Source organism: Mus musculus, chromosome 6, assembly GCF_000001635.26.
Source record: "Mus musculus strain C57BL/6J chromosome 6, GRCm38.p6 C57BL/6J".
NCBI lineage: Eukaryota > Metazoa > Chordata > Mammalia > Rodentia > Muridae > Mus > Mus musculus.
The window spans coordinates 39,559,509-39,847,866 of NC_000072.6; the positions used below are offsets into that span (position 1 = coordinate 39,559,509).

A 288,358-nucleotide genomic window follows, 5' to 3' on the forward strand; every position below is an offset into this window, starting at 1 on the left:
TCTTCATGCCACACCCGTTTCAATGAAGCACTGTAGACTCTCAGAACAGACATTTGCCAAGTGTAAGCTTTTTTTTTTTTAAAGTGTTAGCATTCAAAGTATTGCTTTGTTTGCATCTTTCTAAGTTCTCCCTTTCTAAATAAAGATCAAAGGCTTGGCTTCTTGGGGGTTAATTAGTCCCAGGGCCACAGGGTACCCCACAGCATCAAACTGGCAAAGTTCAATGGGAACTGGGCCAAGAGCCCAGCTGGCTGCCTCCCCCAGCCCAAAGCACATAAGAGCCTAGGAGCCTTTGAGTGTCTGGCTTTCAGATAGCCAGTCGCATCTTAGGTGGACATGACAAAGCACGGGCTGAGGACTCAGTCCTTTGACAATTCCCAGGCCACAGTTTTATCACATGGAATACTGCACTCTAGCTCTCCTTAGGAAACCACATCTCTGCCTGACCTGTGGGTCAGAGTTTGATGAATGTTACTGGGCCCTTTCCATCCCAGTCTCCTCACTTTCATTGCTCTGTCATCCTATGGCTCTGTCACCATGACCCAGAGCCACTCATTGTCCTCTCCCCATATTCTCTGTGTGGCCTGTGCTGGCTTGTGTGCAGTTTTTTTTTTTTCAGCTGTTGGTACTTTTGGTCCCACCCAAACCCTGGTGAGTCTCACCAGACGCTACCATGCCTCCCCCCTGCCCCCACAGGTGCTCTGTGTTGGGGATACTCCAAAGCACACATCCCTTTCTCTCCCTGTCTGTCCTCAAACTTTCTCCAGTTTGGAAAATGAGAGCTAAGGTAGGCATAAAGTCAGCTTTCTGTGTCTACAGGAATGTGGCTTCACCATCTCCCCAGATACCAAATATGTTTGGATGTTCAAGTTCATTGTAAAAAAAAAAAAAGTTCTGCATTTGTATATATCCTACATGAATTCTTCCACACTCTTAAATTCATCTCTAGATTATTATTAATTACTTCTCTCTACTCCAATAATAAATAATTTATAGTTATAAATTTATTTATTTATCTTTTTATAAAGAATTTATTTATTATATGTAAATACATTGTAGCTGTCTTTAGATACCAGAAGAGGGCGTCATATGTTACTACGGATGGTTGTGAGCCACCATGTGGTTGCTGGGATTTGAACTCAGGACCTCCTGAAGAGCAGTTAGTGCTCTTACCTGCTGAGCCATCTCACCAGCCCCATCTATTTATTTTTTTGTAAATTTTTTGAAACTGTGTCTCATATCTTTGGTCCCCAGTTTTCTATGTAGCTAAGAAGGACTTTGAACTCCTGACCCCTCACCTCCCCCTCCCAGGTACTAGAACTGCAGATGTGTGCCACTGTGCCTGACTTTAGACTCTAATGTTTAGGAGATAATAACAAGAGGAAAAAAAAAAAGACTATACATGCCTTACATGGTGGTATCCATCTCTAATCTCAGCACTAGGTAGACTGAGGCAGGAAGATCATGAGTTTAGTGCCAGCCTGAGCTACATAAATCTCCCAGGAACCCCTACCACACATTTTCAGCTGTATGTATATCTCAGGATATTTTCCACCAACCACTGGCTGAGTCCAAGATTTTAGAGCACACAGACACAGAATCCACAGGTGTGAAGTGCTGACTGTATGCTCTGGTTCAAGAAGGGAAAGGTAAGGATGAGACAAGGGGACAGAGATGACTTCTTATAAGCTTTTAATTCTGCTTTCTCTAAACATCACAGCATTGGACCTCTTCAGAGCAGCTGTTGTTTCCTTTCCTCCTCTTCCTTCTGTGTCCTATTGAAGAACATAGACTTTGGGTTAGACAGTCACATCTAGCTCTAGAACAAGTTGCTTGACCTTTGAGACTCATATTTTATATTTTCTTCTTCTTCTTCTTCTTCTTCTTCTTCTTCTTCTTCTTCTTCTTCTTCTTCTTCTTCTTCTTCTTCTTCTTCTTCTTCTTCTCCTTCTTCTTCTCCTGTTTTTGTGTTTTATTTTTTTTCAAGACAGGGTTTCTCTGTGTAGCCCTGGCTGTCCTGAAACTCACTCTGTAGACCAAGCTGAGCTCGAACTCAGAAATCCGCCTGCCTCTGACTCCCAAGTGCTGGGACTAAAGGCATGCGCCACCACTGCCTGGCAGAGAGACTAGTTTTCATGGATAAAATGGAAATGGAAACAGTTGTAACCATCTCGATGTGTTGGTGAAGATGATGTCAGATAATGGAGAAGAGGGTTTGCTGCTAGGCTGGGGCCCAATTGAGAGGAGAACTCAAATTAGATCTCCTGTCTCCTGTTAATATTCTCTCTCTCTCTCTCTCTCTCTCTCTCTCTCTCTCTTTCTCTGTGTGTGTGTGTGTGTGTGTGTGTGTGTGTGCGCGCGCGCGCGTGTAGGAGAGAGAGAAATAGGAGGGAAAGGGGAGGAAGGAGAGGGAAAGGGAGAGGAGGAAGGTGTGGTATGTATGTGGGTATTTGAAAGGCTGAGGAGGGCCAGGCAGTGGTGGCGCACACCTTTAATCCCAGCACTTGGGAGGCAGAGGCAGGCGGATTTCTGAGTTTGAGGCCAGACCAGGATTAAAAAAAAAAAAAAAAAGGCCTAGGAGTGTCTTTGATCACCTTCCACCTTTTTCCTTTGAGACAGGGTCTCTCCTTGGACCTGAAGTTTACATTTTGTCTTTGTTTGTTTGTTTGTTGTTTTGTTTTTGTTTTTTTGTGGGTATTTTTGGCTGGAGCGGCAGCCAATAAGCCCCATTGATCTGCTTGTCTTTGCCTTCCCCACCCAGGGCTGGGGTTAAGGGCTCATGCAAGACCACACCCTGCTTATTTTGTAAGTGCTGGGATCCAAACTCATGGTTGCTCAAGTTCCCTTAACCACCGTGCCATGTCTCTATTTCTTTTAGTTTAGTTTCCCCATTTTCTCTGCTTTCTCTTTTCCCCATGAATTCAGGGCGTGTCGGGCTGAGGATAAATAGGGAGGTTTACGTCTCTCAGCAGAGCCTTCAATCAAAGAGTGATAAGCAGCGCAAAGCTCACTTACCCAGCAGTCAGGGGAGATGGGAGGGCACCCAGGGACCCGAGCAGGTTAGCGCTCCGAGAAACTGGATATCAACTGAAGACTGAACCTTCGGACATCGCCCTCACATTTTCTCGTTTCTAGCAATAATCGTTTCGGATGCGAAATTTTTCCTGAGTAACTTAATTTGTTTCAAGGCCTGTCAGCTGAACCCAAGTTCTTTCACACCAGACTGCCTGAGAGAGCCGTTCTGCCCAGCACCACCTACTTTTCTAGCTCTCTTTATCAGCATCCTATTCATGTCTTTGCTACGGTTCCCCCTTGTGGAAAGTACAGGTAGTGCCATGAATTGGACAAGTCTCAGATCGGGGTTTCCTCCCAGTTTGGTATACTAGGATCTGCTGGCTCCTTTTGGGCGCTTGGCAGGCTCGTTATTTTGACTCATTGACAATTGTCTGCCAGAGCGTAGGTGAAACGTGTACACAGCGTCAATGATGAACAAGACCTTTGGTTAACTATTCTCTTGAACGCTGGTGTGAAAAGAAGGAACACGTATCTATTAGATAAGGTAGAACAAAGGAGGAACCTAACAGGGTGGGGCGTGGGGACAAGGAAAAGTATAGGTCTTACGTCTTACGTTGACAGCGTCTTGATCAAAGCGTTCTCATCTGGAGACCACAGGACTTAGAGCCTGTGGAGCATCCTGGAGAGCCCTTTTTTAGTCTTCCTTAGGAACCTGATCCTTTCCTCCTTAGGAAGCCACCTCCTCAGGCCTGTCCTCGTCCCACGGTCAGGCCCATCCTTGGTTCTGTCTCCCTCATTGGGGTGTTAGCAGAATATCTGGGGGAAAAAAAGTTAGAATGGTGACTCATGCCCTTAAAATATTTGGAGAAAAAAAGTTGGAATGGTGGCTCATGCCCTTAATCCCAGCATTCAAAGGCAGAGGCTGGCAAGTTTCTCTGTAAGTTCCAGGACAGCCCCGTCCTTTGCTTTGCAGCAAGTTCCAAGGCTGTCCTGGAAGACCAAGAGAAACCAGCCAAGAGAAACCCTGTCTTCAAAAAAACCAAAAAGCTAAAAATCAACCAACCAACCAAACAAACAAACAAAAAAATTGGCTATGCAGGCCTGCATTCAGAGAAAAAGAACGTATGATTACATTCATGTCTGTCTGTCTATCTATCTACCTATCTATGAAAAAAATTAATTTACTCAAATTTTTGATCAGAAGTGGGGATTCCTTTTTTGTTTGTGTTTTAAGACATGGTTTCTTTGTGTAACAGCCCTGGTTGTCCTGGAACTTACTTTGTAGCCCAGACTGGCCTCAAACACCTGTCCAGTAGGGCTCTTGGGTTGGCCCCTGTCACTCCTAGTATAATATTTCATGCACAGAGTCCAATTCCTAGGGACTCCTTATCTGGGGACATGTAAGCTCACTCAGGTCCCACCTCAACCACCTAGCTGCCTTCCTCAGAGAAAACTCTGACCCACTGTTTGAGGTATGGCCCATCATGGTGAGGCAGAAATAGAAGCTTGAAGCAGCTGGTCACACCGCACTGGGCAGTCGGGAAGCAGGAAGAGCAAGGTTGGGGCTCAGCTGCTCCTTTGGGTTTGTTTGCTTGTTTGTTTGTTTGTTTTGAGTCCTGGCCCCCAGACCATGGAATTGTGCCAGTCACATGTAGAGTGGGTCTTTTCATTTCAATCCTTTTAATTCTCTCTCTCTCTCTCTCTCTCTTCCTGAGCATGTGTGCGCATGCATACACACACACCTATAATGGTTTTTGTGTTGTTGCTTTTTTTTTTCCATTTTTTATTAGGTATTTAGCTCATTTACATTTCCAATGCTATACCAAAAGTCCCCCATACCCACCCACCCCCACTCCCCTACCCACCCACTCCCCCTTTTTGGCCCTGGCATTCCCCTGTACTGGGGCATATAAAGTTTGCGTGTCCAATGGGCCTCTCTTTCCAGTGATGGCTGACTAGGCCATCTTTTTATACATATGCAGCTAGAGTCAAGAGCTCCGGGGTACTGGTTAGTTCATATTGTTGTTCCACCTATAGGGTTGCAGATCCCTTTAGCTCCTTGGGTACTTTCTCTAGCTCCTCCTGTGTTGTTGCTTTTAAAAAAAAAGATTTATTTATTTTGTGTATGTGAGTACACTATAGCTGTCTTCAGATACACCAGAAGAGGGTATCAGTTGGTTGTGAGTCACCATGTGGTTGCTGGGAATTGAACTCAGGATCTCTGGAAGAGCAGAGCCTCTTAACTGCTGAGCCATTTCTCTAGCCCTGGTTTGTTTTTTGTATTTTTTTTGAGACTGGGTTTCTCTGTGTAGCCCTGGCTGTCCTGGAACTTGCTATGTTGACCAGGCTAGCCTCTAACTCAGAGAGCCTCCCTCCTGCCTCTGCCTACCAAATGCTGGGATTAAAGGCAGGTGTTGGGCTGGAGAGATGGTTTTGCAGTTAAGAGCACTGACTGCTCTTCCAGAAGTCCTGAATTCAATTCCCAGCAACCACATGGTGGCTCACAACCATCTGTAAATAGGATTCGTTACTCTCTTCTGGTGTATCTGAAAACAGTGACAGTGTACTCATATAATATAAAAAATAAATAAGTATCTTTTTTTCAAAGGCAGGTGTCACCACAGCCTGGCTCATGTAATGGTTTAAATTTAGTTTTGGTTCACATTGCTAGCAATCCTTTGGTATATGTAGCTAGATCAGTGCGTGTCTGCATATCAGGCCAGAGCTTGCACACTCTTGTGTGACATCCTTTTCTGATTCTTTTGGAGATTCACTTGAACACTACCAAGATGAACAAGAATGAAGAACAAGAATAAAGGCATAGTGGCACCTTTAATCTCAGCACTCGAGAGGCAGAGACAGGAGGACCTGTGAGTTCAAGACCAACCTGGTCTATATATTGGGTTCTAGAATAACCAGAATTACCTAATAAAGAGACTCTGCCTTGACCTCCCCCCTACATTCACCTCCCACCCAAAGTGGTTTGAACCTTTGAGAAAGTGGACTCATCTATGAGTGAATGAGCATAGCTCTTCATGCCCACCATGAACCCAGGACACACAAGATGTCAGGCTAGCTGGTACTGTGAGTCAACCCTTCTCTCTTCTCAGGTCCCTGGGCAGCTGGGGGTCAATGGGTCCTTGGGAACTCCAGCTCCAGCACTATGGTAGCTGCCGGTCTCACTCCCATTCTGCTTTTCTCTTCAGCAGATGTCAGGTGGTACAAATGCTTGCCTAGAAGGTAGGCCCCGAAACTCACTTCTCATTTAGCTCACCTCTAGCTGGTCTGCTGCCTTACTAAGGACAAATCCATTACAGCTTGAAAGTCATGGCTACTGGTCAGGCTTTTTATTGTTGATGGGTTTTTTGTTTTGTTTTGGATTTATTTATTTATTAATATGTAAGTACACTGTAGCTGACTTCAGACACTCCGGAAAAGGGTGTCAGATCTCGTTACAGATGGTTGTGAGCCACCATATGGTTCCTGGGATTTGAACTCATGACCTTTGGAAGAGCAGTCAGTGCTCTTACCTGCTGAGCCATCTCACCAGCCCTTGTTTTGTTTTAATATTGTTTATTTGTGGGTGTGTGCACAGGCCTGCAGGTACCCATGAAGGTTGAAAGGTGGTGTTGGAGTTACAGGCAATTAGAATCCATCAGACGCAGATACTAGGAACCAGACTCTGGTCCTCTGAAAGAGCACCAAGTGCTCTTAAGTATGGAGCCATTTATCCAGCCTTTGCTTTGTTTTTGAGAGCAGGAATCACTCTGTAGCCCAGGATGGCCTGAAACTCACAGCAATCCTCTTGTTCAGCCTCTTGAGTCCTGGGATGTGGCCATGAGTCACCAAGTTCAGCCTGGTCAGGCTTTCAGAACAGGTAAATCACAGGTCTCCCAGGCAGCGGAACTACTACTGCCTGTAGCGCATTTGAGCTGGAGGGATCTTGGAGATAGGTGCACCCATACTTCCCAGACAGAGGGAAACGGGATTGTCCCTGCAGTGTTAACACAAGTCTAGAATCTGGGGAGGGCTAGCAGAGGGCTTGAACAAAATCAGAAGGTGAAACTGGAGTGGGAGAAACTCTGATGCAAAGAATGACTACAGCTCCAGTGATGAGCAGAGAGAAAGGGTCACCGAGCCAGACCTCCTTGGGGAGGCATATGAAGGCAACACCGAAGGGCAAGGTTGACAATGGCTTTCTCCATCTCTCTTCAGAGTTCTGACATTTTTTTTCACCACTGTGCATATGGGTGTATGGGGATGGCTGGAGATTTTATATATATATATATATATATATATATATATATATATATATATATATAATATTTAAGTATACACATATATTTAAGTGACACTGGAAATTCTGGAAGTTACACCCACACACACCCAAACAAGTGCTCTGCTCACTCACAGCCCATGACCAAGATTTTTACACTACACTCCAACTTTCTTAGCGGCAAATTGCAGGCCATGTGTATCACATAGGACTTGGGGCAGGATCGGGGGCTGACCTCAAACTTTTCTTTGCCAGATAATTACCTTGACCTCGTGAGAAAAGAGGAGGTGGGAAAAGACAGATTTTAGCTTCTCACTGACCATTTTGGACTGTAAGAAATAAGGGTTTGCAGTTTATAGGCTGTGAGTTATGGTACTTTGCTAACGCAGACCAAAGGGACCTGTAGGCTCAGGGTTGTGTCTGACATTGTGCGTGAAGAGGACAGAGATGCAGCTAAATATCTTCCAGTTATAGGACACCCCTCCTGCACCACCCCCTCTGCAAAGCAGAGAATCCTGCTCAGAATGTCAGAAGTATAGAAATTAGGGATGGAGAGCAGTTAAGAGCACTGGCGCTCTTTCAGAGGACCCTGGTTCTATTCACACTACCCACATGATGGCTCACAACCATCTGTAACTACAGTCTCAGGGGTCCCAATGCCCCCTTTTTACTTTCAACAGCCATGCATGCAATAAACAGATATGCATGCAAGCAAAATACCCATATGCATAAAATAAGAAAACAAGCTTCCACTTCCTTCTCCTGAGCACCATATGTGCCCTGCCTCATATATTTCATGTAAACGTGTTATGGAGGAGATACTAAAATGATAGGCTCTTGTGCAAAGAGAAGTCTAGACAGACTTAGCATCTCTTGTTTTTCCTTCCTAGGCAGGTCTGGAACCCTAGGGGAAGCTTGGTTGCACTTCAAAGTGAGTAGTGACTCCTAGTGGAAGTAATGCGAACCACATCAGCAGGGACAATACCGAAAAACAGAGACTATTTGCGGGCTTTTGCTGTTGAGATGAATCTGGACATCAATAGAGGCTACCCAGACAAGGACAAACGGGCTGGTTACTCAGACTTGTCTGTAGAAAGGAAGCTGGCCACCATTGTGGGCAGAAACTTATACTCAAGTTGAGCAAATACCGGTGGGAACAGGTGTTTGGAGGTTGCTGGGGGTGGTGGTGAAGGAAGGGGTGTCGATTAATTTCTGTTGCTGTGATAAGATATCCTGATAAACGATGTAAGAGAGGAATGGGTTATTTTGCTTTATGAATTGGCTTATTTTTAAGTTTTTTCTCACTGTGTAGCTCTGGCTGTCCCAAAACCTTACTTATGTAGACCAGGCTGGCCCTGAACTCACAGAGATCCATTTGCCTCTGCCTCCAAAGTGCTGGGATTAAAGGCGTGCCACCACTACTTTGGTTTACTTCCCAGGTTCTATTCCAACATTGGACAGACGTCAAGACAGGGACATCATTTGAACAGATTCCTGTTTGCTCTCATCTGGCTTTCTCCTGTCTTACATAGTTCAGGATCTCCAGGCCAAGGGAATGGCACTGCCCACAATGGGCTGGGTCCTCTTAAATCAATTAACAGTCAAGACAGTCCACCACAGACATGGCCACAGGCTAGCCTGATGTAGTCAATCCTTCACTCGGGCTTTCTTCCTAGGTGATTCTAGGTTGTTGCTGACATTTAAAAATAACCCTCACAGCTATGCAGAAGAGAGGGGAGACAATGGTTATAGCTAGCAATGGTGGCTGACCCCAAGCAAGCTGAGTCTTCCAGCACAGCAGGAACGAGACACACATGGATACACAGACTGTGGCAGCATACACAAGACCTGCACAGATTCAAAGCACACAAAATCAGCACTAACAAGGGGAAACGGACACAGCGTTCCACCACTAACCAGGAAGCGATTTGCAATTGAAACCTGTTGGAAAGTGAAAATCAGTTTTCTGCAGTGGAACGTCCTCCCCAGTGCTAGGATCGAGGCATGCACCACCTCTTTTTTGGCTCTGTAGCTGGCACTCTTAAAAAAATAAGTTTTCCTTATTGTAAGCCTATAGCTGTTGCAGGGGTCAGAGGTAAACCACAGCTCCATTGTGAGATATAGACTGGCTGTCCTTTCCTCTCCAATGTAGTCCATTTTATGATACCTCGCAACCTTCATTGCTTTAGTGGCCCTTGCTACACTTTGAAACTGCTCTTATATGTTCCCTCATTGGTCTAGAAGTGCATATTCTCTTGCCCTGTTCCTAGGTTTACAGACACAGAGGCTGAGGGTGAGGCTCGCCCTCCAGTGTAGTTATGATCGATAGTATGGTTTGAAGTAGGTACCATAGGTAAACGTCTAGGATGCTACAAAGGCACCTACTCCCATGCTGAGAATTGGCTAAGGTGTTGTTCTCCTTATTTTTGTGGGTGGGATGGCGTGGAGTGGATGTGGGCTTTAACAGAGGCGGACTAGAAAACATGATTGATTTATTTAGCGGTAGGGTTTCCTGTACTTGTGCTAGCTTTGGACTTTGGTTCCTCCTGCTTGGCCTTTCTAAGTGTTGGATTACATTTGTGAGCTACTATATCCACCTGGCAAGACTTAGACAGGGTCTCACTATGTAGCCTGGGCCGGCCTAGAACTCACAGAGATCTCTCTGTCTCTGCCTCCAGAGTGCTGGGACTAAAGGCATTTGATGTGACACCATGACAGGTGAGGACTTTTTATTTTAAATGAGATCTTCTTCTACTGGGCATGGAGACACATCAAACGCCTTTAATCACAGCACTCAGGAGGCAGAGGCAGAAAGACCAGAAATTCAAGATTATCCTCAGGAACATGTCAAAATGGAAGCCAGCCTCAGCTACTTGAAATCATATCTTAAAAAGAGAAATTGCTTGGCATGATACCTCACAACCATAAGCCAAGCACTTGGAGGGCTGAGGCAGAAGGAGGACTTGAAGTCTGAGGCGGCTTGCTCTAAGGTGAGATCCAGCCCAGCCCGGGCTACGGAGTAAAGCTTTGTTACAAAGTAACAGTGATGGTAGTAACACTGCTAAGTAATAAAACAGAGCAGATGAGATCTCCCACAACCCTTCTTCCATGCCTGTTGTGTGATGAAGGAGAAACAGAATTGCTTCTGCTTTTATTTAGATGATAAAAGTGATGAGGTTGGCTAAGTTTCAGAGATCAGCATATCACATACGTCCAGCTTGCTTCTTTTTTCTTTTTCTTTTTGTTTTTTGTTTGTTTGTTTGTTTTTTTGAGACAGGGTTTCTCTGTGTAGCCCTGGCTGTCCTGGAACTCACTTTTGTAGACCAGGCTGGCCTCTAACTCAGAAACCCGCCTGCCTCTATCTCCCAAGTGCTGGGATTAAAGGAATGCGCCACCACCGCCCAGCTCCTCTTTTTTCTTATTTTTATTGATTCTTTGTGAATGTTGTACCCACTGTGCCCCATAATCCTACTTCTCTCTTCATCCCTCCCATATCCAACCCCCTGCCCTTGCAAGCTTCTCGCCAAAAGAAAACAAACAAAAAACAAACATCCTGTCCTGGAAGCTGTGGTGTGTCACACAGAAAACCCTTTTTTTTTAAATTTTATTTTATTTTTATTAGGTATTTTCCTCATTTACATTTTCAATGCTATCCCAAAAGTCTGCCATACCCACCCCCCCACAGAAAACCCTTTTGGCCAAACAACTTTTCTTGCAAACGTTCATTATAGTGAGTCATTGGTCTGGTTCAAGGCCTCCTGCTTCAGCACACCATAAATACTCAGCCCTCACCGAGGCGTCTCTCAGATAACCTGTTGTTGCCTGTGTCCTGGAGATGCTGCAGCCTTGCTTCTGGGGATCCAGTCCTTTTACACACTCCAGCAGTTTATAGGTGGGGTAGATGTTGGGGTGGGCCAACTCAAAGCCTTGGATCTGGGCCTGGGTGGTAGCTGAGTTGGTCAGCCTGGCAGTTCTCCAGCACTGTCCATGTGTCTTTGGGTTTTACTGCTGTGAACAGACACCATGACCAAAGGCAAGTCTTATAAAGGACAACAGTTAATTGGGGCTGGCTTACAGGTTCAGAGGTTCAGTCCAGTATCGTCAAGGCGGGAGCATGGCAGTGTGAGAGTTCTACATCTTCATCTGAAGGCTGCTAGGAGAAGACTGGCTTCCAGGCAGCTAGGATGAGGATTTTAAAGTCCAAGCCCACACCTACTCCAATAGGGACACACCTTCTAATAGTGCCACTCCCTGGACTAGGCATACTCAAAGCACCGTACCATGCCAAGGGTAGTGCCATGGCTGGCAAAGGCTGGGCCAGTTCTCCTGCCCTCCTCCCCCCTTGCCCCTCTGCCCTCCTGCCCTCCCACCCTCCTGTCCAGCTCCTGCCCAGGCGAGGGGTAGAGTCAGCTCTCCCTAATGAGCGTCTTCTTTTTTAAACTATTATTTACCTTCTGTGTATGGGTGTGTTGCCTGCATGTATGTCTGTGCATCAGACATGCACTGAAATCAGAAAAGGGTAATTGGAGCCTGTGGAGCTGGAGTTCCAGTTGTTAGCAGCCATTTGGGTGCTAGGAATGAGTCGTGGGTCCTCTTAACTGCTGAGCTGTCTCTCCAGGAATTCCCAGTCCTTTTTTGAGAGAGGGTCTTACCTTGTATCCCTGACTGACCTGCAGCTCCCAATGTAGGCCAGTCTGGCTTTGAACTCTACCTGCCTCTACCTCCTGAGTGCTGGGGTCCTGTGCACTAGGAAGCCCAGTGCTAGGCAGTATTAGGAAGGTTGAAAAATACTGCTTTGGGGGATCTTGTCTAGTTTTAGTTGGACAACCCTCCTGTGTTCCTTTTGGAGAAATAAAGATCCAGAAAAAGTTGTCTGGGGGTCACAACCTAGAAGCTGCCTGTCTTAGTCAGGGTTTCTATTCCTGCACAAACATCATGACCAAGAAGCAAGTTGGGGAGGAAAGGGTTTATTCGGCTTACACTTCCATACTGCTGTTCATCACCAAGGAAGTCAGGACTGGAACTCAAGCAGGTCAGAAAGCAGGAGCAGATGCAGAGGCCATGGAGGGATGTTCTTTATTGGCTTGCCTCCCCTGGCTTGCTCAGCCTGCTCTCTTATAAAACCCAAGACTACCAGCCCAGAGATGGTCCCACCCACAAGGGGCCTTTCCCCCTTGATCACTAATTGAGAAAATGCCTTACAGTTTGATCTCATGGAGGCATTTCCTCAACTGAAGCTCCTTTCTCTGTGATAACTCCAGCTGTGTCAAGTTGACACAAAACTAGCCAGTACACTGCCATGGCTTAAAATGATGGACTCAGAACAATTCAAGTCTTCTGTGAACAACTTTGGGGCAGAACAGGCAAGTGAGTCAGGAGAAAGGGGATACTTTGTAATTAGTGCCTGCCCACATTTCTTTTTCTTTTCTAAAAATTCTTATTAGGTAGATTTATTTATTTTATATTATGTGTGAGTGTTATACATGTATATGGGTCTGAGCACAGACCCCCCTGGAACTTGTTCATTAGGAATGGCTGTAAACCCCATGCGGGTGCTAAGAATGGAACCCAGAGCCTTTGCAAGAACAACTAGTGCTCTTAACCACTGAGCCATCGCTCTCCAAGCCCTATTTTGCTTTTTTGAAACAGGGTCTCACTATGTAGTCCCTGTTGGCCTGGAGCTTGCTATACAAAGCAGACTGACCTCCAACTCACAGATTTTGCCCACCCCTTCCTTCCCTTCCCTCCTTCCCTCCTTCCTTACCTCCCCCTTCCTTCCTTCCTTCCTTCCTTCCTTCCTTCCTTCCTTCCTTCCTTCCTTCTTTCCTTCCTTCCTTCTTTCCTACTGGAATTGAAAGTGAGGGCACCGTGCCTGACACCTGACCACATTTCAAAGCAGTGTAAGGCATCATGTCTGCCTTGGGAAACCCAAAGGGTGTACCCCATCTTTTAGAGTTAGGAACTGGACTGTTATTGACCATACAGGAAGAGCCATTGGCCACTCCACTATTCCTGACTGTTAGTGGCCCTGATCTTACCTTTGGAGAAATTACTATATCTTCTGAGCCTTCTGGATGGCCAGGGGGTGTGTGTCTTGAGGTTGAATGACATGTCCAGTGATAGGAACCCTGGCCTTGTCCTTGTTTCTCTTTTTCTATAATCCTTTTCACCTGGGATGTCTTTAAATCTACCCTTGGTCAGACTTTTGTGCAAATTTCTTTCCACACAGGGACAAAAGCTGTTGATAGGTAGTAGGGACTGTGGTGCCCCAGGGCAGGCAGCTTTTTAAGTTCCAGAGCGCTGAGAAGAAATTGCAAGCCCTTTCCCTGGCTATGTAGGCTCAGTTCCCATGCTCTATCACCTACACACACACACACACACACACACACACACACACACCCCTCAGAACATCAAAAGTCTTTCCTACTTTGGAACTTTTATTTGGCTCCTCTCCCAACACCCTTTTTTTCTTCTCCAAAGTAGCCCAGCCTATGATTCAACCAGCTCCTCACTGCTTCTGTGGCCCTTGCTACATTTTTATTTCTATGACATTTATTTTGTATGTGGGGGACACGACTTAAAAGGAATTGGTGACATCCTTCCTTCATGTAGGTTCCACGGATCGAACTCATTTATTTCGTTGGGCTTGACATAAAATAATATCGTTACCTATCTAGTTTAGTATATATTCTTGTGACTCAACAAATATTAAATTAAATTCAAGAAAGACCTGATTTGGCTCAATAAGTCTTAGTTAAGTGTATAAGCCATTCCCTAAGGTCTAAACACCGCCGCTAAGTCAGCGTAGCCTGAGACTCAAGAACTCAGCAGCTGAAAAATCTGTCCTTCCTTTGGACCCACTTGTAATATTCAGTGTAGTTTAATATTTCTAGGATTTAAGCTACGAGGCTGTGAAGAGGAAAGGCAGACGCGGAAAAGAGGGCTACAGAGCTCGCGTCTGCGTTTTTTCTCTAAATCATCACAGGAACTCGATGTGCCCAGGCGCTTTTGCCCTAGTTCGCGCCGTGGCCCCTTTAAGGAGCATGTCGTGGGCAGAGAGGGCGGAACCAGGTACCGGAAGCTGGGAGCAGCGCTGGCCCGGACGCTTAGTGCTCTCTCTCTCTGCCTGGTTGTCACTGCCCGCTCTGTGCAGGTCCCGAGCCATCGGCTCGGCATCTCCGCCGCCCCCCGGGAGCCTGGCCCGTGAGCCCGCCGGAGCGCGCCTCTCAGGTCTTCCCGCGGCCCTCTGAGGCTTCGTCGTTCTCTCTAGGCCGCGGGTCCGCATCTCCGTCCCTGGCGCTCGGCGACTCCCTGCACTCTGAGCTCTGGCGCTGGACAGCTTGTCACCCGTGGTCCCCGGCTCAGGTCCCCGTTATCCCTCCCCTCCTGGGCTGCGCTAGGGGGCGCGGTCCGACTCATCCCCGCTTCGGCACGGAGCGTCTCCACAATGGCTTCCCTTTAGGTAGAGAACAAGCAGTCTAGGCCAAGGGGTCTAGAGAGGATGGTGACCCCCTGGCGTTTGTCTGTCAGGGTCTGCTTGTCACACTTAAGATGCTTTGAGTTCAGAAAGGAACTTGGGCATTCCAGACCCCTGGGATGCTCTCGCAATGCCAGACTATGTTGGTTTCTGCTAGGTACTTTGCCCAAATTAATCTCAGCCCATGGCAGTGTTGGAGAGGGGGCGCCTGGCAGCTTGTGCCAGAGAAAGACTCACTGGAGTGACCTGGCGGAAAATGGACTAGTGGAGAAGGTGGCCCAAGAAGGGCCTCTGGCCCGCGTCTTACTGTGTCTCCGCCTAGGGCTCCGCGCTGGTGTGCTCTTGGCGAAATTCTTCCCCCTCCTCTTCTTGTACCCTCTCACCTACTTGGCCCCTGGCCTCTCCACCCTCTGGCTCCATCTGCTTTTCAAAGCTACAGAGACCTCAGGCCCAACATATATCAAATTGGGCCAATGGGCCAGCACCCGGCGCGACCTCTTTTCAGAGGCTTTCTGTACCCAGTTCTCCAAGCTGCATGTCCAGGTGACCCCCCACCCTTGGGCAAGGACGGAATACTTACTCCAGCAGGCATTTGGGGAGGATTGGGGCAGCCTCCTCTTTTTCGAGACCCGGGAACCTGTAGGTTCAGGTTGTGTGGCCCAAGTGTACAAAGCGTTCGCTAGTATTTCCTTGTTGGAGGAAGACAGGATCTGGAGACTTGGGGAGCTCTCTGCCCCAGGAACCAGGGCCGTGGTGATGCAGAGAGAGCCCTTTATGAAAGACCGGAAGCCTTCAGAAAACCTTGCCGACGAAGCATTTCTAGAAAAACTGCTTCTTCCTAAAGCTGACCTTGGTGGGTCAGAAGTGGGTGTGTCTCAGGCTCCCTGGCATCTGCCTAAGTCAGATCACCTCATCCCAGTGGCAGTGAAAGTAAGTGCTCTCAGACCTTGCCTAGCACTTTAATCAAGTACCTACCCACTGAGCTGTCTGCCCCAGATCCGAAAGAGACCCTCGTGAGGGGCACATTGCTTTCTGTTCTAAGACTGAGTATTCCTTCTCCAAAAATGCTTGGGAATGGGAGCGTTTTGGATTTCATACGGTTCTGGATTGTAGAGCATTTGTATATCTTGGATGAGATAGCCTGGGATAGGACCCAAGTCTAAACACGAAACGTGAAATTCATTTATGTCTCACACACACACTCCACAACTTAGACATGTAGACTATAGGTCATTTCATGAAGTACTTTTAGTGCACCTGTGTAATGACCTTGCATCACCTGAGGTCAGGTTTGGAATTTTTCACTTGTCAGTCCTTTACCGGGTCAGATATTGAAGCATTTTGAGTTTGGATTAGGGCTGCTATTGCTATTGTAGCTCAACCAATACCTGTTAAATTCAAGCTATTTCTTTTATTTATTTATTTATTTATTTATTTATTTATTGTAGTGAGGATTGAACCTAAGGGGCAGTCAAACTTAGTTCACACATGCTAGGCAAACCCTCAGCCACTGAGGTTTATTGTGAGGCCTCATTTTGCCTTTAATTGTAGACAAGACCCTGCTATTTTAATTGTCCTCCCAAGTAGCAGGGATTGCCACAACCTCCTGGCTCAAGTTTGTTTGTTTTTTCTTTTTCTTTCCTTTCCCCCTCCTCCTCCTTTTTTTTTTTTTTTTTTTTTTTTTTTGAGGTAGATTTATACTATGTAGCCCCTTGGCTGTTCCAGAGCTTACTCTGTAGACCAGGCTGGCCTCAAAGCTACAGAGATCTGCCTGCCTCTGCCTCCTGAGTGCTGGGATTCAAGGTGTATTCCTCCACAATAGGCTCTGACTTCATTTCTTGACTTCAGAGAACAGTGGTGTGAATAGTGTGAAGGAGGGAGGGGAAAAAAAAAAAAAAAAAAACCTTGGGTTTTGCTACTTCTGGGGAGGAGGGACCACCACAACCCAAGAGCATCATGGGTATTGGGCTACTTCCCTTCGTTTTGACAAGAAGCACTCTGGCTGTTTTGAAGGTGGGAGCATGTGCTGGCTAGGTAAAATGTTTCCCTCTGACCCACTGTCTTGTCTCCTGGTTCTTTCTGGCAGGTATTACACCCAGGCTTGCTCTCTCAGGTGTCCATGGATTTACTGCTGATGAAGATTGGCAGCAAAGCCCTGGGGCTTTTACCTGGAGTCAAATGGCTTAGCTTGCCTGAGATCGTGGAGGAATTCGAGAAGCTCATGGTCCAACAGGTGACTCCTTCTCTCAGCTGTAAATAGCACCTAATATAGTTCTTGCCATAGTTAGCTGTTGGTTATGAACCAGGTGACTGATGAGTGAGTAGGTCATTTCCCAGGATGTCATTAGTCAGGGTGGGTAATGCTAGCGGATGCAACAAGAAATAGTCCAAGTCCACCAGCGTCATGCAGCTAGGCTATTTCTTGCTTATATTCAGGTAACCTGAGGGAAGAGGGGAGCTCTGCTTTGAAGTGGTATTAGGACCCATTTTCGTTGCAAGATTGGCACTGCCATTGCAACTGGGAAAACAGAGCCTGTGCAGCCTGTCACCACAAAGGCCAATGAACAGATACGAAAATTGAACCGTAACGTTTTTGTTGTACATTTTATTTTTGTGTGGGTATGTGGTGATGGGTAGGCATGGCCATGCCGTGGCATGTGTATATAAGTCAGAGGACACCTTTGAGGAGTCAGTGCTCCCCTTCCACAGTGTGGGCCCTTGAGGCTGGGGCTCCCATTGGCTCCAAGTGTTTTTACCCAGTGAGCCATTTTACTGGCCTAGAATTGAATCTTTAAACTGTGCTTTATTTAGAGAGCCTGTGGTTTGAAAAGATAATATATTTAACATTCTTTTAAAAAATATATAAAGACCTGCCTTATCTTTTTTTTTTTTTTCAGTTAGCAGGCTCAGTGGGGTGGGGTGGAGTGGGGAGACAGTCATTTACCTGGAGCTCAGGCTTGCCCCTCTGGTCAGCCTGTTGGCTGTAGTTTTGAGGCTTGTGCCTCTATGGCCTTGCACACTCTTTCCTCATTCTCTGGATATCTGGGCTTGGGCAGTTCTAGAAACACCAAGTCTTCTAGTGTCCAGTTATCAACTTTATACTTTTCCACAGCAACTGCAAAGGTAGAGAGAGCACAGCATCTCTCAATATTGTGCACCTGTTAAGCTATTAATAACAGGAACCTATAGATTCCTTTTTGCAATATAGAATACAGGTCTGATACAGAATAAAACTGCTCTAATCCATCCCCTCTTACCATCTCCAACATAGTCAGTTTGGAGTGGAGATGACATGGAAGATGTAAGAGATTTTATGAGTAGACCAGGAAGTGAGAAACATCTCTTGCTTCCAGTCTACAAGCAGATCTCCCAGAGTCCTTGGGAAACACAGTGTCCCTTTGTGCCTCCAGGCAAAATAAAACTAAATAATCATATTAACTCTGCCATCTTCAGGGCATGACCTCCAAGACTAGAAGACTCATCTATGTTTTCATAGCTAATTGAGTAGATGAGGACCTCTTTCCTGTTGGAGACCTTTGCGGGACATTTGTATAAGTAGCTAGATGTGGTAAACTAAGTTGGAGTTATCTGGGCCTTCAAATGAGGATCTGGCTCCCTGTTGGGTGGCTTAGGTATGGGTAGGGTTTCAAAAGCTATATACTAAGACTTCATTTATAGCCTCTGATTGAAGCTTTTTAGCTTTAATCCTTTTCAGCTCCTAGGCACTTATTTTAAAGTTTAGAAAGTATTTGGGTACCTGGTATGGCTCAGGCCTGTGATCTCAGCACTCAGGTGGCAGAGGCAGGCAGATGTCTGTGAGTGAGTTCAAAGCCAGCCTCATACAACTGAGTTCCAGGTGGTCCTGATTCAAAAACCAGAAATGAACAGTAAAGTATCTGGACAATACAATAAAGGAAATATTTGGGCTGTTGGAATAAGTAGCACAACAGGGAATTTTTGCCTACAGTTCTGAAGACTAAGCCCCGGGCTGGTTCATTGATGTCTTCATGTTTTCACATGAAGAGGCTAGCGTCTCAGGCCTCTTATATAAGGACACTACAGAGCTCAACTCAAGACCTAATCTTTCTGTGCAAAGTCCTAATTGGTTATACCATATCCTTGGAAGCTAGGATTTGAACATAGGGGTTTGTGGGGGAATGGGAGACATGTGGGGGGTGGTGGTATGGTATTCAGACCAGGGTTTCTGTCCTGGAGTGTAGCAAGTTTAATAAAAGATTACAGAGAAAGTAGCTTCAAGTCTAGCCATTATCTCTTGATTTTGACTCTTGGCTTTACCTCTCATCTGAGCTTCAGCTCCCATTGAAAGCCTGAAAGACATCAGGGTCCCACCCACTGAAACTCTCATCTCTATATTTTACCTATTTGCCTTAAACCAGTCTTTCCTGCTAGCTCTGACCTCCAACAGCCCCAGCACATGGCAGGCTAGGTGTGTGTGTGTGTCTGAGTTCTGTCTCTGTTCATTTGTATAGTCATGTGATAGTTATTACAAACCCTCAGGGCCGAGGTGGGTCAGGTCAGGCTGTTCGGGTGTCCAGCACTCTGACTTGAGTGAGGCTGGAGTGTGGGATGGTAGAGCAAGGTGGGTGTCATCAAAGGAGGAGGATCTAGAGAGGAGCAGGACACCCACCTGAATGTCATTCTAAAGAGTGTCCATTCCAGGGCTGGAGAGATGGCTCAGTGCACTCTTGCAGACAGCTAACCACCCACAAGTACACGGTGGCTCACAACATTCTCCAGTTCCAAGGCCTCTTTTGACTTCCATGGGCAGCAGGCATACATGTGGTACACATACATATATGCACGCAAAACACTTATACACATAAAATAAATTTTAAAAATCTTTAAAGGATGTGGATATCATCATTCACATGGCATGGATATAGTCAAACAGATCAGGAGAAAAAGTTGGAAAGTTTAGTAAGATATAAATGGGGTTGAACATTGAGCTGTAGCAGTTGCTCCCGTAGGTGGAGGCCAAGGCCCTCCCACGTGGAAGTGGCTCTAGCACATTGATCATAGTGGAAGGAGAGGGGGACAGGGATAGACTAGCTGGGCACTGGGCCACTAAAGAGGGCAGTGAGGTCAGATCTTGGGAAATGGGGCAGGGCAGCCTTTGGCTGGTGTGAAGGGGACCCAAATCCTAGCAGAGGATCTGCTGTCTGGCTTAGAGGAGTTCGTGTGCACAGTGGACGTTAGCGCCTTTTGTGGTAGCTTTGAGCTGGCTGGTGTGTCTTCTCTGAGGTTCCTGGTATTCTGTAGGGGCCAGGGAAGCTGGTGCAGAAGGAAGCCGACCTGGTCCTCCTGGCGTCTCAGACGTCCTCCTTGTGTTTATACTAACTCTCATCTTTCCTCACCATCTCTGCAGACAGACCTGCGCTATGAAGCTCAGAATCTAGAGCACTTTCAGCACAACTTCCAGGACATGGCATCTGTGAAATTTCCCACCCCACTGCGCCCCCTCATCACTAGGGATATTCTGGTGGAAACGTATGAAGTAAGAACCTGCTTCTGCGGGTTTCTCATAACTGGCCATTCCCACAGAGGCTTCAGGCTGGAGAGAAGATGTGGTTCTTGTGGGTAGAACTGGGAGGAGGTTGGGAGTGGTAGAGGGTTTGTCCTGCAGGTGCAAGGCCCTAAGTCTATTATCAACACTGCAAAAAAAAAAAACAAAAACAAAAACAAAAAAAACCCAATCTACTGTACACCCAGAGCCTGGGAGAAGCAGGAGAGGGAGGGAGTGAGCCGTTCTCAAGAGCTGCAGGTAGCCTCAGACTGAAGCCTCAATTGAAAATCTACTCTGCTGTCTGATTAGCTGGTGACCTCATGGTGCTGTCCTAGGAGTAAGTGACACAGTGAAAACACATTTGACCTAGAGAAAGTGTATTTACCTTAGCTGTCCTCTAGACTGTCTTGTTAGTAAATGGTAATGTGATGTCCAGGGTTGTGTTTCCTAGCTGTGTAACTCTGGGCCTGTTCTTAGACTCTCTGGGCTGTTCTGTTACGCTCCATCTCATGGGTTGTCTTGACAACTGAGCCAACTGTTGATTTGCTGTCGGCCTGGTCTTCTCACTGCCCTCTCCCTTTCCCCGCTTTAGCCCCAGCTCATGGTCTGCTGGATTATTATTTTCTTGTTTTATTTAGTTTTGAGACGACCTCATATATCCCAGGTTGTCCTCACATTTTCTATGTAGCCAACAATGACCTTAAACTCCTGTTCTTCCTGCCTCTGCCTCTGCCTCTGCCTCTGCCTCTGCCTCTGCCTCTGCCTCTGCCTCTGCCTCTGCCTCTGCCTCTGCCTCTGCCTCTGCCTCTGCCTCTGCCTCTGCCTCTGCCTCTGCCTCTGCCTCTGCCTCTGCCTCTGCCTCTGCCTCTGCCTCTGCCCCCACCCCAACTCCCGCCCCCGCCTCTGCCTCCCAGGGGTTGGGGCTGCAGGCTTGCATCACCAGGCCCAGCTCCTGACTGACTGTCAGCACCTGCTCCTGTCTTTTCCCAGGACCTCACACATCTCTTTCCTCTTAGTAGCAGAATTGGTGGCTGCCAACTCTTGGGTATTTCTTTTGAGAAGTATATGAAGGAAATATAAATAGATTAAAACCAATGTGTGAGTAACAATTGGAAGACAGCACAGCTATATGACCTGGCCAGGGGAGGAGGTGGGGCAGCCATCTGGATAAAGATCTCTCTCTGCTGTTTTTAAGGAGAGTGTTCCAGTGTCCAGCTACCAGCAGGCAGGAATTCCCACCGATCTGAAGAGGAAGATTGCACAGCTGGGGATCAACATGCTTTTGAAGATGGTGAGCAGGGGGTCTGCCTGGGTGCCACAGCTCGGTACATGGCCAGATTGCATAAGGGAAAGTATCTAGCTCTATCTGGTTCCTGAGGCTCGGTACACAGGTGGAGTGTTTAAGGGAAAGGGCAAAGGTTTCTGCTGGGCACCAGCTGCATGGGCCAGCCAAGCAGAGAGCTGCAGGCTGAGAACATCAGCTGAGTGGAGCCCCTCCCCAGATGCTTCTGTGATCCAGCTTGTGCTGAGTCCTTGCTCTGTGATGTGCATTCTGTGTGCTGGGGAAGAGCGGCAAGCACACTGTTTAGACCACGGTGCTGCATGTTAGATACTGTTTTAGTCATTTTTCCAGCGCTATGGAGTGCCTGCTGTATGCTAAGTGCTGAATTAAGAGTTAGACAGACCTGACGCCAGGGTTCCCTGGGTAAGCTACTGGGGAAGAAGCACATGGCATGAAGGGCCAGCGCCAGAAGATTAGCTGGGAGGGGCCTTGTTTGGACCCATTGTGAGACACATGGTGGGACTTATCTAGAGACAACAGCCTGTGCCAAGGGTGTGATGCAGTGGGAGATGTGAAGGTGTATTGTGCAGAGTGTTCCAGGACTCAGGACTTTAATCTGTGGGCAAGGGGCTCATTTGAGTTCTCTTCCCATAAAAGGATTTCATTATTACAATATTTGCTAAAATGTATGTGTGTATTCAAACTGAGATTAAATTGAGACAGCTTCATTCTGTATAGCTTAGATTGATTGACTTGAAACTTATTACAGAGCCCAGGGTAACCTCAAACTCACATTAATCCTCCTGCCTCAACTGTTTAAGTACTGGGACCATAGGCCATCATGCCAGGCAAGTACACCATCTTAAGTGTATTTTTATATTTGCACGCTTTTCAATTTATTAAAATGTTTTAAATTTTAAAACTTTATCTGGTACCCAGAAAGCCAGAGAAGGGCATTAGGTAATCTGGAACTGGAGTTACTGATGGCTGTGGCTCCCGAGCCGGTGCTGGGGATCTAACTCAGGTCCTCTGGAAGAGTAGCCTGTGCTCTTCACCACGGAGACATCGTTCCAGCTCCAAACTTTTATTAAAAAAATAAAACCAGTAATTTTTGTGTGCTTGCACATTTGTGAGCCTGCACACGTCACGCGGCATGCATATGGGAGCCAAGAACGACTTGTAGGAGCCAGTCCTCTCTGTCCATCATGTAGATCCCATGGGGATCAGGCTTGGTGGCAAGTACCTTTACTTATGGAGCCAGCTTACTGGCCCCTTAATGAATTTTAAAATGTCACTCTTTAATCCAGGTGCATACAGTGGGGGAGTATGAGGCAGAGAGATAAATTAGTCATGACAATGGTGACCTCAGGGTGGACTTGGGTTGGAGGAGTGATGTGAGGCAGGAGGTGGGTTAAAGTACTTTTGTGGGGGAGTCCAAAGGCAAATGGTGACTCTTTTTTCTTTTTTTTTTTTTTTGGTTTTTTGAGACAGGGTTTCTCTGTATAGCCCTGGCTGTCCTGGAACTCACTCTGTAGACCAGGCTGGCCTCGAACTTAGAAATCCGCCTGCCTCTGCCTCCCAAGTGCTGGGATTAAAGGCGTGCGCCACCACGCCCGGCTATTTTTTTTTTTTTTTTTCTTTTATGAGATAGGGTCTCATGTGGCCAAGCCTGGGCTTGAAGTTGCTCTGTAGCAGAGAGTGACTTTGGAACTCCTAATTCTAGTTTGTCTACCTCTCCAATGCTATGATTACAGGCCAGTGGCATGAGCGCACTGACACGCTGGGCTGATGTTGACTCTGTAATATATTTGGGCCTCCTCATCTTAGAAGCCCTCGGTGAGCTTTTCTCATTCCTGTACGTCAGGACGAGGGGTGATGAGCAGCAGGCATCTAGTCTCCTCACAAGGATTTCTGTCTTCCATAGGCTGCAGCAGGGTAGCTGCTGCACCTTGAGCCACCAGGAAATACCTGCTATATTTGGAGACATACTTAGTGGTCAGAGCTGAGTCTGGGATGTGTCTTGGACCAGGTGTGTAAAAAAAGGCTATGGATGTTCCCAGACACTCACATAGGATAGCACTTGGCACCCAACGATGAACTGAGAAGCCTGCTGAGAAAGGTGGGGAGAGTGAGTGGAGAGGCATTCAGAGCTTTCTTGCATGGTGAGTCAAGAGTTGAGGTTGTCTATCAATGGGATGGGATGAAGAGGAGAAGGGAGGTTTGAAATTGCTGCTTTGGTTCTGAGAAGGAAGTCAGGGGGTTTGGGAGGGCTGCCTGGTATTGTCTAAGTCACATCATCACTTCAGGCACTGGAGGCACATTTGAGCTATCTGGGGTCTACCAGTGGACCTAGTATTCTCTGAATCCAGATGTTAGTTCTGCTACCTACTACCTGGGTCTAGGGAAGGACCACTGGGGCAGGGCTCTGAATCTCTGTCCTTGTAATTCTAGCACTTGAGAGGTAGAGACAGGAGGGTCTATCAGAAGTTGAGGGCCAAGCTAGGTGACACGAGACACTGTCTCATAAAATTAAAGCCCTAGCCAACTGGAATCAAAATTTCCTGCCCAAATTCTTGTTTGAGAGCATTCAGTAGCAAGGGTTTTGTGAAATGCCCACCTCTTTGCCTTGTCACAGGCTGCCCACTGTCCCCTAGAACTTCTGCAGGTGTCCCAATTGATGCTAGGCTGGGAGGGTTGACACAGACCTGAATGGTACAGTCTCTTCCAGATATTTGTGGATAACTTTGTACACGGAGATCTACACCCTGGAAACATCCTGGTCCAGGGTGCTGATGGAGTGTCCCCAAGCCTGGAGATGCAACAGCAGCAGGTGAATGTCTGTGACACACTGGTGGCTACCATAGCGCCTGCCCTGTGCCCACTGCGCCTGGTGTTGTTGGATGCTGGCATTGTGGCAAAACTGCAGGCTTCTGACCTGAGGAATTTCCGGGCAGTTTTCCAGGCTGTAGTGATGGGACAGGTAAGATCCACTGGGGTTGGGCTTTTAGGCTCTTGGGAACTGAATATATTGCTCCTTATCCTGTGTCACTGGTGAAAGCCCACCATTGCCAGAATGCTGTGGTTAGATTCGAGTGGAACAGGTGTGGGCATCATGACAATGTGTCCTCAGGCTTGGCAGCGTAAGGTTGGAACCTTTAGGAAGGCATTTTCTTGTGTATTTTGCATCTGTAGTTTCTTCTCTCACTCTGTCCGCAAATTTGTTGGCATGACAGGAGTCTACCTTTAAAGAAAATTTTTTATTATTTCATATGTGAAGTGTGAGTACTGGTGCACATGAGACCCAGTGTGCATGTGATGGGCAGAGGAAGGCTTTGCGAGTCAGTCCTGTCTTGTGTCCCCACACTTAACACTTCACACACTTCACACTTCTCACACTTCACACACTTCACACTTCACACACTTCAGAGGCTGAGCTCAGGCCATCAGGCTTAGGTGGCGAGCACCTCCATCCACGGAGCCATCTCACTGGCCACTCTGGCTTTTTGATCAAACAATGGCTGTCTCTCATCTGTGATCTTTGTTGTAAAGTAAAGGGTGGGAAGAATCCACATCGTGGAGGAGAACATGTCCTCCATGTGGGGCAAGATGGTTGGTTTCTGTGGTGTGTGTGTGGGGGGGGGGAGTTGTTTCCCCAAAACACTCTGAGAGGCTTTGGAGGTTGCATGTTATTAGAGAACAAAGTTTGACAGAGCGTCTGTGGAGCGCAGATGATGTGTCATAGCAAGGAGGATGGGAAAACATTGACTGCACGGTACAGAATTTTCCTGTGACAAAACTCTGGAAAAAAAAGGGAGAGGGCCTTTTTTTTTTTTTTTTTTTGAGACAGGATCTTTTTTTTTTTTAAGATGTATTTATTTATTATAGGTGAGTACACTGTAGCTGTCTTCAGACACTCCACAAGAGGGCATGGAATTCCATTGTAGATGATTGTGTGAGTTATGATGTGGTTGTTGGGATTTGATCTCAGGACCTCTGGAAGAGCAGTCAGTGCTCTTAACCACTGAGCCATCTCTCCAGCCCAGGATCTTACTTTTAACTCACAGAGATCCATCTGCCTCTGCCTTAGAGCACTGGAATTAAAGATGTGCTCCACTACTCCCGGGTAGAGATCTGTTTTCTTTGAAAAAGAAGCCGTATTTAGGGGCATTCCTGATTGGCTTTTTGAAGGAACCAACTAAAGCTGTAGCCCGAGCCGGTTTGAACGTGCCTCCTGCTTAAACAATGGGATGCAGTCTGTGTGGGGCTCACCAGGGAAGGGCTGTGGAGACGGTGTCCCCGGAGACTGTAGGTACTTTGGTTGGAGGGGATCAGGGATCTGGAGAAAGGTCGGCATCACAGGGACCAGGAAAGCTCAGCCCCTCCAGCCTAGCTTGTAGGGCCTGGTGGCTCCAACTGGACCAGTGGTCATCATGGTCACGGAAGTGCCCCATGTGGCCCAAGAGGGAGATATCTGCATCGCTGTCCTAGCAGAGTCCTTGAAATCTTAAAAGGTCTAGTGGGTGGTAGCAGCTGAGAGGGCACGAGAACTGGGCTGTAGAAAAAGGAGGCAGAAGCAACTGAGAGATAAGAGCACGCAGTATGTGTGCTCTGCTCTACAAAGCCACTTTCCTTTGCACCCTCCAGGGCCATCGAGTGGCTGAGCTCATGCTGCATCATGCCCAGGCCAATGAGTGCAAGGATGTGGAAAGGTTCAAGGCTGAGATGGCTACACTGGTGACCCAGGCCAGGAAGAACATCGTCACACTGGAAAAGGTAGAGAGGCTGTGTGATTGGTCAGAGCCACTCTTGAGCAGGAGTGAGGGAGGGGTGGGGGATGGCCTTTGTGGGGAATTTGCAAGGAAGTATGTTTTTGTTTGTCTGTTTGTTTTGTTTTCCTGAGGCAGGGTTTCTCTGAGTAGTCCTGGCTGACCTGGAACTTGATCTGTTGGACAGGCTGGCCTCAAACTCAAGAGATTCATCCGCCTGCCTCTGCCTACCAAGTGCTGGGATTAAAGGCTTGACCACCATTGCCCAGCCGGAGTTAGGGTTTTTAGTGTAGCTAAAAAACAACCAACTAACAAACAGAACCCCCAACTTTTCTTGTTCCATATCTTCCTTCAAGAAGCCCCACGGGCCAACTGAAATTACAGGCTTCTCGCTGGTAGAGCCCTTGCTTTACTTAGGGAATAGCTGTTGTGGAGACACCTGAACATGCAGGGCAGCAGCACCCCAAAGGTGTGCATAAGCCTGTGTCCCTTGTTTGGTCTCCCTCAGAGTCTGTGGTGTACTCACTTTCAGCTAAGTCGCCTGTCTTTGCTGAGTTGATGGCCTATTTCAGCAGGACTTGCTATGCACAGAGTAGATACTGCTGATGACGATCTGGCTTATTCAGGTGGTTACAAATCACATGCACTTCCACGTGTGCGCTCACGAATGCACGACATGTGCATCCACTAGGCAAGCCTCTGCTTCTGCTACCTCAATACACCCTAGTCTGCTTCCTTAGAGAGTTCTGAGTGTGGCCAGGGATGGGGAGAAGAATGGGGTGGACATGACTCTGAGGTTTCCTCTGCAGGCATTTGTGACTTGAAACTTGAGGTGGGATGGACCTCTATTGGTAAATTCCTTTGTGATGTTTGTTGGGTAGTGTGTGCACATACTTGTGAGCGTAGTGATGTGGAGTGGTAAGTGTCAAAGGACAGGACTCTGGAAGGGGAAGAAATACTTCTGGATTCTACTGGGACCTTTTGTTTTGCAGCTTCATGTTTCCAGCCTCCTATCCAGTGTCTTTAAGCTACTGATGACCCATAAGGTGAGGTGTGGTTAAAGAGAAGTCTTGGGAAAAGGGTGGAGTAGGGCACAGGCAGTAGAATGGGTAAACCTTCTTTTCCTCAGCTTTTTTTGCATAATGACTATTTCTTTATCTTCTGATGTAGGCCCAGTGGGCTTGTGATCCCTTCAGAACAAAGTCTGAGGATATCTCAATCTATGTAGTCAAAGTACAATAATCTTTAGATGTAGAAAATATATTTAAAGACATAGAAAGGGTCCAGCCAGATTATTTTCATTCTTTCCCTTCTTGGCTTTTGTTGATGGTGCTTAGGTGAGGGATGCACCCTTGTCCTGGGTGCCACTAGTAGCCCTAGTATACCCTTCTGCCTGCTGGGAGGGAGGTGGGGAGATGGGAGAATTCCATGGACAGCACAAGCGAGGCTCAGCGATGTGGTTGTCCAGGGTACTCAGCTGCGTCCGAGGTCGGAGAAGAACTGCTGTTTCTCTGTTCCAGGTAAAGCTGGAGAGCAACTTCGCCTCCATTGTGGTTGCCATCATGGTGCTGGAGGGGCTCGGCCGCTCACTGGACCCCACGCTGGACATCCTAGAGGCAGCAAAACCCTTCCTCTTCAAAGGGCCAGCATCATTCCTGTGACAGTGGCAGTGTGCACACAGTGAAGGCAGATCCTCAGGGTCTGCCCTTTGGCAGCTAAGACACCTAAAACTGGATGTGTGGCAGAGTCACCACCGCTTTCCCAGCGAGCCAGCTTCAGGGTCTGCTTAAAAACCGGGTTATTTTAGGGCATAAAGGGAGGGACGCTGGAACTGGTGCCAGGGGCACTATTTCAGGAAAAATGGTCTGTAAAAGACGACAAAATACATTTACTTATTTTGTTTTTCTGTTTTCTTCTTCTTAAAAAAGGTGTGTGTTGCATCTTGTCTGCCTGCCTGCCTGCCTGTATCTATGTGTATGTAGATACCTACTGAAGGCCAGGTGAGACCATTGTGTCCTTTGGAGTTATAGGCAGTTGTGAATGCTGGGAAATGAATTTAGGTCCTCTCAAGAGCAGCAGAGTGCTACTAACCACTGAGCTATCTCTTCAACCCTTCCTTGGTCCCTCCCTCCCTCCGTCCCTTCCTTCCTTTTTAAATTGCATGTACTTGTGTAGGAGGAGGGGCTGTGGCAATCAGAACCACAGGGATTTCTAGGGATTGGACTCAGGACTTAAGCCTGGCATCGAATGCCTTCAGTTCAGCCATCCTGCTGCCTGTTTTTCTTTTTTCTTAACCCTCACACTCTTTGGTCCTCTTTGCTGGTGGTTCTTACCCTTAGACTTAGGTTAGAAAATGCCATAAAATCCTGTAGACCACAATTTCCAATTTTTTTTTTGAAAATTATGTATGCAGTTAGGCAGTGGTGTCACACACCTTTAATCTCAGTGCTTGAGAGGCAAAGGCAGGCAGATCTTTGGGTTTGAGGCCAACTAAGTCTACAGGGTGAGTTCCAGGACAGCCTGGACCACACAGAGAAACCCTGTCTTGAAAAACCAAAAGAAAAAAAAAGTCTAGATTTGACAAAAAGTTGAAAGCCAGTTTAAGTTTTATATGGGCACTGTCAATACTAGAGAAATTTTGAAAGCACAATTGGCAATTTAATGGGTTCAAGTTATCTTGACAATTTTTAATATTTGCTAATTTCTTCCTGAATTTATTTTTCAGTGTTAAAATAATGAGGCTGGTGGTATAGCTCCACAGTGGAGGCTTAGTCCACCAGGTCTGCGGCTCCAGGTTTAATCCTCAGCACCACCTACCCCATCAGTGACTGCTGTAGAGCCAACGACTTCCTCTCTTTGTTGGTGGGGAGGGGATGCAGCAAGTCTTTAGGAAATAAAGTAAACATCATTTCTCTTTTCTCATACATCCCCTTTTGTGACTTATTAAGAAAGATGAGTGAGGGCTGGAGAGACAGTCCAGTGGCTGAATGAGGTCCTGAGTTCAATTCCCAGCACCCACATGGTGGCTCACCACCATCGATAGTAGGATCTGATGTCCTCTTCTGTCATGTATGCATACATGCAGACAGCACTCATATTCATGAGTGAATAAACGTCAGCCTACCTGTAATACTTTAATACCAGAAGAGGAGAGAGTACTAAAGGAATAGGAATTTTCCTGAGAACAAGCTCTGGGCCTTCTAATATCTTAAGTGACTTGTGCAGACGGAGGGCTTTGGTGTTCAGAGGAGAAAGATTACTTGCCCTAAATCACAAGGTTAATTGCCACAGCTGGGGTTTGGACGAGATACCTCCCAATTCCTAAGCTCTTTTTACTGTGTGTGCCTGTGATGTGTACGTGTGGGTATTGAGGTCAGAGGCGTTGGTTCTCTCCTTCCACCATGGATTCTGAGGAGGAACCAAGGCTGTAAAAATAACTTTTTTTCTTTTGTTGTAATTGTCTGGGAAGCTTACAGTCTCTGCTAACTAAGCCTAGTCCTGGAGGCTCCTGGCCTCTGTAAAATCTAATCTGGACCTAGACTGTCCTCAGCCTCTGAGACTGACTGCTGAACCAGCTCACCCTTTCTACCCTTTTCTCAACTCTGGCTGGCTGGATCAACTCAGCTGTCTGGCTCAAACTCCTCTCCAAGCTGATTTACTCAACCTGGCTTTTCTCTCGGCCTCTGAATTGCATTGCTTTGCCTCAAACTAACTCTAGCAATCGTTCCTAATCTTCTGGTTCCTTCTCATTCTCTTGCTCGTTCTGTCTTTACCTGTATTTAGCTTGTTCTCTCTTTAATCTGTCTCTGTAAAAGTCTCCCAGTAAACTGCCTCTTCCCTCTCTGTGCTGCTCTACTCTCTCAACTCTCCTGTATTCCTGCACTGCCTCTCCCTTCAGTAGCTCCCCTTCCCTCTCTCTTGTGAGAGTTGGTCATCCTCTATTCTGTCAAATCTTTCTGTGATTCATCACTTTGTCTGCCACTCAATTAGACATCACTTTTTTTTTCTTTTTTTTTTTTTTTTTTGGTTTTTCAAGACAGGGTTTCTCTGTATAGACCTGGCTGTCCTGGAACTCACTTTGTAGACCAGGCTGGCCTCGAACTCAGAAATCTGCCTGCCTCCCGAGTGCTGGGACTAAAGGCGTGTGCCACCATGCCCGGCTAGACATCACTTTCAAACATGGGTGCTTCCTTCTACAAGCTAACTTTACCTTCATTGTTTGGGATTAAAAGCGAGTACTAAGGGTGTGTCTATATTCCAACCAGAAGGATTAAATGTGTGTCCTAAGGGCTGATCCACACCACAACTAGAAATAGGTTCAAATATCCTGTAACAACCCAGGTTATTAGGTATGCATGGCCAACCTGTTTACACATGGAACATCTCACGGGTCCTTTATGGCCTCTTAGAAATATAAGCTGTGTTTGTTCTGTGGTCTTGCCTGGAGCTAGACAGCTATGTAGTTTGAGACGTGAGCTTTCCATTCACGATCTGTCTCTCTTAGTGGTTTGTACGAGTTGTTAAAAAGAGTGGTGGACAGTAGCTCAGAGAAAACCATGCCATTGACTATAAACTGGAAAGTCAACTTCCATCCATAGAATTCTACAGGTTCAGGTTTAACCCAAGGCTTGTATTTAGCAGACACAGTTTGCCAGTCAAAAGTCAGTATTTGGGAGCCAAAAGTTGGTGGGATGGAGTCAGGTTTAGAAAATGGAGGGGCTATTGTCTTTAAAAGCTTTGAGGAGCTAAAGAAAAAGATTCCTATTTAGTAAAGCCAGTGAAGTAGCTTAGCAGGTTCCAAGAATAGAGGTGTGTTCGGCCACACCTTCTGGTCTGAGTTCATGGGACCTGCATGACAAAGGAGAACCAATTCCTGCAGATTTCCTCTGACTGCGTGGATGCAGTGGCAACACACACACACACACACACACACAAATAAAATAATGGAAGCCTGGATCTCAGATGGCAGAAGAAGAGAATAATCTCTTGATTGACTGTGCTCTGATCACCACATTTATGCCATGGTACATGTGAGCCCACACATAACAACACTCAAGGTCTCCCTTGGGTTTGACTCCTAGGACAGGTTTCCTGTTACATAAAAGGGCAAAGAGGCCCACATATGGGCACAGAAGGCAAATTATCAGTCATATTTGATGCTTCCAAGTCACTAAATTCAAGTCTGGCCTTGATGAGTACTTGACTCTTGAATATGAAACATCATAGCAAATTTCTAATATGTGATGTTGGTACACTAATGTTATAACCTAAAACTGCATGTTCTTCAAATCAACCAACCCAAACCATAATGTACCAGGGAAGACCTTGTTGGAATCAATATTCTTGGTATCACACACACCCCTACCCACTAGATCATAGCGAAAGTAATCCTGCAAAGCAACATATTATTATTATTATTATTAATTTTTCTTTTGGTAAAATGTGCCATAACTTACAGTGGCCTTGCAAGCACACTAGGGCGGGAAGTTCAGTTGTTATTCTAATACAGGTGATGACTGTGTCTCATCCTATTGGTAGAGTGCGACCTCAGACTCTGCCATGGTTGGATAGTTCCTAATAGATGCAAAGGAAGGAGGGAAGGAAGGGGTCCATAGCTCTTGTCGTCAGAATGGAAGGCCTTTGTGTAAACAGGTTTTCCAGATGATTAAAATACTTGAATAATTTTACAAGGTGGAGATTATTAGAGTATTGACTGTTGGTGTGCTAGCTACTGTTTATAGAAAAAAGTCCGTTTCTCACAACCTCTTGGGGTTAGGAGTAGTCTTAGGTTTGGAGTCTATCCAGATTTCAACAGAGGCAATACTGAGAGAAAAAAGCAGGCCGAGGAAGGCGGACTATTTTAATAGCCAGTGGAGCCTTTGTTTCTTGAAGGAAATCTGAAGTGAGTGAAAAAATTAGTTTTTCTGGAAAGATGACAGTAGGCTATCCTATAGACCTAGTAACTCGGAACAGATATGTATGTCTTGTTTTATGAGGATGAGCTTGAAAATTCATATTCCCTCCCCACTAATGGCCGGAGACTGAGCGCATCTGCGCGTCTACGTGCATCTATTTGTGTTACAGCTCCCACTGCGAGTACATTTCTACGGCTGAAGTCAGGTCTCGATTTGTTGCCATCTTGGTGTTGCATCTTAACTGGACTGCCCTCATGTCCTTATTTTTCTGCTTGCTTATTACATTAATAACAAGAGGAAATGCCAAAAAACCTCGAATTGGCTAAGGCTCGAGGCGTTAGGAACTTTCCCCCATGTTCCTGGCCGACTTATTCCGAGTGTGCCGGGTTGGGTTCCTCAGGTGATTCCCGTGCCACCAGTCCAGGTTCTGAAATTTAACACCCTGGCTGATTAGTCATTCAGAACAATGCTGAAACAACGATGCTATAAAATAAACATTGCGATGTTATAAAATAAACATTGCGTGGTTCAGAAAGGGCTTAGGCCTTTAACAAGGGCCCACAGTGGCAAGAACATGCATGAAAGCACCGTCTATATGAGCCAAAGCAGGGAGCAGCAGTAAGGTCAGCCAAGAGCACCTTGCCAGGCTGTGCCACGAGGCAGCCAGGGCTCCTCCTGAAGGACGACCTATCTGCCCGTTAACCTGGAGCCTCTAAGGTCCGCCAATGGCTTGAACTTGTCCCCTGTGGCCTACCATCAGCCCGGGTAGAGACGCAGTGCGACGCAGTGACGTCACGGGCCGGGACTCGGGGAAGTGACGCATCAGGGGTGGGAACTGCAGTCTTGCTAGTATGTCTGCGCTCACCCGTCTGGTACCTTTCGGCCGCGTCGGAGGCCGCCTGCTCCGGGGCTGCCGCGCGCGGGCGGCTGGAGACAGTGGAGTCCGTCAGTGAGTGTCGGGCGGGGGCGAGGGTTCGGCCGGCTTGAACAGGCAGCGCTGCCATCCGGACGCTGTCACCTTGAAGCAGTCGCCCGGGAGGGTGCGTGAAACTCCGCTGCCGCCCGAGGCATGCTGGGTCTTGTAGTTTTGCCTGGACCGAGACTGGCCTTTTAGTCGGCTTGGTGGGCTAGAGGTGAAGGGATGGCGCAGGGTTGCGGGAGAGAGGCGTTAACTAAGACCCGAGTGATAAGAATCCAGTCCCGCACAGTCTCCCGGACTGAGCCTTCCAAGCAGCTGGCTAGTGGAGGTCCCGAGCGCATGGAGACGGGTGGAGATGGGCTCAGAGACAAGACGGGTCCAGGCAGGGCAGACACGGAGACCTTGAGTCAGTAAGGTAGTATAGTCTGTTCTTTTCACCATTAGGTACATTTTTACGATTAAAATTTGGCACTTTTTTTGAGCCTCACTGTGTAGCCTCGACTGACCTGGAACTCATTAGTGATCCTCCTGTCTCTGCTTTCGGAGTGCTGGGATTAAAGGCGTGCGCCCCCAAGTCAGTGTTTAGATTTGGCACTTTAAATCCTAGATTGGATGCTGTGTCTTACTCATTTTGCCTTCTCTCCACCCGAGATTTGTAATACTTATAGCTTTATTTTGTTGTATTGATCTGTCTCTCAGTCTCTGTCTGTCTCTGTCTCTCTGTCTCTGTCTCTCTCTCGCTCGCATATAACCTGGCAGGTTTTGTCCACCGAGATTTCTTTTAAGATCTTCATACCGTTTTGGGGATGCTTCCCGTCCAGTTTCACTACTTAGCTTGGATTTCCCTTACCTCCAACGGGGGAAGAAGGGTTCCACTATTCATCTAAGTTCCCAGCCCTTGGTTTGGGTTTTTGGGCCACAAAAGGTCCAACCCAGCAATAGTTCAGGTGGAAACTTACCTGAAGTTTGGCTTCTGGTAACTAAGTTTCAGTTTCCTTCTCGTTGATTTATTATTACTTTTCGCCCTTTCATTATGGGGCTACAGCTTGATTCAGGAGTCTAATGATAGACCACTTGTCTTGGGTCTCTGAGTCGTCAGAGTGGGATCCCTGTGAATGCCAGCTTCAGTACTGGCTTCCCAGGCATTTGTGCTCAGTTACTGATACTTTTTTTTTTTTTTTTAAGATTTATTTATTTATTATATGAAAGTACATTGTAGCTGTCTTCAGACACTTCAGAAGAGGGAGTCAGATCTCGTGTACGGATGGTTGTGAGCCACCATGTGGTTGCTGGGATTTGAACTCTGGACCTTCGGAAGAGCAGTCGGGTGCTCTTACCCACTGAGCCATCTCACCAGCCCCCCAGTTACTGATACTTGAAAAAGGACCTTTTATTTATTTCATTTTAGCATCATGTTTATTTTAATTGGGAGACCCCTCAGGGTATCTAGATTGCCACAGTGCACTTAGTCTGGCTGAAGCATGACACACAAGTGTTTATTGAGATTTTGCCTTCCTCCTTTCCTCCCCCCACCCCTTTTGGGGACAGGGTTTCTCTGTGTACCCCTGACTACCCTGGAGCTCACTTTGTAGATCAGGCTGTCTTCAAACTCGCAGAGATCTGCCTGCCTCTGCTTCCAGAGTCCTGGGATTAAAGGTGTGTGCCACTATGGTCTGGCTGCACAGGTAGATCTTGGGTAATAACTGTTAAATACAGTTGGCAAACAAGGGAATTACAGAAGCGGCTCTGCTATGTTCTTTAAGTTGTGAAGCAATGACAGCTGACAGAATGGCTAAAAGGAACAGGTGAACATGCTGTGGGGAGGCCTTGTCAGAGGACCAGGAGTTTGAGGCCAGCCTGGCCTACACAGGGAGATCCTGTCTATAAAGGACTAGAGCATGGTGATGGCATTCCTTTAATCTCAGCGTGCAGGAGGCAGAGGCAGAAGGATGATGAGTCCCTGGCCAACTTGGGCTAAATAGTGAATTCAAGGACAGCCTGGGCCACATGGCGAGGTTGCCTCGTTAAAAATCACCTCTCACACCATCGATAACTAAGATCTCATTCAGAGCCTTCCAACTGGACATGCTATCAGCTGGGCAAACACTTACACAAAAATAGATCTTTATCACCAAGACAACTTTAGCTGGTTGGAATTTCAACGGAGGGTTATGGTTTGTGTCTGTGTGTGTATATGTGTGTGTGTCACTTGGGACCAAACCCCTGTTAGGCAAGTACTATATCATCGTGCTATACCCCAAGCACAAGAGTTAGGTCTTTAGTTAATAAAATGGAAAATAAAAACAAAATTATTTAATGTTATTCGCTTGTAGGCAACATTCTTGGGCTTTGTCATCAAAATGCTTATGATCACATTTGTAAAACTGTAAGTCAGCATCTGTCACATAAAGGTGTCTTATAAAGTTCAGACAACAGCCATAAAGTCCAGCGCGGTGCACGTGGTGAATACTGAAGAGCTAGCTAGCGATCTTTCAGAATGGGAGGGAATAATAGAAACAGTCCCAGCTGGTCAACAACCACCAGGGCTGAAGAGCTGGTTCAGTGGGTAAGAACGGGGGTGGGGTGGGGGGGCGGGGCGGGCAGAACTTGAGTTTGGATGCCAGCACCCAGAGGGAGAGCCAGGAGTTGCCATCTGCATATAACCCCAGTGCTGCAGGACACTGTCAAGAAGATCCTATCTCAAGGGGATGTAGTCCAGAGTGACTGAGCGAGACTCACTCTTCTGCTAGGACAAAAAGATAGGCAGAGGTTGGGGAAGAACCATAGGAAAATTGCTACTTAAAAATTCTACAGGAACTTTTAGTGCATTTTTTGCTATGCTGGACTGAAAATATGTAGAACATATTTTATATAGGCACACTCAAGATTTTTATATCTGGTTCATATGCATCAGCATATGGTTTGCTGCTGAATAGGTGATAGAAATACCTACATTAAGTATAAATTACCTCATTTACATTAGAGTCAACTTACACTTACCACAGTCCCAGTTGAAAGTGTAGCCCTTATGGAGTGTATGCCCCAGCTTGCCAACAAATGCCTGCATGACACCTAGCTGATTTTAGTCAGGCTTATTGTTGCAGCTTCTTTGCTTTTTTTTCAGAGGAATAAGAATTTTAAAAAAGATTTTCTCATTAACTTTCCTATATGATAGTCTTTAAAATTTCTTTTTTCTTCCACCTCCTGGGCTAAGGTCGAGCAGCCCAGGCTGACCTTGAACTCTGTGTAGCTGATGCTGAGCTGCCTCCTGCCTTTCCCCTCCAAATGCTGATTGCAGGTCTGTGCTCCAGGGCTTAGCTTCTGTGTGACAGTCTTTGGAGAAAGATTACACTAGGGCACAGGATCTATATTCTCTCAAGTACATAGAGAAAGTACATAGAACAAAAATAACTTTGATTTTCTTTTTCGGGGAGGGTAAGTTAATTACCTACTACTTCAGGCTCACAGTCCCTTATACAAAACTGTTGGGGTGGCACCCCATAACCATCACTAATATTCCTGGTGCAAAATGGTGACTATCTACGAAATGAAACCATACATTGGCCTCTGGTCAATTCAGCTACTTTTCCTGCTCCCCAAGTTTAAAGCAAGCTAAATGACAAGCCATTGTGTAAAGGAAGTGGGAGCCTGCCAATCTGTATTTTATGATGAGATGTGCTAGCTTCAGTTTTAAGGATGCTACAGAAAGCTGAGCTGATTTCTCTGAGTGGAGTAAGAAGCCGTTTCCCGGATTGCTTTGTCTTCCAGCGCTGGCGGTGGTGTACATATTCAGCCCCGGTACAGGGAGTTTCCCCAGCTTACCCGGTCCCAGGTGATCCAGGGTGAGTTCTTAAGCTCACTCATGTGGTTCTGGATTCTTTGGCGATTTTGGCATGACTCGGATGCTGTGCTGGTAAGTACAGGAGAACAGTTCTAGTCCCAATTTGAGAGCAGGAGAGGGGAGATGCATAGATAGCTTAGCTTGTGTTTGGAGATTTTTTTTTTTTTTCTGTCCAGATATATTCCTTTACCACCATATTGTCATATTACCTAGTGAGACTTGTCACTTTTGGACCTGTTTATATGTTGATGTACATTGTGGGGATCCGTGATTTGTGGTGTCCATTAGGTAGCCATGTGAGGAGGGGGGGATTAAAAGTAATTCTAGGATTGGTGTGCTACACTTATCTTCATTTGTGGGTCAAAACTTTTTTGGGGTAATACGTAGCCCAGGTTGTGCTCACTTTCCATATAGGTAGGTAGGACTGTCCCTTAACTCCCTGCCTTCTAAGCACTAGGCAGGCACCACCACAGCCAGCATTAAGTTCTTTTAAAATGCTTAACATCCAGAGGCCCAGAGCAACTAGATTTGGGTGTACTAGATAAAAGATAATCCGTCTTGAGAAAGGGAGTTATTGGTCACTTTCTGTTATTCTATTGCTTGTCACATTTATATAGACTCGTGTTTTCTAGGAAATTACATCCTTAAGACATTGAAATCTTTTGTTTTTTTCTTTGAGACAGGGTTTCTTTGTGTAGCCCTGGCTGTCCTGGAACTCACTTTGTAGACCAGGCTGGCCTCGAACTCAGAAATCTGCCTACCTCTGCCTGCCGACTGCTGGGATTAAAGTCGAGTGCCGCCACTGCCTGGCCAAGACATTGAGGTTGGTTGCTGGGCAATGAGTCTCCTGGGGTCCAATCCCCAGCACTAAAAGAAGCCAAAAAAGATGAAATTTCAAAATTGAAGTTTATGAATCTAGGAAACTTTGAAGTTTAGTAAATTTAGGTTAGTTTTCAGGATAGGTGGGGGGAAAAATCCAATTTAAATAGCTTTTTCAATAACAAAACTGTCTTTAGCTGGTAATATGGCTCAGCAAGTTAAAGGCACTTTGGGCTTGACAACCTGAGTTCCATCCCTGGAACCCATTTAATGGAAAAAGAACAGACTTCCACCAGTCGATGGACTTCTGCCTGCCCAAGGTGTACTATGGCATGTGGGCATGCATGCACGATAAGGAAATGTAAACAGAGGACACTACACAGGTTTTTATAGGTTCACAATGGTAGAGTGCTCTGCTTCTGTCCTCTGAGCACTTCTCTGTGCCCTTGCTTCTTGGAAAGGAGCTTTGGCCGCACATTGCCTGTTGGAGCCATCTGCTGCATTTCCGTTGTATTAGGCTGTAGGCCGTGGATGATATTGCAGCAGACAGGGCTCCAAGTCAGGAGAAGACTGCATCCACTTGAGACTCCCAAATGTCACAGCAGGAGGGGAGGGTGACAGTGAGAAACTGCTGAGATGAGGAGTGTGTATGAAATCTGTGGCCTCCACTTCTTATACTCCATCATAAACACACTCATTGGCTTAGGCTGCTACCTCTAAAAGAGTCCCAGCCCCTGGGTAGTGAGTAGATTGAAGTGGGTTGAGCCAGTGGTTAAGGGCGGATAGTGCTCATGCTATGTGTGGCAGGTGTTAGCTGTAGTGATTACATTGTTTCTCCTCTCAAGCTTTATTTTGAAACTTAACTGGCTGCATTTATGAGTACAGACCTTTGACCTTGTTTTCTTTTGATCCGTTGTCACCAGGGTCACTTTTCATATCCAGATCCTTCACAGTGGACAGATGAAGAACTGGGAATCCCTCCTGATGACGAGGACTGACACTGTAAACTCTCTGGACGAGTAGGTGTGCCCTAAGTTTTTTTTTTTTTTTTTTTAAGGATACACAGAGTGTCATATGCATTGGTGTTTTCCCTGCATGTTTGTCTGTATGAGGGCACCAGATCCTTTGGAACCAGAGTACACACAGTTGAGAGCCGCCGTGTGGTTGCTGGGAATCAGAAGCAGGTTCTCTGGAAGAACAGCAAGCGCTCTTAACTGATGAGCCATTTCTCCAGCCTCTAAAGCTTTTTCAAATTCTGACCTGTTTTGCGCGTTTGATGGCCTTGAACAAGCCTAGCCTGACAGCACGCCGCACCGCCGCTACTTCTGTGTAACCGGTTTCATGTTTGCTAGCCTGTGCCCCTTTATTCCTTCTTCTTATCATATATTAAAAACAAAAAAAGTATTTTTAGGGTTAGGTTATAGTTTCGGAACACTAACCACCAATTGAATAAAGACAGGCCAGTTCTGCACAGGGAGGTCCCTGGGTTCAGTTGCCAGCACAAAGCAAAGTGTAACAAACCAGAGAGGACCAGGCTTGTTGGTTCTTTCTTTTAATACCAGCACTCGGGATGCGGAGACAAGAGGACCAGTACTATAGGGTTGGGCCAGCCTGAGCTAGATAAGACCACGAAGAACAGCTGGGTGGTGGAACAGCCACTGGGAGGCAGAGGCAGAGGCAGAGGCAGAGGCAGAGGCAGAGGCAGAGGCAGAGGCAGAGGCAGAGGCGGGCAGAGACTCTGAGTTTGTGGCTATCCTGTCTCAAAAAACAAAACTACTAAATAACAACAACAACAACAGTTCTAGTCTGGTGACTTACAGTTAGTTTATGATATGAAGCTGCAAAAGCATGCCTGCTCTCACCATTCAGAGGGGAAGACGGAATTAATACTAATGGCTGGAGTGGAAAGGGGGATTTTGCTTTTCTCTTCTGAAAGACTACTCAGAGCTCAAAAAAAAAAAAAAAAGCTTAATTGGATAAACAAGAGTATGCATTTGGATTAGTAAATGTAATAGTTCTTAAAACTTAACTACTTTTCTTTTCCTACAGGAGCAAGGTGAGACATTTCAAGAAATTACAGACTTCATTAAAGGTGTAAATTAAAGTGGCTTGCCAAAAACGAGGAACTGAGTTATGTTTCTGATGACAACTGTCCTTTATTTCCTATCCTCTAACTGCTTGCTGGTCCAGTGGTTTGTGCCCTTTCAGCTGACCCTCTCGGGTCCCCTATGATGTAGGTAGATGTTCTTTGAGGCTATCAAGGACCACGGAGATTGTTTCTTGCTTAGCATCACTCACTTGTTAGGTTACCTATGACTCCAAAGCTTACGTATAACTTAAGTACCATGCCTCTGCCTCGTGTGCTGACAGGTGATGTGACCATATAGATGCTCCAGAGATTGTTGCCCCAGAGGTTAGGGGTCAGAAGAGTCCATTGCTTTCCAAGTGGCCTCTTGTAGGACTCATAAGTCACGTGTGACTTAGAACTTCTTAGGGATGGAGATAAGGTTAAGAGTTTATATTTTTTTTCCAAGATTTTGTTCCAGGGTCTCCCTCCACTTTCTGTGGCACCACAAGAGTTATGAGGAAGTCCTCCATCTACAGAGAAAAGTCTGGTGTGATGTAGCTTGAGTACTTAATTATTCATTGGGGTTTGATCACCTTGGTCTTTGGAGTACAGTGCCAGGATTTGGGGGTGGGGTGGAGTTGCACACCTCTAAGTTTAGCTTTGTGGAGAGTGAGGCCAAGGGATTGCTGGAGACAGCCTGGGGGACAGAATGAGATGTGTCTCAGATTCACCCAGACAAAAGGATTTTGTTTATAGAGGACTTTAAGAAGGAAAGTCAGTAATCAGAACTGGGAAAAAATTCGACTGGCTGATGTGGTAAGGCAGTGTCCTAGGGTTTCCATTCCGTGAAGAGACACTATGACCAAGGCAAGTCTTTTAAAGAAAGACATTTAATTGGGGCTGGGTTACAGTCTCAGAGGTTCAGTCCATTATTATCAAGGTGGGAAGCATGGCAGCATCCAGGCAGACAAAGTGCTGGAGGAGGAGCTAAGAGTTCTTCATCTTGATCCGAAGGCAGCAGGAGACTATGCGACACTGGATGTAGCTTGAGCATTGGAGACCTCAGAGCCTACCCTTGCAGTGACTCACTTCCTCTAACGAGGACACACCTCTTAACAGTGCCATTCTCCATGGGTCATGTGTTCAAACACAAGAGTTTATGGGTGTGTGTGTGTGTGTGTCAAATCTTTTCAAATCACAGATGATGTAGCTGTACTGAGTAAGGAGGGTCTACAGAAGGTTGGTTTAAGATCAAGATGACTTATCAAGGTTGTTTGAGAGACTGCCTGATTTGGCTGTGAACAAGTAAGGAGAGGGTGGAACTAGGTGTTTGTTGTAAGCTTGTGTCTGTCATTAAGTACCCCAAACCAACTTAGAGCAGGCTTCAAGCTGGACTATGCTATGTTTTCCTATAACACAGATATCTACTTCCTTTTCCTCGGTTGCCACAGTAGCAGTAGGAGCTGAAATAAGTGGAGCAGCTGCCTTTCTCACTGGCAGCCAGAGTCAGTCCTACCTGTGGCACTGGGGACACTTGCATGGGGCTGGGTTCACATCTGTGTGAGTGTGAGCAAGCGTAACCAGTCCAGAGGCTTTAAAAATTGAAAGACCAAGAGAGTGGCTCTTTTCTGGTCCTTACCCTCTCCTTGTGGCAGAAGAGCCACTTAGAATAAAGTCTACACAGTGTGTTTAAGTAGGATAATCCCATTAGTTCTTTTCCTTAAAGGCAAAGAAGTTACGTAACGGGTAAACTCCCAACCTGCTCAAAGAAATGGCTTCTACTTGGTTGTATATATAGCACATGAGAAAATACCTTAAAGTGGAAAAGGGTTTGTTTCCCAAAGAAACAGTAAGTACCACATTTATTGATGGTAACATACAATGGAAATTCGCAGCAAATTGTAGCACAGGCTAGACACTGTTATAAGCATGTATTTCATTCAATCTTCACAGTATTATTTCTGTTTTATTAGATTAAAGTGGAGTTATGGGCAGATGGGTTGGAAATTTGCCAAATTCTTCCTGTTAGTAGAAAAAAAGCCAAACCCAAACAATGAAACATGGTCAGTGGCTATATCCCTAGCTGGTTTAACTACCTACTTGTGGGTTTCAGTGTACAATCTGATAGATATAACACTTCAAGCTCTGGAGGTCAGGTAGCCAGGTCTGACCCTAAGTCTATGTCCTCATTTGTAAAACGGCTTAGACTATGCCGAGCAGGAAGGAAATACTCTCTAAACCGTTGGTTCTCAACCTTCCTAATGCTGCGTCCCTTTAATAGAGTTCCTCATGTGGTGATCCCCAGCCACAAAGTGTTTTTTTACCGCTACTTTGTAACTGTAGTTTTGTTACTGTGGATTTGTAATGCAGTTATCTGTATTTTCCAGTGTCTTTGGTGTCCCCCTGAAAGGTCAAGAACCCATAGGTTGAGAACCACTACTCTAAATAAAAGCAACTATTTACTTTTTGTGACTAATATTTTTAGAACATTTCACCTAAGCTAGGTTTCTAACCACCCTGGGATCCTGGTATGATTTCACAGGAGAGCCCCACCAGCCCCAAACCTGATCTCTAGAACAGGATGGCTCTTCTGTTTCCTACTACTATCTGGCCATCTGCAGGAGACAAGTATGTACTGTCACGGAGCCATGAGTACCCAAGGTGCTGTGTGGACCTAAGGAGCCTCCACTTCCTGTCCTTTTCAGGGACTTAAAGACAGCAGGTGCAAGCGCAGCATTGTCTGGCAAGCATCCTCTTCTAGCAGCATTCACTTCTGGGAAGTCAAACCCAGTGTGTATTGATGGGCACGGCCATCAGAGGTTCAGGGATGAGGATTCTCTTACTTAATGGCTCTACCAGTATTGTGAGTTTGGGAGATTATATGTAATCCAGACAGTAAGATAGAATGATCACAGCCCCTTCAGAAGAGCTGGCATGGTAGAGATCTTTGTGAAAGCATTTTGAAAGATAAGTAAAACATTCATAATCCGGAGATAAGTTGTATGGAAAACTATCATGTATGATACCCTGAATAATGACTTGTAATTACACATGGTCATTTAGGAAGCCAGTTTGTAAATACAGGATAATTTTTGTTCAGCTGAGGAAGCTATGGATCAGAGAGTGCTAAGTCCTGGCAGCATGTTTAGGTTGGAGAGGCACATACAACAGAAAGGCCAGAATGGACCCCTCAGGCCCCTGCCCTCCTGCCAGATACCCTTCATATTGTTCTCACGGTTTCCAGGTATGGAGTGTTAAGGCCATCATCTTTTTTTTTTTTTCTCCTGAAAACTGTCTAGTAGTTTGATATATTTTGTCCGAGGTTATTTCAAGTGTTTTTTTTTTTTTTTTCAAAACGGAGATCCTGAAATTAAATGCATAAAGTCGTTGGGTTAACACCAGCTCTGAGTGAACACATACCAGTTCACTTTCAGATGTGTTTGTGGACAAAAGTCTGTTACTATAGAAAGGCTGTGATTGCCAGCTGTGTCACAAGGGAAAAAAACAGTTCTGAGATGACTTCTACACATCCACTTGCTTTAAAATTTTAAATTAGACTTTCAACTGTATGGATACACAGAGAACAGTCACTTTAAACCAAAGATGCAGGTCACAACACTGTTAAATGTTTGAGGATCTTCACCAAAACTGGACAAAGACTCTATCACAAGCTGGCTCGACCATGCAGGGATTCGGCAACTTCATCTCTACCCATCAAGCAGCAAGCAACATTATGGAACTAATTATGCATCTTAGCCTGAAAATGACCGTCAACAGCCAGCGCCTACTGTTGTTGGATGGCAATGCTAGAAAAATAATCTTAAGGTTTCTCCATGCAGTCAATCTTTATTATAGCAGTATTCGCATATTCACATCAATTACATAGCACTTTTTGGGGGGTTGGGCTTTTTTCTTTAAATATAATACAGAGTTTTTAAATAACTTTACACAGAAATAAATTTCTTCAATTTGATTTTCAGCTATCTTTTTTTATTTATTTCTCCATGCTTTCTATCCAAACTGAACAATATTTTCCATTATACAAATTTACATGAGAAAAACTCCAAAGTACAAATGAAGGGACCTGAGCAGGAAGGAACTAAAGAATTAGGGAGTAGGTATAGGGAACAAACAAAATTCAAGCAAACATTGAGGGATAAGGGATAAGAGACATCATCCATTTGATTGAAAATAAATGTCTTTTTCTTATGAATTGAAAAATAAGCTTTAAAAATAGTTACTCCATTATAATTTTTGCAAAGCAGGTATAGAGAGGTCTGTGGATAATGAAAAAGTCCCCATCTTTTCACTGGGCACACCCCAGACTCCATGAGAACCTTTTCAATGCTTGAGTGGAACTGAAGTGACATAAACCCAACCTTTGGCAGTTACAGACAAGAGGAATGTATATGGGTTGCCATAGGTGCGGGTGGTGAAACAGGAGCCATAGGAATTCACTGCATTTCAAACAGGAAGCATTTCCTCCCCTCTCCCTTACTGGAGTGGAGACTTGTCCTCAGACCAAGAAGTACGGGTGACCTTTTAGGGTGAGGCTTGGTAGATGGCTAGAGCTGTCTCCTTTTTCCTGGTCTAAAGCCCAAGAGTGGTCTATTTAATAGAATTGAAGAGACACGATGAATGGTGAAGTCCATCCCCTGATCAGTTAGTTTCTGACTATCTTAGGAGAGACAAGTGCTGTAGAAGCAAAGGGTCGGAAGAGCAGCCAGCAATGGGAATACCATAAATTCTGCTACTGGGACACAGGCCATCAAATAAGGTGACATTGAAAGCCAAACCAAAGTTGTGTTGTGGAATGGCCAAGGAGATGACCCAGTGAAAAGTGTTTTCAAATAAAGGGAAGAAGAGTACAGCACACACACATACCTGGTATGTAAACTAATACAAAATGAAGATAAATAAGACATTAAGGTTAGCCACTTAAACTGGTAGTTAACATGAATAAAAAGGCATATGTTCTCATAGCTGGTTTTAGTCAGCAATGGAACATACATAAATGTATTAGAAAGGAATGATTTAAAAGAAGTTCACAGCTTAGAATAAGCACACTTATTGCACTCTTACATTGTATTCAGGTGATTATAGTTCATCTCCACCCTTAGTTTTCTCCGAAGCCCAAGGTTTATGTGTCACCCTGCCTTATTTTGGTCCATTTTCCTCCATTTACGCCTAGTCTGTGAGCTTTGTCTGCATATGCTAGTTTGCAGTTTCTTCATGTAACTCACAGCCCAGCCAAACACACGGGTTCAACAGTCTTAAAACAACAGTGATTTCCAAGGCAACAAGAGAACTACATAACTCCTACAACTCTGTAAACACACCCCTCATGTGCTTCCCGTCTGTCTCCCCTGTGGACATGGTAGATGGGAACCCGCAATTGTGGGCGCTGGATATGGTACTCAGCCTGCCAGGAAAAGCAAATCATTTGCACAAAATGTTTTTTGATGCTAACAAGAATAAATATATCTCAGTTCTGTTTTCAAAGAGCACTTCAATCTACAGAATTCTTTACAAAAAATGTACCACAAAAAACCAAAAACAAAACAAACACACTGGCTGTTGTCCTCATGCACAACTGGTTATATAGCTGCAACTAGTCAAACCAGGTAAATAAAAGTAAACAGTTTAGCGAGACTGAGTTATTCATACAAGGGGCAGCTGAAATCGTGGAGACTGAGACAAAGGACGCACATCTCTCACTTTACTAAAGTGGTAATAAGGTGTTTGTGTATTTGTGTGTATGTTTTAACTGTTAACATTTTATTTCCTGGGAAATGTGGCTTAGTGGTAGAACCCTTGCCTAGTGCATACAAGACCCTCGCTGCAAACCCACTGAAAAGAAAAAAAATTAGGATGTCAGATTCCACCTCAAAAGTATCTTATAGGAACTGTTAATTTTTCCTTTCAAATGACAAAAGTTAGGACTAAATTTCCATTTAAATGTCTGTCAAAATGGAAGTAAAAATAAATGATCTGAAACTATTAAAGTTATTGTCCAGTCAACTGATACAACCCCCAAAACACACTGGCCATTTTGGCCCCTTCTGGCATCAGTAATTCATCTTGGTGTCTGAGTGAAACAGCTAGAGGACAACTGAGGAAAGCACAATGTCTTGGGGATGGTGAGGACAGAAGATGCAAGTCCCATAGCATGGAGTGTCCAGCTGACACACACTGACCAGGTCTCTCACTATTCTATTGTCCCTTTATAGAAGACACTTCAGAGACAGCCCCCTGCCTTCCATCATGTGCTGGAGCAGTCAGTAGCACTAGCCAACTTCATTTGCAAACAGGACTTGGGAGGCAAGTTTACACTTGAAGCTCTGAGAACTCAGTATCTAAGTTGGCAGCATTTCTCTGAAAACAAATCAGATGCACAATTTGTTGTTGTTTTCTCTCTCTGAGTTAGTACATGATTGCTGCTCAGCACATACTATTTCAAAACTAAACTACAGCAGTATCTTAAAATGTCAAACATTTTGTATAAAATTTCCATGCTTTGAGGAGCCCGTGGGAGTAGAAAAGGTTTCTCTAGAAATGTCACTGGACTGTATCTCAGCCTAGCTGCTCTATGTGGTAAATATTTCTGGCTACACTAGGGATTATGTGCTTTAAAAAAATATTTCACTGAAAATTTACCATTTTCTTATTTTTCAAATGTGAATTGGCTATAAACTCTTTAGTGCATTTATCTTCGCAGTCTAAATTGCACTCTAAAAATATTATCCCAGCTGAGTTAAACCAGACTGGCCACTCTCTTCGTAAATCACTGATTTCTGCTAAAATGTTAGCTTTTTTATTGCATCATGAAGGCACAGTAAGATCATTTGGCAAATTGTCAAGATATTTTTCTAGAGCCTCCCTACACCATTTCACTCCTGTAAGCGTCCTGCTGTTTCTACTCACAGTGACCTCTCCATCTCTGGCTATGGTTTTAAAAATAGCTTATTGGTTGACATCTGCTGGTCAAGGTGCTGATAAACTAGTACTAACAATGCCAACGTGGACAAAGAAGCGAATCGTAGGAAAAAAGGGTATCCTTCCGCCCTCTTAGCTGGGCAGTCTCTTCAGATGAGTATCTGTGCATGTGACAAAGCTGTGGCCAACTCACTTTGAAGGCATACAGTTTTGCCAAACCTACTCCTAAAAAGTAGAATTATATCATGGCTAGCAAAGTGTTACCATAACTACTTAACTTCATGCGACTGACTTAAGCTTAGGATTCTGAAATCTATTAAGCAGACTCTGGCACCAATTCCAACAACAGATACTCTGAGCTACACCTTTAAAGAAAAACATCTTTAAACAGAATCACTGCTTAAATGTATAATGCCCTTTAGGACAAAAACAAGTGCTCAGCTACAATACACACGAAAGGAACCATCTTAAATCACCTTCATGTTCGAGCGCTCCTGACTCTTCATACTTTAAATAAATAACTATTCATTACCTCATTCTGAGGAGGTAGGGTTTTTTTTTTTTTTTAAGAAGTCACCTGAACCCTGAACTGTTTCCAACTAAAGCTAGATGCTGAGGTCTGCAAGAGGCAGGAGGTGGGTGTGCAGTGGGGACAGGTGAGATCTGCAGAGGGACGAACAGCAGCTCTGACAGTGTCTGACAAGCACAAGACAACATCGTGTGATCAAAGGGGCGGGGCTGCACCAAGACAGGAAGTATTTACAAGGTTTCTGGTTGACAGAGCTGAAGTCTTAAATCATGTCTTTACAGAATGCTTTCTCCCCTACCAGCATACATCTAGCATACAGTTTATATCAGATTGTCTTTTAGGATGCCTCATTATGCCCTCCTAACCTCAAATACAGAAATGGGCTGTTCAGGAACCAAATCCAACAAGTCACAGAGAATCTTTGTTGAAGATGCATATAAGTACGAACTGGATATTCTATTTGCAAATTCCTTCTATAAACTACATTTTGAGGTTAATAATATCTTAGTGGTAGAGTTTGGGTCCTGTAGCTTAACAATGAGAAAGTTCATGAGGAATACTACTTATTTAAAAACAGTCCTATATAGTTGCACTCAAACCTTTCAAAGACTTCACTCCAAACAAAACAAAGCAGATCTCACGAGGCACTGCAGCCACTTCATGGGCCGACAGCTGCAGCCCTCTGGGATGAGTGAAGCAGCCACACTGTCTATACAGTTACTCATAAAGCGCTCTGCACAAACACGGACTTCCTTGTATTTTCCGAGGAGCTCAACAAGATTATCTGCAGTCTTAAAAAAAAAAAAAAAAAAAAAAGAAGGAAAGAAAACCCCACAAAAGAAACCTTTTTTTATGTTGTTTGCAAATGATAAAAAAAATCTATTTGATAGAAAATAAGAAGGAAGGTTTAAATATTTATTTCTATCTTTTATATTCTCTATTTAAAAAGAAAATCTCACAATACCCTGAGCCTGGTTTCTGGGCACAGCTTCGTTTAATATCAACTCTACTTTCTCATTTCAAGTGAGACATCACCCTATACTAAAATGAGAAAGAAGTCTGTCCCTTTGCACTCTGTCTAGACCACTTCCATGCTGCGTACACGCCCCACCCTCCAGCACTGAGGGGCTCCTCCACCAAGGCCAGCCTTCAAAGCTCCCATTCTTCAGCAGGCCCGAAATGTGCAACTGTGGCCGAAGCCTACCTAGCTCTTTCTAGCTAATCCTGGGTAAAGGGAACAAAGCCACATTAAGAAGTATTTAAAAGGGTAATGACGCCTTTCAATGTGGCACATCATATGGAGAGGCTATTTTTCATATCAAGCACAATTATCTTCTCAGCTCTGAAACATTTGAAGACTTTGCTCTGTTTATGTAAGACTTAAAAACACATTGTTGCTAACTGGTTAATAACTTCAGAATATTTTTCAATTTACTGGGAATATATAAAACTTCCAGTAGGCCTTCCTTTGATGATACTTTAGTTATTTTTTATTATCAACTAATTAATTTTGTTTTTTTTGAGAGAGGGTTTTTGTGTGTGTAGCCCTGGCTATCCTGGAACTAGCGCTGCAGACTAGGCAGGCCTTGTATTCACAGAGATTTACCTCATTCTGATTGCTGAGTTGCTTGGATTAAAGGTGCACACTACCACCACCACCACCACAGTCTGGCAATGAGTTTAGCAAAATCCATCTAACTTGCTGTGAGTAGGCTTAAATACATAGTGGTATCAATTATAATTTGAACTTTAAAAATAACTCAAAATTCCATTTTATTTTAGATTCGCTAGTATTTTGGAAGTTCTTGGCTTGAAGTTGCTAAGTACATCTCCTTAAATTTGCACGTATAAATCCTGGAGATTCAAGATTCCTGGCTCTGAGAGGTACTGGTCATCAATCCATCCAGTTGTTTTCTTTACTACTATGGTGATTTTTATTTATATTACCTGTAAGTAAAGGCTAAGGAGAACTGTGACGAGGTGATACTTTTGATCTGTGCAAAGATAAGATTTAGGGTTCTAGAAGAACAGCTGGGGACAGGCTTCCTGCTCTCCTGCAACTCCAATGTCCCTAATAGTTGCATTGCCAGCTAGGGAGCTCAGGGACCGATTACCCAACCTTTTGAAGACCAGGCTTGGGGAAAACAGGAAGAGGGAGAATGAATGGAGACGCCACCACGTTTATTTTAGGTTGCATATTATAGATAAAAGACTAGAAAGAGGATGTAGGATGTAGTGTAGGAGTTAAGTTGGAAGAAACAATGGGATTGTTAGCAAAGATGTTAGTGTGGATCCAGCAAGTACCATTTATTTAAAAAGTATAAATAATTGTCATTATGCTAAGATTCCCCATAATTTTTAGGTAGAGAAAAGGATAATAATTATTCTTTAAAAGTTGTTTACAATTAACAAAAATATAATTTTCAGGGTATATAGTCTTGTGGGAAGTACTCATTTATTCCAATTAAAACTGAAAATTATTTTCTTCTTTTAAATAAAAATAGAAGAAACTCAGAAATTAAAACCTGTACCTTACATTTAAATTACACAAGTGTCTCACATTCAAAACTGTCAGTAAGCAGTTTTGTAGGCTTTTAATTAGGTGTTGTCCACGGTGTTTTATGTCCTGGACAAAGGAGCCACGTAAGTATTTGGTGACTGGAAGAGCTGAGAGGAAGATATGGACTGTATTTTCCTGAGAATTTGCTACATTGAGGAGGAAACAATCCCCCAACCCTCTCCTCAATTGCTGGACCCAATGAGAAAAGAAGGCAATGTGTGCCAGCACTGAGCAGCCTGAGTGGTTAGGCGGAGCCCAGTGAGCAAGGCAACCCGAGGTGAGAGAGCTGGAGGTGAGGAAGAAGATGCAGCACCCCCTTTTCTCTGCCCCGAGGCAGGCTCTCCTCAACTCTCCCCCACCACTTAACTGTAAAAAGCTTCGCTGTGACAGCAGCTGCTGAGGACTGAACAGGCGCTACACAAGGGAATGCTGCATTTACTCCATCCCTCAGAAATGAACGGTGCTGGACAGGGAAAGTGCTCCACAACATAATCCCAGAATAGGCAAGAACGATGCTTGGTGATGGAAATCGCCCCATCAGATGACCAGCCACAGGCTGATCTGGTGGTTAGAAGGGCAAAGTCGACTGGCAGACTTTCCATAGCAATTTTCCCAAGCTGCAGCAGCAAATTCTTTCCATCATGCCTGACCACCAAAAGGGCAGAATTCAGGGTCTCTCCTCTTTCTTCTTGGGAATGGGCAGACTTGTATGCACGTGATAGTTATGTTGAAGAAGAAACACGGGCAGCAGAGAATTCTGGTTCCTAAAACATTCTTCCCTCTTTTGTTGAATAGGAAATTCCATTCTGTTCCACATGAACTTATGCATTGAAAATTTTGTATCTTTAAAAAATTTTTTGAGGAACAGAACTGTGTTTTGATGTTAACAAACTGTATGAACACAAGACTTAAGAAATAAAGAGTAGATGCTGCCATGATGGACTGGCTACTTGAAGGCTGCAAATTCTCCTGTAGAGGGAGGACAAGAGCTGATTTTAAAACGTCATCTTGAAAGAACTTCAAGACAGAAAAGCCTTATTTGGGTCTCACTGAAAGGTGATCAGCTAAATATATTACAAACCTTGTAACATAAGTCACTAGTTTAAACCTTGAGTCATTGGAATCCACAAAAAACAATTCAGCCACATCAAGAAAATAACAAGCTACGGAGAATGTCCCAGCTGGGTACCACGCTGCGGGGCAGCCTCAAACTCACAGCCTTGGCAGGCCTCACACAGCCACCTTTCTACTTTCCTTTTGCTTTTTTTTTTAAAAGATTTACGTACTTTTTGTATATGAGTACACTGTGCTATTTTCAGACACACCAGAAAACGGCATCAGGTCCCATTACAGATGGTTGTGAGCCACCTTGTGATTGCTGGGAATTGAAATCAGGACCTCTGGAAGACAATCAGTGCTTTTAACCTCCAGCCCCTGAGCCATCTCTCTAGCCTCATTTTTTTTTTTTTTTTTTTAAAGACGGGGTTTCTCTGTGTGGTCTTGGGTGTCCTGGAACTAGCTCTGTAGTCCAGGCTGGTCTCAATTTACAGAGATCTGCCTGCCTCTGTCTCCAAGTGCCGGGATAAAAGGCATGCCCCATCCACCACCTGAGTCATATTGGTAGCCCCAGCTACTTGACTTTGTAAGTTCTGTCATTGACTTTTTTATTTTAAAGAATATCTTGCTATATAGATGACCTCGAACCCATGACCTTCTGCCTTAGACTCCTGAATATTATTACATCTGATATTTTTCTCTTACTAGGAATAACCTCTCCAGTGTTTAATTTCTGTCAGATTTGGACTGGTTGCTAGGGAATGTTGGTATGTCTCATATGGAGCAGACTGTTAATGACTGGTGGACTGAATCCTAAGATTTATATGCTGAGAAGATCAGCACGATGGTCTTGACCTTGCCACCCTCTTGTCTCCCTGCCATCTTTCTTAGCACTCTAATCACATTTTAATCATTAAAGTTTGCTTTCCTAGCCTGAACACAACTAACTGGGCTACAGACAGTCATATTATCTCTTTCCGTCAAGGATTATTTTTAATGATTATCTAACAAAGGCATTGTTGAGCCAAAAGACCAAAGAAGGAAGCCAGGTATAGTGGTTCCTGCTTATAATCCCAGCACTTGGCAGGTACTGGTAGGGAAATCCCAAGTTCCAGGCCAGCCTGGGATGTACAGGGAATCTGTTTTTCAGATGGGCAAGTTGCTAAGTGGTCTGGAAACTTGCTCCAAATCACACAACTTAAAAAATAAATAAATAAAAAGGCCCAGAACAAAACAGTAGGGTATAATCCTTTATGAGAAGAAACTAGAACTCTTAGCAAAACAATATAAAACCAAAACAGCACCACTAAGAAAAATATACAGAAAGGGAGAGTGATTTAACTCTAGTGCTTCCAAGTTCTCTGTGTCTGTTACCTACAAATTTTATCTGCCACATTTTAACATTCTTCCTTTTGGGCTAATTTCCCAGTGAGCCAAATGGGGAGGGGGAAATCAATTCCTATGCATTCTGTGGGGTACTGCTTGAGTGCTTATGGGACAGCACATGAGTTTCTGAGCAGCTTGAGAGAGCTTAAAAATGCCAATGCTGACAAGCTAATAAAGAAAGGAGAAAAGAGGAGGAAGCCAGGAAGGGAGCGAAGGATGGAGTATGAGCGAGTCACATGAAGACGGTAGGGCATGAGGGGTGGCAGGGGTGAGCAGAAAGACAATGGACAAGGATAGGAACACACTAGTAAGAGGTATGCTGGGAGAGAAAGAGCTCCATTAAAAAATCCTTTCATGTTCTGCGTTTCATATGCTTAAAATGTTTGAGTGTTCTATGGACCAAGTAAATTTTGTAATAACTCCGTTAGCTAAGTACAACACCACCTACCAGTAAACTCATCTTTATGGCACCAAAGATTTAGAAATCCTGAGTTTTGATGGCTTCTAATATATCACACTGTGTTATATCTTTTTTCTCATTTCCTTTTCCCATACTGGTGATCAAACACTATGCAAACACTTGCACGTTCTATAGAGTAATCTACCACTGAGCTATGTCCCCAGTCCTAAGTTTTCTGAGACAGGGTCTTTATGTAAGCCAGTCATGCCCTGAACTTGTGACCCCCAATTCCACTGTGCTGGTGGTTTCTTTTGTTTGTTTGTTTGTTTGTTTTTATATGAGAAAGGTTCTCTTATATTTAGAACCATGAATCAGTATGTAAGATTACAATGGCTTTCTTACTTATCCAAACGAGGGACAAAAGGTAGATCATAATAATTAACAGGCAGTTTCCTTATATGAAATCTAACAGTGTGGGGAAAGCAAATATTTCATAAGTTTATCTGTGGTACTTACAAACTCAATTATCATTAAAGTTTTCCCAATTCTCTGCTTTATTGTTTTCAAAGGAGAATAACATGTATGTAAGAATAATGTCTGTTGAGTAATTTTTGCTTTGGGTTTTATTTAAGCATTATCATAAGTCTAAATTGAGTAACTGAGTATCAATAGGCTTTGGTTTCTAGGTGACTATAAAGTAGAGATTTTTTTTTAAAGACCACATGATTCCACTTTTCTGCTTTTAGATTCTAAGTCACAGGAAAGTTATACTTCATCATGGTTATATCACACTCATTTTTCTATACATAAAAATGTAAACATTAGAGGTACATGCCACTGTGGAATGCAAGAAGAGTATTGGCTGGTCACCATGGCTGGGATCTTTCTGGACAAAGACTATCAACAAGAAAGCTTATGAGACACAGGCTGAGTAACGGCTGTAAGTCCACCAAGAAGGCAGGGATAACCTGATAACCTAACAGACCATCACTTGCTTGTTTGGTAACTAATTATTTAAAGAAGTAAAACAGAAACAAAGAGCAAACACCTTAAAGATCCTCATAATTTTGTAAAGTTTTCTTTTGGGGAAGGAAGTGAGAATAAAGGGCAAGGCATTTGCAAAAGAAATTTGACTTTTACACGTGTCGCCATCTTTAACATATAAATATCATCTAAAAAGAACCTTAACTTATACTTCTCCACTAAAATCCAACATGAAGTCATTTACCTATGTCAAATGTGCCAATGTGATATTTTTGGCACTCACATTCATAATTTATTAAAGGAAATGATCTATTTCTTCAAGGAAATAAAGGACTTCCACACACTCTAAACTATAGTAAGGAGAAATGCCTAGAGGGAAATAGAAAGCATGAGGCTGGGATTATTTGGCTATTATCTGTCAGCTCGCACAGCGGACAGAGGCTAGCCTACTGTGTACCTCCCACCTGTGAACAGGCAGAGGGAAGCCTTCCTCTGGAGTCCCTATGACAAATGACAGTTAATAAAGAGAGTTGCATGAGCAAACTGAGAGAAACCTCGAGCTTAGTAACTGGAACGGCCAAGTGAAGAAAACAAACTCAGAATAGGAGGTAAACACCTCTGGAAGGGGCGCTGAAAATGCTTTGCAGTGTTTGTGCATTTGTATGAATTGATGCTGAAAATTCAATGTTCAGCATAATTCTAAGATTTGGAAAGCAATTTCTAAGTTTTTAAACACAAACATTCTTTGGCTCACCTGTAAATAACAGAGTATCCTACTTAATTTAAATATAAGGGAACCTGTTCATTTGTTTTTGTTGCTACCTTACTTTAATGTCTCACTCAGGGTGTTTCAGTGGACTGGAAACCCACCATATCCCCCTGCTTGGATGGGTGTTTTCGGAGAAGCACAAGCATACAGACTAAAATCTTCTGTTTGGAAACCAGCCCGATTCAAGGAAGGTTCTGATGCACTGCGGTGAATTTTTGGCAATGAGCGGGCCAGCAGCTCAATGGAGGCGAGAATCTGTAAGAAAAAAGGGGGAGGAAGGGGACAAAACAGAAGACAAGAAAAAGCAGAGTGCAGAATAAAAATCTGGGTAGGATAAATTTTTAAGAGCTCATCATACTTAGAATGAGATTCTACTTGAGCATTGTTTTCTGTTTGATTGATGAACAAAGAGAAACTGGGTATTTTCCCACCTGCACAAAAGTAAAAAAAGCTAGCTAGCCCAGTAACAATGGCTTTATATACATACACAGATGAATGAATACGTCACTCAGTTTGTGTTTGCTTGTATTTCAGATCATTTACTAGTCTTGAAATGAATGGTAAGTAAAAATTTAATTACAAACCTAAAACTCTGGCTCTAGGGGACAGAATACCTTCCTTTCTTCTTCCTAGGCACTTCAGCACATGCACACATGCACACCCATACTGCCACACAAATCTTTTTAAAGATGATGTTAGGTGTTGTAGCATACACCTTTAATTCCAGCACCCACTGAGGCAGAGGCAGGTGGATGTCTGTGAATTTCAGGCTAACCCAGGCTACAAACTGAGTCCCAGGTCAGTTGAAGTAAGACCCTTTATATAGTATATAGTTATAGTATGAGTATAATTTAAAAAACAACAAAATTAATGACATAGTATTAATATATAGTAAAATAATATATAGGTATATAATTAAAAATTTAATAAATACATAAAAAAGTTTAAAAATCTAGCATAAAGAAAATGTACAATCTGTTTTTTTTTAACCATCAAGAATGACCCCTGGTCAAAAGTGTAAGGAGAAAAGTAAATGGTCAGAGGCAACATAGTATAAGCTACTAAGGCACAATGAGTACAAAGCAGAGACTCCAAGTGCGTTACTGGTATAAAAATAGGGAAAAACCCGAAATCAAGACCACTCTCGTTCATTTTTTCCATTGTTTATAAACTCATAATGTTATTTTTGTTAACTATTTGAACTTTTGTGAAAGGATTCGAAGATCAAAGGTTTGAGAACTCTGGGTAGCGAGATAGCAGGGTTCCCATGGCTCACAGCTGCTACAGCTCCAGTCCCAGGGGGCCTTTCTCCCAGTCTCCAGGTGCACCAGGCACACAAATGGCACACACATCATACGCAAGCAAAACACTCAGACACAAAGTAAAATAGAATAACTTCTGAAGAGTTTGAGAACTGTAGGACGAATGCAAAGCCCTGATAAAGAGCTTGTACTGGGATCTCAAACTCCTTCAGCCTTCATAAAGTCACTGCCTTGTTTGCTCATCTGGACCTTCAGGGTCCCAACTCAAAACCCAAACTGTATCCCTCCACTTCCCTGCATCACACTAAAAAGCTGCATATGAAGATTATGCAGTGAGTAACTTTGTGGTGTCAGGATGTCTTTCTTACTTGGGGAAAGAGTGGTCTCTCGTCTCTTTTCTTTTTGAGGCACTCTGCCATTAATCTCTTCATGGCTTTTGGACAGTTACTCCGTACCTTACTGAGATCTGGAGATAGGTATCCTCGTCCCACCATAAAAATTATCTGAAGGGAAATAAGCAAATCATACATTCTTATTAATAAATGCAAATTTATATGCAATGAAAATGTAACCAACTCTATATTTATGGCATTTGTACTGTCCTATATGTACATTAAACTCTGATAAGCTAAAATAGAAAACAGTGCTAATGTCTGGCCTCCTAACCCATCACAAGCTGTTGTAGCCCCAGCCCCATGGCAAACCCTGCTAATGAATTAATCCCCGGTCTTGTACCACTCCTCTAGTGGTACCTACGACAGTGTCCAGAGACATGCAGATGAGACGGTACTTCTTACTTCCTTCATAAAAGATTGCTCAGTACCATTTGTTGCTGGGCACCATGGCTGGTAAGTACTTTGTGCATGTGTAGCAGGGAACAAAACAGTTAAGCACTTTATAGCTGTCAGCTGTCAGCTGCAGTCAAGCACTTCTGTCCTAGCAAGCCCCTTGAGCCATTTAGCTACACCATCAGAAGCAGAGCATCCTCTAGAAGGACGGAAGGCAGGCTAGATGAAGGTGAAAAGGCTGATCTTCATTAGAGTTCCTCTCACTTTTTCAACTTTTAAATTTTTGGCTCTTTTGAGGGTGGGCAGAGCTAGGTTAAGAATACTGTGTCTGGCTGGGAGTGGTGGCGCACGCCTTTAATCCCAGCACTTGGGAGGCAGAGGCAGGCGGATTTCTGAGTTTGAGGCCAGCCTGGTCTACAGAGTGAGTTCCAGAACAGCCAGAGCTACACAGAGAAACCCTGTCTCGAAACAAACAAACAAACAAAAACAAAAAAACAAAAAAAAAAATTAAAATAAAAATATATATTGTGTCTGAGGGAAGAGGGGGCCCAAGAGAGAGGATTTTGAGAGGGGCAGATTAGAGGCTAGCATGAAAAGGGTAGAGCTCCATTGTAGACAGGGCTGATGGATTTTAGAAATGGTCATATCTGAAAGGTATTTCCTGTTTGATGCCAGAATTTCATTTATTAACCCGTAGAAAAGCTTTACTTCAAAGTGTCTCTGTGATACAAGTTCAACAAGTCTGGAGCAACAGCAGACATGTAAGGAAGAGAGTAGGAACATGTAAGAACACCGAGAGGACGAAGCCTGCCATCCAGATGCACGGGACAGCCTTCAGATGGCTTCTATTCCTAGAAAAGGTATGAAAGCTATAGCAAAAGAAAAAGGCTGGAAGCCTGAAAGCCTGGGGCCTTTGGACTACATAGATTATCTATTTTGGTATAGAAACAATTCTCTGAGGTCTAGGAATTGACCGTGCAGACAGAAATCCTGCGCTGCCCGAGATGACTTCCTGCTGCTCTCTGCAGCTGATCCAGAACCTGGAGAAAGCAAGGCCTAACTCAACTCTACCCTTCATCATGTATTCCTCTTTCTAGACTGCCGCGTCTTTACACGGGATGATGCTGTTCTCTACCAACAGCTGGAGTGATTATCTACTGCTTTACCTGTCATTAACATTTCTGAACGTGTCGCATCCACATCCTCTAATGACACATGCTGTGCTTGGAAAACAGGCCTGTGTCTATCAGATATGGACTTTTTCCTAATTGTTTTTTTGTTTTCCTTTTGTTTTGTTTTCTTTTCTCTTCTTTTCTTCCTTCCTTCCTTCCTTCCTTCCTTCCTTCCTTCCTTCCTTCCTTCCTTCCTTCCTTTCTTTCTCTATCTTTCTTTCTTTCTTTTTTTTTTAAATCTAGGGGCTAAAGAAATGGCTCATTAGTTAACAGCACTTGTTGCTCTTACAGAGGGTCTAAGTCCGACCCAGTATCCATATCCTGAGGCTCACAAACACCCATGACCCTGGCTCCAGGGAACAGAATGCTGTCTTCTAGCCCCTGTGGGAGTGTGCCTGCAGGTGTATACAGTAATATAATAAATCTTAAAACTAATTTGCCAGAGAACCACTTAGGTGTACGTGCCAAGAATTTTCCCTGTTGCACATAACCTCTATTTTACAAAAGGCCTTTACATTTTATCAATATGGACTCTAGTTCATATCATTCCAGGTTACAAAAATTATAGGACATCAAGAAGACGTTTCCAAAAATGAGTGTCTAAGTAGGTCCTAATGAAGTATAACAAACTCCGTTCAAAGTTTCTTGGTTTCCAATTCTTCAGTTAATTCTTTCAACAGTTAACTGAATTTCCAGTTGACTATTAGACTACCTTAAAAAAAAAGATTTATTTATTAATTTTATGTATGTGAGTTCACTGTAGCTGTACAGATTGTTGTGAGCCTTCATGTGGTTGTTGGGAATTGAATTTTTAGGACCTCTGCTCGCTTCGGTCAACTCCCTTGCTCAGTCCCTGTTTGCTCTGGCCCAAAAATTTATTTATTATTATACATAAGTACATTGTAGATGACTTCAGACACACCACAAGAGGGTGTCAGATCTCATTATGAGTGGTTGTGAGCCACCATGTGATTGCTGGGATTTGAACTCAGGACCTTCAAAAGAGCAGTCAGTGCTCTTACCTGCTGAGCCATCTTGCCAGCCCTAGAAAACTTTTAAATGACAAATTACAATATAATTTTTAGCATACCATAGAAATGAGTTCAAGTAACTGAGAGACATAGTATGTTGTAAAGGATTATTCTTGCACATAGAGAGAGCTGGCCTTTTCCTTTGGCTCCTAAGAGGCCCTCTTCTAAGCCCTCACCCAGGATGTTCTATGTGGTATCTATGAGCTACCATGTGGTTGCTGGAAATTGAACTCAGGACCTCTGGAAGAGCAGTGTTCTTAACCACTGAGCCATCTCTCTGGGCTGAGTATTTTCAAATCTTAACCAAGTTATACTGAAATTGACATTCTTTGCAATTAACATGTAAGAAAGCATTTTAGATCCCAACTTAAGAATGTGCACAGAGCCAGCCCGGCCTACAGAGTGAGTTCCAGGACAGCCAGGGCTACACAGAGAAACCCTGTCTGGAAAAACCAAAAAAAAAAAAAGAAAAAGAAAAAAAAAGTGCACAGAGGTATACATTTTTTCAAAAATTCTTTCAGAAGGGATGCGAGGGGAGAAAAGTGAAGATAATTCACAGTTTTATATGCCCTGCAAAGTTTAGCTGGTGCAAAGCATAAAGCAGGTGTTGGTTTCTCCTTTGTGGGAAGCTCAATGATTTAAAAGCAGCCATAAAGAAAAAAGGAAATTCCTGAATACAATGTGTGGATGGAGTCACAGGGCAAAGCGATGACAAAATCAGTCCCTTAGTTTGGAAATTTGAGACTATTTCTGCACATCCTCAGATCTTCTAGCATCTCCTGCTCTTTGGCTGCCTTAGAACTACCAGAGGATATGCATGCTGCCCATTTTCAGTACCATTCCTGGACTGCCGCTGCTCCCCTTCGGAACCCTTTGGTACTCCACAGTGCTTTGCTGATAGTAGATATCAATAACATTTTTTTTTTTTTGTTAAAATAGCTTGTGTAAAAAAAATGAGTGTGTTGGAGCACACAGGTAATCCCAGCACTCCGGAAGTAGAGGCAGGAGGGCTAGAAAGAAGTTCAAGGCCAGTCTAGGTTTATGTTATATGTGATGCTAATTTTTTTTTTTTTTTTTGGTTTTTCGAGACAGGGTTTCTCTGTGTAGCCCTGGCTGTCCTGGAACTCACTTTGTAGACCAGGCTGTCCTCGAACTCAGAAATCCACCTGCCTCTGCCTCCCGAGTACTGGGATTAAAGGCGGGCGCCACCACGCCCAGTTTTTTTTTTTAAGACTGCTTTAAAAAAAAAAAAGATTTATTTATTTATTATATGTAAGTACACTGTAGCTATCTTCAGATACTCCAGAAGAGGGCATCAGATTTCGTCATGGATGGTTGTGAGCCACCATGTGGTTGCTGGGATTTGAACTCGGGACCTTCGGAAGAGCAGTCGGCGCTCTTAACCACTTGCCAGCCCCCCTTCTTTTTTTTTTTTTTAAAAAAAGCTTACTGGTAAGACATTGATATTTGTTATATTCTGTTTCTTGAGATTTTATTCATAGAACCAGCCATCACATCATTAGAGAGACCCTAAGAAGCCTGAGAAGTCTCACAAAAAGGCCCATGTAGAGAAAAGAACTGAGAGATCTATCCCTTGGCCCTAAGTAAGTCTCTAGTACCAACCTAGTAGATATATGAGTGAGTTCCTTGATAAGCAAACATTTTTAATATTAGTCAAGCTATTCTAGCTGATACAATATGGAATAGATATACATTCCCGAGATCAGCCCAAATTACAGATCTTTATTTTCTTTAATTAAAAGAATTTAATCTTTATTTTTATTTTTTCTGTGTGGGGTTTTCACCTATATGCGTGTGTGCTCTACCCTCAAGAGTCCAGAAAAGGGTCTCCTGGGAGTGCTGTTATAGACAGTTGTTGAGTTGTTATGTGAGTGCTAGGAACTGAACCAGGTTCAGTAGGAAGAACAAGTGCTCTTTCCCACCATGCCATCTCTCCAGCATCTCTTATTTGATTGCTCTTAGACAGGGTCTCAGTGTGTAGCCTTGGCTAACCTAAGACTTATGACACAGAGCAGGCTGCCCCCGAAAACAAAGAGATCCATCTGCTTCTACTTCCCTAGTGCGAGGATTAAAGAAAGAACTTGCCTTATTTTATTTTCTAAAATGTCTGTGTATATGTACGCCACATGAGGCAAGGGCTTCAAATGCCTTGGAACTGAAGTTACAAGCAATTGTGAATGACCTAGTGTGAGGAAAGGGTTTCTCTTTATATCCCTGGCTGTCCTGGAATTCCCTCTGTAGACTAGGCTTGAATGCACAGAGATCCTTCTGCCTCTGCCTCTGGCTCTGCCTCTGCCTCTGCCTCTTGAGTGCTGAGATTAAAGGCGTGTACCACCACTGCCTGGCTTAAAAAAAAACTTTTGAAATAATTTAGTAATTTTTCTCAGATTTCCAGCACTAAGGAAAACAAATGAGAAATACACATCCAGATACTTAGACACACACACACATCTCACACAGATACACAGACACACACACATCACACACATACAGATACACAGACACACACACACAGAGATATGAAGACACAGACACACACCAAAAACCTTAATCCCATACTCTTCCACAAAGTAACACAGAAGTGATTCTCTCTTGGAAAGTCAAGAGAAAGAGACTTGTTTTACTATATAATCTGATTTCTATTTTTTTTTTTTTGAGTCTATGTCTTTAAGTGAGGGGTATGCACATATGCACACTGGTGCATGTTCACGTGGAAGCCAGAGGCTGATACTGGGTATCTCCCTCACTTGATCTTCACCTTAGTTTTTTGAGCTAGGGTTTCTCATTGGACCTGAAACTCATGATTTTGACAGCCTAGCTGGCCAACGATTCCAGGGACCCGCTGTCTCTGTGTCTCTGGCTAGGATTCCAGCCATCTCTCAGCACGCAGAGATCTCTGCAGAAGTGCTGGCACTCTGACCTCAGCTGTTCATGCCTCCTTGGTACATGCTTTACTCACCAAGCCATCTGCCTAGCCCCTGTGACTTCCAGAAACAGAAACAGAAGTTCTTTAATCCAATCTCCTACTTTCATAATTGATTAAAACAAAAGCAAAACCCTGCCACTGTATCAATATTACCCAACCAGAGCCTTGCTTTGAGTTTACATGCAAAACATACACCCCGAACTATGGAAGGATGAGAGTACAGATGGATGGTATCTATCTACACTGCACAGTAAAAAAGCAGTTGTCCTACCTTTCCATGTAAAAGAAGAAAATTAATGGATTCTAAAACAGAAGTCTAATCTGAGAGCATAGTTCCTCTGAAGAACAATTTGAAGAATGTAGAGTACACAGAGCAATCAAGTAGAATGAGTGGAAAAACTAATATTTTTTTCTCTCTTCCTCCTCCTCCTCCACTAAACATGTAACTCGCGTTAGACTAGAAAACTCTAAGAACTTCGACTATAGTAACAAGAAAAATGAAATGATGAAGGTCTCATTCTTCTGCTGATCATTCACTTCTCTCAGAGAGAGCCTTTCTGTTACTTTCATTTATTGTATTTTCAGGGAAGGTAAATGACGTCCAATGCCAATAAGCAGCTGAACTCAGCACCCCGGGAGGCATCAGCACTACACCAGAAGCCTATCCCACAGAGTCACAGTCTGCTCTAGAATCTCCATTTAAAATTTATTTCATTTTTATTTTAAATTAAATTGTGAACGTGCATCTGTGTGGAGATATGAGTATGTGTATGCAGTTACCTATGAAGGCCAGAAAGGGTCTCAGATCCCCTTGAGTGGGTTGTGAGCCACCCATGGTGGGTTCTGGGAACTGAACTCAGGTCTCTTCAAGAGCAGTACACTCAAATGCTTAGCCATGGCTTCAGCCCCTAGCATCTCCATTTCAAAGCAGTCTTTTATGTGATTATGATGCAAACCACAGCATATAGCATAAATACTCTTTAATCACTGTTTACATGGTAACTATCTTTTAATGACGTTTAATTGTTATTACTCTCTTCTTTACATATACACCCACACACTTTTAAAAAAATGTTGAGGCATCATTTGAATTTTAGTAAAGACAATTCATTCACTTTCTGGCATTGGTAAACAGGAATTGATGGCACAAACTACAACTCCCAGGAGTCTAGACACGAAGGGAAGAAGATCCAGATCTAAAGCCCTGCCTAGATCACAGAATACTGGTCTGTTAAAAGGTGAAGAGAGAGTGGGAGAAGGGAAGGAAATAAAGAAAGAGACGTCTAAGAGAATTTAGTGTGAAAACACAGATGAACAAAGCTCTGTGAAGTGTTATTGGTATCTTTTGGAAGGAAGAACAGAGAGTAAGAACCTAAGAAAGGGAGAGGTAAAAATGTACCCTTCTGGTAGAATTTTCACTGTAGACAAGCCACAACATTATATAGCAGCCATTTCATACTTTCTTACCCAGTTTTGTTGTGTGGGCATGCGCACACTCATGTGTGTGCGTGTGTGTATACATGTGAGTGTCCTGGCCTGGACGAATGTGGAAGGCAGAAGTGGGCATCAGGGTGTCTTCTTCAATCACTCCTCTACCTCACTGTTATTTGTAATCTGCCACGTATATCTCCACCAGGCTGCAACTTTGGGCTTCTCCTTGTCTCCCCCCCAGCACTGAGGTTATAAACATGGCCACAGCTGGCTTTCTCTGTGTACTCAGGGTCTTAACCCAGGGCCTCATGCTCATACAGCAAACACTTCCAGTGAACCACCTTCCAGTCCCTCATGCTGTTTTTTTTGTTGTTTTAAACTTCTTAATAGTTCTGGAAGAATGTGACATAAATATGTTCATAGCTGAGTCCTTACTCTGACAATACAACCTGTGATACAATCAAATGACAACTATACCTGTGATCACAGCAAAGTTAATTTTTTTTCTGTTTTTAAAAAGGCAGGTTTAGCCTGGAACTCTACACCAGCCTGACCTCAAACTCAGAGAAATATGTATGCCTCTGCCACCTGAGTGCTGGTATTAAAGCAATACACACCACAGCAGGCACCAGAGTTCATTCTTTTAGTTCTGCTTCAGCCAAGAAACAGGTTATACTCCATTGATATACTTCTGATTTCTAGTTACAAAATTGGGGATGTTATTCCACTATAACATTTATGATCAACATTTCAAACAAAAGCTTACTACTGTCAAAAGAATACAAACACTTTCTAACGCTGGTCTGAGAGCTCAGGAGCTCTATCATGTATAGTCACCTCTATCTCCACCCTCCCTTCCTCTAGAGAACCAGAGCCTTGGGAGAACTACTGAGATAGCTCCCAGAGACGGTGTTTACCTGATCCCTGTTGTTGATGTTTGAATAAGGTAGCTGGCCGGTCATCAGTTCGTACAGAACAATCCCAAACGCATACACGTCTGACTGAAAGCTATACGGGTTTTTATCTTGCATTCTGATTACTTCTGGTGCCTGTAAAAATATAAGAAAAAAATCTAGTTTAATTTCAGCTGAATAAAGACTGAAATAAAAACATTCATTCACAGAGTAACACCTTACTTACAGAAATCATCTACTAATGGTCAAAGATATAAATCCAACTAGGATAAAGGGGAAACCCCGTTTTATATATTCTGAAAGAGTTGAGATTTCATGATGCATTATTAAGGTTTTATAATTTTATCAGTAACCCTCTTTCTGAACAAACATCTACACTGGCATGTGGCCATTTCTCAAGAATGAATCTCTACTTCTTAGTCTTAATTGGCAAAGAAATACTAGACTTGCACTTATAAAAATCTTGGAAGTAGGTACAAGGAATAAGTTTTGTCACTGGTAAAAAAGATTTTCCTCAACTCAGGGAATGTTAATAGTGGTAGAATTTAGAGGCTGAAAAATTCAAGTATCCTTCCAAGTTACACCATAAATGTTTAGTATTAAAAAATGCTTTATTAACAAAGGTAAGATATAACAGGTTGACTCATTAAATTTTTAGTTGCTGCTTCTAGGGCAAACAAAGATCAAATCATATCTACCAAATTTTCACATAATTTAGTCACTCTGCTGTACAACTCGGTTTCTTATTTATATGAAGTACAAAGAATGACTGGTGAAGAACTAGGGTTTATTCCTTTGCTTTGCGTCTCTTACACTGTGTTGTTAGGAAGGAATTGAAGAAGTGGCAAAGGGTATTAGTGAAACTTGGCAAATTTAGCAGGAAGACCACGTTCTTGTTCTTGGCAAGGAAGTATCTCTCCTGAGGAATAACAGGACTCAACTAGATCTGCAAGTCAGAACTGCCTGTGGAGCCGACTCAGTGCTGACTATACTCCAGTCTGATACAGAACATCTGAGTCTACAAGTGGGACCCATATATTCTATGCAGAGCTCTACACATGATTCTGCTGTCTGCCCAAAGTTAAGAAACACTGATGGAAGACCTGTGGGAAATCCGAAGAGATGAAAAGGACAGCAGTGGAGGAGGAAAATGTCTTCTCCACTTGTTTTTCTTATGAATTTTGTTGGCAGGTGTTATTTTAGTGATATGCTATAAAACAAACCACTCACAACCATGATAAGATAAACAAGTAATTTTTTTGGAGGGGATAGAATTTAGATCAGTTGAAGAACTGTCTTTTAAAATTTAGTTTGCTTTCACTGCTGATAGATGGCTAGACAGTTGCATGCCATCTACTTAAATGTGTGCCAGATGATCAATTTGTTAATTTATTAAAATTGTCACATAAATGTATTTCTCTTTTAAGATATAAATGAAAGTAGAAAAGACTACTGTAAATAATTCAGAGAGCCACATAAACTGGTTTATGACCAAATTATCTTTTCAAGTTATGAATATTCCACACTCTCAAAGACTTGACAGGGTTTCACTATGTAGCTCTGGCTGTCTTGGAACTCACAGAGGTCCACCTGCCTCTAGGACTAAAGGCATGTGCTACCCCAACCAGTCTATTTATTTTAATTTTTATGTGTATGATGTTCTGTCTGTGCACTAGGGAGGCCAGAAGAAGGCTTCAGATTCCTTGGAACTGGAGTTTACAGACACTTGGGAGTTGTCACTGGGTGCTGAGAACTAAAAGCAAGTCTTTTGAAACATCAGCCAGAGAATTCTTAACAACAGAGCAATCTCTTACAGCTCCCCATATTGTTTTCTGAAGGCAGTTATCAACCTGAAAGATTTGTTCAACAATTAAGTGCATTATAGGCTGGCTATTTTTGTTCTCTTAAAAAACCTTCAGCATGACTGAATAAAAGATTAACTCATTGACCCAGGGTATCAACAAAACATGATCAGAAGGGAATAATACTCTACTGACTATATAAACTATGACTTTTGAAAAAGAACAAACCTAGAGACTGAACCTAGACCAACTTCTGTACTGTTGTTAAAGCATGTGAATGATCTGCCTTACATTTTTGTCTCTATAATTTCAGAACCAAAAAAGGTCATCTCCCTGGGACACACTACGATCTTTGTTAGAATTATGTGCCTAAAAGGTTCCTGAAAGCCAGATTACAACCAAGTAGTCTCTTCTAACTAATTAAAACAGTTAAATGTATAATGAAAGGATTTAAAAAGGAAACTTAGCTAACTATAATGTAGAATCTAAGAAAGGGTCTCGTCATCCTTTGGTCTGACCTAACATTTCAGATGAAGGGACTCAAGGAAGCCCAGGAAACTTTGAAGTTAATGGCCAGAGGGCAGTTCTCCCTCCCACCTCTGAAAGGCAGCTTCTTCTCTCCTCCCACTTTGCCACTTGCGCCAACTTCATCCCTGATCCCAGAAATCATAATCTATCCTTACTATTTGGAGAATCTGCTTTTTGGAGACTGCTACATATCTTTCTGGGTATTTAGACAAATATGGGCTTGAAAGCCCTTCTAACTTTTCTGTTTCTAGTAGGGTAACCCAACTGTACAAAGATGTTTAAAACACCTGTATTGGGCTGGTGAGATGGCTCAGTGATTAAGAGCACCGAATGCTCTTCCAAAGGTCCTGAGTTCAAATCCCAGCAACCACATGGTGGCTCACAACCATCCGTAACGAAATTTGATGCACTCTTCTGGAGTGTCTGAAGACAGACTACAGTGTACTTAACTTATAATAAATAAATAAAGTTAGATAAATAAATATTAAAAAAAAACCCCACCTGTATTTGGCTCAGAGCTGATATTTCAAAACTCATTGGACTCAGGATTGTTTTTATTCAAATATAATTGAAGATCATACAGTGTTTGTCTATATGGACTACCTCTGTGAATATTTAAGATATCAAAACTCAACTGACTATTATTTACTAATTCATTTAAATATTAAGCAAGCAGAGAATACCTACTCTTAATACAAAGTTCAGTAACAACAGAGCCACAACTCTCTCTCCTCTGTTTTAACTGCAATAGGCTTGGAATCTTGTATTTGTTTTTCCATTCAACCAGCTGCAGTGTGTCGTTCTGACTGAAGGACAGGAAGAAAACTGCTTTCATAAAGGAAAGACCTAGGGACCCTCTGAAAGGTCACATGAAACCACTGTGGGTTCACAGCAGGATTCCTAGAAATAACTCTTCAACAGTCTGCTGCAGAGACTGTGTTCTCATCTTTTCAACTTTCTTCTACAAAGCAGAAAGGAGACAGATCTGTGCAGAGAGCACAGGATGACTAAAAATATCCTCCTTTTCTTTTGTCTTTCCTCTTCCAATTGGCCCATAATTATGAAGTTCTTTCTAGTGTGAGGAAGGTCTATTTCCAATTTTGGCTCAAATAAAAGTGTGAGCGAGTCTTTCTGTTATGAATAGCATATTCTCATTCTCTCTCTCTCTCTGAATAAGTTTGCAAAACTTAAAAAAAAAAAGAGCAAGATACACAGACCATTTGAACATAAATTTTTGGTTTTTTTTTTGTTTTTAGACAGGGTGTCACCTAACTCTGGCTGTTCTTGTCACAGAGTTATACCTGCTTCTACCTTCTTTTTTTTTTTTTCTTTCCATTTTTTATTAGGTATTTAGCTCATTTACATTTCTGCTTCTACCTTCTGAGTGTTGGGACTAAAGGTGTGCACTACTAAGCCCAGCAAAGTATTTTAAAATAATTTTTAATAACACTCAAACAATTTATGATATATATTGTTTAAATATACTGAAACTGGTTTTGCAATAAGTTTTTTTAAAGAGAAGAAAAAAGACCATTTACACAAAAAATAAGAGACAAAGTCTCACTTTGTAGCTCTGGCTGTTCTGGAACTATATAGACAGGCTGGCTTCAAACTAATAGAGGTCTATCCAGTTGTTCAGCTTTCTAAGTGCTGGGATTAAAGGCATGTGCAATTATGCCTGGCTTACAATGTTATTCCTGTGAGTAGTGGGAACTGTGAAAGTACTGTAGTTAAGCCCTTCAGTGTATTTCTCGTAAGCAGTCACTAGTTTAGGACTGAAGAATGTGACCAACTGAGATACCTCCTCAATTCTTACCATCCACAAAATAGATCCAGACAACTGTTCAAACTGATGGGACCCACTCCACCGAGATTTCACTGTGGCTAGACCAAAGTCACCTATTTTTACCGTGAGGTCTTCATGAAGAAATATATCTGAGGTGCAGTAAGTAAAGGAAAAAAAAAAAAACAGATTGCATTTTCCTATTAGAGAAAGCATTTTGAAGATTTCAGGTAAAAGAATTACTTTCCATAACTCTATAGTACTATATTTTCTTTTTAAAATACAGAGATTCGTATGTCCTCTGAAAGTCAACAAATATGTTTTGAGCAAGACCTTTGTTCTATTTAGCTTACACGACCTACTTTTAAGCTGTCCCAGGCCTGAAGTATGTGAGCATAAGGTTAAGATACTTCCAAGCCTATGGGGGACCTGGGGACGTTCTAATTTGATTTGGCCCAGATACACTTTAACTCTGCTGGGAAAGCGGCCCAGGCTCTTTATGAGAATACAGTGATGTCAGAAAGGAGCTCCGTGGACTGAGACACAAAAAGAAAAATCGTTTCTTCATGTCTGTTAAATAATTTTCTTAGGTTTCAAATCTCATCTACTACTAAGCCAGTTAGATGAGCTAAAGCAGTTGCCACAAAAATACTCACTTTATAGGGCACATAGGATCTAAGCAAGCAAGACAGCAAGCCCTACTATGATAAAGACCCGTGACAGGCTTTCCTACAGCGCCCAGCCATGCAGAAACCCCATCAGGCTGAATCCTACTCTATTATACTCTCATGCAAATTGGTTCATTTTCTTTATAGCATATGAAACGTAGCACAAAACTAGTTTTACATAACAGGAAGAGAAAATGTAGAGGAAAGAGTCAGGGTGGTTCAGACTTCGCAGACCAATTTCAGGAAGGATACTATTACTCTTGAGGTCTCTGTGGATGATTGACTTGGCGTGTAAGTAACTGAAAAACAAAACATCATTTAACCTGAGTAGGACTGAGTAGGACTCCGGCCTCAAAATCTACAGAACATAATTAGTAGTGTACAGACATATTTAGAATAATGAAACAACTGAAATTGATATGTTGTGATAAACCATTCACATATTAATTGACAGTAATTTTAGGATTATATAAACATATCACTATTATATACAGCCCAAATTCTGTTGTATAGAACTCTGCTTTATCTTTTACTAGTTACAAATACAAACCTTTCACTCAGTCAAGTCTGTTTATTCATGTTCTTGAAATACACCTTGATATTTGATCCTACCTCTTTCAAGATTCCTCTCCCAGCCGCCCGTCCCCAAATCAGCGTCCCTTCTATTTTCCACCTATTCATACTCTAAAACGAACAAACATTCTTTTCTCACAAGGAACCTAATACAAAGTAATCATTCCCTATTCAATTCTGGAGTAATCAATGCAACAGTTGGATCCTTGTCTGCTTTGTTTTTCATGTGCCATGCTTGCTTTCCATTTAGAATACAAACTCCCTTAGACTATGAAAGTCAAAGCATGATATATTCTTAAAACTTAGTACTAGTAAGGAAGAATTTTTCTTATAACAACATATTACTATTAAGATGACGATGATGGCTTTTTTGAGATATGGTCTCACTAGGTAGCACTGGATGTCCTGGAACTCACTGCATAGACCAGGCTGGCAGTGAACTCACAGAGATCTGCCTGCCTCTGTCTCCTAAGTGTGGGACTAACTGGATGTACCAGCATGATCTGCCAACATTATATTATTGTCAACGACAAGTCAGTTATCCTAAATTATCCTAAAAACTACTTTAGTTTTAGACTTAATTTCTACTTATTTCCAATGCATGGAACACTGCCTAGCAGGTGTGAAGTATTCAATACATAGCTGCCAAGTCAACTACAATAGGTGCAAGGACTTCGGAAATCTAACAGTGACCACCTTGAATTCTGACTTAAAATCAGAATATAAAAGCAAAGTCATATCATGAGCACTATTAAAGCTGAGAATTATAAATAGTTCAGACTGTTCACACCTTCCTATCTTTATAAAACATCCTCATTCTTCCAGCCAGACAGCAAGATCTGCAACTATTTTGAACAAAAATGTCATTTTAAATTACTGTATCCACAGTAAACCCCTTTCATCCCTTATTGTCACTTCCTGCTATTTCCTTCACAGCACTGATTATGATCTAAAGATCTTGTCATCACTCTGAGCGCTGTGCTTCCACTCCATCATTAACGGCAAGAGAAAATCAGAGGTCACTTATAGGTCTCATCTACTTTAAACCTTTTAAAGAATTATTTCTTACTTGTGTGTATGGATATGTTTCTGTCTACCAGCCACACACGCGCAGATGCCTGTGAAGGCCAAAGGAGGGTGCTGGAGGAAACTGATTCCCCGGAACTACAGTTATAGGTAGTTATGAGCTGCCTGCCCAATGTGGGTTCTGGGAACTGAACCCGGGTCCTCGGGAGGAGCAGCGAAGCAGAAATCTGATTGAAAGAAACGCAGCGAGAACAAAGTAGGTAAAATCTAACTGAAGGGTCAAAGAGAGAAAATTTAGGGTCAGGAACTTGGTAGATATTGATCAAGACACATCTAATTCCTAACTAGTGACATACTGGTTAGTAAAAGCTAGGGCAAACCTAGCAGAACTCAAAGTTACAACAGCTGCTTCGAGTTGATTGTGCATGGTGAAAGGAGAGAGCCATCTACCCACAGTTCTCCTGGGACTGCAACACAGCCATCGAGTATACACACCTACCAAAAATGAACACATGTGCTAAAAATTTAAAAGGTGTTCCTTCATTCTTGCAATAAAATAAACCTTTAGACTTAGGTAACTGCTGAGAATGTAAAGAGATGCTTATTTGTGCTCTGCCCCCTGATTATGAGACCACATGATAGCTGCATGTGTAGTATGAATATCCACTTAGTGGTTGGAATATGGGTGGTCTTAGGTTTTAGTAGTTACGTGTAAGCCTTTCTTGTTGATTCCTGCTGTTATTTCTTTTGGATATTTAGGCAGAGTTAGATGTGCTAACATGCTAAGTTTAACATTAGAATAAATTATCAGTTTCCCCAAATCTTACCAGTCAGGTAAAAGAGTCCTGACTGATCGTTATCCTTGCTGAGACTTGTGCATGGCAGGTTAAAAAATGGGCATTCTGATGGGGATGTGTTGCTAGCTCCCATCATAGTTTGAATGTGCCATTTCCTGATGTGTAGCTGCGACATGTCTGCATGTGCTTACTGGCCTTGCATATGACACCTTTGAGAACGTGTTTTGAACCCATACTTTTTTTTATCCTTTTTTCTGTGATGAGATCTTACTATAATGCAGACATGGCACTAGAACTCTTGATCCACTTTCTCTGGTCTCTGGAGGGCAGGAATTACAAGTGCTACAACATCTAATTTCTGTGACTTATTGAGTGGTATGTTATTATTATTGTTATTTGTATATAGGTGTTTTGCCTGCATGCATGCCTGCACATCACATGTATGCCTGGTGTCTGAGGAGTCCAGATGAGGGTTTCAGATACACTGGACTAGAGTTCAGATGGTTGTGGGTGTTTGGAATTAAACTTGGGTCCTCTGGAAGAGCATCTGGTGTTCTTAAATTTTGTATCATCTCCCTAGACCCTATGTTTTATTATTGACTCTTACAGTCTTACCTTGAAGACTTTGTCAGCTATGTTTTCAAACGTCTTCTCCAAGACTGTACTTTGTCCTTTCATTTTCTTTTGTGCATCTATCTGTGCTTGTGATCCTGGGGTCTGAACCCAGTACTCACACAGGCTAGGTAGTACACATCCCCAGACATATTTTTATTTTCTTAATAGTGTCTTTGGAGGAAAACTAATGTTGAATTTTGATGTATTTCAAAATTTCTTTTCTTTCTTTCCCTTACCTTTTGTGTTCTAATAAATCAACGCCTATCTTTATACTACAAGGATTTTTTTCTTTGCTATTTAAAATAATAGATTTTTGTTTTTAATCCACTTCAAATGTTTGTTTTGTGCTATCTAACAGTTAATGACTTAGTTTTTCTATATGAATATCAAGCTATTATAGCAACATTTGTTGAAGAACTGTCTTCATGAATTACATTAGCACCTTGCTTAAAGAAAATCAAATGAAGAAATTATGTAACTTAGAGCTATATCTAAGCTGCATCTTTTCTTCCACAATGATTTATATGTGTATAGTTATACAAGTACCACACTCTCTTGATTATTACGGTCTTATAGTAAAATTTGAAATCTCCAACTTTGTTATTTTTTTCTTCAAAATTGTCTATTTTCTTTTCCCCACCTTTTAAAATTCCTTCCTGAGACAGGGAATCTGGTAGCCCAGGCTGGCCTTGAACTCTTGATCCTCCTAACTTTACATCTGAAGGAATGTGATTCTAGGTATGTATGTACTACCACAACTGGCTTCAAGTGTCAGGGACTATAAATAGCCACTGTACTTCCATATAAATAATCAGATTAATATGCCAATTTCTAACCTTATATCTGTTCACACTGTGACGGGCATTATGCTGCAGGTGGAGAGCAACTTGGGAAGAGTAGAGAACTTAGTGATACTGAGTCTTCTAATACACCACTATGATAATTTTGTATCCCTTCCATTCCCTAGAGAGGGTAGTGAATGCCCCTTTAGAAAATACTCAAGTCACTTCTAAAAAATAGAAAGCTGGTCTCAACAAAATAAATGGATATGTATATATAGAATTTTATAATATTGGTGGGAAAGCAAAAAGTGTACTATTCTTTCATTTTTGTAATCCGTATCAAACACCCACAAACTGAAACATAACCAGAGACATACTACTTATAGAAAAAAAGGTAAAATGGAGGAAAAGATGGTCTTTTTCAACAAATGCTGCTAGAACAGCTGGATATCCACATAGGGAAAAAGAAAAGAGCCTCAACCGCGACCTCAGACACAAGTCATCAAAAGACCTAAATAAATGTAAAAGCAAAAATGGTCCATTGTTATAAGGAAACGGAGAATTACCATTACCTTTGTACATGTGAGATACTTTGATATTTTCAGACTAATTTTATATAATCTGGTTGCATAATCTGGTGTGTTTCTTGGTGAGGCAGGTGAAGAGCAATAGTCCTATGCACGCAGAGAGGAAAACTGAAGAGTGCACGTGATGAGCAGATGCGTAGGAAGAAGCATGGTTGTGAGCACACAGACCTGGGTTACACTCCATCTGTGGTACTCACCTTAGGGACATTTGCCATCTAACTTGCCACTACTCATCTGTAGCACGGAGATGATGTGTATTTTGATGTATTCTTAAAAATTACTTTATATGTTTAATGAAAAAACAGTATGTGCTAACCAAAATGTTCTGGTTTTAGTCTTGGAGATAAAGCAAGATACTTAGCACTGTAGTGAAGAAGACAGAAAACAGACAAATCAGTAAGAAATACAGTGTAGTGCATACTGTTACCTGTGCCAGGTGTGTGGGAGCCTGGGTAGAGGACAGGGAAGGATGGGCTGTGATTTTAGGCTAACGAGGCCTTTTCATAGGCTATTTTGAGTAAAGACTGTGAGGTGGTAGACAGTGTATACTGTTAAGGGGCGAGACTATGAAGAAAGGGTAGAGCCCTGTGGCAGATGTATGACTCCCAAATACACAGATCAGCAAGTTGATATAGAGTCGACTGGAGGGCAAGCACAGACAATCTGAGCAGGAACAAGCGTTGGGGGAGGGGAACAGAGAGTAGGTGTGGTGAGGGAGGGTGAGATCCCATTAGGCAATCAGTGGACATGTTGAGCAGTTTGATAGGAGTCCTAAGTACAAATAAAATGAAGTAGCTGGAGGTTGGTACAGAACTGATTTTAAAGTGATTTTTCCCACACCATGAAACTGACTGAGGTCACACAGGAATGACAGCCAGCTGAGACACAGATACTAATAAGACAATCAGAAGAATATGCTTTGATGCACATTTCTTTAGCCTTTATACATTGGTGAATAATTTGTAGATCATGTTAAAATGTAGATTAAATTCAGAAGATCTAAGGTAGTGTCTGAAATTCAGTATTTCTGAGGGTTCCCAGCTAGATGCTATTCAGACCTGAGTTTGACTAACAAGAGATTAAGAACACGATTAAGCAGAGGACAGAGGGCATCCCCACAAGGAGCTGGACTATCTGCCCCCCATGCTTCTGATGGATCAATAAACTGAGGACCGAGAACTTAACCACTGGATTTGGCAGCATGGAAGTCTAAGAAACTCTCTCTTTTTCTTTTTAAAAAAAGAAGAGGTTTGGGGGTCTCAGGACAGGTATAGCAGTGTCTAGGAGAGAATGAAGTAAATGAAGTGTGAACTACAGGCATGAGATGCATCAAGGGCAGGGGTTGCTGAAAGCATTGCATTATCTGGAGAAGTAAAACAGTCCAAGGCAGCCAGGCGTGGTGGCACACACCTTTAATCCCAGCACTTGGGAGGCAGAGGCAGGCGGATTTCTGAGGCCAGCCTGGTCTACAGTGTGAGTTCCAGGACAGCCAGAGCTACACAGAGAAACCCTGTCTCAGAAAAAAAAAGAAAAGAAAAACAAAACAAAACAAAACCAAAAAAAAAAAAAAAAACAGTCCAAGGCTCAAAGGGGCATATTATATGACCTTGTATATACATTGACTTTCTGAATATTGAGAATAATTGAGGAAGCACATATAAAATATAAAGAAAAATGATACATTGCAAGTGCATATATATAGCAATATATGTAATTGCTAATAAATAAATACCATATTGAAATACCACAAAAATATTTGGTATTTTAAAAAAAAATAAGGAGGCACTGAGTAAACGGTGTGCAGCAGAGCTGTGATCAGAATATAATACTAACTAACCAGTGATGGTGTGCAAAGAGTAAAAGGAAGGCAAAGCCTGACTCTATAGTTACAAATAGAAACAAACCCATTATGTACAGCATTAACATACACAATTATGAAGGATACAAAACACACCTTAAGTCATCAAATACAGTTATCTGGATGGTAAGTTACTGGCATGTATTTGTGTTTACATTTTTTCAAATGATTTTCTATTACTTTGTAGTAAGTGATAATTAAGACACAGCATCCCAAAAGATAGAGTACAATTACTCCTATTCCTACCCTAACAAATGCCGTTAAGAGTTTTACACGTTAGCTTTCGCAGTTTTTAAAGTTTATACTAAGTCTCTATTTTCCTTGCTGGAGACAACCACTAGTAAACCCGGTGATTCCCGTTCCCATATTCACATATACAACACTTTTATAAAACAAATACGGGTCAGGGGTGTTGTATTGCATGCCTTTAAGCCCAGCACTAATAGGGCAGAGACAGGCTTAATTAATATTAAACCAAATAGCATGCTGTTGTTTTGAGGCAAGTGACCATAAATTCCAAGCTGGTTTGGACTCAGTTTCCCGTCTCCAGCTCCCAAGTGATAGGGGTTATAGACTATATGTGCAACCAGCAAAACAGAATTTTGTATAATAGTTTTTTGCAAAAGACAACTCAAATGAATTCTAACAAACTATATGATTCTTTGTGAATTTTAAATCAACATTTTAAGTTTAAAATAATTGAAAAGGACATACTTTCCAATATGCTACAAGTATCAACATTTAAACAAGGTTTTGATATTCAATGGTAGTAACTTTTAGATAGAACACTGCTTTGGCTGGCCTGGAACATGCTGTGTAGACTAGATGATCCTCTTACCTGTCTCCTAAGTATCGAGGTCATAGGCATGTGCTATCATGCTTACGAACACATTTTTTAGAAACCACTTTGTTTAATGAAAAAGTCTTTGCTCTTGGTGAGAGTGGCAACCTCTTCTTTCACTCGATCAGTTCCTCCCAGTGCCCCCCACCTTGGTGTGTTTTGACCTTTCATTTCTATCGGACTTCTCTAATGTTTGATGTCCAGCTTACTGTTTCTGAACTATACAGTGACACAGACAGGAATATGAGTAATTTGTACTCTATCCCTGCACTCTTTTCCTCCTGGTCTGGTAAGATTCTCTAGTGAAGACTCCTAAGACTGTCTTGTAGGAAGAGTCAGGCTTGGCTGCTAGCCTCTGACCATGGAAAGGCGACTAGGGTAGGATGTATTTCAGTGGCACATATTTGCTATAGGGTCAGCCCTAGATCTAATCCCTCACACGGCCCTCGCACCCCAGGAAGCTGGGAGATGGGCAGCACAGCTGAACATTATCTGAGAAGTAGAGTTGCCGAATCTCACTGGTTTAGAAAGATGTCCCAATTCTAGACAGCAGAGTTCCCCAGCCAGAGATACTCATTTCCCACTCTCCAGAGAACTTCCAGTTTTTCTGCCAGTTGCTCAGAGACACTTGCTAGGAAAGATTAACAGAATAGCTTCCCCCATCATAGGAACTGCCAATTTCTGAAGCTAATCTCTGCACAGACTCTTGAAAGTTGTGCTGTAAACATGATGATTTTAATTTTTCCATTGGCAACTAATAATTTAGTTTTTTGGTTTTCACTACACTCTATCGCCAGCTTTCCACCTGCTTTCCAACTTTCAAAATGTTGCTACTATCTTCTTTTTTTTCATCCTGATTCGTTTGGTCTTTATAAAAATATTCCTTTATTGTAGTTTTAATGGGGTTGAAAGACAGAGGGAAAAAAATTTGTCACTTTAATCCCAAACCTACTTGGTCGTTTCAATACAGAGTTTTCAACTGTCAAAGACTTTAGAAATTAGAATATATTGGTATAAAACAGATGCAAATTACCATCTCAACTGGAAGAAACAACAACAAAATAATGGGAAAAGCATTATGCTATCCTTCATGAGTTTCAAATGGATAATAAAAAGTAAACTCTCTTAGAGGGCTTAAAATGTAATAGTGCTTTCTCAGCTACGGCAGATAAGAGTGTTTTGGAGTTGGCTATAAAAGTACATTGGCGGGCTGGTGAGATGGCTCAGTGGGTTAGAGCACCCGACTGCTCTTCTGAAGGTCCAGAGTTCAAATCCCAGCAACCACATGGTGGCTCACAACCATCCGTAACGAGATCTGACTCCCTCTTCTGGAGTGTCTGAAGACAGCTACAATGTACTTACATATAATAAATAGATAAATCTTAAAAAAAAAAAAGTACATTGGCAATCTCAAACTATCAAGTGATAGGAAAGTATCACCCATTTCTTGATAACTCTGGAGTTACTCATTTTCATAGGTCCTTCCCTATGGTCACACCCTGTTTAAACTAACCCTGTCACTCCACTACCTTGTCTTCTCAAAATCATTATAAATACTAGTTTTAATTGCTTGTTCATATCAAAAGCTCTTTTCTGTCATTCCCTCTCTTTAAAAATTTTTTAAAAACATTTCTGAATTTTGATACAAGCAGAGTTTGAATTTTTCTTTCTGGACAGTAAACAATACACAGTTTTGTATAGTCATACATGTATGTCTTGTCTTGCCTGTCTGTCTTGTCTGCTTGCCTTCCCTGCTTTACTTTATTTTACTGATGGATATTGAATATCCATCATAGCCCAGGGCCTAGTCTAGGCAATAGCCACAATTCAATGAACAAAACAAAGCCCCTGCTCTTACCCAGTCTGTATCTAGCAGGGGCAACAGAAAAATTTAAAAGCCTGTTAGAATTAGCATAAAGAAAGGGATAAAGTGAGCTGGGGACATGATAGTTACATACAGTGATCAGAGAGACAATCTTAAATAAAAGTTTTTGTGGTACGAGTATTCCAAAGAAAAGAGGGCAGATATAGAGGTGCTGAGGGGAGAGTGGCCAGCCTTTTGCAGAAGTGCTACAGGTCAGTGGGGAAAAAAAACGAATAAGCTTTGATTCTTTTTGTTGACAGTTTCTGCCAGAGATTTTTCATCTCAAGATTTTAATACACTCTTTTAGATTTGAGTACATTAAAATTCTAGCTTTGTTGAAAGGCTGAGACTGTTCTGTTCGTAGATAAGTTAAGGATGTTACTAAGTAAGATACTTCGCCGTGTGTGTGTGTGTGTGTGTGTGTGTGTGTGTGTGTGTGTGTGTGTGTGTGTGTGGTGGTGGTGTTGGTTTGAATAAGAATGTCCCCAGAGGCTCATATACTCAGAATGCTAATAGGGAGTGGCACTATTTAAAAGGATTAGAAGAATTAGGAGGTGTGGCCTTTTAGAAGTGTATCACCTGGGGTGAACTTTGAGGTGTCAAAAGCGCATACCAGGCCCAGGCTGTTTTTCTGCCTACAGATCAGGGTGTAGTAAATAGCTATTTCTCCAGTGCTAAGCCTGCTGCCAGTGCCCTGCCATGCTAATGCACTAAGCCTCTGGAACCGGAGGCGAGCCCCCAATGAAAGCTTTCTTTGACAAGAGTTGCTGGTTATGACATCTCTTCACAGCAACTGACCAGTGACTACAGTGATAAATCATTTGGTTTAACAAAGGCTTGGGAGTTATTGCCTAGTTTTGAAGGAAGGAAGGTGATACGTTTATTTACTTCCTGTAACTCATCTTGCGGCAAGAGTTGTGAGGGCATGTATTCACTTTTATCTTTTTGTTCCAGTTTGATAATGCAAAGGTAGCATAAGAGGATTTATGACAAAAAAAAGTTTTTAAGACAACTTTGTTAAAAGTGTGACCTAAAATTTACACTAAAATGTTATTTACACTGCTGCTTTACCAGTAAAAGGGAAGTCAAAATATCTACTTTATAACTTTTTATTCATTTATTTATTATTTTATTTTGTTTTTTGAGACAGGGTTTCTCTGTGTAGCCCTAGCTGTCCTGTAACTTACTTTGTAGACCAGGCTGGCCTTGAACTCAAAAATCTGCCTGCCTCTGTTTCCCGAGTGCTGGGATTACAGGCGTGTGCCACCACTGCCCAGCTTACTTTATAACATTTTAAAGATTAAATAACATAATAATTCATTAATAAAGAAGAATTAAGACATTCTTTTATACTATTCATAGAACTTTCAAATTTATATTTTATTGTGCTTATCTTTATTTATTTATGAAACAGTCTATTTATTTAGTTCTAAAACTCACAGAGATCCTTCTGCCTCTGCCTCTTGCATACTGAGATTAAAGGCATGCATCACTAAGCCTGGTTTCAGCTAAGTACTTTAAAATGTGCATCTTCCTTTAGCTTTGTGCTGGGGACTGACCGTGGGTTTGTGAGTGGTGTTTAAGTGATTTGCTACTAAATACCACATGCAGCCCTAAATGTTACCTTTTAACTGCTCAATTACACTTAAAGGGTTTTATGCAAGTTTTTTCTAAGCCAATTCTTTTTTTTTGTCTTTGTTTTTGCATTTTTGAGACAAGGTCTATTTATGTAGTCCTGGCTGATCTAGAACTCAGAGATCGGCCTGCCTCCTGAGTGCTGGGATTAAAGGTGTACACCACCACACCTACCCCTGGTTCATTTTAATCAGTATAAATCATAAAATAACGTATCTTTTGAATTACAAAGTAAAATTCAGTAGATATACCTGTTACAACTTGAAGTTCTCAACAAGGATCAAAATATAGACATTCATTTAAAATAATAGTCACATATTTCCTATTAACTTTAATGGCTTTTTTTTTTTTTTTTAGTGGTAGTGGGTTTTTTTTTTCTTTTTTTTTGAGGGCTCCTGCTTTTCTGTACTTCCACTGTTTATATAAATCACTTAGTGCTAATCATCATTTGCAATTATAAACTTCTCATCAAATACCTTACTTCTTCCTTATATATGTTAAAGGCTGAACTAGAGAAATAGCAATTTTGATTATGTAAGTGTTATCTAGTAGTTAGTACCTCTGCAACCCATAAGAGGTTATCATCAGGACCTTTAGTGTATCCTTAAGTGGGTTTCAAAAGCCATATATGAAGATTTAACAGCACTGAACTTACTCCATGCCCTGTGCAGTCTGCCGAGCAATATCTATAAGTTTGATCATCTCAAATTTGGTCTCAATGATGTGGAGATGGTGATATAAGCTGGAGCCCTCACACCACTGTGTAACAATTGCCAGTTGTGGCTTTGTAGAATAGCCCATGAAAAGGAGGATATTCACATGTCGAGTTTTCCTGCCAAAAAGAAACGTGACAATGAGTAACAATTCTTTAAAGAGAGTCAAATCAATACGGTGCTCAAGGAAAAAGTACCAGAAACACAGCAAGGTTGAGCTCTAATTACTGAGTTTAACCTCCAGCTCCACTCAGAAATACAGAAACATATCGAATGAGGAAGCTAGGAGCTGAGGTTGCTTTCATTTGTTTAAGTTGTTCCAAATTTATTAGGAGGTTTTCTATGTGGACGTAAACCCATTTTCCTCTAACCACCACAGCTAGCTTCCTCGTTCTGTTCTTTACAATAGCAGAGTAACTGTGTACCTTCTTGAATACAAGACACTTCTCTGGATTAAAACCTCAGTTTGGTTGAACACTCCCCTCACATAAGATTTTAACCACAGAATCTTTCCTAAGTTTTCTTATCATGGATTTACTCTCTCTCATTTGTCAATGTTCCTCATGTCCTAGGGCCTAGGACTAAATACAATTTTAAACGTGTTTTGATACATTTAGGACATTTAGAGTATTACTTTCCTAAAAGGAACTACTATTAGACACAATCAGACATTTCTTATTTCCATTAATTCAGTTTTCTAGATGCAGGAGCAAACGGTGGACAACAATGGGAACGTGAAGTCTAAGCAGCCACACTTTGTTTCTTTAGGTCACTGCACTGGAAAGCTGTGGCCACTCGCTCACCTGAGCACTCCTACTTCATTTTTGAAGGCCTGTAGCTGTTGAGGTGTGGGTGCTGTCACATTCAACATTTTCACTGCCACATCACCTGAAAGAAAATTGTTACCCAAGATTTCAAATTGTGAAATGTGAAATATTTATTCTTGGGTTTTTTGCTAATTGTCAGTTTTAAATTCATATCCCTATTAAACTGTAAATAAATTATATTTAACTACCTAGTAATAAACTACTTTTCTTCTTTTTAACACATACTATGGGGCACGCACATCCTTCAATCCCACACAAAGCAACTAACAATGATATTCCTATACTATTGTTTGAAAATATATGCTAAAATATAGTGAACTTCCTCACCCTGGGAATACACTTAGGTAACTAAGTACTTGGAGAGTTCTCCTAATGAGTTACCGATGTTGACTAAAATGTTACCTGGTCAGTGAGTGCTCGAACCATGGACAACAAAACAGGTCCAGTGCAACTTGGCTTAAAGTAAAAACCTGCCAATTTTTTTTCCAAACGTTATGGCTTACTTATGTGGACTGGAAAAATTATTAAAATTATAATCGTAGTTTAAATACTTCTAGTGTTTTATACACTTTTGTTGGGTATATAAACTGGTATAATTACTTAGCAGCACCGATGGGAGTATATATAAAATTGCAAGTATGCATATGGTGTAGTTTTAAAATTCTCTCCTAGGCATATAGCCAGTAAAAAATACACATATGTTCTTTAAAAGACATATCCTAAAAATATACACAGCAACATCATTCAGAATTGCACCAAAGTGGGAAGTACCCAAATGCTTATTATCCAATAGATGGAAGGAATCACATTTCACTCACACAATGGAATGCTATTCAGGGGACAAATAAAACACAAACATACCCAACAACATTGATGGACCATAAAATATTTGAGAGAAAGATTACACAATATATTCTATTGTGGTTAGGATGTTTGTTGTCTTTGCAGGGTGAGTGAATGAAGAAGGCATGTGGAGACCTTCTAGAAGGCTAATAATATTACATTTATTAATCACAAATGTATTTATTCACTTGGTGAGCTTCAATTACCTAAACACTTGTAGACATTTTAATACATTTAAACATAATCACTATAAATCTTGATTTTTCTTAACTACCAAAGTTCTATAGTATTCATTTTATTGGATACTACCTAACAGTGCTTATTACTTAAATGTTTTAGGAAAACATAAATGTTCCATAGGAGATGGTGAGATGGCTTAGTTAAGAGAACTGGCTGCTCTTCCAGGTCTTGATTTCAATTCACAGCAAACACATGATGGAACACAACCATCTATAATGGGATCTGATGCTATCTTTTGTCATGTAGGTGTACATGCAAATAGAGCACTCATAATCATGAGTAAATCATTAAAAAAAATTCTCCTAACTATGGCACTCAGAATTAAAACTTATATATACCATACATATATATGTGTGTATATATATTTATGCATATATACATGCTTATATATGCATACAGTATAAAACTTATGAATGTATACGAAATAATAAACTTGAGAGATTCAGATAGCATTTTTATACTGTTAAATGCATTTTATATAGATCTTTATATAAAGGCATTATACATGCTGTTTCAAACAAATCAATATATTAAAACCTTTCCATATCAATGTAACTATTATATAATTTTGATTCTTATATAACAATATATGGATGTGTCAATGTGCTAACTGAATCTTCTACTAGTGAGTACTCACATTATTTTCATTTTCTATTATTATTATACCGCTAGTGAGTATACTTCCCCAACCATCAACCTATTCATTGCTGTTCAATTACGTGCTTAGGCTCAGTGTACCTATCGCCAACTTTTCATATTTCTACAAAATAAACAGGATTATAATCACAATCTTCACATGATCAATTAAAAAAAAAATCTATGTTCAAAGAAAGTCATGACGTCTGTCTTCTGAGTTTGTAATTCTTAGAAAACTAGTGAGGCTGAACACTTTTTATGTTAACTTTTGATTTATAATACCCATAAAATCATCAAAAGGAATACTTCTAAAAGAAAAACGAACTTCCTTTGGGACTGATAGCTAGAAGACCTTCATCTTTATGAATCATTAATATAAAGTATAACAGCAATCTTAGTTACTCTGAAGCCAGTTTTTATGGTCCACCATTTTTGTTAGAAACCTTTGGAGGACTCCTGCATTTGATGAAAACAGTTTAATGGTGTAAACAGTGAATATTTTTACTTCATATTTGTTTTTGAGACAATCTCTTGTTACTTAAGTTGACCTTGAACTTTCTCCATAGCTAAGGATGTCCTTGAATTCCTAATCCTCACGCTTATACCTCCTAAGTGTGGGGAATATCGGAGTGTATGTCATCATGACTGTTGTTCCTTCCCAAGACAGATCTGTGTAGCCCTGTCTGTACTGTAACTTTCTCTGTGAACCAGGCTGGCCTTGAACTCAGATCTACTTGCCTCTGCCTCTTGAGTGCTGGGTTTAAGGATGTGTGCTATCACACCCAGCTTTGGCTGCTGCTTCTTCTTTTTAATAAACATTTCTTAATATATCCCACTTGTGCCAATGGCATCGTGTTATACATACCATGTCCCACTTGTGCCAATGGCACCATGTTACATACATACCATGCCACTTTCCCTTGTAGACAGTTCCAAATGACCCAGATCCAATTCTCTGTCCCACTGTAATCTGTCCATCAGGAATCTCCCAGTCATCACTTGAATCTCTTCTACCAAGTGTTTTCTCGAAAAATAGAGTACAAAAGTCAAGCCAAGGCAAACAAAAGAGAAAAACCTTGTTTCATGCTAACTATATTGACCTGCCTGACAGGAAGTTAGGAACAGAGCAAGGTCTTCTAAAAAAAAGAAGAAGAAAGAAAACATAAAATATCCATGTTGAGGAAGTAATAGTTATATTTGTGACTCAAAATATAAAGTTACATTTAAAATGAGCCAATATGAGGATGGAATAATTACTTAAAATTAGAAATAATTGGTGCTGGAGAGATAGTTCAGAAGTTAGAAGCAGTGGCTTTTCTTCCAGAGGACCCAGGTTCGAGTCCCAGCACTCAGCTAGCAGCTCACATTCTTACTCTAGTTCCAGGAGATATGTTACACTCCCCTGACCTCCTTCACCACTGGGCATGTACATGCTGGACTTATACACACAGTCACACAAAAGAATACTAATTAAAAAGTTCAAAGTAGAAATGATTTAGTATGTGTAGAAATACATTTGTTATTCTTAAAATAAACTGGCTTTTTAACTATGTGGAGAACTACAGAGGCATGATACAAACTATACATTCGAGGCTAGTTTTGGCTTCAAGTCCCAACAATTCAAGTTACCATGCTCTAACTAGTGCTGCTGGATTTCCTTACATGTCTTAACTGATTTGGCCATCAAACATAAATAAATAAAGGAATAAATAAATAAACCAATATACCAATTCTTTGGATAAGGTAGAAGTAGAAGAAAGTTATTTTTCAAATATGGAAGGATGCCATTTGGTAGACACTTGAATTCTGCACCAGCTTTTAGAGCACATATGCTTTATATGCCTAATCATGCCTTCTAAATACTTGCTTAGTCTCATTCTCCTCATTTTAGAAACAGAACACCATTATTTCCCTTTCAAAATGCCCTCAAAAACTATATTAGAAACCAGAGCAAAAGTCAGTTTTGTGAGCATATGCGCTATGCAATATTCCATGTGATGGGAACCCGGCGTCACAGTTAGAGGAGCACAGCACAGATGCTTACCATCCGACTTCTGTCCTCCGAGGATGAGGAAGAAGATGACTTCCTTTCCCGCTGAGGACCTGGAGATTTCTGTAAGGCTTTCACGTTAGTGAGTGAGCCAGGTAATGAGGCAGGCGGGGTGGCGGACAAGCCTGTGGTTGACCCTAAATTAGAAAAAGGGGAAATTATCCACATTAGGGAGGAGTAAGCATTAAGGAGGAACAAATATGTCCACACAACAGGGGCAGAAAGTGGGGAGATCTAGACTTTAAAAATGGAGTGCATATTTAAATATTGGCCCTTAACAAAGGGTAGGCCAAAAGAAACATAATATGTAATTTGTACAGTAATTTTTTTGTTTTGTTTTTTGGGCCAATCTAAAGACCCTTAAAATAAATAATAATAAACAAGTTTAGAAAAACACAATCTCTAAGCCAAGACACAATTTCTAAAATTCACTCCCAAGTTCCTGTGCCTTTGATAAATAATTAAAACATCATAACAAATGCACAGGCATGGTGCCACACACCTTTAATCCTAGTACTTGGGAGGCAGATGTAGGTAAATCTCTGCATTTGAGGCCAGCCTGGTCTACAGAAAGAATTCTAGGATAGCCAGAGCCACATAATACAAAGACCCTGTGTGATAAAACAGAAAAAACTAACAAGAACCCAAAAACAAAATCAATGCTTATTTCTACAAAACAAACTTATTTTTTATTTCAGTAGCCTCAATATTTCAAAAACATGTAAACATTAAAACTGAAACATTTTAATGGCCTTCCTGTTAAGTATTTCTTTCCTATTAGCCATACATTTATCTAGGATAGCAGACTACATGTTCTATTATTTAAGAGACAGACGGTGAGCAGTGTCACTGGTTGGTGAGGTTTTTCTATTAGACGGAGACTCTTTGTTACCTTTTGTGCAAAGTTAATATGAACAAAGCTAAGGAAGCTTTCTTTTTGAAAAATTATTTATTTTTATCTTATGTGCACTGGTGCTTCGCCTGTATGTGCCATCTGTGTGAAGGTATCAGAGCTCCTGAAGCCAGAGTTACAAACAGTGGAGCTGGGAAGGGAACCGCGTCCTATGGAGAAACAGCCAGTGCTTATAAACTGATGAGCTACCACCCCAGTCCCACTAAAGAGGCTTTAAGACTTTCTGAAACCTTGGTATTATAAAAGTGAACAAGTAAAGGTTATGGCATATCATCCATATTTCACATATATTCTACTATTTTATATGCAAAGTGAACCTTGTAAGTAGGCTCTGAGCAGCAGAAATGGAACTTTTTTAAATATGTAAACTTCCAGTTAACTCAGTAGCAATATGTATAGTATCTGGGACAGGAATTTTGAGCAAAGACTCTCCAGAGTGTACAGTGAATAGACCTGAGATTTCTAGGTAGAATTTTCTAGGTAGCCACTATATTATGTTATAGCACCATATGAAAATTCTATGATTGTATATGCAAATTTCTAAAAGAGAATGGTGTCTGGAATTTCTTTGAACTAGAGCACAATACATTTTACACTGGTCACTGATAACTTTCCACTTTATGGAGCAGTAACAACTTGCCCAGTCCTCAGGCACAGTTCTTATCACTGGATTATTTAGTTTAATTACATCACTAAGTACTGAATGACTTCCACTATATTATGGTTTATCTGAAAAGTAGCTGGGTTGATGGAAATCTCTAAAGCACCACATTATACTAAATATAAGTCACTCAGTGTATCAAAGCAATAAAGATAACTGTAGACATATTTTAAAAAGATATCCAATTTCATCTTAAAATTTAAGTCAATTTTAAAGTAAATTGACATGGTAAAATACTGGACAGTTATTAACTTTCCTTATGTGAGGGGCATAAGTCAATATATAAATTCAGTGTTTTTGAACTCATGTTTATAGATTAACTAAAATATATATCATATATAAGGGGAAAATAGAACAAAAAATGATTAATATTACTAAATTTCAAAACACTATCAAAAGTCTCATAAGAATACTTTGGCCTCAAACCTGCAGTGATTTTCCTCTTGTCTCTGCATCTCAAGTGCTGAAGTTTCAGATGTGAGCCATACGCCCAATATAAAACACCCTTTTTCATAGGGGTTTCCATATACATTTTTATTTTCTTAAACAAATTAATATTACTTAATTGAAAATTATCATCCAATGCACTAAAATAAAAAGAATCCTGCCTGTGTCTCCCAGAATTTAAGAAGTTATCAAGACCAAGTAGAAATAAGACAACATTAAGCAAGATGGAAATGTTAACTCCGAAATCTCTTGCTTTCCAAACTTTGTACTAGACAGCACACAGGAGGCTTGCGGTAGTGAGGGTGTGAGAAGCACATTCAGAGCACTCCAGCCAGGCCAAGCAGAAACTTAGTACTTAACTCTCACACTTACAAACACACGCTGTGAGGGAGGCACAAACAGAGTCTGTATCTTATATTTAGTTTGCTTGGGTGAGAACAAGAAAGAAGAGCCCAACTACCTCTGAACACTGGGCCAGGCTCAAAATCAAACACTATTTCACTGGGGACAGAATGGAGGAGGGGGCTGGGAGTCCGGGATTGGTATTTCCGAAGACAGCGCATCAGTTGGTTCAAGGGGGCTGTTAGAAGAGAAAGAGAGGGGCAGGCAAACACAGGAAGACAGACACACAGAAGAAATGAAAGAAGTCATGGGGAATAAATTAGATGAACTGAAGCCTGCTTCACAAAATAATTCTGGATGATATTTTAAAAATCTGCTTATATTTTCACAAAAACCCCAATTAATTTTTTCAAAGTGACTCATAACAAAAATAAGAAATGCCACTTGACTTTAGGTACTAAGCAGGCTGTTTACTACTAAGTTAACTGTGATGCTAACACGATGGAAACATTTAAATGCTGGATGTATTGGGCAAAATTATCAGCAGCCACAGTTACTAAGACATATGAAAGTCAAACTGGCAGCAACATTAATTGGCAGGCTCATGGAATAACAAACAACACAAACTCTTGAATATGTGATAAAGTCAATATTAAGTACATAATTTAGGCTCGTTATCTGTTATCTTCACAGAAGTACAGAACCATAACAAAATATGGCTTACAATGTTTACTTTCAGTATAAAAATATCGAGTCTGGGCTTGGACCTATTTTGCAGATATAGAAGGTCACAGTGAAGAACCCAGCTCTAGGCATGGTGTACAGCTCCTACAGTCTTCCTTGTAAGACAGAAGGCAGCTGAGAAGGAAAGCACAGAGGAGCTCTTGCAAGAAAATGTGAAGACAGTCTCAAATGCAATCTTTTAGAAAACATACGTGGTACATTATTACAGAGTTTGCTTGTTTTGTTTTTTTTTGAGAGAGCCATACTATGTATACTGGGCTAGCCTCAAACTTACGTTCTTCCTGCCTCAGCTCGGATCACAGGCATATGCTATCACATTTGGCTCAAAAAGCATTTTCTTAAAACAATATTATCTTTACTAGAGGGAAAGCTAGATGGAAATTCTGTAAGAATCTTAATATAATCTCTCATTTGTATATTTTCCTTATTATACCAATAAGGGGATAACTAAATTTTTCTATGAATATAATCTCTCATTTGTATATATTTTTTACTATACCAACAAGGGAGTGACTAAATTTTTCCATTATGGGTCTATTCCATGAAATAAATATGTATTCCAAATAGATCTATAAAGTGGGTGGGAAATGCTTGAAAAAGTCTGACAAATTGAGGGGATGTGGCAGGCAATCCCAAAGAATGATATAGAATGATTTAACCTGATTCTAAGCTCTATCTGTGAGTATTTGGTGTAGGCCAAAAGACATTTAGTGACTCCAGCTTTGGAGGCAGCAAAAATTAAAAAGTGGACAAAGGAATTAAGGACCCTCCTTGGTGGAGTACCTAAGATTGGAAGGGGAGCATTTAAGACTTTCTTCCATGTCTTCTCATTTTCTCTCCTTGTCATGGATAATTTTAAATTCTGCTACCAATAAATGATAACTACGATTAAAAAAATACACACAAAAAACCAAAAACCCTTTGGTTTTCTCTACACATTTTTCTCTGTGTCTGTTTCATGAAAAAAAAAAAAAAAGAAAAAGCAACCATAAAGGAGACAAGCAGCAAAGCAATTGCACTTTTGCCTTAAAACAACAACAAAAACAAAACAAAACAAAACAAAACAAAATAAAACAACAACCCTAAAGTCACTACTTACCTCCATCACCACGAAACCCCTGGTCTCTAATCAAATCCTACAAACAAATAGTAAAATATGTTTATTCAAAGCACATGGTAAAAAAGTAATAACAACAGCAACAACAACAACGGATTTTCTACTATGCATAAGCAGAAGGGTTAATTCAAAACAATACCTGTCTTATAATTATTTCACAAAGCAAAGACTATTAAATTAGCTAGTGTACATGACAAACACTAACGTTTGAAGCACTTGCCAACCTAGACCTATGTGAAAGGATTATTAGTCCTTGTCAAATGCTGAAATCCATTTCAGTCCACTCAGTGGCTTCACAAATCCTTAAAGAAAATCCTACTGGCACATATTAAGAGCCATAAAAATGTTCATACCCTTTGATCCTGTAATTCCACTTCTGGGAATTTTTCCTAAGGAAATAATTCAGAAGAAAAAATGATATGCACAAAGATGTTTAGTGCAGCATTATCCATCACACCAAAAATCAGAAATAATTACTCCCCTATGATAGGCATTTTGACATATTATGGTTATGGTGTATCAATTTATGAAGTAGTACACAGTTACCAAGCAATTATGAAACTTAAAACATGAAACATGTTTACATTTAATAAAAAATACAAAATTAAAAGCACACTGAATACTACCATAAAAATGTGGATGTATAAGAAACATTAAAAAGGAGGGGAGATTAAAATAGCTCAAAAAAGGATTTTGTTTAAATTGGTCTCTATATTTAAAATGCAGCTTTTACAGTAATGTTGGCAGGAGGGGAAATTCCATATGTAATGAAATTTGGATCCTAGTCTACAGAACACGGATTAGTTTACTCAGCTTAACTTAAGTGTAAGGGATTAAAAGGCCACAAATGTCTCTAAAAAGGTTAGTGGCAAATAGGCACAATTTTGCTTATTAAAATAAAAAGTGAATTCTTTACTGGTGTACTACATAGAACCTTCAACACACAAAAGTCTTTGTGGTTTCACTACTTTTCCTTGGTTTCAGAGCTTACAAACACACAGTGAGATGTAGGCACATGAAAAATAAGTAACTATTTCAGAATAAAAGAGAGATACATCAGTTTATTATAATTTACTACCATGTAGTGGTATTGACAAGGCTTTTAGTGACATAGATTAAGACTATGATGTTCTAGCCATCTGACACTGGCCTTCCAGCCTCCACATCTATGAGAATTGGTGACTATAGTGCAAAAGAAATGACACTAGTATTTTGGCATTGGTGAAGCAGCTGAAGAAACCTGAGAACGGGCTGTGAAGAATGGACAGGCATGTATAAAAACAAGGGGCTTTCTAGATAGATGGCCCCACAAGAGAACAGTTACATCCCTTTTCCTGTTTCCTACCCTAGCTCTGAAACTCCCCCCACACCTACAGATGAGCCGAATGTGGCTTTTCCACTCCTGCCAGGTCCAACACACATTTACACTTCTCAATCTCACGTGTTCTTAAAGCTCCCAGTTCATCTGTCTACTAGAACCTAGATTAAATAGGATACTCTAGTATTTTAAAACGATTTCAACTGTTCCCTAATCTCTTCTAGTCCCTTGTCTGTCATCCCTGTGACTCAACATCATAGAAGAAACCAACTAAAGAGCTTCTGGCAATACCTTTGCTATCTATGAACATCTGCACAAGTAGGATCAGCTGTAATTGCTAAACTCATTCACTCTCTCCTTTCTCCTTCCTTCTCCAGGGTACCATGTATCATAGGCTGGCCTCTCACTTCTGATTCTCTAGTGCCTTTAGCTCTCAGCGCCAAGACTAAAGGCACATACCACAATGCCTGGTTGGCTTCTTTCTACTAGTTTTCTATGTGGTGGTTCCAATAAGAATGATCCCCATATCTTCATAATATTTGAATGCTTAGTTACCAGGAAGTAGCCTTGTTGGAGGAAGTGTGTCACTAGGGGTTGGCTTTGAAATTCCAAAAGCACACACCAGACTCAAACTCATACACTCTGTCTCTCTGCCTGCGGCTCAAGATGTAAAGACCTGCCTGCATGTCACCATGCTCCTCATGATGATGAAAATGGACTGAACCTCTGAAACTGTAAGTGAGCCCCAATTAAATATTTTTTAAAAAGTATCATAAAAATGTATCCCGGTGAGAGCACCGAGGTGGAAATGTGTGGGAATAAATGCATTCAGAGGTTCCAATGAAGGGTGTGGAGGCAAATGGTGTCAATAAGTCAGCAGAGTCTAAGACATAATGGGGAAAAACAGTTATGGCAGTTATGAAAAGGGTAAGAGGAAGGCATGAAGTGACTCTTCAACTAGCCAAGCCCAAGAAACCAGGAGGACAGTCACAAGCAGAGAAAAGGGGAAGAGTTTAAAAGGCGGTTTGTTTTCAAATAAAGATGAAGCTCTGAGCTTGAACACATCAAGAACACACCTAACCTACAGATACCGTTGACTCCTTATTCTCCAACCTCCTTCCTCCCATATCTCCCTTTCCCACTTGTCTCTTCCTGTGTGTTCAGGTCTACATAGAGAGAGAAAGGTCTTAGTTAAAAAGGATACTAGGAAAAAGCTACTTATATGAACGTACTCTCTAAAATATAGGGGGGCACCTAATAAAAACTAGGAAGAAAGTCTGATTTTATAATCTTTTATTCATGATTTATCTTGGTAATTAAATAAAATTTATAATAAAGCACTTTGAAAGTTAATAAAGTTTAAGTTATAGTTCCAACTGTAAGATTTTTTAAAAATACAAATTTAGAATTGTTTTTGTTGGTTCTAATGCTAAACTCATGACAGAAAAAAATATAAATTCTTAATGTCATTTTCATAACACATTAATTGCACAAAAATCTTAGAGAATTCATGAATTCCCATGGGCATCTATTAATTCTTAAATTCAAATTCTTAAATTTAAATTAAGATAAAGTCATTTTAACTAAAACCATTTTCAGACATAGTGTCATAGAAAAAAGTGAGAATAAGTGCAACTTGGTAACGGTGAAGCCCTTACTGTCATTAGAGACCGTGACAGGGTGTTGGAGCTATAATGTAGGAGCCCAACATTTACATGATAAATGAAAAGTGGCATTTACGTCCAATCTGTATTAAAAGTACAGCAGAAAACCAGAGAAACACACTCCAATTGTTTAGTTCTAGCAGTGCTGTACTTACATCGATATTCACAGGCTCAATTGTGTTTATATGAACATTGGGAGCTGAGGAGGACCGGTCTCGTTGCCCAAACTGATTGCGATGATCTTCATCTGCTGGTCGGAAGGGCTGTGGAATTGGAATGGATTTTGAAGGAGATGGACTGGTGAGGATTTGGGGCCTGGAAAAACCAAGTCATGGGGAAGATAAGAGTTGGAGCAATTATATTAATAATAATATTTAAAATGAAAGTTATAAGATTGTTGTATTTAAAATGATAAGCTTTAAAGAAACGAAATTCCAGTAGTAATAGCTTTACAAAAAGCATTGGTTTAAAAAAAACATACCTACAACTAGTACTGCCAAAGCTTTGCTCAAAAGCAGACCAGAAAACTCCAGAGGAATCTACAAATGGCTAGAAATTACCTGTGGTTCATCAGTAGAAGTTCTTAATTATCCTTTAAAATTATATATAGAATTAAAATGTTTCAGGTAGAGACTAGTTGAATAAAATATGCCGTTTTCTTATGTACTATTTTTCATAATTTAAAGTTACTGAAATAAAAATCTGAAGAAGGTAGTTAGAAAGTTACAAGTAATTTTGAGAATATTCTTGTACATTTTAGGACCCTAAAGATAGAATTACTACTTAATACCAGTATTGAATGAATTTTTTTATAATATCAAATACCATCTCCAAAATCTTGGAAGATAATCAATATGGTGCCATTTATTGTCCATATTTCAAAATGTTTTTCATGTCTCATTAACACCAGAGACCAAAGAGAGAGGGGGGAAGAACCATAAAATATTAAACACTGAAGCAAATATTTAAAATAACTAAAAAAATTTGGGGTATTGTAGTTGTGAGGTGCTCATGGAAGCCAGAAACTGGTGTCAATTGCTTTATCTCCACTTATTTAAGACGGGGTCTTTTCACTGAAGCTAGAATTTACAATTGGTTATTAGACTGCTGGCCAGCAAACTCCGAAAATCTTCTTATCTCTGTCTTCCCAGGACTGGGGTGTAAAAGTATCTTTTATTCCCTGGAAGAAATTGTCTCGGAGGCTTATGGCCTCAGTCGGCTAAGCTAGGCCTAGTCATGGAGACTTCTAGCCTCCATGCAGTCTTACTTTAGGCCTTGAACGTATTCAGCCTCTGAGCTTTACTGCTGACTAAGCTCACTTTTTCCTTCTTCTTTCTGAACCATGGCTGACTGGTTCAACTCAGGTGTTCTGCTTCAAAACTCTTCTCCAAGCTGACTGACTGAATCTGGCTTCTCTCGCAGCCTCTCCTGAATTGCTCTGCTTGAACTCATACTAACTTTGGCAACATGGTCTAATTTTCTGGCTCTTTCTCATTCTCTCATCACCTGATCAAGTTTGTTCTCTCTCTGTAACCTAGTAAAACTACCTCCTTCCTTTTTTCTCTCTATGCTGCTCTCTCTCTCCTTTTTTTTTTTTTTTTTTTTTTTTTGGTTTTTTCGAGACAGGGTTTCTCTGCGCAGTCCTGGCTGTCCTGGAACTCACTCTGAAGACCAGGCTGGCCTTGAACTCAGAAATCCGCCTGCCTCTGCCTCCCGAGTGCTGGGATTAAAGGCGTGCGCCACCACGCCCGGCCATGCTGCTCTCTTAAGAAGCCTCTTTTTCCTCGTTTTTTCTCTTGTAAGTTGGGTATTCTTTTGGGGGTGGGGTGGGGTGGGGTGGGGTGAGGGAGGTATCAAAATTCTTTATTTGAAGAAATGGTACAAATTAAAGAACTTAAGAGGATGTTTTGGTGCAACTTACAGAAAAGATAAAGGCAGCCCAACATATATGCACTGCCTCAGTGACCAGTAAAGTCATATGGCTTTGGGGAAGTCAGCTTAGCTTCATCACTGAGTCCCAGGGTGTGCTTGTCAAAGAGATATTCTGCCATGCCAGATTCAGGGGCTACCATCTTGCATAGTTGGTCACGTGGTCACCCTGTTCTTTGATGGATTTCACCTGCTCACTCAGGTATAATGTGCCTCAGTGAAGTCACATAAGTGGGGACCATTCTTGTCCATAGTCAGTTTGTGCAGTCCTAGTTGTGCCTGATTCACATTCCTTTCCAAGTGCAGTGTACACTCGACTGCATTCAGCCGGCTCTCCCAGGTATCACAGTCTGGTTTCTTTATATCCGGCAGGAAAATTCAGCCACTTCATTGGTTCTACAGCTTCATCAGAGATTGGCAGAGAAAGTATTTGGCAAAGTTCTTCAGAGTCGCATCATCCCGGTCAAAACAGCAAGCCACAGACAGAGGCAGGAGGCATGTAACTCCGAGTTGATCTGATGGTTGCCAGCAGCCTCCTGATCCTGATGGTAATTCGGCAACACTTTCGTGGGAGCAGCATTGGTCATGGCAGTGGCAGGGCAAGGTGCAGCAGAGCAACTAATTTGCAAAGGGCTCAGGCTCAGAAAAGCCAACTGGGGTCAGAGGGGTTGGGCACCCAGTTCTGTAGAAGCACAGTTGAAGCAGGAAGCTGCAGGGACTCTGGGCAAGAATGTCTCAAGTTGGGCATATTCTATTCTGTCAAATCCTTCTCCGAGTCATCACTTTCAAACATGAGTGCTTCCTTCTACAAACTAACTTTATCTCATTGTTTGGGATTAAACATGTGTACTAAGGGCATGTCTATATTCCAGCCAGAGGGATTAAAGGTGTGTGCTAAGGCCTGAGCCACACCATACATAACTGAAAAATTTTCCCCCCAGTAAATAACACAATTTTGGGGTTCCAAGTGTGATCCTGCAACACTGGGGTCATGGGTTTCAACAACAGTCACAACCCAACTTTTTAGGTGGGCAATGAGGATGGAAACTCAAGTCCTCAAGCTTGCATGACAAGGACTTTAGCCACTGAGTCATCTTCCCAGCCCTAAAATTATTTTGATTAAAATACTTTAATAGGTTATAGAATGACTTACTAATTAACATTTTTGATACAGATAATAAAATCTATGAGTTCTGGCCTAAAGAGCCTGGCCAGAGGCTAGATTATAAACTCCTAAAAAGATTGTAGCTGCCTCAGAAAAGATTCTCAGGAGCAGAGAAGTGATTACTGCTTTCGGGAGGATACAGTAAGGCTCAGCCTAAGTGTCAACTGGCCATGGAAAGTCCAACATGGACCAAGTTCTCTTCACATACTGCTCAGCGTTTTACCCCATAGTATAAAAGCTAACCAGCAATATTTGGTTGTTATTAGACAAGAAAGACATTGTTGAGATAACAAGGGAAATCATAAAAGAATGGTAAGAAAATACAGTAGGAGGGGACAATGAGATTGGTCACTCAGTGGATCAAAAGGTACTTGCTACTAAGCCTGATGACCTGGGATTGACCCGGGAGCCGAGGTGGTGGAAGGAGACCTTATTCCACAAAGCTGTCTTCTAACTTCCACAAAGGTGCCTCAGCATGTGCATGAGCACAGACACACATGCACACAGTCATATTAAATACATATAATAAAAAAAGCAATAGAAAAGGGTAGAATAAAGATTTGGAGAGCAAAGCTTAAGAGTAACAAAAGTCTTTTAAACAAAGCACGTCATCAGGCTAGGAAGCTCGTGATATAAGGATAAGGAAAGAAATGTATTTTAGGGCATTCATATTCACTATGCGAGTCTGCTTCAATGAACAGGATGCAAACACTATTCTCTAAAAGAAACGGGCATAAGCCTAACTACAATTAATGGAACTGGATTTGAGGGAAGTTATGTTTCATCTGGTTATCGAGAAATTTTGTTAAAGCTGTCCTTATTCTTGCTTTATAAAGCTAAATAAAAATAGAAACAAAAATTCCTTTGCTAAGGAATTTTCAAAGAGCTAAAAATTACAAGAATGTTATTAGTTAATAAGTATTCAGAAATAAAAACTGTTAAGCTACTCACAGTCTTAGGACAATAGTGCCTTTAATTCAGGACTAAAATCTGGGAAAGCCTGAATTAACTAGAATGTATAGAATAGTCTAATTAATATAATATGTGACCTAGCATTGAGAGAGAGAGGAAATAAACTACTCCTGAAATGTACTCAGTAAAAACTATGACAGAAATATGAACTGGGTAAGAAATAAAAACTCTGTTTTCAGAGGACAGTGATTCAGAAACAAGGAGAAATAAAACCCTGTATTTAATCTGGTAAAAGAAGAGGGCTTGAAACACAAAATCCATGTGATGTATTAATACCATCTGGAGGGTGAAGGTATGCCTGAGTTCAAAGTTAACTTCTCTACCCTTGAAGGCAAGTATATGGTAACTCTGAGCAATATTTCATTATTGTACCCATCTGTATGTTTTAATTCAATGCTTAACAAAAGCAATCCTCTAACTATAATTTTGCTTCTCATTACTGTCTTTCCAAAGAAGAGTGGGCCCATCCTACACAAGTCTGGATTAGGTGGCATGTATATTCTTTGTTCTGATTTTGCTCAACTTAACTAGTATATTCCTAATTGTCATCATTTGGAAAACTTATAAAGCCATACCTGCATATTGTGGACTCTTTCCTTGAAGTAGGCAATTTATAACTAACCTATGAAGGATCTTGGCCATCACCTAATTGGCTTTCTCCCACAGGTATATATTTGTACTGACCCTTCCACATACCTTCTTAAAACTAAACTTAAAAAATTTTAAAATTAAAAATAAACAGAATTTTAATTCTAACACTCTTTAGAAAACTACTATAATTTAGGCTTAAGTTTTAGGTTACACTATTTAAAATTTTTTTGAAGCACAGTAACTTTCTGTAAGTGATAAAAAGAAAGTAATTATCTCTTTATATTCTAAACTGGGTAATGTATTAATTTTAGAAAATTTCTTGGTATGCCCATACTTGTCTTAGGACTGTTATAGTTGTTGTCAGAACTAGTAACTGTAGGCAAGTTACTGAACACTGTGTAAAGATTATCCTTGTATTATTCAAATGCTGATTTTTCTGTCCCCATATCTGCCTGCAATTCAGACATGGCTATTCTCAGTATCTCCTGACTCAATGTTGTGTAAACATTGTTCTCATTTATCCTCTTATTTGTCAATAAAAGCTGATAGCCAGTGGCTGAGCAGAGGAGAGAGTAGGGCTGGACTTCTGATTCCAGAGAGGTGAGGGGAAAAGAAAGAAGAGAAGGGAGAATTCAGCCATGAGGAGAGCTGAGGGGACAACTATGGGAATACACCTGGAGCAGAAAAAGTCACATCAATACTAAAATACAAGTGTCTTGGGGATTTTGGCTGGAAGATAGCCAGATTAGTTTAGAGGATTAAAATAGATTAATAAATGTTCAAATACTGTGCTATAAAGCTTGATTAAATAAATCTTATAGTCTGTTTAATTTTTGTGCGAGCTAGCCAGGAAAAAAGAAATACCATTACTTTTAAAATTGCACTAACAAGCAACAAATCAAATATTGTGATATTGAATATAACTGATGTGTCTACTTTTTGTTATTAACTTGACTACGTCTGGAATGAATCTGTGAGGGATCTTTTTTTTCCCCTTAACTAAACTATCTGAAGTGGGAAAACCCATTCTAATCTGGATCTTTGAGGTAGAAAGATACACTTTTTAAATCTGGCCACACCTTCTGCTGGCAGCGTAGATAAAGGACATGGAGAAGGAAGCGTGCTCTCTTTGCCTGCTTGTTCTCACTCTCACTAGCAAGTCCATTCTTTTACTGGCATTAGAGTCAGCCTACTTCTTCAGGATTCTGGCAGATACTGAAGACCAGTAGGGACATCCAGCCTCATGGACTGAACAACTACTGGATTGTTGGACTTTCCATTAGTAGACTAGCTAGACCATAATCTGTAAACCATTCTAGTAGTGTGTGTGTGTCTACACATATGTGTGTATTTATATGTACATATATAAAAATATAATACATAATACATATACACATATTCTATAAGTTCATTATATAAATTATGTTCCTCTAGAGAACCTTGACTAATTGGCTTCTAACTTTACAAAGGTAATTTTACACAGTGACATAAAAGCATTGGGAAATTAACTTTTAGAGAATCTTGCACAGTTTTCAAGACCAGATCCATTTCCCTCTAGTTAAGAAAAAATACATGTGGCAGAGGCAAATGCTTTCTTCACTTAGAAACAGCAACCCTTCACTAGAAGACAATCTGTACTGTTACCATTATGATCCTTCAGATAGGCCATGCTAATTTTATGTTCTGTAACTCTGTTCATAGAACTGGCATCTGTCATTAGAAAAGCATTACAGATCTATAGATTCTGTTAAGAGAATTGCAATAGCCAAAGGATTAATTAAAATCCCAAACATTATTTTGATCTGATCATCTACAAAAAAAAAAAAGTCATACAACTAATGGCAAAGCCATCAGAGATAACTATTACAATCTGACAATACAGTTGTATTTTCTAGTGATATAAAAAGGTAATATGATTATATATGTTATTATTACTATTACTATAATTATTATTGTTGTTGTTGTTATTATGTGCTTGTTTGCAGGTGTGTGCATGCCATGATGCACACATGAAGGTAAGAAAACAAATTTTTACCTATTTTTGAGGTAGGGTCTCTTGTTACTGCTATGCTGTATCGACTTTTGTTGATGGGATGATCTTCCATCCTATTATATGAATGCTGGGATTACAGCTGTACCACATTTAGCCTTTGTCAAATTTACAAAGTCCTATGGCAAGCACTTTTACCTATTAAGCCATCTCATCTCATCTCACACACATTCCAATTCTATGTGTGATGGGGGAGGAGGGTACCAGGTAGCCTTCTCTATTGCTTTCTGTCTTATCTGAGGAAGGGTCTCTCCTTGATCCTGGAAATCGAGTTCTTTCAACTAGATTGCAAGCCTGCAATAAAAATTGCAGGTCAATTATAAGTAGCAACTTAATGTTAACCTTCTTTAAGTCTAAAGAAATAAAGGCTAGCAAGATGACAGTGTGTGCAACTGTCATGAAAGACTGACCACTTGAGCGATCCCTGACTGACCACTTGAGTGATCCCTGACTGACCACTTGAGCGATCCCTGACTGACCACTTGAGTGATCCCTGACTGACCACTTGAGCGATCCCTGACTGACCACTTGAGCGATCCCTGACTGACCACTTGAGAGATCCCTGACTGACCACTTGAGCGATCCCTGACTGACCACTTGAGCGATCCCTGACTGACCACTTGAGCGATCCCTGACTGACCACTTGAGTGATCCCTGACTGACCACTTGAGCGATCCCTGACTGACCACTTGAGCGATCCCTGACTGACCACTTGAGCGATCCCTGACTGACCACTTGAGCGATCTCTGGTTCCACAGTGAAAGGAGAGAACTGCGTCATGAAAGCTGTCCCCTGTGTAGAGGTACACACGTACTAGGGTATATCATACACACAAATACCTACATATCACTGCCCACAGAATCAATCAATCATAAATAAATAAGTTTTTGAGGGTCTAAAGAAATAACACACTGTGAAGAATCGGAGGAAGAGGGTAATAGTGAAATAAATACCCCGGCACTAAACAGTCCAGAACTATTCTAGGTCAGAATGCTATCTGGCAACATCTCTTACCTCCTTCCCCTCCCCCACTGGATCTTCCCAAGATAAGAGTTTCTCTGTGTAGCCCTCGCTATCCTGGAGTTAGCTCTGTAGAACAGGCTAGCCTTGAGCTCACAGAGATCCATCTGCCTCTGACTGCAGAGTACTGGGATCAAAGGTGTGCACTGCCACTACCCAGAGAAACTTTTTATTTTTTTTTAAAAACCACATACTTCTAGGACTTAACCCAATGGGAAAAGCAAAAGAGACCTATTCAAACATTCAAGAGCCAGCTTAAATTATTGTCTCTTTTTCTACTATGAATGCAATGCCTTGGAGATATTTTTAGAGTAAGTGTTTGCTTTCCCTCCTAAATGAATAGGACTGCTACCACTTGCCTTTTGTCCTTTGTCAATGCCCTGCTTCTCTTCACACGGCCTTCCCTCAACTTTAGGCTTTGCTGTCTTCTTCACCGTAGGCTTTCCATGTCCATCTGTATTTCACTGCTAAGTAAATTTTCCCTTCCAAATCATTTTTATCACATTGGTAGCTTGTTTGAAAATCTTTATTCTCCCACACCTTCATATCTCAAGCAAATACCAGCTAAAATGTCAAGATTCTCTACTACATGGTCTCACATATGGTACTTTTCTTCTTCCAACTTTTTGTTGTTATTTGAGATTAAGATCTCACTCTGTAGCAAAGGTTAGGCTCAGACTCACCACCTTTCTGCTTCAGCCTCCAGAGTGCTGGGATTTTAGACGTGTGCATCATATCAGTCTCTCACATACTACTTATAAACTTAGGTAAGCTTTGTGACTAGCTCTGAAACCTGCTCTCTTCTCTGGACACTTGCTCTGACTCCCTGAGTTCATTGAGCTTCCAGCAACTCATTCTCTCTCTCCACCTCCCTCCCCCCTTTCCCCCATCTCTCTCTGTCTATGGCTTTTTTTTTTTTTTTTTTTTTTTTTTTAAAGACAGGGTTTCTCCATGTAACAGCCCTGGCTGTCCTGGAACTCACTCTGTAGACCAGGCTGGCCTTGAACTCAGAAATCCACCTGCCTCTGCCTCCCGAGTGCTGGGATTAAAGGTGTGCGCCACCACGCCCGGCAGCCAGCAATTCTTTAAAGACCAGTTTAAATCACAACTCTACTAAGCTTTCTTGAGTACATCCTATTTCCTTGCATTCTATAAATATAAAATATTTATGTTCTTATCACAAAGTTTAATATACTCTATTATGATTTATAGTTTTGAAAAATTATCAACTCATATGTTAATATTTTTTAAGGAGAGGTCATACCATTACCTGATAAAATGGTGAATAAAAGACTAGGCATAAGAATTTTATGTTGACTTTCTTCACAATTGATCTTATAACGGTCTACACCAACTTTAATCCCATTGATTGATTGTGTGTGTGTGTTTCAAGACAGTAACTCACTGTGTAGATCCGGTCAGGCTCCACTCACAGAGATCTGCTTGTTTCAGCCTCTTGAGTGCTGGGATTAAAGGTGTGACCTACTCTAACACCAGGCTTTTAATCCCATTCTGTACCAAATGCACGTAAATGCTTCAATGCTGTAATCATGTACATTAGTGATAAAATACATTATTGGAGGAAAATATCTATAATTTAACAGTTCCTGTGTTGAAAAGGTTTACAATTACACAAAAGACCCAAAGAAAGGCAGTTCAGCTAGCATATCATTAGACAGCAAGAATCAAATCCTACCCAGTAGAGTCTGAGGGGGGTGCGGAAGAGGATCCAGATGGAAGGGCAGTCTCTGGGAAGGAGGCCTCCTCCTGTGGTACTGGGTGATGCTCAAAGAACTTGGAGACAAACAGCAAACTGTGAGGCAAAAACAAAACAAAACAAAACAAACCTAACTTGTGCAAAACCCAGAAGCTTCAATACACGAGAACACAGAAGTAGTGAGAAAATGTGGGATCAAGTTTTACTTTCAGAAACAACTGTTAAAGTTCAATTACATATATTTTTGTTGAAAGTTTTTTTTTAAAAAAATTATATTATACTTTCAAGGGCATGCTCAGCTCTAAAACTAATTGTTGTCAGTCAGTTTCTATATATCACAGGGAGAAATCATCTAGTTTAAAAACTAGAAGAAAAATATCTAGTGGTAAGTTAGATTATCCTTCTTGTTTTTTTCTGAGATGGATTCACTGTGTAGCCTTGGAACTCACTGTGTGGACCAGGCTGGTCTTGGACTTACAGAGATTCACCTGCCTCTGCCTCCTTGGTAGCTGCTAAGTTGGATATATCATTATAATTAATTTTAAAGTCAAATTCCATTTCAGCAGCAACAAAAAGAGTTATCGAGAAAGATTATTGTACAATGATAACATCTAGTATATCTATTAGACATACTATAAAATAGAGAAAAAAGGAAATTTTCGAAAGAAATAACTTAAATGTATAAGTATTCCCTTAAATAAAGGGAACAGGGATAAGATGAAACAAACAGATATGGGTGAGGTGGAAAGTGAGGGAGAAAAGTAACATAATTGGTAAACTAGGTCGCTGAATCAGACTCATTGTCCTGAAAGACAATAGTTAACTTGACTGAAACAGTAGTCTATGTCCACCCCAAATTACATAAAAGTGATTTCTAAGGGCTAGTACTTGTTACTTTAGAAAGAGTATGGAGTGAAAATGTTATGTGCACCAGAGCCACTGTTCATTCATCTGAGGGAGAAGAGTTGCGTGGACTATTCGTTCTTTTAAAAATTCTTTAGCAATTGCATTGGGCAAAACGTCCCTCACGACTTTCAAAGTACACTAATTTTATAGTATGAAAATTTAACTATAAAGTAATAGGAAAGAGGTTCTTTGTGGATTACTTACTCAAGTTGGTCATAATTTACACACATCAGTGGAACCTCTGTACTACAACGCTGGTGAAATTTATAACCACATGTTTGACAACGGAAACCCTGGAAAAGCAGCTTTCGGCAAAAGTCACAAAATGCTAAGGTGAAAAAAGTTTTCCGTACCTGCAAAGTGAAAATCATACAGGGTTTCAGATACTTGCAAGAATCCGTTTTATATATTTGTATCATAAAAAGTCACACATCAAAACACAATATTAAAACCAAGGGACTTGAAATACTATCCCATCTTAATATCCAATATAAAAGCTCAAAAATCAAGGCATACAACAAATAAAAAGAATTGAGACCCTGATATGTTACCCAATTTCAAATGGACAACAAGCAATACTTAAAGGGACTCATGCATGAAATTCTCAAAAAATTTTTAAAAATTGAGTTAAAAAGAGTAACTGATTTCAAGCTTGACAGCATAAAAAAAGTAAAAGTACAAAAAGAAGAGCTAGAGGTGAAAGGAATGCAAACAAAGCTATCACTCAATCCCGACACAAGGAAGGAAGCTAAGGGAGGTGACCACTAGTGCGACAGTTCGAGACACAAAGATCTACTTATTCAACCCCAGTTCTCAGACAGAACAGCGAGAGGAGAAAGAATGCTATAATCTGGCAACAAGCCACTCCTAATGGAGTCAGCAATCACCACCCGAGGTGTCAAGTTGATAAAACAAGAAGTCATGGCAAAAGATATTTAGTAATATAAAAATAATTACCCAAGAGCTTAAAACAGAAACTATTAAAAATTATCAATGGCTTCATGAAATCTACATTGTAATTTTATTAAGGTGTAGTTGGGATTATTTTATCTGACCACAAAATTATGAAGTGAATTGTTTGTAACACAGGATGTATTACTGCTAAATTCAGCAACTTCTCAAAGTTTAGGTCTGAAATTTGGCTAATAGGAAAGAAAACTTCTGCCTTCAGACTTTAACATATTGTTAGGACACCTCTGGAAGAATGTCTGATGTGAACTTATTTTTTAGTCTATGCTTTCAGATAAGCTCCTTCATATAACAAAACAAATAAATGTTCAAAAGTATCAAAAGTTTATCAGTGACTTAATGTACAGCATGGATCAAAGAAATTGCAGTGTATGACGGGAACGTTTTCTCCCCCAGGCAGAAATGATATAAAGTGTGTATGTGCTGCAGTAAGTATGGGCAGAACAACACACAACCTGCTAACACTGCTATTTCAGAATGTTGATGGCAAGGATGGCTTTTTTATATTTTCAACCATCTTGAATTTCATTTAAAAAACCACAATCAAATAAGTAATAAATGTATTCTTTTATTATGACCTAATATATACCTCAACCTACATAACAGCACTTACATCAAGCATAGCTTAGCATTTTATATCCTTTATTATGTATAAATGCTTTTCACGATACATTTGATTTTAACACCAAATCACATTTCTCTTTCTGTTTAAATGGTTTTTGCGACAGAAGTTGGTCTTGAACTTTCAACCATCCTCTTGCTTCTGCCTCCCAATAGAGGTTTCCAGCTATGGAAAGCCACATCTGCTCTCAAACTTTTTCTTTTTTTGAGACAGGGCCTTACTATGTAGACCAGGCTAGGCTGTCCTTGAATTCCCCGTCATTTGTGTGTCTCTGCTTCCCAGTGTGCCACTGTGCCCCACTCAAATTTCTATCTTCAAAAAATATTTATTTAATCAATAGCTACTGAGAATTATAGTCTGGCACATAATACATTCTGGACTTTCAGGAACTTTTACGTAACAGGGTGTGCTGTCTTCAGTTTTCCCATCACTTGAAAAAGCATGTGAAAAAAGGCAAATGTTTGTTTCTACCTTTCCCCTTTTCCAGTTGCCTGTGGTTATACAGAAATAAGAAATAACTTTGATATTTAATTGCCAAATTAAGCATCTTTAGTACTGCACCACTATCTCAGGAAACAACACACACACACACACACACACACACACACACACACACACACACACGCCCATGCAGGCGAGGTACACAGGGGTTGGGTGGGGCAGGGGAGAGGAAGAGAATGAGAGACGGGAGCAGAACAGCAGAAGGGTAAAAGGTACTGGGTATGCAGTACTAAAGATGGATTTTATGCAAACCATAAAGATACCCTTGTGAATAAAGGTGAACCAAAAAGATCTATTATTTCTTCTGGCCATAACTTATGCTTAGTTTAGAACAGACTCTAAGTATATTTAAAGATGTTTTAGTTGAGTGGGGGGTGGTTAGGAGGCTGTTGCGGGCTGGTGACAAACTTAAGCTAGGTTTTACCAAAGGCAAAAAAGACAAGATAAAGTCTCAAGGAGAACTCAATACCCAACTCTGCTGCTTCCTACCCAGCCCTTAATCTTTGCGAACAATTTGTATGTCAAGACATAGGCAGTCTAACTCTACATGTTACATTTTATAAAAATAAAAATAAGAGAAAAAGCCTCAATTTCTCTTCTTATAGGCTACTAGGCAATCATTACAAGAATAAAGCTAGCCGTACTGAAATAGAATTAACACCCGCAAATCCTACTGAGGAGAAAATTAAAAGGAAGACGATCACACAGCATGACCCCAGTTTTCACCTGAAAGAGAGAGAGGAATGGGAAGTAATGAAGGGAAAAGCAAGTACGCTGTGCTCACTGCCCTGGAGTTGTGTACATAGAGAACTATCCTGTTACCTGCATCTATACACATGACGATTTCTAGGAAAAGTTCATTTTCATAGGCAGATTTTCATATCAGACTAATTTTGTTTGGTTTTTATTTGTTCATTTAAGAGACATAGTACATGTTTTTTAAGTTATAAAGAAAGAATAAATATTAACTTTTCAAATACAAGATTTTAGAGAACAGAATTTAGGCCAATTATCAATCACAAAATTATTCATCTGTATTTAATATTCACTAAATAAAAAAATTCAAAAGAAACTGACCAGCTTTGACAATTCAAATATGAATAGATACATACAAAGTTGTGTGTTGTAAGTGGGACATTCTCCAGTACTTCAACATGTAACTCCTCTCCAGTAAGCCAGGAAATGTCCGTGTCCCAGCCAATTGGTTTCTTCTCTCTGAAAAAAAGGAAGGCAAAAACCTTTCTTGATTACTGTATCTCAGTATATACGTGTGTATACAAATATGGTTACAGAGGAACTAATATTAAGAAAGTTTGGCTCTGTACTTTTCAATCATTAGAAATTAAAGTCTTAATTTTTAAGTTTAACTTTAATAAATGTATTACTTTTAAACAAAGAGCAGTATAAATATATTTACTTTTAAGTCGGTCCAGAAAAACCTACAACAGTCAAAACCAAATTGTTCCTGGGGTTTAAAAAACAGACAAACAAACAAACAAACAAACACACAGGTATGGTCTTACCATCCAATTCAGAGAAAAAGACCATCCAAGGAACAACATGCCTCAAGATGTAGATTCAAAACATAACCATCTCGGAACAATATTACTTTATGAAAAGACACTTCAATATTAAAATGTAAATTTTGGTAACTTTTTGTGGAACTATGAGCTTGGTATTTAAAAAGGAAGACTATAGAAATGCACATTATCTAAACAGATCACATTCTAATGTAGTGGTTCTCAACCTTCCTAATGCTGTGACCCTCTAATACAGTTCTTCATATTGTGGCAATCCCCCATCCATAAAAACATTTATGTTGCTACTCATAAATGTAATTTTCTACTGTAATGAATCACACTGTAAATAATTATCTATATTTTCAGTGGTCTTAGGCAACCCCTATGAAAGGTTGAGAACTGCTGTTTTAATTGTTCACAAATTAAGGAAATTATAAACTCTAATAAAGGCATTTGTCATAGGAATAAACAACAAAACCAAATAAATTATCAATAGTCTTCAAGATTTCTTCAAGAGTAGTATTAGTACAATTTTTTAAGTTGATGTTCTAAATCTTTTAGTAATAAATACCCTCTCTTTTTCTAATGTGTATGGGTGTTTTCCTGGCATTTAAGTCTGTACACCTCATGCATACCTGAGGAGACAACAAGATTTTAGATCCCTGGAATTGGAATTACAGATGGCTATGAGCTGCCATGTGGGTTCTGAGCTACCTCTCCAGTCCTTGAGTTAATTCTCCATTCCAGAGATTTGCAGAAAGACTACAAAAGAACCCCAGAGCTTTATGTCTAATTTTCTTTCAAAGAAAATGACACAACACATACAAACCATACCCATCCTGAATTCTGTAAACAGCACAGCATTCTGGGATGAGACCTCTCATCATCAGTGCTTTCTTTAGACTGTCTCGAACTGTAACACCACATCTTGCGGGTACCTATGACATAAATACATGCAAGAGGTAAAGGAAGGAGGTTTTCTTTCAAATCATTTTTTAAAACTGAGTCATTTACCTTATAACATCTTTAAAATATCATATGGATTCCTTGGGTCTATAATTTACTCATTAGTCAAAGGAAATTATACCAAGTAACTATTATTTTATCAGCTTGAAACAAAGAAAAAAAAAGATGTGTACATCTTCTATTAAAACTACATACACATATACATGAATAGAAAACATAATATCCACTATATTGCACATACCAATATAGTATGGTTCCACCACTGAAAATACTTAAAGGTCAACACTCAAAGTAAAATAAAAAATGTTGCTGTCTGCTTTTTGAGGCAGTGCCTGTTGTAGCCTAGGCTTGCCTGGTTCTCTAGATATTCCTATGTCAGCCTCACAACTCTTGTAAGCACACACTACTATGTCTAGATGTAAACATCTATTTTGACCAAAGGTGCAAGCTGTATAATAAGTCCTTGGTTACACTGATGATTATTAAGAGATGCCTTATGGACTCTGAATATAGCAGAAGAAAATGTGTGTCTTAGGCTATATGGGAAGGCTGGATGGATGCTCAGTGGGTGAAGCTTTTGCTGTACAAACATAAGGATTTGAGTTGGGTCCTCAGTACCCACTAAAAAGCTGAGTGTAGCAGTGCACATCTTTAACTCCAGTGTGGACCTGGGGGAGGGCTGTGTCATTTGGTCAGCCAACTGGTTCACAAGAGAGACCCTGTCTCGAAAAACAAGTTGAACAGTGATAAAAACAACTGCCATTGATCTCTGATCTCTACAAGTGCATGCACTCACAGACATACACATGTGCATATGCACCACCATCCAAGAGAGAGAGACAGACAGGTGAGGGTGCAGGTGAGGCAGGCAGGCACACACATACAGAGACAGGCATCAATCTGATATTCGATACTTACTTCCCTAGTGTCTCTATCTGGGAACTCGACCTTCTCTAGAATCTCATATTACTATTGGGGCTATCAATAGCTTTTTCTAGTATTCAATGATGTACATGTTAATCAGCTGCTAATTCCTTATGATAGCAATAGGTCCAGGACTAGATATATGACCTTCTAAATTGTACCTGAGTCTTATTTGAAGTGACATATGACATTGGTTGAGAGATGCTCCTGTTTTAGTGTAGTTAAGAGTGTGCCAATTGATACATATTTCCTAGAACATTAATATCAAGATATCACTATCTATTGATAGAACAAAGCTCATATAAGGAGAAGTAACACTGGGAGGAGAGGGCAAGGCAAATGGTTAATCCTATTGTTTAGCCCTTCCCATGCCTCATCTACCTGGCAAATTTGCAAGACTAAAGAGAAGCAGAAAGATTACAGGGAGTACAGCTTTTATTAGGGAAGTCAGAAGGAGGGGTGTTTTAGGTAATAGAAGATTACTGCTACAGTCACTTTAATTACTTTAAGCTACTAGGTAGGACCTGTGTTTAGAAATAAGCACAGTTTAATATTATCACTGAAACTATTGCTGGGTATGATGGTGCACACCTTTAATCCAAGCACTTGGGACGCAAAAAGCAGGAGGACCTAGCTCTGTGAGTTCCAGGCCAGCCAGGTTAACAGAGTGCGGCCCTATCTTAAGTTTGTCATAAGGGAACAGGGTCTCATAATTTTAAGTATTCAAGATATAGCTAGACATATAGGCAACCCTCATTATTTGTGAGGAATTATGTGTGTATTTGTCTACTCACTGGAAAATATAAAAAACTTTATTGTGTTTATGGATACATGAAGATCAGTGAAAAACCTATTCATGTACTGTCTGAGCTAAGGTTGAACAAAGTAACAGTTTACCTTTCTGCTTTCAGAATACAAATCTGTATCCTATTCCTATTCCCAGCCTACCTACTGCTACATAAACCTATGTGCTTTCTGTTTCAGATGGTTTCCCAGCACAGTACTTAAGTGCAGTTTAGAGCTCCTAAGCCCAGAGAAGACTGTAATGTGTCTGGCAGGGAAGAGGTAGGGAGGTGTGTGTGTGTGTGTTGGGGAAACTTAATTCAGGCCTCAGCCACAGGGATGTTAGCCACGAGTTCATGTTACGGAGTCAACAACACTATATATATTTGTCTGAATATGTATTTACCACAGGGCAATTCACACTTGAACAAAACAGTTATGTTCAAACTTTATTATAAAAAAATTTAAAAAACCCTGAAATGAGTATTGATTAAAAATCCATGAGAAGTCATTCACTACCTTTGCATGTGTTTAAAATCTTCTATAGTACAATGTTTTACAAAACTTTAAGGATTCACTTTAAGATTTGGCTGGACAGCTGGGCATGGTGGCACACACCTTTAATCCCAGCACTCGGGAGGCAGAGGCAGGTGGATTTCTGAGTTCAAGGCCAGCTTGGTCTACAGAGTGAGTTCTAGGACAGCCAGGGCTATACAGAGAAACCCTGTCTCAAACCCCTCCCCCACCCAAAAAAAGATTTGGTTGGACATCAAAAAATGTCATACACTGAATTATTTGTGCTAGTATGTGTGTGATATTGTATTCTCTCTTTCTCTTTCTTTTCGAGACAGGATCTCATATAGCCCAGCTTGGCCTTAAACTTACATACCCATACTCTGCACTCCTGTCCTTCCTGCTTCCCAGCATTTCAGATCACATACACCGTGGTCGGCTTGGTGGTACAGAAGCAAGTTTGTGGTATATGTAAACACGAAACAGCTCTTAAGTAAACTAGCATAGGACTCATATGCAAACCAATATGTAGATTCGGACACAATTTTAAATATACAGCTAGCTCTGGCTCGTTTTATGCCAACCTAACACAAGGTATAATCATCTTAGAGAAGGGAACCTTTATTGGAAAAAAAAAATGCTTCTTTCTATAAGACTGAACTGTAGACAAACCTCTAAGACATTTTCTTAATTAGTGATTGTTGGGGGAGGTCTAGTGTGTTGTGAGTGATGCCATCCCTGGATTGGTGGTCCTGGGTTCTGTCAGAAAGCTGACAGAGGAAACCATGAAGAGTAAGCCAGTAGCAGCACCCCTCTATGGTCTTTGTATCAACTCCTGCCTCCAGGTTCCTGCCCTGTTTGAGTTCCTGTCCTGACTGCCTTCAATGATGAGCAGTACTACTGTGGAAGTGTAAGCCAAATAAACCCTTTTCTCTCCAAGTCACTTCTGGTCACGGTGTTTCATCACGCCAATAGTAAGCCTGACCAAGACATAGCTTTGTGATTTTATGACAATTAATCTTGAAGTTGTATCTTTCTCGGCTGTCAGACCAATTTGTTTTTAAGGAAAACTATGATATGCTATGCTTACAACACAGTCTTGTTAAGAGGATTCTTATACCCTAAAAACACTTCAGAGTGAAGACGTTAGAATTAAAGTACTTCCTAGACAAACGGAATTTAACTTGCAAAGAACCAGGGCCATTTACAAAGGTTGTATCTCTTACTACTAAACTGCTAATCAAACCAAAATAGGTTAATCAGTTAAAAAACGTGCCAAGGACAAAAGAAGCCCTTCCACTGCTGGAAAGGCTTATTAGCACCTCCGTGGAACCTAGAATGTCCTGGTTCCACAGTGCTGCACTCAGCACTTGCCCTCACAAACTTGCTGTGGGGACAAATGAGAACACATGAGAATGGTTTATAAACTGAAAACTGGTAAGCAAAATACACTGTGGCTAAAAATATAGAGGGAGGATTATTTCCTGGGGCTGTAGAATATATCCTATTTAATAATATCCTTTTATTCTTAACCTACTTCATACACTTACTTATTTGTACTGGTAATAATTTAAGTTTCTACTATTACTTCCTCACCGTCAAAATGGCTAAAATCAAAACAACTTTATCTTATTTCTCTCGACTCCACAAACAGTTCTTACTTCATAAATACAAGTAGGGCATGATTTCATTTTTAAATTACATTCCCTTATTTATATATTTTGATTTCACATGATGCGTTGTGAGTGGGCATGTATGTGTACACATGTGGAGTTCAGAGAAATCCTTTTGGCAGCAGCATGCTGGGTGATTTCTTGACAACTTGATATAGAACTATTTGAGAAGAAAAAAATATTAACTGAGGCAATGCCTTGAACCGCGAGCATTTTCTTGATTAATGCTTGATGTGGGAGGACCTACTTCACTGGAGGTGGTGACACATCAGGCAAGTCCTAGATGAGATTAAGAAAGTAGATTGAGGAAGCCACGGAGAGCAACCCAGCAAACTGTTTCTCCATGGCCTCTGCTGCAGCTCTTCCCTCCAGGTTCCTCCCTGAGCTCCTGCACTGACCTTCTTAGGCTGTGACATGGAAGTACCCTTCCTTCTCAAGTTGCTTTTGGCCATGGTCTTTATTATAGCCATAAAAAAACTATCAAATTCAAAATGATTTAGGACGAAGTCTTCTGCCAGGCATGGTGGCTCATGCCTATAATTCTAATACTTAGAGGTTGAGACAGAAGGATTGCCCTGAATAAAACACTACATAGTAAGATCCTATTTCAAAAAACTTGAAGGGCTGAGGAGAGAGCTCAGTTAGTAAAGTGTTTACTTGACAAGCATGATGACTTGAGGTGAATTTTGAGAACTCATATAAGCAAGTTAGATGTGAGTCAGGAATAACAGTGGTGCATACCTTTAATCCCAAGCACCCAGGAAGCAGAGGCAGGTGGATCTCTGTGACTTTAGGCCAGTCTGGTCTACATAATCAAGCAAACAAACATGTTGGATGAAGCAGCATGTGTACTGGGAAGGCAGGGAAAAGTGGATCTTGAGGGCTTACTGGGCAACCAGCTTACCCTGCATGCTGAGTTCGAGGCCAGTGAGAGAGCCTATCTCAAAAAGCAAGGTAAATGACTCCTGACACACCTCAGGATGTCCTCAGGCCTCCACATGCATGCCTACATGTGTATGTGCACACACAGGAACATAAAGCCACCTACCCACACATCCCAAACCAGGTGAGAAGTGGAGTGTGAGAGAAATATGCTCCAAGTACACTATATACTCTCATGAAAATGAAGAAACTAGACAATCAATAACATCTAACAGTCAGATAGAAACATCACAGTTTTCTTTATCTGATATAAAGGGTAAATTCTGATAGGATACAATAAGTTCTTGTTCCTTGGAGAACTCAAAGCTTTATGACATGAGGAAAACTTGTACTTTATGAGAAGAAACCATCTTTTATTAATTTTCCTTACATATTTATCTTTTTATAATTTACTGCCACTAAAAAGCTCACCCGTTGAGTGACACAGTTTTACAACATTCTTTCTTGAATGGTATATACTTTCTCATGTCTACCTACTTGCTGGGATTTCACTTTTTATGACTTCACATACATATAACAATGTTAATATCAAATAAAACATATGCCTGTCATGATGCAAATGTCACAGTCTAATTTCCAGGATCTCTGTTTCAGAAACAAAGAGAACTTTCAGTAGCTACAAGGCTTCTTCCATCTTTAAAAAAGATATTTATTTTCTGACAATTTCATACAAGTATACAAATATGTCCTGATAACCACCATCACCAGTTTCCCTTCTTGCTCCCTTGAATCTCTGCCCCAATAGATGTTTCTCTTACCTTCATGTTCTTCAACACTTTATTACAATTTTCTATTTCTTTTTTTATTTGCTTTTGAAAATGTGTGTGTGTGTGCATGTATATATGTATCTTGCTAAGAATCAAACCCAAGACCTCACACATGCTAGGTAAAAGTTCTAGCACTGAGCTATATATATCTCTCAAACCCAAGAATCCATTTTGTTTCTGAATTTTATACTTCAAGTTATGAACTTTTATTTACTTCTAGTACTACTGGAGATCAAACCCAGAATATAATAGCAAGTACTCCCTCCGAGTTACTGCCTCAGCCCTAGTCATAGTGTGTGTGTGTGTGTGTGTGTGTGTGTGTGTGTGTGTGTGTGTGTGTGTGTATGGTGTCAGTATATGAGTATGTTCATGTCATGGGCTCATGTTTGTATAGAGGCCCAAAGTTCATTAACTCTTTCTTAATTGCTAACCACATGATTTTTTGAAGCTAGGTAACTTGCAAAAGAGAGAGCACGAGGATTCCTGCTAGTTTAGCTGGTGAGCTTGCACCAGGGGTCCATATTCTATCTTCTGGGTAATGAGAATACAGGTAGCCACAATGCGGGTTATCCTTAAGAGTTCTGGGGCTCTGACCACCAGTCCTCCAGCTCAGGCTTGAGCAACAAATGCTTTATCTCCTGAGCTACTCTCTCAGACCTTTATTACATGTAATTTTAAAAATTGATAACTGTACAGTAGTTAGGGCTTTATTATGATTGTTAACATTACTTTGATCTTATTTCTCATTCATATTTAGGTGTTTCAAAAACTCATATAAATTATTAAAAGGCAAATTTTATATTGCTTTTTGTATATTCTACAATTTTATGCATTATTTTTATTATTCATAAAAATACTTTCTAATTTCCCTTAGAATTTTTTAGTCTATGCTGAGAGTAACTACAATTCTAAACCATGCTTTTCTATTGGTATTCATTTTATTTTAATTGCAGTATGTTCAGAGAATTTGCATTTTTGGATATTCCTTATTGCTAAAAATATAGTAAAGACTTTAAGTGTCCTGAAAAAGTATATTTTTTTAAATGTCTACAGGACCTACCTGTAATATATTAAGAATGACATCTAGGCTTTACATGCTGGGATAAACCTGAAATCCCAGCCCTTGATGGGGTAGAGGTAGAAAGATCTTAAGTACAAGATCAGCACAGAATACAGACCTCATCTTAAAAGATCAAAAATGAAAATGGATAACTGACAAAGAACTGTTTAAATACAATACTTAGTATTCTAATTGTCTGGTGAAGTTGCTTTTTAATATATCTCTCCTTGTCCTTAATTGTTTTCCTTAAAATCTATTTCATATATTTCTATGACTAACAGCATTCTTTGTTTTTTATTGAAAATAATTTTTTCATATAATATATTCTGATTTCAGTTCCCCTCCTCCAGCTCCTTCCCACTTCTCCACCTACCCAAATCAAATCTATAACCCCCTCTCTCATCAGAATATAAACAAGCATCTAAAATAGTAATAATAAAATAAGAGAAAATAAAAACAAACAAGGCAGAATAGGATGAGCAGCATTTTTAAAGGTTCACAATGAAAACCAAGAATGAGGTAAGGGATAAACTGCAGTGATGTGGAGAACCCAGTTTAATACGCACCGTACATAACCACACATATCCTGTTCTGGCTACTTTTTCTGTCACACAAGCTAGAGTCACCTGACAGGAGGGATCTTCGATTAAGAAATGCTTCCATAAGACTGGGCTGTAGGCATTTTCTTATGTAGTGATTGACTTAGGAGGACTCAGTAAATTGTGAACAGTGCCACCCCTTGCTGGTGAACCTGAGTTCTGTAATAAAGCACGTTAAATAAGTCATGGGGAGCGAGCCTATAAGCAGAAGCCTTCCATAGCCTGTGGATCAGCTTCTGCCTCCAGGTTCTTACCGTTTAAGTTACTGCCTTGACCTCTTTGAGGATGAACAGTGATGTGGAAGTGTAAGCAGAATAAGCTCATTTCTCCCCAACTTGCTTTGGTCATAGTGTTGCATTATAGAAATTGAAATCCCAACTAAAACAATTACAATATTTACAATAATGAACATATGCATAATTTTCTGCAAGTTTCCTTGTACTTCAATGTAATACCTCCTTCCTTCCTTAATCCTCTTCTAGACAAATACTAAACATCTTTCTGTCACTATAGAAAAATTTGCCTTTGTTTTTAAAGACTTAACTATGTAGCCAAAGATGACTGAACCCCTAATTCTCTTGCCACCATCTCCTAAGTGAGAGTATTATATGTATTCACCACCATATATAACCAAGAATTCATTTTAGAAATTTATATAAATGGAATTACAAAGTATGCATCTATTTTTGTCTACCTTCTTTTCTACAGCATATTTTTCTTGAGATTCATCTATGTTGGGTGTTAGGACTATCAGTAACTTTAGTATCAAACTATGTTCTTTATATATAGATATACCACAGTTTTTTTTTAATTTATTTATTTTGTGAACACTGGTATTTTGCCTGCATGTATGAGGGAGTTGGATCCCCTAGAACAGGAGTTACAGATAGTTGTGAGCTACCAGGTGGGTGCTAAGAATTGAACCTGGGTCTTCTGGAAGAGGACAGTGCTCTTAACTCCTGAGCCATCTCCAAAGCCCTACACAATTTTTTTCAAAAATATCCCTGACTTTTTGTTTTTAGTTTAAAAAAAAACAAACAAAAACAACAACAACAAAAAACTTTTGAGATGGGGTCTCTTTCTGTAAGTCCAACTAACCGAGAACTCCATACACAAATCAGGACGGCATTGAAGTTACACTGAGCTACCACTGGGTTTTAGGTATGTAAACAAAGGACCAATTTAACAATTTACTTGTTGACGGACATTAGGAACTTGGAGTTATGAGAAATAGAACAACAAAACAAATCATTATTTTTCATGCTCAGAAAAACACTTCAAAATAGATGGTTGGGTCATCTTAGTTAGAGATATTTTAACTTTGTGTATTATGACCATACTGTCCCTTTAAAAATGTATTAAAGTATACACATAACAAAGTCTTATCCTAATTATTTTTAAAAGTGAACTGCTCAAGGTTAATCTTCATGCTATTGTGTAGCCAATCCCCTAAACTCCTTTCATCTTGTGTCTCTGTGTGTTCTGCCTGCATGTACGTCATCACATGCAAGTGCATCGCGTGCATGCAGTGCCCACAGAGATCAGAGACAGTATTCAGTCCCTTGGAACTGGAGTTTCAGACAGCTGTAAGCTGCCACGTGGGTGCTGAGAACAGAACCGGGCTTCTCTGCAAAGGCAGCCAGTACTTCTAACCACCAAGTCATCTGTCCGGCCCACGCTCTTCTCACAAGTATAGGCAACAAAATGAAGACAGAGATGGGGGTGGGTGTCCACTCACTTTTTAAGCTTCAGAGATAGAATAGCTATTTACAAATAATTTTACATTACATTCCTGGTTTTTGAAGAGGACAAAACTGGATTTGTTTTAGAAATTGAGCTTATTCTGTGCAAAAATTAAGTAATTCCAAGTTTGCTTTATCACAATCAACTCTTCCTGGAAGAAAGGGCAGGAAGAAAGTGTGTAAAAATCTACTCTTGATAATTAACAGTGTTAGAAAACAGTATTTTCTTCTTTCCTTTTTTTTTTTGGTTGTTGTTTGTTCCCGGACAGGGTTTTTTCTTTGTGTAGCTCTGGCTGTCCCGGTACACCATGCTGGTCTTGAACACAGAGAGTTCTGCTTGCTAATGCTTCCCAAATGCTTCGATTAAAAGCGTGCACCACTACACCCAGACCAAAAACAGTATTTTCTAAGTAAGGTCAAAATCCAAAAATATGTGGGTAGTTGGCAACTCTGCTAGTTCCTAATCCGATCATTAACACAGGAATTCTAGACTCTAGGGCAAAATGCTTTTATAGTAACATTTTTTAAAAGTCAAAAGGAGTTTTGGAATACTGGAAAACACCCACTGTACTTTGAATTTCTGTTGTCTCACAGCAAAAACAAAGAGAAACTACTTTGATTTTAGCTGACTTGCAACTCTTCTAATTAAAGTTCGAAGCAATCATATAGAGTTGGAGAGATGGACCAGTGGTTAAGAACACGGGCTGCTTTTCTACGGGACAGAGTTCAGTCCCCAGGATCTTTCTTGTCCGGTGACTCAAAACTAACTACCTATAACTCCAGTCCCTGCAGACCTAATGTCTCCTCTGGCCTTGTGAGCACCCCCACTCTTGTGCACACACACACACACACACACACACACACACACACACACACACACGAAAGCACTATGGCTTACGTTTTCCAGGAACGTTAATTATGAAGGCTGAACTTGACAATATGTGCTTTACTTGAGGACTCAGGAGATTTCTCTGCTTTAAATGTTTCTTACTGGTACATTGTTTCTAACAATTTTGTGACAATTTTTAGGAGTTACATACACAAGAGGAAAACACTAGCACACTGAAAGGTAACTGAAAGGTAATTTAGGCTGGAGATTACACAGAGGAAAGAATCTTACCTGATACAAGCTTAAATCTGGAAATTCTAATCTCGTCTTTAAAAAAAGATGCATTCGTTTTTATTTTATTCTTATGCGTACTTTGCCTGCCTGTTCAGTAGTTCACCATATGTATGCCTGGTATTCTTTGAGGCCAGAAGAGGGCACCAAATTTCCTCAAAATGTTATTACAGATGGTTGTGGACTAACCTAAGAGTGCAGGAGACCAAACCAAGGACCTCTGCAGCAGCAGCCAGTGCTCTGAACTGCTGAGCCACCTCTTCAGTCTCCTGACTGACTTTTCTTCCCAAGTGCTGGGATGCGTGTGCCACCACTGCCTGGCTCCTGACTGATGTTTAACTAGTACTTATATTTAAGTGCCAATGAAGTTTGATCAGTTAGGCATGCTAACATCCCATCACTTGAAGAGGCAGAGGCAGGCCGGTCGCTGTTAGTCAGAGGCCAGCCTGATCTATGTAGTGAGTTCCACAGCCGAGGCTACATAGTGAAGCCATGTACACAAATACACAAATAAAAATTAAAAAGAAGGGTTAGGGAGGTGGCTCAGCGGATAAGAGCACTGACTGTTCCTCCTGAGGTCCTGAGTTCAATATCCAGCAACCACATGGTGGCTCACAACCATTTGTAATGGGATCTGGTGCCTTCTGGTGTGACTGAAGAGAGCAATAGTGTACTCATATACATAAAACAAACAAACAAATGAATGAATGAATGCATCTTAAAAAAAAGAACTCTGTATATAGACTTGACATAAAATAATCATGTCTTTTCTACCCTAACTTAAAATGGATAATTCCATTGGCATGGCTCTGAATATGCAGTGATGATGATGTTCAACACAAAGAAAGCAAAAGGATGATGATAAATACTGACTTACCACTGTCCTCTGTTTGTTGGGCAGGAAGACTCTAACGATAGGTTTCTGTGGTGACTTGGGGTTGTTCCGTGATGCATCTGTGGGAGTTTGAAAAACTGAAAGAGATGATGGTAGCACTGAAAGGCTAGAAGAGGAGGAGGATGTAACGGTGTCCATTGATGCAGAGCTAGAAACAGAAAAATCTGCTCCATTACCCAGGGATTCCAAAAGCTGCTGTTCTCTTTGCTGAAGGGCATCTAGCTTGCTGGTGTACTCTTCATAGGCCTACAAAATAAAGGAGATTCACATGGGACCTGAACATTGCTCATTGGAGACCCCAGAGCTAGAGGATATTTCCTGAGGAAAGCTGCTAACAGGGAGTGGAACCAGCCCAGGAAAAGAAGTTTATTGCAGTCAACAATGATGAAAAAGGAGTTGGAGATCTGAAAACTGCTTTGACATCAGACAAAGAGATGCAGAATTTGGAGTTTACCCAGATGGTTTCCTGTATTGATTTGGGGATTACAGTTAAGTGATTTGATAGATCTCAGAAGAGACTTTGAACTTTTAACATTGTTGATGCTGCTCGAGATTATGGGGACTTTGGAAGTTGGACTAAATGTACTTTTTAATTATGTTATGACTAGATATGGCCCCCATAGACTCAGGTGTTTGAACAAGCCTATGGGGGCCAGGGAGTGGAATGTCATGGTTTGAATATGCTTAGCCCAGTGAGTGGCACTATTTGGAGGTGTGGCCTTGTTAGAGAGATTTTAAGACCCTCATCCTAACTACTTAGAGGTCAGTCTTCTACTAGCAGCTTTCAGGTGAAGACATAGAACTCTCAGCTCCTGCACCATGCCTGCCTGGATGCTGCCATGTTCCTGCCTTGATTGATGATAATGGACTGAACCTCTGAACCTGTAAGCCAGCCCCAACTAAATGTTGTCCTTATAAGAGTTGCCTTGGTCACGGTATCTGTTCATAGCAATAAAACCCTAACTAAGAATGTAAGAAAGAAAGAAAAATCCAAGTCCAATTTGTGTTGCTCATGTACTCACTGAAGCATGGTCAAACTCTGCTGGCCAGCTGCCTAAAAAAGACAGAGTCCTTTCCCAACCCCACTGAGAGAAGCTATCAACTGTGATGAGCTACACTTCACCATCTTTATCACAATTTGTAAGCAGTCTTTTCAATAGCTATTTGTCTGGACTGCTTTTTTGGGGGGGAGGGGGGTGGGTAGGGAGTGTCACAGAAGCCTTCAACATCTCTCATTCTCAGTTATGAGTCTGGAGTCATTGATACCACTGCAGAAGCTTCCTTGCCCATAGCAGTCAATGGCAGCATAGATCATGCATGGACTTTCACATAGTTTCCAGCAGCAGCATAGATCATAGACATCCAGACAGCCTCTGGGGACAGCACAAACCAAGGATGCCATCACTGTCTCCTGTAACAGCTATGATCCTGGATATCAACATGCTCTCTGGCAGTATTCCTTATTATCTCCTTCCCCATCAAATGCTGCTTAAGCAAGTAAAAATTGATTTGATACCCTGCAACCATAGGAAACTCTGGACCACTAGGAGTATACCCTTTTAAACATCCCATTTGACAAAAGCTATAAAGTAAAATGGCTTACCATATTAAATACCAAATTCTAAAGGAACAGAATGATACTGAAAGTAAAGAGATGGCATTGATTGGAATATACATATCCACAGTTCTTTCAGACAATGGAAATCACCTCAGCCTAGAGTAATTTAGCCCTTTTGTTCCCTAACATCCCAAACAGATGCAGTACTAGAAACATTTATGAACCTCTACAAGAGAGAATCAAGGATTATAATATGACATTTCCTTTTTCTCAAGAAGTTTACTGGGCTAGCAAGATGGCTCAGCAGGTAATAGTGCTAGCTGAGCAAGCCTGAAACTTGAGTTTGATCCCTAGAACCCACAATGAAAGGAAAGAACTAACTTCTGAAAGCTGTCTTCTGACCTCCACATGCATGTGCATGCCCCAGCCTCATGAGTACAACATAAAACAACACACAATAAAAACTTTAAAAAGAGGCCTGTGTGCAGAGAATTTTTTAACAAAGAACATATTTTAAGGTACTGGGTGGGGGGAACCCCACAGATTTCTAAACTGAATGTCAGGTAATGTGTTGGAAAGTGCAAGGAGTATATGGACCACACTAGGAAATCTGTATTTCATAAGCAGAAATTATACCGCAGGAATTACCTGAGGAAGGGGAGAATGCAAGAGCAATCTCATTTCAATAAAGGCTACAGCACTCTGGTGTACTGAATATTTATCTTACTGAACAACTTTTTTTTTTTTTTTCCTGAACAACTTTTGAAAGGAGAAAATATAGTGAAAGTACTGAGGTAAGGAGCCTGAACTCTGGAAAAATTCCCCTTTGACAATTTCGTAGTCTAGAACTGTCACGAACAGAATAGAGAGTTACCATCAAATCAATTCAAATCTTTCTGTTTAGTTTTCATATCAAGAGGCTAATTAATAAGGGTGCCTTTCTCAATATGCTTCATTTATTGAGTCTATATTCATTCAATAAATATTCGTTGTTTATCTCTATACTGGCATCGTTTATGCTGAGACTACAAAAACAGACAAGGCAGACAATTCTTACCCTTAAAGGTTTAGAAATGCCTGGGAGACAAGTTCTTTCTTACATAAATCAAATATTCTTATTACTGAGGCCTAGGCAAACATGGTTATTATATAAAATTAGCCTTATAAAAAAGAATTATTGGAAACAATGAATTTTCCAAATATTCTTCCCTTATCAAAGTATTAATGTTAAATTTTGAAAATATACCAATTTCTTCAGCACAGATTACAAACTATCACTTCACCACATTATCAATAGTTTTTTTCATTCTCACAGTTCAGTTTAACAAGTTACTTCGGCTGCATTCAGTGCTGTACTTGTTAGCTGTATGTCAACTTGACAGAAGCCAGTCATCTGAGAGGAGGGAATCCCAACTGAGAAAATGCCTTCCTAAAATCAGATTATAGGCAAGCCTGTAGGGCATTTCCTTAATAGATATAGAAGTGCCCGGTGGTGGATAGCCCAGGGGTTGCTTGTATTTTGATGCTAATTCCACTCTCCAGGGAGAATGGAGTCTTGTATACTGGTGACTTCTTGTCACCTATCCCCTAATGAGTAAAGGAGAAAATCACTGGGTAAGTAGGGGAGACTTCCGGGCTGGACGGAAGAAGAGGAGGGGGAGGTGAGAGAGGGCCCAGGGGGGATGGCTGGTCAGCCCTACAGGGCAGAGTTGCAGGCACAATCTCGGGAACGAGCCAGTTCTTTTTTAATATTTCCTGCACAAGGCCCAGCCCATTGTAGGTGGTGCCACCCCCTGACTTGGTACTGGATGCTATAAAAAGAGCAGGCTGAAAATGAAAATTTTGTTTTTTCAAGGGAGTTTCATTGAGGGAAACAAACTTCTCTTAAGGATATGCTGCAAGCCTGGCAGTAGATGAGCAACAGAAAACAAAAGCAAAACAAAAACCTCAATAGCACTGAGTTTTCTGGAAGTTCCTTGTCTCTATAGCAACAGTGCCCTCACCACTTAATTTTTAAAAATTTGTATTTCATTTTATTTATATTTTCTCTCTTTTTACCGTACTGATCCTTTGCATATATATCATGGCTTCGGGTTTAGTGTTCGAATAAATGGGTCTCTGAATTTTTAGGTTTTTTTTTTTCTCCTTTTGGGGGCTCTTTTCTTTCTGTCTGTCTGTTTTGTTTTTTTTTTAAAATTTTGATGTGTTAGTTCTTGTTTTATATTATTATATTATTATTCCTTGAGAAGCCTATATGTTTTCTACTGAGAGACAGAAAGGGAGTGGCTTCAGATGAGGGGGAAAGTGGGGAGGATCTGGGAGGAGTAGAGGGCGGGGTGACTGTTATCAGGATAGATTATATGAAAAATAAATCTATTTTTAATAAAAGGGGGAAAAATAAAAGGAAGCAGGCTGAGCAGGCCATGAGGAACAAGCCAGTAAGCAGCACTCCTTCATGGCGTGTCTCTGCATCAGCTCCTGCCTCCACATTCTTGTTCACTTGAGTTCCTGCCTTGGCTTCCCTCAACGGGCTGTGATTCAGGATACAGAGGGCAAATACACTCTTACCTCTTCAAGTTTCTTAGTCATGGTGTTTCATCATAGTCATAGTAATCCTAACTGTCAAATATGACTGCTCTCTAATATCCCTGCCTTAGAAATTTAGGCATTTATTTCCATTCTGTCTTCAAGACCCAGAGATATTCATACCATAGGCTTTACAAAAGATTGAAATGATGCCAGAGTCTGACTCTGGGACGTTCACAACCTTGAATGAACACTACTCCACCTTGACTTTACATCTCACTAGCACACGAATAGGTTTCAGGTCAACATGAATATTTCTAACATCTTCCCAGACTTTGGTCTATACTGTACTCTTTCCCATATTTTATGGATTATTATTCCAACATTATCATCAATCAAAAGATCAGTCATTCCGAGGACTGGAAGGAACAGATGCTAATGGATAAAGAAATTCTTTTGAGTAATACTGAAAGTAATACTGTTTGAGAGTTTATGGTAATGGCTTCCACAGTTCACAGATCTCCTGCACCTGAGTCATTACGTTCATCCCTCCCTCTTTCTGTCCCAGTAATTGAACCGCGAATGTCGTGCAGTCTAGCTAAACACTCTCACTTAACTATACTTAACCCTTTAATTTCTTTCTAAATTTTAAAACAGAGTTGCTAAATTGCATGAATTAGCTTAGAATTTGCTTGCTTCAGTCTGTGAGAGACCTGGGATTACAGGTATGTAACACCTGTATTAAGAATAAGTATTGCCGGGCGTGGTGGTGCACAGCTTTAATCTCAGCACTTGGGAGGCAGAGCAGGCGAATTTCTGAGTTCGAGGCCAGCCTGGTCTACAGAGAGAGTTCCAGGACAGCCAGGGCTATACAGAGAAACCCTGTCTCAAAAAAAACAAAAACAAAAACAAACAAACAAAAAGAGTAAGTATTAAGCTTATTCTTACTGAATTTAATCTCATTATCTAATGAAACTTTATTAACTTTACACAGATATATACAATGAACTGATCTACATGCTGGTATTCTTTTCATTGCAGAAATTGATGAAATGTGTCTGGACTGTTTCTAATTTGACATCTCAAGATGAAAAAGACTGCCATGCATTATAAGAATGCTATAAATAATAAATGTCAGGGACATTTGTTTTCCTTTCCTTTTTTTTTTTTTTTTGAGGGAGGATTTTAATTATGTAGTCCTGGCTGATCTGAATCTCACAGCCTGCCTCTGCCTACTGAGTATCAGGACTAGGTCTGCCTTTGAAGAGAATACTAAGTTCTGGCTCCGTATTTTTCTCTTTGCTTCTTAGTCCATACACCATATATCAGGTACAAAAACAAGGAGAAAAGCATCTCAAGCTAGCAAGATGGCTCAGCACTCAGAGGTGCGTGCCACCAAGCACGACAAGCCGAGAACAGTGCTGGGGATCCACGTGATGAAAGGACAGCGCTGACTCCTTCAGCGTGTCCTGTTTTCCATATATCACTACATGGCATATATTTATGCACAGACATTTGTATAAGTGCACACGCCCATAAAACAAAGATATGTGAACAATTTTTAAAGCATCTCGCACTTCTACAAAGAAGATATTCAAATTCATTGAGTATAAGCAGGAAAATTAAAGAAACAGAAAAATCCTGGACAGAATTTTCAGGGGCAAACCCATCTTTTCCTCCTTAGGATTGTGGTAGTTAATGAGTGAGCCAGAGACTAGCAAACAAGATAAATTTCAAATTGTGAAGCAATGAAAGTGAAGCCTGAACTGTACTGGAGAGACCAATATGTTGTCAATGTCAGAGCTGTGAGATACCTACCTGCCGAGGACGGTTGCATATAGGGAGTGGAATCAGCCCAAGAGGGAGATGTATGTCACAGGCAGCAAAGCTGGTGGGACTGAGCCATCTACTCCTTTGACACTCAAGTCCCAAACATCATATAGAATTTTATACTGTTAGGGTTTGGTTTTGCTTTGGTCCTGGATTTTGTCACTATGCCTCCATTCTGCTCTTGTGGAATGGTAATATAAACCCTGTCCTGACAACCTAGGTTTTAACACCATGGTTGGAAAGAGAAAAATTCTTTAAAGTTGTCCTTTGGCCCACACATATGAATGAATGATTTTTCTGTTTCTTTAATTTTCCTGCTTATACTCAATGAACTTGAATATCTTCTCTATAGAAGTGCGTGCGAGATGCTTTAAAATTGAATGAATGAATGATGAAAAAAATAAATTAATTAACTTTAAAATAGCACCTAAGTAACTAAAATGTAAGCAATTCAATTAAAAATTAAAGAGCTAACAGACATTTCTCCAAAGAGGATGTCCAAATAAACAATAAAATGTAAAAACGGTCTCACCGTCATAGTCACTGGAGAAATGCAAAGCAAAGCCACAATAGAATATCACTGTACATTCATTAAAATGGGGATTGTCAAAGACAAAACAGAAAATGTTCAGTGTCAGTGAGGCTACGGAGAGAGAAGAATCCTTGTGCAATCGTTGATAATAAGAATGTAACATGGTGTAGGCACAGTATAAAAAGGTGTGTGAGTCCCTTTAAATAATGAAACAATCACTGTATGATTCTGCGATTCTGAGTATAAGTTCAAAGACATGAGAGCTGTTTAAGCCTAAGGACCCGACTTTGCTCAGGATCAACAATGCGACTGCTCACCACACTTCCTCTGCCTTTTCTATAAATGTTAGCTCAGCTGTAATCACTAGTTAATTATGCAGAAGATAAGCCTACATTACAAATCATCAGGTTACCATTAGCTTCAAATATGAGAGATTTTAAAGCCACCAACCCTGATGACCTGAGAACTGACTCCTCCCAGTTGTTTATTAACTTCCACATGTGCACTGTGGTATGTGTATGTGCACGCACATGCATGTGTGCAGAAAGTTTACAAATATAATTTTAAAACTTGTTTTAAAGCCAGGCAGTAGTGGCGCATGCCTTTAATCCCAGCACTCGGGAGGCAGAGGCAGGTGGATTTCTGAATTTGAGGCCAACCTGGTCTACAGAGTGAGTTCCAGGACAGCCAGGGCTATACAGAGAAATCCTGTCTCGGGAAAACAAACAAGCAAACAAACAAAACAACAAAAAACCCTTGTTTTAAAATTTGAAAGCAAGAATTCAATTATCTTTCACCCATGGCCATTCATCATTTTTTGCAATTCAAGCAGCCAAAAATAGGCAAACATTCTACCACGAGATTCCCCCTAGCAAGCAAGGGACTTTTTACACACGTGTTATCCATGTTGCAACATGTATAGTTCTTGAAAACATGCTAAGTAAAATAAACCAGTCACAAAAGGACAAATGATGTGATTCTTTTAAAACAGTCAAATTCACAGACACAGGAGTATGTAGTTGTTATTACAGATCATAATCAGAAGAAAATGTGGATCTGGTAGTTAATATGTAAAGTAAAAAGATCAGTCCTTTTTTTTTTTTTTTTTTTTTTTTTTTTTGGGTTTTCTAGACAGGGTTTCTCTGTATAGCCCTGGCTGTCCTGGAACTCACTCTGTAGACCAGGCTGGCTTCGAACTCAGAAATCCGCCTGCCTCTGCCTCCCAAGTGCTGGAATTAAAGGTGTGCGCCACCACGCCCGGCCTAAAAGATCAGTCTTAAATGATGAAAAGTTCTGGACTGTGTTGATGGTTTCAAAATAAAATGAATTTGCTAAAAAATTATTTATTCATTTTAAATTTATTTATTCTATGTATATGAGTACACTGTCACTGTCTTCAGACACATCAAAAGAGGGTATCCATTACAGATGGTAAAACCATGTGGTTGCTGGGAATTAAACTCAGGGCCTCTGGAAGAGCAGCCAGTGCTCTTAACTGCAGAGCTATCTCTCCAACCCTAAATATTTATTTTTTAAAGTGGTAAATTCAATGTATCTTTTATTCTAGGAAAAAACTGTTCTTAAAGAGTGAACCTAAAACCCTGAAGAATGGCACACCTTGGGAGTCATCAGGAGAATGAACTGGCTTTTGACTGAAGGCCTTCAAAGTTTAGTCCCTGAGTCTTTTCCCTTGGGATGGTCAGCTAGCTTTCCACAAGCAAGCATCCTGTCATCCGTCAGTCTTCTTCATGGTGTATCAAATGCTAATTAATATTAATAATATTCTAAGTGCTTTATATGGTCATTGTCTATAAGTCCCTCCCTGCTCTGAAGCACAATCTGTTTGAAGATACAGATTTTTGGCTCTTAAACATTTTGTTGTTGTTGTTTTTTGAGACAGGATTTCTCTGTATAGCCCTGGCTGTCCTGGAACTCACTCTGTAGACCAGACTGGCCTCGAACTCAGAAATTCATCTGCCTCTGCCTCCTGAGTGCTGGGATTAAAGGTGTGCACTACCACACCCGGCACATTTTTTTTTTTAAATATCACTGCAAACAGTATAAATATTACAGGGTATTCAGTGAGTACCCCTATCTGTAGAACCTTAGCATATCTCAGGAACTATGCTATTTTGTAACTATAAAATAGTTCTTAAACTATTACATATAATACTATCCTAATTTTTTTCTAAATGTTTCATAAATATTCACTATAGCTATATGTCATTAGTACATATGGAATCTATTACTTTGTCACATACTTAAAACCCATTAAACTTTGCTTTGATGTTACACTGTTTTTGAATATATGATTCAAGTTTGTATGCATAGTTGTAAAAAGAAACCAATCCAATTAAATACATTTGAAAAAAAAGTCCACATTTTGTACAACAAAAAATAGATAAAGAAATTAGAAATGTTTAGCACGAGGGCAGAGACACAACAGGATAGCAAAGCTGTAGAATAAGGCAGTGGTCAGTATCATAGATTTGTAAGCTAGATATCTGCCTTCTCCCTTCAGCAATAGTTACCTACCACTTGAAGTAAGTTACTTAACCTCTCTATTTAGCCTGTCAAAGAGAAATAAAATACCTATGCAGGAATTTGCTAAAAGTAATTGTAAGTATTAATAAAAGCATTTAACACAGTACAGGGCATAGAATAAGAATAAGCACAAATGTTTTTCTTTTTACTAATCAATTTTTAAGTATTCAAATGTCTGAAGAGTATGTGTCTGGCTGAAACAATCCATCATGACTATAAATAACATGTTCATTGATTCAAATGTGGGAAAGTGCCCAATAGACAGAGACAAACTGTTGCTTCTGTTGTATGGTTGATAAACAAAAATGAGCACTTTCATTAAGACTATACTAAGACTACTTCTTACTTCTTTGCTTGGCTCCTACCACACAACTGAAAGTACAGATAGAATTCTAGTCCTACATTTTATAGCATAAGCAGCAGTGTGATCCAGAATAAGTCATGAGGAAGACAAGAGAAGAACAGTTTAGTTGGTGTTTCCAAAGTTCCAAGGTTTGTTTTATAAACACAAACTTAACTTTCTCACAAAATAATGAAGACTTAATTTTTCTTTGAAAAATAATTGAGGGGCTGGAGAGATGGCTCAGCAGTTAAGAGCACTGACTGATCTTTCAGAAGTCCTAAGTTCACTTCCCAGCAACCACAAGGTGGCTCACAACCATCTGTATTGGGATCTGATGCCCTCTTCTGGTGTGTCTGAAGACAGCTACAGTGTACTCATAAAGTAAATAAATAATTCTTAAAAAAAAAAGTAGATTGGTAAATTAGAAATTTTAGTTACAAGTTGTTCAAACCATGTTTTAAAATCTCTGATATTTGAAGCCAAATGCTTACTTGGTCTTTGTTTTATTTTATTTTATTTTATTTTTTTTGAGACAGAGTCTCATTGTGTAGCTTAGGTGTCTCTATTAGAACTTACTATGTAGCCCAGGTTGACCTCAAAGTCTCAGACCTGGGACTAACAGCACATACCATCATGCAATTATAGCTGAGCAAGCGTTACTGGAGAAAGGCAGTAGAAAGCTGTGGCAAGCAGTCTTGTCGAGCCCACAGAGCCTGCTTGCTAAGGACTGACTGACTTTTAGAAGGAAACTAAGGGCAAGAAGGCCTATCTATGACTACCTAGTACCTACTGCCTCACAGGATTAAGAACAATGGCTAACTACAGATTTATAATCTCACTCAAGGCAGATGATACAAATCTCAAGGCATCACTAAGCAGCAAGACTGAGCAGTACTGGGCCATTCCAAGATTATAAACTATCTATAAGAAAGGAGAAAACAACTCTGGGAAACTTACTCTCAAAAAGATATTTTACAAAACCATCCAAATTTCCCAAGATGGTAACTCATTCTGCTGACTACCAAAACAGTGTGCTTTTTCTTTCTCTCTTTTTAGTAATTTTTTTTAAAATTCAGGCAATTTTTTTTTTTTTAAAGATTTATTTATTATTATATGTAAGTACACTGTAGCTGTCTTCAGATATACCAGAAGAGGGCATCAGATCTCGTTACGGATGGTTATGAGCCACCATGTGGTTGCTGGGATTTGAACTCTGGACCTTTGGAAGAGCAGTCGGGTGCTCTTACCCACTGAGCCATCTCACCAGCCCATCAGGCAATATTTTGAAGTTTATAGGAGACATTCCTCTCAGTTTTGACATTTTCCAAATAAAACTAATACATGCAGATTGCAACAAGTGAATGAAAACAAGACTAAGGAAAAAAAAAAAAAAAAGACAAAGTAAATTCTTCCAATGTTTCCAATCCTGCTCTCTAAATAACCAAAACTATGACTATAAAACATTTTAATACATTTTTCTCTCAAAATTACCATAAAGTAATACTCAAAACTTACCTCCAGGTATATTGATGGTGGGTTATGCTCTCCACCAAATTTGTCCAATAGGGCCTCTATATGTTCCTGTGTCAACTTAATCATTTGCTTGATATTCCATACCTAAAAAAGTAAAAGAATCTAAATAAAGATCACTTAGCATAGGGATTAAAACTATTTTAATGTAGACAACAGACTGCAGTAACTGCCAGTGTTCTCGGGGCTTTAGACAATTGAGTGGGGTTTATGATTATAGTAACTGTACTAACCTTTTTCCATCTAGTATTGCATCCCTATCTATAAGAGATTCAAACACCTGAGTATTTAGAATAAACCATCAAAACTAGCAATTACTATATTAAATAAAATAAGCCAGACTCAGAAATACAAACATTATATTTTCTATACTGTGGAACCTACATTCAAAATTAAATATAATTAAAACACACACACACATACATATACAGAATAAATCATGAAAATCTATTTTTAATCTTCCATCAAATTTGGATCTCCCTACCAGAAAGCAATTTTTTTTTTGAGTTTGTTATTGTGATGGTTAATCTTCAGTATAAACTTGACTGGATTTTTAAAAAAAAAAAGATTTATTTATTTATTTATTATGTATAGGTGCACTGTAGCTGTCTTTAGACACACGAGAAGAGGGCATCAGATCTCATTACAAATGGTTGTGAGCTACCAAGTGGTCGCTGGGAATTGAACTCAGGACCTCTAGAAGAGCAGCCAGTGCTCTTAACAGTTGAGTCATCTCTCCAGCCCTTGAGTAGACTTTTATTATTATTATTTTTTTAATGAAAGAAGATACTGGCCAGGTGGTGGTGGCACACTCCTTTAATCCCAGGACTTGGGAGGCAGAGGCAGATGGAACTCAGTAAGTTTAAGGCCAGCCTGGTCTACAGAGTGAGTTCCAGCCAAGTGACAGCCAAGGCTACAAGTGATAGCCAAGATAATACAGAGAAACCGTGTCTTGAAAAACAAAACCACCAAAACCAAAAAAATGGAAGAATATATTGTGCCTGGAGAGCTTAACTCCAGCTGTCTTACAATGTACCCACATGAAGGTTGAACCCTTCTAAGATGAGAACAAATGAAAGGCCAGAGTACAAGGGCCTCCTGAGATAGGGATCTATACCTGTTTCTGCCCAGAAAGCTGGGAATGGATGTAGCAGTAACCTGGTGATCGTTGCTACTTGCAGGGCCCGAATCCCCTAGACTGTTGTATTTATCCAGATTCTTCCTAGACTCTTGAGTGTTGTTTCTCAGTCAACAGAACCCATTTTTATGAGAGAGGTCCCAGACACGTTTTGCAAGAGTTTCAATATAGTCACACTCTAGGCTTTACTGTGATAACTGTCACCAGAAAACTGTTTCCAAAATTGTCCTGTGTTTAAATATGTCTAAAATGAACTGTTTGAGTCAGACTCTTTGAACCACAGAGGCTAACTAAGTCAGTCGTGAGGAATGCCTCAATCTGTAGATCACACAGTGCAAGAAGAGAAGCCACTTCTGAGAGTTGTCCCCTGACCTCCAAACACAAGCACCATGGTACATGTGCTTCTATACTCATGCATCACACACACACACACACACACACACACACACACCATAGCATGCGTGTGCCACTCCTCACAACCACCACATACACCATAGGTAAGTAAGTGTAAGGTTAAAAAGAAATCCTAAAGATGCCCTCACCCATAACTGGGGTGATATAGCTCTGGAGTAAAGTGCTTGCCTAGCCAGACCACCTACCCTCTAACCAAATTAACAGTGGGGAAGAGAGTCTCAGAGCAATAAAATTAGAGATGAAAGTAGCATACTACAACAGACAATGAGGACATTCAAAGAAGTGAGAGACTTGAATATTAAAAACTTGACATTGAAAAAAGAAGTTGAGCTGGGCAGTGGTGGTGCACGTCTTTAATCCCAGCACTTAGGAGGCAGAGGCAGGCGGATTTCTGAGTTTGAGGCCAGCCTGGTCTACAGAGTGAGTTCCAGAACAGCCAGGGCTATACAGAGAAACCCTGTCTCAAAAAAGAAAAAAAAAAAAAAAGAAAAGAAAAAAGAAGTTGAAGCAATTAGGTGGAAAGATCTCCATGGACTGGTAGAATTAATATTATGAACATGGCCATTCTATCAAGAGCAATATACAGATTCAGTGAAATCTCTATCAAAGTTTCCTAAGTCAAAATATTCTGTACATTACATATTCTTTTTTTTTCTTGCAATGTAAATAAAGATAAAAACAATATGCTTTATATAACCAACAACACCCAAAATTCATACAATTGAAAAATTTAAAGAACCAAATAGCAAATATCTAAAACAACTATATTCAATTTTCTGGCCCTTCTTTGGTTCTTATTTTTTTATGTTTTGTTGTTGTTGTTTGTTTGTCTGTTTGTAGCTTTGACTGGCTTGGAACTTGCTGTATATATAGATCAGGCAGACCTCAAACTAATAGAGACAGGCAGACCTGTCTCTGCTTGTGTGCTAGTATGAAAGGCATGTGCCACCACATCTGACTTCCAAATCTTGTCTGAAAAAAAGATTTTGTTTTGAGAGTTTGCTTAGCAGTTAAGAGCATCAGCTGCTCTTCTAGAAGACCTGGGTTTGATTCCAGAATCCACATGACAGCTAACAACTACCTGTAACTCCAATTCCAGGAATCCAACCCCCTCTTCTGGCCTCCTTGTGCACCAAGCATTCAAGTGGTACACACATACATGTGGGGAAAAGAGCTATGTGACTAAATTTTTAGAGTTTATTCTTTTTATCCATATGTACGTGTGCCTTCATGTATGCGTGTAGAACTGGAACTGGAGGTACAGGCAATGTAAACCATCTGATGTGGGTGCTAGGAACTGACAAAGCAACTACTATGCTAAATCACTGGGCTATCTCCCCAGCACTACTTATTCTAATCTAGATTTCTTTTTTAATTGAGACAACCAATCATTTCCTGGGTTACCTTGATTCATGCCTTGATTAGTTTAAAACAAAAAACCCTATTATCATTTCTCTCTCTAAAATACTTACAAAGGTATCAATTGCCCCATTTCTTTAGTCTTAGTTCCATGCTATCGTTCCTCCATTGTCTGGTCAGAAGGGAATCCCTAGAACACATCTCACCACTTTACTTCCCTTGCTTACAGAGTTTAGATCCCCATACTTCTTACCTACAAGATTGTTTCATTCTGTCTCATCAGGCACTGGTCCCTTCATCTCTTACCCCACACAATTCATACATTCTATTCCTTATCCCTGAACATTCTTCCCTCAGCAGCTTTCCAAATTAAGCAATAAATAAATAAATAAATTAATTAATTAACTCCGGCTTCCTAAGAGGGCCTTCTCTCAATCTTTACTGAATCTTCATTAAGCTCGCTTTTGGAATGTATCACAATTTCGAAACCATATGTGTATATGTATATTTTTTTGTAATGTGTTTTATGGCCATCTTATTGCAGAGACCACATGTAAGCACAAGCACATTCAATAAAAATATTAATTCAATCTTTTACTGTTATGAAGTGGCTTTTGATCTGGTCAGGATTATATTTTATACTGTTTACTCTGACAATAATGCTTAGATTAACTCATAGGTCATAAAGGTACACAAGGGAGGCAAGTGCATTAAAGCACACTACAATAAGCAGCAAAAAGCATAGGAAGAGTCTGAACTTCTGTGGATAGATTTAATACTCTTACAAACTTGTAATGCACCAAAGATGCGCCAAGGTTCAGAGAGCAAGCAAGTATTCCAAAGGGGGACTGAAGAATCATTTTGTGTAGTCCTCCAGCTCTGCACTTAGATGACTGAGACTATTAAGAGAAATTCTAATCCCAACCTCAAAATAAATCCTCATAAGCCCGCCACTCATGTGAATGTAAAAGAAGCCCCTTCCGCCAGTCAGTTATGTCTGGTGGCTGATAAATTAAATCAGATCACAGTAAAAAATGTAAACAGAAGTCAAGCATGGCGGCGCACACCTTCAATCCCAGCACTTGGGAGGCAAAGGCAGGTGATCTCGGAGTTCGAGGTCAGCCTGGTCTACAAAGCTACAGGATAGGCAGGTCTACACAGAGAAACCCTGTCTCAAAATCCAAAACAAAATGAAGAAAAAAAAAAAAAAAGCAAACACAGACCTTACACATAAAACATTAAAACTGTAAAATGAACATTCTAAATTCTTAAGGTCAATGATTTTCCATTAAATATGACTGACATTTAACCTAATAGCAAAATATATTTTCCGTTGGACAACCAACATAACCTGATTAGGTCAATTTCAATTCAAAGAGCAAAAAATTTCTTTTTAAATATTATGGCTCCAACAATAGATTACAATGTAATGGTCAAAGTTGTGATCTACATAATGGGTATATTCTCAAGTTGAGATACTCTTTTTGCAGAGATGTTAGCTGGCTAAATAAATTCTTTAGTATTTGGACCGATATAAACCATTAAGAAGAATCAGTTTTTTACAGTTGATTACACAAATAAACCACAGCTTCTTCAAATAGTTTAAACCTCACTTGGGGTTAGTATCAGAGAAACATGAACATATGGTCAAGAGGCAGGGTGCCCCAGGCCAGTTGTATATGCTTTAAAACAAACTTCACCCACAAAACAGAATTTATATTATCTACCTCTCAAGACTTGTTGAGAAAAGCTTAGTATTTGGTATATAAGTACACAGGCTATAAACCTCTAATTCCAGTTTTGTCACTTAGCTGTATGACCCTGGAGAAGTTAGTCTGTCGCATCATCCAGTTTCCACTGACCCTCCTCTAAGGTTTTTTGACATATCAATCTTTATTCATGTGTTACATGCATAACACATTCATAGAGCTCATTTGAGAGATTCTCAGTATTTATCAGAAAATAAGTTAAAAACTGAAATACAACTGAATTAAGCACTCAATTCCTCAATCTGACTAACAATAAAATGAAGCCAACACATTATCACTGTAAAACATTTCTGGGTATTAAAGGATTTCTGCAGCTCTATGATGCTGAGTCTGGCATGGCCTAAAAGGTACAGAGTGACATGGTTTGCCCCTGGAACAGAGCCAGCAGGGCATGGGCCTCCAGGAGTGTTCATGGGTTGCCAGGGATGAAACTTGTTTGCATAATAATGTACATAATTTCTTTATGCTCCTTCCTCAGGAGGTGTTCTCCTGCCAAGATTAATGACTCCATAATAATCAGAGACAGCACTAGTCTGGAAGGTGAGGATATGTCTATGTCCTTAGCAAAACGATAAGTGCTGTGACCTTCAGGATAGTGAGAAAGAACTTTGAAAACATGAGTTCAAGAATGTATAATTTCTCACCTATGCACAATATAAGCATGCAATATTGGCTATATGAGGGGATATATATGGACCTAAAAGAAAATGGGCAGCTGCACTATGAGTGAGCTTGTCAGAAAGATATTAAGGAAGGAGATAAAGCAATTTGGGAAGTGGTGATCACAGACAAAGATCCCACCCAGGTACGGTTTTTTTCATTTGTGCTTACAAAGGCAGGCAGACTCCTGAACTCAAGGTCAGCCTAGAACAGAGCTAGTTTAGCCCCAGATGTAGCAGGAATGGTGATCTCAGAGCCAGATCCCACCCAGCTAGCTTATTGTCTCTGCTTACAAAGACAAGTAGATCTCCGTATTCATTTGCCTTGGTTTTTAAAAATGTGCTTGCTGTCTTCTTGTAAGCATCAAGGGGCTAAGGCCATAGAATGTTGATTTGTGGAATAATCAAAAAGGAACCTGGAGTAAAAAGGAGAAAGAAAGCTGAGTTCCAGCATTTCTTGGTCTCTACATGCTGACCACATATGCAATGAGACCAGTTCCCTCAAGCTCCTGCCACCAAGCCTGCTCCAGGAGGACTGTTGCCCAAACTGTGAGCCAAAATAAAACCTTTTCTTAAGTTGATTCTGTGGTTTGTTTTGGGGGTTTTGTTTATTTATTTATTTGGTGTTTTGTTGTTGTTGTTGATGATGTTGAGATAGGGTATCTCAATATAGCCCTGGCTGTCCTGGAACTCACTATGTAGATCATGTTGTCCTTGAACTCAGAGATGTGTGCCTTTCTTTACCTCCCAAGTGTTGGGACTGAAGGCATGCACTACTATATCCCAGCCTTAAATTGCTTCTGTTAGGCATTTAAATAACAACAATGAGGAAAGTAAATAATACAGTGTGTGTGTAAAGTGAGTCCTTCATTATTTCCCACAACTATACCTGTACAAGATTATTAATGGACTCTAAGAAAGCAGGGCTTTTAAGAGCTACACCTCGGGGGCTGGAGAGATGGCTCAGTGGTTAAGAGCACTGACTGATCTTCCAGAGGTCCTGAGTTCAAATCCCAGAAACCACATGGTGATTCACAACCATCTGTAATGAGATCCAATGCCCTCTTTTGGTATGTCTGAAGACAGCTACAGTGTACTCTTTATATATATATATATATGTATGTATGTATGTATGTATATATATATGTATATATGCATATATATATGACTTATTTGTAGGATACATTATTTAAAAAGAAAAAAAATTACATATACCATGGACCAAGAATACAAAATGTCTCTGCCTCAATGATTTGAGCTCACAGTAAGGTACAGGTATAGTGTCTTAATCAAGAACACTACAAGATAGTTACTTCAAGTAATAGAGATGTACATAAAAATGTTAGGATGTACCAAGCAAACAGGAAGAATGTGGGGCGGGAGAAGGGGAAGGGGAGGAGAAGAGACCAAAAGATTAATACATCTGGAAAAGATAATCAAAGTGTTTTTGTTGTTGTTTTTGCTTTTTTAAAACGGGATTTCATTTTGTAGTCCTGACTAGCTAGAACTTGTTATGTAAACCATGCCAGCCTCAAAACTCAGAGATCTGCTAGCCTCTGCATTCTGAGTGCTGAGATCACAGACGCATGCCATCATGACTGGCTAGAACTAAATAGTTACTATTTTACTATCATTATTTACATTTGTTTATTTATTATTTATTTATTATTTTGTGTGTGTGGGGGGGGGAATCAGAGGACACATTTCCAGAGTCTGTTTTCTCTTTCTGGACCCAGAGACTGAACTCAGGTTGTCAGGCTTGGCAGCAAGTGACTTGGCCCAACGAGCCACCTCACTGCCCCAGAACTAAACTTTAAAGAATAAATATGACGTTAATGGGGCTGGCCAGACAGCTCAAAGAGTAAAGGCTCTTGCTGTGAAAGTCTGGGGACCTGAGTTCAATCTCTGGGACCAACAGAAAGGTGAAAAGAGTGAACTAATTCTACAACGCTGTCGTCTGACTTCCACATGCATATCATGGCTTGACCCCACCCACACACAGTAATGTACCCACAGACACAACATCATTTTTAAAAGTTAATAAATTCAGAAGTCTGATATGGTGGCATAGGCCTCCAATCCCAGACCTCTCAAGACTGAGGCAGAGATCATGAGCTCGAAGTCAGACTAGGCTATAAAGTAAAACCTTGCCTCAAAAATAGATGGATGATAGATGTCAAGAAAAAATTTGAGTTCAATGTTTAAGGTTCTTCATAGAGACCGTAAGCAGCACTTTGAAGTGGGTAACTCTTGCCATGAAAGAGTGCCAGTGCATGGCACTCCCTGACTCCTGTAGCAGCTCCAATTCATGACAATCAAACATTTCAAATGCTTCCCTGTAGGCCCAGAACCACCTTAGGAAACACTGAATTAAAGACTCAGGGTTGGCAGAACAGGATGGAAGAGTACAGTTCTGGTGGTGACCTGTTCCTTAGTAAGTAAGAATAAATGCTGAAAATAACAGAAAAGAAATTAAGTCAGCTGAGTAGACTGAAAATAAGTATCAAATCATTAAACAAGTCTCTATCTAAAGTCCCATTCACGAGAAGCCTCACCTATCTCTTCCTTGGGTGGACTCATCATCCTTCTGAATAAACGCCTTGGCCCAAAACCATTGGAAGCAGAAGAAAGCTATTTCAAAAGACTCTGCACGTAAAGTCACTCTTTGCAAAACTTTGATGACTTGGGTTTAATCCCTGGAACGCACATAGTGGAAGAAGAAACCATATTTGCTAGTCAAGTAATCCTTTTGACCTTCAAGTATGTGTCAATGTGTCATAGCATGTGATCTCTCTCTCTCTCTCAAACACACACACACACACACACACACACACACACAAACACACACACCTTTTCTTCTCTTTAATTTGGGGCTGGTGGGATGGCTTGGCAGTTAGGAGCACTTATTGCTTTTCCAAGACTTGTTTGGTTCCTAGTGCCACCACTACGGGACTCACAACTGCCTGTACTTTTCTGTTAACTGGACACAAGCTAGAGCTAGAGTCATTCTGGAAGAGGAACCTCAACTGCGAAAACACTCCTGCCATACTGGCATATGGGCAAGCCTATAGTACATATTCTTGATTGATGTGGGAGGGCCCAGTTCACTGTGGTACTGCCCCTTCTGGGTTGGCAGTCCTGGACATTATAACAAAGCAAGCTGAGCAAGCCATTAAGCAGTGCTCCTCCACTGCCTCTGTATCATAATGTGCCTGCCTTCTGGCAAATTCGTGCACACGTGCACTCTGTATTTTTGTCTCTGTCTGTCTGTCTGTCTGTCTCGAATGCACGCACACATGCACATAAAAATATGCCTTGGGGGAAAATCTATACTAAAAATCATCATAAAGAGTTGAAAGAAAGGTGTAGTCTCAGAGGTTACTTTTAAAGCCCACTGAACAGTCAAGAAATATAAAGTTGGAGAATGCAGGAGGAGGAACATTTCTGTGAGTTTAAGACCAGGCTGGTCTACATACTGAGTTCCAGGACAGACAGACAGACAGACCAATATAGTGACACTCAATCTTAGAGAGAGAGACAGACAGACAGACAGAGAAACATTTCTCTAGTCTAGAATAAAACTATACAAGATATAGATAGATCTGAAAGACTTATCAGCTCTAATTGTTGGGTTTCAGACCCTGGAACAAAGGAACATACAGCTGAGTTGCATATCTTACATACCTGGCCTCCAGGTTCTCCAAGCATCTCAGTCCCCACCTGGAATATCATATCTACAACAATGATATTCCAGCCCAGGGACTGGGCTGTCCTTCCATCACCTTGAGGCTTTTTAATATATAATCCGGACATTTTAGTCTTTTCACTTTTTCCCTTCTCTTTTCTGCTTCTGCATGAGCTTTCTCTCTTTCAAAATAAGTTAAAAACAGTGCAATAAAATATATCCAGTAATCCAAGAGTTAGTCAAAAATAGGATGCCTAATAATGAAATGACTTACATCAACAGGTGATATGATCACCTCAGTATAATGGGTGGTATAGAAAATTTCAATACTCATATGATGATTCAGAAGAACTGCATAGCAGACTACAAATCAAGAAACAAAGGAACATACAGCTGAGTTGCATATCTTACATACCTGGCCTCCAGGTTCTCCAAGCATCTCAGTCCCCACCTGGAATATCATATCTACAACAATGATATTCCAGCCCAGGGACTGGGCTGTCCTTCCATCACCTTGAGGCTTTTTAATATATAATCCGGACATTTTAGTCTTTTCACTTTTTCCCTTCTCTTTTCTGCATGAGCTTTCTCTCTTTCAAAATAAGTTAAAAACAGTGCAATAAAATATATCCAGTAATCCAAGAGTTAGTCAAAAATAGGATGCCTAATAATGAAATGACTTACATCAACAGGTGATATGATCACCTCAGTATAATGGGTGGTATAGAAAATTTCAATACTCATATGATGATTCAGAAGAACTGCATAGCAGACTACAAATCAAGAAACAGTCTAAAACTTCACATAGAATATCTATAAGAAATTTACAAAAAGTCACTAAGAATACAATTTTTAAAAATATTTATTTTACATGTATGAATATTTTGCCTGCATGTACAGTTATGTGCCCCACATGCATGCCTGGTGTGATGGAGCCCCTGGAACTGGAGTTACAGACAGTTGTGAGCTGCCATATGGGTACTGGGAATCGAACCCAAGTCCTCTAGAAGAGCAACCAGTACTCTTAATCACTGAGCCATCATCTCTCCAGCCCAAAGATACATTTCTAAGAAAAGAAAAACAAAGATGACCACCATCATTTATGACTATATATGGAAGGCCCTAGCTAATGTATTAGAATAATAATAACTACATAAAACAACCATTACTTGTACATGTAAATGTTATTTTAAAATCCTGGCAATGTAATAGTGAACTTGAAAAATACTAAGCACTGTATCAGAACTAGATATAAAATCCAAGCGCTAGCCACTCAACAGCTTCTTCCATACAACTTAATTTTTTAAATATTTATTTATTTATTTATTTATTTATTATGTGTAAGTACACTGTAGCTGCAATGTAATAGTGAACTTGAAAAATACTAAGCACTGTATCAGAACTAGATATAAAATCCAAGTGCTAGCCACTCAACAGCTTCTTCCATACAACTTTATTTTTTTAATATTTATTTATTTATTTATTTATTTATTATGTGTAAGTACACTGTAGCTGTCTTCAGACACTCCAGAAGTGGGCATAAGATTTCGTTACAGATGGTTGTGAGCCACCATGTGGTTGCTGGGATTTGAACTCAGGACCTTTGGAAGAGCAGTCGGCGCTCTTAACCGCTGAGCCATCTCACCAGCCCCTATTTTTTAATTTTTATTTACTCATTCATTCATATTCATTTATTATCTATTTTTATTTATTATCTCAAGACTGGAGATGACTCTGTGATTAACAACACTTGCTGCTCTTCAGAGGAAGTGACTTTATCCCACTGCTGAAAACTGCCTATAACTCTAAGTCCAGAAGATCTGACACATATTCTCACAGCCTTGGGTATCTGCACATAACAAACTCACATAAACACACATATACAAATGATAATAAAAATAAGTATTTAAAGCATCTCATTCACAACAGCACAAAAGGTTAAAAGAATAAAAACTACACCCTCATCCAAACTGAAGAGCACTGGATAGAAAGGTAAAACCTATTAAGGAAAAAAACCAAACACTTAAGTAAGTAAAGATAAAGACCATGTTCATGAGTTGTGAAACTGAATTTTAGTTATAAATCAACCTATATGAACATATAAAATTACAATCAAAATCCTTGTGATGGCTTGAATAGGTATGGCCCTTGTAGACTCATGTATTTGAATACTTGGCTGATAGAGAGTGGTACTGGGCTGGAGAGATGGCTCAGCAGTTAAGAGCACCAACTGCTTTTCCAGAGGTCCTGAGTTCAATTCCCAGCAACCACATGGTGGCTCACAACCATCTGTAATGAGAATCTGATGACCTCTTCTGATGTGTCTGCAGATAGCGACAGTGTACTTATGTACATAAAATAAATAAATAAATCTTTAAAAAAACAAAACAAAACAAAGAGAGTGGTACTATTAGGGGGTGTGGCCTTGTTGGAGAAGTGTGTTACAGTGGGCATGGGCTTTGAGGTCTCCTAGGCTCAAGCTACACCCAGTGTGACACAGTCTCCTGGTGCCTGCAGATCAAGATGTAGAACTCTCAGTTCCTCCAGCACCATATCTGCCTGCACACTGCCATGCCTCCCACCATGATGATAATGGACTGAACCTCTGAAACTGTAAGCCAGCCCCAAGTACATGTTTGCCTTTATAAGAGTTGCCTTGGTCATGGTTTCTCTTCACAGTATTAAAATCTAAAACAATCCCAAAAGGACTTGTGTAGATCTTCACAACTTAATTCTAATGGTCTCATGAAGAGTAAGTTAGTATAGATTTGCACAAAATCAACAAAGAGGCTGGTATTAGCAAAAACCAAGACACTATATAAAAAAAGAATAGTAATGTGGACATGACACTATTAAAAGACAAACAGAATCTGGTATATACTCAAGGGTGCTTTACAAATCAATGAGAACAAAATCATATGCATATGCAAACATGGTGTTAGGATAATTACATGTCCCCAGACAGCTTCATATCTTCACAAGACTGCATAAATTTTAAAAAAGCATAATTTTTGTAAACTTAAATTCATCAGATGCAACATAGTAACATAATGTAACACTAGGGAGCAAATTTTCTAAAGAAACAAAAAAGAATTCTAAATAAAAAGACAAATAAGTTATATTGTGTCCACAATAAACCATTCCTTCAAAATAAAATTTTAAAACAGATATCTCAACCTAAGATGTCCACAAATAATAAAAGAAAAAAATCCAAAGGCTAACAAATACACAAAACCAAATCTGACCTTAAAAGTAATCAGAGGTGGAAATAAAAAGGAGATCGTAAGTTTATAAAAATGTTAGTTTAAATAACTATAAAACAAACCCTCTGTTAGCAGTTAAACTGGCCTTGACAATCTTGCTTCCCATGAGTTGATTACTATCACACACTGTTCTGACAATTTGTTTCTTATAATTCTATTACCTATATTTGCATTCCTAAACAACATCATTAATTCCATCTTGGTTTTTTGTAAATGTATGTGTGTGATATTCCCGAGAGAGGTGTGCACATGTGGTACAGGTAAGCATCTGAAGTGCTCAGAGTTCCAGATGTCATTCACCTAAGGCTCTGCCTCCCATCTTGCCATCATTAGGATTACAAACCCACACCACCATATCTTCTAATACCTGACTAATATACTTGTGAGATTCATACATACTAATACAAGAGATGACTAAGATTTGTATATCTTTTTGTTTTAACTTTTTGTTTGAGATTAAAATACAATTACATCTCCCTTCTTCCCTTTCCTCTCTTCAACACCTCTCAGGTACCCCAACACATCTATTCTCTTTCAAATCCATGGGCTTTTTTCCTGTTTTGTATTTCTAATCTACTTGAACTAGCTTTATATTCTGTAATTAAATATATAATATACCACTAAGTAAGCACACAAATATGTATTTATTCTACTAATGAGTGTCTGAATTTTTGTATTTGGTGGTTAATAGCAATCAACTTTCTTTGTTGGTAGTGGTGGTGGTTTTGGTTTTTGATACAAGATTTCTCTGTGTAGCCCTGGCTGTCCTGGAACTCACTCTATAGACCAGCTGGCCTCCAACTCAGAGCTACACCTGCCTCTGTTTCTCAAATGCTGGGATTAAAAGTGTGCACCACCACCACCACCACCACCACCTGACCTCAATAAGCCTTTTTTTTTTTAATTTTTAAATTTATTTTATGTATATGAGTACACCATTGGTCTCTTCAGTCACACCGGAAGAGGGCATCAGATCCCATTACAGATGGTTGTGAGCCACCACGTGGTTGCTGGGAATTGAACTCGGGACCTCTGGAAGAGCAGTCAGTGCTCTTAACCGCTGAGTGCTCTTAACCAGCCCCTCAATAAGCCTTCTTAAATATATGCTTTCATTTCTCTAAGGCAGCAGTTGTCAACCTGTGGGTCACCGTACCTTTGGGAGTCACCTACCAGATATTTATATTAAACAGTAGCAAAATTAGTTATGAAATGGCAACACAATAACTTTATGGTTGGAGGTCACCACCACATGAGGACCTATATTGAAGGCTTGTATTGGAAGGTTTGAGAACCACTGCTCTAGGGAAAAGATTGAAGCACAAAGCAGGATTCAGGGGTTGAGAGCAGGATCAGCATCAACTGGGAACTTAAAAAGCAAATTATCAGTTTCCACCCAAGTCCTCTTTAATCAGAAACTGTAGGAGTGGAGTCCAACAATTTCAATTCTTATGCACATTCAAGCTTGAAAACAGTTGGAGTAAGATAACTGTCTACAGGAAGTATTGCTTGTTGTAGGTCACCTAAGTTAGTTTTCTAATGAACACTATCACTAGAAATCAAAGAAACCCCTACTTCTCCATATTATCACCAATATCTATATTGTCAGATGTCCTCATTTCTACAAATCTAATCTATATAAAATAGTCTTATTGTTTTAATTTTCCTGATTGTTCCTGAAGTAAAAAAACATTCCTAATGTTTACTGGTCATGTCCTATCCTTCTATCTTATCTACCTACCTACCTATCTACCTACCTACTGCATTTTCTTTTGATTTTTGTTTTTTAGCTGTGAAAAGATGTAAAGACCACTTTTAATTTTTTGTGTATGTAGTGTGTGTGTATGTGTGTGTGTGTGTGTGTGTGTGTGTGTGTGTGGTATGTGCTCGTGCATTGGAGTGGAGGCCAGAGATCGAGCTGTGTGTCTTCTATTGCTCTCCACCTTATGTTTTTGACAGTCTCTCACTGAACCTCTCAGTTTCAGTTACACTAGATAGCCCCAAGCTCCTGGGATCCATCTATCTCCCCCACCCTCAAACACTGGTATGACTGAACTAAACTCACTCAGGACCTCACACTTGAACGGCAAGCACTTTACCCACTGAACATCTCCCCAAGCACTTTTTTCTTTTCTCTATTTTTGATTAATTCAGAGTGGGGATTAGGGGGGTGTCTTACTATCCCAATAAGTCTCGACTTTCCACGGGCTGGGATTACAGTTTGCATCATTCCTCTTGGCCACATTTATAGTAAAAATTTTATAGTGATTTATAGTGATTTTCCTCAATAACATTACTTTACTTTCTAGTCAAGATAATAGTAAGTAATAATTAGAATTAGGATAGCTAATTTGCTACTCATTGGTGAACATTTTCATTAGCCTTTTAAATGGTTGAACAAGAGTGGCTAAAGAGATGGATCAGCAGTTAAGAGTGGTTAAAAATATAATATAATATAATATAATATAATATAATATAATACAATTTAATAAAATAGTGGTCACGTCTTCCTTTGAGAGAACCTAGTTTCAATTCCCAGCACCCAAATGGTAGCTCACAACCGTGTTCTACACAGGTTCTAGGCCATCCAGGGCTATAAAGCATGACTGCCTCAAAAACAGAAAACAATACAACAAACGGCTGAGCAAGGAACTCACCCCTTAAGCCCTCTCCAAATGAAGGTAGGAGCACCTGATTTCCTCCCCAGCTCTGATGGCATCCAGAAGCATTTGGGCCACTGAGCAGCAGACAACACTCTCTAACAGACACAAATTGGCTGACAAGTTGTAGGATGCCCTGAGTCATGCTGAGTGTTTCCTTGAAGAGTCTCTCTAGTCTACACATTCTCAAGTGATGGAAGAACTTAGAAAATTTGCTCAACAAGCTCCTGGTAAGTCTGTTTACAACTCTCTACAGGCACACCTCCCAGCTTCATAAAGGCAGTCTAGGAGCACAAAGAAAACAGTAAATACGTTTCTTTTCTCATGCATAATTATATAGCTACTTTAAAACCTAGTAGGTCAGCACACAAAGTAATGGCTTTCATTGAGCCAGGGTCTGGCCCCCAACTCCCCAGGCTCAATCCTCCTCTAAGTTTTTGTTTGTTCTTGTTTTAAGAATTAAGGCCTGAACACAAGACCTCACACAGGTTAAGAAAAGCACTGTACCACTGAGCATTTGTATCCTCAGTCTTTTTTACTGTGGCATTTTTACATAACTGAGTCCTTATTTTGTTCCAACTCACTAGCTTTTGTCATTACTCTTCCCTAGACCTTGATCTCCTATGGCTGATTCTTAATGTATATTTTTCATGTTAGTCCATTCTTTTTGTTTGGTAGAATCCTCCAAAATGTCCTTAATGACCTGAATCCCTTGAGTGTAGGCTTAAGAGTTATTAACCTGCTTCTAACAGGATACAGCCAAGATTAAGCAATAAAAAGACAATGGTAGGGCTGGAGAGATGACTCAGAGGTTAAGAGCCCTGACTGCTCTTCCAGAGGTCCTGAGTTCAATTCCCAGCAACCACAAGGTGGCTCACAATGGGATCCGATGCCTTCTTCTGGTGTTTCTGAAGAGATAGACAGTGTATGCACATACATAAAATTTTAAAAAAATCTTAAAAACAAAAAACTTTCACTCTCTTCTGAAAATCTGGCTGTTGTGCCATGAAGAGGCCCTTGTGAGTAAATCTGGAAGTGGGTCTTCTGCAGTCTGCTATATCCATATCAGGAAACATGGGAGAAGACTGTCACTAGGTCAAGACTTGAAATGATTACATCCTTGGTAATTCTAGCCTTGTGAGATCCTAGAGTCAGAGCTATGCCAGTTAAGTTGCTGATTTCCTGCCCCACAGAAACTGTGACCTGTTTGCTATTTTATTATGTTTTGAAAATACTAGGGGCTACTAAATTTTGGAAGAACTTATTAACTAATGGATTGCAAGAATCTTCACTTATCTTGTCTGTAGTCTCCCCTCCCCCAGCCTGAAACCTGCTTGCTCAGGGGTGGAGCTTCCCGCTCAATCGTTCTGCCATGCCCACTGCTAGAACCTGCCGCTTTGCTGTTCGGAGCTGTGCACATGGTCACCCTGCTATTGGACTCCAAGACTAATTGGCGGGAATCGGGCCCCTTCCCCTTCCTTCATAACTGCGTGCAGAACAGTAAAATTGAGCTTTGATCAGAAAGCCTGTCTTAGCTGCATTTCTTTCTCTCGCCACCTAGCCCCTCTTCTCTTCCAGGTTTCCAAAATGCCTTTCCAGGCTAGAACCCAGGTTGTGGTCTGCTGGCCGGACACAACAGTTGTCTTTTAGTCTCTTAATAAGGTGGGGGTTGTTTCTGCATGAATATGTGTGTGGTATGTGAGCCTGCATATATGCCTGTTCATATGTACCTTGGTACATGTATATATAGAGAGAGACCTGAGGTTGACCTCAGCAACCTTCCTCTTAAACGCTGCACCATCTCTCCAGCCCAGGAATCTTTCTCAATGGAACTCGGTGCTCATCAATATTGCTCACTTAGCTAGCCTGCTTGTTCTGGAGATTCCATGCCAACCTTTCAAAAGCTGGAATTGTAGGCAAACTGCCATGTCCATTAGGCATTTATATAAAGAGATGATGGGAATCTAAACTCTGATCCTCATGGTGTCTTAAGAGTTTCTAGGGCTGATGAGATGGCTCAGCGGGTAAGAGCACTGACTGCTCTTCCAAAGGTTCTGAGTTCAAATCCCAGCAACCACATGGTGACTCACAACCACCCATAATGAGATCTGATGTCCTCTTTTGGTGTGCCTGAAGACAGCTACAGTGTACTTATGTATAATAATAAATAATTAAATCTTTGGGCCAGAGCAAGCAGGGACTGAGCAAGCAGGGTTGACCAGAGGGAGCCGGGTTGACCAGAGCAAGCAGGTCCTAAAAATTCAATTCCCAACAAACACATGAAGGCTCACAAACATCTGTACAGCTACAGTGTACTCACATACATAAAATAAATAAATCTTTAAAAAAAAAAGGAGTTTCTATTGCTGTGAAGGGAATTATTAAATTATTAAACTCTTAATAAGGAAAACATTTAATTAATTGGGACTGGCTTACAGTTTCTGAGGTTTAGTCCATTATCGTCATGGTGGCTCATAGGGAGACACAGGAGCGGAGCGGAGAGTTCCACATCTTGATCTGCAGGCAGCAACAGGAGACTGCCACACTAGTCTTAGTTTGAGCATTTGAGACCTCAAAGCCCACCTCTACAGTGACACACTTCCTCAACAAGGCCACACCTCCTAACAGTGTTACTCCCTACGGACTAGCATTCAAACACATGAATGGGGGCTATTCTTATTTAAAACACCACACATGGCAAGAACTTTATGCACTAAACTACCTCTCAGGCCCCTTAATAAGGTATTTATAAAGAGAAGTTTCTATCTTCTCTTTCTTTCTTTTGGTGTGGATAAGCATATACACTGCAGTCCATCCACTGCAGTGCGCATGTGGAGGTCAGAAGACACCTCTGGCATCTGGTCTTTCCTTCCACCTTTACCTGAGTCCCAGAGATCAAATTCAAGTTACTAGACTCGCACAACAAGCACTTTTACCTGGTGAGCCATCTCTCTGGCCCTCTATTTCTAATGTGGTCACATTATATCAATTTTTTTTTTGTGTGTGGTAGAGGTTTTAAATCATTTAAAAAGTTCTTTATTGCCGGGCGTGGTGGCGCACGCCTTTAATCCCAGCACTCAGGAGGCAGAGGCAGGCGGATTTCTGAGTTCAAGGCCAGCCTGGTCTACAAAGTGAGTGCCAGGACAGCCAGGGCTACACAGAGAAACCCTGTCTCGAAAAACCAAAAAAAAAAAAAAAAGTTCTTTATTGGGCTAGAAGCATGCCTCAACAGTACAGTACATACTTAAGGCCCAAGAATCTATCTCCAGCACTACAAACCAAAAGAATGTCTTGAGCTCATAAAATTATGCTCTTATTTAAAAATAAAATGATTGACTCGTGTGCACAGGCATTTTTGTCTGCGTAAATGTCTGTGCATCATATACATATCTGGTGCCAGAGGAGGGCACTGGATTCTCTGGGATTGGAGTTACAGTTGTGAGTTGCCATTTGGGTGCTTAGACTTGAACCCAGGTTCTCTGGAAGAGCAATTAGTATTCTTAACTGCTGAGTCATCTCTTCCTTCAGTCCCCAACTCTGTTAATTTTATACAACATTTACTTTCAGCTTTGCCTTTTTAAAATTTAATCTACCAGAAGCTAATATTTAAGTAACAAAATGGAGTTGGAAGGTTCTGAGATTGTTGTTTACTTTGAGTGGAAGTCAGAAGACAACTCTCATAAATTGGTCTTTGGCCACCTTGTGGTATCCAAAAATGCCCTTACCTGCTGTCTTAGTCAGGGTTTCCATTCCTGCACAAACATCATGAGCAAGAAGCAAGTTGGGGAGGAAAGGGTTTATTCAGCTTACACTTTCCGCATTGCTGTCGATCACCAAAGGAAGTCAGGACTGGAACTCAAGCAGGTCAGGAAGCAGGAGTTGATGCAGAGGCCATGGAGAGATGTTTCTTACTGGCTTGCTCTGCTTGCTTGCTTGCTTCCTCCCTCCCTCCCTTCTTTTTTTTTTTTTTTTTTTTTCAAGACAGGGTTTCTCTGTGTAGCCCTGGCTGTCCTGACACTCACTTTGTAGACCAGGCTGGCCTTGAACTCAGAAATTCGCCTGCCTCTACCTCCCAAGTGCTGGGATTAAAGGTGCGTGCCACCACCACCCGGCATCCCCCCCCCCCCCCCCCCCCCCGCTTTCTTATAGAACCCAAGACTCCCAGCCCAGAGATGGTACCACCCACAAGGGGCCCTCCGATCACTAATTGAGAAAATGCCTTATAGCTGGATCTCATGGAGGCATTTCCTCCATTGAAGCTCCTTTCTCTGTGATAACTCCAGCTTGTGTCAAGTTGACACAAAACCAGCCAGTACACCTGCTGAGCCATCTCCTTAGAGTAGGAAACTGTCCCAGCAAGTCAGTACCCCTACATAAGCATATAAAGTCCATCCACAACCTTTTCTGCATACTATTTGCCTTTTGTATTCATCTTCCCTTTTCTCTTTATAAGCCTCTCAGATATTCTACAGGCTACACTTTAAAATCCATGTCCACAAGATCCTTTAGAGCCTCATCCCTCTCTCCCCAAGATCAGCTGACTGTGAGGAGCATTCAGCAGTAGATTCTCTTCTCTTTCAATAACAAATCTGTAGTCCAAATAATACTCTATGAAAGATTTATTTTAAGCAGAATTACTCTACTTCTAGTCCTCCTTGTGTTAAAAATATTAGCAAAGCCTAAAGAAAATAGCTGGGCAGTGAGCCCAGCACTTGGGAGGCAGAGGCAGGAGAACCTCTGAGTTTCAAGCCAGCCTTGAAACAGAGTGAGTTCCAAAACAGCCAGGAATACACAGAGAAACCCTGTCTAGAAAATCCAAACCAAACCAAACAAAACGACAAAGTAAATCAATCACAGGAGAGCTCAGCATGCTCAGAACTCTAAAGTTCTTATGGTTTGTCCCAGAATAAAACACAGGAAGACGAACAAAGACAGACGGGACTGTGATTATTAGATCAGGAAAGTTTGCGGAGTGAATGAAGGTGAATACATTTTGTTTAATTTGTAAACAACAGGGTGTTTGTTACTATGTTACTAAATTCCTTAAGCTTTAATAGCTAAAGCTTAAGACTGACCAGAAAATAGGTATAATGGATCAAAAAATAGAAGTAAACTATGGGCAAAACAAAAATAAAAGGGTCTTAAGAGAAAAATAATCAGGGCTTAAACTAGAGTGATTGAGATGAATAAAATAGAAGCATCAGGGCAGATGGTGAGTCAAAGGGTTTGGGTGCTTACTCTATAGTGAAATCAGGACCGCAGAACAGAGAAACTTACTATGCAGCATCCAGCGTAAATTCTACTAAGTGATAAGTTTGCTAGGACACAGGGAGATTCATTCAACTTAAAGGCAAAGATAACTGGGTCTAGAACTGAATTGCTGACTTTGTGATGTTAGTGAAACACTCAAATAACTAAGACCAAGAAATACAGAAAACGCAGGCAGATACTCATTACAGTGCACATGTAGCCTGATGGTTAAAAGAACAAAGTGGTAGGAAACACAGAGACTGTCAAGAAGTAAGTTCTAAGTGAGAACTCTGTAAGCGCAGGTAGTAAGTAATCAGAAACAGATGACAAAAGCAGCAAGAGAGGCCATGCCTGGCATGTACAACATCTTCAGTTCTGTGGTTATTTAAAAAAAAAAAAAAAAAAAAAAGGATAGGAGCAAAGTCAAGCAGAGGTATTTTTAGTTTGGAGTTGGGGTGACCTGGATACATATACACATGAAGGCAAACTCAAGTTACCAGTGTCAAGGCATATCTAAAGATTTGCTTGTGTGCCTACCTACTAAATAATGAGAGTACAAAAATAAGAAATTAGAAGAGAAAGATTGTTCTGTGATATTCTAGAAGACTAAATTAGTAGAACTGGAGACATAAATTAAAGAAAGCATACTTGTGTTCCATATTTGGAGGTATCTGTGTCAACAGTACAAATATAACAAAGAAATTGTCTTACTATTAATTCACTTGATACAAATGCTATGGAAAACCCCTGATACTCCCTCCACCTCTGATCTTCACTTGGGCAGACACCACACTATTTCCTTTCCTCCCCATCTTCTGTGGTGCCAGGACTGAGCCCATGCTAGGCTTCACTACCCTTCCAGTTCTTATGTTTGTTTGTTTCATGGTTTGTTTGGTCCTACAAAAGGACAAGATCCCCAATGCACAGTTCAACTTTGACTAGAGGTAGTCACTCTGGAAAACCTGCTATTTCTCCCAAATAAAAGTCTTAGAACACTGCCTTTATTTGTATATCTCCATTAAGGGTCTTTAGTGCTTTATGCAATTATCACTTATGCATGCTCCTCTTTGCTCTTCACTCCACCTTGCATCTCAGACTTTTTACTTTAATTATGTACTTCATAATTTCAAAGGGCTGATGATTCGTTGAACTACATTTGTACTCCTGATATTTACCAATTCTAAATTGACAATTGCTTGCTCATAGTTGCTTCGATTTAAAATGTTTTCATTATGTTTATTTATCGTCTGTGTGTAGATGGATTCGTATGCTGCCATGCCGTGGATGTGGAGGTCAGAGCTCAGTGAAGAGTCTGTTCTTTTCCTTCTCTCAATTCAGGCTCCATACCAAGTGCCTGTGCTTGCTGAGCCACTGCCCTGGCCCCAGAGTTGCTTCTTTAAAGGACGTCTTTCTGTTCTTTGACTGCTTTCAGGATTTCTCCTTGTTTTACTATATGATCTGTCTGGGTATAGACTTGTTTTTTCTTATACTGTTAAAAATTCAGTGCATTTCTTACACCTGTCAGCTGGTTTTTACTAGAGCTAGAAAATTTTCACTCAGAACCCACTCTTCAAATATTAACTTTGCAATATTTTACTCTGGAACACTGACTGAATGTTAGACTCCAACCCACCTCCCAATCTTCTTATCTTTTATGCTCTCTTCAGCATTTTCAATCTTTTTGACTGTAGGCTTAATTTGATATTTCTTCAGCTTTATCTTCTAAGCAACCACTTCTTCACCCAAAAATAATCTGTTAAGCTTCTCATGTATTTGATACATGATAATTTTCATCTCCAGAATTTCTATTTTTTTTCTAAAAATATATGAAGCCATTTTTATAGTTTATCTTCATTTTAAAATGAATCAGCAATTGTTTTAAATTTGGTAACTGCCATATTCGCTGGCATTTGAATCCATGCTTTTTTATTAGTGTTTTTTCTTTTCAGAGTTTACTTTGAGGGAGTCAGGTGTGGTGGTGCACACTTCCAACCCTAGCACTCGGGAGGCAAAGGGAGGTGGGCATCTTGAGTTCAAGTCCAGCCTGGTCTACACAGCATGCTCCAGAACACCAGGGCTACACAGTGAACACTGCCTTGTCTTGTTTTAATTACCTTTAGGTATATATTCAAGGAGAATTACATAAATCTTAAATTATACTGTAATAAGACCTTTTTTGACTCAGAATATGTGTTTTCTTACGTGCAATTTTGCTTAATTCTTTTAAAACTGTTCTTGGTTACTTTTAACAATGTATTAGCTTATTCACTTGCTGCTCCTGCAGAGAGGTTCCTAGTTTAGTTTCCAATATCCACCACCCACATGGGTAGGAGAAGGTCACTGTGTGTAACTTCAGTCCCAGGGCATCTGATATAGGCTTCTGGCCTCTGTAAGCACTCATATACACACGGTATGCATCACATGTATCACATTTCAGACCCACAAACATATACAGAAGATTAAAAATAAATAATAAGTAAATTTAAAAAGAAAAATTATTAGTAACAATTCCCTAGTAAGGGCGGGCCTTTCTCCACAGGTGACTTCCCTTTTCTTCCACCAAAGCTTGGACGAGTACTATCTCTGCAACTAGGAACTAGGATAAAGAGCTTCTGAGCTACAGGACCACTCAGACCAAATACCATGCATGCAAAGACGCACGCGCGCGCGCACACACACCAAACAACAAACAAAAACTGCTCTAAAAGTCAATATGAAGGAAAAACCAATAGTCACAATTTTTTTTTTTTACTTTCCTTTTGATTCCTCTGTTCTAATCAAGCTTCTCTAGAGTCTCACATTTCTGAAATGTGGGACTTAGTAGATAATTTAGTTCTACTTCAAAGGCAAACCTAATGAAGGAATCCTCAGGGTCCTACCTAAAAGAAACTGTCTTTGACTCTCACTTAATATAAGCTTTAGGTGTTGACTTTTGTACTCTTCAATTTATGAAGTCCACTGACACCAAAGCTAAAACATGCACACTGCCTATTCTACTGCAAGAGCAATTTGGGAGGAAAGAATTTTGTTCACACATTATAGCTCATCACCAGGGGAAACAAAGTAGGAACTCTAGGCAGGAACCTGGAGACAGGAACTAAAGAAGAGGCCATGAAGCAATGCTGCTTACTTGCTTGTTCCTCCTGGCTTGCTCACTTTATTTTGTTATATACCCCAGGACCATCTGTCCTACAGTGGGCTGCACCCTCCCACATCAAACATCAATCAAGAAAATGCGCCCCCCCCCCCGACTTACCTATAAGTCAATCCGATGAGAGCATTTTCTCACTTGAGTAGCTTAAGCTGACAATAACTAACCAGCACACTGCCCTTAAGACAAAAGCGATTCCAGCTACTTATTGGGGGGTGGAAGGGGTGCTTTTTCCTAGATTTTGGCAGAGCAAATTTCTTGCTATCTTTTCAGATCTTCATATTTTTCCTTCTTTTTCTTTTCTTTTAAAATAACATTCCTACCAAGGTGGTAGCACATGCTTGTAGCACTCAAAAGGAAGAATGTAAGCTATAGATATAGATATAGATATAGATATAGATATAGATATAGATATAGATATAGATATAGATATAGATAGATATAGCTACATAGTAGGTTTAGGGCAAGCTTGGCCTACGAGAGACAGAGCCTAAAACAAACAAAGCCCACTCCATCATTATAAAAACAGAAACCAATCTCTGCTGTAAATCCTATTTCAAAGATAATTTAGCTGGATACAATTTTAAGAGCTAGTAATATCTACTAATGCTAATTCTACTATGAACTACAGCAAAAATAAATTTTTAAGAAGATAAGTCAAGAATGTACAGGTGATTATGATAAATGAGAGTTGCTTGTACTTATACAAAGAATCACTGTGGTTGTTGACACAACTTCAGACTGCCATGGAAACCATTTCAGTCACAAATACTGTGTAAGTGGTGCTGTCATCAATTCTGAGACTTTCTAAAGTGGAAAGAACTCCTTCGTATGTGTGCATAGGCCCCTCAGGCATCACTCACACTTTTTCTCTGGTACAGAGTCACTCATGTCCTGGAGATTGCCAAGTAGGTCAGGCTAGCTGACCAGTGAGTCTCAGGGATCCACCTTTCTCTGCCTCCTCAGTTTTGGGACTGAATGCAAGCAACCACACCTGGCTTTTACAAAAAGGTTTATTTTTAAATATGTATATATGTTGGATGTGTATGTACCTGAGTGAAGGTACCTTGGAGGCCAGAAGAGGGTGCCAAACCCCCTGGACCTAGAGTTATAGGTGGTTATAAGCTGCTTGGACATGATTGCTGGTAAGTGTGCTAGGGTCCTTTGAAAAAGTGTGTGTGTGTTCACATGTATGGGTTTAAATTGTTTTTTGGGGGGATCAAACTTAGGTCCTTGGGTCCTCAACTGATTAAAATATTCTATCAACCCAAGGAGCCTTTTTGTTTTGAGAAAGGGGACTGCTGGATAATCCAGAATGGGTAGGAAACTTACTCTGTAAACAGCCTAGGTTGGTACAAAATTTAATATTCTCCTAACTAAATTTTCTCATGTTGCTAAGATTACAGGTATGTGTCACACACCAGGCTTAGAATGGTAAAGAGCACTTAATAAAAGCTGAACCTCTTACAACACAAAACTCCAATCATTACAGAAGAATTTAAGAGCTGCATAAATCGACACAATTCAGAACAAACTGGAAAACTACAGTTAAAGACAGAACTTTGGAGAAGAAGACTAGCACACCCCGGATTAGTGCTAGCTCTTTGGATTAAGAGCATTGGGATCAGGTAAATACTTGGTGCACAAGCCTAGGATCCTGAGTTAAACCCCTGGAACCCACATAAAGGCATAAGGAATTAACTCCATAAAGTTGTCCTCTGACCTTTACAGCCACACAGTAGAACACACACACACACACACACACACACACACACACACACACAGAGAGAGAGAGGGAGAGAGAGAGGGAGAGAGAGAGAGAGAGAGAGAGAGAGAGAGAGAAAGAGAGTGAGTTAGTTTAAAGATCTAAAAATAAAACTGCAAAGAAATAAAATGCTCTCACAGAGCACTGATGGAACAGCTCCTCATTACACGAGACTGTCTAATCTGAAAATTACATAAATTTAGTGCATCAGTGCTGTCAGGCAAAGGAATGAACAGATGAGCAGCAGCTTACCACTGGGCAAGAAAGCACACTTTCAACATTATAGAAAGTCTGGCAGTGACTGACAAGTGTTAGTCTAGAGGAAGGTGATAAGTGAAAACAAAAATAAAAACAAACTTGCAATATGGTGAATAAAACGATACAGGATGCTGCCGCAAAGGCACCTAATTGGGCAGGCTTAGGAGGGGATTAAGGATACTTCCTACAGTAGATGGCAGGTCACTGAAGCATGGAGGTTTGGAGGGCAGAGAGGGGAGAGGTGGGATTCATATTTCGGGCAATAAGAAAAGTGTAAACAAAACCAAGTACAATTTGAAGTGTAAAAAAGTACAGGAAAGGGAGCTAGAGAGATGGCTCAGTGGTTAAGAGCACTGGCTGCTCTTCTAGAGGTCCTGAGTTCAATTCCCAGTGACTACTTGGTGGCTCACAACCATCTGTAATGGGATCTGGTGCCCTGTTCTGTTGTGTCTAAAGACAGCTACAGTGTACTCATATACATAGGATAAATAAATAATTTTTAAAAATACAGGGAACTGCTTCACTGCACAGCATAAAAGACAAACTGCAATGATAAGGATGCTGCTCTACATAAAATATAGGATTTCTTTTTTTCTTTTCTTCTTTTTTTTTTATTTTCTTTTTTCATTTTTGAGACAGAGTCTCTCTATGTAGTCCTGACTGTCCTGGAACTCACTACATAGTCCAGGCTAACCTTAAACTCAAAGAAATCCACCTGCATCTGCTTCCTGAATACTGGAATTAAAGGCGTACATTACCACTCCCAGAAGAGAAATTTTCGTAAAAAGAAAAATCAGTCACCAAATCTCTCACAATTTTGCTTAAAGCCATGACAGAAGAGTTATAGATACCTCATGCAGTAATAATTCATGTTTTATTTGAGTCAAAATGAGAGTGACTCATACCGAGCCTTTAAACTGGCTTGTCAAGTTACATTTAACCGTGCAGATGTGACAGCAAAGGTTAGGAAGCCACAGTGCTGCCTAGCTTCTCCTAGGTTAACACTGCGCACCCACTTTACGATCTGTTCTACTCCCTTCTCTCCTGGGCTGCGCTGAATTGTAACACTCACTTCCCCTGAAACATCAGGATCCTCTGGGATGAAACTTTCTACTCTGAGACGACGCCTGACACGAGCCAAACAGACCCTGAGCAGATTACTGTCAAAGGCTCTGAGGTATTGTTTTATCCTAGAGGATCGTATTGAAGCCATCCTTCCTACTTATACACTAACCCTGTTTTCTTTTTGCCCTTACAGAAACACTGCTTCAGCAGTTCTTATCCTTCCTGAAATAGTTGGTGTTTTGCTCTAATATTTCCTTTCTAGCCTCTTACAACTTTATGATTTTCATCACCAAACAAAATTTATTTTTGCTTGAGGCTATATGGGAACACATGCATACAATTCCAACACCTACAATAAGAAGAAAGATGATTATGAATCTGAGGTCAATTTGAACCATAGAACAATTCTTTCTCTCAAAAACCTTTAAAAAATTAATTAGGTGGAAGGGCACTGCTTTGATCCCAGCACTCAGGAGGCAGAGACAGGCAGGATTTAAGGCCAGCCTCGTCTACAAATTGAGTTCCAGGACAGACACAACAAAAAACAAAAACAAACAAAAATAATTAATTAAAATTAAAAACATAATTTCTTGATTCTATTTTCCCTCACTTGTCCCAATCCAGTTCTTGATCTCTTAACCAATTTTGTGCTATAAGAAAATACTTGAGGTGAATAATTTTAAAGTAAAAAAGAGTTATTTGATTTACAATTCTGAATGATGGAGGGTTTAAATGGCATAGAACCAGAGTACGGGTATTGTCCTCTGATTGTGTCACAACTGCTATAATACACAAAAGGAATGCACTGAAGTCTATTTCCTAGGTTTTTTTTAAAACAATAATACATAGTTCAACCAGTTATTAAAGTGGTCTATATTTCCATAGCCAGGGCTACACACAGAAACCCTATCTCAAAAACAAAACAAATATCCTTCATTCTATTTCATGCTCCCTCCCCTTTGCTGGGACTGGAATGATAGCTATTATACCTTCATTCCAAGCCATTTTAAAAATGATAAGTTTTCTATCAGCCTAAATTCTCAAATGAAAGTTTTTGAGATAGGGTTCCTATGTGTAGCCCTGGCTGCCCTTGAACTCACAGAGATCTGCCTGCAGCTACCTCCCAAGTACTAGAATTAATTAAAAGCACGAGCCATCAATACCCAGCTAGAATGGAGGCTATTTATATGTGCCACATCTAGAAATGGCACACATCAGTTGTGTCCATATCCTACTAACTGGAACCCAATTCTTTGATCATACCTACTGTCTTAGTTAGGGTTTTACTGATGTGAACAGACAGCATGACCAAGGCACCTCTTATAAGAACAGTTCATTGTAGCTGGCTTACAGGTTCAGAGGTTCAGTCCAATATCATCAAAGTGGGAACATGGCAGCATCCAGGCAGGCATGGTTCAGCAGGAGTCGAGAGTTCTACATCTTCATCTGAAGGCTGCTAAGAGAATACTCACTTCCAGGCAGCTAGGGTGAGGGTCTTAAACCCATACCCACAGTGTCACACCTACTCCAACAAGGCCACACCTCCTAATAGTGCCACTTCCTGAGCCAAGCATATACAAACCATCACACCTACCTAACTACAAAGTAAAAATGCTAACTTGCTGTGTATGAAAAAGAAAATAAAATATGGCTATCATGAACAGTATTTGCCCCAGGGCCTCGTTTCAACTCCAGAGTCACAAATCTAATTACTTATACAAAATCTTAGACAGCATTTGCTATCTGCCTCTAACTTAGCATCCCACACAATGAATTCCTGACCTGGGTCTTCTCTTTCCCATTGACATCTCTCTCTCCTTTTCCCCCCAGCATTTTACATTCAGTCTATCAACAAACCCAAGGGCTTATGATGTGGTGCAGTGGTACAATTTCTGCTAGAATATGTGAAGCCTTGGGTTAAATCACCACCACTGTTACTGGGGGCAGGGTAAAACACATCAGATTTGAGCTACTTTCAAACCATTCAAAATCTGACCCCTTTATCTGCTCTCCTGATACGACTCTGTCCTCCATAGTTCTCTTACCTTGTCTGTTAGTCTATTCTCTATACTGTAACCAAAGCATTCCTATCAAGATGTGAGAAGAACTGGGGCTTGTTGGCAAAGTACTTGCCCAGTTTAGACAGCCAATACTGTCCATAATGAAATCTCCCTGTAATAGAGAGGATTCCTGACACTTGCTGGCTAAACAGTCTAGCCAAATGACTAAGTTCCAGATTCACTAAGAGACCTTCTCTCAAAAAAAAAAAATAAGGTGGACAGAATTGAGGAAGACAGCTGACATCAACCTCCAGCTTCCACATGCATACATGAACACACATGTGTGCATACACATACAAATGTGCATGCACATATGAACAAATAAACACACAAACCTGTTCGATCAGATCACTTAGCTCTGGCTACTGAAACTTAAATAGGGCTTTCCTTTTCCTTTAAAATGTTAAAACTCCTTTACAACAGTCTTTGGCCATGCCCCAAGCCCTCTGGAATTTCATCTCCCACTGGCTTTCAATTCTTTTGAGTTATTCCAGTAACTCTGGCCTCTTACTATTTCTTAAATAAGCAAGGTACATTCTTCACACAAGTGTGTTAGTTCTACAGGAATGCACTCTCATTCTTTCTCCCAACTCTTGTTCGAATGCCACCTTCTACAACTGAGGTCTGCCTTGCTCTCCCTTGTTTTAAACCTCAGTCCACCTTCCCAGGCCTACTCTGCTTTCCTTGAAATTTTCCACTGAACTTAGTATCTTCAAACATACTGTATAACTTCCTCTTTGAAGCTAGGCATGATGGTGCATGTCTTTAGCTCCAGTACTCAAGAGGCTGAGGCAGGACTATCTTAAGTTCAAGGACAGCTTGGGTTCAGAGCACACATTCTAAAATAGCCTTAATTAATTACATAGTGAGACTCTAAACAGTTTTAAAAAGAGGGTCTGGGGTGTCAGCTCAGTGGTTAAGAATTTTTGTTGCTCTTTTGTGTCTTACAGAGACATAGGTTTGATTCCCAGCACCCACACAGAAGCTCAGAATCATCCGTAACTCTAGTCCCAAGGGATCCAACACATCTTCTGATCCCTATTAGCACCAGACTCATACAGTGTGCACATACATACACGCAGGCAAAACACTCATGTACATAAAATACATCAAAAATAATTTTTAAAGAAATACTTTTGTTTCTTGGACAGGTTTTTGGCTTTGTTTCATTTTGTTTTTTGAAACAGTCTCACGTAGAACCAGCTGGTTTCAAACTGCCTAGAGTTGCCAAGGATAGCCTTCAACACCTGATCCTCTTCCTTCCACCTCCTGAGCATCAGAACTGATTACAGGTGTGTGCTACCACAGCCAGACTACAGATTTCCTTTTTGTCTACTTATGAGCTTATTTGTTGTCCCACAAATCCTAACATGTGCCTCTCTGTCAGAAAAAAACTACATAAAGGATACAGATTTTTGTTTTGAAATACATTCCTAATTTCAAAAGTATTACCTGACATATTGTAGGCTCTCAAGTATTTACTGAATATAAGAATTTTTTTCTATGAAATAACTCAATGCAAAAGTCAGCAATGTAGTTTTAGGTGCCAGCAAAGCTATTACATCAAAGTTTTTAAAATGCCAAAGCACAGTCAGTTTATCACCCATAAAAACATAGTTAGACCTTGTACTATCGCATTAATCCTCTTATCCTTGAATTGTTTATCCAGTAAGTCAATAATATGTTGCCACTTTGTATTTCTTGGATTCAAAGATAGTTTCAAGACAACATTAACAGAATGTAGTCATCACTCAGTTTTAGATCAATCCTAAGGACTGTCAAAATTTCATAACTAGAGCCTAAGTTGTCTATTGCTGGATTTCATTTAAAACAAACATATACAACAAAGATTTCTGGAAGAAACGTCTTAATTATATGTACCTTTTGTCTTGCAAATCAGCAGAAAAAATACTAGTGACAGTTTTACATATTTATTACCTCACTTTATTCCCACGGCAGTCTTCTAAGCCACACTTGGACTAACAGAAGTGCAGCGCACAGCATACGGAGGCGTGGGGGAAGATCAAGAGGTGCCAGCAAAAAGCTTGCTGTGAATGAATTATGTATTCATATAAAGAAACTGTTGCAATTGTATAACTTTCTGCTAATATGAGAAGCCATGTGTAGGAAGACTCTATGGATGAAATATAGGCAATCACATAAAAACGAAGAGAAATGGATACTTCCAACAGCTTAGAATACCCCTGTGTAAGGCCTCCTGAATTCTCTGAATTATATTCTGTTCCCTACCTGATGAGCTCTGGAAGGAGAGTAATATGCTGGGGGAATGAGAATGTGGGTACAGCTCATGGCAGATTGTGCCTATGACATACAGAGCCCAGGGTTCCCTGCCTCCTCACTCCTCTAGCTCCCTACCCCTTCACCCCACAGAGAAACAAAAGCTGAAACCAATTAGTTACTTGGAAGTAATTAAAATAGTATTTTTGTTTTGCTTTGTTTGAAGCAGGATCACTCTATATAGCCCTGGCTGTTCTGCAACTTACTGTGTAGACCAGGATGGCCTTAAACTTACGGAGATCTACCTGCCCCAACTCCTGAGGACTGCGATTGAAGGTATGCACCATCATCATACCCAGCAAGATAGTACTTTTAACACCACCAAAAGAGTTATAAAAACAACTATGTGGCCTTCATAGAAAATAGGATACTTTAAAAATGAATATTAAATTCCTTATACATTATCAAAAACTGTACCATCAAGAACTTATTAAAGTAACTCCGGGGCTGGGGAGCGGGCTCAACAAGAGGTAAAATTCCTTTTGCCAATCACAAAGACCTGAGTTTGGATTCCTAGCATCTGCCAAAGCTGGAAGGCAGAGACAAAAGGATCCCCAGGGCCCACTGGTCAGCCAGTGTAGCACTGGAGTTACTGGGAAACCATCGTACTATGGTACATCTTCCCCAGAAGTGCTGTCAATAACTAGCTGCATAGTAAGAATGAAACTGAGGGGCAGTGGTGGCGCACGCCTTTAATCCCAGCACTTGGGAGGCAGAGGCAGGAGGATTTCTGAGCTCGAGGCCAGAGTGAGTTTCAGGACAGCCAGGGTTAACACACAGAAACCCTGTCTCGGAAAAAAAAAAAAAAAAAAAGAATGAAAATGAGGTTTGATTTGATATTACGGAGCTTTCAGAAGAAATAAAGCTTAGTGAGCTCAGAACAATTTTTACATTCTGTATAAGGCAATCACAGGGCCCAGGGAGGAAGGTAAAATTACTTGGCATCAATTTCTTGATACTACATAGTCAATAGTCTTGATATTGGAAGTAACAACAACAATTATCTACTTACTTACTTACTTACTAACTAAAGATCAAGAGAAAGCCGGGCGGTGGTAATGCACACCTTTAGTCCCAGCATTTGGGAAGCAGAGGCAGGGGGAGCTCTGAGTTTGAGGCCAGCCAGAGCTACACAGAGAATCCATGTCTCAAAATAAGTAAACAAACAAACAAATAAATAAAAATAAAGATCAAGAGAAAACACAGAAAGCAAGATAACAATAGAGGGAGAAAGAAATAACTGCCTAAAGTTAGGTATAGACTGTCAAGTTGCTTAAGACTACCATGGCTCACTAAGTATGCTAGCAAATTGGTTAGTAAAGACTGAAAAAAAAAAAACAAAAAAAAAAAAAACAAAAAACCATTCCCTGCCTTCAAGACTGTCATTGCATCTACAAAATGTTTAAAAAAGCAATGTGGGAGCCAACAAGGATGCATGCCTTGATGCACTAACATGAAGTGATCTCTAGCACTATGGTAAAGAAAGCACAGCATGACCTCAACAACTAGAAAAAGCTTCCGACAGGCCCACTTCTTCTGAATTCCGAAGTTCTGTAACGATCTATAACTGGGGCTTTCCAGAAGAACCAGCATAGGTGAACTGGGCAAGAGGAAAGAATACGGGACTGCAAACAATTTAACTTTTGAGGAAGGCAAAATCTAGCAAGAGCTGCTGACAAAAAGGCTTATCCTAACAGGAATCCAGGAATAGGAGCAAACAAGATTTCTAAAACGAAGGGGATTATGGCAAGAGGTTCACGAAGTACTCACTTAAATCAATATTAAGTTGTCAACGAAACAAAACACATTTCTGCAGCTCTAAAGGAGAAAACACGTTTATGATTGGAGATAAAGGGGAAAGAAGAATGAGCAGGCGCTCGGCTCCATTGTGTGACTTGGTAGGTAACAAGCCTTAGAAAACACCAGAGCACAGTGAAAGCAACACGGACTTTCTTCTTTGTCACTGAGAACATGGCTTTTCAGCTGCCATTAGACTATTTGTCCTGATCGTAAAACGGTGGAGAGAAAAACAAGCAGAGTCTGATTGCTCTCGTCTGCTGTACTACTGTAATCTTTCTGGCCTCCAAACACAATTAAATCAAATCTGCAATTACATTTAAGACATTCCATAATCCAAGTGTCCAGTCCAACATTCCTTTTGGTCGACTTAAAATAGATTGCCAGCATATATAAGCAACTGATACAAGATAACTCTTTTTAAATAAAAGGGTGAATGGATGCCTAAAGGAAGGTGTTAAGTCAGGAAAAAGAAATGGGTTCAGAAAGGAAGGAACACAGCCATGCTGAAGACAGCCAAGCCACTTCATAGCTTCCCCCTCCAAAGGAAATCTTTGCATATACCTAGACAAGTATTAATAGCAACAGCTAAAATTTACTGTGCACACACACACCTTCTTACCTTAGTGAGAATACCACTTTCCAGAGGTATGATGCAATCTAACCTGGCAGGGTTCACAAAGATGTATTTTAATACAGTGGGCCTCATTATAAAGTAGATCCCATCCTAGAATATTCCCTAGCCAATGCATTATTATAATTATACAGCTTAGCCAAGGCTGGCTAAGAGATCTTGAAAACAAAAAATAATACAGTTGCAATTGCATTACAGTTTTAAGAAACTCTCTTCTCTGAAAACACAGCATGAAAGGCACAGGTAATAAATATCACACCCTTGTATCACACATTTTAAATAATACATACATTATTAACCATCTGGTAATATTATACCATGTGCCATGCCTTACCATATAGTCACAAAAAAGTACCATCAAGGAAATATAAATGGTCAGAATTAAATGCTTAACAGTAAGATTATAAGATACTGAATAAACATTTAGTAAACTCTTGTTATTTATCAGAATATTTTATTTTGGAAACCTATATAGTAATACAAATAGGCCATGAAATCTGTTTATTCTCGAACATAATTTTACATACAAATGTCTACATTCTATGTCGAAGATGCTTGATAACAGCAACTAAAAATAATAATAACCTAATGTCCAAAAAAGTTATCAGTTAAATGATACTTTATGTAGGGACACATAAGTTTTGCTGTACTATTGTTTCAAAAGTTACAAGTCTATATATAAAATGCATTGTGCAAGCACTAGTTGTAATACATGCAAATATTTATAGCAATTATATATTATGGGCACTTTTTGTACTTTTTCCCTAATTTTTCAATAATGGATATGTTTTCCTTTTGTAATTACTTTTTGGTACAGCTGAAATTTCTCTTTGACAAACTTTTTTAAACCCAGGTAAGATAAAAATGTATAATAAAATGTCATTAAACACATTCACAGATTTTCATCTTTCCATCTACTTTAGTAACTAAAGATATTCCTTTAAGTTCATAATAAAAGACAATTAATTAAAAGACCACAGGATACTTCAGTTTCCTCTGAGTTGATGTTAACTTTAAACTTGTTGGGTAGAGGGCACATGCTAGTAATTCCAGCCTTAAGAAGTGGCAGAAGGATCAGAAGTTTTAACTACAGCCTCAGCCACACAGAGTTTCTGACAAGCCTGGGCTCCACCATACTACTTTCCGGAAGAATTTATTTTGTTATGTATATTTGTCATATTTTCTCTTTTTATAGCATCATCAAACATTAAACCCTGGGAAGGGGGCAATGGGAAACATCTGCTTTTAACTAAATAAAGAATACAGTTTCAGGAGATACAAACATGCCTTCAGTTATTGGTGATTTAATTTAACTTCATCTAGCCTAGAGGTCCTCAGGCAGTGTGGTCCATGGGGATTGCCTAGAAAGTGTCAAACAGAAAGTAACAACCCTAATACTCACTACTTCAGAAAGAAGACAGGAGGGGCCAAGGTAAGGGACCCACCCCAGTGCTCTAGCTCTCCCAAGTAAATAGCAAAATCTTCCAAACAGAAATGCCAACTGTCCTAATACCCTGACGCAAAGTTCTCAAGTCAGTGTCACATCCCAGAATTATCCTTGTCTAACTCCATCCATCAACCTGCCCATACTTGGATCCTGGTCCTCACACATCTATACAGTTCAAGACAACCAAGCATGTGCAGCATAGTAAAACCCAGAGACACCTGTGCCTAGTAAGACAAAGGCATATCCGATTCCTGGAGAAAATAGACGGCAGATGTGACCCCTAGCATTTCTCCATTAAAAACAATGTATCCTAAAAATAAATTTCCATGTCAACGGAACAAAGTTGTTTATAAATAAGATGGAATGTGGAGGTGTGGGGAAGACAAGAGGAAGTGTCAGCAAGTGAAGTACCAAAAGCCAGGAAACAAGACGGAATGGATGGTAACTAGGGATAAGGGAGCTAGGAAAGGGATGAGGGAAAGAGTGTTATCCTTAGACTGGAGAAGAAGCCGAGGGAAATAAATGCAAATGGAAACTGACCTGAGCATGAATTCAAGTGGTACGTTGGAATTATTTCAAATTAAGAAATAAGAAAAAAAAAAAACTGTGAGAAATGTAGGGTGGCTCAAATGATGGTACTGAACACATTCTGGGTAGAGATGGTATCAAAAGATGGAAAACAAACATTATTGCAAACAGACTGCTAACGATAGATGGAGAGTGGAGGATGAACATCCCAAGTAAATATAATGAAGCAGGAAAAAGAACACTGTAGAGATAAGGAGGTAGTACGAGAACTGGGAAACTTAAGTAGCAAGTTTATCTTTAAACAAAATTTATCTTCAAGTAAAATCAACAGAAACAAGTCACTCTCGACAACTGTTTGTAAAATACCGTATTCTAGCCAATTGTTTGTAAGATATGGTATTGTTTATGCGATACAGTGCCCAAATGGTAAATGTAGTAAGTTTTACATACAGAGAAAAGAGAATAAATTAGGTAATTTGACAATGTAATAAGTTGAATGATACAAGGACTACCAAAAGCCAAGTACTAAAGACTGGTAAACACGAAAGATGGGACGAAAATGGGAGCGAGCCAGATCACTTAAACCCACTAAAAACAAGCTAGCACGCAAGCAAGCAAGCAAACAAACAAACAAACAAACAAACCCACGAAGGATATCAACTGAGGTGTGTATGTGCACTGAAAGACTAACCCAAACTGCCAGCAGTGCAAGGGAGCAAAGGGCCAAGTGAAACCTGATGGAATCTTGACAGCTTTGGGGTTCAGGGAGTGAATAGCTTGCAAAGTGTCCAAAAGGATTTGTGAAGATAACAACGGATTACAAGGTGACGGTGCAGTGGAATGAAGTAGAGGCACTCAAGGGGACTAGGGCAAGAGAAGAGCAAAAATGCTCTTCCGTGGAAACTAAGGTTAGAAGCAAGTAGGTACAGTTGAGAAATGAGCGGGGTGGTGGATGAGGATAGAGGTTTACGGGTCAGCAAGGGAGCACTGACAAACAGTATTATTCGGGGATCAGAGACCAGGATGGGAAAAGCTTCGGAACAGTAAAATTTGGGGCTGAAAAAGTAAAGACTACACCAAAAAAAAAAATCATCCCCTGGGCAAAAACCGGTCAAAAGAAAAATCCCCCAAACAAGTAGCAAAGTGGGAAGGGGACAAGGGCCTGCAAAGGGAAGATAGTGAGGAGAGTGGAAAGATGCGCTCCGTCATCCCCAGGATCAGGGAGTAATCGCACACGGCGGTTCCTAGGGCTAGGGGACCAAGGGGTACTGCCCTGGCCACTAAGCTCCATCCTCGACGCCGTCCCTGCCGGCTAGCAAAAAGGAAAACATCTCAGGGATGCAGGGCTGGAAGCCTCAGCCAGGCGTGACCTTCTCCAACCCAGAGTTTCGCCCCCTCTGAAAAGGCTCCAGCTCTGCCCCCACTGCCCCAATCCCATCTGGGTGGGGGCCGGGGAACCCCCCTGGGCCATCGTGTGTGTTTACGTAGCGAGGAGCTACAAGACAGAGGGGGACACTCGGCCGATAACCACCTCCCCGCCGGCTACCAAGCACTGCCGGGGCTCCTTCTGCTGCCTCGGTCCCTCGCATAAACACTGGCCCGCCGAGCCCCTGACGCGCGAGCACTGGGGGGGGATGGCGCCGCCACTCACCTCTTCAGGAATGGCCGGGTCCGCAGCCGAAGAGGCCGCGGCGCCAGCGCCGGCCTCCGGCTCCATGTCGCCATTGAACAGAGCCTGGCCCTGCTCGGCGCCGCCGCCGCCGTCGCCACCGCCACCGCCGCCGCCACCGCCGCCGCCGCCACCGCTGCTGCTGCCACCGCCGCCACTCAGCGCCGCCATCTTCGAAGCGCGAGCCGGGCCGAGCGGCCGCCGCGGGGCGGGGAGGGGGAAGGGAGGCGCAGGGCGGGCGGAGGCGGGCGCGGAGGCGCGGGGGGCGTGGGCGGAGCGGCCGGGGCGGAGGCCACCTCTGGAACCCGCCGGCGGCCCCGGCGCAGCCGAGCCTGAGGGGATTTGGGGGGGGGAGGGGGCGGAGACGACGAGGAGTCGCCGCGGCAACGGCGTCACCCGCATGTCACGGTCGTGACGTCACCTGGGTGCGTGACGTCATCCGAGGAGCACCCTCGCGCCGCTGTCGCCAGGGGAGTGTTCCTTCTCCTCCAACCACCCTCGCGCTCACACGTTTCTACCCGCACAGTTTCCATGGCTCCGGCTTCCTATTTTTTCTCAGCCTGTTCTGTCATGTGGGATTTACTAGAAGAGCAGGGGGTGGTGTTTTAAAGAAGTTAAAATCCTAGAGGGAAGAAGGCCGGAAAGTCTGTAGTACTTATTACTGCCGTTACAAAGAAGCTCTGGGTGTCATAAAAATAAGACCTTAAACGCCAAGGTTGAAACATCAGCCAAGCCAAATTTCATAGAACTGTCTTGGAGCAGCTAAATTCTCAGTATGGTGTTTGTATCCTGTCCCTAAAGGACTTGATCTGTTGAAGTATAAATGAAAATCTAAAGCTGGTCTTCAGGGTATTTATTGCCTAGTTTCAGTCATTTACTATCAATTGGCTCCTTCCATGCACTAGGACCTGAGGAGAACACATGACCATTTTAGACATCTTATGCATCATAGCTAATTTTTATTCCAAAGAAAATAATTTAAAATATTTTGTAGATCCTGACTGATCCAAGGCATTCTCTTCAAACTGTATATGAAAAAAAGAATTGGGAGAAGAGAATTAAATCATCTCAGAGAAGCCCAAGTTGCAGAAATTAAACCCAATTTCTTTATGTAAATTACATGGTTAAAGTACGTTTAACCAAAGAAGGAAATAATGGAGAGAGGAAGTGTGTTAAGAAAAAGAGAAAACAGGAGTGAAAAACAGAAGCTACCAACACTATTCAGGAATTTCCAGTTTAACTCTTGAGTTGAGTTGTCTGTGTGTCTGTGTGTGCACTTCTATTAATGGAAAGGGGGATGGTCGCCACCAACCTCTTTATTGCATTTAGGATGAGTTGAAAGGTAGAAAGCTTCTGACAATAGGATGTCTGCCTATTTGGTCTGATCAGCACAGGCCCGGCAACTGATGCTTTGCTTCAAGGTAAGCAGTGCACGTGTGGCTGCTTGGTGAATCAAAGCATTACGTTCTTGTGTATTGAAAAAAAATGCCACCAATCAAATAGCTATTCTGTGTTTGCCAATGACATTGTACATTCTCTTCCAAGCAGGGACATTCCCCTGAGAGCTACATTTAAGTCAGAAGATGATCTGACAGATTCGAGTGAAGGAGATGATCACAGATAGAGACTATATTATCAAGCTATGCTAGTTTAAGGCAGTTTTTAAAAACCATAAATACATAATGTCTAAGCATACTAAAATAGGGCCAACAACCAGGCAAGGGACACTTCCTCCTTGATTTTGTCTGAAACACAACTGTTGGGGTTTTGGGGTATTGTTGTTGTTTGTTGTTGTTGTTTAGTCCCTAACTGTCCAGGTTTACTTTAGGAAATTATTCCCTAAGAATGTATCATTATAACATTTTTTTTTACAACATTAAAATTTCTAAGACATTTCTCTTTTGTTTTGTTTGAGACAGGGTTTCTCTGTGTAACAGCGCTTGGCTGTCCTGGAACTTGATTCCCAGAGATCTGACTACCTCTGCTTCCTGAGTGCTGGGATCAAAGGCATGTACCCCCATGCCCTGCCTCTAAGACATTTTCCATGGTTCCATTTTAAACAACATCCTTATCAGCATCAGTCTATACAGTGATCACGTCTTATGTGATTATTTCTTCACAGGATGGCTGGCCTCATCCATTTAAGATGGATTCTGTTAGTTTCCACTCATTCAATTTTTTTTCCTTGTGTGTTGGTTAGTTTTGTTAACTAATGGTGTTCCTGCTGTATGTGTGTGTGTGTTTCCTCACCCTCAGTAAAGGCCTTTCTTCAACTGCTGATCCTGTCTGCTCCTGCTGGCTATGTTTGAGATTTCTCCACTGCTACCAGACAAGCTTAAGATCTTTCCTGCCTTTTACTCTTTAACTGGCAGAGAAAAGTAAATAAAGACCCCGATTGTTAACATTTTTGAGACCTTGTCCAGGATTTCTGGTCCAGGACCACCAACTCATCAAAGTTGTCACTTAGATGCTGATGTCTAGTGACTTTAACAAATAGAATCTGCATGTCACTCAGATTTGGCCTATGTAGCCCACTTCCATTGGACATTACCTCTGGTACGTGGGCAGAGATGTCTACTGCTGATGATACATCTCTCATGTGACACTTCAAGAATACATACTACCAGCTGAGCACTGGTGGCACATCCCTTTAAACCCCAGCACTCAGGAGGCAGAGCCAAGTGACCTCTCTAAATCAGAGGTTGGTCTGGCCTACAGATTGAGTTCCAGGACAGCCAGGGCTATACAGAGAAACCCTGTCTCAAACAAGACAAAACAAAACAAAAACAAGAAACAAACAAACAAAAAGAATATACAGTATTGCCAAAGGCTGTTTTAGGTTCTAGATCATTGCCAGTGGTTAAGTTTTATCCTGAGCCCTTAGGTCAGGCCTCCTCTGAGGCACTTTGACTGTTGCCCCTCAATTCTCATCCCTTTGGTCAGCTCAAAGCAAGTGAGAAGCCTGTCCCCCAAACCCCTAACAGCAGTTAGGGTGACCTTTCAAAGGACAGCATGAAGGACTAGGAGTTAGACAGAGTCCTTGGTAGGCAGACATATAGGGAGAAGGGCCATGACTAAGTAATAAAGATGTTGAACTTTCAAGATGGCTGGCTTCTTCCTCCTCGCCCTTCTGACCTGAGACAAAAGCATCACAGCTTAAAACAAAGGCCTTGTGGGCCTTTCTCCTGCCAGCATGCCCCACTGCGGATGGACTGGTTTAACAAGTTCAAGGCCAGATCTGGACAGGTTTACACAATAGATGTGGGCCAATCAGCCGCCCCTGTCTTTCTGCAAACTGACCAGCCCTAAGACCTTTCCGAAACTTGAAAAGCCTGAGACCTGAAGAAGACATGGATTTTCAGCTTCTCGAGCCTGGGATCAGTTTTGTGTAAGACATTTTTCTCTATACCTGCTACATATATTTGTCTACTTCCTCTAATAAAAGCTGTTCTTCCTCTGCAATAATACATAATTCGTAAATAATAGCCAGGCTGAGCAAAGCGCGGGAAGCAGAGCCCTGAGCAGCACTCCTTCGTGGTCATCCCGTCTTCCCCTCCAGGTTCCAGCTTGAGTTCTTGCCCGAGCTTCATACACGATGGACTATAACCTAAAAACTAAAATCAACCTTTTCTCCCTAAGTTGCTTTTGTTTGTGGTGTTTATCACAACAATAGAAAGCAAAGTAGGATAGTTGCCTTCAAATTTTAGCTATCCGGTATTTGGGGGGCCATTTGAAAGTCCCATCATTAAAAAAGAAAATAAATAAATAAAAGCAAGCTGGGGGTGGGGGCTTGTACACTAACCTTTAATCTCAGAGATTCCCCCCTGACTGTCCACAGCCAGTACAGTCAGGGCTATGCAGAGAAACCCCTGTCATAAAAATCGGAAAGAAAACACAAAAAGGGCTGGAAATTCTTTGATCCAACTTCCATCAGAAGGTAGGATGCATAGTCCCTCTTGAACCAGACTCAGTGACTTACCTGTATATAATAAAACACAACAGATGTGATACTGTGTGCCCTTGGGATCTAGACCACAAAGAATCAAACAGTTTTCAACTTGCTACTGCAACAGAAGGCATGTGACAGTCGTAGAGGCCCGAAGTCTGACTGCCCTGAAGCAGCCATACTGAGGAAGCTGAGAGTGCGTGAAGGTAGTGCAATTGTGTATGGATACTTAGCTTGGTTCCAGTTTAATGATCAGCCACGTCAGTAAATATGTCTTCAGGAGCTCTCCAGTCCTCAATCATGAAGATAGCCCTAGGCATTGAGTCTTTCTGCTGAAGCCCCAGACGTGATGGAGCAAAGAGATAAGTCACCTTTAGTTTACTTTGAATTTTGAAGGTAATTTTTACAGTTTGCAAAAGGCAAGACTATAATATCTGATCCTCACTGTACTGTAATATAATAGATAAGTTTAAATCCTTCTTTGTTGTGTTTGATGTAGCTTGTCATTGCTAGATAAGCTATCTTAACTAGATTGTTATTATTAGATTAAAAAACAAGACAAAGCCAGGTAGAGTGGCATGTAATCCTAGATTCAGGAAAGTGAGGTAGGAGGATGCTCAATTGGAGGTCCCCCAGCCCAGATTATAAAGTGAGATGCTATCTAAAAACAATAGCAACAAAGCAATACAAATAAGCCATGGCAAACAACCCAATAAACAGGGATTGGAGTTTACCCATTATGAGATTATGTAGTGAAAATGTTGGCAGACTGGCATCCTGAACTTTAGACACCAAAGTTTGCACTTTCTCTCTTGTTTCTCTTCTGGATACTGTAGAGCTTTTTTCATTTGTTCTGTTTTTTGAGAGGATCTCACTGTGTGAGACTTTTTGACTGGCCTGGAACTCACTATATACACCAGGCTGGCCTCAAACTCTTAAAGATCTGCTGGGATTAAAGGCAGGTGCCACCGTGCCTGGCTCAGACTTGTTTTAAAACTACCCTGGGTCTTTCTTAGAACAATGGACCATGTCCTCTGTAGAACTGAGTGTGCTTTCTTCCTCTCAATCAGTCCCAAAAAGATTGAACGCAAGTCCAGTTCTCTCTGCTCTGCTGTGGGGCATTACCAAGCTGTGTCTCAGTAGCCTAAGGAGCATACCCTCCCTTTATCTTTTCAACTTCTGAGCCCTCACCTCATGAAAAAGTAGGCGCAAGTCCTTTTTCATTGAACACAGCCTGTCTGTTCTTGGGTACTCCCTCCCACAGTCTAGTGTAGCCATATGTGGGTAGGCATGCTGGAAGCTTTTGCCCCAAACATTGTTTTTGCTGTTCTTAAGGAGCCAAGCAAGAATGTGATCTAGACAGACAGAACACCTTCCTTTTGTGTTGTAGTATGTTGTGTGAACATCAAGACAGTACAACCGTGCACTTTAAATTCTTACAGACATTTTTTTGGTCAACAGCTCTTGCAAGCATGTCTCAACCCCACTGCACCTCTTGGGCAGTCACACCGCCACAAGAAACTGCAGGCAAATAAGTAGATAGTGCCAGAGTAATCCCTATGTGGTTCCAGCAGATGACTGAGACAGGCCAGGCTCTGCTGGGCCTCACCTGTCTCCCCTGCAAATGAGTTTATGTCTAGCCAGTATTTCCATCTTGAATCCTGCGTTCTGATGGACCTTAGATAATCCTACTAGTCAGATGATCGGACCCCACATTAGTATATTCAACTTGGGGGGAAAAAAGAAGAAAAAGAAGAAGAAGAAGAAGAAGAAGAAGAAGAAGAAGAAGAAGAAGAAGGAGAAGGAGAAGGAGAAGGAGAAGGAGAAGGAGAAGGAGAAGGAGAAGGAGAAGGAGAAGAGGGAGAGGGAGAGGGAGAGGGAGAGGGAAAGGGAGAAGGGGAGAGCGGGAGAGGGGGAGAGGAGGGGGGAGGGGGGAGGGGAGGGGGGAGAGGAGGGGGGAGGGGGGAGAGGGAGAGGGGGAGAAGGGGGAGAGGGAGAGAGGGAGAGGGGGCTGAGAGGGGGAGAGAGGGAGAGAGAGGGGAGAGAGGGAGAGAGAGGGGAGAGGGGAGAGAGAGGGGAGAGGGGAGAGAGGAGAGGGAGGGGGAGGAGGAGAAGAAGAAGGAGGAGGAGGAGGGGGAAGGGGAGGGAGAGGGGAGAGGGGGAGAGAGGGAGAGAGGAAGAGAGAGGGGAGAGGGGAGGGGGAGGGGGGAGAGAGGGAAAGAGGAAGAGAGAGGGGAGAGGGGAGGGGGAGGAGGAGGATGAGGAGAAGAAGAAGAAGAAGAAGAAGAAGAAGAAGAAGAAGAAGAAGAAGAAGAAGAAGAAGAAGAAGAAGAAGAAGAAGAAGAGAACAAGATTGAGCCTGACATTAAAACCCACCCCCCAATGACACACTTCCTCCATCAAGGTCACACCTACTTATCCTTCTAATCCTATCAAAAAGTTCCACTCCCTGGTGACTAAGCATTCAAATCTCCGAACCTTTGGGAGCGCTTCATATCCAAACCACCACAGAGTTCTTAAAAATATTCTTTGTGATTTTATTTTTATGCTTAATTTTTATTTTTATTTACATATGTGTATGCATGCTTGTCTGTGTGTGCACTGTGTGTCTGCAGATGCCTGAGGAGGCCAGGAGAAGGCATCAGATCCCCTAGAATAGGAGTTACAGACAGTGTGAGCCACCTGATGTAGGTGTTGGGACCCCAGCCTGGGGCTTATGCAAGACCAGTAAGTGGTCTTAAGTGCTAAGCCATCTCTCTAGTCTCCTATACTAAGTTTTTTGTTTGTTTGCTTGCTTTTATTGAAGGCATAGAATGATATGTTATCTCTTGGCAGAGGAGGGGAGGGAGGACTATAGTCTAAGAGCAACCTCCTCCTGACTGCCTTCTGAAATTTTGTTTCCTTTGGCTTTAGCTACATGTGGTCATCTGTGGCCTTAAATATTAAATGAAAAATTACAGAAATAAAGAGTCCATCAGGTTTAAGAGTTTTGCTTTTGTTTTCTTTTTTGAGGAGAGAGGTTGAGAAAGGGTCTGGCCCTAGCTGCTCTGGAACTCACTGTGTAGGCCAGGCAGACCCTGAACTTGGAGCCATCTTCCTGCCTTTGACTTTTTTCTGAGTATCGGGATTACAGGTGTGCACCACTACTCAATAATTCACGTTTTAAATTCTATTCCATCGAGTAGAGTTATAGCCCTTTGGACCATCCTGTTCTGTCTAACCTGGAATGAGAGCTGGAATGGGAGTCTCCCTTTGCACGGCACATCCATAAAGGATATGTGACCCATGAGTCACTGAGTAGCTGGCTCAGTTATCAGATCAACTGTCAAAGTATCACACTGATCATGTTTAATTCACCCTTATTTTACTTAGAGACCCAAAAGGAGACTGTCAAATTAGTAACAGTGGATTGTTACAATAGTGTTATTTTAGTTACTATTTACCCTCTGTTATTTTTGCCTAAATGCTTAGATTTTGTCAGAGATGTACATGTATTACAATAAATAAGTAATATAAAATTTGCTTCTATCTACAGTTTCAGGCTTCTCCTAGGAGACTTGAAACATATTTTTCATGGATAAGGGAAAACAGCTATGTGTATATATGGGTTTGGAAGAATAATAGTATCTAGAAGGCATGGATGGGTCAGAATAGAATGAAGGACCGGCAGGATGGTGTACTAGCAAAGTGCTTGCTGTGCAACCTGACACCCTAAGTTCAAAACTAAGAACCCTTGTAAAATTAGGAGAAAACCAACTCCAAAACATGTACTCTCCCCTCCATATTGTGGCACCCGTGGGCTCACCTTCATATATCCTACACACATACAGAGAATAGTAGTAACTACTTTTTAAAAAGAATACAGAGTATAGATGAAAATGAGAAATGAAAAAATGGACCTAATTGTATACTAAATTGATAATTGTACAGAGGAAATTATTAACTCAAATATCCTTTGAATGTAGGGTTTTTAATTCAGTTACTTTTTGAATATAGGGTTTTGCGTCATAATTATTTGTAGTATTGGAGATTGAACTTTGCTCACGGTTGGCAAGTGCTTTACTACTGAGTTGTATCTCCTGTCCTTTTGTTAGTTTTCATTTTGAGACAGGGTCTTGCTAACTTACCTAGGCTAGCCTTGAACTTGCCATCTTCCTGCCTCTGCTGTTGGAGTAGTTGAGATCCCAGGCAAACTCTAGGCCCAATTAGAATAGAGTTTTCTGAGTATAGGTTTTTACTGTTGCAAGTAGCTAGGCTATGACAGTTTCTCAGAATTCTTTCCCACTGTGTAAGATCTACTTAACCACCGTGCGTGCGTGTGAGTGTGTGAGTCTGTGTGTGTGTGTGTGTGTGTGTGTGTGTGTGTGTGTGTGTGTGTGTGAGTGTGTGTGTGTGTGTGTGTGAGTGTGTGTGTGTGTGTGTGTGTGTGTGTGTGTGTGTGTGTGTGTTATGTGGGAGCCTTAGCATCACCAATCACCAACAGGACTAAACTCCACGTCATGTGGATGTGATGATGCATCATCTGTTATTTGAGCTAAAGTATATCAGTGTGTTTGTAACCACAGGAAACAAACATAGACCATGGGGCGTTATGCAGGATAGATGACATCAAACTCAACCTCAGGGGGGAAAATCAAGGGTAGGGGGCTGTTGCTGTTTAAAAGACAAAAGAACCTAAAGCAACAAAAGAAACTTACCTAAGGTCTGGATAGAAATCTACAGAACAATTTTGTTCTGGTTTTTATTATTATTATTTGTTTGTTATTTATTTGTTTTAATGAAGAAAATTTAAACAGGATTTGTCCAGTGATGGTTGTGAATTAGTATTAATTATTAATATGAAAATCCTTAATTTATAAGGTAAACGCTGATGCTTAGGATTGAAATAGTAAGTCTTCTACTTACTTTAAATTGGTCAGAAAAAAATTGATAAAGAGAACATCCTTTGGATACGATGACACATGTCTGGAATCCAGCACTTGGAAGATGGAGGCAGGAGGATCAGCTCAAGGCCAGGTTTAGCTACAGAGAAAGTTCAAGACTAGCCTGGGCTCTATGAGACCTTGTTACAAACTGAACAAATAAAAAGAAATATAACAGATGTTAGCAACTGGGGAACTAAGTAAAGAATATAGCAATCTTTATACTGCTGTTTCCTTTTTACCATTTCTGTACATTTGAAATTTTCAAAAGAAGTTATACAAATACACACTTATGGAAATCTGGCGAGTTTCTAAGGAATGCTCTGACAGGCATTTCTGCTGTGTGTGTCACTACTATTACTCTATTAAATAGCCTTCTTGAGTTATAATGCCTAAGGTGAATTCCTTATCAATCAATCCTTTGTTTTTTCTTAATTTTTTTGAACATGTATGGTTGAAAGTCAAAGTATTTTCTGATACTTCGGTATGGATTGTTTTACATCATAGTTCACAGGTAATAAGAATTCATGAGAAAAAAATTTTTTTTGCTAGATCTTGCTCAGGTTTTTTGTTGTTGTTGTTGTTGTTGTTGTTGTTGGGTTTTTGGGGGTTCTTGTTTGTTTGGTTGGTTTGGTTTTTGGTTTTTCGAGACAGGGTTTTTCTGTGTAGCCCTGGCTGTCCTGGAACTCACTTTGTAGACCAGGCTGGCCTTGAACTCAGAAATCCACCTGCCTCTGACTCCTGAGTGCTGGGATTAAAGGCGTGCACCACCATGCCCGGCTTTGCTCAGGTTTTTAATAAGACTCTGTACATATATCCATTTATCACATAAACATTTTCTGGTATGTTAAATTGCCGTATACATTTTTATTATACCCATTTGCAGTAAAATGCTGTCTTGCTGTCTCCTTAGGATATTTAGTGATAAATCTTATTTCCATTTCTTCATTTCTTAAATCAAAAAGATATTGATAGAATACCTTCTGTCTGCAACACTCTTTCCGAGGTTTTTATATAATCTGAATGGTAATGAGAGTCTTAGCTTTTGTTTGTTGTAGCATTTGACTTTTATCCCGAATGATCCTTGAGTACAGTTAAGTACCTTTAGAAAGTAAACCTCTAGTATTAAATCTCCATTTTATGAGTAACAGACCTTCCTTTACTGTTCTTAAGTTCGCGGATGTTAATTTTCAAATGTACACTTTGCTTTTGTCTTTGATATTATTGATACATTTCTCTTGAGGCTTTACAACTGTGAGTGCCTGCTGGGTGTGGGAGCGCATGCCTTTGATCCCAGTGCTTGCACTAGGAGGCAGAAGCAGGTACATTTCTGCAAATTTGGGGCTACACTGGTCTATGTAGCAAGTTCCTGGACTGCCAAATGATGTGTAATAGAAAGACCCTACCTCACCCCTGCCCCACCCCCCCTTACCCCACCAAAAAACGGGACCTCCCACTCCAGCCTCCTGGGTACAAACTTCTGTGCATCCGCATCAGAGATCCGCATGTGTTCATCCGCATCTCCTTGCCTACCTCGTAGTGTAAAGCGTCATTCCTTTGGCTTGGGGTTGGTTGGTGGCTTTCTTTATTGTTGGCTGTTTCCGTCATCTCAAAAATCTCTGTTGCCTTAGATTTCCTAATCCTACACGCTTCTGGGTCTCCTCTTCAGTGCTTCCTCCGACTTGTTCTTTGGAGCCAGCTCTCGCCATTGGCAGTCTAATATGACCCTAAGCTTCACCCTCATTTCCCACAGCCCACGCCTTAGTCTCTTTAGGCCGGTTCAACAAAGTGCTCCGTAAACACGAAAACGCGTTTCTCACCAGACTGTAGGCCGGACTTCTCAGCTCATAGTGTCCACGTACTGAAACTCAGATGAGGGTCCTCCTGTGGGTTACACACTGTCATTTCCTCACCTGTCAGAAAGAAAATGTAGGCGTTCTGCGGGTCCGCTTTTTCTCAGGCCACTGTGATTCCATGTGTGAGAGTCCCACACTTAGAACCCCCTCAGAGGTCTCATATCTTGATGCTGTGTAGCAGGAGTCATGACTTCAGCGTGTGAACACAGTCCACTCTACAGAGCATCTATCCTCTTAGCAATTCCATAGGTTTCATTAAACCGGTGTCTCCATCTAAACGTCTTTACCTGGTCTCAGCCTTTACCTACCATATGCTGTGCTTCCCTCCACCTGAATATCATAAACATAGGTCGATGGTTCCTACTCTACTCACAGCAGCTCTGTGTGAGCAGTTCTTTTAATTTAGCTCAATTTGTGGCATCACCTTTTCACTTTCTTGTGTAGAGATAATATTAGTCTCCTGTTATCTTTGCTGATAAAACAAAAATCCCTGTGGACTTTTTAGTAACGGAGCTCAACTGCTTCAGAAGTTCTTCGTCCGCAGGCTGGTCCATGTCTGCCTCCTCATGGTCGCAGGCTCTCCTCTGATGGAGGGAAATATGCATTGGTCCTTCTAATCACACCTCCCTACTTTTTTTTCCAGTCTCCTTTGTTTCTGTGCCTGGAATGCTGGGTTCAACATCTACCATGCTTACCTCTCTTCATCTTTATTAATAAGTCAATATTAGACACTTAAGACAAATGTTAATTTAGTAGTTTACGAATACATCTGTTTTAGATTCTTGGTATGTCTGTTGACCACAGTCAATATAGTTTACGTATTAAAGTAACAGTGGCTCTGGGAAGCAATTCCTAGTTATGCAAACCTTCCCTTTTGTATGTAGCATCTGTCTATTGCTCAATCAATCACAGATAGATAGGCATCTTCCTAGAGCTAGCGTGGGTTTGTAGGTGCCGCTTTTTCTATCAGAGCAGCCCTTACATGAATATAACCATAACCCAACCGATTTCCTACACAATCACTTGCTTTCTATGTTTAGATATTAGTTACGAAAACAGTGGGAAAAGTCATGAGTGGGAGACTCCGGAGCCAAGAGCACTGTTCCTTTGCTCAGAAGATTGAACGTTCTTTCATATTATTTAATATATCTCAAACATAAGTACAATATGCTGTTCTATGTGGGTTTTGATCTGGTGGTTTTTGAAATGCCGAAGGAAAGATGTGAGGTATTGTGATCCCTCACAGGACGTTTCAAGAATATATACTCTCAACTGGGTGGTGGTGGTGCATGCCTTTAATTCCAGCACTCCTCAGGAAGAGGCAGATGTATCTCTGTGAGTTACAGGCTAGCCAGGTCTTCAGAGTGAGTTCCAGGTGAACCATGGCTGCACAGAGAAACCCTGTCTCAAACAAACAAACAAACAAACAAACAAACAAACAAACAAACCCTAAAAGTCTGGGAGCAGTCATTGGCACAAACGGGCCAGGCTGGACTCAGAGACACTGAATTTTACTGCTACGGGTTTACATTGATGGCTGAAGCAGCCATCAGCTTTAGCTTCATGATATTATTATTCTACCTTTAGAAGGATTTGAACATATAAATCAAAGCTGAAATATCTAAGCAGAGGAATGCTTAGAGAAGTCTCCAACTGAAAATAATGAAGTAAAAGGCAAAATGCAGACTACAAAGCAATAGGAAAGCCTTTGTGTGAAGACCTGAAATAGCCAGGCAAGGCTCATCCAACCTCTTAACTGGCTTATTTTACTATCGATGAAGATACCTGTTCATTGAACTGGCGTGCCTACTGCACAGTGTTTGTAATCACTGAGCAATATTCAAACTTCCTTGATAATGTGGAGCTGAAAAATGACATCTAAGTGACATCTAATGACACTTACAGAATGTTAGATGCATGAAGCTTAGATGAGGCATAAAACTAGTTTTCTTCACTTTGGGAAGATGTACTTAACTGTCATGTTTTCAGCATCCAGACAGTTGTACATCTTTGGAGGGATTTGTTCAGTCACTCTCTGTGCTGGCTACTTTTATGTCAACTTGACACAAGCCAGCGTCATTGGAGAGGAGGGAGCCTCAATTGAGAAACAGCCTCCATAAGACCAGGCTGTAGGCAAGTCTAGTGGTCATTTTTAAAATTAATGACTGATGAGGGAGGGCCTAACCCTCTGTGGGTGGGGCCACTCAGGGCTGCTGGTCCTGGGTTCTATAAGAAAGCAGACTGAGCAAGCCATGAGCAGCAAGCCAGTAACCAACAACTCCTCCATGGCCTCTGCATCAGCTCCTGCCTCCAGGTTCCTGCCTTCAGTGATAAATGGTGATGTGGAAGAGTAAGTCAAACACAGGGAAGTCTGTGAAGCATGCCCTCAGCACTAGCATCCGTGCTTCCCCAGGTACTGATAGGCAGTAATAGAAGAGGAAGAACATGGCAGATCCTAAGAGGGAGCCCTTGTCTGAATATCTGCAAGACCTAGCGCCACCATTAGCACCATTCCATGGTCACCAACATTTTACACAGTGTGCTCTCACTTGTGCTCTGGAACTGATATTCGTCCCCAACACAGTGCCAGTCTGGCCCCCTGGGATTGGGCAACGTGGATGCCTGGTCTTGGGAATCATGGCTTTTGGAAACTCCCAGGCATAATTACAGGCTGCTTTTTATGAGCTGCTGAGGTTCCGACTATCAAACTGGAAGAAGTCAAGCTGTTAGGATTTCTGGTTTGGGGCTACTATGCCTTCATTTATTCCTGTGGTTTGATAACATCTGAGAATTCTGGTTCCTCGTTTTCAACCACTCTTGTTAGGGCTTGCTATATTGACGTAGAGCAGAGGCCCCATTGTAGTTGAAGCAGTGTTCTAGATTCAAGTGTAATTTCAGATTCAGCTAATGTGATGTGCTTCCAGCACCATGAGGGCTGTGGTCCTGGTTAGGTGGGTCAAGGACCACAGATCTGTGCTAAATGAAGTGATTTTTCAGAAGAGTCTTCTATTTATCATTAAACAGATAGCTCTCTGTTTCTGTTCACCTCTGAGTTTTGAGGAAAACCTAAAAAAGACCACATTTCATTTATCTCAGTTCACCTCAGTCTGGCACTTATATCAACCTTTAGTGGGAAAACTGCAAATCAGATCATTCTGGAATAACTCCCTAACATCTGAAAAAAGAGAATTGTATACCCTTGAAAGACACTTCCTGATACAGTCTGAGCCCTGAGAGACAGAACACTTGTCCATGGGTCCAGAAATGCTGTTAGGGCCTTAATCTGATTTACCAAATCATAAAGATCATTGGGCCAAAACACAGCCCCCCAAAAGTTTGAAATATCACATTTGAAATGAAACAATATGGCCTAGAGAAGACATACGTCAACTGCAGGGATGACGGGGTCAAATATCTAGTTCTGATGGGAATTGCATTAGTTACATTGCTGTGTGACAATACTTCACAAGCAACTCAGGGAAGGGTTTCTCTTGGCTCACAGTTCAAGGAAACAGTCCATCCTGGTAGAGAGCTCCCCGGTCTTGAACAATACCTGTCATCATTCCTATTACGGTGTCTGTCGTGGTGGCAGAATCTTGAGTCAGCCGGTTGTTTCAGCCGGTTGACCCATCCAGCAGGTCCAGTTATTCGAGGGTCTCGAGGGGACCTCCTCCTAAGAACCAAATGGGGGGTAGAGGGGGACGAGGGCCTTGTGCGAATAACAACATGGAAACCGTTCTGGAATGCATCAAAGCCCCCAAATGTATTAGCCAGGCCCGAGGTTTAAATGCACAAGCAAAAGGGGAAGTGCCTTTCAGCAGGAGGAATGGGGCAGAGGAAATGCACCTCAGCAGGAGGGATGGGGCAGCGGAAAGAGAGGAAGTACTTCTCAGCAGGAGGGATGGGGCAGCAGAAATTTTTCCTTTGGTGACTACACGGGGAAGCAGGAACTTGGTGGTATCAGGGTACATCTTGAGGTCAGGACATCCGGTGCTGACTTTCTCGGAGCGGTGCTTCCGGTGGCCCGCTTTTGACCCCCTTTTCTTCTGGGGGGGGGAGAGGCCCAATTCAGAGATCAGGACAATAGCATTGCCTTAATAGCTCCCAACAGCCGGTCACATTGTACCACAATCAGGAAGCAGAGAGGGACGAGTATTTCTGTGCAGCTCACTTTCCCCTTCCTATTCAGGATCACAACTCTGGAATGGTGATAACTATAATTGAGGTCTTCCCACTTCATTTAACCTAATCTAGATAATCGCTCACAGGCATGCCCAGAGACTTTTGTCAAAATGATTGTATTAGTCGTCAAAGGGTCATTCTTATAGACTAGCTAGCTAAAACAGAGAGGAAAAGCCCAGACTTGGCAGCCAATTCAGGATCAGCAACAAAGTCTATGGATACAAACGGAATATGACCACGGTTGTATTATGTACATATTTAAGGGTGGCCTTGAACAATCGTGTGCAGGGGAAATCTTGGAATAGACAATGTCAATGATACAGCTGGTCATCCAGTTTGTGAGGAAGACATGGTTGTAGATGAGAACGGATTCCTGGACTGTGATTAATGATGGGGTCTAGATAGAGTATGAGAGATCAAGAGACAAGGAAGTCTAGGGAAGAGGCTCGTGACTAGCAGGTGAGTTAGTAGTGAATGGAGAATCACATTCAGTGTAAACACTCACCAGAGAGCTTCCAACATGGATAAGGCTCGAGATGGATCTCTCTCTCTCTCTCTCTCTCTCTCTCTCTCTCTCTCTCTCTCTCTCTCTCTCGGCTGCAGGGTTCTCAGATATTCGGTCAAACACTATTTTACAGGGGGTTTCTGGATTGGGTTAACATTTGAGTCAGTAGGATGAAGCAGATTTCCTTCATCAGTGTGTCCAGCTTTAGCCAATCACTTGAAGGCCGGTTTAGAACAAAATGGCTCACATTCCTAGAAATAAGGGAGATTTTCCTCTTGCTTGACCTGCCTGGACTGTGACATCCACTTTTGTTTTGTTTTGTTTGTTTCCGCTGTTTTTTGAGATGAACCCCCTCTTTCCCTTCCAAAACACACACACACACACACAGAGGTCTCAAAGCCTATAGATCTTTTTTGTTGCTATTTTTAATGATAAAATATAATAAGATAAAACTAAACCTAACACATCAGAATTGGACAAAGCAAATAGATGGGAAAAAAGCCCAAGAGCAGACACAAGAAACAGAGACCTGCTTGTTCACATATTCAAGAATCCCATAAAATACTAAACTGGAAGCCGTTAAATATATGTAAAGAGCCTAGTGCAGACCAGTGCAGGTCCTGTGCCTGCTGCCTCAGTCTCTGTGGATTCATAGGAGTTTTTGCATGTGTTGATTTAGAAGGTCTTATTTCCTTGGTGTCCTCCAACCCCTCTGGCTACTACACTCTTTCTGCCTCCTCTTCTGCAGGGTTCCCTGAGCCCTAAGAGGTGGGATTTGATGGAGACATCCCATTTAGGTCTCTCATTCTCTGCATAGAGAATGTCTGGTTGTACAAGTTTTCACTCCAGCCAACAATGGATGCGTGTTCTCCATACCTCACCTCCTCAGCAGCAGCAGCTGTCGTTTGTTCTGTTGATCTTAGCTGTTCTCACTGGTGTACAATGGAATCTCAAAGTAGTTTTGATTTACATTTCCCTGATGGCTACGGATATTAAACATTTAAGTGTTTCTCAGCCATTTGAGTTTTCTCTTTTGAGAATTCTCTGTTTAGATCTGCACCCCATTTTTAATTGGGCTATTTGTTTTCTTTGAAATCTGTTTTTTTGAAATCTGTATTTTGGATATTAGTCCTCTATTGAGTGTGTAGTTGGTAAAAAACAACAAACAAACAAACAAACAAACAAACAAAAAAACCTTTTCCCATTCTGTAGGCTGCCACATTGCCTGAATTATAATGTCTTTTGCCATGTAGAAACTTCTGTTTCATGAGGTCCCGCTTATTAATTGTTGATCTTAGTGCCTGTGCACCTAACAAGATGAACACGGAATTTTTGTCTTTCAGTTTGTTGATATGGTGGACTACATTTATCAATTTATGTATGTTGAATCATTCCTGCATCTCTGGGATGAAGCCTACTAAATCATGATGGATGATCTTTGTGTAGTGTTCTTGAATTTGGTTTACAAGTATTTTATTGAGAATTTTTGCATCTATGTTTGAAAGGGAAATTGATCTATAATTATCTTTCTTTTTGGGTCTTTAAGTGGTTTGGGTTAGGGTGACTGTGTTCTCATAAATAAATTGAGCAATGTTCCTTCTGTTCCTATTTTGTGGAATAATTTGAGAAGTATTGGCATTAACTCTTATTTGAGTGTCTAGTACAATTGTGCTAAAACCACATGGCCTTGGGCTGTTTTTTTGGTCAGGAGATTTTAATCACGACTTCTCTTTCACTAGCAGTCATAGGTCTACTTAAATTGCTTTCCCAATCTTGATTTTAACTTTGGTAATTTTAACTTTAGTAAGTGGTACTTATCAAGAGAAACATTCATTTCTTTTAGATTTTCCAATTTGGTAGATTATAGGTTTTTAATGTATGTCCTTATAATTCTTTGGATTTCCTCAGTGTCTGTTTTTATACCTCCATTTCATCTCTAATTTTCTTATTTGGATTGCCTTCCTCTATCTTTTAGTTAATTTGGCTAAGAGTGAGTCAACTTTACTAGTATTCTCAAAGAACCAACTACTTGGTTAGTTCTTCAATGAAACCCTTTGTTTCATTGACTCACTGATATTTGTTTTTATTTTGTTGATTTCAGCCCCAAGTCTGATTATTTCTTGCAGTCTACTCCTTTTGTATGTGATTTTTAAATTTTTGTTCTAGAGCTCTCAAGTGTATTGTTAAGTTACTATATGAGATCTCTCCAACTTTTTAATATAGACACTTAGTGAACTTGCCTCTTAGAATTGCCTTCATTGTGTCCCATAATAGATATGTTGTGTTTTTATTTTCATTCAATTCTAAAAAGTCTTTAATTTCTTTCTTAAATACTGTCTTGACCCATTTTTCATTCAGTGAATTTTTCATTAAGTTTCCATGAGTTGATAATTTCTATTGTTTCTGTTATTGATCTATAGCTTTAACCTGTTGTTGTTAATCTGATGTTGTCAATCTGTTGTGCTTAATATGTTGTTGTTGTTGTTGGATAGAATGTTCTATTATTCCTATTATAGTTTTCTTGTATCTGTTGAGGCTTGCTTTGTGTCTGAGTATGTGGTCAATTTTGGGAAAATTACTATGAGTTGTTGAGATGGTATATTCTTTTGTGTTTGGGGGAAATGGTCTGTAAATATGTTAGGTCCATTTGGTTTATAATATCTGTTCATTCCAATATTTCTTTGTTTAGTTTTGTCTAGAAATTGGTAGAAATAAGGTTTTGAAGTCTCCTACTATCAGTGTGTAGCAGTCAGTATATATGATTTAAGCTGCAGTAGTGTTTCTTTTATGAACTTGCATGTCCTCATTTTTGGTGCATAGATATTAAGAATTGAAATGTTCTCTAGGTATATTTTACCTTTTGATGACTATGTAATGTCCTTGCCTATCTCTTCTGGTTAGTTTTGGCTTGAAAGTCTATATTTGTCAGATATTAAAACGGCTTCACCAGCTTGTTTCTTAGATTCATTTGCTTAGAATATTTTTTCCATCCTTTTACCCAGAAGTGATGTCCAGTCTTGATGTTATGCTATTTCTTAGATGCAGCAGAAGAATGGGTCTGTTTTTCTAATCCATTCTTTTAGTTTGTGTCTTTTTACTGAGGAATTGATACCATTGATGTCGTGAGATATCAATAAAAATTGTTTGTTGATTCCTGTTATTTTGTTGTTGGTGGTGGTGGTAGAGGCTGAGGCAGCAGTGGCAGCAGTTGTGTGCGTGTACACACATGCATTTGTCATCTTTCAACATCTTGCATGTACCAACTTAGGGTTTCATTGATGGGAAGGGACACAATGACCACAGTAACTTTTACAAAGGAAAACATTTAGCTTGGACTGGCTGACAGTTTCAGAGTTTAGCCCATCATAGTCATGGTGGGAAGCATGGCAGCATGCAGAGAGGCATGGTGCTAGAGGAGCCAAGAGTTCCACATTTTAATCCACAGACAGTAGAAGAAGACTGTGTGACACACTGGGTGTAACTTGAGCACAGGAAACCTCAAAGCCCACCCTCACAGTGACACACTTTCTCTAACAAGAGGCACACCTCCTAATAGAGTCACTTCTTATGGGTCTCGGGGGGGCTAATTATATTCAAACTACCACATAGCTTTTAACATTCTTTCTTATTTCTGCATATGTAGTGCTTTGATTATTCTGTGCCAAGGGGATTTTCTTTTCTGGTCCAGACTATTTGGTGTGTTTTGTATGCTTCTTCTACCTTGGTAGATATCTATTTCTTTAGGTTAGGGAAATTTTCTTCTATGATTTTGTTGAAAATATTTTCTGTGCCTTTGACCTGAGTTTATTCTCCTTTCTCTGTTCTATTATTCTTAGATTTGGTCTTTTTACACTATCCCAGATTCTCTTCTGGGATCTATTCTAGATGTTTTGTGCCAGACTCTTTTTTAGATTTAACATTTTCTTTGACTGAGATATCGATTTTTTTTTTAATTGTGTCTTCAATGTTTGAGATTTGCTCTTCCATCTCTTATCCTCTGTTGGTGAGGTTTGCCTCTGACGTTCCTGTTTGAATGCCTAAATTTTTCATTTCCAGATTTTCTCAGTTTGGGTTTTCGTTATTGATCTATTTACATGTCAGGTCTTGAACAGTTTTCTTCATTTCCTTCAACTGTTTATTTGCATTTTGTATATTTCTTTAAAGGATTTATCATTTTCTTTTTATGGACCTCTATTATAGTCCATATATAGTGTTTCAAGGTCTTTTCATTGTGCTTCAGTATGTTGCAATGCCCAGGGCCTGCTTTGGTAGAGTTGCTGGGCTCCAGTGGAGATATATTGTCTTGGCTGTTAATGATTGTAGTTTTTTTTTAAAGATTTATTTATTTTTATTTTTACGATTACACTGTAGCTGTCTTCAGACACACCAGAAGAGTGCATCGGACCCCATTACAAATGGTTGTGAGTCACCATGTGGTCTCTGGGAATTGAACTCAGGACCTCTGGAAGAGCAGTCAGTGCTCTTAACGGCTGAGCCATCTCTCCAGCCCCAATGATTGTACTTTTATGATGACACCTTGGCTTCTAACTTTGGGAGGATTATTATCCTAGGCCCTGATATCTAGTTTGGTCATTGTTGAGTAGGAGTTTTATTCCTTGCATTCTGTTGCCCTCTCTAGTTTTTAGGAGAATATAGTGGCTATGTGTTGCCTCCTTGGAAATATTTCTGGGGACCAGATAGGTGTGGTCACTGGGGCTTTCAGATAAAATTGTGGTTCCAGGTATGGAGAGCTGACACTTAGGAGTCGTTTTGGGGATGGGTGAGGGGTAGGATGGGGTGGAGGTGGGGGACACTGAGGGAGTTCCAGGTGTGAGGAGAGTAGGCATGGATCAAGATCTGCTTAGTTCTCTGGGAATAGGTGCAGAGAGTGAGGAGAGTCTGAAGCAGCTGGTCTGCTACAGAGCTGGGGCTGAGGTACTATGGGATTGGATTCAGAGGAATGGATAGAAGGGTGAAGATCTGTAGTTAATCTACCTGCTTCAGTGGCCAGCTTGCACTTGCCCCAGGAAAGCCTGTTAGAGTTGGGGGCTGGGACAAAGCAATGAGTGAGGGGAAGGAAGTTTGGAGGGGGAGGTCTGTGTGACCCAATGGAGAAGGGGGCAGGGCAGAAAGGGGAAGTGGGCGCTGTAGCAGGTGATCTGATATAGATCTGTGAATAAGACTTGGACATTAGTTTTGGAGGAGCTGAGGGAGAGGTGAAGATCTTTGGTTAACCTATCTGCTTCCTTGGTTAGATTGGCCTATGGGTTTGCAAGGGGTGCCTGGTAGAGCTAGGGTCTGGGATAAAGCAATGGGGGTGGGAGTGGGGGTGGAAGTTAGAAGGAGGAAATCTGTGTGATCCACTGGAGATGGGGGTCAGAGGAAGGGGAGCCAAGGCTGGTTTACATAGCAAGTTACAGGACAGCTTGGTCCACATAGAAAGACCTAGTCACAAACAACTCAAAATAATAGATAGATAGATAGATAGATAGATAGATAGATAGATAGATAGAGCGAGCAGCAATTACAAATCAGCATTGGTTAGATCCAAACATGGATGGTGCATGACTGTCATTTCATCATTGAAAGGCTGAAGCAAGGGAATGGTGACTTCGAGGATGCCTGGCCTACATGGAGAGTTCTAAGTAAACCTGAGCTAAGGAGCCGGAGCCGTTACAAAATAACCACATGCACTGTGTCAATGCTCACAGACTGAAGGTTAGGAATAATAGCACAAAGGAGAAGGGAGAGATTGAAACAAAGTTGCTACTAATCAAAGTAGACTATTACGGATTAAGATGACACAGCCCTACATTAGGCCCTTCCTGTCTCCTAGCACTCTCCCCTGCCTCTGCCTTTAAACTTGGAGAGATCAGAAACCACGTGTAGTTGAGAAGAGAATTAATGCGAGGACAAAGTGGAGAAAATCAAAGTCAACACAGCTCGTCTCTCCTTACTGCGATGTTCCAGTGGAGGTTGAAGAGAATGTTTAATTTAAATATATTCCATTTCAATTCACTTATTTGTTCTGTTAACACATGTACATTGTTAAACATTATGGTAATATTTTATATATTTTAAGACTTTATATAAATATTCTACAAAAAAGCAAAACAAAACAGGATTCCATGAGGTAGGATCAACACCACAGTAGTTTCTTTAAATTTTTTTTTTAATTTAATATGTATGGCTATTTTACCTGCATGTATTTTACATGTATGTCTTTGTATCATACATGCTTGGTGCTCACAGAAGCCAGGGATGTCAAATCCCCTGGAACTGGAGTTACAGATGGCCATAAGCTGCCATATGGGGACTGGGAATTGAACCTGGGTTCTCTGTAAAAGCATCCACTGTTCTTAACTACTGAGCCACCAATCCAGTCTCATATCAGTAGTTTCTTGTTTGCAGTAGGATGGAGTCCTGGATTTTTAACACATTAGAAGGGTAGTTTAGTGCTCCTTAGGCCGAGTGCTCAGTTTGCACCATGGTTCAGCTCTTTGCTTGCTTGCGACCAGCCTTGACTCTCTCCTTTGTAAAATAATAATAGCTCGGTCCAGATCATGGAACTGTTGTGAAGGTGGCCTGAGATAATATATACAAAGCTCTTAACACAGTGCCCCACACACTCACTAGGAAGCAAGTGAGAGATAAATATTGTTATTTGTTGAATAAAGAATTGCATCTAGGCACTTCCCTCTGGGCATGCTCAGGCTTCAAGTACTCTGGGGCTGGAACACAGTTTAGCATCAAAGGCCTTTATTCTTTTCTCTGATCTATCAAATGCAGAAAGAGACTGGCTTAATGAGCTGGAAGGCAGACAGTGGTTTACAATGCTTACAGCATTGAAGCAGAGGCGTTTGATTGCCTGTGTTAGCCATTTTCCAGGCCACTGTTTTCCTCCCAGTCTGACAGCCTCTATTCTCTTTTCTTTTAGGATAGCTTGTTACTGTTCCTGTTCTAGTATCTGCCATGTTTTTTTTTTCTTATTCTTTTTTTTTTAAACTAAAATATTTTCAGTACAAACAAAACCACAGCTCCCAATTTCCAAAGCAAGCGCTTCTCAAACATTGTCCTCTTACCTATTTGCTTCAAAGCATTTCTAAAGGGAAAACAAAAAGATGAGGTTTGAAGCCTCTCTGCTGCTTTTCTCCTCCAGAGGTAAAATTTGCATTTATTATTCCCATTCATCTTTATGCCTGCAATTATATATGCAAATACATATACACAAGATAAAGCATGGTTTTGAGGTTCTAAGTGTACATAAATGGTACCATACTGCACTGATTACTTTAAAGGCATAAAAGAACATTTAACGTTTAATGAACATAACAATACTTAGCTGTTTATCCCCCCACCAGTGGCCACTGTCTTCCTTCTTGTTATTTTCTTTAACCATCAATGAATGAATGTAATGAATATTTTGTTTATTTATTTGTTTGTTTGTTTCCTTGTGCACTGGTATAAAAGATTTTGGATTCCACAGACCATCACTTAAATACCAAGTTCTAGAGTTTATATCTTAAAATACAGCCCTTATGGTCATACTTTACTTATCTTGTTCCCCAAAGACTATAACAAGTTTCCCTTTGACTGGCAGGCATTTATTATTTGTTTGATTGTTTGTTTTTTGAGACAAGTTTCTCTTTGTGGCCCTGGTTGTCCTGGAACTTGCTCTGTAAACCAAGTTTCTGTAGTTGGCACTATGGTTTTTTGAGACAGGTTATGTGATAATATAGCCCAAGTTGGCCTCAAATTGGTAATTCTTCTGCCTCAACCTCTAAAGTACTGAGATTACAGGCTTGCCCTACCACATTCAGTTCCAGGAGGTTCCCTTGAACCCCAGGAGTTTGGGACTAGTCTGGACACTGGACATCACAGACCCAGTTTCTCAAAGGGTGAAAAAGAGGATTATTAGCCTGAGGTTGTCTCTGTACCCGGAGCCTTTAGATAAGCAAACAGAACTCTTGGATGCATTTCTGGTAACTTAATTAAAACAAACAACAACAACAACAGGAGGAGGAGGAGGAGGAGGAGGAGGAGGAGGAGGAGGAGGAGGAGGAGAAGAAGAAGAAGAAGAAGAAGAAGAAGAAGAAGAAGAAGAAGAAGAAGAAGAAGAAGAAGAAGAAGAAGAAGAAGAAGAAGAAGAAGAAGAAGAAGAACCCTGTAAAACAGAGCCTTGGGAGGTGCAGCCAATCACAGCCAATCAGCTGATTAGGTTAGATAACTGGAGCGCTCCCCATGAGACACTACTACAAAAGGCAATAGCCTAGCAGCCACTCTAGGTTTCTTTGGACTTCAGTATTCAGCCTGGAAGAGCTTACCACTCACTCTGAAGCTTTACCAGCCCCAGCTCTGTCAATCACCTTTGCCCATATCAGATTCACGTTGTCTGAAGCTTTGTTTTGAGTACAGATAACAGGTTCTATGGTCAAACAGCAAGAGATAAAGCTAGAGATTAACACTGGCTTAGGCCCTTTCCTAATCAAATCCTTGCGCAGACTCTGTGTCTCTCGGTAGGGAGACAACCAAAACGTTAGCCACAGACTACATTCAGCTCTACCTCTATGGTACATGTATGTATGAACCACATGTAGGTGGTTCAGGAGTTAAGAGCACTGGCTGTTCTTCTAGAGGACCCAGGTTCCCATTGCTCACGTGGTAGTTCACAACTTTCTGTAACTCTTCTTCCAGCCTCCGTGGATGTAAGGCTTGCAAATGGGACACAAACATACATGTAAGCAAACTACCTATACACATGAAATTTAAATATATATTAATAATCTTGGCTTATTATAGTTCTACAACCGACAATCACATAGACAATCTATCAGTGGTCAGGACATGATGAATAATATAATGTAGGGGAAAGCCAGGGCAACAGAGACAAAATTGGTTGATGAGAGAAGCGGGGAATACTTCAGAACTTACCAAGATTAAAAAAAAAAAAATCATTGAGTACTGCCCGCCAATCGCTGGGCAGGAATGGGCAGGAAGAGTGAAGACTGCTCTGGTTAGTGAACTAATTTCCCTGATCAGGTAGTCCGGTAACCCATCTTCTCTCTAGGTTGACTCTGCCCATTTACCCACTAACTCGTTTCTCTACCTGTTGTATTCTGGGGCTCAGATTTCCTTGTTTTATTTTGTTTTTTGTTTTTCCCCCCAGTTTTCTGAGATAGAATCTCATAATAGTCCAGGCTGACTTTAAATTCCTAGTCTTCCTGACTCCTCTTCCCAAGTGCTGGAATTACAGGCATTTCATATAGTAGCCGCAGACTGCAATCCAATTTTGTGTTTTGTTTGCTTGTTCTGAGGGCTTTAAAAGAAATCAATCCTATTCTCTTTAAACCTAGTAGATTTTCGGATTATCTATCTCCAGTAAACTAATTCTAATGTAAGAAACCACAGCCAAGATTCCCCTCCCCAACAGCCTGAACCTTAGTTCTGGCTCTCAGGCGGGCCTTTCCCCAGTTCCCAGACTCTAATAGCCATTATCAAAGGCCTTTCTAACAGTAGCCAGGAGACAGCCAATCTCATCAGCAGTTGGCGCTCCTTGTTTACCAGGCAAAGAATTCGTGGCATTCTGTGTGTCTCGCCAGGCCTGCTGCCTCACATTTCCATCGGCCTGGTCCAAAGACTGAGGTGCTAAAGTATTTGACATTTTTATTCTTGAAAGTCTCCCAAACTGAGGACTGCAGGTTCTCTGCACAGAATGCATCTTCAAACAATACCCAATAAAGACAAATTATCACAAAGTAAAAAAGTAAAAAAAAAAAAAAAAAAAAAAAAAAAAAAAAAAAAAGAAAGAAAGAAAGAAAAGAAAAGAAAAAAGAGAGGAAAGATACAAACAATATTAAGAATGAAAAGGGAAATTACAGTTATATAGAGAATCAATGTTGTTCTTGCTTTTTTGTTATTTTCTTTTCTTTCTATTTATGTATTTAGTTATTTTGGTTTTCAAGTCAGGGTTTCTCTGGCTGTCCTGAAATGCACTGTGTAGAACTGACCTCCAACTTTGGAAAGCCACCTGCTTCTGCCTCTTGAGTGCTAGGATCAAAGGCCTGCATCACTACTGCCTTGTTAGGAGCAATGGTTAGTAATAAAAGAGTTGGATAGTATTTTTATGTTATCATGAATGAATGAATGAATGAATGATTTAAGTTTTAGGATGTATTTTTGAGTTAAGTATGATGGTCCACCCCTGTAAGCTCAGCTCTTAGAACACTGAGGTGTGGTAGCATGAGTTTGAAGCCAGCTTGGCAGAGAGAGACCCTGTCTTAAAACACAAGGACGCACACACAAGTACATATCACAAAACTCAACTCAAGATGATATAGAAAATTATTTCCTATTACTAGATGTTAAAAGAAAAGAAGTTTTGTAGGTCAATTTTATAGGTCAAATAATCCAGGCTTTTAAAACTTCTTTGAGAATTGAAAAAAGGAAAAAAATTAAAGAGAATTTTTAAAAGCCTGTACTCAAAGAATCTGGATTACCTTTCTAATTCCAAAGTTCTTAGGACTCGACACAAGCAGTCCTATATTTAATAGCCACATTGGAAAAATTTAATTTCTTATTTAGTCTCTCAAGTACTACATCCCAAACACAGCATCCCCTCCCTGTCTCCTCGAAGTCCCTGTTCCCCGTACACTCCTCTGCTGCTTCCCTTCAGAAAGGGCTGGCCTTGCTCTTTGTTTTCTGTGCTAGGATTGCAAGCACTGTTCCACCATGCTCAACTTAACACTGCTGTTTCTGAAGATGCATAGTCCTGGGATTTCAAGCACATGTGGCCATTTGTGACTTGTAACGTAGGTACCGGGCATTGAATTTAGGTTTTCATGCTTGGATGTCAAGCACTTTACTGACTGAACCATCTTTCTAGTCACCCCGTTCATGTTTCTAAAAACTAGATTTTAAACAGGGTATGGTGGTATACATGTCTAATCCCAACACTAGAGAGTCAGAAAAAGGCAGATCTCTGAGTTCAAGCCCAGCCTGCTCTGCAGAGCAAGTTCTGGGTCAGCCAGGGCTACACAGAGTAATCCTGTTTGGTAAAACTCCCCAAAATTAAAAAAAAAAAAAGACTTATTGTGCATAGAACAGTTTGCAAACTGGGAGATCTCAAACTAGGTCAGGACAATCCCCATCCATAGATGCTGCAACATAGTTTATAAAGCATACAGGAGGCAGCACTCTGTGCTTTAAAAGTGATTTTCTGTTATTCATTAATGTTCTTTTTAAGGCAAGCAGAACTAGTTAATCTTATTCCCCTATGGTTAATTAGTTTAATTTTATCGAATTATGCTGATAAGGACATAAAATATATGGTCTGTGTTTTGTTTATAACCAGAACTAGTGTTTCAAGTAAATCAGGATGGCAAGCTTTGGTGAACATGGTTGTAGGCTATTGGCTCCATTTTTGTTTTCTTTCCCAGTCCCCTCCTCCATCTGTTGGTCTTACAGCTGAATGGAGTGACAGTTACTTAGTGCTGTCCGGAGTCACCATGTATTTTCTTTTCCATAGACATCTGTATGTCACAAACTACAAGTTTTATAGATTCATCCATGACATTCTTCCCATAGTTCTTGTTCATTCCTCACAGAGGTCATTGGCAAGTTAGCAGCTGCTGGCAAGACTTTTGAGAGATGATATTATCTGGGGACATTATCCATACAACTAATAAGATAGTCAAAAAGTGTGAAAAATACCTCCCAAAGAAGGTCCCCAATAGCCAAGGTTTGATCAACTAAACTGATTGTGTTTCCCTAATCTAGATGACCCAGACCAGATGTTTCAGATCACTAAAATTTGGGTAACAATTCCTGACTTATTAACATAGGAATATTGATGTTTTTTCAATATGATCACTTTCTTAAACATTATATTTTCTAAGGGCCTAGAAATAGTTTTATGTAATAAAATATGGTATACCACCCCAGCCACTCAACTTGGTTATGATAGTCCTAGCTTCTAAGGAAAAACAACAACAACAATAACAACAACAACTAAACAACAAAACAAAACAAAAACTTTGCTTTTTACATACTAACTCTCTTGGTAAGTGTGTCATTAAACACAGTAAGGAACTTAGACACCAAGTGAGGAACTAACATAGTAAACATTGCAGCTTGAACAAAATTCATCTAAAAAACAAAGTAACTTTTACTGGTTACATAAAGATTTCCCAACTAGCCAAACTTTAACAGAATAAAAACTACATTTCAGACTCGATGTAAAGTTAAAAAACTTCCAGTGTCCACTATGAAAAGTTCTTCTACCAAGCCAAAGTGAACCAAAACCTCATTCCCATTATAACACAGAATAATGCTGACGAGTAGTCATAATTGACAAGGAGCTTTGATGGGTGGGGCAGGATCTCAGGCTCCATAGGCTGCTTATCTCTAGTTTAGTCAGAGAAGAACACAACAAAATCTGAGGATGTAAGTTAGTTCAGTCAAGGTAAGACTGCTGGGTATCCTAAGTTTCTGGGCTAATATCCACTTATCAGTGAGTACATATTGTGTGAGTTCCTTTGTGATTGGGTTACCTCACTCAGGATGATGCCCTCCAGGTCCAACCCTTTGCCTAGGAATTTCATAAATTCATTCCTTTTAATAGCTGAATAGTACTCCATTGTGTAAATGTACCACATTTTCTGTATCCATTCCTCTGTTGAGGGGCATCTGGGTTCTTTCCAGCTTCTGGCTATTATAAATAAGGCTGCTATGAACATAGTGGAGCATGTGTCCTTCTTACCGGTTGGAACATCTTCTGGATATATGCCCAGGAGAGGTATTGCTGGATCCTCCGGTAGTACTATGTCCAATTTTCTGAGGAACCGCCAGACTGATTTCCAAAGTGATTGTACAAGCTTGCAATCCCACCAACAATGGAGAAGTGTTCCTCTTTCTCCACATCCTCGCAAGCATCTGCTGTCACCTGAATTTTTGATCTTAGCCATTCTGACTGGTGTGAGGTGGAATCTCAGGGTTGTTTTGATTTGCATTTCCCTGATGTTTAAGGATGTTGAACATTTTTTCAGGTGCTTCTCTGCCATTTGGTATTCCTCAGGTGAGAATTCTTTGTTCAGCTCTGAGCCCTATTTTTTTAATGGGGTTATTAGATTTTCTGGAGTCCACCTTCTTGAGTTCTTTATATAAATATTGGATATTAGTCCCCTATCTGATTTAGGATAGGTAAAGATCCTTTCCCAATCTCTTGGTGGTCTTTTTGTCTTATTGACGGTGTCTTTTGCCTTGCAGAAGCTTTGCAACTTTATGAGGTCCCATTTGTCAATTCTCGATCTTACAGCACAAGCCATTGCTGTTCTATTCAGGAATTTTTCCTCTGTACCCATATCTTCGAGGCTTTTCCCTACTTTCTCCTCTATATGTTTCAGTGTGTCTGGTTTTATGTGGAGTTCCTTAATCCACTTAGATTTGACCTTAGTACAAGGAGATAAGAATGGATCAATTTGCATTCTTCTACATGATAACAACCAGTTGTGCCAGCACCATTTGTTGAAAATGCTGTCTTTCTTCCACTGGATGGTTTTAGCTCCCTTGTCAAAGATCAAGTGACCATAGGTGTGTGGGTTGATCTCTGGGTCTTCAATTCTATTCCATTGGTCTACTTGTCTGTCGCTATACCAGTACCATGCAGTTTTTATCACAATTGCTCTATAGTACAGCTTTAGGTCAGGCATGGTGATTCCACCAGAGGTTCTTTTATCCTTGAGAAGAGTTTTTGCTATCCTAGGTTTTTTGTTATTCCAGATGAATCTGCCGATTGCCCTTTCTAATTCGTTGAAGAATTGAGTTGGAATTTTTATGGGGATTGCATTGAATCTGTAGATTGCTTTTGGCAAGATAGCCATTTTTACTATATTGATCCTGCCAATCCATGAGCATGGGAGATCTTTCCATCTTCCACGCATGAAACTCAAGAAGAACGAAGAATGAAGAACGAAGGCCGAAGTGTGGACACTTTGCCCCTTCTTAGAATTGGGAACAAAACACCCATGGAAGGAGTTACAGAAACAAAGTTTGGAGCTGTGACGAAAGGATGGACCATCTAGAGACTGCCATATCTGGGGATCCATCCCATAATCAGCTTCCAAACGCTGACACCATTGCATACACTAGCAAGATTTTGCTGAAAGGACCCAGATAGAGCTGTTTCTTGTGAGACTATGCCGGGGCCTAGCAAACACAGAAGTGGATGCTCACAGTCAGCTATTGGATGGACCACTGGGCCCCCAATGGAGGAGCTAGAGAAAGTACCCAAGGAGCTAAAGGGATCTGCAATCCTATAGCTGGAACAACAATATGAACTAACCAGTACCCCCGGAGCTCGTGTCTCTAGCTGCATATGAATCAGAAAATGGCTTAGTCGGCCATCAGTGGAAAGAGAGGCCCATTGGTCGTGCAAACTTTATATGCCTCAGTACAGGGGAACGCCAGGGCCAAGAAGTGGGAGTGGGTGGGTTGGGGAGCGTGTGGGGGGACTTTTGGGATAGCATTGGAAATGTAAATGAAATAAATACCCAATTTTTAAAAAATAGTTTTGTTTTGTTTTGTTTTTTTAAAAGGTAAGACTGCTGTTACCCAGCCCCAAGAACCCTGGGAAACAGGTCCACAAAAGTAGGATGTGTAAATTTGGAAAGATAACTCATTGCTCAAGAGGGCTTGCTGTACCTGGGCATGGTGGGTAAGCCTTTGATCCCAGTATTTGGGAGGCAGAGGCAGGTGGATCTTTGAGTTCAAGGCCAGCCTGGTCTACAAAGTAAGTTCCAGAACAGCCAAGGCTATACAGAGAAATTCTGTCTCAAATCAACCAACCAACCAACCAACCAAACAAACAAACAAACAAACAGAACCAATAATGAAAAAGAGCTTGTCATTCATACAGAGGACTGGAGTTTGATTCCCAGCACTCACACTGGGTGGCTGACAACTGCTTGTAACCCCAGTTCCAGGGCATCTAAAGCCCTCTTTCTGGCCTCCATGGACACTCATGCACATGTGAGCATACATGTACACATATACATAAAAAGAAATTAATCTACAATATACATATATTTAAATAAAAATGACATACATTTTAATTTAAAGAGAAGGACCAGCGGTACAACATTCTGCTAGCTAAAAAGACAGCAAACAACCATGTAATCAAATACATTTTTTTCTGGCTTGCTGATCTAGTGTCTCTTATGATGTTATTGGGTATTCGGGTGATCTTTTTGCTTGGCCCATGTAGCAATAGGCAAAAAGTCTGTTCCTATCTGAGTTATGGAGGTTATTTCCCTCAAGTTTGTATCAAATCGTCCCAGCCTTATTAATAGGACTGTCAAGCTAGAAACAACCTCAGTTCAGGTTATTAGAAATTTACGCTTTGTAGCCAGGCCTAGTGGTGCATGTGTTTAATCCCAAACTTTGGGAGGCAGAGACAGGCAGGCAGGCCTCTGTGAGTTCAAAGCCAGCCTGGACTATCTAGTTCCAGGACAGCTAGAGCTACATAGTGAGACCCCTTTCTCAACCACCACCACCCCCCAAAAGGAAAAAGAAATCGGTGCTACCCAGTCCTTTTCATGAGCTTCTTGTGATTTCATATCATAACTGTTTGAAAAGCTTTCAGGAAAGCAGCAGGGTAAACAGCAACCAGGTATAGATTGGAAAAGACTTAAAGTGGCTGTGAGAACCCATAATGCAACTGGTGAGTGGATTTATTTCTGTAATAGCTAGAATTATAAATGGTATCATGTGACCATAAGAACATGAACAGATTTCTAGTAATTTCAGATACTTTCTGTTATCTTATTGACATGTGTTGATATAAAACATAACCTTAACAAGTGTTGGTAGGGCTGGAGAGGTGATTAAATGGATAAAGTACCTGCCACATAAACCTGAGAACTTGAGTTTGGATCCTGAGCACCCGTGTAAAGGTGGGGCACGGCAGTACACTAATTGGTGAGCTCTGTGTCCAAGAAAGGCACCCTGTCTCAAAAAATAAGGGGACTTTTCAAAAGTCTATAGTGTCAGTTATCCCTCCCTATCCTGCCTCCTCTTCCTGCCCTACCATGCCCGCCCTGCTTACCCCTTCATGTTACAATATTCCCCTGTCCCTCTTCATACCACCTGTGTCCTAGATCATCAACAGGCTTCCACTATGGCCCCTGAGTAGTTTCCTGACTTCTTACGGGCACTTTATAATTTTGAACACACATATCCAAAATTAAAAATCTAGCTTCTGGCCTGGTGAGATGGCTCAGTGAGTAAGAGCACCCGACTGCTCTTCCGAAGGTCCAGAGTTCAAATCCTAGCAACCACATGGTAGCTCACAACCATCCGTAACAAGACCTGACTCCCTCTTCTGGTGTGCCTGAAGACAGCTACAGTGTACTTACATATAGTAATAAATAAATCTTTAAAAAAAAAATCTAGCATCCATATATGAGAGAAAACATGTGGCATTTATCTTTCTGGGCCTGAGTTACCTCATTTAGAGCAACTATTTCCAGTTCCATCCACTTAACCTCAAACTTCATTTTTCCTAACCGCTAATGTTCTGTTGTGTGAACATATCACATTTCCATTATTGATCCATCAGCTGGTGGACATCTAGACTATTTCCACTTCCTGGCTACTGTGAACAGAACAGCAACGAACATGGGTGAGCAGGTATTTCTATGGTAGGTTATGAGTCATTTGGTGTATTGTTGCTAACATTTCTTCCCAGGGGTTAGATGTAAAGAGTGTCCCTTCCTAAGGTCTCAATCACAAACCAAAGTTCACTCTGGGGAACTAATGATTTTATTGGGCTTCCTTAAATAATAGGTTACTTATGGGGTGTGAGCTCTCCTCCCCCAGTTGACTACACTCAAAAAACCTTACTCAGCAGGGACAAGGCTTCATTGTTGCTGTATAGATGGAGCCTCTCTAGTCTTCCCTGGCCTGTATATACCCTGGCCCCATCCCCAAGCCTCATGCAGAGTTGCGAGGTGGTATAGAGCAGCTGGGTACTTGGGGGGGGGGGAATCTCATGCTCAAAATGACTCTGCCCCTTTGCGTGGGGCTGTAAACCATCAACAAGCCCAGATAGGACAATCTTTTGTGAGGGAGTACCCCTGAATGCTCCAAAATGGCAGTCATTCACAACAGGTGTATGTCCAAGAGTGTATAACTGGATAATGTGGTAGATCTCTTTCTAGCTTTATTGTTCTCTTTTTAGTTAAGGTCTCTCAGGTAAGGTCCTCTGGCCTAGGACTGACCTTGAACTCATAGAGATCCCCTTGCCTCTGCCTACAAAGGTGCAGAGATTAAAGGTATGTGTCATGGTACCAAGCAAATTTCTAATTTTTGTTGTTTTGTGAATGAATAAATAAATAAGAAAGAAAAGAAAGGCTATTGATGTGTTTATAAAAAAGATAAAGAGAGAAAAAAATATGTTCTATGGATGTGTGGTGAGGTATGGGGGAAGGCATCCTTTCCCACTGAGGGACCAGCCACAGGATGGTATAGTATAGAATAGAGTTTATTCAGGGCATGGGGAAAGGAATTAAGAGGATAGTAGAGGCAGAGAAAGGGAGAGAGAGGGGAGGAGGGGAGGGGAGGAGAGAGAGAGAGGAGGGGAGGGGAGGGGAGGAGAGAAGAGAAGAGAAAGAGAGGAGAGGAGAGAGAGAGGAGGGGAGGGGAGGAGAGGAGAGGAGAGAAGAGAAGAGAAGGAGAGGAGAGAGAGGGGAAGGGAGGGGAGGGGAGGGGAGGGGAGAAGAGAAGAGAAGAGAAGAGAAGGAGAGGAGAGAGAGGAGAAGAGAAGAGGAGAGGAGAGAGAGGAGAGAGAGGAGAGGAGAGGAGAGGAGAGGAGAGGAGAGGAGGGGAGGGGAGGGGAGGGGAGGGGAAGGGAAGGGAAGGGAAGAAGAGAAGAAGAGGCTGGTCGTGGCTATGAGCACGTGGAGAGAGGGAGGAAGGGAATGGGAAGGGAAGAGGAAGAGCAAGAGAGCAAAAGAGAGCAAGAAAACAAGAGAGGGAGGAGGGGGCAAGCAGCCCCTCTCATGATGGTTTAGGCCTGGTAACTATGGGGAGGAACATACCTGGCTGTTGCCAGGTAACTGTGGGTTGGAGCTTAGACAGACCTCTAACAAGGTCTGTTAACAGCCATGACTGCTCCTAGGTATGGAGAGAGAGCATAGCTGGAGGTGGGGAGCTCTGAGAGAGTCCAGAGTGGACCTGACCAGACTGAGCTGTGCTTTGTTGGGAGAGGGGAGCGAGGGGGACCAGGTACAGCAGCAGCCAGGAGGCCCAAAGGTACAAAAAATAGTGGGTAACCGAAATAGTTGGACTACATAGGGAGGAACAGCTCAGCACCTAGGGCCGCAATTTGGGGTGGGGGCGGGGTACATCAGCCTGGAGGGCCTTGTAACAGGGAGGGACTAAGAGATGTCAGGAGAACCTGGCAGCCAGGGCTCAGTTTGATGTGTTAAATAGGCACCTCAGCCATTTGTCCTAAGTTTAAAACCTAACACCCCAGCCTTTTGTTGATAATAAATAGATAAGGAGTGATTTGTAATCTCCTCTAGGACTACTTCCTGTTGACATTGGGGCGTCCTTGTTTGGGGGACCAATGGAAGCTGGAATGCTGACCAATTCCAGGAAGAGCCGGCTGTTTCACTCACTGGCCAGGCTCTGCTGTCCCACCCGGGGCTAGGGAGTGCAGGCTACTTGGGAGCCGCCTGAGAGGCTGGATCACCTGGGGCGAGTGGCTCCGAAGCTTTCGGAGATACAGATTGTGAGGGAACATCTGGAGTTTGTGCTGGGGCAGCCAGCAGTTGATTTGAAATCTGCTGGGACAAATTGGGTAGTTTTGGAGAGAAAGTAAAATTTAGGGGTTTCGATTTTTTTTTTTTTAATCTTGAGTGTACATTTGAAAACTGGTAGTTGGGGGAGGAGAGTCCCAAGACCTGGAGAGAGTCCCACCCTAAGGAATGGTTAGTAGACAGAAAAACTTAGGCTGTCAGGATTACTTAAATCTGTTTGACCTATGAGACATGGATCCAAAATGATTCCCTGAAGCTACAAGAGTTTGTTTTGTTTTGGTTTGGTTTTTTGTTTTCTTCATTTTTCAAAAAGAGGCAAAGTTTTAGATATGTTAGCATTGCCACTGTTTGCAATCTGGACTGAAATTCACATTGTTCAAAAGGCAGTAAGGAGACTCATACTTTTGACTCGTAGCTTGGGACCCCACAATGATTTTAGGTTCAAAGCGTGAACACTCTTTCTTCTGTCCAGAAGGCTGGGTGTGGACAGGTCAGACACATGTTTTTAGCACAATGTGAAACATTTTTTTAAAAAAGACAACTAAAGGAAAATTTAAAAGTTAAGCTTGTGCTTAATAGCATTAGCATCAGCAGTGCTTTACCAGAGCCCGACTAATAGCTTATCAGACGCTGTTGATTAACGTCAAGGCTTTGACCTTTTTAAGCTTCAATATGGAGCGGGAAAGAGATCTGAAGCATTTTCTATACCTTAAATCACGTCCTTAGGCCTTTGTAATTCTCACAAACACTTCTTTAAAAGTGGCTGATAATTGAGCGGTCACTATAATAAAGCAGGCTCCTTTAAATAAAAGAATAGTAGAAAAGTTACCTTGAAACCTATTTTATGAATTTAGTCCTGTTTTAGAGTCTAGGGTCTAGAGCGAAGTAAACTGTTTAGTCTTTCTCAGCTGGACACCTAGAAGGTCCCAAGTGAGTAAGGGCTGAGACAGAGGAGCTCAGAGGTGAGAAGGCAGCTGCAGCCTTGGGGGAAGGAGCTGGTAAAGCTTACTGCTGTTAAAGGTACAGTCAGTCCATGTGCTCAGAGATCTGAGACCGATAAATTGCAGCTGGAAGGATAATCCAAATGACTATGCATCATTTAAATGACAGAGACTTCCCCATTCCCTAAGGTGAGTCTCCTAGGCTCTTGGTGGCCTTCCTAGTTTTACTGGGGACAGTAGTCACAGGTCTTCTGCTGTCATAGAGCATAACAGCTCAGTTTCAGCTGTCAAAACGGAGCAGCATGGGCCTTTGGCTGTCAGACCCAGGTCTGAGATTTTTCCTGTAGAGGAACTTGGGAAAACTGATCTTACTTTGACCAGGCAAAGTAGAGCAATCAACCGCAAAGTGTCCACAGTTTGTGTAGAGCCCTGGCAGGGGGTGAAGCATGGGGTGATTTTACCCAGTGATACGTGTAACCACAATTAGGGGGAGTTGCTACACCCTACCTTTCAGGTTCCCACTCAAAAGAGGCATATCTATTATGGGAAGCTTAACCATTTTAAACACCATACTCAGCAGGTCCCTGAAGAGTCTGAGGACCATCTATCTATTAAGTAGACCTGATTTCAGGCTTAACCTTGAAAATACATACAGGAGGTTAAATAAAGCTTGGCGCTAAACCAACAGTATACAAGTTAGTAGCTTAGCAAGGCAAGCAAAGACAAAGGAGCTAGACAAATAGTACTGTGAACCTGAGTAGACTGAAAGAACCTAGTGGGGAAACCCCCACTCAATTCTCGATTCGGCGTGCACCCAAGAATCACAAACAGACGACCATCTTGATGTAAAAGCATGAGGTAGTTTAATGACGGAGCTCCGGGCCGACACATATCTCCCGCAGGAGACAGAGGTGTCGACCACATGGTGGAGCCATAATGGCGGAGCTCCGGTTCGAAACGTATCTCACGCAGGAGACAGTGGTTTCGACCCCAACGCTTGGAGGCTAGGGGTTTTTATAGAAAAGGGGTGGGGCTGGGGGAGGAATTGGCGCGGTTTCACATGATTGGTCCATTTAAACATCAACAGACTGTCAGAAGGGCAGGAGATAGGGAGGCACTAGGACAGTCAGGACATATGACGACGGGCCTGCCCGGGCATGTCCTGGCCTGTTCTGCTATGTTCTCAGCCCCAGGTTTCAAAGCTCACAAACAACTCTTTGGGCTATTTGACATAAATTACATGAATCACATGTCTCAAGTTTTATTTCCTTTATAGACCTTAGGAGTTTATAAATTGATGCAGTTAGCAAAGGTATAAGTATTTAGGTTGAAATCTCTAAGTGGGCTCTTGTTAATCATAGAAAAATCCATACCAATGCAAAATAATTTGGAGACTTGGATGTTCCCTTTGTCTAAAAAGAGGTACAGTGACAAACTAAGTCCTCAGTAGGACTGAGAAATTTTATAATTGTTCCTTTATACCATGTGGTCATCTTAAGATAGGGAAGTCACGCGGCACGTACCCTTTAACCTTAGTAAACATGGCTGACAACCATGTGGTTGGTGTTTAAAAATATCTGTTTTAAAAACAAGAGTTGACACATAGCATGCACTCACTGATAAGTGGATATATTAGGCAAAAAGGTCGGAATACCCAAGATTCAACTCACAGACCATATGAAGCTCAAGAAGAAGGAAAATCCAAGATGTGGATGCTTCTGTCCTTTTTTTTTTTTTTTTTTTTTTTTTGAGACAGGGTTCCTCTGTGTAGCTCTGCCTATCCTGGAATTCACTCTGTAGACCAGGCTGGCCTCGAACTCAGAAATCCACCTGCCTCTGCCTCCCAAGGGCTGGGATTAAAGTCGTGCGCCAAGAAGTGCTTGCTGACAGGAGCCTGATATAGCTGTCTCCTGAGAGATTATGCCAGAGCCTGACCAATACAGACACAGATGCTCGCAGTCATCCATTGGACTGAGCATGGGGACCATAATGGAGGAGTTAGGGCAAGGACTGGAGGAGCTGAAGGGGTTTGCAACTCCATAGGAAGAACAACAATATCAACCAACCAGACACCCTCTCCCAGAGCTCCCAGGGACTAAACCACCAACCAAAGAGTACACATGGAGGGACCCATGGCTCCAGCTGCACAAGTAGCAGAGGATGTTCCTTATCTGGCATCAGTGGGAGAGGAGGCCCTTGGTCCTATGAAGGCTTGATGCCCCAGTGTAGGGGAATGCTAGGGCAGTGAGGTGGGAATGGGTGTGTGTGTGTGTGTGTGTGTGTGTGTGTGTGTGTGTGTATGTGTGTGTGTGAGAGAGAGAGAGAGAGAGAGAGAGAGAGAGAGAGAGAGAGAGCACCCTCATAGAAGGTGGATAGGAGGATTGCAGAGGGGAAACTGGGAAAGGGGGATAACAATTGAAACGTAATTAAGTAATTGAAATGTAAATAAGTAAAATATCCAAGAAAAAAGAAAAAACATTATCAGTGATAAGGTTAGGTTCTAATCGCATATTATAAATTCTCTCGGGCTGGTGAGATGGCTCAGTGGGTAAGAGCACCCGACTGCTCTTCCGAAGGTCAGGAGTTCAAATCCCAGCAACCACATGGTGGCTCACAACCACCTCTGACTCCCTCTTCTGGAGTGTCTGAAGACAGCTACAGTGTACTTATATATAATAAATAAGTAAATAAATCTTTTAAAAAAAAATTCTCCTTTCTAAAAACTCTTACAATTAAAAAAATATTTAAGATTAAAAAAAAAGAATTGAGTCCAAGTAACATATATGTATACTCTAGACAAGAGTTGAATCATATATATATATATATTTTAAATATATATATATATATGTATATATATATATATATATATATATGATGATACAGTGAATTAAAATTTCTATGTATAGGTTTTAACTATAAGCCTTTAAAAACACGTTTTAAGCCAAATTTTGTTATAGATTTTATAGATTTTTAAACCATACCCAATGGATTTATAAATCCTGAGAGAGATTACAGTATAGGCTTAAGAGATTAAAAAAAATTTTTTTTTGAGAGCTGGTGCAGAGAAATCACAGAGCTAAATGGTTTTTAAGAGTGGGAAGTTATAAAGCCTTAGAAATAAGAGCCTTTGGGACCATTTGTTTGTGGCAGGAGTTGTTACAATCTGCCAGAATTTGGAAATCAAGTGTGTCAATTTTTGGTCACTGAGGCCAGATAATAATATCGGAATAAAATCTGAGTCGTCCGAGGAAGAGATCGAAGGTTGCAATGTGGAACACTGCTTAGGAGAGAGAAGGGCTGTTCCTATGAGCTCTTAGAGGGAGCTGAGAGCTCAATGAAGCTGCAAAATGGAGCCAGAGCATAGTAGGACTGCAGACGGGTTGTAGTTCCTCGGGGAAGATGAGAGCTAGCTCGGAGAGAGCAGGAGAAAAGGGAGAGACCCAGGCAGGTGTTAGGTGAGAGCCCAGAGATGGACTAAGTATTACAGTGTTAAGCGTTTCCATCTGGGGTGGCCGTAAGCAGAATGGTAAGCTTTGTCAGAGAAAAATGTTTCCCATCACACAGGAAAGGCATCCCTAGTCTTTGGGAGTGGAGCCCAGTAGGTGAGGAGCTTACAGGGCACACAGGTGAGGCTTTTGTAGTAACAGTAAATAAAGAAGGCAGCTCTGGTGACACTTAGCCAGTAGAGAAGGAGAGGGGAGGGAGCAGGAGAAAAGGGAGGTGTCCACATGAGTGTCAGAGGCACAGTAGCACATAGGTGCCCGCCCACGTGGAGGTCAAAGCCCAGAGACAAGAGCAGCAAGGAGAGGGAAGCACCTGCTGAAGAACCAGACTCTAGAATTCTGGTTCAAATTCAGTGGGTGTCAGAAGCCAGCGTAAACAAACGATCCACATTTCGGAGAGTCAGATCAGCAGCTTGGTCCGGAACATCTGAGTCCCCAGAAGGGAGCTCATTTATGCCATTCCCGGTTTCATAACCAAATGAATGAATGAAAAAAAAAAAAAAAGAAAAGAAAAGAAAAGAAAAGAAAAAGGTGGTGGCGCACGCCTTTAATCCCAGCTCTTGGCAGGTAGAGGCAGGCAAATTTCTGAGTTCAAGGCCAGCCTGGTCTACAGTGTGAGTTCCAGGACAGCCAGGGCTATACAGAGAAACCCTGTCTCAAAAAAAAAAAAAAAAAAAAAAAGGAACATGATTGGCCCGGGGTATGTATGGTGGAGGAGAAAGTTTATTACAGACTTGTGGAAGAGGTGGGACCTCTGAGCATCCAGAGTGGACATGACCAGACTGAGCTTTGCTGTATGGAAGGAGGGGGAAGGTAAGAGATGGGGGGGGGGGCGCGAGAGGGACCAAGTACAGCAGCCAGGAGCCCCAAGGGTACAAAAATCGTGGGTAACCTGAATGGTTGGACTACATAGGGAAATGCAGCCAGGACCCCTGGGCTGGAGAGTTTAGGGTGGAGAGCAGGGTATACCAGGCAGAGACTGGAGAATGCAGGGAGAACAGGATGCCAGTGTCTGCTTTGCTTTGTTAATGGCTACCACAGCCATTTGTCCAGGGTTTGAAACTAACCTGGTTTTGTTTGTTTTTCAAGACAGGGTTTTTTGGTGTAGTCCTGGATATCCTGGAATTAGATCTGTAGACCAGACTAGCCTTAAACTTACAAGAAATCTGCCTGCTACTGTCTCCCTAGTACTGGGATTAAAGGCGTATGCCACTCTACCCCCACCCCCAGTTATTTCTAGCTTTTAAAGGAACTTTCACACCGATTTTTAGGTTCATATTGGTCTCGATGCCTATGATAACAGGGCCCCTTTCATAAAGCTCTTTCCTGTGCCTAGAAGTTGAAACATATTCCCTGCTTTCTCCTCTATCAGATTTAAGATATCAGGTCTTATGTCAAGGTCCTGGATCCATTTAGAGTAGAGTTTTGTGCAGGGCGAGAGATCAGGATCAAGTTTCATTTTTCTACATGGAGTGTCCAGTTTGACCAGCACTGTAGAAAGCTCCTCAAATATATACGTATAGCAAAAGGGCTTACATGGAGTTACCTTATTTTTTTTTTAATTAAAGGCAACTGATTTTTTTTAAAGATTTATTTATTTATTATATGTAAGTACACTGTAGCTGTCTTCAGACACCCCAGAAGAGGACACCAGATCTCATTACAGATGGTTGTGAGCCACCATGTGGTTGCTGGGATTTGAACTCAGGACCTTCGGAAGAGCAGTCAGGTGCTCCTACCCACTGAGCCATCTCACCAGCCCTGGAGTTACCTTATTAACAGAGAAGAAAATACCCTCTCAGACTCCATAGGCTATCAAATGGAAAGCCGAGGGACAGGTATGGTTACCTCTTTGCAAGGCGTCGGTCAGTGGGGTTCCATAGAACCCTCTCAATTATTACAGGCTATTGACATAGCTCTTGGTTACCCTGTAGCATTTGGTAGTAAAACCCTACTGCTGAAGACATCACATACTTGAGTCATAGAACATGAAGAAATCAAGCTGGTACCAATCCAGGAGCTTCATCTGTACTGGCCTGCTTTCACAGTGCTGGAGGGATCCGTTTGTGATGCCAGGGAGAAGTGTGTTCAGTAATCTCACCCATTTGTGAACACTGTGAGCTGAAATAATGCCTTTCTTGGTGAGATGTACCCACCGAGGCAGCAGCGGTACAAATGTTATGGGAATAACCAACTCTGTTCTGATTGAATTTAAGGCACACCCCACAAGATAGAATTAATGGCTGGCACTGTTAACTGGGCCCCAAACCCATAAGTAGCTAGGACATAGACCATAGAGGGGAACCTAACACTACTATTCTGCTAAACGGACATAATTTTAAATTGTCACCTAAATTCTTATCTTCATGCTTTTAGACTAGTGCAGCCCTCAAAGAGAAACTTCACTCTTACCATAGATGGTGATGAATACAGCAACCCACAGCTGGCCAATGTGCAGAGTGTTAGAGGCTGTGGCATGCTCAGCTCTAAATGGCTTACACCAAGGCTCCGGGATTGTTGTGGAAGAGGAAGCAAGAAGCTTCTAAGAGCCAGAAGCAGTGGATGACTGAAGCAAAACATTATTTCTGAACATAACGGAGCGCATACTCTCAGCAGCAGCAGCAGTGACTATATGTACAAGATCCAACCAGCTAGAGCCCAGGCATGGACAGGGGAGAGGTTCATGATGTCCCATTCATAACGGAGGAGCCATTGGCAAGTGATAGTTCTAGTAGGAGAAGCAGCAGCTTTTCCCAGGGATGTAGCCCCCAGAAGGCTGAGTACTCCAGTAGATGGTTCTGTGTCCATATGGAGGCTCTAAGCGGACTCACGGGATTTAAAAAAAAAAAAAAAGCATATGAATCTGAGGAAAGATGGTGGGAGATAGAAGAGGAATAGGAAGAGGAGGATGGGAAGGTAGGTTTGATCAAAACACCATATATGCATGTGGGAAGTTCTCGATTAATTTCAGTTAAAATAAATTAATTTCAATTAAAAACAAAAAAATGGAAAAGATGAAAGTAAAGGTGGAAAACAATGGAGGAAGACATTTGATGTCGACCTCTGACCTCTACATGCGTGTACACATATGTGCAGGTATGTATGCATGTATCACACAGGCACACATATACACACTCATGGAAATGTTAGTATTACTTTGTACTGATACTCCCCCCCCTTATATTTTTGACATACCAAACAATTCAATTTAACCCATGGTTCTATCTGAAAGGAGATAAAACAAAGTTCTGGGGACGTTTCAGGGTTTCTCTGGAAAGCCTCACTTAGTTTGAGATTAGAAGACACTTAGAGCTGGAATAAAGGCAAACTGTCAAAAAGGTCAAAAGACCAAGACATTGAGACAGGAGATCAGTCAAGTTGTGAAATAGTTATCTGATTAACCAAAAGTGACAAAAGATTTCTATAGCAAGTACAGAAAACTTCAGAGTTGTCCAAAAATAATGTAAATAAAACAGCCCTTTTAACAGAGAAGACTTTTTTTTTTTTTTAAATAACCAAAGGTCTAAGCAAACAGAGAATTACTTCAAGAAAACATAGAATTTTGTTTTCTTTGTTTGTGGAGCTGGAGCTGAAAGAATAAACTTTTCATAATTTGTGTGAAGAGCATACTTGTAAGCCAAAAAAACCTTTGTCATTTTAACAGAAGACAACATTCTAGTTTTATTTATATCAGTATACTTTTGATAATAAGGCTACTTTTTAAAATTCTTATATTAAATTCATTCAATTTAAACCATCTTAGCCATATAAGTTTCTCTCATTCTTTCTCCTCTTTCTTTCCTTCTCCTTCCTTCCTTCCTTCCTTCCTTCCTTCCTTCCTTCCTTTCTTTCTTTCTTTCTTTCTTTCTTTCTTTCTTTCTTTCTTTCTTTCTTTCTCTCTTTCTCTCTTTCTCTCTTTTCTTTTTTCTTTGTCTATTTAGGCTTTGTATTACTCTTTTTATATATTTTTTCTGTAAATATTATTTTCATCTTAGTGAAAATACATTGCTTAGCACACAAAAGCACTTATCTTACAACCCTGACAGGAAGTGTGACCTCCAGGACCTATGGTGGAAGGAGAGAACTAACTCCCAAAAGTTGCCCTCTGGGCTCCATGTACATGCTCACTCACTCATACATGTATGCACACACGTGTGAGCGTGCATGCACACACAGACACACACATACACACACATACACACAACTTTTAAAACTTAAAAATACTTAATATATATTACATAATTTTCATAATTAAATCACAACTCATTTTCTTTGAGAAATTAAAAATTTTAACTCATTGGTTTTATTTATGGTTTATTTAAATTGTACTATTTTGTTTATATTTATTCTCTTGTGTTTGAGTGTTTGGCCTGCATGTATGTATGTGTACCACATGCATGCTTGGTGCGTGCACAGGTCAGAAGAGAGCATCTGGTCTCCCGGAACTGGAGTTATAAATGGTTGCAAGCCACCATGAGAACTGAAGAACTGAGAACTGAAGAAGTCAGGTCCTCTGCAAAAAAAAAAAAAAAAAAAAAAAAAAAAGGCTCTTAGCCACTGAGCCATCTCCCCAGCACCTTTAAAAAATATTTTTATGTATAGATTTTCTTGATTATCCCTACAGATTATGATTTGTACCCACTAGCAGCTTACAGAGGAAACTAGGAAGTGTAGAACAGTGGACTTTCAAACTAGGGTTATACATGAGCACAATAGTAAATCTGTTAACTCTGTCTTATATTTCATGGGTCCAGATCTCCTCTTAGCATACATTCGTAGGCTGGCAAGTCAAGAGGAACACTGTGATGAAATCAGGCATTTTTTTTAAAAGAAACAAGATCTTGCTATCTATCCCTCATTGGCCTAGCCTGGAACTCTCCATGTAGCTCACACTGAACTCACCTCAAACTCACGAAGATCTGCCTTCCTCTGCCTCTGCCTCTTTAGGTATGGAAGGTGTGAGCCACCACGGCCTGCTCACCAACATTTTTATCTAAGTTTACCTAAGTCATGTGAGCTAGCAAAGCATTTGGGTTAGTTTCTATTCTTCAGGGAGTTTTACGAATATGCAATTTACAAAGCATTTACTTTGTAAGCCAACTAGGCACAACTGTTCATAAATTAACTTTAGCAACATGATCCTGAAGGCAGAAAATATCACATGTACATAACATACAGAGAAGCATGCAGCCATGTACCGGGCACAGGAACACACAACTCGTGATTTTACTAAGGAACGACTGCTTCAAATGGTTTTGTTTTGTTTTTTATTTTGGTTTTTTGTTTGTTTGTTTGTTTTCAGTTAAGATTGCTTGCTAGGGTAGTAAAAGCTTTTTCTACTAATATTTGTAAAATAGATTTAAAACTGTTTTCCACTTGTCAGTTTGTTTCTGCACAGCTCTTTCCAGCCCTTAGAATGAATCATCTTCCTGGTGTTTGCATTTCAAAGAGATGACACTGTGGTCTTAGAGAAGACAGGAACAAAATCTGTACCTCACAGGTAAAGAGAAGGAGCTTCAAGGTTCCTTCAGAGAGAACTTTAGGGGTATATTTGTCTGATTCTTCTACTTCTGTCTCCTCAGTGAGCAGCTAGTGATTAATCCTAAGGAGTCAGGACTACATTTCAGGTGAGGGACTGCAGCAGTGTCCACAGCTGTCTGGATGGTTTTCAAGCCACACAAGTGTGGGGCCCGAGTACAACCCCCAAGGCAGAGAGTTTGACTGAGCTTATCCCAAGCCACCCCTGGGCAGGTGCTGGTCTTCAGGGAAGCTCTGAGACACCACTCCGGGGGTGGGAAAGTGCAGTCTGAGATGTGGGAAGCCGGAGCTAGTCTTCTCTGACTCCCTGGCATCTAGTTGCTGCTAGAATGCTGTACAGGGACGTTGGGAGTTAAGTGTTAGGGGTCCTCAGGCCTACAATGAGGATGGGACTGCTGGGGGCTCACAGGCTGAGGACAGCATCTAGGGGTGGTGGTGGGAACTCCAGCTTTGCTCCTCGGTGAAGGTAGCAGCAGTTGTCTGGAAACTCAGAGAGGCCTTCTATGGGAAACTTAGGCTACGTGGCTTCATAGGCAAAGGCCTTCTCCATGCTCCCAATGGCGGTGGTAGATGAAAGAGACAGTCCTTGGTTCCAAACTGTCTATTGGTTGTTTATCATCGAAAATGGGAGCACACCAACTTCTCAGGGTGGGCCAGTGTAAGGGGAGGTTTTGATAGTAATGTCTTGTTTTTTAATCGGTTTTTGATTTGTCATAAAGAAGGCTCGGGGGCCAGTTGTTGGGCGGAAGGTATAGGTGGGACTTTCTGGTGTCAGGAGGAAAACAGAGATGCAGGGAAGGAGAGGGAAGCTTTTCTACTATGCTTCGGAAGGATACAACAATCATGTAAGGTCTGGTGATGTGTTTATGAAAAGATAAAGAGATTTAAGATATGTTCTGTGGGGGTGTGGTGAGGTATGGGGGAAAGGGATGTCTCAGTGGGCCCATGTGGAGGCATTCCTTCCCCCTGAGGGACCAGCCACAGGATGGTATAGTATAGAATAGAGTTTATTCAGGGCATGGGGAGGGGAGTTAAGAGGGTAGTAAAGGGGGAGAGAGAGAGAGAAAGAAGGAGAAGAAGAAGAAGAAGAAGAAGAAGAAGAAGAAGAAGAAGAAGAAGAAGAAGAAGAAGAAGAAGAAAGAGGAGGAAGAGGAGGAAGAGGAAGAAGAGGAAGAAGAAGAAAGAAGAGGAAGAGGAAGAAGAGGAGGAAGAGGAAGAAGAAGAAGAAGAAGAAAGAAGAAAGAAGAAGAAGAAGAAGAAGAAGAAGAAGAAGAAGAAGAAGAAGAAGAAGAAGAAGAAGAAGAAGAAGAAGAAAAGAAAGAGAAGTAGAGGCCAGCTATGGCCATGAGCACATGGAGAAGGGAAGGGAAGGAGAAAGGGGAGAGCCCAAGAGGGCAAGAGATAAACAAGGGGAAATAAGAGTATGAGAGCAAGAGAGCAAGAGAGGGAAGAGGGGGCAAGTAGTCCTTTTTATAGTAGTCCAGGCCTCCCCCTAACTGTGGGGAGGAGCATACCTCACTGTTGCCAGGTAACTGTGGGGTGGAGCTTAGACAGAATGCTAACAGCTAGAACCTGCTACAGGTGGGTGGCCAAAGATGTTTGATGGGGGAGGCTAGGTGAAACTAGCCACTAAGTTTAGGGCAGGTGGAGAGATGGGGATAATAAATTGATAATGACATGCTTTTCCAGGTGGGAGAAAATAATGCCCAACAATTGTGCCAAAAAGACAAATTATAAGGATATTAACTATATGTGTGTTTTTTATCCACGGATTCAAGGGTCTCTGGAGGGGGCTTGTGGAGTGGTCACCTCCCAGAGCTAAAGGCTGGTAGAAAGGGTAGCCGGGAGGGGCTGGTAGCAAGGCCCTTCCCAGGCAAAGGTGGGAGTGATTCACAACTACACACAACAGGCCAGAGATTAAATACCTTTTTCAGGGAGGAATATCTGGGAAGGGGAGCTTATTGGCTAAACCCTCAGGACCTCTAGGTACCTCAATAGCCTGGAGAACTCTGTTCTGGGCCTATGTGACCATAGGTCACTTTTCCTTATGTGGGAAGTGTGGCAGATGTTCCAGGCCGGGAATCTGGCAGGGAGCAGAGAGCTGCCTGCCATCTCAGGTATGAACCCCAAGTTTCTGGGACTCAGACCTGCTCTGCCTTACCAAGTTTTGTGACAAGGTCCACCGTTTCATATCCAAGTGGATAAGATAATTCAGTCTATTTCCAATTCATCTTTTTCCTTTTTTACTCTTCCCAATGGGAATGCCTGAAGTTCAGGAGTCTGAGACATGTACATACTCACACAGATATGCCTGCACATGTGAGAACACGCATGTGTGTGTGTGTGCATGTGTATGCAGACCAGAAGACAACATCAAATGTTCTGGTGCCACCCCCCCCCCATTTGTTTGTTTGTTTTTTAGAGACATGGTCTTTCACAGGTCACAGGCCTGCTATTTGCCAGGTAAGCTAGGCTGGCCATGTACTGCAAGCTCCTGGGATCTGCATTTTTAACTTTCTTAGAACTGGGATAACAAGCTCACCACCACATCTAGTTTCAGGACTTCTGTTTTATTTGTTTGTTTTTGTTTGCCATGGATTCAGGAGATCAGACTTAGGTCTTCCTGCTTATAGGACAAGCACTTGACAGCTTAGCCCTCTCTCTCCAGCCTCCATAGCTGAAGGTTTTGTTGCTGTTGGTAGTGATGTGAGTACATTTATGGAGGGGTATACATACATGTGTGTGGAGTACATGTATCTATACATTGATGTGTGTGGTGTGCATATATCTATACATTGATGTGTGTGGTGTGCATGGTGGTATGGAAACCAGAAGTCTGTATTGATTGTCAATCTTTTTTTTCCACCTTATTTTTGAGATAGGGTCTCTCATTGAACCTGGAACTGATGAACTTGGTTAGATTAGCTGGCCAGCAAGCCCACAGGGATTGTCCTGCCTCAGCTTCTTTTGTGCTGGGATTGGAGGAAAATATATATATATATATATATATATATATATATATATATATATATATATATACACACATATATACATATATATATGTATGTATGTATATGTATATATATATATATACACACACATATATATGTATATATATACACACACATATATATATGCAATAAAAAACCATTTTTCTTACCTCACTTGTCTACCCCCATCCCATTCTCCCTTGTGGAGCTGGAGATTAAACTGCAGGATGCTGCTCTTGATGGTTGTCATGCTACCACTGGATTACACCTAGCTGGCCTGAAAATTTGTTTCAATGTGCTAGAGATGTTTCTTTTGCTTTTTAAAGACAGGCTACTTTTCAGGCCTTTGTCTCTGAAAACTGTATGCCAATCAATCAAAGAGTGCATCGAATTGTTTTGGAACTGTCCCTTTCTTTCCACACAGTGGCCACGGAAATTCCAAACAATGGCTGCAGAGCTTGCTCATTTTCCCAGAAAGGCACCAAGACACTTACTGCCTGTTAGCCCAAGTGAAACCCAAGACACTTACTGCCTGTTAACCCAAGTGAAACTCATCTCTGCCTTTGGTTTTCCTGGGATGCCAAGAAAGCCACAGGGAGTCTAGCTGGTGGAGCTGTTTTTCTGGGGCTCAGGGGAATACAGGCTCCCCATCTTATTGAATAGGAAAGTATGACCAACCAAGAAGCTTCAGTGAGCCAACACAGAGAAGTAGAATAAAGTTGGGGGATGCAAAACTGCAGGAACAAGTGCCTCAATTTGAGAGCAACTCTGGAGCCCACCGAATGGTCTGAGAAAAGGCCCTGAGGAGATGAGCCATGAGGAGATGAGCCCTGAGGTGCTGGCAGGCTTGCCAGGGCTGCCTTTAGATCCTTTCTTCCCCCCCCCCCCCTTTTTTTTTTTTTTTGTTTTTTAGGCTAGAGTCTCACTATATAACCCAAGCTGTCTTGAAACATCTTATCCTTCGGCCTGCGGATCCCGGGTGCTGGGATTACAAACACCACCATCCCTGGCTAGACCCCATTTGGACACTAAAATGGGTGGAGAATAAGTCAAGTATAGATAGAAAGACTTAAAAATCTTAAAGAAAGAATTGTATTGCTTTTAAAGGCTTGTCTATCCATCCATCACCAATGGACATGGGTGTATCAGCATTTTTGGACATTCATGAATACTGCTGCTATGATTGTGGGTATGCAAATGCCTATTCCAATCCTTTGCTTTTAATTCTTGGGGTGCATACTCAAAAGTGGAAGTGCTGGATCCTATGGTGGTTCTGAATTCCTTTTTGAGTAACCATCTTGCTGCTTGTCATCCGGGCTGCACCATTTTGCAGTTCAACTGACAGAACACAAGGACACTAATTTTTCTGTATTCTTCTCAATATTTGTATTTCTTTCCTTTTTTTTTTTCTTCTTTTTGAGCAATATCTCACTATGTAGCCTTGGTTGGCCCGGTATTTGCTATGTAGACCAGACTGGCTTCAAACTTGCAGTGATCGGGCTGGTGAGATGGCTCAGTGGGTAAGAGCACCCGACTGCTCTTCCAAAGGTCCGGAGTTCAAATCCCAGCAACCACATGGTGGCTCACAACCATCCATAACAAGATCTGATGCCCTCTTCTGGAGTGTCTGAAGACAGCTACAGTGTACTTACATATAATAAATAAATAAATAAATCTTTAAAAAAAAAAACTTGCAGTGATCTGCCTGCCTTTGTCTCCTGCATGCTGGGATTGCATACTAGGATTAAATGCACAGGCCATTGTGTCTTGCTCAGTATTTGTATTTTTTTTTTAATTCATTTTTATTTGTGTTTTGTCTGTGTGAAGGTGTCAGATCCCCTGGCACTGGAGCTACAGACAGGTGTGAGCTCCCATGTGGGTGCTGGGATTTGAACCCAGGTCCTTTGGAAGAGCAGCTAGTGCTCTTAACCACTGAGGCATCTCTCTAGCCCCTGCTATTTGTGTTTTTTATAGTGTCCTGATGGATGCAAGTGGTGACAGCTGATTGTTTTGAGTGGCAGTCCCCTAATGATTACAGTGTGAAACATTTTACCATGTGCTCATTGACAACGTATGCAATTTTTATTTCTTTACTGGAGAACTATCTGTTCAAGCTATTCACCCATTTTAAAATAATGTTGGGGTTTCCTTGTTGTTGCCAAGTTGTAGGAATTCTTCTTTTTTTAAAGATTTATTTGTTTATTTTTGTATATGTGAGTACACTGTTGCTGTCTTCATACACACCAGAAAAGGGCATCAGATTCCACTACAGATGGTTGTGAGCCACCATGTGGTTGCTGGGAATTGAACTCAGGACCGTTGGAAGAGCAGTCAATGCTCTTAACCTCTGAGCCATCATCTCTCCAGCCCATAGGAATTCTTTATTATCTTCTTTTTTTTCCTATAAGATCTCACTGTGATGCCCAGGCTTGCCTTGAATTCAAGGTCTTCCTGCTTAACGTCTTGAGCGATTCATTTCTTGAGGCAAATACTGCTGTCTCTCAGGGTTGAGTGACTCTCCCCACCAGGAGGACTGGACCTTGAGAGCTGTGTGGTATGGAGCATAGTTCTTCTGCTCATGCCTGCCCACCTTTCTACTTTCTGTGCTGAACCAAAGCAGCATGAAAAGAGAAGTTGATACCAATACTACGCTCGTAGAGTTCCTAGCTGCCAGGACTAAGAGTCAAGTAACAGTGCAGAAATAGCGCTTGAAAAAGCTTCCACGTAAGACAATGCCTACCAGAAACAGGACTGAAGGTTTTTTGGGTTTTTTTGCTTTTTGTTTTTCCAGTTTTGTTCTAGACTATTGTGCCTGGTAAGAAAGGATCTGGTGAGGACTCAGTGACCAGCACTCTGTACCCGTGCATAGTCCCTCCGGGTCTGTGATCACCCTTTGACAGGTTCCCTTGTATGCGGTGGCAGCCGGTATTTCAGGTTCTGTGAGACATTTAATGATGGACCCTGTCATCAGCACGGTCGGTTATTACACAGGAGAAAGACAAATCTAACGCTTCATGTTAATTATGGTTTTCACCTCCTAGGCATTGCCTCTCCTTACCTAAGTTACTCCATGCCAACAGCGGCTTAGACCTAAGCCACTGCAGAGAACTTGTGACTTCTGCTAATCAAAGAGAATTTTAATTGTTCGCTCCTAAGATAGGCAGACCCTGTATCTTACTATTCTTAAAGGCACAGGAAGTTAAGCTATGGCTTATTGTTTTTTGTTTTGTTTTTTCTGTTTTGGTTTTTCAAGACAGGGTTTTTCAGCCGGGCAGTGGTGGCACACGCCTTTAATCCCAGCACTTGGGAGGCAGAGGCAGGTGGATTTCTGAGTTCAAGGCCAGCCTGGTCTACAGAGTAAGTTCCAGGACAGCCAGGACTGCACAGAGAAACCCTGTCTCGAAAAACGGAAAAAAAAAAAAAAAAAAAGACAGGGTTTCTCTGTGTCGTCCTGGCTGTCCTGCTGGCCTCCAACTCAGAGATCTGCTTGCTTCTGTCTCCCAAGTGCTGGGATTAAAAGCATGTGCCACCACTGCCCGGCTTTATTGATTATCCTAGAAACAAAATCTTGTCAGGGCTGCTGCCTTAAGCCAACCACTTCTGCTGCCATTCGCATAAAGCACAGTGCAAAACGCTGCAACCGGGGTGCAGAGCACACAACACTGTCTTTGGCAGTTGAGTCTTGATCAGAAATGGAGCAAGATCAGAGACAACATAGTTAAGTGGTCAATCTTACCTCCTTTAAGTACTTTTCTGTGTCTCTAATATTTGACTGTAGCACCTCATTGAATTTGTTCATCAAACCAGTGAAGTTATGGCACGCGTTCCTCCTTTACTACCCACCCCCTTCCATTAAGGCCTGGCCGACAAAAGTTGTGTATATTTCAGGTGTGCAAGTCAATGGGGTTTTTATTGTGTTACATTGTGCTTGGCTTTATTTTCTGTGACTTTTTTTTTCTTCTTGGGGTTTTTGTTTGTTTGTTTGTTGTATTTGGTATTTTTCTGTTTTAACTGTTTGTTTTGGTTTGAGATGGGGGTCTTGCCATTTTACCCAGAGTGTGCTCAAATGCTCTTCCTGCCCCAGCCTTCTAGCGGCGGCTCTTGTTTTAATGCTGCATATCCGTTGTGAAATAATTGCCACACTGCAGTTACCTCACACAGCTGCTCTCCGGTGTATATGATGAGAACATCAAGAATTGTCCTCCGAGCCAGTATCAGTGTGCTATTCACATTGCTGTGCTCCGGGCAGTGGTCTGGTCATCCCATAGGTGCAGCTCTGTACCCCCTGATCAACACCTCCCCATTTTCTTTTCCCTGTAGCACCTTGGCCTTTATACCTCTGCTCTTTGTGTCTCTGGGTTTTTCTGTTTCTGATTCCTTTCCCCACCCAGCTTTCATGCCTACAGTTTCCCTTTGGCTAGGACATTCCCCCGGCAGCTTCACAGAACCTATCTAGTCCTCACCAGGTTAGCTCAGACCTCTTCTTTCTAAGCATCTTGGTTGGACATGTTCTCTCATTGGGTTCTTCTATAGCATCTTGCTCTACTGCAGAGCTTGTATATACGGCCGTTACCTGTTTACCTGTGTGTCTCTCACAAAAGATTTGTGTCCTGGCACATTGAGCATGCTCATTCACTGAACTCACAGATGTAGTATTGAGGCCATTAACTTACAGGATCTAGCGTGGGGTCCTTGGCAAGCAAATTGTAGGAGACAGAATCAGAAATTGCTTTGTTTTTCCATCCCAGTTGGGATGGAATGTTCACCACTCCAATGGCTCTTGACCAATGAGCCATCATCTCTCTAGCCCCATGGAAGGGTATTTTGATGTGTGGCCCACTGGCACCCTTTGTTCCTGGTGGCTTCACATTCAGTATGGCATGGCATGATAAATGTTATTTTTCTAGTAGTATTGGAAGTTGGCTTTCTAAGTCTGGGCCTGTCAGATATTTGAAACTGATATTCCTTCCATGAGCAGCTCCTTGACGTGGTCTCCAGCGGCTTTCCCTTATACATTTACCTGTGTTTATACCTGTAAATGTATCAAGCAATCAGGGCCAGTCTTGGCTGCATGTTGAATTCAAGGCCAGTTGACCTGTGTTGTCTGTGAGCGTGTCTTAGAAAATTCAGGGGGCTGGAGAGATGGCTCAGTGGTTAAGAGCACTGTCTGCTCTTCCAAAGGTCCTGAGTTCAAATCCCAGAAACCACATGGTGGCTCACAACTATCTCTAATGAGATCTGGTGTGTCTGAAGACAGCTACAGTGTACTTAGATATAATAGTAAAATAAATCTAAAAAAAAGAAAGAAAGAAAAAAAGAAAGAAAGAAAGAAAGAAAAAAAGAAAGAAAGAAAGAAAGAAAGAAAGAAAGAAAGAAAGAAAGAAAGAAAGAAAGAAAATTCAGCTTATCCAAGAGGATGCAAATCATAGGAAGTGTTTCTCTTTAGGTCTACTATGTACTGAAGTAGGTCAATGCTGTAAAACATAAATTTTACTTATAATGTACATAGCTGATCGATCCGACATTTATCCACCTTATTAAAATATAGTTTCCTCAGTGAGTATTTTGGAAAGCCAAGGTCCATGGACAGAATATATAATTCATGAGAGCAAGCACCAGCTGCCCCTGCTGTGTCCCAGGGCTTGGCACAGGGTGGGGGCCTGGTGGCCATGTGCTGAGGGGATAGAGTAGCACTGGGTGCTCCCTCCCCACTTCTCCCTTCTCCCTTCTCCCTTTCCTAAACACACCAGAGTGGATACAAACAATCCAGTGAAAGGGTATTGGCTTAACCGAAATCCAGCAGTGGGTGTGAGGTCAGCGGCCTCCATGAATGTTTTGATAATTGTACACTTGTAGTTAGGTTCTGCATGAGAGCTCTCGTTCTCACTGTACAGCCCGAGAACTTCCTTTACAGCTTATTCCAGGGTAGGGGGTGGGGTTGGGGTGGGGGGTGAGCAGGGGAAGGGGGTCTCTGTGTCCTACCAGTCAGGAATTGAGTTTGTTACAAGATCCAAAGCAGTATGATGCATGGACAGACAGTATCCTTTAACTGACTTGGTCCCAAAACAAGGTAGAAATAGATGCTCTGTCTCCAAAGGAAAGAAAAGCACCGTCTGTTTATATTTAGGTTGTTGAATATCTTCCCATCTAAAGGAGAGCTAATTACACTGTTTTTCTTCAAGGGGGTAGTTGGTTCTATGTTTCAGCTATTGTGTTTGCTTGTATATGTGTGCATGCCTGGCTGAAAGTAACAATTCCAGTTTAGCAACCCCCTAATTGCAGGGATTGCTAAAAAGATTATTATGCATGTTATTGCAGAGAGCTCAGCACTCTATAAACTCATGCAGCAGGAACTAGGGCATGTCTCAATTTCCCTTATAAGTATTGCAATAAACCAACTCCTCTGTAAACAGCAGGCTGGGGACAGGGTGGCCCCGCAGTGCTGCATGGGCCTTCCTTTTCCTTTGGCTATTTCTTACCTTGTTTTGGGCTTTTCTCCTTCCTTTATACCCTCTTTTATTTCTCTCTCTCTCAGAAAAATAATAGATGCCAGGTGTAAAGTCTATAAATAGACTAAAGTATAAAGATCAGAAGTAAATGCATTGGCTTCTGCTTCTCAGCCATGACCAACCTTTGGAAATTGGATGGTCTTCCAGGCGTCCTTCCCTGTGCGTGAAATATGCTAATGACCCACTTTCTGCACTGACTACTGCAAGACATTTAAGAGCCACTTGTAACTATCCTTTTGAGAGGCTAGTGAACATTTCGTTCATGGAACTTGTCCAGATAGATCTCTATTATTAAATGCTAGGTTAATGTGTCATTTTTCACTTACACAAAATAGGCTGTATTGAGTGAGTATCTTCTTGTCAAAGTATCTGTAAATAGTTTAGGTCATTTCTTTAGCACAGATTACTGAAACTGGAAGGACAGGTAAGAAAGCAGGACTGTTCTGAAGTCCCTTTGAATACGTTGTCAAACTGCCAGTCATAATGGTCAGTCCTGTCAGGCTTTGCTCCCAGCCACCAGCAGTGTGTGAAAGGACACTCTAACCCCACGCTAGCTGAGAAACCCACATCTCAGCACATCTTTTAGTAAATTGGCAGAGTTTACTGTATTTCCAGCTTTCGTTTTTTGGTTCTCCAATTCTTAAATGGAGTTGTTCACTTTACCAGATGTTTGTTGTTTAACTGTATTTGCAGTCATCATCTTGTCTGTTGCCCTGTGAAAATGGAGGTGTCTTTGACTCGATCATCAAACATTTATTTATACGGCAAACTTCCCTGTATCTTTTTAGTGATAGAAACTTAAATCTTTATGCACTTAAGCCATTCCTTCCTTTCTAGCTTTCTCCCTTCGTTTCTTCCTCTCTCTCCCCTCCCCCCTCTTCCTCTCTCCTTTTTCCCTCCCCACCCCCCACCTCTTTTCCTTTTCCTTTTCCTTGGATCTAACCCAGAGCTTTGCAAGTGTGCTGGGCCAATACTCTGCTGTTGAACTGCGGCCACAGCCCTTTTGCTCCATATCTGCCCCCACCTTATTTGGAGACAAAAATTTTGCTCTGCAGGCAACACTTGAACTCATAATCTCCCTGCTTTCCCACCATGAGCTGCCATCCATGCCTGGCTGTTTTGTTTGTTTGACTTTTGTTTGTGTTTGTTTCAATTACTTAAAAAAATGGTGTTGGGGTTGGAACTTAGGGTCTTCTGCATACTAAAAACATGCTCTACCACTGAACTATACTATACCTTCAGTTCCTTTTTGTGTTTTTAAAGAATTATTTTTTTATGTCTAGGAATATTTCACCTGCATGTTTATGTGTGCCTAGAACCCCATAGAAGTCAGATGAGGGCTTTGGATCCCCTGGAACTGAAGTTATAGATGATAGTGAGCCAATACGTGGGTGCTGGGAATCAAACATGCCCTTCAGAAGAACAGCCAGTGCTTTCAAGCTGGACCAACTGTCCAACTTGCACATATACATATGTATATACACACACATACATATACACATACATATATGTACACACACACATATATATGTATGTGTGTGTGTGTGTGTGTGTTTGTTTTTTGTTTTTCATTTTTGAGACAGGGTTTCTCTGTGTATCCCTGGAACTTGTTATTTAGATCAGGCTGGCCTTGAATTCAGAGATCTGCCTCCTGAGCTAGGATTAAAAGTATGGGCTACCATGCCTGGTTACTTTTGTATATCTAAAAAGTTTATGTGTACGATCATTTTGTGTGTCTAGACCCATGGAAGCCAGAAAAGGGCTCCAGACTTGAGTCACAGATGCTTGTGAGCGACGTCTGGACAGGAACTGGATCTGGGTTCTCTGCAAGGGCAGTGAGTGCTGTGCCCACCAGCTCCCTTTTACAAACCTATTTTTAACTTCAGAACATTATCTCCACTTGATAAGATTCAATAAAGCCTTCTATTTTTCTTTTCTTTCTTTCTTTTTTGGTATGTGTATATTTAACTTTTGTTTTTAAAATGAAATCGTATAGACAGGGTCTCGCGTTGTATGCGTGCAGCTCAGGCCGGACTTGTGGCTTGGTGATCTTCCTGCCTTAGTCTCCGGAGTGCGGGAGTTAGAGGCAGCTGGCTGGGGAACCTGCAGCCACACAGACTTATCTCTTCCTGGGTCTGGAAGGCAAAGGTAAAGATTCTTGTCGTTAAAACTGCTGCCTGTTAGGAACCAGTTGGACTGCAAATCTCAGCAGGAGCGCTTTGAGCGGCTGTCTGCTGACAGCAGGATGAGCTGCCGGTCACAGAAAGCCAGGGGGGAGGGGGTGGGGTGTTACTGGGAAATTCTCCTCCCCGGACAAATGACCTTTCACCCCCTAGTTCTCTGTGCTCCTTTTCTTCCTCTTGGTTTTCTTTCTGAGCTTCTAGAGGAGACTAAGATATCCGTGGATTTAAGGACTGATGGTATATGACTGCTTGGTGTTTGTTGTAAAAGGTTCTGTCGCTCCTTTTGCAGGGAAACCAACAGAAACTAAAGTACAATAAAGCACAAGAGGCCTGAGTACGTAACTCAGTGGTAGAGGTCCTGGCTTTGACGCACGCGCCCCCTCCCCCTCCCCATCCCCCAAACACACACACCAACCACACAGAGACAGGGAGACACTGGGTAAACACACATCGGGTGTGAGGCCAGAGGAGCTAAACTGTAGGGGAGATCTGCCTGGGAATGAATGCCTTTCCTGTAATAACCAGAAACAGCTCCTTCGGAGGAAACTGTGAGCCCCAGGGTACAGAACGAGAGTCAGCTAGCCGGGAAGCAGACACAGTGGGCTGGCTTGCTTTTTTGCTTTTGCTTTTGTTTTTTGTTTGTGTGTGAGTGTTTTTTTTTTTTTTAGGCCAATTTAAATTATTTAAGTATTTTTGTTGGCGATGCGTTCATTTGCTTTTCAGTTCCACTTATGATATGCCTTCATAATCATCCACTCTTAGAAGAAGCCTAAATGACTGGTTCAGCAGCTCCCAGCAAAACCTCGCTCTGGAACCTATGTGAAACGCAGGCGTCATGACTAAGAGGAACTACTCTTAGTCATGTTTGTTAAGAACTGGCTTTGTGAGCCCGGCCTTAGGAAGTGACCACAGATTTCACAAGTCCACACATGTGCCTGTTAGAGCATGTTTGTTAAGAGTCCTATGTAACTCCGGTTTGATTTGTACCTGAAGGGACCGAGGGTAAAATACTTAGCCGCTGGCACGCCAGACTGGTCAACAGCCTCGGCGTGGGGTTTTAGCTACTTCTCTAAGGCTGTTTTCCAGCTTGGATTTTTAAAGTCTGCAGTTGCAAGCGGCCTACCAGACATAGCATTTCTTGCCTCCTTTTTTTTTCATACGAGATAACATTTCAAGGCGGTAGAGGCGAGGCAGCCCTGAAATTCCTAGAAGATTAGGAATGTGGGGGAGATAGCATCAGTGTGACTTGGAAGTTTCTCACTTTTCCAGCCTGGGTCAGGGGACTATAGACTTTACCCCCCAGATAGCCACTAGCAGAGTGGTCAGGACCTCCTGTGTTTACATTGGCCTACGGTAGCCTCATCCTCCATCTTCAAGCCTGCCAACAGTCAGACTTGATCTAACTGGGGTGGCCTCCAGTTAAGCTTTGATTTCAGGGTGTAATTTAAGGTGTGTAGCTCCTAGGCGCTGATGAAAAGCTGTGTGCTGGTGAGCGAGCCTTGGACACTGTTGGCCAAACCATGAAGATTAGAACAAGCTTTTATTTTATTTTATTTTATTTTGGGAAATATATATCATATCCAGTTCGGTTCAGAAATGTACTTACATATTAGTACACTTCAAAATAGAAAAAGAAATACTATATATAGGCTGGGCAGGTCTGAAACTTGCTACATAGACCAAACTAGCTGGGAACTTACACAGAGCTGTCTGTCCCTGCGTCCTGAGTGCCTGGCTATACTGTCCTTTTCTTTTTGGGAGTTCTGGGGACCAAAGCTAGGACTTCTCACCTGCTAGGTGATGTGAGCCATCCCCGTGTTCTGGAACACCCTTTGTAAGGGAAATTTTTTTGCTGGACAGATTACTATGACTGGGACAGTACTGCCACCTGGTGGAAAGTACCCTAATTACAGGAAAATATATAAGCTGAGTGAAGTAAAAAACAAAAATGACAACAAAGGTTAAGTTTTAAGTGAAATTTACACTTAATAAGGAAATCGCTAAATATATAGATTAGAGATCTACTAATTAAAAATCAGTATCTTTGGGTTGGTGAGATGGCTCAGCGGCTAAGATCACTGACCGTTCTTCTGGAGGTCATGAGTTCAAATACCAGCAACCACATTGTGGCTCACAACTATCTATAATGAGAAACAAATTAAAAACAAAAACCAAAAAACCTATGGGCTGGAGAGAGCCAGGCTGGAGCAAGAGGGAGAAGTAGGGGAGGGGGAAAGTCAGTATCTTTAAATCTGGAGTCTTGTGACACTGACCAGCATTTTTCACCAGTATCTTTGGGAATTTGGGGAGGAATAAAAAACAATCCACCTTTTAAAAATTGCTTGGTGGTGGTGGTGGTGGTGGGTGCTGGAGAGATGGCTCTGCGGTTAAGAGCACTGACTGCTCTTCCAAAGGTCCTGAGTTCAAATCCCAGCATCTACATGGTGGCTCACAACCATCCATAATGAGATCGGATGTCCTCTTCTGGTGTGTCTAAAGACAACTACAGTGTACTTATATGTAATAATAAATAAATCTTTTTAAAAAAATGCTCCAGGGAACAGAAAAATGGCTCCGCAGTTAAGAGCAGGTTAAGAGCACTCTAACAGAGGACCCAGGTTCAATCCCCAGCAACCACATGCCAGTTTACAACTGTCTGCAACTCTGTTCCCAAGGGATCCGACTCCCTCTTCTGGCCTCTACTGGCGCCAGGCCCAAATGTATTCCGCTGAAATGGAACATCGCAGACTTCTGGGTGGGAAGCCTGGAGAGGCTGCACTCGAGGTAACTGACTGGAGTCCTGAGGAAACACTAGATAATTCCCGAGTGAGCAGCCTGCTATAGAAGAACCAGACTGTACTGATCAGAAAGACTCTCTCTCTCTCTCTCTCTCTCTCTCTCTCTCTCTCTCTCTCTCTCTCTCTTCTCCCCCCCTCTCTCTCCCCCCCCCCCCGCCCCCTCCTAAAGGATAACATAGCCAGGCCTTTGATCTCAGCACTTGGGAGGCAGATGCAGAGCCCATGAAAAACAAGGAAAGCCGAATGAGCATGAGCGAAGGAGCGGCTTAAGTTTAAGGAGGGCATCGAGGTAGGACAAGTGAGTTCGGTTCATCATCTGGGCCTTCCTTTCCTGTAAAACTCATGATTGGCTGGGCCTGGTGATGTAAACCTGTAATTTCAGGACTTAATGGGGCTGAGGCTGAAGGACTGTGAATTCCAAGACAGTTTAAGCTATGTAGCCAGACTCTGAATAAACAAAACAACGACAAGTCATTATTGTGGCAATTGAAAAAAACTTAGATATGACTTTAACTAACAGGATTTAAACAATATCAATAATGTGACAACCAGGATGATTTGGTAATTGCATTATGGTCATGTATTATGGCTATAGAATTTCGTTGGTTTAGAGAATGAAAAATATTTACAGGCCAAAGAACATATTTTTTTCTTTACCTTCAAAAAATTTTACAATGTACATTACATCTCCCCTCCTCCTCTTACCCTTCCAACACGTGTGCACAGTGCCAGAAGGTCTTGAATTTTTTAATCTTTTGGGGTTTCTGGGCAAAGATTATACAGTAATTTTGTAACATTTTTTTCAAATAGTCCTGTTTCTCTGAACATTTGTTAAATAACATTTACATTTGTTAACTAACATTTACATTTGTTAAATAAAATTCAATAACATCAAAGCAATTATCTAGTAAAAGGGAACAGACGTGGCTTTGTGTCTCTTTTAAGTGTGGTCTGGTGGTGCCCTAGCATTTGCGATGCTGAAGACAGAGGATGCCTGGAGTCCAGGAACTCAAGACCAGTCCAGCAACAGAATGAGCCCTGGATCTGGGGGGCATTGAAGGAGGGGAAAAAACACCGCTTTGCTTGGGAAAAAAAAAAAACGTAAAAATCTTGTCTTTACACATTATCAGATGGAGCACTTTAGTAGCTTTCTAAATTTTTGCTATGCAAATGTAAAGGTAAGTATAGATTTGTTTAATATATGTCTATATTACATTATTTTTATATTTATAATATATCTATACATATTTATTTTATAACACATTTATTTTTTTATATATTTTAATATATGTAAATATAATATATAGAATTATACTTTAACTAATATATGTTTAACTAATAAACAAAATATATGTTTATATACAGATTTTTTTTTTTTTGAGACAGGGTTTCTCTGTGTAGCTCTGTTGTTCTGGAACTCTCCATAGTCCAGGCTGTCCTTGAACTCAGCCTTCCTCTGCCTTCTGAGTGCCAGGATTAAAGTCTCTATACAGAAATTTTGGTAGTTTCATGCACTCCTACAATAGACCACACATGGTACTTGATTTAAAATTTTATTACATTAGTTATTTGTGTGTGGGGGTGTGGGGGTGTACACGTCAGGGTGAACATGTGGGGGTCACAGGGCGACCTGATGGAGTTGGCTCTCTCCTTACGTGTGGGACTCAGGGAATCAACTCAGATTATCAGGAGGAAGGAAATACCTTTACCTGAGTCATCTTGCCAGCCCCAGCTACTTGACTTTTTAAGTACTGTCATTGTCTTTTTTTTTCTTAGAGAACATCTGCTATATAGATGACCTCAAATTTGTGACCCTTTTGAGCTCTATTATAGTTGATATTTTCTCATACGTATGTGTGTGTGGCACATACACTTCCTCATTTTTTAAATCTTTTTTTTTTCTCACGCCTAGGGTCCGAATATAATACAACTTATTTAATAATCTTCCTATTCATCATCATGTAGATTGGTTCCTTTTTCTATTGAAAAAGGGAACACCTTGTTTGACATCTTTGTGTTTTTCATTATTCCTATGGTTTAGCTGTGGAATCCCAGAGTCAAAGAACACCCATCCTTAGCTTACTGGTAAATGTCACAAGGCCTGCTTTAGACAGCAAAAGCTTGACTGGAATGGCTTCTGTTAGTGGCCAATGCCATAGCTATACACTCAGAAAAAGTGCGGACAATGTACAGGGTTGGTCTGTGCTCCATTTGAATGCTCCCTGTGGCCCATGGGTGGCTCACAGCTGTGCTCTGCTGACAAGCACAGAACAATGATTGCCACCCTTGGGTCTTTGCAGGGAACATCTCTGGCTGTGTTCCCTCATGCAGGTTGGTACATGATCACAGTCTCTCAAGAGTTCATTGTTAACCTGAGGGGTTCTGCCAGCTCTACTAAGCGCTCTTAATAACCCGTGTGCTTTCTGGTGTGTTTACTCAAGGAACAGAGCTACTAATTATTGGGACTCCTGGATCGTTACTTTCTTTTTTACTTCGCTTCTTTTAACCATTTTCTCATCCTTTACTCACTGCTGATTTAGTTATATCATTTGTGCATATACAGGAAAGTATTGGAGGTACCAAGAAAGGCTTAATGTAAATGAATAGATGTCATAATTCTTCCTAAAATGTATGCTTATAAGCTGGATATTTTTAATCTGCTGAGGATTGTTATGCTGGGAGAAGAGTGTGTGTCAGGAGAGAGGCAGAAATAATTATCCCATTGAAATGTCGGCTCGGAGACTATTTCTAGGCCAATGGAAATATTTTGAGTCATTCCTGTAAACTAGCATATGGAAAAATATAACAATAAGTAAGGTGACTATACATAACAATAATGTACTGTGTGTTTCAAAAAAACACCCAAACAAACAAACAAACAAACAAACAAAGGAACCCTCAGGACTGGCTTTAGCTCTTCAGCAACACGGATAACTATTCGGAAAAAGGTAAAAGAGGCCAGGCATGGCAGCCAGGTCTATATAGTGAGATCTTGTCTGAAAAAAAATTTTTAAAATGCTTAATCATATAGAAACAGCCAGTGTTTCAGAGCTTAGGGTAAGATACACTTAGTCTGGGCGAGGCTCTCTGTCTCTGACTTTGTCTCATCTCTATCTCTGTCTCTCGCCAGCAATGATAATAGTAATTGGATATACATACCTTAATTTGTACATTATATAATATATACAGTGTATCAAAACAACACATGCTCCGGAATATGTAAAAACTTTCATGCATCAATTAAGATGATATTAAAAGTATAGGAACAGCTTTTCAAGGGTAGGTTAAAATGTAAATATCTTCCCATGGATAAGACTTACTCCTGTGTTACTCAGAATCAGTCAGAGAAAGGAGCCAAAGGTAGTTTTCCTGTAACATTTGTAGAGTCTCTTCTGAGTTAGTTGCTAGGGACTGAGAAAAATAAGACACTTTAGTGCTACTTTTTTTTGTTGTTGCCATTTTTAAAAAAAGATTTATTTATTTCATTTATATGAGTACACTGTAGTTGTCTTCAGAGACACCAGAAGAGGGCATCGGATCCCATTACAGATGGTTGTGAGCCACCATGCTGGGAATTGAACCCAGGACCTCTGGAAGACCAAGCAGCCAGTGCTCTTAACCGCTGAGCCATCTCTCCAGCCTGGAATAACTCACTTTCATGAGCACATTCTATGATAGAAAAACTGTCTAATACTGGACAAGACGTGTGAAGGGAGCAGGGTGGAGAGACAATGAGTTTTTTGTCTCGGGTACCAGGGAGGCTTCTATATGATCCGAACATAAAGGGATGAGCAAGAGTTGGCTGAGGTATAACAGAGGGGCTGGTGAGAATCAACAGAGGCTGTTTCCAAGAAGGGGGAATAATAAGCTTTATGAGTAAAGCGTTTGGATCCTTGGCGCACCGAAAGTTACTATAAACCTAAGGTTTGCAGGTCTCTTGGGGCGTGCAGAGCATCTGGGGGCTCCATAAAGTGTGGATTCTGCTTCTGAAGGTCTGGGGTGGACCTGCATTTCAAATGAGGTCCCCCGGGGCTCTGTGGACCACACTCAGAGTAGAAAGGCTACTGCCGCCTGTGATTTCCCTTGTCCTGTCAGTTGACACAAACTCAGAGCAAAGAGCAGAGCATACGCTCGCCTTTTGCTCTAAGCAAATTCATACAAAGCAGCTGGAGGCGCTCTTTTGGAAAGTGCGGCACTGTGGGAACAAGCTCTGATTGTATTTGCAGCAGCCTGGGTGCAAATAGAGATTAACCCATCCTGGAGGTCGCCTGCCTGGAGGTCGCCCGCCCAGATGGCATGGGAGCCAGTGCTACAGGGAAGGTGATAGACAGATCTGGGTTGGCTTAGCCTGTTCCTGTTGATCAAAGTTGCTCAGTGGTGAAACCCTGAGATGAGTCTCAGGGCTTGTGGCAGAGGTTGAGAGCAAGGTGGGACACATGGAATTGTCACAGGCTTTTAATTGTTTTGGGGGTTCCCTCAGCATAATAGTTAGAAAACACAACCCAGAGTAGTGTTTTCAGCTATTTTTACTATGCTTTCTCAGATGCTTAGCTTGTAGTGAGAGAATAGTCACACCATTTTGAGATGCTTCCATCTGAATTCCTGACTTTTTTTTTTTTCCTTTAAATCTAAAACTACTTACTCTTTGTGGATCAGTTAAGAATAAATGACATTTCAGGGTTGTCACAGTTGAATAAATGGTCTGAAATCAATCTTTCCTGTTCTGGTTTCCTATGCAGCCCTTGGTTTCCTCTGTTTTGATGAAGACAGTACCAGTGACAGGTTGCTAATGTGGCAAGATGGAGCCTGTGGTCAGAGAAGAGCTGGAGGGCCTGCCTGCTGTGTGATCTCTGAATGAGATTGGTGAATGTTACTGTCTTCCCTGCTGCCCTTGCTGGTTGTGTAATGCAGTGGGCAGAATTCATAAGACCAAGTGATTATTTTCCAGAAAAACCCCAGCTCTGGTCATGCCTTTCTTTTCTTTTCTCTTCTTTTCTTTTCTTTTCTTTTCTTTTCTTTTCTTTTCTTTTCTTTTCTTTTCTTTTCTTTTCTTTTCTTTCTTTTCTTTTCTTTTCTTTTCTTTTCTTTTCTTTTCTTTTCTTCCTTTTCTTTTCTTTTCTCTCTCTCTCTTTCGATTTATTTATTTATTATATGTAAATACACTGTAGCTGTCTTCAGACACTCCAGAAGAGGGCATCAGACCTCATTACAGATGTCTGTGAGCCATCACATGGTTGCTGGGATTTGAACTCAGGACCTTTGGAAGAGCAGTCAGTGCTCTTAATGGCTGAGCCATCTCTCCAGCCCTGACCATGCCTTTCTTAACCCGGTGAAATATGCAGTTTACATAGAAGCCATGTGGCTGGAGTTTAGCACCAGGGATTGGGATACTCTCCTTAGCTTTATTGACAAACTTGTCCTACACTGAGGCCCCTGACTAGAATAAATTAACACTGGGAATAAAACCAGATAGATATAGGAGCTTGTTGAGGAAAATGATAAACCCAGAGGTTGAAGGAGCCAAGATAGGAGGATTCTGTCCAGCAAAGTGGACTCTTGACAGCTTTTTATATGTCCCCAGATCGAGGTCAGGACCCACATCATCTAGCTCCTGTGTGTTGTCAACTTCACTTGGTCATAGGGGGTCTAGATATTTTACTAAACATTTCTGGTATGTCTGTGTCTTTTAGGATGACACTAACATTCAAGTTACTTGACTCAGTAAAGCAGATTGTCCTCCTCAATGTGGTTGGGCATCACCTAACTTGTTGAAGGCCTGAATAAAACAAAAGACAAGAGAGAGGAAGAATTCGCTTCCTTTCTGCATGGCTGTTAGAGCGGGGGTTGGGGGTGGGGGGGCGGACGGGGGTGGATGGGGGGCGGGGGGGGGGCATCCTATCTCATTTGTTCCTGAACTGAGATTTTAACCGACTGCTTGGTTCCCAGCCAAACCTGGAGCCACCAGCTTCACTGGCTATCCTGCTTGCAGATGCCAGATTAAAGGATAATGACTGGGGTGGCTCTATAATTGTGAATTCATTTGTTACAGTAAACATCTGTGTTAGTGAGTCCTTTAGAACACTCACAGGACTTTTCCATCCCTCTGCAATTTGGAGAAAGCTTGTTTTGAGTATGATGGGTATGACATGCTACTTTCCTGTGCAACTGTCCCTTGTTTGGCTCACCCTTGGGACTTTCTGTCTATTCAGATTCCATGGTTCCTTTTGTGGAAGAATAGTATTTAGAAAGTGAGATTTAGGCCTAAGTTGTATTTTTTTTTTTTTATGACAAAGCACATGGATGTCATTAGTGGCTCAGTAAACATGTTGACAGAGACTCTTAAACGAGATGACACTGAAGAGTCCTCCGACATTCTTATTACCCAGTGTCGGTAAATCCTAGTGTCAATTTGAATTAATTATCATTTGTCTGTTTCCTCCTGATTCCTTTATTTCTTGCGTTTTTTTTCTTTTTTTCTTTTCTATGTCATAGTCTAGTATACAATAGACAAAACCAACCAAAACAAAGTCAACTCACCTCATTTAGTCTCTAAGTGACATGCCACTTACCGGTGGCGATGCCAGTACTGAGCTGGGTTCTGCGCAGTATGATCATCTTCTTTTAATTGCTCTTTGAATGGATTATCTTATCCATCTTTTCACTTTTAGTGTATTGGCATGTTTGGGTAGGAATTATTCATACACAGCACATGGTTAGAATATACATATAAAACATGTTTATATGTAATATGTATTATTAGTGTCTGTGTAGGGGTAGGTACCATGACATGTGTGTGGAGGTTAGATGGTAATTTCCTGGGAAGGAAAAGTACATTATCGCCTTAAAAGGCTAATTATTCTTCCTATCACCCTCTCTCTCTCTCTCTCTCTCTCTCTCTCTTTTTTTTTCTAAGAAAGATTTACTTATTTTGTATTGTATACACTCAGAAGAAGGCAACAGGTCCCATTACAGATGGTTGTGAGCCATCACGTGATTGCTGGAAATTGAACTCAGGACCTCTAGAAGAACAGTCAGTGCTCTTAACCACTGAGCCAGCTCACCGCGGAGGCATCCCACCAGTCATCCACCTATCTCTTTAGTGTGGCCTAAGGCGAACCAGCCCTTCCTGAGGCAAGGTGATTGGCAGGCCAAAAAGGGAGAGATAGATTTCCTTCTTTTGACAGTTTGACAGTAATAGTTTTCATTAATGAAAACTTCAATGATACTGTAACACTGGGATTACAGGTGCAAACTTTTTTGGCTCGAAAATTTTAAGGTAGGTACTGAGAAACTCAGGTTCTCAGGCTTAAACGGCCCTCTTACTAACTGAGCCATCTTCCTGGTCCCTCCTGGGTTCCCTACTACCTGTGTATTGAATATTCTTCTAATAGGTTTCTTTTTCTTTTTTTACTTTATTCATATCTTCTTGTAGTCTTTTCACAAAGTTGTTTTAAAGGATTTGGTAGATTAACTATGTAGTTTTTTTTCCTGGGTAAATTTCTATTTTTTTTTAATTTGAGGCTGTAGACTCTAGTAGGAAGAAAAAGCTATCCAATGACTGGGTTTTGTTTTTTGTTTTTCTCAGGGATTGAACCCCAGGGCTTTGTACCTGCAAGGTCAGAGCTCTACCATAGCCACCCTGCCCCTCTTTTTTGGGATAGGCCAAATGTTTATCTGCATGCTTTGTGATTTCTGTTTTGTTACTGTTGAAAATGACACAGGGATCTAATAATGTGGCCACTTGGAAACTGCAGTCTCTTTTTTTCTCTAGGGTTTCTGTTCTTTTATGTTTGTTTGCTTTGTCTTAAACTGTTGATCCTAAAATTTGTATTTACTATTGTAGGCTACCATAGTATCACAGACAAATAGATGTGTGAATTTAAGGCCCTTTCTGGTTTTCTGTCTCTGTGCCCTTCTCTGGGCTCATGTGATCACATTCTAATTTTCCCTGGATATGTTTTGAGTGCACAGTCTTTAATATGTAGCTCCCAAAAGGCAAAAACCAGAAAAAAAGGAGGGGGAAGAAAGGTATTGGCCCTTTAAATACATTGGAAATCACATCAGCAGAACAGCAGAGAAGGGAAACATGAAAACAAAGCTCACTTGCCTCTCTCTGCACCTCCCAGTGTCCAAGCAACTGTCAGGATGGAGTACGGTTGTTGGAAGATGGCTTTGTGTTTGTTCACATTTTTTCTTGCAGGGTGTGTGCCGGCTGTTCCAGGGACATGCACAGATGTCTGTCAGGGAGCTTTACTTGAGGAGTGGTTGGCTATTACTGTGCTAAGAGCGGAAAGTGACCTAGATTAAGTGCCGTTCACCCCTCTTCCCCCAGGCCTTCTGTTGGAAGTTGTAAACCTTTAGTACCTGGCAGTGTTCGAAAATAATTACACCTGACAGATAGAGCCAGGGCAACTGCTGGCCAGGGAGAGTCCTGATGTGTCTCACTCTGCCTCCTCCCCAGAATCCTCTCCAAAGGTATTCATTTTGAGTCTTCTTGCCTTTTCTTTGGGGCTTCTTTAATTATTTCAACCTAGAGAAGAGCCGATATATCCACATTTGACTGTGGGGGTCCCTGCAAATGTTGTGGCTGGCAGAGGAATGGTCAGAGTAAGAAAAGAAACCAAAATTCCAAAACTGTCCTTATAAGTCATGTTTCCTTTGGAAAAAAAAAAACACAGAAATCTTTTAAGAATATGTTTTCATTCTAATCCCAGGTGTGGAACATGGGGCTGGGTCAGATTGTCCACGGCAGATGACTATGATAGGCCTCGAGCTCTGGTAGATGATTTGCCTGTTGTAGATAGTTTCTGAAAGTGTGTATTATGTTCAGAATTCCGGGGACTTTTCAACTAGAAATGCTAGGACCCTGAGAGGTGGGTTGTTGGCCTTCGTTTGCTAAGTTGTGTGCAAAGAAGAAACAACGAGAAGAAGCGAGATATCCTGATGGTGAAGCTCAAGTTTGCCCCAAGGAATTAGTTAGCAGGAAGCTAATGATTACACCACCCCCTTGCCATCCCCCAACTTTAATCAGGAATCTCTTTTCTTTCCTCTCTATCCTTTTTTTCTTTATCTAGTGTTAGTGGACTGAAAGACTGGTAAAAGAGTGGAGAAGGGTGGAAGAAAGAAGAACCTACAAAGTAGCAAAAAACAAACAAAACAACCAAACAAAAACAACCAACCAACCAACCAAACCCAGCAACAGTGACTTAGTTAGCTGGTGTTGGTTCAAACTTTTAGAATCTGACACCAGGTGGTTTATTTAGACATACGTAAACACAGTGCAACTTTGGAAAAAAGTTTCCTGGTAATGACCTCAACCCTGTGTGCATAATGAAGCTTAAGGTGTGGCTACATCAGAACTTTCCTACCATGAAGATGAATTCTATAGTTGTAAGGGCCTAGGATTTGATGTGGTCTTGATCATGTCTATAACACAGAGGCCATCAGGCTATAAAATACACATGCCATCTCCCCTAAGGATGGGTTTTACTGATTGAGAATGCTCAAGATAAAGATCTAGGAAACAGCCTGGGATAAAAACAGCCTGGGAAATTAAATGTGTCCAGGCCCTCCAGAGTACATGGAGCCACCAGCAGCCATGGAGAACAGGGTTTACCTGGAAGGAAAGCAGGGGATGGAATAGAATGGCCAGACGAGAGAAACAACGAGCCAAGACAAAGTTCTCTGATCAAGGCTCAATATTTTTTATTTAACTTTGAATTTATAGGGGGAAAGCCCAGAAGCCCACACTTTGATTTTCTGCAGCCCCAGCTCTATGGCTGCTGGAGAGAAGATTCTCTTCACGGGCACACTTGGAAACCTTTAGATTGTTGACTTGCATCTGGAGCCGTCTAATCTTATCATACAGCTCATTCTTTGCCTTCATCAATTTGTCCAGAGATACTAAGAGCAACAAGCCAGCAAAATAATTTTCTCTACCCCCACCCCCCAAATTGTAGAAAATTTGTACACTGGGTCACCTAATTCATTGCCAGTTACAAATGATGGATCAAGATAATCAAAGGCATTAGCTTCTTTAAGTTTGTAATCTAGTTTCCACCACGGGCCTTCAATATTCTCTGAGCTCTCAGGAGAGAGAATATCTGGAGATTTCAGTAGTTGAAGGTGCTGGTGAATTAGAAGATGCTTACAAATTATTAAGCCAATTCCAGATTCTTAAAAGATTCTTTCTTATACTTTTGCTCCTCTAGAACCACTCCTGGTACCATCCTGGTCTTAGGGTTTTACTGTTGTGAACAGACACCATGACCAAGGTAACTCTTATAAGGACAACATTTAATTGGGGCTGGCTTACAGGTTCAGAGGTTCAGTCCATTATCATCAAGGCAGGAGCATGGCAGCATCCAGGCAGGCATGGTGCAGGAGGAGCTGAGAGTTCTACATCTTCATCTGAAGGCTGCTATGAGAAGAGTGGCTTCCAGGCAGCTAGGATGAGGGTCTTATGGCCCACGCCCACAGTGACACACCTACCCCAACAAAACCACACCTATTCCAACAGGGCTATACCTTCTAAGAGTACATTCCCTGGGCTGAGCCACATACAAACCATAGCAATACCCAAATTATTGATTCCCTTGTACACACTGTCTTAGTTCCCAGTTTCTCCAAACTATCCTAAACTGACACAACTTGCAAGGTCTGGCCCTCCATTCCCAGAGTTCATTCTCTATTGTCACAGGCGTCATTTGGAAAATGCTGGCTATTAGCCACTACATCAGTCCTTCAGTACCTTCCCTTTCACCACAGTAAACAGCTGTGGCAGTAATTGATACAGTTTCCTGAGGTTAGACATGAACTGAAAATGGTATAAACCAGGGCTGTAGAGATGGCTCAGTGGTTAAGAGCACCAACTGCTCTTTCCGAAAGTCCCGTGGTGGAAACTAGATTTCAAATCCCAACAACCACATGGTGGCTCATGACCATCCATAACAAAATCTGACTCCCTCTTCTGGAGTGTCTGAAGACAGCTACAGTATACTTACATATGTTAAATAAATAAATAAATCTTTTAAAAAAATGGTTTAAACTTTTACGCATTGTGCTTCTTATAACTATAAATCTTTTATCACTATCCCCCCATAGAAGAAAACATTTCCCTTTGGAAATTAAACTTCTCCCCCCCCCCCCCTTTTTAGTTTCCTGAGACAGGGTTTCTCTATGTTGCTCTGGCTGCCCTGAAACACCCCCTATAGTTCAGGCTGGCCTTGAACTCACAGAGATGCACCCACCTCTGCTGGGATCAAAGGTGTGTGCCACCATGGGCCTGCTCCATTTTCTTATTCTATTTATTTATTGTGTAGTGAAGAGGATTTTAACTGGTTTCTACTGAGCATCATCCCAGCCGCCATCTCCTGTCTTGAACCTTCAGCAGCGCACCTTGCTTTGTAACTGCTAGATGGAATATACATGTTTGTTTCAGAATTATGGTACCAGTTTCTAATGTTTATAATACCTTTTACATATTGAATCATTTTATCCATTCCTTAAAGCCCAAAGCTTGTTTAAGCTTTTCTCATGTAGACATTACTGGAGGAGTCAGAGACTGGCATTTTCCTGATGGGTCCCTTCCTCATAGCAGCAAAGGTCCCTTCCTCATTGCAGCAAGCACATGGATGCACAGTCTAATTCAGGGCCCAACTGACTATCATACTTCTCTTTCTATTCATACATAGGGGATGTTTATTTATTCAGATCATCTGTTACAAGCTTGAGTAGTTTCACAAGCTTTTTGCATATCAATAAAAACGTATGAAGTTTTGGATTTTTCTGTCAGTTTCTAAAGATTTCCCAAATACTGATTAGGGAAAGGCCCCAGGGAACCTAAGAAATTTCAGTTGAGTTAAAGAATTCAATAATTTATCAATTGGGGAACTTTGGTCAAGTTACTTAAAGCCATATTTTTTAAGTTCTAAAAGTAAGGTTTCCAGACGAGCAGCAACAGCAAGCCCTAATTCATACACAAATTTATGGGCCCTATGGAAGACCTGGATAAGGCACACCAGTGGGGCCCAGCCAGCCAGCCATCTGTGTCTAACAAGTTCTCAGTAGGACAGGGAGGAATGCTTGATATAAGAAACATTACTTGATTGACAGCAATATTTGTTTCTGTTTTTGTATTTGAGGCAATATCTTTGTAGCATAGGCTGGTCTCAATCCTCCTCCTCCTGCCTGGCTTCCTTAGTGCTGGGATTTACAAGTTCATACACCCAAGTTCAGTGGAGTTTCTTATACTTGAATACACAGCAGAGCCACTTCTGTTATTTTAAAGCAAGAGTGCAGGGCTGGGGTGTAGCTTAGTGGAAAGTGCTTGTCTGGCATGCATGAGTTCTTTGATTCAATCCTTAGGTTTTCTAAGAAAAATAAGCTCAAGAAACCAAATGATGAGGAAAACCCCACACGGTAAAAGCAAGCCATTTTTCAAACACCAGTGCCTTAGCCAATGCCTCCTTCCCTGTTTCAACTCTGATTAGTCTGGACTAGTACCAGAGACAGGATCTTTCAGCTTCTCCCACATAGCCAGGGTTCACAGGCACAGCTCCAAACTCAAGTTCTTGTATAAAGTGGGAGAAAAGAATAGTCATAGGGCTGTTGTAGAGATGAAGTGGTACAGTTTTAGAAAACTGTGGAGTACCTAACAAATGGCAGAGCTGTAGCATACTTGGCTTGACAAATGATTGCTCTGACCTTTGGACCAAGAGCAGAGCTTCACCCAGCCACAAGAGCACAGTCTAGAAAGGTAGCCCAGCAGTTGGGCATTGGCCTAGTATCAAGACCCTGGCTACTAGCCCCAGCACTACACCAGAACAACCAAACACATACTGGGAACTTGACGTCAGGGTATTGGTTGTGATTCTGAGATTGGCAGACCATGCCCTTCATAGCAATCACTGGTGTTAGGTTTCACTGTTGCTTGTAGGTCTTGTATATGCTGTTTATTCTAAAATTTTCTTTATGCTTATGGAAAATGAGTCTGGTGACCCAAGATTTTGAATTCGTCTAGGTATTTGTAGATGTCTGCTTGGGCATAAGGTCTAAGCCTCAGACTCTCGTAGCATGAGATGGGAGAAGGAGTTAATGAGGTAGGATCTACAATACACAGTGTCCTGTATGTGGTGAGTACTATGAGAGTGTTGGCATACTTGCATGCATTGCTTTCAATGCTTAGGAGCGCATTCCTATGCAAACAAAACTCCCTCCTAGCTCTACTGTCCTTTATTAGGCATTCGTATCACCGTGTCTGTTACTAGTTTGGTGCTTAATGCCTTGGCCAGTCCTTATGAATACTCAGATTGGAACCTTTAGATTCATCCATGTCTTCTCCAAAACTTCCAGGCTCTCTTTAGAATTCTGTTTTCTTCTATTCTGTTCTATTTATGTATTCTTCTGAGCATTTGTGCCTGTGTGCCATGTGTGTCTGGTGCTTGTGGAGGCTAGGAGGGGGTGTTAGAATCCCTGGAACTGGGGTTACAGATGGTTGTGAGCAGCCACGTGGGTTCTGGGAATCAAACTCGGGTCTTCTGGAAGAACAGCCTGTGTTCTTAACCTCTGAGATCTCTCCAGCCCTGTTTTTATTCTGAGCTCAGTGGGCCAATCAGTAGCTTTCTGTCTCTTTTGAAATGATGGTTTTGCCCCAAGCACTGGTTTCTTACTGAAATAATCTTAGGAGTAGCTCACGGCTTTCATACCACGGAGAAGGAAAGCTCTCCTTAAACGGATCCTTCCTCTCCCAGAAACCAGGCTTCCTGAAGCAGAATGAGTACCTGGGTTTACATTGACTTGACTTTAGTTTCTACTTTTTAAAATGATTTATTTATTTACTGGCTGACCTGAATGAAATTCACTGTGTAAACCAGGGTAGCCTCAAACTCAGACTGTTTTTGCCCCTTGAGTACTGGGATTAAAGATGTATTATACTCACCTCTGAACTTCTTCTTCTTCTTTTTTTTTTTTAAACACACACACACACACACACACACACACACACACACACACACACACACACAAGACAAGAAGACAAGATTGGAAGGTTAAAGACAGTCTAGTTTGTTCTTAGCTCCATCTCAGACTGATCTTTAAATTTAGTAACTTTAGGAGCTTTGGTGAAAATATGTGCGGAGAGAGGGAAAGTGGAAAAAGTGGAACTGTAAGTTTTGCTTTATTCTATCTTAGGAGATGCAGTATAAGCAAAAGCAGGCTTCACTTAGATCTGTCTGTCTCTGCCTCCCAAGTGCTGAGATTAAAGGCTCTTAACTACTGAGGGCCTTAATCTAGTAAAATATTATCATGATTTTACAGAAAGATCTAGGAATGTACTGTAGGGCTACAGCAAGCAAACTACATTATAACCTCTCAATTTTTGAATTTAAAAGTCAAAATTTTATTATTATTTTATTTACACTTCAAATGTTGTCCCCCTTCCTGGTCTCCCCTGCACAACCCTCCTCCCCATCCTCTGTCCCCTTTGCCTTTAAGAAGGTGCTCCCCCACCCACTCCCCCACTCCCACCTCACCCCTCTAGCATCCCCTTTCTCTGGGGTATTAAGCCTCCACAGGACCAAGCAACTCCCCTCTCATTGATGTCAGATAAGGCAGTGCTCTGCTACACTCATGTGTACTCTTTGGTTGGTGGTTTAGTCCCTGGGGGCTCTGAAGAGTCTGGATAGTTGATATTGTTGTTCTTCCTATGGAGTTGCAAACCCCTTCAGCTTCTTTAGTCCTTCTCCTAACCCTTCCATTGGGATCCCCAGGCTCAGTCCAGTGGTTGGCTGTAAGTATCTGCATCTGTATTGGTCAGGTGCTGGCAGAGCTTCTCAGAAGACAGCCATACCAGGCTCCTGTGTGCAAGCACATCTTAGCATCAGCAATAGTGTCTGAGTTTGGTGTCTGCAGATGGGATGGATTCCTACATGAGGCTGTCTCTGGATGGCCTTACCTTCAGTATCTGTTACATTTTGTTGTCCCCATGTTTCCTTTAGACAGGAACAATTCTGGGTCAAAAATTTTGAGATGGGTGGGTGGCCCCATCCCTCAACTGTGGACCATGCCTATCTACTGGAAGTTGTCTCTTCAGGTTCTATCTCCCCTCTGTTGGGTATTTCAGCTAATGTCATTCCCATTGGGTCCTGGGACCCTCTTGCATCCCTGGTGTCTGGGACTTTCTAGTGGTTCTCCCCTAGCCCCCCACCCCCGTTCCCCACCTCCACTGCTACATATTTCTATTCATTCTCCTGGCCTTCTGGACTTCTCTCCTGTCTCTTTCCATATCTAATCCTGGCCCCCCTTTTCCCCTCCTTCTCCCCTCTTCCACCCAGATCCCTCCCTCCTTCTACCTCTGTTTTAGGGTTTTACTGCTGTGAACAGACACCATGACCAAGGCAAGTCTTATAAATGACAACATTTGATTGGGGCTGGCTTACAGGTTCAGAGGTTCGGTCCATTATCATCAAGGTGGGAACATGGCAGCATCCAGGCAGTCATGGTTCTGGAGGAGCTGCAAGTTCTACATCTTCATCCAATGGAAGCCAGAAACAGACTGGGCATCCTCAGGCAGCTAGGAGGAGAGTCTCACGCCCACTCCCACAGTGACACTCTTCCTCCAATAAGGCTACACTTTCTAATAGTGCCACTCCCTGAGCCAAGCATATGCAAACCATCACAATCTCCCATGATTATTTTGTTCCCCCTTCTAAATAGGATTGAAGCATCCACACTTTGGTCTTCCTTCTTGTTAAACTTCATAAGTGAGCTGTATCATGGATATTTCCACTTATCAGTGAGTACATACTTCGTATGTCCTTTTGGGTCTGGGTTATCTCATTCAGGATATTTTTCTAGTTCCATCCATTTGCCTGTAAAATTCATGAAGTCATTTTTAATAGCTGAGTAGTATCCCATTGTGTAAATGTACCACATTTTCTGTATCCATTCTTCCATTGAGGGACATCTGGGTTGTTTCCAGCTTCTGGCTATTATAAGGCTGCTATGAACATAGTGGAGTACTTTTTTTTTTTTTTTTTTTTTATACTCTAACAGAATCCATGGCAAAGTCCTTTCTGTACACTAAATGCCAAACATTAGAAGGAAGGTAGTTTAGGTTTTGATCAAAACTCTGATGATAGCAGTCTAGCCAGTTCAAGTCTAAAGTAATTTTTTTCCTTGGCTGCATTTATCCACACTGAACCTATGAATGACACTGGTGTCCTGAATTGCATTGCCTGCTATGGCATCTAGTTACTTCATTCTCATCCTTTCCCCCCAGTATGTCTGAAGCAATTTAGTATAGGCTGCCCTGAGTCTCAAGGTATTTCTCCAACAGGTGGTTTTTGGGCAGTTTACATGCAAAGAAATCCTAGCTTTTCCCTGATTTTTAGCAAGTGGCAGTGGCACACGGATCTGCTGCGGGTTTGCCTTAGCCACTATTGTTTTGTGAGGGGATGCCATGACCAAGACAACTCTTACAAAAGAAAGCATGGGGATGTGCTTACAGTTTCAGAGGTTTAGTCCATCATCATGGTAGGGAACACGGTAGCATGTATAGTGTTGGAGGAGTAACTGACAGGTACATCTTGATTGGCAAGCTGAGTGAGAGAGAAGTGGGCCATAGCATGGGCTTCTGAAACCTCAAAGCCCACCTCCATTTCCTCCAACAAGACCGCACCTCCTAATCCTTATAATCCTTTCAGTTCCATTCCCTGGTGAGCAAGTATTCAAGTATATGAGCCTTTAAACAACCACAGCCATTCCTAGGCCTTCTGTCAGTCTGAGCTATCGAAGCTCTTCCAGGAGAGATTCTGCTTTCTACCTCAGGTTTGTGGTTAGGATCTAATGCAGCGACTTGTCCAAACATCTTCTTTATATCTTCTATATGAAGAGACTCTTTAACATTTTAAAAAATTATCTTATGTGTATGTGTGTTTTGCCTGCCTGCCTACCTATATGTGAACCACATGTGTGTTTGGTGCCCGCCAGGGCACCCAATCCCCTGAAACTGGAGTCAACATGTGGGTACAGAGAGCTGAACCCTGGTCCTCTGCCAGACAAACACTCTTAACCATTGAACCATCTCTTCAGCCCGAGGGCTTCTTTACAGGTCGGAGAATGACCACGGCTGTCACACATCCAGGCTATTACTATTTCCCACCTCAGCATCTCCCCCGGTTCAGCTGCAGTGCTAGGTGCACTGTTTATAAGCAGATTCCAGAGCTCTTGTCGTTCCTTCCTTCGTAACAGCAGCAGCTCCCATTCACAGAGTTTTGGAGAGACTACATCTATTCATTCTATCAGCTCACAACTATGATGAGCTAGGCATATGGCAGGTACTCAGTAGAAAGCTTTAAACGAATGGATTCCGAACCTTCTGTTTGAGTTCAATTCTAGCAGACACAAATCACCCAATTTTAAGTATCCGCCCCCCAAACAGGCTATATAAGCCCTAGCCATACCATCTGGATTTATGCATGTTTAAAAATAACGTTTGTCTAAACATATGCACTCCAGTTTTTACTAGTCCAGAACTCATTCAGTGCTCAGGGAAAGAAGATCCTGTTTAAAGTAGCTGATAGGTCTACTCTTGCTTCTGTACATTGCTCTTTGACTAAGGTTAAACAGGACTTTCCCATGACATGCACAGACTTTACATAGCCTTCCCTCTATTTTGAGACAGGGTCTTGCTAACTTGTCTAGGCTGGCCTCAAACTTGCTGTCCTGTCTATGCCTCTTACCTGGCCTGTCTATGTCCTTATGGTTAAACATGAGCCAGTCAGTGTGGTCTGTTTTCAATGTTAAGAACAGGGGTTTCTTCTTACTTCAGGGCTTTTCAATCTTTCTTCACTTCAAACACTTTTCCCTATCATTTTTCTCTCATCATTTATGTTCAGCTTTTTTTTTTCCCTTTTGGAAGCTCTCTAAATTTCCTCATGTGGTTTTGTCAATATTTGCATTTATCCACCCATCCACTGTCTCAAAAAGTAGTTTTTTCCCTTTATAGCATTTATTATTATTGTAATACAACACAATTATAACTATGTTAAATATATATGTATTTATATTAGCCTCTTCTACAAAGCCTAAAGTTCCATGAGCTAAAAACTGTTTTTCCTTTTTAACCACTCTATTACTAAACTCCAATACCTTGTATACACAAGGCATTCAATACTCCCTGTCCCAGAAAACCTTTAATCCCAGTTAAGCACCTTCTAAAGAGCAAGCTTAATGGTGAATACAAAGGCTCACTGGTCAGAGAGAGGCAAGGTTAGGGTTGGGTCGGGATGCAATGGAGGAATAAAGAAAGCACAGGACATTCATTTAGGGAGGTTCTCCAGCTCCAATCCTAACAGCCATTCCAATCTTAAACACATCAGTCAACAATAGTTTATTCACTCCATTATAGAATTAGGTATGCTTCAGATTACAAAACCAAGGTCATTATAATTTTGAAGGATTAGAATATTATCTTCAAGAAACCAGTCACAGCTTAACTGAAGTAAAACGTGAACACAGGGTTGGCGTCTACTGAGGGAAGTCATGTTCCTCTAATACTCGGGAAGATAATGAGATGCACTTTCTTAGTCACTGAGGAAGGCATTTGCTTTCTTGATGAGCTGATGCTATTTCTTTTTTGTAGCTCTCTTCCCTTCTCCTTTCCTCGGTTTCCCCTTCCCACGGAGCTTCTTTAGACGTCGTTGCTCATCCTTAAAGTCCTGATGCTCATCTCTGGATGAAGAAGGGAAAACAAAGTCAAAGAGCTATGTTTACCACACTAGAGAAATGACAATCTAGAACTGGTCTCTTAGGCTGTCGACTGTGGCTTTTCAGGGCACATGCTTAGTTTGGTGAACAGAAAGCAGAGAGGACCCAACCTATAGACTGGCTAGGTTATAAGAATTCAGGTGTCAGTTTTCCTCCCCAGACGCAATACTACAAAGAGGAGCAAACTTCCAGGTGAGCCTAGCTAAACCTATGTATCTATAAGATACACCACCCATCATTTCCCTATGTTAAGGCTAAACACCTTGGGTTAGAATCTCAGTACTGAAAAAAACAAAAAAAGACTAAACATTGAGAGGAGTACATCGTGAGTGTAAGTCTCCAGTTGCACACAGAGATCCTGACTGCCGAGGAATTAGCATCTCCTAAACCAGGCAGTTGTCCGGAAGAGCATGAATGGGAAAAGGGTCAAGCACATGGAAAGCAGTTCACGACAGGCATTAAAGGAGTCATGGCAGGCAGGACTAACTAGACATGTGGACAGTGTGAAGACTTCTACAACTGCTTAAAGTGTCTACATTCTAAGACCAAATACCCAAAGAAAGTGCTTACCATGTAAGCCATGGAACTCACGCAGACCTGGCTGTAAAACACAGTTCCACAGATAGAGCTCTGTGACTTTGAATACAAGACCCGGCTCTCTTTTGCACCTTAGTTTCCTCATCTTTAACAGGTTACATTAATAGCTTATGGTTTAAATATACATTATTAATGGGCTTAATAAAATGGACTAAATAATATAAAAAGATGCTTTGCTGGGTTCAACTAAGCTGTTTTTTAAAAGGTTGGTTTTAAAGAATTTGATACTTTATTCCATGAATAAACATTGAATAAACACATTATCTACATTGGGATTAGCTAGGAAGGACAAATAATTCTTAATATAGCTATAATAATTCATCTAAAACAGATGTCAGATCATCTTGTTTAAACTCTGTTGCCCAGAGCAAAAGCCCCTTTCTTTACCACAGCGCTCACAGACCCCCGTGACCTGCCTCCTGTCTCCCTGTCACTGCCTTGGCCCAAACTATTCCTGGGTCATTGCAGGCACACTCCAGCCTCAGGAAGTGCGGGCTTTGTTCACTCGTGCCTCTGTCCCACAGACCTTCCCAGGTCTCACCGGGTTCACTCCGGACCCATGAGCCTCAGCCTAAACCTCCATGTCCTCTGTGACTGCCCTGCTCACCACAGGCCTGTCAGCACTCTGGATCCTGCTTAGCTAGTTCTGTCCCACCCCCTGCAAACTCCCCCCCCCCCCACCAAACATTGTCACAAAACATATATGATGGATTACATCATTCCCCAGTCTTTGTTCTCCATCAGACAGAAAACTCTACAGAGGCTGCTAGCACGTCACGACAGCTTGTTAACTGAGTGAATCCACTGTCTGGGGAGCGTCTACTTTCCGCCCTCTTTTGCAGGCCTTTACATCAGGCGTTCTTTGTGAAGTGGTGCTGCATCAACCTGTCTGACACTACAGATGGACATGCACTGAAGACACCATCCCCACAGCTACTGACTAAACACATACAAATAACTTTGTTTTTCAATGAACAACTAAGTGGTTAGTATTTTTCCCATCTTCAAAGATATGTCTTTGTTTTCCAAGTAAACAAGAAGAACAGTATCAAGAAGCATATTAAAATAGTTGAATGTGATTTTGTTATAATTTTCCTTGGGATTTGGCTTCCGATATTTTATTCTGGGTCATAATAAAATTAGTATTTTTCCTGAGGCAAGACGAAAAGCACAGGAAAGAGTCCCAAGCAACTGCAGACACTCAGAAGCAGGTTGTATGTTATAATCTCTAGTAATGTATTATTTTAGACTCTCCATTGGTTTTGTTCATTGCTGCTCCTTTAATGTCCATCCTAGGTACCAGCACATGGGAAGTGCTTAGAAATACGTTGGATAAATGAATATACCAACATTTAGCTCTCTGGAATGAGTATGTATCATGCTGTACTATTAATTTTATATTACAACAAATGGTCCCAAATTAATAGTTAGGCCTAATTAAAGCATGTTATATTTTAAAGATGGTATACAATTAAATTTTATGAAATATACTGTTTTAATTCTTTGTAAGGAGTATGTACTAGTTTGGAAATGAAAAAGAGAAAAATGACTACCTAGATAGTTTATCCTTTTTTTGCCCCCCAACAAAGGTCTTAAGCACTCACTTCTTAGACCTACCAAACATATAAAGCACAGTATTAAAAATTATATAATTTATAAATTACTCTTCAAAGTGAAATACAGCTTATTTAAGCCAAATTAATATATCAAAAAGGCACAAAATAAAATGCCAGAAGCGAGTGGGAGGAATAAGAAATGTCAACGAAACTGCCACCAGCAGAGAACGGAGGCTCCTACACACCCAGTAAGAGGCAAAGCAGGGAGGGGGAGGGGGCAGGACCAAGAACCAGCAGCTCTGGCAACCACCGTGCTTTGGGGGGGGGGGGGTCCTTTATACCTCGTCACTTTGGCCCACTCAGCTGTCTCCATCCTTTTTAGAGCAGTTTTAAACTAAAGAACAATTAGACATCTCTCTATAGCTCAATACAATTTGATAATGGTTAAGCTTTAGACATAAGCGTATGTTTCTGTTTGTTTATGGATTAAGGCAATTTTGAGTCCCCTCATCCCCTTACCCTTTGATTCACCTGGACTCCCATAAGAATCACAAAACTGTAGTGAGTCCCAAGCTAATTGTTTTCCTTGGCCAACCTTCCAAAACCACCCGTCACAAGACCCACCCCCCCTTATCACCTGTAAAGGCCAAGGAAACGGAGGTTGCCCATGAGCGCAAAATACGTGTTGTGATTTGGATACCAGTCATAAGTCTCTTTCTTCTTGGCCAAGGGCTGCTCGCTAAACAGGCTCACCACTTTCATGGACTTTGAGTCAGTAGACCTGGCCACTTCACCAAAGATCCGGGCACTCAGACGAGACATGCGCAGTGCATACTCCGAAAGCGGAGACATTTCTTCACCAGTAGGGAACAGGATTCCTACAGAAGATGAGATTAATAGGTGAGCGTGAAAAATCCCATATTTTCCTAGGTAACATTTTAGAAAATGAAAATATAGCAAGCCACCCATGAATTATTATGGCCCTTGGGCAGGCTCTGCCCTGAGGGGAGACATGCCCACTTGACAGCTGCTTCTCTCCTCTGGCCTGCAGTTTCTACAATTTTGTGTTCACGGACTGTCTCTTCGGTGTATTGCCTTTCTTACAATTTGTAATTTGGTAGGTTATTTGCTTGTCAGGTTTACTTCTTTGCAAGCTGGATGAAGGGGTCAGGGAAACAAGTTATTCTGCTATGGCATCGTTATTATACCTTTAGAAAACAACCACCCAAGCAGTCTGCAAGTAAATATGCTGACTGCTTGCCATCTAAAGGTGTAATCATGGCAGAGAAGTAATTACGCTGTTGTCTTTATTATCAGTCCTTTGAACACTGTTCTCCTCCAGGGCACCAGATGGCTCTGAGAACTGCTAATGAGTTATGAGGTCATTTAGCCTCTAGGTTACTCGATTGAATTCTGCCTAGCAACTGCAAGCCATGTGGAAAAAACAGACAGTGGTTCTATAGAAACAAAATTCAACAGCTCAAATAAGGATCATCAGCTCAATAGAGTTGTTATTCCTGAACAAAAGTCACTTAGGAAGTATGATACTCAGCCTTAACACAAACTAGCTCAACAGTAACTTTCTTCAGAGGTACAGAACGATGGAACAGATGTGAGAACGATAACTAGGACATTAAGAATTATATTATAGCTAACAGATATATAAAAAAACACATGATGGACATGCAAAAATCAAGAATGCTTCTGGGGGCTAGAGAGAGAACTCAGCGTGAAGAATGCTTGCTGCCCTTCCAGAGGACAGCCCAGTTCACAGCACCCGTGCTGGACCATTCCCAACTGCCTGTATATCCAGCTCCGTGGGATCTGATGCCTTCTTCTGGCCTCTGTGGGCACTGCACACACAAACGGCATGCATTCACACAGGCATAGAGACACAGACACACACAATAAAAAGTAAAAAAAAAAAAATGTCTGGTGGTGATGGCACACGGCTTTAATCCCAACACTTGGGAGGCAGAGACAGGAGGATCTGAGTTCGAGGCCAGCCTGGTCTACAGAGTGAGTTCTAGGGCAGCCAGGGCTACACAGAGAAACCCTGTCTCAGAAAAAAAAAAAAAAAAAAAAAACAAAAAAATAGTAAAACAAAACAAAACAAAACAAAAAACCTTTACGACCACTACCACCCAAAACAATGCTTCTGGTAGAATAACTGTACCATCTCATTCTAGGTCAGTCGTATGCGCTATTGTTGGCAGCACATACCAGTTTATGTGAAATTTTCATGCCGAGATAAGAATCCTTGCTGGCTAAAAGGCTATCTGGGGGGTAGTTTGGTTGAGATGTGGAGGAGCTAGCTTTTAAATGTAAAAAAGGCATAAATCTATCTTGAAAAAGCGAATGGGAGAACTAACCCAAAACCTAATGAGAAGGCGCTAACGTAGAACAGCTCTTTCTTCAGAGTTCTGCACTCTACCCTTGCAAAGCAAAGTATGCTTCCATCAAACTAATACTTCAAAAATAGAAATGCCGGGAGAGCGTGGGAGGAAACAAGAATGCCAATAAAATGCCACCTGCAGAGAAGAGGTTCCCACACATCTGCTAAAAGACAAGACTAGGTAGAGGGCACCTGATGCATTGCAAAACAGTGCTTGGATGAGCAGAGTTTTAATGCTATTTCAACATCCAGAGACAGAACAGAGGTTGACCTTAGAGCAACTAATAATGTCAAACCATTATTACTCTGAATGCCAACTAGATGATCTTGGGCCAGCAGTGCCACCCAAAGGCTAGCCAGGGGAGAAGACTCACGGTCTCGTTCAAACCAATCTGGGCTACCATAGCTTTCTTTGCTCTTCCCCTTTTACATCCTGCAATCCAGGGTGGACTGTGTGGATGCAGATGGGTTTGGGCTGATATCATCAGAATGGAGGTTTCATTTTTTTTTTTTTTTTTTTAAAGATTTATTTATTTATTATATGTAAGTACACTGTAGCTGCCCTCAGACACTCCAGGAGAGGGAGTCAGATCTCGTTATGGATGGTTGTGAGCCACCATGTGGTTGCTGGGATTTGAACTCCTGACCTTCGGAAGAGCAGTCGGGTGCTCTTACCCACTGAGCCATCTCATCAGCCCGAGGTTTCATTTTTTATCAGTTTACATCTAAGGAGAATATAACAGTGTCATAACCCTTCCAGGGCCATTAGATGTCCACACGTCTTCAGAAGCAGCCATGTTTCTATGTATGTTTTAAACACCACCACCACCACCACCACCACCACCACCACCACCACAAATAACAACGAAAAAACCTCTCTTGAAACCTTGACTTTTTCCAAACACAAGTTTAAACAAACTTTTTCCTCCATTCATTTTGTCCTCTTTTTACTTAGTTACTAGTATAGCATCGGAATAGATTTTTCACTGTAATTGCCTAGCATTTCCAGAGATACGTTAAAGCAGGCTGGGAACTATCATTTGCTACAACATCTAAAGGAAAATACATCTTGAATTCCCAATCACTTTCTTCTTAAATAGAGCCTACAGGATGAGACCTGGCTTTGTATCCTGGCTCTGTCATTTGATCTATTCTGAACTCTGCCTGTCTAAATTCTAATTTCCATCTTTCTGAAATTCAAGACTGCAGGGATACTGTGAGACGTCAGGAGAGCAGTGGCACCCAGTAAATGGTAACCCACAGAAGGAACAACCCTAAACCCCTCTGATAGCTTGGTGCTCGTGGGTTCAGTGAATAGTGTTCATTTGTTGACTCCTTTGAGTGCACAATTACACAGTTACTCCTGCGCCTCCCTGAAATGATACCCTCATTTACAAAGCCTGACGAGGGGAACGGGGGCAGCCAGAACCTTGGTAACCTGACAGGCAGGAAGGAGAGGAAGCCTGTAGACAGCAGCTATGCTAAGGTAACTCCATAGCCACTTTGCAGTGTAGCACACAGGTGGGATATATAATCAGCCGTAAGATCTGATTAGACTCCATGGCAACACAGACCACAAAAGCCAAGTCTTAAAATGACAGCCTTCTCTCTCTTATGACAAAGAGAGAGAATAATCCTCTTTAGACCCGAGTCCCTGACTCAGCCCTACTCCCAGCATGGTGGCTTTAGCTTAACTAACACACACACACACACACACACACACACACACACACACACACACACACACGATGTACTTTTTAAAAAAGCTTCAAAAATTGCATTCGTTTATTTTGTGCTGGTATGTATGTATGTATATATGGACACACATGTGCTACAATACACAGGTGGAGGTATGAGGACATTTAATCGTCCCTAGTCATTAGGGTTGACTGCAGTGTCTTTGTCCATTGAGCCATCTCACTGGTCTGTTAAACTTTAAGTATAAACAACACATAAATAAACCAACAGAGGTCAGTTGTGGCCTTCAAACCTGGCACTTCAAAGCACAGGCTAGTGGTTCTCTGTGCGTTCAAGACCAGTCTTGTTCTAAGTGAAATTTTAGGCAAGCCAGGGCTACATGGTGAGACCCTGTCTCACCACAAAAACACAGGCTAAAATGCCTGCTTTCTGTAACTGGTCCTAGGGCGGATGCATTGCTACCTCCCTTCTCCCTTCTTTAACTTAAAAAAAAAAAAAAAAGAAGAGGCTGGAAAGATGGCTTAGCAGTTTAGGTGCTTGTCACCAGGCCTGCCATCTGACTGTGATCTCTGGGACTCCCCTAAGGTGACCTCTGCATGCCTGAGCACACACACATACATGTAAAGGGCTATTTAAAAATTTAGGACGTTTTGAGATTTCAGTATGCTTTCCTAAAGGATTTCAATTTTATGAAAGAATATAACCTTTTAAATTATATAACATTAAGTCAAATGATTTACATGCCAATTAGATTTCAATTCACATAAAATTATCCTAGGAGTTACACAATAGGGTAAAAATTAAAAACAAACAAACAAAAGTTATTTGTGGGTGGGTCTGTGTGACTATGTTCCCAGGGAGGCAAGATGGAGAGGGTTCCCCTAGACCAGTAGTTCTCAATCTTCCTAATGCGGCGTTCCTTTAATACAGTTCCTTATGTCGTGCTGACCCCTCTACCATAAAATTATTTCATTTCTACTTCATAACTGCAGTTCTGCTATTGTTATGAATTTATGAATTGTAATGTAAATATCTGATATGCAGGATATCTGATATGTGACTCACAGGTTGAGAACCTCTGCCCTATAATGGTGTTATACGTGGTTGTGAGTTATCTGACTAGAAACTCAACCTGGATCCTGCAAGAGCAATATGCTCTATTAACTACTGAGCCATCTCTTCAGCCTCACAAATTAGTTCCTTTGAAATATCATGTTTCTTTAAATGTGAATGAAAGAAAAATACAGGTGAAAATAACCGTTGAAAATGAGAAGCAAAACCAAATTACTTAAATATGTCAAGCAAAACACATAAAGCCCACATCTGAAAATTCAGAACTCTTTTTTCCCCTTTTGGCATAAAAAGATAAGTTTATCTTTCTCATGGATCTATTTATTTAAAATGCTTGCAGGTACACTTGTGTGGGTATAAGTGTAGGTCAATTATCAACATCAGGAGTACAATTTACCTTATTATTTGAGTTTCGACTGACAAGGAAAGCTGAAGGCATAGTGCCTGCCTAATCACGACCCAAGGAATGCATACGAGTTGTTACTGAGAAGCAACGTGCTCAGAGCATTTAAAAACTGGTACCAATTATTTTACTGGGTCACAGGGCATGAACCCCTCCGAACAGATAACTTTATTTTTTTTTTTTTGTTCAGCATGCACAACTCATACTCTCCGCTGTCTGATTCGCGCACTCCTCCGGCGCTGGAAGCTGTAGTAGAGTCATTCATTTTCCCAAGCATCATCTAAACTGCATTTTAAATAACAATCAACAAATATCGCCGGCGCATCCCACACAAAACTGAGTGCGAGGGCGGGCTCACTAGGAGAAAGGAAGTGCGTTTTTGGTTTGTTCAGTTCCCCACAGGATAAGGGGAAAGCCTCGGGTGTTTGTGGGGTACACGTGGAAGCTCCAGGAAGGCCCCTAACTGACTCGACTGGATCTGGCAATTCCACCAGGTTAGGGACCCGGGTCCGCCCGCACCGCCGCCGCCCTCTGCTGTGACCCCAGCGCTCCGCTTGCCTTACCTGCTCCTGACCTCGCGCACGCGCGTCCCCGGAAGGCCCGCCCCCCTTTACTTGCTTCCCAGCTCCAGAGAGCAGGAGAGAGGCGGAAGCTTGATGGCTAGAGCGGAGTCGGCGGACAACCCGGAACTACTCTCACTCCCTGGGGGCGGGACCTCGGGCGACACCTAGCGGCCGCGCTCGCTCTGAGCCCAGGGCCTCCGCCCGCGAGGAAAGCCGGGTTGTGTGGGTGTGGTTCTGAGAGTGGGGGAGCCTTGGCTATCCAGGAAGGTTCTAGAGGGACCACACGCATCATTTTGTCGAGAATAGCCAGAGCTGAGTCCCTCCTCGCTGAAGCTCCTTGCTCTGTGATAATAGAATGAAATGCAGTATTTTTCCTTTGTCTTCACGTTTCATTTTTCTTTTCATTAGAGCTTATGCTCTTTGCGTTCCAAAGATACTTGATGCTAGCTCAGAGTCTTTCTGACCGTGTTGGGTTCCTATCAATCAAGGAGTTGAGCTGTGGTTCTCTTTTCGGGGTACAGGGATAGAACTCTTGGATAGGAGATAGACAGGAGCAGTAACACAGAGAAATTGTGTTTTGGAAGATAGCCTAAGTTCTGCTTCTCTTTGTACATTTGGATAAGCTAGTGTAAAACTCTGTCCCCAGCCTTTTTCTTTTCTTTTCTTTTTTTGTTTTGTTTTGTTTGTTGAGACAGGGTTTCTCTATGTAGCATTGGCTGTCTTGGAACTCACCGTGTAGACCAGGCTGGCCTCAAACTCAGAGACCCATCTGCCTCTGCCTCCTGAGTGCTGGGATTAAAGGTACACACCTGGGCCGTCAATCCCAGACTCAAACTTTTATGATAAACTCTCAATTGTTTTTTAAAAGCAAGATGTCTTAATTGTGGAGCAAGAAAATATCGTAACGGACAGTATGAGATCAATCATGAGATCTTGAGCAATCTCAAAAGAAATCAGATATGTGGGCCAAGAAAACTGCAGCTTTATCTGCGCAGCTGTGTCAGCTGCGGGTCAGAGTGCCCTTTACCGTTGACTGTCCTTGGGAATGAAGATAGGTTGCTCATACCGCATCAACAACTAAGGTACCGGGGTATTTGCCTACGTGTGCACCAGTGAAGGGTCAGCATCCTGCAGAGACCATGACTTCATTACGATATTATTTTCATTGTGGGCTTGGCCAGGATAAGCTTTTCTAGAGGATCCTGAGAAGAAATATCCTTCAAAAGTGATCTGACCCACCGTGACTTAGGAAAGAAAAAGGCTCGCCCTACTCTATCACTATGACACCCACTTTATAAATGTAAGAATTAAAAAAAAAATACGACGGGGAATCTACTGTGCTCTTGCCCTTCTCTTTGGAACAGCTCACTCCTTGAAATCTTCGCTTGCTTTGTTAGATAAACTGCTTACACTGTGTGTCTCCTCTGAATTTCTTCCTTGAAAAAACAAGAGCTGAGAGACCGCCTCTCATAAAAAAGGCATGTCTCCTCGGCAAGCCTTTCACTGACAACAGAAACACTATCAGTATTTCGCTCCTTGCAAAATCTGCTTTCAATAGAGCCACCTTTTATAGGGATTACTATACAGTGCCTATTGAGTGCTTGGTAGGTCGATTGAGAAACGAGTGCTTATTTTCTGAGCATTAATCAAAGTCTTACATAAATACAGTAAAATAGATTTTAGAATTGAGGCAAGTCAGCAGCAAGTTCTATATCTAGAGGAGGGCATTCAATTGACATTGTCTTTGCTCCTATAGAATTTGTGTTTGCCAAGTTTTAATATGTTATCAACTCACATTATAGTATGCAATCTTATTAACATTTACACCAAGGCTGTTAAAGTCCTATGCATAACTACAGCCACCTACCCCAGTGTCCTAGGCGGCAACAGTCCTTGGAGAACTTTCACTTGTGTTTTCTGTTTCTGGAGGTTTGGGTTGTTTTTAAACCAATGTTTTATAAACATGAAGACCTCTATTCTAGTTTGCCTCCCTGTTGCTGTGATGAAACACTGACCAAAAACTACCTGGGGAAGCAAACTTTATTTGGCTTACAGCTTACATTCTATCATTTGGAGAGACCAAGGCAGGGCTCAAGACAGGAACTGAATCAGAGACCATGGAGGAACACTGCTTACTGGCTTGCTCCCATGACTTGTCCAGCTTGCTTTCTTCTATAACCCAGGACAACTTGCACAGGAATGACACAGCCCACAGGGGGCTTAACACTCCCAAATTAGTTATTAATCAAGAGAATGTCCCACAATTTCATGGAGGCAATTATTCAAAAGTTATGCCTTCCTGGGACACTCTATGTCAAATTGATAAAAACTAACCAGCAATGATTCCTTTTTGTATTGGCTGCTAGCTTTAAAGCAAAATTTGTAATTGACTCATGGTGTGAAATATTCTATATGTGTGTGTGTGTGTGTGTGTGTATATCCCCTATATATGGGTTGATAACATACAAAAACTTGGCAAACACAAATTCTATAGGAGCAAAGACAATGTCAATTGAATACCCTCCTCTAGATATAGAACTCACTGCTGATTTTAGAATAGATTCTAGAATCTATTTTAGTGTAAGGCCTTGATAAATGCGCAGAATAAAGTACTTGTTTCTCAATCGACCTACCAAGCATTCAATAAGTGCTATATAGCAATCCCTATAAAAGGTGGCACTACTGAAACTATACATGGGGAGTTGGTTCCAAGACATGCTTCATGGACATCATAATCTATGGGTGCTCAACACATAGATTTGAATATAATACATGCACAGCTTATGATATACTTTAAATTATTTCTAGGTTAATAATGATACATATGTAAAAGATACATGAATAGTTGTTATACTATATTGGTAAGGGACTAGTGACAAGAGAAAAAAATGTCTGCCCATATTTACTCCAGATGCAAGTTTTCCCCCAAATGTTATTATTGATCTATGATTAAATGAATCTATGTATGGAAACCCACAGACACTGAGGGCCTGGTGGATTTGTATACTGCTTGTTGGTTCTACTTTGTATGTTTTTTTAAAAAAATAATTTTAATAGATTTGCTATATGTAAAAGAAAGTTGGTTTTAATTGTGTGTGTGTCTGTGTTTGTCTCTGTGTAGTTATGTTAATGTGAGGGCAAGTGCCCATAGAGGCCAGAAGAGACTGTCATATCCCCTGGAGGTGAAGCTGTAGGTGTTTGTCAGCCATCTGACACGGGTGCTGGGAACTGAATTTGGGTCCTATTCAAGAGCAGGATGTGTTTATAACTGCTTATCCCTTTCTTTGCTGATTTATGTTATTAGTATATTTTGTGAATATTTATAGATCACATATTTCCTTCCTTCATTTTTTAAGACATGGTCTCCCTATGTAGCTTTGGTTTACAAGGAATTTGCTATGTAGATCATGTTGGCCTTAGGCCCACAGAGACCCACCTGTCTCTACCTCCTGAGTGATGTGATTAAAGGCATGTTTCATCATGCCTGGCAATAAATCTTTATTAAAACACAGCTAGGTATATGTCTTAGTTTGTGTTCCATTGCTGTGAAGAGACACCATGACCAAGGCAACTCTTTATAAAGGACAACAGTTAATTGGGGCTGGCTTACAGTTTCAGAGGTTCAGTCCATTGTTATCATGGTGGGAAGCAAGACAGGGGTCCAGGCAGAAATGGAGCTGGAGAAGGAGCCTACAGTTTTACATCTGGATCCGAATGCAGTCAGGAGAAGATGGACTCTTCTTTACTGGGTGGAACTTGAGCATAGAACCTCAAAGCCCACCACCACAGTAACACACTTCCTTCAATAAGGCCACACTTACTTCAACAAGGCCACACCTCCTAATAGTGCCTGTACTGGCTAGTTTTGTGTCAACTTGACACAGCTGGAGTTATCACAGAGAAAGGAGCTTCAGTTGAGAAAATGCCTCTATGAGAACCAACTGTAAGGCATTTTCTCAATTAGTGATCAAGGGGGGAAGGCCCCTAGTGGGTGGGACCATCTCTGGGCTGGTAGTCTTGGGTTCTATAAGAGAGCAGGCTGAGCAAGCTAGGGGAAGCAAGCCAATAAAGAACATCCCTCCATGGCCTCTGCATCAGCTCCTGCTTCCTGACCTGCTTGAGTTCCAGTCCTGACTTCCTTTGGTGATGAACAGCAGTATGGAAGTGTAAGCTGAATAAACCCTTTCCTCCCCAACTTGCTTCTTGGTCATGATGTTTGTGCAGGAATAGAAACCCTGACTAAGACAAATTGGTACCAGCATAGTGGGGTATTCCTGTGACAACCTGACCATGTCTTGGGGAGGACTGTGGAAAGACTTTGGAACTTTGGGCCAGAAGATCCATTTGCTGTTAAAAACTCTGTGAGATATTGTGTAGGAGCTTGGAAGATAATGTTGAGAACAGTGCAGAAAAATGGAGGCCTGGCTTGTGAAATTTCAGAGGGAAAATTAAAGACTCTTTTCAGGGCCATTGCTATTTTGGATTGTGAAGATTCTGTGGTTCTGGTTAGCTGGGGCTGAAGAATCAGCTGTGGTTAACAAGATACCAGAACTACTAAAGTAAAACCTTTGCATTACTGGGACTATTGATGCTGGTTAGCTGGAGCTAAGAAATTACCGGTGATTAAGAAGAGACCAGCATCACTGAGGTGACATCTGGGAAGTGTTTTTTTGAGAGCACAGAGGCTGTGTTCCAGAGAGTCAAGGTTGTACCTTGTGCTGTGGATGGACTTAATAATGTGTAAGAGTTACCCAGGTGGTACTGGTTTTGAAGGCATGAAGTGGTCACGCAGAGCAGCTGAGGCTCGGCACTGTGAGAGGCCATGGAAGGCCATTGGTGAAGGTGCAGCCTCAGTTGCAATTGACGGCCCAGGACTGAAGGGGTCATGCAGTGTTTTGGAGATGCCAGTACCATGAGGTGACCACCAAGAGCAGCAGCAGTGGAGTACAATTGGCTGGAGCCTAGAAGACAACGTGTGTGCTACAAAGGGCATGGCTGGAGAAGTGACCCAAGCCCTTAGAGGAGCCCAGAAGATCGTGAATTGGATCCCAGACATTGGACGGTTGGAGATTGATTTTTGCTTTTGATTGTGACTGTGCCCTGATATTTTTCCCTCTTGAAGGAAGTTTTTTAGTGAAGCCCACAGTTAAGAGACTTTGAATTTTAAAGTACTTTGAATTTTAAAAGATACTGGATATTTTAAAAGGATCGAACTTTTAATATGTAAAGACTGCGGGACTTTTAAAGTTATTTAAGATCTTGGGGATGAATAAGAACTAAGGGTTGAGGCTTACTAGTGATGTATTTGTGTGTCAAGTTGACAAGGGGTCAATTGTATTGGCTAGTTTTGTGTCAACTTGACACAGCTGGAGTAATCACAGAGGAAGGAACTTCAGTTGAGAAAATGCCTCTATGAGAACCAACTGTAAGGCATTTTCTCAATTAGTGATCAAGGGGGAAAGGCCCCTAGTGGGTGGGACCATCTCTGGGCTGGTAATACTGAGTTCTATAAGAGAGCAGGCTGAGCAAGCCAGGGGAAGCAAGCCAGTAAAGAACATCCCTCCATGGCCTCTGCATCAGCTTCTGCTTCCTGACCTGCTTGAGTTCCAGTCCTGACTTCCCTTGGTGATGAACAGCAGCATGGAAGTGTAAGCCGAATAAACCCTTTCCTCTCCAACTTGCTTCTTGGACATGATGTTTGTGCAGGAATAGAAACCCTGACTAAGACCATGCCATTCCCTGGGCCAGCATATTTAAACCACCACAGTGTATTAGTTCTTTTTCTGTTACTCACCCAAAGCCACAGATTTGGGATGTTGAAAAGGGGTTTCTTTTGGCGTCTGGTTCTGTTTGAAGCACTTGGTAATAGCTTTCTTTTCTGGGGTATGTGTACAATGTTTGTGTGCACGTTCATGTCAGGGAACAATCTAATGTGTTGGCCCTTACCTTGAACCTTGTCTAGGCCAGTGCCACTCTTGTTCACTGCTAAGCACAGCAGGCTATCTGGCCTGGGTAATGTTCCTTGTCTTCTCTGGCCCCCAAGTCCTGGTGTCCTGGTCTTAGATGGGTGCCACTGCATTCAGCTTTTGTGTGTCCTCTGGAGATTCAGATTCAGGTTGGCCAGCTTGCATGGCAAGTGCTTTTCTGGCTGAGCTATTCCCCCGTGTTCCTTTCAAAAGCTCTCTTGCTCACAGAATCTTAAGGTGGTATGGAGTAGCATATGGCAAGATACAGGGAGTATGTCTGTGTCTTCCTGGTCTCTGATGAAACCGCTAGCATTCACTCATGAGGACTCCACACCATGGCTTATTTAATACTAACTACCTTCCAAGGACCCCATCTCTAAATGTCCACCCTGGATTAATTTTTCACCCTCTTAATACCTCACAGTGAGGATTAAACTTCAACCCATGAACCCTTCAAGGTTACTCCCAAGGCATATCCAAACCATAGTACAAGGAGGCATAGAGAGTGATAGGTGGGCACTGACCGTCACTAAGTAGAATGTACAGGGGCTGCTGTAACTAAACATCACACCCAGTGGCTTACCACAGTGAGTTTATCCATCATCTTTCTGGAAGTTAGATGTTGGAATTCAGTTTTATTGCACTAAAATCAGTGCACTGAGTAGGCTTTGCTCCTTTTTACAGCATATGCTTCTTCAGGGAGAATCATCAGTTCTTTGACTCTTCTGACATCTATCTAGTGGTCACTGGGCCTCATTGGTTTGTGGCCACAACATTTCAATCTTGAAGGCCAGCATCTTCATCCTTTGTTCCCTACTCTTCTTGCCTTTCCCTTTGTGTGATAGATTTTCCATCGATTTTAAAAGATTCATATGACCCACCTGGCTAGTCCTAGATAATCTTTTTATCTCAAGACCCTTAATCTAACTATACATATGAAGGCTCTATTCCAATAAGAGTAATGCAAATAGGGATTATTTGACATTTTTTCCTATTTGTAGGTCTTTTATTATTTTTCATACTTTATTTCTCTAGCTAAGCAACTAGAAGAGTATATTGGATAAGAGTGAACAGAGTGGACACATTTATTCCTGGTTTTAAAGGGAATTTTTAAAGTTCTTCCATTTAGTATAATGCTGGTATACATTTGTCATACATATTCTTTTTTATGTTGAGGTATGTTTTTCTGTTTTCTTCAGGGCTTTTATCATGAAGAGATAGTTGACAAAGGCCTTACTGCCTTTATTGTGATTGTATGATTTCTGACCTTGAACTTAGAATTATCCTGTCTCAGTCTCCAGAGTGTTAGAATTATAGATTTGAACCACCAGATCTCACTATGGCAGTTTTATTTAGAATAACCTCAACTAAGAAACAACTCAAATGGTCATCAGCAGGTAAATAGATAAGCACACTGTAATATCTCTCTCCAGTGGAATACTACTAAGTAACAAAGGGAGTAAATTATGAGTAAATATGTACTGGGTAGTTGTATGTCTATTTGACACAAGCTAAAGTATCAGAGGAGGGAGCCTTAACTAAGAAAATGCTTCCATAATATGAAGCTGTAGGCAAGCCTGTAAGACATTTTCTTAATTAGTGATTGACAGGAAATGGCCCAACCTGTTGTGGGTGGTGCCACTCATGGACAGGTGGTCCTGGGTTCAATAAGAAAGCAGACTGGAGGGGTGGAGAGATGGCTCAGGGGTTAAGAGCACTGACTACTCTTCCAGAGGTCCTGAGTTCAAGTCCCAGCTACCACATGGTGGCTCACAGCCATCTGTAATGGGATCCAATGTCCTCTTCTGGTGTGTCTGATGACAGCCACAATGTACTCATATACATATATAAGTCTTAAAAAAAAAAGGAAAGAAAGTGGACTGAGCAAGCCATGAGTAGTAAGCCAGTAAGCAGCATCCTTCCATGGCCTCTGCCTTAGCTCCTGCCTTCAAGTTTCTGCCCTGTTTGAATCCCTGCCCTGTTTGAGTCTCTGTCCTGACTTCCTTCAAAATGGAAGCAAATGCCAAATAAACCCTTTTCTTCCAAATTTGCTTTCTGGCTATGGTAGCAACAGGAACCATAACTAGGACAACATATAAGTATGTCTATGAGTCTCAGAAGCCTTATGTTGTGATATGTCAGACCCAAAATGCTACATGCTATATCAGTCCATTTCGGTGGCTTTGTGGAGGTGTTTCATGGGGATTGGAAACTTCAGAGGCAGGGGACCACAGGGGGTGCTAGTGAGGAGGAAGAGCGATTGGCCACAAAGGGGTGTGAGGGAATTTTCCTGGGCAGTAGAAGTGCTTTCCAATTATACTAGTGGTTACACAACTGTACTTGTTTGCTAACACTCATTAAACTGTATATGTAAAAAGGCTGAATCTTGTGGTATGTAAATGACAACTCAGTAAGCCGGTTTTAAAATGAGAGGTGTTCTTTTTATAGCTCGTCAGATGACTGCTTCCTCTACTTCTTTAAAATTTAGATTTTGCTGTGTAGATATGAATACCGACGAGGCGAATCCCATTCCTCCTGCTTTCTCTCTCACCCTCTGTCTTCTCAGAGACGATGATCATGATGATGGTTGGTGTGCATTATTCCCGTGTGTGCATTTGTCCTTTTGGACATCTGTATGTGCCACAAATAGGATACAAACAGCCATGCCTTTCACTCAAAAAGTACACAGTTGGGAATGTTCTGTATACATCTTTTGCATCTTGTTTTAATCACTTGAAATTGTGTTCTTTAGAGTCATACATCTTAATATATGCATACATAATTAATCTATTTGAATTTATGTAGAGTGTCCCACTATATGAATATATTATGGTTATTTAACATTTTGCATCTAGGGAATGCTTTTCTTTATTTTTTTTTTCATTATCAAAAACATGCAATGAAGATTCTCCTGCAAGCTGCTTCTCAGCACATACTTAAGCACCTCCTCAGGTGAGGCACCTGAAGTGTCATCCCTGCCTTCACAGACTTTCAAGTAGTCTTCCAGAATTGCATTGGTGATATCCCACCATCGATGTAGCTAACGTTGACGTATCTCTGACAATGTATCTAACGTATTATCAGATGTGTTAAGCTTTGTGAGGCAATACCTGGTGTGAATATTTTAGATTACTTGTAATCATATTCTTTAAGATAGTTTGAGCTTGATCCAAAGTAAAAATCCAATCACAATTTACAGACTAATTGAAGGAATATATAAATAAGAAGATACTTTTGAAAGTCGTCTGACTGAAAAAGTACTCTGCTCTAGCTCTGTGTGTGTGTGTGTGTACATGTTTTGTGTACAGCCTCACATTGTATGTATGCCCATGGAGCTGAGAGGCTGAAGCTGGTACCCTCCTTGGTCATCTCTACCTTAGTTTTGAGAAAGTCTCTCACTGAACCTTGAGCTCACTGATTCAGCTAGACTGTCTGGCCAGTGAACTTCCAGGGAGCCGCTCGTCCCTGTCTTCCCAGAGTGGGGATTACAAGCCTGTACTGTGATACCTGGATCTTTATGTGGGTTCTGGGAACTGACACTCAGGTCCTCATGCTTGAACAGCAAGCACTTTACCAGCGCCTGGGCCCCTCTAGCTACTTCAGATAGTGGGACTATGTTCCTTATGCTGGTCTTTAGTCATTTCTCTTAATGAATCTCCCAGGATGATTGACATACCATAGATTCTCTCCAGGTACTTGCTTCCTGGTGAAAGTTTCATCTTCCCTTTGTTAAGATACCAGTATTACTATAATGACCTCACCTCCTCTCTAATTCCTGGCTATTTCTGTTCATAGGACTTCTATAAGCTCTCATCTTCATCTATACGTCAACACCATTGTCATAACCAGTGTTATTATTATATATTTCCATTTATCAATTGAAGTGACTATATAATTAAAAACCCTTTTCTGTATTATACAGATTGTTTTACCATTTAATTTCGAAATATACTCAACTTGGCTGTGAAACTAAATTACTTTATGTTTTTCTCTACTTAGCCTGTGAATATTTAGTTAGGGGATTTTGCATCTCCACCGAGGAATGTGATTGGTGTATAATTTTGCTTTCTTTAAGTATAGTCTCTAGAGTTTAGTGTCAAAGTTACACTAACAGGCAAAAGCCTGGCTCCTGCTTTCTAGTTCCTGGAAGAGCCGTGAAATTAGCATTATTACTTCTAAAGATATTTGGTAGAATTCACTCGTGTTCGGATTTATCTGTAGTTAAGTTTCTTTTTGTACAAAAGGCCTCAAATTACAAAATCTTTAAGATCATTATTATTCTTATTGTTTTGGTAATTCTCACTGCCCATTTAAGATAATGGCTTTTAGAAATTTCTTCATTATTATGTCAATTTTGGCAACATATATTTTCTAGGAAGTTGCTGGTATTTCCAAAAATTGAATGTCTGCTTGCACAGTATGTTATGGGTTATCAACATTTGAAGGACCAACTCCAGACTGATATTTTAACAGACACCCAGACACAACTGATTCCATGCAAAAAGTACCATTTAGGCTGTAAAACTCATCGTGTAGACAGCACCACCTGCTAAAACAAAACCAAAGCCCTAACCTATCAAAGTCCATAGTTCTGGGAAAGGCCCTTTCGAGTATATTTATATACTAGCTTTACTCTTTGGCTTCTGTAGTTCCACTTCTGGCTAACTGTTCTTGCTCACTGAGTGTCAACTCAGGATATGGTTTTTGTGCTTAAAATATCACCCTAGATAAACTTAGGGCTACACTGGATCCTGAGTCCTTAGTGTAGTTGCTGGCCGGCTAATAAAGACTTTCTATTGGCTTAAACCTGTATTTAAGCAGTCCTTGCTGGTGGATGCCCTGCAACCATATAATCTTTATCATATATTTGCTTTTTGTTTCATGTTTTCATTTATCCTTATTGTCTTTTTTTTTCCTACTCTATTTGAACTAAATTTTGCTGGATCTTTTTCTAATTTCCTAAGGTAGAGACATGACTTTCTTTTTTTCTTTTTTTTAAATTTATTTTTAATTAGGTATTTTCTTCATTTACATTTCAAATGCAATCCCAAAAGTCCCCCAGACCCTCCCCCCCACTCACCTACCCGCCCACTCCCACTTCTTGGCCCTGGCATTCCCCTGTACTGAGGCCTATAAAGTTTACAAGACCAAGGGGCCTCTCTTCCCAATGATGGCCAACTAGGCCATCTTCTGATACATATGCAGCTAGAGACATGAGCTCTGGGGGTACTGATTAGAAACATGACTTTCAAGTTAGTTGCAAATGGATGTGGCGATCCATCACCTTTATACTTGTGTGTTTGGACTTCTCTGCATAAAATCATGTGAAAAGCATTTCTGCCACCAGGTGTTTATAGCCTCGCTCCTCTTACAACCCTTCTTCTCTGTGAAAGCTCACATGCTGCCCATGCTCTGTGACCGTTTCTTTAAATGCAAACATTAAGAAGTTGAAAAATCAGTGGGGCAGGTGCAACAGTGGGGAAGAACAGGCCTGAAGCAAGATCAAGATCAAGATGTGTCCAAACCCGGAAAAATCTCATCTTGAGATCGGCAGGTCTGGCTTGCATGCTCCTGGGCCCTATGACCCCACCTCCACCACTGCTGAGGCAGTTATGTAGCCTGATGGCCAAATTACAGATATGAGCCCCCCTCTCCCTATAAGGACGTGTCTAAAAAGCACCTGGAATTCCTCTTCATGCAAATGAAGCATTTGCAGCACCTCAGCCCCAGCCAATGAAGTACATAAACCTCGAAAACTGCTACCCACTCCCCAAGGTTTATCTAGCCCTTGTTACCCCCAAATAAAAAGAGCTGTAACACTGATAACCATCTTGGAGAAGGCTTGTCCCTACTCCCTCAGTGCGTTAATACCACGAAGGCAGAAGCAGGACTGGCCTGCAAGAAAAATCAATGTTTATTTCCTTTTCAGTGTGGACCTTGAACAACACTTCCTCCTTCTCCTCCTCCTCCTTCTCCTCCTCCTCCTGTTCTTTTTCCTCTTCATTATTATTGTTACTGATATGCTGAAGATTGAATGCAGGGTTTCATTCACGTTAGGCAAGTGTTCTACTATGGAGCTACATTCCCATCCCAACGATATTATTTTGAAATACAAAACAAAACTCCCAGCCTGTTTGGGACCTTGTAATGAGGTGCTACCTAGAGCAAATTTTCATGGTTCTTTGGTCTAATGTGATGGATAATCTCAATGGCCAACTTGGCTTAATTTACACTCATCTGGGAGACCAGTCTTTGGTCATGACCATACAGGGTGATCTTGATGAAGTTAACTGATGTGGGAAGATTTATCCACTGTGGGTAGCAGCCATTTCCTGGGATGGGATGTTGAGTTGTATAAAGTCGGAGAAAGAAAACGGAACATAAGTAATATTTGCTCTCTTCTTCCTAGCTGTAGGTGCTATGATGGGGTGCCTGGCACAAACAACCTCATGGAAGAAAGGTTTTTTTTGGCTCATGGTTTTAGGAGGTCCAGTCTCTGGTCATGTGGCCCCATGTACTCTGGCAGAGCATCATGGTAGCAGTGAGGGTGTGGCAGAAGATGTTCTTCATCTCATACTGGATAGAAAGTTGAGGAGGAAGGACTGGTGACCAACCATAACCTTCAAAGTCACACTTCCATGAACTTGCTTCCTCTAGAGAGGCCCCATTTCCTAACACTTCCAGATGCTCCCCAAATAATACCATTAACTGAGGATAAAAGAAGTAGAATTTTTTTCCTTTTTTTTTTCCTTATATTTTCATTTTATTTAGTATCTGTTTATAGCAGTTTACAAGAATTTTCTTTTTTTTTCTTCCATTTTTTATTAGGTATTTAGCTCATTTACATTTCCAATGCTATACCAAAAGTCTCCCATACCCACCCACCCCCACTCCCCTACCCACCCACTCCCCCTTTTTGGCCCTGGCGTTCCCCTGTACTGGGGCATATAAAATTTGCGTGTCCAATGGGCCTCTCTTTCCAGTGATGGCCGACTAGGCCATCTTTTGATACATATGCAGCTAGAGTCAAGAGCTCTGGGTATTTTTTATATCTGAAAATTAACATAGGAAACCCTGAGATGGACTGCCTTGGGTAGCCAATGGCCATTTGGAAAGACCCTTGTTTCAGGACTGTGATGCTATTAATCATAGGCACAGTTTTAGGGCTTATTGTTTTCTTTTCTCTCTGCAGCCTTTCCTAGTTCTCATGACCATGGTGAGTTTTGTGGCCCTGGGAGAGACATTCTCTTTTTTTCCGTTGCAGAAGGGCAGCCTAATGGAACAAAATAAAAATGTGTGGAGTCAAAACAAGGTATTTTTCTTCCCTACCCTAAGCTATTTTTTAAAAAGCATTTTCTCTCATTAATCAAATAGGTCATGGCTACCTAAGGAGTCTATGAGGAATAATAGCATACGAGGATCCTTCTGTCTGTGTCTGCTATCTGTCAGTGTCCCTTTCAGTTTTAGGTTGAACTTGCCTTTCTAGGAGTTATTTGCACCATTGCATCTTTGGACTCTGTCAACAAAAAAGCCCATGAAGATAACTCTATTTCCAGCATTTATTAATATTAAGTTGTCTGCTTTTAAAAGGTTCTCTCTTGCGCGTGTCCGACTCGCCAGCAAGAACTACGCTGCAACAGGATCCTTCTGCACACGTTTATTGGGAGAGCTTGATTGCAGAGGCGAAAAGACCCCAGCCCAGAACTGGTGCTGCTTATATAGGCCTAGGAGAGGTGTGTCTCACACCTGGATTGGTTATGCACTATACCTCATTTGCATGTTCCTCATCTGATTGGCTACTCTCTCTCAGTACCTCACAGAACCTCATTAACATACCTCATTTGCATGTCTCACATCTGATTGGTTATACTCTCAGAACCTCATTATCATACCTCATTTGCATGTCTCACATCTGATTGGTTATACTCTCAGAACCTCATTATCATGCCCGGGCCAGGCAGTGTCTTGGCAAAAAACTTTACTGCATATGTACACATTGGTTGTTTGTCCAAACTTATGCGTAGTGGCCAGCAGTAGCCAGTGCTACTCTGCAACGGCACATGTGGCTTCCCACAGTTCTCCATACATTTTTATGTATTAAACCAAAAGTTCTCCTGAAGTTCCAGTTTCTTCACAGTTTGGCTCTGGGTGGCAAAGAGTTCTTGTCCTTGGGTACACACTGGAACATTAGAAATTCATATTTCACCAGCGCATCATGCCTTTGAACTTTCTACTGGCATCATTAGCATTCCGAGGAGCTCACACTGATAGTTCTATATTAACCCATTTTGAGTTCTTAATCGAGCCATAATAATTTGAAGAAGATATATTCCTTTCCAACAGCACTGAGGGGAATCTTCAAGATGAGAGGAAGAGGTTTGAAAAAGAGTTTGGAAACCCCAGAGGAAACATTAATTTGCTTCACAAATTTGCCTGCAGTTTGCTCTCACAGTGACTAGACTGTGTCTACTGCACTGTAGTTTTCTGGTGTTTCTCTAGCTTCTGTGGCTGTACTTTACCATCTCTAATAGACCGTAATGTTAGTGGCTGGTGTCCTCTGAATGAAATCTGGATAGATAGACATATGGTTTCTTAATAACAACAGCATCACCATACTTCTCCCACAGGTCAGGTAGTCAGGAGAGTGTTATAACTAAATACAAGTGCCAGATGCCCAGGGTTGAAGCCCATCTTCGCTGTTCACCTCCCATGTGACTTTGGGCAATTTTTTAAAAAATATTTTTAAGCTTTATTTTCTTTATGTTTGGAATGGCAGTAATGGTAGCACGTACTTCATAGGGGTGTTAGATGATTAAATACAATGAGTTGCCATTTAAATGTTCTTTAAAATTATTTGTAACTTTTATTTATTCTTTAATAACTTCCTATTTGAGTACAATATATTTAGATCATATGACTACCCTCTAGCTCATCCAGAGTCCCCTCTACACACATCCCTTCTAACTCCCCCTCCTCTTCACTTCCCACTGAGTCTAATTATTGCTGCTAGTATATACATGAGTGTAGGTGCCTTCCACTGGGGAAATCTACCAGGCCAACTCTTGAAGTAAAGTACCTCTCCTTATTCCAGCAGCAGCCCTGCAGCTATCTATGGACAGAGCCTGGGAGTCCTGTCCCTTTGCATGCTGTGGTGTGATGAGCTTGGTCCTGTGCAGGTCTGGGCTAACAAACAAAGTGCTGTAGGTCCTGAGTGCAATGGCCCCATCATGACCAGAAGATACTCTTTTGCAGCAGGGTCTCCCCACTTATGGCCTTTATCTCTGCCCACTCTTCTGTGACGTTCCCTGAGCCTTGTTGGGGAAGGGGGTGTGAATCATGGGTGAACACCTCTACAGTTGCATGTACCCCAAACTGTTGGGTCTCTCTATAACTGCCATCTACTGTATAAAGAAGCTTCTTTGACAAGGGGTGAGGTTTGTATCAAAAGCTGAATCGCATTTACAAGTAAGTGATAGAATTAGTGGCTATTTTCTCTACCTTTTAACCTGTCCTAATTTGTCATCTTTGCTTTGAACAGCAAATATATAAAGCAAATGGCATGTGGGTACAGCTATGTGTGTCTGCAGTTCCAGTCTCTTAAGATTCAAGGGTTAGAGGTAAGCTTGGGCAACATGGTGAGATACTTCCTATCCCTGCAAAGAGAAGATAAAGGACTCTGGAAGAAGGCTATCTGTGTTCAAACCCTCAATCTAGTAATGTTTGCTAACTTTGTGACCTTTGGTAAGTTACTTAATTTCTCTGGGGTTCAGTTTCCTCATAAAGGAAGAACAATAGTAGAACCTATCTCAGAGAGTTAATGTCAGAACTGATGGTAAAGTATCTAGTTACAGCATCAGCACACACATACACACATTCCTCATGTGTCCTCATTTTGTGAGTATATATGGTAGATAGAAGATTGACATTTTTAGGTTTGATGAACTATGGATTAATTATGTGGCAATAAAACAGGATGTGGGCTGGGGAGATGGCTCAGTTGATAGGATACTTTCTATATAAGCATGTATATCTGAGTTTGTATCCCCAGTTTCCATGTAAAAAGACAGGTATGATGACTCATACCCATAATTCCAGCACTGAGGATACGGCAGGAGGATCACTGAGGCTTGCTGGCTAGTCAGGCCAGCCAATCAGTGATCTCCAGGTTCAGTGAGAGATCCTATCTCAAAAGTAAGGAGGAGAGCAATATAGATGTTGGTCTATGGCTTCCATGCACCCATAAACACTCCCTAGAAACACATCCCCATACATAGATTTGAAATTTCAGAGTAAGAAGCATGAAAACTGACTATATGTAGTTATATTAATAATGAACATTTATTCAATGTCTATGTAAGACCCCTGAAGCTGGGCCTCTGGTCAAGTCCCAGGATGAGCTGGCCAGCACCCAAATGACTCGAGAGAAAACCATACCTGATGCAAACTGCAAGAGTTTTTATTATCAGCTAGCTGAGGAAGAACTCTTTCTGTGGCGCAGGGCAGGGGAGTTCGACCCTGAGCGGTGTCAGTAGGGGGCTTTTAACAGTTAGCTGAGGAATTGGGAGGAGTTGGGAGGAGAGTTGGGAGGAGTTGGGAAGAGTTGGGAGGAGTTGGGAGGAGTGTTCTCTGCTCAGATGTCCTCGGCAAAATTACAATTATCGCATCTCTGGCTGTAAGGCTCAGAAACAAAAAGGCTTTTTGCTGGCTATAGAGAACAAAGAGCTTTTTCCTGGCTGTATTTTTAGAGATCAGGGAAAACAAGCTTGGGGAACGTCCAGGGGCTTTACCTTCTAGGGAGAAACACTCTTAGTCGGGGTCTCACATCTATTATAGGTTAGTTACTCATTTTTTTTTCCAGGAGCATGTTTATTGTGTTTGAGATGATACATCAGTGCTCTCTGAGCTACAAAGGGTAGAAGAAAATCCTCTCATTACAAACTGACAAAGGTAAAACATTTTCACAACAGCATGAACCACATACTCAGAAATATATCTGGGCTTAATTCAAATGACATAATTCCTAGTCATATTTTATAACTTCATACAGATAATGAATTAGGCTAAAATGCACTATAATATTTGGTAGACTTCAGGACTAGCTTAGTACATCACAAAATACATTTTGATATCCCAAAGAAGCAAGACTTGCAGGTACACATTTTAAACATAACTAACCTACAGCTACAAAGTTCGACTCTTGGTAGCATCTACCTTTTGGGGGAGTCTCCCAGTCTCCAAAGGATAAAGGAAAGAGTAGAATCAGTATAACATATACACAGAAGTCCGTATTGTAAAGGTTATAAAGATCTGCAGTGCAGTGGGAAGAGGCCTTCTGCTCCTTCACACTGCATACAAATGATGTGAATTATGTTGCATATCTCTTGGTCCACTCTCTGGCTATCCTGTCGTGTTCTGCTCTGTTGGTCAAATGCTGAATGGCTATGCTTCCATCCAGAGGATCTGCAGGGTTGCAACCTGTCAAAAGGGAATAAATAGAGAGCGAAAGCTTTGAAATAGTCAAAGCAGGACTCCAGTTGTCTTTCAGAATATCCCAGCAGATGACTCTCGGACAGTTGATGTTGCAGTGGTAAATTCTGGCACAGAAAGTAACCTTTGGTGGCTTAAATGGATAATCTGAAGAAAATGTGATATCCAGAAAAAAACCCACCACCTTCATATACAGAACCTGGTGAACCAAGTGTAGTTGACCTCCATTCATAAATGTTATCTTCTTTAGGTCCAACACTGCAGTTAGGAGGAGGATCAAGGGTGATCTCAGCTAGCTCCTTCTGAATTCTTTTAGCATTAGTGGATAACTTAGCAGTCGTTTTGCTGGAGACTTTGGTGTTTTGTTTCTGCTGGGTGGCAGAAGGTTTTCTATCTTCCTGTTCCTCGGGCTCTGGAGCAGCAGGGTCTCGCTGGTCTTCATCTGAACTGCCACTGCTGGGCAGTCATCCGACCTTTGCCTGTCACTGGACATCTCGGTGAAGTTATTTCTGTGAAAACTTACAAATGGGCTATCTGCTGGTGTATGCTAGACGCATAAGCTTCTTCCAAAATTCATGTGTCCAGAGCCAAGTCTCACTTTCTGCCAAGAGCTCCATGTCTGGAAAGATTCCCCACTACTGATATTCACAGTCTGCAGTCCAACTCCGCAACAATGGTCAGCTGTGAATGGGAAGTCCAAGGATAGAGTCCCACAAGGCTAGTAGATTCCAACAGATGTTCTGGCAAGTAAATGCAAGCAGGCAAAGGGAACTAATTAGTCATTTAGAATGACCCATATTACTGTGGTTGGAACTATTTCAACTTGATTTACAGGTCAGAAAACGGAGGTTCAGGGAGTCTAGATACTTGTTTATGGTCATAGAACACAACAAGTGTATAAACTGTGGGTCCAATTTCATGTCTCCTGCAAGCCCCATCGCCTGTTTTAGATAGACATGTGGTGCTCCACAAGTCTTAGGCTGGTGGCTCTGAACACTTGTCTAGCCATTGGCCTGGTTGACATAGGATAGACTCTCACTGATCTATTATTTTTATTTTATGTATATAAATTCTCTATATATTTTGCCTGCATGGATGTGTGTGTGTACTGTAGGCATGCTGTGTGCCTGTAGAGACAAGAAAAAGGTCCCGGATACCATGGAACTGAAGCTAAAGATTGTTGTAAGCCATTATGTGGGTACTGGGAACTCAACCTACTCAAACTAGATCATCTGCAAGAATTACAAGTGCTTTTAACCCCCTGAGCCGTATCTCCAGTCTCTGGGATAGACTCTTGTATTAGTTACATTTTATTGCTGTGATCTAACATTATGACCAAGTTAGCTTATAGAAGAAAGATTTTTGGGAGGCTTATAGCTCAATGGTGGGAGGTATGGCAGCAGGTAGGCAGGCAGTTATGGTACTGGAGCAGTAGCTGAGAGCTTACATTTTGAGATACAACCATGATGCAGCGAGAGAGGAGGAGGGGTAGGGAGGGGGAGGGGGAGGGGTAGGGGAGGGAGAGACAGACAGAGAGAGCTAATTGGAAACAATGTGGGCTTTTAAAACCTCAAAGCCTACTGCCAGTGACATATCACTAACAAGGCCACACCTAATACTTTCCAAACAGCTACACTAAGGATAAAATATTCAAATATATGAGCCCATGGGGGCATTTTTATCCAAACACCAAAACTCTCTGGAAAACACTTATTCACGTTGTTAAGAGAAAAATACTGAGTACACAGCGTCAATCTTCTCCATAGCTTAATTCTAGCTCAAGAATTCCAATATCTTTTAACTAAAATCTATGTCATTGTCTATTACAAGTTACCTCTGAGAGCACCAATTCCCTCCATAAGCAGAGAGCTAACAAATGTAGGCACTCCTGTGTTCAGAAATGAACACACTGGATGCATTAAAGGCTCAATGAGAAATGAGGTCATTATTTTAGGCATACAATACTACTGCATTGGCGGTGGTACATTGATGGTTAAGTCTGAATGTAGAAAGGTCACAGACACTAGCCAAGTCTTGGGATTATTTTGAGAGAGGCCACAAAGCAACTCCATTCTGCTTGTTTCTCAGAACATTTGCTTTTGCCAAGGCCCTGGGATTGACCCCCTCATTCCCAAACAGAGATGGCTTGGTACCACAACAGTATGTGTTTAGGATTCAGCTCTCAATTATTGGAGCCCCAGGTTTTTGGGCTATTTCTTCTTTCTTCTCTTCTTTTCTTTTTTTGCGGTGTGGAGAGTGAACCTAGTGCCTCACACATGCCAGGCAAATGCTCAGCTGTACATTAACCCTAATTTTGCCCTAACTATCAGTGGTCAACATTTACTGTTTTGGCCACATATTATATATGTTTTTGTATTGGAATACCTGGAATTCGTTTGATTTTATTATTTCATGTATTTTTCTGTGGGGAATCATTTTTCTACAATGTTAGTCAACAAGGTCTATAGCTTGGGTGGGGCCTCCTTTCTTTCTGCAGAGGCAGCACATATGACCAAGATCTGACCAATCAGGAGCAGGCAGGCTACGGAAGTTGAACCACTCTGTATGGGAGGCATCCTTTCCTTGAGTAGAGTAGGCGGTGAGAATGAAGACGATGGAGAAGAGAGACAGGAAGAATCCGAGCTTGATAACGTCGGTCGGGCTTCTGGACCAATTCAATCCTGAGAATCTTCTGGGGTTTTCCTCCCCCCTCATTTTGTTCTGTTTCCTCTCAATTCCTCTTTCCTCCCTCCTCTCCGCCCTTCCCCTCCTCTTGTCATAAGCCCCTTCCCTCTCTATGCTGGAAATTTGGCTGGCTTAATCTTCTGTGCTTGGCGACTAGAGCTGCTGTGAGTTCTTGAGTGCACTGGCCCTGCTGTGCCCAGACGACGTTGCACAGCAGCTTTTTCCAACCCATGGCTCTTAACACCACCGCCTCCGTCTTTACATTTCCTCTTTTTTTTGGTTTGTTTCTTCAGGTCTCACTGTACAGCACAGTCTTGAACCTGTGACCATCTTGCCGCAACCTCTAAGTAGCTTGGATCACAGACATGCACCACCATGCCAAGGCTTCCTAGAAGTTTTCTTTCTCTTACTTATTTAAAAAAAAGATCATGTTTATATATAAATATATATTTGATATTTATTTTATATATGATATTTACATATGATATTTATGTATATATTTATATATGTTTATTTCATTAATATGTAACATAACAGTATAGGATATCATATATATGATATAAAAAGATTTTATTTTTATTTATATGCACATGTTGTGACTGTATGAATGCATGCATGTGCATGGATGCCTGTGGATGCCAGAAGAGGGTGACAGAGTCCCTTGATCTGGAGTTAAAGGCAGTTGTAAGCCACCTGACATGAGTGCTAGCAACCAAACTCAGGACCTCTGGAAGAGCAGCAAGCCATGTCCTTGGTGCCAGTTTGAAAAGAATTTTAAAAAAAGGTTTATTTAGTTTTTAGCTCTGTGTGGTGTGTGTGTGTGTGTGTGTGTGTGTGTGTGTGTGTGAATGGGTGCACGCACATAGGCATGTGGGTGCTCGTGGAGCACAGAAGGCGACTTTGGATCTTCTGAAGCTGGAGTTACAGGCAGTTGTGAGCTGTCTGAAGTGGGGACTGGGAACGAAGCCTGGGTGGCCTGCAAAGGCACTGTGTGCTCACCCATCTCTCTGGTCCTTTCTGGTAGTTTTCAACAAGTCCAAATCCTTTGCCTGTGGCAAACTGCGTTTCTTTCACTCTCAGCGGGAAGAGCTGTAACTGGTGTTGCACTTGACCATCAGGTTATGGACCTTTTCTTTTTTTAATTAGGTATTTTCTTCATTTACATTTCCAGTGCTACCCCAAAAGTCCCCCATACCCTCCCACCCCACTCCCCTACCCACCCACTCCCACTTCTTGGCCCTGGCATTCCCCTATACTGAGGCACACAAATTTTGCATGACCAATGGGCCTCTCGCTACAGTAACTTGTGCTTCTTTTTTAAAAAAAATTATTTTACTGTTACAAATATTTTTATTTATTAAATTTGTGAAATTAGAAAATAGTGAATCCTACTGAGTGGTGGTGGCATATGCCTTTAATCCCTGCACTTGAACACTTGGGGCTCTCGGGAGGCAGAGGCAGGAGGATCTCTTTGAATCCAAGACCAGCCTGCTACAGAGTGAGTTCCAGGGCTACACAGAGAAACCCTGTCTTGAAAAACCAATATATATATATATTTTGGAGAATTTCCAGAGACCTTCATAAACATTATATCGTCTAATTTTTTTCCTAAATGCACCTGCGAGTGAACATGTCCATTGCAACATATCAAGGGCAAAGAAAGCTGTGGTGGAATTTGACTGTTGGGAGTCATCTGCCTTCTGCTTGGGGCATGGGAGTCTGAAAATTAATGTTTTAGTAAAAATTTCCACTCCTATGTGAAGGGTACTTTATGGTCATTAAAAGATCAGACTACCTCTTTAATGCAAAGTCCCAGGGCCTAGGGCCAGCTGTATTTCAGAATCACACTAATTTGTCCATTTGCAACACATTCCCTTCCCTGGTCATTTCAAAGTCTTTCAAAAGATTTTGTAGATAATATCCACTCTTGCCTGAATTTAGGGTCCAAATTTATTTAGGAGACACTAAGGCAGAATGAAAACATTGGAAATACTTTCTCTTTGTTTTTGTTTTAAATAAACAAACAAACAAACAAACAAACTGATCCTTCCCTAAGGTCCATGGTTCATCCACCTTTATCTTTTAGATTTCTTGGATACTCACTGATGTAGGAAAGCACAGAAGAATCTCACTTTAAGTTGATATTTCAAATGTCAATTTGAAAGGATGATCATTTGCATTTAAAATATTTTTCACCTCAAAGTTTTTGCTTCCTCTGAATATTAAGTAACCTATGCAACCGAATACATGAATGTTACCCACAACTTCCTTAGGAAGCCAAGGAAAGAGCTATGTCAGAGTACTCTGTTCAGTTAGAAGTTGCCTGGGCAGTGGTAGTTGGAGATAGGACGGTTATGTTGCTCTCCCTGAGTGTTCCCTTTTCCGCAGTGTGATGATGCTATAGCTTACCGTAGTTTGGCTACATTCTCAGGGTTTCAGACATCTGGTTCCAGTGTGATCGTGTAAGGGGTGATAGGTCGGTGACCGGCAGGGTAGTGAGAGGAAATTAGGTCATTTGGAGCATCTCTCTCAGAAGGGGTTCATGCCTGTCTGAAGGAGTGAGTTCTTTCTTGCCACAGTGAATTGTTATAGAAAGAACAATACTGGCTCTCCATGCTCTGGCTTCCTGGCACAGTGTATGCTCTCTCTCTCCATGTGCTTCCACTCTAGCACATTGTGATGTGGCTGAGGGGACTGTCACCAGGGGCTGAGCAGGCAGGCATACAGAAGTCTTGGATTTTCATCCTTCAAAATGGTGAGCTTTTACAATACCATGGTCAGTTACGTTATAGCTCTTTCTTACTGTGTGCCTTGTGGTCCTCTGTAGGGGAGGGCATTGTATTCCTTCCCCAGTTTCAGACTTGGATATGTGACCTGCTAGGGCTAACGGAAGACCTAGATGCCAACTCAAATAGAATTCAAGCCTTCCTTCAAACACCCTTGCCATCAATAACTCTGAATCAGGAATTTAATCTGGCACTTAGTGGGTAGTGCTGACAAAAGATGACCTGCTTAGGCCAGATTTGTGGCACAAAGGCCAAACCTTGTGACTGTCTCTAGCTCTTCAAATGATTCTGTAAGCTATTAATATCATTTAATAAATCTGTTTTCTGCTTAAATTGAAGAAAATTCTGTTTCTTTTTCAGCAAAGACATATAATCTCTACAATGTACACACACTTCCAAAAGCATTTAAAAATAGATGTTTTATGTGCTTTCTGAGGAAATAAGATAGGCATATTTGAGATTATTTGTGGTATATATAACACTTAATGGATTTTTCTCCCAGCAGTGAAAGAGGCAAAGATGAAAAGGAAGGCGAGGAATGTAGCTCTTTAGTCAAGTGCTTGCTCAGCGCTTGCGAGGTTTGTGTTCTTATCCTCAGCACCAAAAAGAAGAGAAAGAAGAGAGCAAGGAAGAGAAATAGAAAGCAGAAGAGGAGGAGGAAGAGGGAAGAAAAAGGAAGAGGAGGAGGAAGATTAAAAAGATACTTTACTGAGTATGGTGGTTTGAATGAGAACTGTCCCCTAAACCTAAGCATTTGTACTCTCGGTCCTGAGCTAGTGGTGTTGCTTGGCGAGGTTATGGGGAGGTCTAACCTTGTTGGAGGCAGTATGTCACTGGGATGTCACTCTTTCTGCTCACAGTTGAAAGGCTGGTAGCTTCCTGCTCTAGTGGCCATACTTGCCTGTAGAGAGACTCTCTTCTAAGCATTACCTGTCAATAAAAAAGTCTTTGGCCAATGAGCTGAGGGCAGGAAATTGGAGGTGGGACACTGGCAGAAAGAGAGAGGATTCTGGGAAATAGTGTGAGACTAATGGGAGATTCAAGAGAGTTACTGGGGAGACACAGAGGAACACATAATGCAAGGAGCAGGCCAGGACTGAAGGAGAGGTAACTAAACATGTGGAAGGCACAAATAGATTGAATGGGTTACATAAGTTACGAGCTAGTCAGAGAATGAGCTTGTGACTGAATAATTAGTCTCAGAGTGTGCATTCCAGGAGCAGGGGAAAGCAAGAGAAAAACAATTTTTTTTTAATACACCTGTCTGCTGCCATACTGCACACCATGATGGACTCCCACCCTTCTGGAATAGTAAGCCAAAATAAAATCTTTCCTTAAGTCACTTTGGCCATGATGTTTTCTTATAGCAACAGAAAAAGCAACTGATCCACTGAGGATAGGTGACCATATGGTGAATGTACTGGTTAGTTTTGTGTCAACTTGACACAGCTGGAGTTATCACAGAGAAAGGGGCTTCAGTTGGGGAAGTGCCTCCATGAGATCCAGCTGTAAGGCACTTTCTCAATTAGTGATCAAGGGGGAAAGGCCCCTAGTGGGTGGGACCATCTCTGGGCTGGTAGTCTTGGTTCTATAAGAGAGCAGGCTGAGCAAGCCAGGGGAAGCAAGCCAGTAAGGACCATCCCTCCATGGCCTCTGCATCAGCTCTTGCTTTCTGACTTGCTTGAGTTCCAGTCCTGACTTCCTTTGGTGATGAACAGCAGTATGGAAGTGTAAGCTGAATAAATCCTTTCCACCCCAACTTGCTTCTTGGTCATGATGTGTGTGCAGGAATAGAAACCTTGACTAAGACAGTGAAGCAAGAACTCTTACATTCTCCAGGGGAATAGAAGGTGTATAAACTGGTTCATTTTGTTTTGTTTCATTTTTGAGACAGGGTCCTTTTTGTGTAGCCTTGGCTGTCCTGGAACTCAGTTTGTAGACCAGGCTGAACTAGAACTCAGAGAGATCTGCCTGCCTCTGTCTCCCATTGGAGTTAAAGGTATACAGCACTACACCCAGCTCTAAAACCTCTTTGTCATGTAAAATGCTTTTGTACAGTTTATTTCTGTTTTCATTTTTGACAAGGTCTCACACTGTAGCCACTGTAGCCCTGGCCTGGCCTTTTCTGTGTAGTTCTAGGCTCTCTTGGGCACATAGCAGTCCTTTGAATGCCTATGTGACCATCCACCATGCCTGGCTTATATTAGTATAGTTTTAATTTTGTTTTTGTGGTTTTTTTTTTTTTTTTTGGTTTTTCGAGACAGGGTTTCTCTGTATAACCCTGGCTGTCCTGGACCTCACTTTGTAGACCAGGCTGGCCTCAAACTCAGTAATCCGCCTGCCTCTGCCTCCTGAATGCTGGGGTTAAAGGCGTGCACCACCCTGCCCGGCTCTACTTTTAATATTTTGTAAGCCAGTTTTTTCAACTTTCAGTAACATAAACAAGATTTATTCACAGAAACATCAGATTATGTAAAGATAGGGTAAACTGATGTTTATAACAACAATAATAATATGTATAGAAAATTATTTGTAAAATATTTTTGGAGAAAATTTGGAACGTGGTACCTACCATCAGATAGAGACCTCACTGAATGAACGGTAGTATATCTGTGACTGGGCTTTGCAACCTAGCAAATAAATATGTTAGACATTTAACATAAATATGTTAGGTGGTGGTAGGAGACCGCACATATGTAACTCAAGGAAGGCAGGAGACATTTTGTCCCTGACTTAGGAAATTTCAGTCCATCCTGGTGAGAAGCAGGGAGAGAGGAGAAGCTTTGCAAAACAGCATCTTAGAAGCAAGAGAGAGAATGGCTGTGCTAGTGAGCTTTCTTCTTATTTTATGCCTTTCAAGCCCCCAGCATATGGGATGTTGCTATCTCATTCAGGGTGGGTCTTCTCCATACTAGTTAATTTTCTCTGGAAATGTCCTTACAGACACTTCCAGAGGTAAGCGTATCTATCCAATCAAGTTAATGAAATTAACCATCATACCTTGACATGCAAGCACGGCCCCTTACACCCTAACACTCCACCTCTGGCCCTCCTCAACCCTCTTAACTCTTAGCCAGTTCATAATTTAAAACGACTTCAGTCTGTCTCCAAAAGTTCTATTAGTCCTAATGCTTCAAAATTACTAAAAATCACAAATTTAGAGGCCTGACATAGAAGACAAATCTTTAGCCAAGAGCCCATGTAAAATCAAGAGAGACACGTACTTAAGATATAAAGTGTCTCAGAGCAAAAACATTGTCATTCCAAATGGGACCATGGGAGGAGGGACAGGACCAAGGAAAGACCAAATTTCATAAAGGAAAACGTTAAATATTGTGGCTTCTTGTAACACATCTGGAGTACACAGGAGCCTGATGTGAGAGAGCCCTAAGGGAAGTGCAGTCCTTGTCTTCATGGCTTTACTGTTTGCAGCCCATGTGACTGTCCTCTTTGGCTAGCTCTACTTGTCTGCTTGTTTCTTTGGCTGATGCTACATGTCTTTAGCATCTCTAACTTCTCCCGGTGTCTTCAGTGCATCTTCACGTTCACTCTCACAGGTTAACTTACTACCCTCTCAAGTGTTGCCTTCACAGGTCCTGACTCTCACTGCTTGCCCTGTGAGGCCTTCCTCTGAAATCTGAACAGAAGCCTCCGAGACCTATAACTCTTGTATTCCAATTGCCTGTGGAAGCAGGGTCATGATATTGATGCCAAGGTCTGCTGCTAGCTTCCTTCAGTAGTGTCTGGGTATCTGTAGATCACCACTGCAGTGGTCTCTGAGTTCCTGAGTGGTTAAAAGCAGACTCCTAGGTGGCCCTGTGTAAGCTATATACTCCAGAGAGGTGTGTTTTGTTTTGTTTTGTTCTGTTTTGTGGTTTTGGTTTTGGTTTTGGTTTTTATTTTTGTTTTGAGATAGAGTCTGTCTACATAGCCCCAGTTCTTCTGGAACTTTTTCTGTAGACCAGGCAAGACTTGAACTCAGATATCTACAAAGTTTTTCAAATGAGTTATGTTTACATCCTTGAGCCTTGGATAAATAGTGAAGAGCTCTGGAAAGCATGAGCATAGCAAACACTGCAGACAGGTTTTTCTCTTTTACTTCTACCCTCTCCCTTGCTAAAAACAATTACATTCCTAAAGCTAGCTCTCAGCATATGAGCCAGTCTCAGCTGACATCAATTTGCCAATCAGCCTGAGTCTGTGAAAGTGGCAAGAAGCTACCAGCACACCACCAGAAGTTTTTTGGTGCATTTCTCTCGTATGGAGTCCCAACAAGAGGAGTTCAACTACGCAATGTAAGGCGGACCAATACATGCGTGTTGTTAGTGAAGAATCCTTCATTGCATGTCCTTTCATGTGCTAGCAGAACATCCTTTCACCTGTGTCTGCTTCAGCAAAATGTTCTTTCAAGTGTTTGCTCCAGCAAAACACCATCCAACACAACTGACTCTTCCAAAGAACCCTTAAGTTTCCACTTCATCAATTGGAGATAGTTTCTGGGTTAGAGATGAGGGTTTGTGTCCACTTCCCCTCTCAGCACTAGGACCTCATTAGGTGTAGACTAGACCAGTCATATGTGTATTGGTCCTGCTGAGTTTAGAAGGCTTTGTTTCCTTGGTGTCCCCCCATATCCTGTCTCCTCTTCTGAAGGGTTTGCTGAGCCTAGAGGGAGGGGACTTGATAGAGACATCTTATTTAAAACTGACTGTTTCAGGGTCTATCACTCTACATATTGTCTATATGTGGGTCTCTGTTTATTCCCATCTACTGCAGGAGGAAGCTTCTCTGATGATGGCTGAGAAGGACACTGATCTATGAGTATAGCAGAATATTGTTAGGAGTCATTTTATTGCTATATTCCTTCAGTAGAATAGTAGTATTTGGTTTTCCCCTAGGTCCCTGGGCTATCTAGTCTGAGGTTCTTGGCCACCCAAGCACTGTTCAAGATGGGTTCTATCTCATGGAGTGGGCCTTAAATCCAATCAGATATTGGTTGGTTACTCCCACAAGCTTTGGGCTACTGTTGTACTAGTGTATCTTGCATGCAGATCAACAAGGTCCCCACAGACCAACAGAGACCACTAGGAGTTCAACTCATATGCAAAAGCAAAGAGTGTTCAAGCTCAAACTCAGACCCTCCAACCTCTCCAGTACAGAGGAAAGTATGAAAGGTCCTGGGCTGGTACAAGCCTTGCCTATTTATCATGGTTGTTGTAGTAGTGTAAGGGACTTTCCAACTTGGCAGTTACATGATTGGTTGACATTTGCTTGGCACACTTCTATTGGCTAGTAATGATTTTAGCTTGGTACAAACAATGGTTGCTCACTTACTTAATCTACTTTAAGACATCAGTACTTTCCCCTTAAGAACTGTTTGGTTGTCACTAGGGGTGGAATGGCTATTTGCTCAGGGGAATTGTGATTGTTGCCAGGGTGACATGGTTCCTGCAACAAGTTGGGTTTTTCTAGTAGCTGAGTTCATTCTGAGGGCAAGTTAATCATAAAATGGAGTCTGAAAGCAAAATGGAGTTTGTTCACACTGTAGATCAGAGGGTTTGTAGTTAGTTGGGTTGGTGTTTACCTTTGTCCTTTAGTAGCATGCAGTGTACCTTCCAGCCATCTGAATACTAGTCAGTAGGGCTGAAGGCTCTAGGTAGGCACCAGCTTAACTTTTCCATGTTCAATGAGTTGGATAGGTATTGCCTTTAGCAGTAGGGCCTTAACATCAGTTTGTGAAATCAGTAGCCTTGGCAACAGCCTGAGTTATTTTGGAGTTTCCATGGGGTCCCTTTGGGCAACAATTCTCATAGATGTAACTCATTCCCAGAACTGGAGTCTTCGTTTAGTGATAAGAAATGTCCAGCTGGGGTCCAGTCTCTCCCATTATTTAGCAATTCCATTTAGATTGTCTTCATATATGTATATATTTTAGAAAGCTTCTACTGTATTAGGTTTCTGTACAACCCATCAAATGGCCCTTAGTTTTAACTGCTCCTCCCCATAGCTGTGTCCTCAGTGTTGCTGTTTCCTTTCCTCTCCCCAACCTTGTTTGGTCCTCCTTTCCTAGCCTCTCCTCCAATTAATTCATCCACAACTCTCTATTCTATTTCCTTAGGTAGTCCAATCATCTTTCCAATATTTAAGTCTATACATAACCTCTCTGGTTCTATGGATTGTAGCCTGCTTATCAAAGGTTTAACAACTAACATCTACATATAAGTAAATAGATTCTGTACTTGTCTTTTTTGATCTGGGTTACTTCATTCAGGATGACTTTTTTTTAAAGCTTCATTCACTTACCTTCAAATTCCGTGACTTCATTTTTTTAAGCAGATGGGTAATATTCCATTGTATAAATATACATTTTCTTTATTCATTCATCTATTGAAGGACTTCTATTGAGTCTATTTCCAATTCCTAGCTCTTATGAGTACAGGAGGAACAAACATGGTTGAGCAAGAATCATTGCAGTATGGTGTAGAGTCTTTTGGGTATATACCCAAGAGTGGTATAGTTAGATCTCATAGTAGACCTACTCCCTGCTTTCTGAAGGACACATTGATTTTCACAGTTGCTGTACAAGCTTGCACTCCCACTTGCAATGGATGAGTGTTTTCTTTACATCTTTGCCAGCATGATCTATCATTTTATTGTAGTGTGATCTGTTATTTATTTTATTGATCTTGACCATTCTGACTGGTGTAAGATTAAATCTTACCCCTTTCCCCCAGATAGAGTTTCTCTGGGTAGCTCTGACTGTCCTAGAACTGTTTCTATAGACCAAGTTGGCCTTAAACTCCCAGAGATCCCCCTGCTTCTGCCTTCTGAGCGCTGGGATTAAAGGTGTGTGCTACCACTTTTGATTTGTATTTCCCTGATAACTAAGGATGTTGAAGACTTCTTTAAGTGCTTCTCAGCCATTTGAGTTTCCTCTTTAGAGAAACCTCTGCTTATATCTCTAACCCATTTTTATTTGTTTTCTGGATGTCTAAATTTTTTGTTCCTTATATATTTTGGATATTAGTCCTCTAGTGGATGTGTATTTTATAAAAATCTTTCCCTATTCTGTAGCGTGGCACATTGTCTGAATGATGATGTCCTTTGCCTTATAGATACATTTTAGTTTTATGATATCACTTTTATTAGTTGTTGATCTTAGTGCTATGCTAATGGTGCCCCTGTTGCAGTGAGTTCAAGTCTATTCCCTACTTTCTCTGAACACAGGTTCAGTGTATACGGTTTTATGTTGCAGTCTTTGGTCCACTTGAGATTGAACTTTGTGTAAGGTGATAAGTAGGGATTTATTTGGATTCTTCCACATGCAGCCATCCAGTTTGACCAGCACCATTAGTTGGAGTTTTTTTGTTTGTTTGTTTGTTTTTGTTTTTTTCTTCCATGGTGTATCTCTGGATTCTTTATCAGAAACCAGGTCCATAGGTGTGTGAATTTATGTCTGGTCTTCAATTCAATTCTGTCGATTTGAAATCAAATCATGATCAACCTTTCTGTTTTTATGCCAATAGCTTGCTGTTTTTATTACCATAGCTTTTGTAGTACAACTTGAAATGGATGATGGTGAGACCTTCAGAGGTTGTTCTTTTATTGTTCAGGACTGTTTCAGCTATCCTGTTTTTTTTTTTTTTTTTTCCATATTGATGGATCAGCCTGATTCCATCTTAAGATTAAAAGCCATCTTATTAAAGGCAGTTCATTCTTATTTTCTGTAAAACTTGAGTTTAACTGTGTCTTGACCCATTTTCTGGAATTTGTCATGTTCCATACCCTATACCCTGACCTCCACACTGGTAGATGTTCTGCTAAGTAATTTTGAATTGTTCTGACAAGTTCCTATATAACCAAAATCCCTTGAGAACCCCATAGCCTTTCAGTTTTGGTGCTAATATAAACTACACCTTTTCTTATATTTAATGCTATTTTTAAAAAGATTTATTTATTATACATAGGTACACTGGAGCTGACTTCAGACACACCAGAAGAGGGCGTCAGATCTCATTACAGGTGGTTGTGAGCTACCTTGTGGTTGCTGGGATTTGAACTCAGGACCTATGGAAGAGCAGTCAGTGCTCTTACCTGCTGAGCCATCTCGCCAGCCCCTAATGCTATTTTCTTAAATGCCACTTTAGGGAGACAGTCCTATCTGACAAAGATAAAACTTGCATAATTTGACCAAAGAATTTACTCTCATTCAGTGGTATTATAAATATGAAGCTGAAAACTGTCCTTTTAAAAGTTCTGTAAAGAATTGTGTTGGAATTTTGGTGAGGATTGCATTGAATCTGTAGATTTTTTTTTTTTTTTGGTCAGGATGGCCATTTTTACTATATTAATCTTACTGATCCACTAGCATGGGAGATCTTTATGTCTTACAGAGTTCCACCTGCCTTGGCGTGGATTAAAGGTTAGCACCACTGTCTCCTGGCTGATTATGTAATTTTTGTATTTCAGTTTGTTTATATGGTGAATTACATTTATCAATTTATGTATGTTGAATCAGCCTAGCATTTTTGTGATGATGCCTACTTATGATCCTTTTGATGTGTTTTGGTTTGTAAGTTTTTATTGAGAATTTTTGTATTTATGTTCATAAGGGAAATTTGTTTGTGATTCTCTTCTTTGTTAGGTCTTTACGTGGTTTAGGTATCATGGTAACTGTGGCACTGTAAAAAGAATTTGGCAATCTTTTTTTTTTTTTTTAAAGATTTATTTATTTATTTATTATATGTAAGTACACTATAGCTGTCCTCAGACACTCCAGAAGAGGGAGTCAGATCTCGTTATGGATGGTTGTGAGCCACCATGTGGTTGCTGGGATTTGAACTCCTGACCTTCGGAAGAGCAGTCGGGTGCTCTTACCCACTAAGCCATCTCACCAGCCCGGCAATCTTCTTTTTGTTTTTATCTTGTAGAATAATTTGAGGAGTATTGGCATTAATTCTTCTTCGAAGGTCTGGCAAAATTCTGCTCTAAAGCCATCTGGCCCTGGGTTTTTTATGGTTGTGAGACTTTTAGTTTACTGCTTCTATTTCACTAGGGGATATAGGTTATCTGGTCTTGATCTAACTTTAGTAGGTGGTATATATTAAGAAAATTATCCATTTCTGTTAGAGTTTTCAATTCAGTGGAATATAGTTTTTTAAAGTCTGTCCCTTTGATTTTTCACATTTCCTTGGTATCTGTAATGATGTCCCCATCTTCACGTCTAATTTTCTCCTCCCCCCTTAAATAGTTGTTTATTGGCAGTGGGCTGGAAGGGTTAGCAGATTTTGCATTCACAGACAATACTACACACACACGAGGGCAGCAAGAGTGATGGGAAAGGGCCTGAAGGCCACTCTTCAATAACAAGTGAGTAGGCAGGGGTCTGGAGTGTTGATGAAGCAGCCTTAGATCAGCTCTGGTTAGTAGGCATGTGTAGAGATGAAGAGAGATTCACTGGCTGTGGTTCCAGTCTGGCCACTTAGGGTATACTTTCCTTGACAAGTGAGGCTGATGGCCAGGGCTTGCTTGATGTACTCCTCCTGGGCTGTTTTCAAGTTCTCCTTCCCACCATAGGCCTTTAGAGTAGAGGCCTGTGGGGCTCAGCCATAGGAGAAAGTCAAGGCCCATGACTTTAGCAGGGGACACTTGTTGATAGCGTTGGTTGTGGTTGATGGATGCCTCTTTCTCACTCTGCCCTCCAGACAGGAAAGTGAACCCAGGAACAGCAGGGGGCACTGTGCAATGAAGTGCTGTGACCGTTGCCATGGCAATCTCCTCACTGGAAAATTTCTGGGTGCAAGCATGGCCAGGGGTGACCATGTTGGGCTTCAGCAATGTGCCTTCCAGATAGATATGGTTGTCACTCAGAGCCTTGTAGACAGTAGCCAGGACCGTCTCAGTTACATACTGGCAGCACTTCAAGTCATGGTCCCCATCAGGGAGAATTTCAGGCTCCACAATGGGTACAATGCCATTCTGCTGTCAGATGCTAGCATAATGGGCCAGAACATTAGCGTTTTCCATCATGGCAAGGGACGCGGGAGTATGTTCTCCAATCTTTAGCATATAGTGCCACTTGGCAAAGTCAGCCCCACCCTACTTATACTGGGCACAGCGTTCATACAGCCCATCCAGCCCTTGGGTAGTGGTCTCGCCATTGGTTCCTGCCAGAGGCACCACACCCTTATTAATGCCCACATTACCACCCTTGGATTTGATAGCTTGGGGGAAGGGATGTCCATCATCTGCCTTCTGGTACAGTGTCTCATCGAAGAGGACCACCCTCCTCCCCTCCCCCTGTCCCCCAAATGCAGGGATTCACACAGTCGTCAGCAGTCAGCAGCAGCTGGAGGTAGAAGGGCCTGTTCTCCTCAGTGTTCTCGGTGCCAATGGACTTCAGGCGCTTGGCAATGATTCCAGTGGACTCGTCTGCAGCCAGAAAGCCCTTGTCCGGAGCCACATTTTGATGAGCGATGTCAGACAGCTCCTTCTTCTGCTCCGGGGTCAGTGCTGAGATGAGTAGGGGTTGGTACCGGTTGTAGTACTTTCCTGGCACAGGACAGGGTGGGTCTGCCGGGTACGTTGGTGGTTAGGCGAAAGGGCTAAGGAGCGAACGCGGCTAGGGTCACCAGAACCTCATTCTGTGGCGCGTTCCAAAAGAACGCAGCCTATTCAGCTGGGGTGGGGTGGGGGTGGGGCATCTCTAATTTTCTTAATTTGAAACTTTTCCATCCACGTTTCAATTAATTTCGCTAAGAGTTTGTAAATCTTATTGATTTTTATCAAATAACCAACTCTTTTTTTCTTTTCTTTCCTTTTTTTTTTCTATTTTATTGATTTCAGCCTTGAGTTTGATTATTCTTGCTTTTCAGACCTTTTCTCCTTTTTGTTCTAGAGCTTTTAGGTGTGCCATGAAGTTACTAATAAAAAATCTCATTTTTTAATGACCCTAATATGTCCCATAAGTTTGGGTATCATGTATTTTCATTTAGTTCTGAAAAATTTTAATATCATTCTTGATCCATTTTTTAATCTAGTAGTGTGTTTTTCAGTTTCCATGAGTTGTAAGCTTTCTGTTGTTTCTGTTGATATCCAGCTTTGATCCATGGTGGTCAGATAGGATATTATTTCAATTTTCTTGAATCTGTTTACACTTTCTTTGTGTCCAAGTATGTGATCAGTTTTGGAGAAAGTTCCATGAGCTATCAAAAAGAAGGTATACGCTTTTGTGTTTGGGTGAAATGTTCTGTGACTATCTGTTGGGTCCATTGGGTTTATGATGTTATTTAGCTCCTGTGTCTCTCTGTTTAGTTTTTGTCTGGATGAGCTGTCTATTGGTGGGTATTGAAGTTTCCCACTATCGCTGTGTGAAGGTCAGGATATGATTTTGGTTATAGTAGTGTTTTATAAACCTTGGTGCCCTTGTGTTTGTTAACCTGATGTTTAGACTTGGAATATCCTCTTGGTGGATTTTTCCTTTAACGAGTATGCAGTGTCCTCTATCTCTTCTGACTGGTTTTGATTTGAAACTAATCAAATCAAATTAAAGTATGTCCCTTTGATTCTTTGGATTTCCTTGGTGCCAGATATTAAGATTATTGTACTGTCTTGTTTTCTGGCTCTACTCACTTCAAAAAACCTTTTCCATCCTTTTACCCTGAGATGATGTCCATCCTTGATGTTAAGGTATATTTTTGGATGCAGAAAAATGGATGCTGGTTTTTTTTTGTTTTTTGTTTTTGTTTTGTATCAATCTATTAGAGTCTCTCTTGCTCTCTCTCTCTTTGAAATTGAGACTATTGATGTTGAGACATACCAGTGAGAGGTGTTTGTTAATTTCTGTTATTTTGTTGTTGTGGTTATGAGCCCCGCCTCTCCTTGGTCTAGTCTGGGATTATTTATTCCTTGTAAACACAAGTTTTCTTGGGTGTGTGGTTAGCCTTTTCAGGTTCAAATTTTCCTTCTACTGCCTTCTATAAATCTGGATTCATAGATAGACACTGCTTAAATTTGGTTTTATTGTGGAATAAAATGCCTTTCTCCATCTATTTTGATTGAAAGTTTTGCTGGGTATAGTAGCCTGAGGTGTCATTTGTGGTCTCTTAGAGTTTGTAGAACATCTATCCAGGCCCTTTTGGCTTCTTGAATCTCCACTGAGAGTAAAATGTTATAATATGTCTATTTTTATATGTTACTTTGTCATTTCCCTTGCAACTTTTAATACTCTTTGTTTTATATGCTTAGTGTTTGGATTATTATGTTTCATAGGGAATTTTTTTTTGGTCCAGTCTATTTGATGTTCTGTATGCTTCTTGTATTTTTATAGGTTCCCTTCTTTAGATTTGAGAAATATACTTCTATGATTTTGTTGAAAATATTTTCTGTGCCTTTGACCTGGATTTCTTCTCTTTCATCTATTCCTATTATTCTTAGATTTGGTCTTTTTTGTAGAGTCTCAGATTTCCTGGATATTTGATTATTTAGATTTAAAAATTTTTTGACCAAGGTATCCATTTTTAAAAAATTGTGTCTTCAATTCTTGAGATTCTTCCATTTCTTGTATTCTGTTGGTGAGGCTTGTCCCCAAAGTTCTTGTCTGGAGTTCCTAACTTTTTTTTATTAATTATTTTATTGATTTACATTTCAAATGTTATCTCCTTTATCAGTACCCCTTCTACAAACTCTCCACCTACCACCCTCCCCTTTGCCTCTAAGAGGGGGCTCCTCCACTCACTCCAACCTAATCCCTCCAGCATCTTCTTTCTCTAAGGTCTCAGGCCTCCCTAGGACCAAGTGCATCTCCTCCTACTGAGGCCAGACAAGGCAATCCTCTGCTACGTATGTAGTGGGGGCCACAGACCAGCCCATGTATGCTCTTTGGTTGGTGGGTTAGTCCCTAAGAGCTCTGAGCTCTAGTTAGTTGATACTGTTGTTTTTCCTATGGGCTTGCAATCCCTTTCAGCTCCTTCAGTCTTTCCCCTAACTCTTCCATAGTTCCCTGAGCTCTGTCCAATGGTTGGCTGTAAGTATCTGTATTTGTCTCAGTCAGGTGCTGGTAGAGCCTCTCAGAGGACAGCCAAGCCAGGCTCCTGTCTGCAAGCACAACATGGCATCAGCAATAGTGTTGGGGCTTGGTGCCTGCACATAGAATGAATCCCAGGTTGGGGGAGGGTCTCTGGATGGCCTTTTCTTCAGTCTCTGCTCCATTTTCTTCCCTCCATTTCCTTCAGATAGGAGCAATTCTGGGTCAAAAAATTTGAGATGGGTGGGTGGCCACAGAGTTCCTAAATTTTTTTATTTCTAGTTTTACTTTTGTTTGGGTTTTCTTTATTGATTTTATTTCAATTTTCATGTCTTAAACAGTTTTCTCTATTTCCTTCCACTGTTAGTGTTTTATTCAGATCTTCTTCAAAGTTCTTGATTATATTCATAACAGCTATTTTGACAACTGTGCTTTGTGCCTCAGCTATATTCTATTTCTTAGGGTCTACTGTAGTGGGGTTGCTGGGCTCTGGTGGAGACATATTATCCTCGATGTTATTTCTTGTTTTTTTACTGGCATCTAGGCGTCTGGGTTTGCAATGATTATTAATTCCAGGTGTTGACTTCTGGTCTTATTTTTGTTAGTTGGGTTTTCCACTCCTTGGTTTCTGTTGTCCTCTCTGGATCTTAGGAGTATGTGGTAGCCATGGGTTGTCTGGTAGGGAGTGCTTCTGTGTCCCTGCCAGGTGTGACCACTAGGGATCTTGGGTAGAACTTGTTGCTAGGAATTGGGAACTCACAGGTGGCCATGGGGATGGGCTAGAAGGGCAGGGACAGAAGGAGAGGGCCCACAGGAAGGAGAAAAGCTGGGTCTGGTAGGAATCTGGTTCTGTATTTCCGGGCTTCCTCCTGATTCTATTCATGGTCTATAGCCTCTGGGATGGTGCTGACCATAATGCTCACAGTGGATGTTTTCACTTCCTCAATCCTGTTGAGGTTTGATCTGTTGCTATGTATTTAATGCTAAATACTGACTCCCAAGGCCTGGTTGCCCCCGTGGATGAATCTGTGGGTATACAAGTGATGCTTTGTAACTTT

At 41.3% G+C, this 288,358-nt stretch overlaps 4 protein-coding genes, 1 long non-coding RNA gene and 3 pseudogenes across 27 annotated transcripts; 3 read left to right on the forward strand and 5 right to left on the reverse strand.

Annotated features, from left to right (window-relative positions):
* The first annotated feature begins 14,335 nt into the window (after nucleotides 1-14,335).
* Adck2 (aarF domain containing kinase 2) lies at nucleotides 14,336-29,261 on the forward strand. 2 transcript variants are annotated; one of them, NM_178873.3, is made up of 8 exons: nucleotides 14,368-15,698; nucleotides 16,855-17,001; nucleotides 20,155-20,283; nucleotides 21,488-21,583; nucleotides 24,303-24,554; nucleotides 26,219-26,347; nucleotides 27,333-27,386; nucleotides 27,861-29,261. In NM_178873.3, exons 1-8 carry the CDS (start codon nucleotides 14,793-14,795, stop codon nucleotides 27,999-28,001), a joined length of 1,854 nt encoding a protein of 617 aa, NP_849204.1. In that variant the 5' UTR covers nucleotides 14,368-14,792; the 3' UTR covers nucleotides 28,002-29,261. The 2 variants fall into 2 exon arrangements, with proteins under 2 accessions (XP_006506488.1, NP_849204.1); XM_006506425.3 differs by lacking the exons at nucleotides 26,219-26,347; nucleotides 27,333-27,386; nucleotides 27,861-29,261 and having other exon boundaries at nucleotides 14,336-15,698; nucleotides 24,293-24,381.
* A 3,795-nt stretch (nucleotides 29,262-33,056) lies between these two features.
* Nucleotides 33,057-40,335, forward strand: Ndufb2 (NADH:ubiquinone oxidoreductase subunit B2). 4 transcript variants are annotated; one of them, NR_152451.1, is made up of 4 exons: nucleotides 33,057-33,295; nucleotides 36,943-37,087; nucleotides 38,758-38,857; nucleotides 39,884-40,335. NR_152451.1 is itself a non-coding variant. In NM_026612.4 (4 exons), the coding sequence occupies exons 1-3, from the start codon at nucleotides 33,107-33,109 to the stop codon at nucleotides 38,830-38,832; spliced, it is 318 nt and encodes a 105-aa protein (NP_080888.1). In that variant the 5' UTR covers nucleotides 33,057-33,106; the 3' UTR covers nucleotides 38,833-38,857; nucleotides 39,884-40,335. The 4 variants fall into 4 exon arrangements, 2 of the variants coding, with proteins under 2 accessions (NP_080888.1, NP_001345726.1); NR_152450.1 differs by having other exon boundaries at nucleotides 38,758-38,853; NM_026612.4 differs by having other exon boundaries at nucleotides 33,057-33,204.
* Nucleotides 40,336-43,722: 3,387 nt separating this feature from the next.
* Nucleotides 43,723-166,150, reverse strand: Braf (Braf transforming gene). Of its 16 annotated transcripts, none has more exons than XM_011241136.3 (22): nucleotides 165,599-166,027; nucleotides 128,736-128,837; nucleotides 118,064-118,133; nucleotides 117,870-117,964; nucleotides 106,729-106,841; nucleotides 105,496-105,598; nucleotides 102,496-102,644; nucleotides 101,365-101,481; nucleotides 92,097-92,256; nucleotides 89,313-89,348; nucleotides 88,942-88,978; nucleotides 87,217-87,336; nucleotides 84,730-84,872; nucleotides 83,592-83,709; nucleotides 80,943-81,027; nucleotides 80,082-80,258; nucleotides 69,101-69,147; nucleotides 68,214-68,332; nucleotides 64,071-64,202; nucleotides 56,153-56,287; nucleotides 54,624-54,777; nucleotides 43,723-50,896 (listed from the first exon to the last, which is right to left on the reverse strand). In XM_011241136.3, exons 1-22 carry the CDS (start codon nucleotides 166,016-166,018, stop codon nucleotides 50,874-50,876), a joined length of 2,655 nt encoding a protein of 884 aa, XP_011239438.2. In that variant the 5' UTR covers nucleotides 166,019-166,027; the 3' UTR covers nucleotides 43,723-50,873. The 16 variants fall into 16 exon arrangements, 13 of the variants coding, with proteins under 13 accessions (XP_011239438.2, XP_030110954.1, XP_006505416.1 ...); XM_030255094.1 differs by having other exon boundaries at nucleotides 106,738-106,841; nucleotides 117,870-117,946; nucleotides 165,599-166,025; NM_139294.5 differs by having other exon boundaries at nucleotides 43,729-50,896; nucleotides 106,738-106,841; nucleotides 165,599-165,955.
* Nucleotides 56,285-83,515, forward strand: Gm34389. 3 transcript variants are annotated; one of them, XR_003956286.1, is made up of 3 exons: nucleotides 56,285-56,632; nucleotides 57,270-57,432; nucleotides 62,308-65,566. It is a non-coding gene; the product is annotated as a predicted gene, 34389 (long non-coding RNA). The 3 variants fall into 3 exon arrangements; XR_377572.3 differs by lacking the exon at nucleotides 56,285-56,632 and having other exon boundaries at nucleotides 56,994-57,432; XR_003956287.1 differs by lacking the exons at nucleotides 56,285-56,632; nucleotides 62,308-65,566 and adding an exon at nucleotides 80,908-83,515 and having other exon boundaries at nucleotides 57,048-57,432.
* Nucleotides 93,791-94,280, reverse strand: Fth-ps2 (ferritin heavy chain, pseudogene 2; annotated as a pseudogene).
* Nucleotides 166,151-242,295: 76,145 nt separating the features above from the next.
* Mrps33 (mitochondrial ribosomal protein S33) lies at nucleotides 242,296-251,428 on the reverse strand. Of its 2 annotated transcripts, none has more exons than NM_001010930.1 (3): nucleotides 251,356-251,428; nucleotides 245,979-246,103; nucleotides 242,296-243,036 (listed from the first exon to the last, which is right to left on the reverse strand). In NM_001010930.1, the coding sequence occupies exons 2-3, from the start codon at nucleotides 246,075-246,077 to the stop codon at nucleotides 243,031-243,033; spliced, it is 105 nt and encodes a 34-aa protein (NP_001010930.1). In that variant the 5' UTR covers nucleotides 246,078-246,103; nucleotides 251,356-251,428; the 3' UTR covers nucleotides 242,296-243,030. The 2 variants fall into 2 exon arrangements, with proteins under 2 accessions (NP_001010930.1, NP_034400.1); NM_010270.2 differs by having other exon boundaries at nucleotides 245,863-246,103.
* Nucleotides 251,429-268,643: 17,215 nt separating this feature from the next.
* Gm7554 lies at nucleotides 268,644-269,301 on the reverse strand (annotated as a pseudogene).
* Gm7556 (predicted gene 7556) lies at nucleotides 283,514-284,977 on the reverse strand (annotated as a pseudogene).

What these genes read in the sequence shown, in the direction of transcription:
- Ndufb2 (NM_026612.4), top strand. Translation starts at nt 33,107, where the DNA reads ATGTCTGCGCTCACCCGTCTGGTACCTTTCGGCCGCGTCGGAGGCCGC. An exon ending in GGAGACAGTGGAGTCCGTCA is followed by an intron (nt 33,205 to 36,942) that starts GTGAGTGTCGGG and finishes TTTGTCTTCCAG; the next exon opens with CGCTGGCGGTGGTGTACATA. An exon ending in ATGACTCGGATGCTGTGCTG is followed by an intron (nt 37,088 to 38,757) that starts GTAAGTACAGGA and finishes CGTTGTCACCAG; the next exon opens with GGTCACTTTTCATATCCAGA.
- Braf (XM_011241134.3), bottom strand. Translation starts at nt 166,018, where the DNA reads ATGCGGGTGACGCCGTTGCCGCGGCGACTCCTCGTCGTCTCCGCCCCC. An exon ending in ACCCGGCCATTCCTGAAGAG is followed by an intron (nt 128,838 to 165,598) that starts GTGAGTGGCGGC and finishes TTACTTTTTTAG; the next exon opens with GTATGGAATATCAAGCAAAT. An exon ending in GGGGTTTCGTGGTGATGGAG is followed by an intron (nt 87,337 to 88,941) that starts GTAAGTAGTGAC and finishes CTCTTCTAACAG; the next exon opens with CCCCCTTGAACCAACTGATG.
- Mrps33 (NM_010270.2), bottom strand. Translation starts at nt 246,077, where the DNA reads ATGTCTCCGCTTTCGGAGTATGCACTGCGCATGTCTCGTCTGAGTGCC. An exon ending in CGTTTCCTTGGCCTTTACAG is followed by an intron (nt 243,037 to 245,862) that starts GTGATAAGGGGG and finishes TTCTTCATCCAG; the next exon opens with AGATGAGCATCAGGACTTTA.
- Adck2 (NM_178873.3), top strand. Translation starts at nt 14,793, where the DNA reads ATGGTGACCCCCTGGCGTTTGTCTGTCAGGGTCTGCTTGTCACACTTA. An exon ending in TCATCCCAGTGGCAGTGAAA is followed by an intron (nt 15,699 to 16,854) that starts GTAAGTGCTCTC and finishes TCTTTCTGGCAG; the next exon opens with GTATTACACCCAGGCTTGCT. An exon ending in TCAACATGCTTTTGAAGATG is followed by an intron (nt 21,584 to 24,302) that starts GTGAGCAGGGGG and finishes AGTCTCTTCCAG; the next exon opens with ATATTTGTGGATAACTTTGT.